General features: G+C 46.5%; 8 protein-coding genes across 33 annotated transcripts; 5 read left to right on the forward strand and 3 right to left on the reverse strand.

The window, feature by feature from the left end:
- The first annotated feature begins 7588 nt into the window (after positions 1–7588).
- On the forward strand, positions 7589–38683 carry EXOC7 (exocyst complex component 7). Of its 14 annotated transcripts, none has more exons than XM_032792850.2 (22): positions 7589–7791; positions 12724–12789; positions 14494–14678; positions 15449–15554; positions 17270–17492; positions 18177–18344; positions 19717–19728; positions 25145–25237; positions 26330–26398; positions 27694–27839; positions 27975–28127; positions 29179–29277; positions 30033–30095; positions 31105–31171; positions 32975–33013; positions 34220–34285; positions 35029–35149; positions 35648–35743; positions 36768–36831; positions 37600–37641; positions 37779–37912; positions 38443–38683. In XM_032792850.2, the coding sequence occupies exons 1-22, from the start codon at positions 7732–7734 to the stop codon at positions 38543–38545; spliced, it is 2175 nt and encodes a 724-aa protein (XP_032648741.1). In that variant the 5' UTR covers positions 7589–7731; the 3' UTR covers positions 38546–38683. The 14 variants fall into 14 exon arrangements, with proteins under 14 accessions (XP_032648741.1, XP_032648743.1, XP_032648746.1 ...); XM_032792857.1 differs by lacking the exon at positions 7589–7791 and adding an exon at positions 13685–13767; XM_032792852.2 differs by lacking the exon at positions 32975–33013 and having other exon boundaries at positions 7590–7791.
- Positions 38684–88411: 49728 nt separating this feature from the next.
- On the reverse strand, positions 88412–98947 carry GALR2 (galanin receptor 2). Its single transcript, XM_032792872.2, has 2 exons — positions 98234–98947; positions 88412–90425 (listed from the first exon to the last, which is right to left on the reverse strand). The coding sequence occupies exons 1-2, from the start codon at positions 98587–98589 to the stop codon at positions 89645–89647; spliced, it is 1137 nt and encodes a 378-aa protein (XP_032648763.1). The 5' UTR covers positions 98590–98947; the 3' UTR covers positions 88412–89644.
- Positions 98948–104330: 5383 nt separating this feature from the next.
- SRP68 (signal recognition particle 68) lies at positions 104331–127437 on the forward strand. Its single transcript, XM_032792871.2, is given in 17 exon segments — positions 104331–104373; positions 104376–104504; positions 108263–108329; positions 109063–109176; positions 110057–110252; positions 111505–111587; positions 111893–112002; positions 112396–112478; positions 112749–112889; positions 120212–120310; positions 120650–120714; positions 121013–121172; positions 121887–121981; positions 122318–122447; positions 123345–123420; positions 124394–124446; positions 125075–127437. Coding segments are annotated over 17 exon segments (1857 nt in total). The 5' UTR covers positions 104331–104345; the 3' UTR covers positions 125303–127437.
- A 1528-nt stretch (positions 127438–128965) lies between these two features.
- On the forward strand, positions 128966–186718 carry EVPL (envoplakin). Of its 4 annotated transcripts, none has more exons than XM_032792866.2 (23): positions 128966–129137; positions 129928–130703; positions 153087–153186; positions 153574–153728; positions 155729–155852; positions 156920–157045; positions 158168–158206; positions 159033–159194; positions 159962–160069; positions 162619–162714; positions 165549–165674; positions 167456–167602; positions 168310–168464; positions 169895–169992; positions 170990–171171; positions 171762–171940; positions 172796–172934; positions 174064–174257; positions 175823–175973; positions 176824–176907; positions 176995–177105; positions 179130–179222; positions 180225–186718. In XM_032792866.2, exons 2-23 carry the CDS (start codon positions 130618–130620, stop codon positions 183675–183677), a joined length of 6108 nt encoding a protein of 2035 aa, XP_032648757.1. In that variant the 5' UTR covers positions 128966–129137; positions 129928–130617; the 3' UTR covers positions 183678–186718. The 4 variants fall into 4 exon arrangements, with proteins under 4 accessions (XP_032648757.1, XP_032648756.1, XP_032648754.1 ...); XM_032792865.2 differs by lacking the exon at positions 128966–129137 and having other exon boundaries at positions 129569–130028; positions 130608–130703; XM_032792863.2 differs by lacking the exon at positions 128966–129137 and having other exon boundaries at positions 129569–130703.
- A 612-nt stretch (positions 186719–187330) lies between these two features.
- CDK3 (cyclin dependent kinase 3) lies at positions 187331–199703 on the reverse strand. Of its 2 annotated transcripts, XM_032792876.2 has the most exons (8): positions 199598–199703; positions 196474–196621; positions 195389–195466; positions 192965–193085; positions 191857–192027; positions 191152–191253; positions 189673–189876; positions 187331–188314 (listed from the first exon to the last, which is right to left on the reverse strand). In XM_032792876.2, exons 2-8 carry the CDS (start codon positions 196599–196601, stop codon positions 188189–188191), a joined length of 930 nt encoding a protein of 309 aa, XP_032648767.1. In that variant the 5' UTR covers positions 196602–196621; positions 199598–199703; the 3' UTR covers positions 187331–188188. The 2 variants fall into 2 exon arrangements, with proteins under 2 accessions (XP_032648767.1, XP_032648764.1); XM_032792873.2 differs by having other exon boundaries at positions 196474–199703.
- Positions 199704–199830: 127 nt separating this feature from the next.
- TEN1 (TEN1 subunit of CST complex) lies at positions 199831–205223 on the reverse strand. 2 transcript variants are annotated; one of them, XM_032792877.2, is made up of 4 exons: positions 205146–205223; positions 203078–203262; positions 202781–202938; positions 199831–200869 (listed from the first exon to the last, which is right to left on the reverse strand). In XM_032792877.2, exons 2-4 carry the CDS (start codon positions 203164–203166, stop codon positions 200733–200735), a joined length of 384 nt encoding a protein of 127 aa, XP_032648768.1. In that variant the 5' UTR covers positions 203167–203262; positions 205146–205223; the 3' UTR covers positions 199831–200732. The 2 variants fall into 2 exon arrangements, with proteins under 2 accessions (XP_032648768.1, XP_074927884.1); XM_075071783.1 differs by lacking the exon at positions 205146–205223 and adding an exon at positions 205017–205119.
- Positions 205224–206789: 1566 nt separating this feature from the next.
- On the forward strand, positions 206790–240930 carry ACOX1 (acyl-CoA oxidase 1). 4 transcript variants are annotated; one of them, XM_032792879.2, is made up of 14 exons: positions 206796–206987; positions 207874–208033; positions 221776–221936; positions 228137–228244; positions 228818–228937; positions 230108–230223; positions 232340–232509; positions 233998–234160; positions 234974–235164; positions 235449–235628; positions 236379–236484; positions 236595–236738; positions 237636–237842; positions 238559–240930. In XM_032792879.2, the coding sequence occupies exons 1-14, from the start codon at positions 206879–206881 to the stop codon at positions 238607–238609; spliced, it is 1986 nt and encodes a 661-aa protein (XP_032648770.1). In that variant the 5' UTR covers positions 206796–206878; the 3' UTR covers positions 238610–240930. The 4 variants fall into 4 exon arrangements, with proteins under 4 accessions (XP_074927886.1, XP_032648770.1, XP_032648773.1 ...); XM_032792882.2 differs by lacking the exon at positions 221776–221936 and adding an exon at positions 226057–226217; XM_075071785.1 differs by lacking the exon at positions 221776–221936 and having other exon boundaries at positions 206790–206987; positions 238559–238709.
- A 6142-nt stretch (positions 240931–247072) lies between these two features.
- Positions 247073–279913, forward strand: FBF1 (Fas binding factor 1). Of its 5 annotated transcripts, none has more exons than XM_075071790.1 (31): positions 247073–247129; positions 248901–249020; positions 249460–249487; positions 250369–250410; positions 250774–250864; positions 251427–251487; positions 252462–252512; positions 253541–253685; positions 254795–254878; positions 256844–256957; positions 257741–257876; positions 258942–259075; positions 260536–260638; positions 260772–261215; positions 262513–262590; positions 264179–264273; positions 266734–266783; positions 268054–268101; positions 268233–268388; positions 270179–270279; positions 270800–271006; positions 271694–271801; positions 272575–272714; positions 273425–273543; positions 273876–273998; positions 275017–275202; positions 276021–276197; positions 277086–277223; positions 277327–277465; positions 278671–278801; positions 279695–279913. In XM_075071790.1, exons 2-31 carry the CDS (start codon positions 249018–249020, stop codon positions 279776–279778), a joined length of 3516 nt encoding a protein of 1171 aa, XP_074927891.1. In that variant the 5' UTR covers positions 247073–247129; positions 248901–249017; the 3' UTR covers positions 279779–279913. The 5 variants fall into 5 exon arrangements, with proteins under 5 accessions (XP_074927891.1, XP_074927890.1, XP_074927892.1 ...); XM_075071789.1 differs by having other exon boundaries at positions 247083–247139; positions 257723–257876; XM_075071791.1 differs by having other exon boundaries at positions 247083–247139.
- The last annotated feature ends 3724 nt before the right edge of the window (positions 279914–283637 follow it).

Consider the following 283637-nt stretch of genomic DNA (forward strand, 5'->3'; position numbering starts at 1 on the left):
GCTGTAATCTTTCCTCGTTGTAACATACTGGGAAACCTGGAATCTCAGCACTCAAAAAAGCATTGTCAAATTTCACATATATCTTTGTATCTGTCCACACGTGCTCCTCAGCTGTCACCGCATGCTTACATTGCTGTGTGTGTAGGACCTACAGGAACTGCAGCACTTTTTGTAGCATATTTAATTTTGCAGTAAAGAAGTAATCAGTTTTAAGCAAGAATCCTTCCATGATATTAGGAAGACGTTTAACCATAATATAAGGGTAGGAAACCATTTACTTCTGGAGCTACAAATACTGGGTTTGTGTTGCCTGATTCTGATCAAAGTTATATTCTTTGCGTAGCAGCCTTTCGGAATGTGAGAGGGAGCACTGGAAATCTGGTTTCTGTTCCCAGCTCTCCCACTGAGTTACTGTGCGGCTCTAGGCAAATCACTTCATTGCTCCATGCCTCAGTTTCTCTATCTGTAAACTGGGCTAGCGATACCTTCCTGTGAGTCGGAATTCATAAATGTCTGCAAAGTGCTGTCAGATCCTTGGATGGAAAATGCTAGAGAAGTGCAAAATATTATAATTTCTTCCTGCCTCCCTGTGCCTATGACACTTGCTATTGTAACCTACCTTTAAAAGTTGTATCTAAGCTATGGGGCGCTTTAAATAGCCTGACAAGGAAACTGTTTTGAACCGGACAGTATGATCAGAGCTACCGAGCCCTGATCTGACCACAGCATCCCAGCCAGTGACGTTTTCAGCATATCAATTCTATCTTTGTTCAACACGCCCTGCAAACAAAATCGTTACTCTTGCGCAACGGGTGCCGTGGCCAAACGATACTGAGGAACAGATTCTTATTCAGAACCATTTTCTCTGTTTACTTCCTCCTGTTTCCCAACGCTGCCGCTTCGGCTGTGTGTGCGCACGGTCACCTGTCTTGCTGCTCTGAAATGACACTGGAAAGCTCTGTTCCCTGCACTGCAATCAAGCAACCACAGAGGCCCCACAGTACTATTATTCAGCTTAATTGGACTAGTCTGCCCTGACTCCTGCAATAACAAGGAGGGCTGCTCTTTCCCTCTCCCCCTCATGCTGCCTGGTAATAAGGAGGCTTCCCCGATGACTTGGCATTCTGCTGAAGCCCCCTTGCTGACATGCCCTGGCCAGTTCCGAATCAACGTGTCTCCTACTTTCATTCACTCTGCAGAAAGATTCCGCTCAAGTCAGTATCAGTTGCTCTACCGAACTGGAAGAGGTGCCTGGGGGAGTCCTGCCCCCTGCAAAACTGCAGGACAGTTTTCATGGAGACAAAAGTAGTCTAAATACTGCAGCTCGTTATTGAGAAAATTCTTAGTGGAAAATGTTATTAGGATGCATGTGATCAATCTTGCACTGAAGATGGGAGTGGGTTCTAACGATGTTCCCAGACTAGAATGCCATAGCTGTTTGATCCACAAAGGGACTGGAAATCTTTCCAGAGCAGGCACTGGTACTTCCTGCTTCCCGTTGGTGGCCCAGGGTAGCTGCATGGTCATGTAGGGTATTTAGGGTGACCAGACAGAAAATGTGAAAAATCGGGATGGAGGTGGGGGGTAATAGGAGCCTATATAAAAAAAAGACCCAAAAATCAGGACTGTCCCTATAAAATCAGGACATCTGGTCACCCTAAGGGTACTGCTCATACAGGGACTGCAAGTCCAGCCCCCAAACAGTTACCCGCTCCAGTAGAAGAGGCTGCCAACCCCCTCAGGCCTCGAAGTAGACCCAGAGGTTGTGCAGAAAGGCCATAGCTGGCTCATTGCCACACACTGATATGTGGATCAAGCCCCTTGACCTCTAGACCACTCAAGGGCATATCCTGCAATGCCCCCTCCGGTCATGGAAGATCTGTGGCTTCTCCATGACTCTTAGAGGGGCCAGCATGGGGGTACTCAATTTCCACTGACTCTCCACCCCTGACCTTCTATTCCTATAAGCAACTGCAGTTTCGTTGCTGGGGCACCAGCAAGAATTTGGCCTTTATAGTGTTTCCTCCTCCTTTAAGATTCAAGAAACATGTAGGCCTTACTCACTCCTCCCCCTCCCATTTCCCCAGAGTTCTCGCCCTGCATGTCTCTCCTTCTCGGGAGACAATGGATCCAAAACAGGCTCAGCCTCATGACTGTGTTCCCGGCCTTCCATCTCCTTCCCCTTGGCTAGGCAGGTAGAAGCTTGTGGTCAAGGAGTTTCCCTCTCTTGGGTGGTTTGGCAGGTTGGTCCAAGCAAGAGGTTGGAGAACAAAGCTGAGGAGAGACAGAGAAAAGGGGATAGGCCAAGGCAACAGGCAGCCTTTGCTCTTCTCCCTTTTTGGAATCCTTGCCTGCCATTCGGACTCGGCCCTGCCAAGGGCTGGAGAACAGCAGAAGCCAAATATTCAGTGGGGCCTGGAGACTGAACACCCCTCTCAGACCAGGGGGTCCCACAGAGTCAGGAATACACAAGTGTTAAAGAAAGGGGGTGCAATGGGAGTACAGCTCCCATTCCTAGTCTGAAAGCCCTTGTTTGGGGGATGCACTCATCACCACAGCTCACCCTCCTCCTTGGTTGGTACAGGGAGAGTTTCCCTGCTTGTCTCTCTTTTAAACAGGCCAGCACGGGGGAAGCCGGCACTGCTGTTGCCCTGCCATGCCTGTTTTGTGGAGAGAAGAGTTTCCTCTCCTGGTCTGTCCGGCGGGCCCCTTTCACCAGCACGAAATCCAGACACAGCGCTTAATCTGCCTGTATGTGCCAGGTGCAATAGGGGTTATTGTCACTTTGCTGGGACCCTTATATTTAACCCCTTGAAATCTTTTCCTTGAAATTTCTTGCATAGTTTAGGCTGCCCCACCCAACCACATCCACATGCACCCAGGGGGTTCAGTCCTCACAGGCCCTGCAGTCCTTGCTCTCCCTGCTGAGTCGGACAACAATTGACAGTAGTTTGGTTTGTGGGGGGGCCACCCCTGCACAAGGAAACAGGACTGAGACTTGTTTCACGTAGGCCGCAGAACAGCCATCGAAGGTGATAGCTTTCAGTCATTACCAGTGTAGGACGGATTGAATCTGGAGGCCTAGAGCTGAAATCCCCTGAACCACCTGGTGCCCCAACCTTCATATTTTAATTTCACATTTTTTAGAAATAACTGGTGTTTTTACTAACTCCTTAGCTGTTCCTTCTTCAATGAGAGCATGTTTTACCAACACTCAGTGTTTGATCTGAAGTCTTATCTTTGATGTGGCACTATATCCGTGATTTGTCTTTGGGCTGGTGATTTATCGATGATTTGTGATTATCTGGTCATTGTCCGGTTATTGATTATGACTTGCCTGATTATGTGCCCGATTGATTATTGGCAGGTGCTTCCTAGGGGCTTTGTGAAAACAAGAACAGCTCAGAAGCTCCAAACTCTCCATCTCAAACTCTCCAACACAAATTCAATTCCTTCCTACAATGAAAACAGCAAGCTTGCCTGGTAAGGAGGCCATGAGGAGGGAGCAGGGTCGACTCCTGAGAAATGGCCTATGTCACTCTCTCTGGCATCTGACCCCAGCTTCACCTCTTTCCCTTAATAGCCAAGTAATTCCATAGAGAGTGAACAGAGCCTTTTCACTGGCCTTTCAGGACAGACATAAAGCTCTGTTCAGAAGAGCCTCAAACAAAAGGCTGATGTCAAGGGGGCCACAGTCTAGCCAGCACCTCTAGCATCCAAGTCCCTTAGTGGAGGGCAGGGGGGAGGCAGTGGGATGGTAGGAGGGGAGTAAACATACAGTAATATCATTGCATGGTGCAGAAAAAGGATGGAACTTCGAAAGCTTTCATCAGTAGCCCTTTCTGCTTGTGCTTTCTTTTGAACGAGACTGCATAAAGGGTGCTGCTTATGCAGCCAGAGCGGCAGAAGGGCTGTTATCGACAGCAGCCATTTGGGGGGAAAGGAACTGATCTGACATCTCTGTGTTCCCATTAATGTCTCAAATATCTGTAGGATAAAGCTTGTTGCAGAAGCAATATGAAGCAGCTGAAACGTGATGTGGGCACCAAACCACGCAGGGAGGGCTGGAGAGAGGTTCTTTTCCCTACATACATAGGGCCGAAGTCTCCAAACTAGGATCCTCAGCAGACCCTGCACACCATGTCTGCATGGACACAGCCGGGTAATTTCACAAGCAAAACACACTGTTGTACACATCCCATTCAGTGAAGCGGGTGCACAAACACAGCTGTCTGCAGCAAGATAAGGTGCTCTATAATACATGCTGAAGTTGTTGCTGAACAAAGACAGCCCCATCCAAAACACTGGGGCGGGGAAATCAATGTTTGCCAACTGAAGGAAAAAGGCAAGGAGACTTTTCCCTTCTCCCTCAAGATTCTAGGAGGGTTTTACTAGCTGCAAATAAAATAAAAAAGCAAACAACCAAAAATGACTGGATGGTGTCCTGATGAAAGAGCAACGCCCCATAAACGGCAACATTCTTGGTTGCTGGGAGCAGTAGGAGGGCAGCAAGTGAGTCCGGTGCCAATAGTGTGGCGTCATCGGTGCAAATAAATCTAACTCCTCTACCCTGCTCCCTGTGGAGCACAGAAGATGGATGCTCATAGGGGCAAGGTGCCCTTTCTGATTGGGAGGTAATGCTTTCTAATGGTTGGAGCTGGGAGACGTTAAATGGAAGTCAGGACTCCTGGGTGCCATCCTCATCTCTGCAACTGACTTGCTGTGTGACCCTGGGCAAGTCACTTAATCTTTCTCTGGCTCTGTTTTTCCTGTAAAATGGGGATAATAATTCCTACCCTCCGGGGACCTGTGATACTCTGTGATTTATTTGTAAAGCATTTTGAGATGCTGTCGAGGGCAAATATTAATTTTTATTTTATTACAATGTTGTATTGCCTAGAAGCCTCCCCTAAGTCATAGCCCCATTGTGCAGTATAAACAAACTGTAAATTATAGTCCCTGCTCCAAAGAGCTGTTATTCTGATTTGATAACAGAAAACACTTCAGACTTCCTTCTAATCATTACAATACAGCTCCCTTCCCCAGTAATGGATTCAGGGAAACTGTGTAGTCCATAATGTGCTGATTAATTTATCAGGGACCAAATGGGGAAATGCCCCTCTTTATGCTATGTTTCTAGCTATCAATGACTTCCCAGCCAGGTAATGTAGTTCCCACTTCCCTGTATATTAGCATTATTGTTTGCTAAGTAGCTTACGATATGATATTTACCTTGATCTGTGGCATTAAGACCTTTCCCTCCACCCCCAAAGGAATGTCTCAAATAAATTACATTTGGCACATGTTGCACATGAGGGGTGAAGGGAGTTGGAGGATTGGATTGGCTTGGACGAGTTGCCTAAAATAATATTTCCCCTATGGCTGCTCTGGTTAATAGCTGGAAAGTCCTCTCTTGTTTCGTTGGTTCCAGGCTAGCCCTAGAGACTCTACTGCAGGGGTTCACAAACTTCACTGCACCACGACCCCCTTCTGACAGCAAAAATTACTTCATGACCCCAGGAGCAGGGGGCCAAAGCCAGTGCCTCACTGCCCTAAAGGGGTGGGGGCAAAGCCAAAGTTTAAGGCTGCAGCCTCAGGCAGGGGGGCCTGTAACCTGAGCCCTGCCACCCAGGGCTGAAGCACTCAGGCTTCAGCCCTGAGTGGCGGGGCTCAGGCTTTGGCCCAGGCAGTGAGGCTGGGGCTCAGGTTTCGTCCCTGGCCCCAGCAAGTCTAATACCAGCCCCATTAAAATGGGGTTGCGACCCACGTTGTGGACCCGACCCACAGTTTGAGAACCACTGCTCTACTGTACAACTCCCCCTTTTTCTCCCCTACTAAGTAGCAAAAGAAGGAAAGCTGGTGCTTGGGGACATCTGGTGGATGTGCTGTATTTTACACGTCATTCTCAGACTAATGGTTCTGGGAGTTCATTGCATGTTGCTGATCTTTTGTACCACTGAAATTGCTCTTCTCATTTTCACAGTGCCAGGATTTGATGTGTGTTTCTTGTGTGGCTTTCACTTTGGAAGGCTCTGAAGGAATCACGACCTGCTGCTAGAGGTCCATGAGATGCTCTTGGGAGATGCTTTCTATCTGTCCTTATATGTGTACTTTCGCTAGGTTCTTTTGCACCCTTCCTCACCATAGTATCTTCTGAGCGTCTCTGTGTCAGGCAAGCCACTCAGAGAGGAGGTTTATCAAGAGAAGAAAGGTGCGGGTGCTGATGCTAACTCCCAAAATGAGAGATACTGTCTAGGGACTTACTCTCATCTCCATGTAGAGGAAGTCCAGTGTGTAGCCCCCATAAATTGGCATTGTGTGCCTCCATGGCAGTAGCCAAGCCTGAGGGGGAAATCCTGACCCCTGGCCTTTAGCTAGGGTGACCATCCAGATGTCATGATTTTATAGGGACAGTCCCAATTTTTGGGTCTTTTTCTTATATGGTATCCTATTACCCTTCACCCCCCATCCTGATTTTTCGCACTTGCTGTCTGGTCACCCTACCTTTAGCTGCCCATTTTGTAGCTGCAATGCCACAGACAACTCACACATGGTGATATTAATAATACAGCTTTGTACTTTGATGGCGCTTTCCATCCATGGTTTTTGGAGAATTAAAGAGTATTAATGAATCTTTGTGACATGTCTGTGAGGGTGGTATTATACCCACTTTGCAATAGAGTAAACTGAAGAACAAAGTGAGAGGTTCGGTAGACAGAGCCAAAAGCAGATCAAGTGACTGTGCCTGAACAAGTAGCAGGACTAAAAAAAGAAACCAGGAGCCCTAACTCCCAGATCTAGGGTGACCAGATAGCAGGTGTAAAAAACAGGACGGGGGTGGGAGTTAATAGGTGCCTATATAAGAAAAAAGCCCCCAAAATCAGGACTGTCCCTATAAAATCGGGACATCTGGTCACCCTACCCAGATCCCCACTAGAATCACTAGTGAACATTTCTCCTCCTTACTTTCAACTGGTATTTTAAAAGGGAAGGTTGCCTGATCCTAAAATGTCTTAATAGTGACATAACTGCCCCCGTGAACTGAAGAGAATGTTAATTGTGTAAGTGATGGGGACACAATCTTTTCAAAACGGGCACTGGCTTTTGAGATCTCTGCAGGATCTTTTGAGCCTGATCCCCTACTCCATTACTGTGGGGAAACTGCACTGGAATAGTTAAACTGGTGTTATGGAGTGGAGAATATAGGTGCAGGAGAGTGATCTACCACAGCCAGTCACGCTGTTAGCAGGAAGCAGAACGATATGGTTCAGAGGGTGTAGTAACAAATTTGCTGTATTCAATATGTGCTTTCTCCTAATCCCTACCCCAGTCACTAGTGATGCACCCACCCCCCAGCCCAACGCTAAATATGCCAAGAGACACCCACTGCCACTCCCAACATGGCGGTCTTCGAAAAGTCATTTCACTGCTTGCCACTCTTAACATGGCTCCCATTGGAGGAGCGCATGTGTATTGCTGCTCGAGAGGAGCCGCTGCCGTAGGGTCAGCCAGGTGCGCATGCGTACTGATTCCCACCACACTCAAGATGGCTGCCTGTGAAGGGCGCCCACGCATCACTGTCTGCCACGCTCAACATGGCGGCTTTGTGCTGACGCCGGTGGGCGTGAGGCGGAAGCGGCGGGCGCGGCAGGGTTGGGGTACTCGGCAGGCCGGTGCCCCTTGGCTGTTCCCAGCAGTCCCGCGGCAGCGCCGGCGCCAGGGTGCGGCAGGATGATCCCTCCGGAGGAGGCCTCTGCCCGCAGGAGGGAGATAGAGGACAAGCTCAAGCAGGTAGGGGGGCTGGGCCCGTCCCCGGGATCCCGGTCACCCCCACCTCACTCCCCGGCAAGCGCGCAGGGGTCCGGCTCTCTGTGGGCCGCCACACATCCCCCGGACAGCTGCACCCCCACCCTGAGACTCCTCCTAACATATCCCCTCCCCAGACCCTCGCCTCGGACTGCTCCAGCCCCCGAGAGACACCTCCGGAATAGCGCCCCCTTGAAAGACTCCTCCCTTAGAGCTTGACACACACCCCCCGCCCAGCTCCAACCACCCACCCCCCTTCCTCCCGGGTAGGGTGACCAGATGTCCGGATTTTATAGGGACAGTCCTGATATTTGGGGCTTTTTCCTATATAGGCTCCTATTACCCCCCACCCCCTGTCCCGATTTTTCACACTTGCTGTCTGGTCACCCTACTCCCGGGCGGCGCTGCCCCTGTCTCGGACACCTCAACCCGCTGCGACCGACCTGCGCTAGGGAGACTCTCCCCAGAACCCACCCACACTTTAGACACCGCGTCCCATCCTGGACAGCTCGGCGCCCTAGGAACAGCTTCTCCCTCTAAAGAGACCTTTCCCTACCTTGCCATCTGAGATCCTCCTTCTCTACACAGCTCCATTTCCCCTGGAATTGGCCCCCTCTAAGAGACCCACCCCAGAACTTTCCTCGGTCTTGGGGCTCAGGGGACCCTCGCTGGAGCCAGATTTCTCCCTGGCCTGCTCCACTTGTTTGGAACTGAGACCACTAGATAGACCTCCCTGGAACTGAGACCTCTCTGTTCCCACAGAACCAGACTAGACAGCTCTACTCCTGTGACACCCCCTCTCCAGAGAGACTCTCCCTCACTTTGGGCCCTGAATGCCCCCCATGAGAATTGTTCTTTCCCCAACTGGAGACTTACCTATGGACACCATCCCTAAAGTGATTCCAGCACTCCACAGGCTCTGGGGATGCTTCCCGTGCAAAGAGAAGACTCATTTCTCATGACTTGCATTTTCCTCATCTTGGACGATGACAACTGACAGTTCATTTTGCTCTTGTTCCCCACCCTTGTTTGCACACACAACTTGCAGCGGTTTAATTAAGATCAGTTAAACCAAGGATAGTCAATAGGTGGGCCTGGGGTCAAACCTGGACTGCCAGATACTTTTGAACGAACCAAGAATTTTGTTGTTTACTTTATTATCCTTATTTGTTGTTGTTTTTGCTGGAGTCTGGACGTGGACTATACCTTTGTCAAGGTCCAAATTTCTTGGTCAACAAAGAATTAATTACATTGGAGTTAAACCAGTTTAGTTAAACTGGTGCAAACCCCTGTGTGGGCAGAATTTTATCAGATTAAAAATGGTTTAATTTGTGTCTGTTGCCTAAATTTACAGGCACAAACTAACTTGATAAGCCATGTCTACACTGCAAATTTTGGTTGACACAAGTCACGTCAGCCTAAAGCCACGACAGTTAGTATATCTTTCGTGTGCATTCATACTTGGTTCCTGGTGTCATCACTGCACACACTCACCCAAGAGTGCTTGGGTCGGTGCACAATGTGGTGCACCATGCACAGGTATCCCAATAAGCAACTTGCCATCAGGGCTGGCTCCAGGCACCAGCCCAGCAAGCAGCTGCTTGGGGCGGCCAATGGTGACGGGCGGCACGTCCAGGTCTTCGGTGGAAATTTGGCGGCTGGTCCTTCACTCCAAGAGGGAGTGAGGGACTTGCCACCGAAGACTGAAGCTGCGGCGGTAGAGCTGCAGATCGTGATTGCGGCTTTTTTTTTTCTTTCTTTTCTTTTTGCTGCTTCCGGCAGCAAAAATCCTGGAACCGGCCCTGCTTGACATCATCCAGCTTGTTCTCTTTTGTGAAATTGTGGCAATACATCCTGGGGCAAAAATGAGTCATGCAGAGGTGGCCGGGAGCAAGGGGTCAAGTTTCCATCAGGCAACTTTCTCCATCCCATAATTTTCAAGCTTTTTAAAAAAAATCCCACAAACCCATGCAGCACTTCTCACTGTCCATCATTGCTGATGGAAGCATGGAGCCCATGCAGCTCTGCGCTGTTGTCATGAGCTTGCAAACCCAGAATGAAGGATGCTCCAGTATTTGCAGAGCTTCAGGAAGAACCACAGCAATGGGGGGCATGACAGTTTGTTGGAGGACAAATTGCTGTAGAATATATTGAACATTCATTCAAAGTTGTCAGCAGTGGTTATGAAGCAGCTGCAGACAATGGAGCGCTGCTTTTGAGCCTGAGAAACGAGCACTGACTGGTGGGAGCTCATCGTAATGCAAGTTTGGGATGATGAGCAGTGCCTGCAGAACTTTCGGATCCAAAAGGCCGCATTTCTGGATCTGTGTGCCAAGCTTACCCCTGCTCACCAGCGCAGGGACGCTTGAATGAGAGCTCCACTAGCAGTCGAGAAGTGAGTGGTGATTGCTTTGTAGAAGCTTGCAACGTTGAATGGCTACCAGTCAGTGGGAAATTTTTTTGGATTTGGAAAAATCCGCAGCAGGGCGGTTGTCATGCAACTGTGCACTGTCATTAATAGTCTCCTGCTACTCAATGTGCAGGATATAGATGGATTTTCAGCAATGAGGTTCCTGGACAGCAGTGGGACATAGACAGCATACATGTCCCTATTTTGGCACCAGCTCACCTTGCCACAGAGTAACTCAACAAAAGCATTATGCAGGCATTGGTGGATCATCAGGGACACTTCACCGTCGTCAGTGTTGGCTGGTCAGGGAAGGTGCTTGATGCTCGCATCTTTAAGAACACAGGACTGTTCAGAAAGCTGCAGGCAGGAACATTCTTTCCTGACTGGCAGAAGATTACCATTGGCGATGTTGAAATGCCAATAGTGATCTTGGAGTCGCAGTCTTCGCCTTGTTACCTTGACTCAGTGGAGCCATACACCAGGCACTTTGACAGCACCACCAAAAGATTCAGCTACTGACACAACAGGTGTAGAATGACTGTTGAATGTGCTCTTGGTAGATTGAAGGTAGGCTGATGATGTTTACTGACAAGATTGGATCTCAGTGAGAAAAATATCCCAGTAGTTGTATCTGCTTGTTTGTGGCCTGTTGTGTGTAGCAAAGAGGGAAATGTTGCCACTGGGGTGGAGATAAACTCTGCATGCCACTGTTCTGAGTAGCCAGACACAACTACAGTTAGAAGAGCCCAGTGCAGAGCTATATGGGTGAGAGAGGCCTTGTAAAGAGCACTTTAACAGTCAGCAACAGTAGTGCGGTGTGGTGCCCTGTATGGTGCCTGTATGCTGCAGTGTTGCCTGCCGAAGTCACTGCGGACTGGCATGGGAAAGCGCCCTACCACGGAGGAAGAAAGATGGCTGCCATCCCTTGAAACATTAGGAAGAGGATTGCAGAGAACCTCTGTGAAAGTTTCATCAAGATCGCTCAGCAGGATTCAAGGGACATCCCTGTGTACATGAACAAACTGCTTCTCCGGCCCCCTGCTCCCAACCCAAGAGGGGAATGAAAAGCAAATTACAACTTGATCTCTATTGAACTGCTGCCTCTTCTAGTATGAGTAAATTAATGAAAAGTTGCTACCTGTGTCCTGCTACACTGGGGTCAGGCACCATCTGTTCACTGAAAGATTGTAATGGGAAATGCATTTACACAACTGAGGTTTATTCCCCTGCATTGGGCTTGACCTTGCTTGGCTGCCAGGACTGACTAGTCTACAGTGAAGTCTTGAACGGCTCCTGGCTTGCAGCATAGCTGGACCACCAGGTCACATGTCCCCCATCCTCTTCCTCCTCCTCTTTGCTGGTCATGGTAGGGGTTTGTGCCTCAAGCTCCACTGAGGTATCCGTGGTGCTCTGCAAGGTGCTGGTGGGTCTCTGCCAAGTGTGGCTGTAGCTCATTGTAAAAGCAGCAGGTGTGCAGCTTGGCACCAGATCCACTGTTGGGCGCCTTGGCCACTTTGTATGCCTGCCTCAGTTCCTTTGTTTTCATGCAGCACAGCTGCTGATCCCTGTCATACCCCTTTGCCTGTATCCCCAGTGTCCACGTTTCTATGGCTGCTCTATAACTGTGCCTTCACAGCCTCTTCTCCCCACCAGCCCAGGAGATCCAGGACATCCTGTCTGCTCCAGGCAGGAGTGTGTCAGAAGCGTGTAGCCAGCATGTTCACTTGGGCAGTTGCACACAACAAGGGAGAGCTGCTAGGTGTGCTTGCCAAGCTGGGAGTTCAGGGAAAGGCATTTTGAAAATATGTGGGGATTCTGGGTCTCTATGGCCCTTGTGAAGTAGAGTTCACAATTGTGACTTGAGCGGTCAATGTCGAGCATTGTGGGAAGCTGCTGGAGGATTGTTAGGATTGATATAGGTCATGTGGTGGTTACGCTCGCACTGTCGACCACAGTACATTGACCATGGCTCAGTGCCATTCAGGGAGGTGGTGTTTATTGCTTCGTCATAATGGGGAGCTTACACTGGTGGGCGACAAATTTGAGTGTAGTCACATGCATAACAAGGTCGATGCAAGGTGACTCTTAGCCTAAATTTGTAGTGTAGGCTAGGTTTAAGAATATTTAAATTGAATTAGAAGTGTTTGCTACACTGAGTTAATTGATTTGAAACAAATTAAAACCTATAGTTAAACTGGTGCTACTTTGTATGTAGATTATCAGTTGATTTTTACCCACTAGCACTATTTTGTTGGGTTTAAGTTCATAACACCAGAGAGAAAAGTCTAAATACAGGATGCTACTGCTTTACTGAAATAAAAAAAGTTATTATGTTAAGTTTTCTGTTCTATTTAAAGACGTGTGTTTTTAAACTCAACCTAAATTACTTGCCATTTTCTTTAACAGGAATTAAATATGCACAGAAGTATTCATTGACCCTTTTGGGTAAGGTTTGAAATTCACCTATCATGCAGAACTGCTGAATTCTACTTTTATTCCAATAACAGGAAGAAGAAACACTGTCCTTTATAAGAGAGAGCCTTGAAAAAAGTGATCAGCTCACAAAAAACATGGTAAGTAGAATCCCGTAAATTAAGTTAAAAATTTAGGATATGCTCTGGTTGGTCTCTGATTCTGTTGCTTTTTCTGCTGAGAGTTTCTTTGGAAGCTCTGGTTGTGTCAGTTTGAGGAACTTTTAGGTTCAGTCGATGCTTTCCTCAAGTTAGCTAATCTGAAGAAAGAGGAAAGGTTACGAAGTGTGTTGGGGCACAAGCTTGTCAGTTTCTGGAAATGTGAGTTCAAATGATCCTTCAATCTGATCTATCTAGGTTTATATATGGTTCTCCTCATCTCAGTATTTTAGTGCCTCCCAAGTATGCAACAATAGAAATAAACTCTTGCCAGCCAGCGCGGAAAACAAATAATGTTCTGTGCCTCAGGGCTGAGGGGTGAAGAGCTATTGGAAAGCTAAATTGAGAAGATGAGTTTTGCCCTTATTTCTGAAAAGACAATGTTCTCAGTGATCTTTCTGAACTCATCTGATAGTGAGTTCTGGAGCCTAGGTCCAGCTCCTAAGCTCACAAGCCTTCCCCTGTTGGTTGACATTTTTGTAGTGCCAGTGGAATGTGGCTGATGTTAGTAATCCTAGCTGTGGAGGGAGAGGTGATTGATCTATCGCATCAGAACATAGGCCCAGATTTGGATTTGGTATGAATTAGGGAGCCCGTGGACAGGGAGGAGCCGTTGATGTGCTCATGGGCAACTGTGTTGCTTAACAGGTGGGCTGTTGCATTCTGTGCCTAATGAATTCACCACCACCACCACCGCCACTCTTTATTCCTACTTTTGAATTTCAGTAATTGAGTCTGCATCACTGTAGCCAGATCTGAGTCTAACTGGATGGAATACAGATGGATTTGTTTTTTGTTTGTTTTTGTTTTGTTTTGTCTTTTGTTTTGCTGTTTCAAGGAGTCCAAAATGATCCTAACATTGTAAACCTCTGTGCTGATCTGATGGCAGCAGTCTTTGACAGAGGGGGTGATATAGAGGAAGTGAGTTTGTAACATACTTTTCCTGCCAGTATCCCCTCTGTCTGGCTTCAGCTGCTCTTTGCCCAGGAACTGAAGTCAGCTAGATATTGGGAAGGCTGAGAGATCGGGCTGAACCAAGTCAAGACAGAGGTGATCTTGGCAGAAAGAAGGAAGGGCTTTGACAAACTTTGTTCCTCTGTAACATCCCCTTTTGCTGAGGCCAGCTGCCCGCCAATTCAGTAGGTTGCAAAGTTGGAGTTTCTTGGCAACCAAATAGCCATGGCAGAGCAGGGCTATGAACATCAGTCAAATGGCTTCTTCATTGTAAAAATTCATTCACATGTACTCAGTGCAATCTAGCAAAGAATTCGGTAGGCTCTGCTTCAGCCTTTTCCCTGTCCTAGGCACCTACAGTTTGTCTCCTTTTGGATAGGTTTCCCAGGCTGTCAAATAATAGCACTTCCATAGCACCTTCCGTGTGATGATTTGAGTGCTGTACAAATGTTAATTAAACATCACCATATGCTTATGCGGTGGATAAGTATTACTTCCATTTACACATTGGAAAGCTGAAACATAGGGGGGTTAAGTGACCTGCCCTAGGAGACCAGCAGGCCAGTGGCAGAGCCAGGAATAGAAGCTGGTAGTCAGGATTCCTAGTACCCTGCTCTAACTACTAGCACAATACAGTTGTATTTTATGTGGAAGGAAATACTCCATGCTGTTTGATCCTTTTGGGGGGTTTAGGTTTCCATCCTCTCCTCCTTTGAGAGCCGTTTGATGAAGCTGGAGAACTCCATCATCCCTGTGCATAAGCAGACAGAGAATCTACAACGTCTGCAGGAGAATGTTGAGAAGACTCTGTCCTGTCTGGATCATGTCATTAGTTATTACCATGTGGCTAAGGACACGGAGAAGATCATAAAGGAAGGGTGAGTCAAGTAGCAGGACCCTACTTTCCTCTACTGGATCTCTTTCTCTCATGGCTGTTTTGAATAGGGGAAGTTGATTGGGCAGGTCTCCACAAAAATCTTGTTATTGTTCCTTGTATTTTTTTACATACCTATGTGCTTACCCCAAAGGAAACTCAGCCTCAAAATTTTTAGCATTATCTCAAGGGTAAAATGCTGCTCTCATGTCTACACTGGGGTCCTCTTACATGTTCTGCCCCCGATCCCTGTGTGGAGCTCCCATCCATTGTGTTCATTCCTTTCTTCCCATTCTCCAAATTTTCTAGAGGCACTTTGCTTCCTTGTAGTTCCCTCCATCTTTCCAGCCAATGTGGACTGAATGGGCATCCTTTTATGGAGCTAGTGTTGCTTGCACTTGGGTTGCCCAGAGCAGTTCCTGTGGTGCTAACCCTAACCCTAAGCCCATCAAGGGCTGAGTATGATGGTGGAAATACCGAGGAAGCAATTGCTGGCTTGGGAAGTGAGAGGCTGCAGTCTGACTCCAGTCTCATAGCACTGTGGAATACTGTAACGGGCTGCTGTGTGGGCTGCTGGTTTTGCTTGAATCAGGTCTTTTTAAAGCGAGCCTTTCCAAGTTGCTTAGTGAATTCAGTGGTGATGAGTGGAGGCAGTCGTAAAACTCGCTTTAATCTCTGACTGAAGAAAATGGAGTTGAGGTCTTCACTGGTTTTGTTCCAACCGGCATTGAGGTTTTTGGTGTCTTTCTCATGTGTGCGCTATTTCCATTGCAGCCCTACGGGGAGACTAGAGGAGTATTTGGGCTGCATGGCCAGAATCCAGAAAGCTGTGGAATATTTCCAGGACAACAATCCTGACAGCCCAGAACTGAACCGGGTGGTATGTAGTGTGCTTTAAAACCAAGGGCATTGTGTGGGCATCTGCTTCTCAGGCATCTGCGGCATATTGGCAGGTAGTGGCAATGTGAGGTTTGTTTGTAGGAATGTTCTCCTAGGATCTCGATTAGATTTGTTAGCAAGGATAATGCTTTACCTCCTGACTGCTGGCTTTCCTAGGATTCTGTACCAATAAGACCTACAGTAGCTGAAAGCATGTACCTTGCATGTGCCTAAATTATTTCTTACTCCTAGCAAAGATAGAAAATGTCTTTAATGCACTGCCCAGGATTTGCTATGCTCATTCCCTGGATCATTATGAAACACTGCTAGTGTGAGGTAATAGTCCAGTAGCCCATGAATCCCCAGGATAAGAAACAAACATTCATGCACTTTGAAAACAGAGCTCTGAGCTTTGCTAAACAGTGTAGGTTGGGATTTGCAAAGGTGCCCAAGTGAGTTAGGTGCTTTGAATTTAATAGGAGTTGGGTGCCTAACTCCCTTTGGGTTTCTAGAAATCCTGGCCATGAAAGATTAGTGTCTAGCTCTGTTGATACTGAGAGGATGGATAGGCCAGTGGTTAGGCTGGGATTTGGGAGGCTCAGCTTCAGTTCCCTGCTCTGCCATAGATTCCCTGTGTGATCCTGAGCAAGTCACTTATCTTTTCTGTGCCTTCATTTCCATCTCTACAGTGAGGATAATAGCACTACCCTGCCTCCTGGGGGTTTGTGAGGATAAATACATGAGATTATGAAGCATTCATATACTGCAGTAATGGAGGTCATATAAGTACCTAAAATAGATCAAATACTGTATCAACTCTAAAATTAATCCCATATGCTCATTGCCATCTTGAATTCTTTCACGCCACCTGTGATCCCTTCCCTACTCTGTGCTACCACTTAAATTCTGGCATTATTTTAGCAGCTGCTGTCACATGAACAGTTAGAGCTAGAAGGCTTAACTATCTGAAAGCAGCTTGTTCCAGCTTTCACCTGGCATGAAGCATTAATTGCTAACGAACACTTTGAGATCTCAGTTGCTAAAACTGTCCCATTTGAAGCATTGTGGAGGAAACAAGAAAGGAATCAGAACAATTCATAAGATTTTCCTTTTTTTTAACTTAGCTTCTGTTAAGCTACCTGGGCTATAGACGCTTTGGTGAGGCAGTACTTTCAGAACCAGTTATTCCAAGCACTAATGCTGGACCATTGGTCAGAAAGAAGGGATGGAAATTGTATACTCACTGCAGCCTTCTATGCATTATCCTTGCTGCAGTCTTCAACTTTTCTCTTTAAATGTCACTCCTCTTCTCTTTCAAGACCTCCTATTATAGATCACATTGCCCAGATCTGCTGTTACCCCAGTGTAAACCTGGAGTAATTGCATTGAACTGGATTTGCAGTGGTGTAACTGACAGCAGAATGTGACCTCATCTTTCCAGATCATTGCGAATGCTTAGAACTCCCTCTGAATAGCTATTGCCTTTCCCTTAGCTGAGCAGCACAAAACTTCATCCCCTGCAGAGTATTTCCTTGACTTTGTTTTTCCCAATTCCTTACTTTTTAAAACTCTCTTGGCAATAGGCTACATTGCATTTGGTAGCAGATGTCAATGGTACACAGTATTTAGGAACGCTAGAGATTAGGTGATGTTTAAAGATATTGGGATAAGTTGCAGAAACACCTTTGTTTCTCCTGTCTCTGCTCTCTCCCCCAGAAATCACTGTTTGAGAGGGGGAAGGAATCTCTGGAGTCAGAATTCCGCAGTCTGATGACACGACACACCAAGCCAGTTCCTCCGATCCTCATCCTGGATCTGATCAGCGGGGATGATGAGATTGATACGCAGGAAGATATGATTTTGGAACACCTCCCTGAGAGTGTCTTGCAAGACACTGTTCGTATCTCCCTTTGGCTGGTGGAGTATGGAAGAAACCAAGGTAAACTAAAATGAACCCCTCAGTGAGCCAATCTCTGAGACAAACATCATGTATCTCATATTTGCTCATCTTGATCACTCCAGTGGTCTCCATCAACCATGTTATTGCACATTGCTGAAAGCAAAACCTGTCTACTGAAGGCTGTCTGTGTCACTGTGGAACTCATCCAGTAAGCTAGCTCTCCTCTCGGCAGTCAGGTCTGTTTTCAGGATAGTTCTGCAGCTAACCAGCCAAGAGATCACATTGCCTTTGGAAACTGGCAAAGAATGGTAGTAAAGCAGAACTGACTATCTGTCAAAGGCATTTCTAGATGAGTATTGTAAATCAGATTCCTTGTAACAACCCATTTTATTATTCTTTTTAAATCCTATTTCTCTGTAGTGCTTATAATAACCCTTTGGATGTCGTTTAACCTTCTGTGCTCAGTTTCCCCCTTCTGTTAAATAGAGAGAATAGCAAATGATACTCCCTGCCCCAAAGAGTTTACAATGTAGGATCCAATTTCTTTAAAGCAAAAGATCCCTACGACAGATCTATAGGCAGGAATGTGGGACCGCAGTCAGAGCAGGTCAGTCTCTTTTGTGCAGAGTCTGTTTTCAGGAAGGGTCCAGCAACAGCATCCTCATTGTGCAAAGAATGCCTCGAGTATGATTATCAATTATACCTTTTGTCTTTTCTCCTTAGACTTCATGAATGTTTACTACCAAATCCGCTCCAGCCAGCTCGACCGCTCCATCAAAGGTCTGAAGGAGCACTTCCGTAAGAACAGCTCCTCCACAGGCATCCCGTACTCCCCTGCCATTCAGAACAAGAGGAAGGACACACCGACCAAAAAGCCCATCAAGAGACCAGGTTAGTTCCAGAATTTAAGGATCAATGTCCCGCCCTGATGCCAAAGAACGTCCACCGGGCATGTTGTTCCACTTGTTTGTAGTGGGTGTGTTTCTCACTGACCAGAGTGTTCCTTTGTGCCTCTCCATCTCATGGGGTAGCATCTAGTCATAAAAGTTGTTCTGAAGGTAACAGGGTGGATGGGAGTTGAATGGCAAACACCTTTTTGCTTATCGGGGACTTTCACATTGAGTTAAGCTCCTAGATTATAGACCCTCTTTCATCTCTTATTTTGTTGTCTCATCTAGTCCATATTTCAGGCGACGATATTAAAAAACTCCCTTGTATGAAGAGAGATTGCAAAGATTGGGATTTTTTACCTTAGAAAAGAGACAGACAGGAGAGGACATAAGTCAGTAAAATAGTGAATGATGTAGAGAAGGCAGATTGAGAACTTCTTTTCTCTCTGTCTCAAAACATGAGAGAAAAGGGACATTCTATAAAGTTAGAAAGTGGGAAATTCAAAACAGACAAAATGACTGTTTAACACCCCATGTAATTAAACTGTGGAGCTCACCACCACAGGAAGTCATTTTGAATCTTGCTAAATTCTTAATCTCAAAGGGTTTGGTCATGTATATTGATATTGTAACTATCCAGAGTTGTCATAATTAATAACAATTTTGGAAACTCTGTGGTTCTGTGCCTAAATCAATCTTTAACTATTAGAGATTGAGAAGAGACCTGTGTGGATGGCAGATTCTCTCACATCTGCCTAGTGTGGTGTTCTTACAACTTTCTTTGAACATCTGGTTCTGGCCACTGTCAGATGGGATGTTGGATTAGATACACAGGAGGCCTGATTTAGTCTGGGAAGTCCTATGATCCTAAAAGTGTGTCTGAGCAAAGAGGCCAAAGATTTAGCAAGCTGTGGAAACTGAACTGCCCATTCCCCCCAGAAATGGAGACTCCAGGTCATGGTTATGGCATATCTGTAGGGAAAGCTTCCCCCGTCGCTGTCCCTGTTTTGTGGAGTGAGAACTTTACTCTCCAGGGCTGGCTGTCTGACACCTTCAGCAGCGCTAAAAAAGAATCACAAATTCAGAATGAATATCAGATCCTTTGTTAGGATCTACTTTCAATATAGCACTCACAAGGCTCTGGCACATCTGGTCCAATCTACTTAATATGCAATTTGTTAGCTTGTGCAGAAGAAATAATTTCAAATGTAGCTATTTCTAGTATGGATCTCAGATATTTGCTCTTCCTATATGCAAAAAAATTGAAGAGAAGGAGGAGGAGTGGGAATTGGTGGAGGGCCCAGAGAGAAGGAAGGATAGTATACATTTTAATTGTGTTGTCTTTATTTTTATAATCCTTATGTGAATGGCAGTCTTCATTCCAGGTAAACTGTGTTTCTGTATGTGTCTCCTCTGCAGCTTGCCAGGTCCCTCTTTACCTCCTAGTCAGTCCTCTTCCTGCTAATAGCAAAGGCTGTGGCTGGGATATTTAAAGGGAAAATCTGCTAGTGAAGATCTTTAAAACTGGTGACCACATAAGTAGGTATTAAAAGGTGCACCCCTACATTCAGTACCATGCATCAGAGCTGTTCCTGAAAGCTGACAGTTCAGAGAGCTATGAACACATGGCAGGTTTTGGCAGGACTTTTATAACCAGCTACAGTGAACCTGAGTTTCAGACAGAACTCTTCCTGTGACCAGCGAGTCACCTGGAGAGGTGTGAATTTCCATTCTTACAACTGGCGTTATTGCTGAGTTTTGCAGAATGGAGTTGATCATGTGAACCTCTGTCCAGAAAGATGATGGCTGTGGGTGTAGATAGTTTTGGTAAGGGAGTCAGTGTTTTCTCCGTATTGAATCCAGCCCAAATTCTTGAACATAATAGCACTTGATTCTGTGTTCTGCATCCCTGAGGGAAGCACCTGCTCTATCAAATAATTACAATAAGGAATGCAGACGTCTTCTGGTTATTTAGCACTTCTGTGCCAGACAGCTGCAGCTAGACAGGCAAAAAAGACTTAGGCCTGGAGCCTTAGGGAGTGTAAGGCGGCTTATCTTCATTGAAGTCAGTGTAGTTGCGCTGATCTACATTTAGGATCAGCCCCCCAATCTTCAATACCATCTGACCTTGAAACTATACAGGAAAAGATTCCTGGATTAGAGAGATTTTCATCGTGAAATGTTGCTAAACCAACACAGACAGCAAATGTGTTTCAGACCCATGTTATAATGGAGGCTTTCGCTTATACCTTAACAGCACTCTTTCCATTGCTAAATACTTTGTCATTCTCCCACTGTGAAGATCATTTTAAAAATGACTAGTGATTTCTATGTGCCTCAGTTTTTAGGTACACAACTTGAGACACCTTAAGGGGCCTGTTTTTTTTCAGAAAGTGCTGAACACTCACCTTCTGAAAACCAGGTCCAAAAGGTCTCCATTTGGGGACCCAAAACCACTAGTCACTTTGGAAATTTTGGCCTAGATCTGTGTTTAGCCAGAGAGTTTGTAGGATAAGCCAAGCAGTGGCTGTGTTTGTATTTGTGTTTCTGGGTTACAGAAACAAACTCAGAAGATGAGCAAATGGAGATGACATTACATGTGTCAAATACAGATCCAGTAAAGTGATTATTTAAGGTATTGTGAGTCTCAAGAAATAATAGTAGCTAATTAGTGTCTTCCATATTCTCAGACAAGGACAGAGTCTCTCTGTGAACCAGGCTCAAGTTCTTACTAGCTTGTCCATCTCCAAATACACCAGTCATGTGTTGTAACTCCATAGTTACTCAGAAACAAGATCTTTTTCCTAGCTTTTCCTGTTGCATCTCCTGGCATTGACCTGTCTTATTTCCCACAGGCCCATCAGCTTTCAGGGATGGCTCTGGAGGTGAAGATCTAACAAATCTCCAAATCAGAACTGTGGCACTCCATAACAAAATTCTTCTCTTGGGGTTTAATTGCCCCTTATTTTAATCTTCGTAATTCTAAAGTTTGGGCAAGGAAATCACTGTTTTCCATGCCATTGATTCAATGATCAAAGTGAACTCCAGAGTAAATCTCAGACAGCATTAAGAGGAGGATATCTGGAAGTTCAATCATGTAAGTTAAGAGCTCCCCAGTCCTAATGGAAGAATATCCCAGCACAGACCCTGACACATACTTTAATCTGTTGCAAAGAATAAATCACTACAATAAATCTGTGCTACAGCCCTTTCAAATGCTAAGCAAAGTCCAAGGGTGCTAGTGTCTGTGAAAACGATGGCAAGGTATGAGAGGCAGGGCCGCAAGCCAGAGAACCCACCGGGATTAAGCTGGGTTCTGGGGAGCTTATTATCAGTACCTATTCATTGTGTCAATGCAGTCTTGTATCACCATCACCATTTCTTTTGCAGTTGTACCACATACTTCTTCAGCACCCTCCTGAGGTCACATCACGTACTTGTAAGGCCTTCATAGTCCTCCAGGGAGGATCCTTTTCACAGCTGTGTGTTAAACAAAATGAGCAAGGTTTCTAAAGCTTTGGAGTGACATTTCAGCGATTCGTTGAAATGCATTCCAGTATCCTTCATCATGAGACGGAGACACTCTCTTGAAGCTAACCTCAAATGAGTGCAACTTGTACCACATGTTTCATTGCAGGCATAATGCTTTACAGCCCTTTTAAAACGCTGATCACTTCCCACTCCTAAATTTTAGCATTGCATTGAAGAGGATTAGGGTAGTTGGAGCCCCAAAGGGGTATTTGCACTAAAACTGCTACAGCACGATAAGAAAAATCCTCCTGTTCTGAATATCATTCTTAAAACATCTGCCACTCTGCTGGCAAAAAGTTTTTAAAAAGCTTCCATTTTTGTGTGGTACACCAAACCCCACTGTGTTAACTGCTATTATAGAGCCAGCAGGAGGCGCTCACTAAAAAAATCTCTTCCCAGAACTGTTGGGTGTTCATAGAACCGTAAGTCCAGTAGATACCATTATGATCATCGTGTCTGACCCTCTCTATACAAAGACCATTGAATTTTACCCACTCTCCTGATATGCCTGCTGTCAGTTCACAAGGAAATAGGGATCAGAGCCACCTTCTGTTGCATTAGAAAACTGCTCAGAGGATGGAAAACTGCTATACTGGAAAGGACAGCAAAGCAGTCTGAGAATTTGCACCTTGTATTTGACCTAGTGGGGAGAGAGACTCATTAATTTTCTGGAGATGACTTTGACTGTTCTCCAGGAGTGTATTGGCCTTTTCCCATAAGCATCAGCTCATGCTCATATCAGTTAATTTCTTTCTGTTACCGTTTACCTAGCAGCTGGGGAGGTGGTACCATGGGGAAGGCAATATAATCTTTGGGCAGCTGGATGAATAGCCTGTTTCTGTGTCCCTAGTTAGATCCCTGCTCAGCTCTTGAATTTGATATCTTCATTAGTAACCGCTGCACTATCCCATTTGATTTGAAAGCCGCCTAATCAGAGGAAATAATCATGGAACAAAGGCATTTGGCTTCTAACAGAATCCATTAAGGCCCGATTGTGATACAGAGTACCAGGGATGCGGCAGCATTGAAATAATCACACAAACACTTGCTATGTCTGAATGTAAATGCATGCGATGGTTCTTGTGCAAATGAGAAAATGCACTACTGACAGCGCAGCTCTTATCTGAGGCAAGCATGTCAAGAGGTTGTGGGCCGTTACCCTAGGACTAGCTAGTCCTACTGATGTGTGCTGCATGCATGCTAAATGAATTCTTACTGACAACATGACAGATCAACAGGAGTGAGAGCTGCAATTTACATTTGACTCCAATTTATAATATGGGAGGAGGGTTGCACGAATACTTACAAAACTGAGACCACCGGAAATGTTTCCAGGAGTCATACACATTTTAGTGTCATTCGAAACAATAAAATAAGTTCTGTTGTAAGTAAGATTTCTGAAAGTGCTTGTAACAAATTGGAGGCATTGGTACGAAAAGAACTCATGTATTTTAAAACTGCCTCAGATAAATCTGTGAGCATTTGGGTAGAGGATTACATCAAAACAAATACTGCAGAGGCCTGTGGAATAAATCTTATTAATATAGGAAGTGGACATGACTCTTCCCAAGCCTTTGGAATGTGTAGAAATAAGAAAATTACCACCACGTGAATTTTGTTCTATTGTGTTTTTTTTAAATAAGTGGTTAAGACCGTTTTGTAAATTGGTGGGATGAGTCAGAAAAAAAAAAAATGTTGCAAGTGAGGTGTTTTTCTCAAGAGTTAATGTTTTAGAATTGGGAAGTGAACTTAACACACCTTGGGTCTTCAACCCACTCCCACCATACCCAATTTGGGACCCTGATCCTCTCAAAGACGTTTTACCTCCTGTGTCTCCCAGTTATCCACACCTGTATAAACCTTCCCTTGAGGACCTGGGTAAGGAGAGAGGGAAGCTACCACTGTCCTTTGGTGGAACAGCTAGCACCCTGTCATGCTCTCCTATAGTTTAAACTTTGGCAGGTGATTAGGATAAGACTTCTCACTTTTCAGACACTATAAAGCAATTCTCTTAACACTGATCTCCAGACTAGCTAATAGCACCTGTGATGTGGCAGCCAGAGTTGCTGCTGGAAGTTAGGGGTTGGTGCATGTTATGATTATTTTTTTTTAAATCAGAAGTGCAATTTTTGCTTTGTATTTTGGCTGTTTTTTGATTTTTAGTTAATTTATTTGCATTTCATGTTAACCCTCCAGACAGCTGCTTATACCTTTCCAAAATTTTCAATTCCACATCCATGCAGCAGTGTGACAAAAGCATCTGCCTTGGGGTGTCCGTGTGTGTGTGTGTGTATGTGTTTGTGTCTGGGGGGTTTTCTGTTAATGTTCATATCAGGAGCTAAAACTAACCTTTCCATATTTAAGCAGTGCTTAGTTTACACTTGACACTTTAATGCTTTCTGTTTTGTGCTTGCAGCGCTTCCTAGCCATGGGGGTCCAGCACCGGCTATTGTTTAATGCTGTCTGTTGTATTTTTTTTAAAACTAATTGTCTTTTTCTGTGGCTTAATTGATTTGCAGTCCCTCAAGAATAGTGTCCTAGTGATTGGCTTCACCCTGTCCCCTTTAACGCTAGAACTAGGGAAGGGGTTTGAGCAGATTCTGTGCCCTAATCACTCTTTGGCTACTGATGCCTGATGCTGTCGTTATTAGCCCTGTACTGCAAGACATTCTCCTTCACCTCCGCTGTTAGAATCCTCATTGATCCACACTGAGCATGCTCATAAAACACCTCCCAGGGTGGGGATATCTTTCTGTAGTGTTAATTGCCTGGTCAGGTTTCTTGGTGTGTAGTAAAGGTCACTGGGTGCCCTTGGTTTGGGCAGGGCTCTTGGTGGATAATATGAAGGCTTGGACTGATCGTGAGTACCTGCTTTCACACAGCAGGGAATTATCGTCTTAAGCATTCTATGCCCAAGTTCGATCAAAGTGTCCCTGGAGGGATGCTTCCTGACCTCCTTTCTCAGCGGATTTGACCTTCTCCCCCACCCCCAATACCCCTGAGGCATGTCGAAGCTGATTCTGCAATGCTTAGTTTGAATTCTGCCTTCTCTAGTAAGAAGGAAGCCACAGATTTGGATATGCCATTGAACTGGCACGTCTGGAACCCAGTTTGAGGTTCGAGTGTGTGTACTGAGCATGCTCACTGTTGCCCATTATAATCTCACTGGGTTGCAATGACTAGCACTGGTGGAGGGCTGGTGGTGGTTTTTTTTTTCCTCACTCATTTCCTAGGTCGTCTTGTCTCTTCTCTTTGTGGCTCTGGTGACAGGCACGATCCGGAAGGCTCAGAACCTTCTGAAACAGTATTCTCAGCATGGTCTAGATGGGAAAAAGGGGGCCTCTAACCTCATTCCTATGGAAGGTAATCACATCTCTCACTTCTTCACCCTTGGATCTTTACTATGTATCAGATCTACTTCCCCAGGCAGGGCGTCCATTAGCCCAGAGTCCCGCTGTGTGGATAGTCTTAGCTTTTATCCTATGGGGATCATGAGGTAATTTGACAAAGGAGCTACACTGATTGAAAAGTCTTAATTTGTGTAGGACTCAAAACATGGTAGAAGATAAAGGAATGGAGCATTAAACCAGGGTAGCAAGCCATTCTTCAGCTGGCTCTGTAATGTCACGAGCCAGCTGATCTTGGAAAAGTCGATCCGTTATACAGTCGGCTGGCTAAGGGAAGCTCTGCTCTGCCTTAGTGACATCCTCCTTGGTGTTTCTGGCTTTGTTTCACTTTGCCTGAACTTTAAGAAGGCTTCAGATTGGTAGTGGCCCTTCCAACCCTGATAAGAATGTGTCAGACCAGCACCGGCCCAAAATTCAATTTGCCGTCCTCCTCCTCCTCACAGAGATATGCACAAAAGGCAGCAACAAGCAAGTTTGCCCCTGCATCCTGAAATGTCATCCCTGGCTCTGCTATCTGCTTGGGGACTTGAACAAGATGGGAAAGCAGAGAGATCACTTGCTTTAAAATATCTTTGGGATCTTTCAATTCCTGTAAAGATAAAGAGATCAGCTTGAAGGAAAAGATTGCAACTTCATCTGCATATAGATATTTTTCACCTATATTTTAGGGGACGTCAGGAACTACAATTATCCTTTCAAAAACACTTCCCAACTACTATCTGAGTTCTGGCTCTTAACAGCAGATGTACAGATTGGGTTCCCCATGCCCACTGGCCCAGGTAGAGCTTGTGCCGAGAGGTGTGAAGGGCATCTTGGGCTTGGCAAATGGCATGTCTGGTCACACTTCCCATCAGGCTTCAAAGGGCTACTCCTGCTATGGCGCCCAGAGAGGGGATGGGGTGGGCTTTCCAGGACAGCATGTGTGTATAGATTTCTGACAGACGGAATAACCAAAGCTTGAAGTGGCTTCCGGCCTGCGTGAGCATCCATGCTGTACCCACCTTGGATAAACTGAGCCTTCTGTTTGTGCCGGCTGACATCTCACTAGGTCATGAGCATGATTTACGAGTTAAACACCTTTCCGATACCCTGAACGACAAGCATGGGCCAGCTGCTGGTAAGTACCGCGGCGTAACAACAAGCTGGCTAATGTCCCTTCTTTTCAGCATGTTTCGCAGTCTCTTAGCCAGTGACTTTCCTTCCACGTGGGCAGTCGTGGAGCAGGGGCCATCTCTGGTTATAAAGCTTTTGCTCTTGTCCGTTCAAGAGATCTTGTTCCTGCTAGGCATGCATGCCCTACTCTCTAAAGCAGGAGGGCCCAAACTTTGCCCAGTCAAAGATTATCAGCAGTCTGGAGGGCTGTTCCTGTCTGGTAGAAAATGGAACAGATTGCTGCTACCGGCTTCCTCAGTACTAAGAAGGAGCCAACAGACTACAGGTTCCAGCATGCAATACTCCATTTTGGTCCTTTCTAGTCTGTTGACTACAGTTTTAGAATTGTGTGTCACGTTTGTGCCAGACTTTGAGCATCCCTGTTACAGGCTGACCTAAGGGACTTCCATCAGTATGATGGAGTGACTCTATTTCTATCACAAGCTACAGATGTTGGGTAGGAAAGGAGCTGTATATAGTGTCTGGCAGAAGCCAACCCCTCCCCAGTTTTCTTGCTGTGTAGCAGTTACAGGTAGACTCCTCAAATAGCAGATGATTTAAGAGTTCCTGGGTGGCCTGTGTGCACATCCAGCCCCATGTGGCAAATCTCATGCATAACCACTCTGACATTCCAGGAGCACAGGATTTAAATGTCCTCCTGCAATCTAGTACTGAGCTGCTCTCCGTGGGGAGCAGATGTCTTCCAGGGAAGCGTTGTGTTCCCAGAAATGCTGATTCAGAACGGCAGTAGTTCATCAGCGTGAGGGGTGGAAACCATTTAAACTAACTAAAAATAAAAGCAGAGAAGGTGTTGAATAATTCACTTCAGCCTTCTCATCCCTTCCCAGTCTTAGAACAGCTTGTTCCTACCCCTAATAAATGTAGTCACAAGCCTGCAGTCCTGGTAGCAAATCTCTCCAATACGAACTTTGTTGTGGTGCTGGAGAGAGCAAGTGGCACCCCTGCACCTCATTTTCCATAGTTGAGACCTCTATGCACGCTCATTACTGGGTGTGTACAACTTTCAGGAGCAAATCTTATGGGGCAGAATCTGTGGCACAGTCTTGTGCTCTGTGCTCAGTCTGGTCACATTTTCACTTTAAAATCATGTGCAGTACCTGAACTGTTTGCTCCAGAGGAAACCCAAAGATCTGTGTGTAAACCAGGGTCTTGGAATGAGAAATGTCATTGTTGGGGTCAATATGGCCCTGGAGGGATCAGTACAGTCCTGGCTCTCATAAACTTGTGCTGTTCCCACAGGGAGGGATGACATGTTGGACATCGAGATTGATGCGTACATTCACTGTGTTAGCGCCTTTGTGAAACTGGCCCAGAGTGAGTACCAGCTCCTGACAGAAATCATCCCAGAGCACCACCAGAAGAAGACCTTCGACTCCCTCATTCAGGTCCCTTAAGCTCAATGTCTTGGTTTGATTTGTATTGTTGGGTTTGCAAAACCGTTCCCTGCCTACTTCCCTCCATTCATCTAGTGCTTCCAGAGTGGAAGACACATGCCCCTGTTTCTGGTGATTGTCTTGTAGGAGTCTCTGGATAACCTGATGATAGAGGGGGATAACATTGTCTCAGCAGCCCGGAAGGCCATCATTCGGCATGACTATTCAGCTGTGCTCACTATCTTCCCCATCCTCAGACACCTGAAACAGACAAAGCCAGAGTTCGATCAAGTCTTGCAGGTAAGCGGTGACTGGAGAAGGAAAATAAAAATAAATAAAAGGTCCTGCAACTTTGTCTGTAGTGTTTCTTAAAGTGACTTTTACAATAGCCAAAAATATTAAAAATCCTAGAACAGAACCCAACTAGCCATGTGATTGTGCCACTCGCTAACATGCAGCAGACCCAGCTTGGAGTCCCAGTGTCTCGTTCCCTGAGCCAGCAAAGACTGGGAATGATGCAGAGGCAGTTTCCTCTATCCCTGTTGAAAGGAGAATTGTGCATCACTTAGTAACAGTTCTCGCCAGTTAAAGTAGTAATGTGGAGCTCAGATTCTAGGTGACGGGCTATGTCTAGGTTCTTGGACCACACCTGAGGTCATTAATCTTCAGTACCATTGAATCTAGTTAAGAATGTGCTCTTAAGGAAGTCTTCTCATGTCATCTGAAAGGCTAGTTGTTCTGAGGAGGGGCCTAGCAGATGATGGTGTTAAATAGAGGTTCTTTTAGGTAAGAGGTTGGCGGATTAAGCTCACTTGTAACTGCTATAAATGGGTTTAAAAACTCCAATGTGCTACTTGGCTGCAAAAAGACTCTCCAGGCGCCAAGCACTATGTCCAGCTTTGGTGAGGTTCCTTATCATTGCATTGGATTCAGCTGTCTGATTGTTCAAACTGACCAGCAGGAGAGAGGGGGCAAAGAGTCACTCTATTTTTCAAAGGACCCCACCCCCCCCCAGTTCCTGCATAGTTGGAGATTGGTAGCCACAGTGTGCAGCCTCATGGCTGCAAGTATTTCAAGAGGGGACATAAATAACTTATAAAATGGGGATTCAGCTCTAGGCTCATCTGGGACTTTCCCCTCTGCTGACAGCTGAACCAGTCAGTGGCATTTCTGATGAGAATCTACGGTTTACTAAACTGTAAATATTCTCCCAGCGAAGTCCCACCGCTAAGGGAATTGGGACTGAGAGATGCCCTGAGGAATGATGGCAAGGTCAGATGGTGGGTGAAAGGGGTGGTAGTGACAGCCATCTTCACTGAGACATCTTATGCCATGTACTGGGTCATTCCAGGGCACTGCAGCCAGCACAAAGAACAAGCTTCCAGGGCTGATCACCTCCATGGAAACCACAGGTGCAAAAGCGCTGGAGGACTTTGCAGACAACATTAAGGTAACTTCTGCTCCACTGGTCTCTTCTTTAGTAACCTAAGAGAATCACCAGGCTGAACTGTGGAAATATTATGTTAATGAACAATGACTGAGTTCAGCTTCCTGTTTCTTCTGCGAGATGGCAACCTTACCAACATCTACAGTAATGCAGGAGCTGCATATCCTTCATTGCCTTTAGGTGTCAGTTGCAAAAGAAATGCAGAGTGCTGACTTGTTAGAGCAAGGAGGACTAGACTTTACTATCCCTTGTTTTAAAATGTATTTATAATTAAGGCTGCATGTAATGCAGTTCTCTGTTTAATGTCCCTAATGCACAGTACTGCAAATCATTTAACAGGGAGAGCCAAGACTGCACATACATTTTGAAAATGATCTCAGTTTTTTAACTTGAAGAAGAAAATGTGAGTTAAATTTACGTGCCTCAAATTTTGAAACTGTCTCCAGCTAAAGGGAGAGTTCTCGCTAAATCAATCTGTTAACATTGGTGAACCAAACTTATGATGATCATAAGATAGTCTTTAATGAATCCAGATGTTTCGGTCCAAGAAGGTTGTGCTTTTTCTGGCTTTGCTATGGACTGCTTTGAAGTTGTAGCCTTTGGTCACCAGTAGGTGGGGTTGTGAGCGTTAGGGTGAGGACAGTATTGAGGAAGCTTGGAAAAACAACCTTGTCAATAAACTTGCCTGAAGAGCAATGTTTGTTTTTTTTTACTTTCATTAACCGTTTTATCTGTATCTTTCTCTCTTCCCTTGTAAGAATGATCCGGACAAGGAGTATAACATGCCGAAAGACGGGACAGTTCATGAACTCACCAGCAATGTATGTGGCAATGATTTGAAACATCCCTTTGTAAAATCCACTCCTCTCTTCTTGCTAACATCAGTCCCCCAGAGACCAGTATCTCTGTTTCAACAGGAGCAGCAGGGGAATTTCAAGTGTTTAAAATAGGATGTCTTTGATATCAGTAGAGGAATTACTTGGCTTCCATTAAGAGATTAGGTTTCAGGGTTTCCAGATTCCTGCATTGATTTCTTCCCCAGGGCATTAGGATAGTGTATGGAATGTGAGGGCCTGGGGGCTGCAATTAAAGGTTTCTATGTGTCCTATCAAACCTGGAGGATCTGAACATAAGATGCGGTACTTGAACACTGCACAGATGTAACACATACTTAGCCAACAGCCTGGAAAATGCCTCTTTTTATTGCTAAGCAGGGTGGTAACTGTCAGTCTGTGGTTGGGAGACTTCCAGGAAAAACAGAACTGCAGGATATAGTGTTGGTGATTCAGTAGGTAGTGCTCTTCCCTGGCGGCCTTTACAGAACCAGTGTCCCAGCGTGGGATTAGAGGGCTCTGTGCTGCTGCTGAAGATGCCATGAAACCAGCTCCCTGATCTCTTTTACATGTTAATTATCAAATGGTAATTCCTGGAAAGGGAGGTCACCATCAGTGGCTTGGCCAAACTCCAGCTGTAGCTACATCCTTATGCCAAAATTCCCCCTTCACTTACTATTAAATACGCTCTTCCTCTTCACTTCCAGTCCTAAACTGTGGTGTAGCTGTGTACTGTTAAACAGGTGTTGTCGTCCACCCTGGAGATGACTGCATTTCAGGTGATCTTTGTCCAGTTGGTACTGGTGTAGGTTTATAAAGTGCTTTGAGATCCGATAAGATTTTTTTTTAATGCCACTTTAAATGACTGTTGTTTCTTGCAAGTTTGTGGCTGACGTTATGTGGGCGAGGGCATCTTTGTTGTGATTAATAATGGAGGATAAGAAACCCAATGGGAATTACGTTTGACTTTTCCTCTCTGTTCCCCTCTCTCTTGAAGGCCATTCTCTTCCTGCAGCAGTTGCTGGATTTCCAGGAGACGGCAGGCGCCATGTTGGCATCCCAAGGTACACGCATGGGACTCCCTGGCCACAGGGGTGACTTTCTCATGCTGTCTGAGCCATTTTCCTTAAGGTTAAACCTCCTTAACAAGAACTCTCATTAGCATGCCAGCTTCCCCTCTGCCAGTAGGTTGTCTTATTGTGTGATCTGTCATGACAAAAAGATGGCTGCCTGGAGATCTCAACGGGATCTGTAACTGATTCCCTTTTTGCCTTCCAGATGTGCTGCCGTCATGCACAGCTGGATAACCTTCACTCTCTAGCTGTGAAGTGAGATAGAGTAAGATGGCTAACAAATGGCCTGTCCTATAAAGATTAGGCAAGGCAGATCAGTTTAGATCTAATCTCTAGAGTGAATAATAGAACATTAGTTGTTCCAGCTGAGTTCCTGGTAATGAGGTTTGACTATGAGGAATCGCATTTTACCTGCCATGTTCACATTAAGCCCCCTCATGCAGTCATCTCATTAACAGCAGTCAGAATATTCACATCAGTGGCTAATCCATCTCCGCATCTATCTCCTCAGCATACCACCATGTCCTCCTCCACTCTAACACCTGCTGTCTTTCCCGGCTAAACTATATGCATGGCGAAAGACATCTGTGGAGTTAACTCTTTCATTGACCAAAGAGATGGTGCAAATTCAATTTTCTTGTATGTTTCCTAAAAGGTGAGGTTCATGTTATTTACTAAAGGAAGGGAAAGTGCACTTGTGTCACAGGGAAGACAATTGTAGTAGGAGAAATACAGAAAGCTTACAATTGCCTTTAGTGTAGTTCATATACTGAAATGCCTGGGAAACCATCAGACTGAAGCTCATTCAATTTTTAAATATAATTAATTGTCCCATCAGGTGCAGAAAGATGGTGGTGGAAGTCAGCAGGAAAAAAATGCTGCTTCAGTGAGTTTATTCAGTAAAATGACAGGTCAGAATAATTACAGACCTTTGCAGGCTTCCAGATCTGATAACTCAGCTTTGCATCTGGTGCCTCATAATTGCCTGTGAGCTAAATCATGACCTAAGCATTATAGCCCATCCTCTCTCCTCCAAGATCCCCAGTGTCAGAAGCACTCCCCTCCCTTTGCCCAAAGTGTTCTCGTGCAGCACCAGCAATACGAGGGAATTCTATCATTGAATCAAAGAAATTAGCCCTTCTGCCTTAGGTAGGCTAGCCCAACACAGGATACCTAACCCTGCCGGTGCAGAGTTGTTCAGAGTGACCACCCTCTTAATTCTCTCTGAAGTGATTGGCTGGTGTTTGCTCTGGTGAAATGTTTCACTCAAACACAAATGTTTTCACCCGAGAACAAATAAGTGTGGTGAACACCAACACCAGCTCTCTGCCTGCAGTGAACAATATCTAGGCAGACTCTGTCTCCTCCAGAGGTGCCACTTATATCCTAGAAAGGGTATGTAGTTTGCAGTAAGGGAGGAGGCCAGAGCCGCTCAGGTCTATTCAGCAGTACCCAGTTTGCTTGGGGGACCAATCCCCCTGAAATAATTGACTTTAATTGGAGTTTGGGCAGGCCCGTGGTTATACTTTTTATCCTCTGAGTGACGACAGCGTTACATCCTGCCTTGCGCTAGTGCAAAATATACGTTTCCTCCTTAATCTCCAGCCCCATTTCTGTGGTCTTGAAGGAGTGACTCCTGCCTGCTCTACTTTTAGCTCCATGGCTGCTCTGTGTTAATATCTGCTTTGTTCTTCTTGAAGGGATGGTGGTCTCTAACCTGTCTTTTTGCACTTTGCATTTCTTTCTCTCTCCTCCCTCCCCTTTTCTCTCTGCTCTGCCTTAAACTTTTTGTAGTTCTTGGGGACACATACAATATTCCTTTAGATCCCAGAGGTAAGCAGAGTGTGTGCGTCACCCACTCGACCTATGTTATCACCTTTGACTATTTCTGTCGATAGCTAATGATTAAAGAGCAGTTGTCTTTTAAAAAAATAAATAACCCAGATACTCCCTGACTCCGTGGGAGAGGGGAGTCAGTGTTGTATTACAGTGAACAAGTGGATGTAGCTGCTAATTTGCAGGGAGGATGCCATGTTAGTTAAAATGGGATAAAGTCTGTGTCATTGCACTGAATTCTCTCCGTCATGCTGATGGGGACAGGCTTCTCCAGGGGGAGTTGGCCCAATTGGTCTGTCATACTGTCCTGTGTGGACCCAGCTCTTTTTTTTGACAACTGTCCAGACTCCTCACGGCAGCAAAGATCCTCTTTGCTTCACTGGTGGTGCCACCAGACCAAGCTGCAAAAGCAGTTTGGGATTTTGTTACAAACTCAGAAGGCTCCCAACCTTTCAAGCAAACTTGGTCTGGCTTACAGCAGTGTATAATTCTATGGGCCAAGTTTTCCGACAGTGGCTTTTGTTGGATTCTGCTCACACACTACGTTTCCTGACCGTGTGGCCCACAGAAGAATATTTGTGTGTATGCTTTTAAAACATTTGCATGTGCAGGCAATAGAATTTACACAAGCCAAACCCATCACCTCTGTGGGTGGGGTATTGTACTTGAACAGTCTTTGTGCAGAGCCCGAGCAAGCTATTCTCAGCGAGGGGAGTGTTAGCTGAAACTTTCCGGAGTGAGACTGCTTGTTTGGATTAGTGTTGCAGGTATGGTACAATGAGTGCTTGCTATTAACAAAAATAACTTCTCTGTTCCTTGGTTGAGAACATCTAGTGCTAAAAAAAGAGCTTTTATTACATTCAGTTGCTCAATTTCTGATTAATAGGGTGTCTTCTATATCTAAGTTCCCATTCTCTTAATCTTCAAATGATAGTGAAGAAGGAATAGGTCTGTCCTGTACCATGGCTTTCTAGCAGTTGGTGCAAATACTGGGGTCAAACTGAGTGCAGTCTGTCCCTTCTTGTTCTGAATAATCTGATGCGTATCTGGGTTGAGGAGGGAGAGTAATTTTCATTGACAACTTGAGTCTGGCATTGTAATTCCATAGCAAAAATAAAATGGCTTGTTTGAGTAGAGGCAGAGTAACCAAACCAGGCCCCGTGGGTGGCATGTTAACTGGGGTAAGGTTCTTTTTCCTTACAGAGACCAGCAGTTCAGCTAGCAGCTACAGTTCTGAATTTAGCAGACGACTGCTCAGCACCTACATCTGTGAGTACCGTGCACAGCTCTCCTTCAGTTGCTTTTTCCTTTCTCCACGTCCCTGCTGGTGCTCCACGAGCCATGTTCTCCGGTGCGGTGTTTGGACTCTTCCGATGGGCGGCGCAGCCAGGGCAGTTAAAGTTATTTGACTGGTAATTCTGGCCTGGGACTGAAGAGCCAGACTATTACTGAATTCACCATGCAGCAGCCACTCCGATGGGGCATGTCAGCATTAAACTTGGTTGATATCAGAAGAGAGCTCCTGGGCCAAATTTAGCCCTGGCATGAGCAGATGGAACACTCATTGACTTCAATGGGAGTAGTGGCTGCTGATGTGAGGGCGAAATTTGGTCCTCTGCCGCTAACGGAATCCCTGATGGCATGCAGTACATGGAGATGCCACTTTAGGAAATGGTGCAGCAGGGGTACGAGCTCTTGTGGAGCTCTCAGCTGCTGCTTGAAGGCAGTGGTTGCATGAATAGTAGGAATTGTGTGCTGGAACATCAGACAAGGTAGATATGCAAACTGCACAAAATTGCATGCCTAATTTGTGTGCATGGTTATGATTATGTGCACAAATTATTCAGCAGATTTGCCTGTAGTAGATGTATGCTCATTTGTGCACCTAAAGATTTTGCAAATTTGAGCCCTGTATGTTATCTTCTGTAATAACGAGGCATTTGTGGGCCATGATCTTCCACAGTCTTGATTAAAAACCCTTTGTCCTCTATTAATGTGTTTTTCTCATTAAGGCAAAGTCTTGGGCAACTTGCAACTAAACCTTCTCAGTAAATCAAAGGTTTATGAGGACCCAGCCTTGAGTGCCATTTTCCTGCACAACAACTACAACTACATCCTTAAATCCCTTGAAAAGTAAGTGCCTCTCTGGACAAATCCCTGTGCATTCCAGACAGACCGAATTTCACTGCTGTGGGGGCTTCAGGTGTGAGTGTGATTTCCATTTTCCCTTCAACTTCTTCTTTTAACTCCAATATGTTGAATGCATTTCCTCACTGGTTTATCTTCTCTGGTATTTTCCCCCCTTTGAAACTGCCCTTTGAAGTCTTTCTTACGTTGCAGAAGAGAGAGGAAAAGAAGAGCAGCAGACAGGCCTTTGAGTGCATCAGATTCTTTCATCTTCTGAGCAGTAAGAATCCAGCACTGGAAAGCATCCAGCTTGGAGCAATTTCTGTGTCCTGGCTTGTGCGTTCTGACTTCTGTCACTCCAAAATAGGGGATTTTTAATTTAAAAAGGGCCAAGGGGCCTTGCTAATGAAGGTTTGAAACCCCACCACCCAATTAGCAACAGTGGGTTGGCAGGAGATGAGCTGGTTTGTGGGTGTTTGATAAGCTCTTCTCTCCTTCTACCAGGTCTGAGCTAATCCAGTTGGTGGCCGTGACTCAGAAAACAGTAGAGAGGTCTTACAGGGAGCTCATTGAGCAACAGATCCAGACCTACCAGCGCAGGTCAGGAGGGACCGTCTTTTCTCTTTCCTTCGCCCTCATTCTGGCTTGAGAGACCGTCTACTTTCTGCATAGACCTTAATGTCCAGTCCTAACTGCATGGTGGGAGAGAACAGTATAAAAGGGAACCACAAACATGATTTGAAAGTTTAACATAGTATGGGACGTGTTCATCATGGAAAGACATCTGGATATGTGATGTGGAAACTGCCCACTTTCTAGCCCTAAGGAGAGTATGTACTAGCTTTCTGTGAGATTCCTTGCTGGATAACTCACTGTCTATAGATGTTAAGGGATAGCTAATAAGATAGAAAATATCATAATGCCTCTATAGAAATCCATGGTATGTTCACATTTTGAATACTGCATGCAGATCTGGTCACCTCTTCTCAAAAAACATATCTTAATATTGGAAAGGTACAGAGAAGGGCAACAAAAATTGTTCGGGGTGTGGAACAGTTTCCACCTGAGGAGAGATTAAAAAGACGGGGACTTTGCAGCTTGGAAAAGAGATGACTAAAATGGCATATGATACAGGTCTATAAAATCTTAACTGATGTGGAGAAAGTGAAGAAGGAAGTGTTGCTTACTCGTTCTCATAACCCAAGCACAGGGGTCGCTCAATGAAATGAATAGACAGCAAGTTTAAAACAAACAAAAAAGGAAGCACTTCTTCACATACTGCAAAGTCAACCTGTGGAACTCATTGCTCGGGGATGTTACGAAGGCCAAAACTATAACAGGGCTCAAAAAAGAACTAGATAAATTCATGGAGGATAGATGCATCAGTGGCTATTAGCCAGGATGGGCAGGGATGCAACCCCATGCTCTGGATGTCCCTAGCCTCTGTTTACCAGAAGCTGGGAGCAGATCACTCAGTGATTGCCTGCTCATTCCCTCTGAGGCACCTGGCATTGGCCACTGTTGGAGCACAGGATACTGGGCTAGATGGACCATTAGTTTGACCCAGAATGTCTGTTCGTATGTTTTTATGTCTGTAATGCATCCCCTCTCATGTCAATTGCAGCTGGTTAAAAGTAACAGAATACATCTCCGAGAGAAACTTGCCTGTTTTTCAATCAGGAGTCAAGGTGAGGTGATACATAAATTTCAGATAATGGAAATCAGACAAAGCATTTTCTCTGTTATACACAGATATATATTTTTAAAATCCAGGGAGAACTTCTCTGGAACCAGTAATACTACAGGAAGGCAGAGTTACATTGTGGAGAGTACACTGGGAATCGGGCTTGGGGTCATTTTCTCCTGCCACAGATTTACTGTGTGACCGTAGTCAAATCCCTTCGCGGCTTGGTGCCTCAGTGTCTCTCTCTTAAACTGGGGCAGATGATACTACTTCACCTTGTAAAACTCCTGAGAGCCTAGCACAAAAGCTGCTTTACATGCACAATAATACCTGTCCTGGCCCCAAATTTCCTTAGTTAAATAATCTTTAGATGAGTGACATTCATTGAAAGTGGGATTCTCTCTCTCCCCACCATGTTCCCCTTCCTGAGTCCTAGCTAAAGCATGTAAGACAAACTTCCACGAGAGAGTTGGTGTGGGGAGGGGGAGCCAGTGAACAATAATAAAGATGGCACCGTGTGAGTGGTGGGATTGTCAGAACCTTTCAGAATAAATCCTTTGATTTTTTTCTCCTGAAGGCTGGTCGGTCCAGGTGGAGAGCTCATGTCTGTTAATGGAGCGGGATCCTGCATATAATGTGCTTCCTGGAAATGCTTGGGGCTCAGCGCTGATCTGAGCATTCCCATAAGATAAACAGGAATTTAGAGAGTGAGCAGCAGAGATGACATTTATACTGGGAGAGGGAAATAACATCTCTTCTTCTCTCCTCACAGCTCAAGGATAAGGAGAGGCAGATGATAAAGGAGCGTTTTAAGGTAAGAAGCCTTTGGGGGGCAAAAGAACTTTCCCTGGCTCAGTGTTAACCCTGAGCTGTGCTTCCCTGGCCCAATGCGCCATGTTAAACTTGGACACAGATGTGTGTCTAACTGTTTTCTTCTGTTTTAATGGAAAGGGTTTCAATGATGGCCTGGAGGAGCTGTGCAAAATCCAGAAGGCCTGGGCCATCCCTGACATAGAGCAGAGGGACAAAATCCGCAAGGCTCAAAAAAACATTGTGAAAGAGACCTACAGTGCCTTCTTACACAGGTGACAACTCTTCTACAGGAGTAGTGTCCTCTGTCCTGGTTCTTCTGGGGATATGCTGAGTTCTCTTGGGCCCAGGGCAGACCAAAATTGAGGCAGTTTGCTGCACTCTGGCTTTCCAAAGCCGTCCTCAACTCTGTATAATATGCCCTTGAGATTCTGCAAGCTGATATGATTCTTCTCAGTTAGTTAGATCGTGGCATTCATGAATGGCTTCTAAATGCAAGACAACTGGTGGCCATGTCCTAGCTGTGCAAAGCTGGGCTCCATTGAGAAATCTCTTGATATCAATGGAAACCCAGGAATACCCATTTGAACCAACCCTGCTAGAATGGTATTCTGGCCGTGAAGAGTTCTACCCAAGTGTGTCTCTCTCTCTCTCAAACAGAAGATGTGGGAACTGGAGTGTTTCACTGGGAGGGGGGCAGAAGCAGAGCAGCATCTGATAGGAGTGAAAAGGGAAGTCCCAGGCACCATGGCTTTGTGCAGTATCTGCTGTGTCACACCAGGGTTGTTTTGTTTGCCCTCGGCAGGTATGGCAATGTGCCTTTCACCAAGAACCCTGAGAAGTACATCAAATATCGAGTTGACCAGGTGGGCGAGATGATTGAGAAGCTGTTTGACACATCAGCATGAACCATTGACTATCTTGTATGCTCCCAACTGCAAGTCAGGGCTTTCCCGGTCACCTCCAGGCTTCCTTCCCTGCCCCATTCTGGTGGGCTGATGTTATACTTGTATTTATCAGATTTATAAACATGTGAAAACACTCTATCCTGTCTGCCTTTGCCTTTTTAAAGTGCATCACAGAGGAAGTTTTTAGATGACAGATGAAATACTACAGAGTGGTTTCTGTTATGCTCATGTGTCTCCAGATGGAGACGTTCTTAGTGGAGAGGCATGATATGTGAGCTCTGTAAATACTTATCTCCTCAGGCTGAAATCCTTGGTCCTGCTGGAGAGTACATGCTGCATATATAGGTTTGTCTGCCTCCTTAATGCAACTTTGATGTGCTAAGAGAAGTGTTCATGGTATCTCAGTTCCCCCTGAGGGGTTCTTTTAGATCTCTAAGGAGTTTCCCATCACTACACTAAAGTCCATAAGGTGCAGACATTATAGATTAGTTACTGATGATTGGAGAGTGTTCCTTTTAGAGCCCAGCAGTGTTTCTCTTTCATTGGTAAGCCAGTCACTGCTATGTGAGTAGTGAGCCTTGTGCTATAGGATAAAGATTATAGAGAGTTTGGAGATTATAATGGCATTTGTTTTATAGTGGAAAAAATTGCAAACTTCTGCTGTATATGTTGAGTCTCTTTCTAGAAGTCTGTGACATAGCTTTTTGAAATGGAAAGATTCAGATCGGGGGGGAAAAGACTTAGTGGGCTTTAATCTGCATGTGTACATTAATTTGCAGTGGTATTGCCAAAAGGTACTGGATTGAAATCCTCTGTTTACCAAACGGTTACAAGTAGGGACATGTGCTGATCCCCACAAACCCGCTCCTCAGCCCACCTGGGCCTGGAGTATTTTACCTACTAGAAAGTCTCTTTGCCCATTTTGCCTTTGTTACTGCCGAGATTGTCAGCTTTGTTTGTAGTGTGATTTAAAGATGAGGCAACTGGACCATGACAGCAACCAGGCTCTCCTTTCATAGGTCACCCAGTAACCATCAGCTTGCAAGAAATTGTCAGTTTTGACTGACCAGGGCTGGATTTGATTTGGGCTGCCTAGGTTCTGCCCATCACCAGTTCCTTGAGCCATCCAGCCCTTATTTATTTTAGTTACTCCAATAAACGGCATCGCCTGTGTCATGTTTGGTTGTTCTTTGATGACAAGATTAACACAACTTCCCCTTCAGCTGTCATCCCTTTAGCAAGGCCAGTTGTACCAACAGGAGGCGTGCAGAAAGCTACAGTGCCCTGTTCATGCTCTGTAACCAGAGAGTTCCACGAGATGAAAAGACATGCAGGTGTCTGCACCTGGCTTAGCTCGTTTCCTTTTTGGTTTCACGTATTGCTGAGAGCGAGGTCTTTACTGACTAAGCCATAGTGAGTGGGCTTGGGAGGAACCAGCCCAACTTACTGTGCACTGGTTGAGCTTCTGAGGACCCGACTTCTGGACTTGCAGCCCCAAACCCCTGGTCCAGTGGAACCAGCACCGGCATTGTCCAGTTTTAAGAAATGCCTGATTGCATCTGATGTGAAAGGAGTGCAGTGAGGGCTGTTAGAGATGGTCCCTGCCTTGTATTGTTTGCGATGTGCTGGTGTGAGATTGCACTCCTGCTGCAGCCACATGGCAGCAAGTAGTGTAGCCCCGGAGCCTATCCCAGAGAATCAGAGCAAAATAAACCCTGGGCCTTCTCTTTGCAGTGAGCCACAGTGTGTGCGTCAGCTTCTGAGAACTTAGGCTGGGCTTTTCAAAGGGGCCTAAGAAAATCAGGCCCCCAATTCCCATTGAAAGTCTATGGGAGTTGGGCACCAAACTCCATTTTATTTTCCTCAAGTTCCCGTCTCCCAGAATCACTGAAGTCCGTCATCTGTTGTACAAAAGCTCGGGATGAGCAATCAGGGATGGCTTTGCCTTTCTCTTAGTGAATTTTTATTCTTAGCCTGTCTTTAGCATAGTAAAACTATAGTGAAAAGTGTGGTGGGGGGTGGGGGGGATGGGGAAGGAATGAACCCCTCCTGGGTTTCTGTGGAGTATGTTGTTCCCACATAACAGCTTTCCCCTTTCTTTCCATATCTCCTGGCCTGTTCTGATCCAACAGGTCTAGTTTCTGGAAAAACTGGTTGCATCCCCTTCCCATAGTGAGAGGCTGAAATGCTAGACAAGAAAACAGAGCCAGTGGGTGTTTGATCTACCAGTGATGGGTTAGTCTGCCTCTGAATGATTCTCATGTGCCCTGCTGCAATTGCTGGACATCCTCCTTCTCCAACCAGGTCCTGTAAAAGTATCCTGATGTACATGTACAGTAACTTCTCGTTTAACATTGTCGTTTGTTCCTGAAAAATGTGACTTTAAGCAAAACAATGTTAAGTGAATCCAATTTCCCTGTTAGAATTAATGTAAATGGAGATGGGGGGTTAGGTTCCAGGGAAATTTTTTTCACCAGAAAAAAGACTATACATACACAAAGTATAAGTTTTTTAAACAATTTAATACTGTACACAGCACTGATAATTGTGAAGCTTGGTTGAGGTGGTGAAGGCAGAGGGTGGAGGCGGGTGGGATATTTCCCAGGGAATGCCTTACTGCTAAATGATGAACTGGCACTCGGCTGAGCTCTCAAGGGTTAACACGTTGTTAATGTAGCCTCACACTGTACAAGGCAGCACAAATGGAGGGAGGAGAGACAGCATGGCAGACCTGAGACAGAGACACACTGTGTGTGGGGAGGGCGGGGGGCGGGCAATGAGCATCTCTCTCTAAGTACACTGCCTTGTTAAGTAGACAGGCAAGTTGAGATAGCAGCTGTTCCCAGGAAGCTCCCTCCATCCTGAGCCTTGTCGTGTCATCCCCTCGCCCCATGGAGATGGGGTGAGCGAGGCACAGGAGCAGGGGGAGGGGGACACCTTGACATTAGTCCCCCTCTTTCCCCCCGCCCCAGCAAACAGGAGGCTCCAGGGAGCAGCTCCAAGGCAGAGGGCAGGAGCAGCTCACCGCAGTGGTGGGAGAGAGAGCTGAACTGCCAGCAATTGATAGCCTGCTGCCGCACAGGGAACTTAGGGGAGTGGGGAGCTGATGCGGGAGCTGCTGGCCCACCCCTGGTTCCAAGCCCCCACCAGCTAGCTCCAATGGGGTGCTCTTTCTGCAAGCAGTGGACAAAGCAGGCGGCTGCCAAACAAAATTATAAGGGAGCAACTTTAAACAAGCATGGTCTCTAATTGATCAGCAACATAACAACGTTAACCAGGCCGACATTAAGTGAGGAGTTACTGTAGTTGTACTTGAGTCTTAACTTTAACATCTTATATTGCACCTGCTGCCCTCCTCTCTAACTCCCCTGCTTACTGTGCTACAGGATGTCCTTGATTATTTGCCCATGATAACATTTCACTTAGAGGGTTTCCATACAGTTGACAACATTTGCAGTACCCAGTGCTTAGTAATTTCATTATTCAACCAGACCCATGTTTACAAGCACTAATATATATCAATGCCTAATTAAGTAGCTCAGCAGTGGAAGTGTCATTGTGCGAGTGCCGAGAACAATGAAAACAATACATTGGTAATTGGTGAGGGTGGGGAGTGAAATTGGAACTAGGTATGAAATGGGGAGCGAGAACAGTAAAGGGAACAAAGAAGGATTATAGAACACATATTCTATATGTGTTTTAACCCCTTCCTTGCTGCCATCTGTATGCCAGCAGCACTCTTTTTTTGGTGTCCTGGAAAAGTGTTAGATGTACCCAGTACAACCATCGGCTCTGGAAAGGCAGGTTTCGTAGATGGGTCCTGTACTGGGACATGCTCAATACTGGTAGTGGTGTTGTTAGCCACAGACCCTAACCAGTCGTGGGGGCCCTCTGTGTTACTCAGTGTTCACAAAGTAAGAGAGAGTCCCTGTCCCAAAGAGGCTAGAGTCTAAATAGATAAGACAGTGTGGAAAAGTCAAGAAAGGCACAGAGAGGTGAAGTGTCTTGGCGAAGGTCACACAGCAAGTTGGTGTCAGAGCCAGGATTAGAACCCAGGTCTCATGACTCTCGGACCAATGCCCTCTGGTGTTAATGTCCATATGTGATGCACCTTCCAAGCCACTGGAAAATGCCTTTTGAGGGTAGATGCTTTGAACCATTGCTTCCCGAATAGCACTAACTAGTTCTGTTCATGATACCAAGGAAATTTCAGCAGATCAGAATTCTATCAGCACAATATTGCTGCAAAACGTTTATTTAAAAGACTAGATTATAAATAACTGGCAAATTAGCTCTAGATGGAAATAATTGTTTTAAAATGCTCTGAAGCCCTGGTAAGAAGGATAGTGGAAAGGAATTATACTACTGCATACATAGTGCATTTCTTCTGGAAATCAGTGCTTTACAAAGGAGGGTGAATATAATCCCATTCTATATGTGGAGAAACTAAGGCCCAGAAAAGTGAAATCATTTTACCCAGGGTCACTATACAGGCCAGAGGCAAAGCTGGGACTAGGACACAGGTTTACCTAATTCCCAGCCCAGATCACGATCTACTGAACCACGATTGTATTGGCACAAAGGAAATGATGGCTGATAGCCTACAAACCTTCTAGAAAAGACCCACATCCCCTCTCGCTCCTGTGCACTCATGTGTTTTAGCTTTGAGGAGCATGAATCATCTAAAACCATGAATTGAGAACATTTGAAGGAGCATTACATGTGCTTCCACTTGCTGCTCTGAAAGAAACTAAATATAAATGCTACCAGGAACTGATCAGAGCTGGTAACCTTGTGTTGGTGCCAGGGGGACTTTGACCTGGGTTGCAGGAGTTTGTTGTATAATTCAGTAACATCCTCCTCCTTGTCCACGTTTGCCTCAGAATTGGGAAACTTCTCCAGGTGGCTGACCTGACTCTCACTTCCAAAAGACCCCAGGGGGCAATAAATAGGATGTGGAGCATGATGACATGGGCTAAATAAATGAAAAAGAAGAGCCTCTCTCCAACAGCTGAAGCGTCCCTTCTGAGAGCTCTCCCCTTTTCCCTCCTAGTAGCTGCAGGTTGAAGAAGAGCAATGATGATTTGTGCAGTGCTGTGTGTGATGCTTCACAAAGAGCACATCTGCCTCAAGGAGCACTTCAGTCACACTAGGATGAGGTCTTCCCCAAGGAGCACTTCAGTTACACCAGGATGAGGGTGGTGCAGGAAACAGTTCAAAAGCAAACAGCTAAAAACCACAATCCTGGAAGGTCACTACTGAAAGGCTCTGCCAAGGAAGAGGGCTTTAAGGAGGAACTGTCTCTAATTCTGGGGTGGTTTTGTTAGAGGGGAAAAACCACCTCTTGGGACTTTGTTGAATACTCTCAGCTCACTGCATGGGTGACCTGCACTGCAGATTAGAGTGGAGTTTTCTACATGAGAAAGGCTAATGCATTTATCACTCAACTCCCTGCCCACTTGCTGCAGAGATGGGACTGTTCGCTACTCCTGGCTCCCCTACATATTGCTCCTACTTTTTTAACTCTGGATCTTTCTTGTGTTGATGTTGGCACTGATTTTTGGCTGATTTGGACAGGCCTGAAAAAATTCTACCCCAAAATCTGCACCTCACCCAGGGACGGAGGTCCTCTGCCACCACTCTAGTCACCAAGACTGTCTCAACTGTGCTGATGATTAGTAACCCCAGCAGATCATTGAAGTAATAAAGGGGTGGTGGGGAGAGAGACATCATCACAAATGTTAGCCGCTCTGTTGACCTCATGCTCAAGAATTCCAAGTCTTAAGAAGAAATCATTTTGTTTTAAGAAGGGGGCTTACTCTGTTCTTGGGGGGACAACTCTATTCCCTGTTCTCGAATTGTATTCAAGTGAGCAGAAGGGAGTATTTGGACCAAATCCTTTGTTGACCAAATTAAACCAAAGCCCCGTGGCGCTCTGCAGCCAGGCTAAAGGCAACATGGAAATGACTGTTTTGCAAAGTTTTAGCTAAGTGCATTGGAGGGACAGTTACCAGAGAAGGAATGGACTTGGTCAAGGTTTCTGGCGCTGACTCTTGTAAACAGAATAATTTGAGAAAACAGCTCTCGCAAACAGAATTATTAACCAGCTTTTTGCCAACTACCAGAAAATAGATGCATTCAGCTCTCACAATCTATTAATCAAAAAATGGAATTTGCAGTAGGTACAAGTGTGGTTAAAAATGATGCTCTGTAACTAAAATAGGAAAGTCTCTAATAGTAAATAAGTATAGTGCTCTGTGTTTGGAGTGTTTTATAGTCTGCTAAATGTAGAACTCTAAAACTCGACCACAGTTAGGTGCTTGTAACTCTTGCTCTGTGTACTGCAGAGAAATACCACAAGACTTATGAAGTACATTCCACCCACCAGCCTTTCGGTATTAGGTGATGCTTGGCTGCTGCAGATCTTCTGTCTTGCAGGTATATATGGAGCCAGATAAGAGAGAGTCTATAAGGTTTATAGCATTGGCCAATATCATATGTAATATCACAGTGCTTTTATACAACGATGATTATTCATATTAAGCTCTTCCCAATTGCTTCTTACTTATGGTAAGCTGTTTAACCGAGGGGAGATGTGTCTATTGGAATCTCACTGTTAGTATAGAGACATTCCAGAGAAAAAGGACAAGACAAACAATTTTAGTGATGTTTAGTTAACATACCCTTGTACCAAGCCATAGCTGATGCAGGGTGACTCTAAAGTTTTGCTGACTTTTATCAAAACAAGATAATAAACGAGTTACTGCAAGTATCAGAAGGGTAGTCGTGTTAGTCTGGATCTGTAAAAGCAGCAGAGAGTCCTGTGGCACCTTATAGACTAACAGACGTTTTGGAACATGAGCTTTCGTGGGTGGTAATACCCACGTTTGTCAGATGCATGTGCTGACTTAACTGCAAGGTTGTGGGGCAAGCTATCATAGAATTGCATCTAGAATCAATACATGGTGTGCAGGGACGCTCTATGTATGCGTCATCTAGTCCCACCCCTCTGCTCAATATGCCAGGATCCACTTTCCCTTAAATTAATCCCAGCTAGGGTGCCGGTCATAGCCGGCCTTAAATAGCTCTAAAGATGGAGATTTCCTCACCACCTCAGCCTAGTAACACCACATTCCAATACTTCACCCACTTCTCTCTAGTCAGATAAGTTTTTTATTCTAATTATCGAGCCTTCGACATTCACGCAAACTGCAACTTCAAATCCATTTGCTCACTTTTGGTCTCTGATCCTCCGCTCCAACCACTGAGAGTACAGCCCTTAGCTCCCTCCTCCTGGAGCATCCCCTTCGAAAGTATGTGAGGTTCGCTATATCTAAATCTCCCCCTTAGTCTTTCTCTTTCTGCAGGCTAATAAGCACTGTTCCCTTCGAGTCTCATCTTTCATAAAGTTCATGTGCTCTAGTCCTCTAATCATACTTTTGTTTGCCCTCACGACTGGACTCCTCCAATGTGTTGTCCACTGTTCCTTTTGTAGTGTGAGCGCCCAAAACTTGGACAGTCAAATATTCAGATGCGGCTTACTTCACCAGTGGGAGCTCATTGCTCCCGAGAATAAGGCGGCTAATGCTATCACTAATATCATCTTTTTCTGCCTATTTTTTAAAACCCCTAATGCACATTTCCTCCTCGACACTGCTCAGGCAACACTCACTTAAAGCTGGTAATACATGTATTATAGCCTTCTTACAACGTTAAGCACAACTCTACTCGCGTTGAGATTTACTTGGCTCAGCTATACTCAACCTTTCACACCTGCATTTATATTCAGCGAAGATTTATCGCAACAATCACCTATGATCTCCTTTATGTATTCATCATTCAGCACTGATGCACTACCCTAATACGGCACAACTAGTCTGTCCCAGCCGTGTATAGAGAAGCAGAGTTCCATACGACAATGTGGAGATATTAATCTTCGTGGGACCCTATGGTAGTGGTGTCTCGCGCGCTCAGAGTGACTTCTGCAACGTTGTCCGTTGTTGAAACTTCATGAGGTTTCTTGTGGCCACTTCCCAATTTGTGTTAGGCTCCCTGATATATTCGTATCCTTCTGCCCTTACGCACGTTATTAGTCGCCACCCGCGAACTATCTAAAAGAATAGTAGTCGTGAGCAAATCTACTGTCTACTTAAATGTTGCAATCTATCCCTAATCACTCATTATCAATCACATGCTCCATGCTCTAAAAATAGAAGAGAGACTCACCTTTGGGTTGACACTCCTTGAGAACAGGCTCCGCTCGTCACTCAAGAACAGACCCCATGGTACCACACCTACCACTTTGTTACTGTGTGCCAACTACAGAGGAGTGTCGCCAGTTAGATGTTTGACTGTAATAGAGGCTTTTAAGTCCTATTAAGGACCATGACGCCGCGCCTGAGCCACGTGATTCAGCCATGTTTTTTTTGCGTCGTATCCACTTTCTACAGTCCATCTGTCCTGCCTAATCCGACGATTACTTTCCATTACATGTTTAGCTTGGTTTTATATGAGAATGCCGTGGTGGGAATACCGTCATCAGTCAGAGAGAGCCTTACTAGATAGTTCTCATATAATGTTTTACCTGGGTATCAAACATCAACCAAGCTTTGCCTCTTGCCTTCCATCCACTCTCAAGTCCCTATGAGTCGCTCTCGATCGATTAGCAATGTGGTTAGTTTTTAGTGTGCTATTGTTGCTTTTTGGTTCTAAGCTTCCTGGCTCTGGTGGCCAGGCGATGAGCATGACACTTGTTACCCTCTCGCGTCGCGAAGTATGCTTGCGTGTGGTGCTACTTCTGATCACCCTTGTTTTCCTCACGTCTCTCAGGGGTAGTGGCATTCCCAGAATGTTCTCAGCGGAAATGAACACGTCGGATACGTTCCAAAACATACTGTAGAAGAACCTGTACTGCAGATGTGTCCTTTTGTCGTGAGCCAAAAGTCAAAGACTACTATTATTATGACAGAGACTCTCTGATTTGCTCAGGGTAAGGAATAGTAGGGAATTACATAAGAAGAGAATTGGATGTGACGAGAGCACAACTAGCGTTGAATCTCAATCGATTCAGTAAACCAAAGCTCGCGCGCGCACTAACTGAGCACAAAGTTCAACTGAATAGAAATCAGAAAGCGTGACGACCAGCGCTCCGGACGGGTTTAGAGAAGATGCGTGAAGAGAGAGATCTACTCTCCTCTCTAGTCAAGGTATACAACATCAACAGCTTTGCCCCCATCCACAAGTCCAGTCATCTCATCATAGAAAGCAATCAGGTTGGTCAGGCATGATTTACCCTTGGTGAATCCATGCTGACTTCTTCTTTTTACCTTGTTTTCCTCTAAGTGTTTCAGGATGGATTCCAAGTCTAGCGAAAAGTTTCCAAAAACATGTAGAAGACTATATATATATAAATATTATGTCAGGGTTAAAGTAATACAAAGAAATGGTGAAACCCTTATCTGTTATAAACAACCCTAAACTGAGACAGTTGAACTGGTGCACAGCTGCTTCCCGGACGGGCTGGTAATGTATTGGCCTTCTTTTCTGTATTATGCAGTATGAATCTTTGACAAATAGTCTTTGATTTAATACAGTTGATTAAGCCCAGTTATTTGACATCTCTTGTTGAATTAAATCGAACCTGTAACACCCTAGAGTAAGTACAGTGCCGTCACTGGGCTTGCTCCAGGGATGAATTTGGCTTGATGTGCTCAACCTAGCAATGTGATGTCCCCTGTATTGGTGTGCGGCAGTCTGAGGAGTGGGCAAAGGGGGGAATTACTAGCTGTCATAATACATGGTTTCACCGTTAGCTCTGGACAGGGCTGCAGTGTTTTTGCCTCCTGTCTAGGTTGTCATAATTCATTTAGCCCTCCCGGGTTGCTGGACCAGAGCTTGAGTCCTGCTGTAAGTTGGTCATATGAGAGGTGGCAGAGAGCAAGCAGGGCTGTGGGAGAATACTCACAGCCTTTGAAGACTGGTGCTGTACTCTGATTTCTCTTCAGCTAGTAGAAGGGGGCGGGGGTTCAATCTCTTCACTTGTAGGCCTTCTTGTAACCTGTCAGCAGCTGCTGGCTGCCCATACTTACTAAGTAAAGGTTGCAGGAGGAAGACCCTAGCAGGGAACTGACCAGGGAGACGTGGAATACCAAGTACGCCAGCAGCAGGGTGACCGTATAAGAGAGCCTGTCTCGGATGGGGAGGAAGAACCCACAAATATCAGCTAAGACAAGTGTAACACTGGGCACAATCAGAGACAGGATGACGAGCATGGCTGTGTTTGTATCTTCAGCTAGGAGAGAACCAAGAGGATTAAGGTGGCCATTTGTCAGGAGCCATGGGTAGATGGAGCTATGGGGTGGACCAGCCCACCTTCCAGTAGTATGAGCACTAACAGTGGGTGGACTTGTTTGAGTCCCCTCCAACGTTAGGGAGCAGAGAGTTGAACCTGCCTTGAATGCTACTAGCCTTGTGCTCTGATGGGGAGAGGTGAGCAGAGAGGCGTGGAGGTAAAAACATGGTAAAAAATTTCTAATGAAGAAATAAATACTCCAATCCAATCCCCCACCCTTGGTTAGTCAAGTTGGTGGGGGTTAATTCCCAACCAGGTTTTGTACCCCGAGGGAAGTGTGAAGTGTGCGTTACCAATGGCAATTGCCCTGGACAAAAACTAAAACTTGGGTTTAAGTTACGGGAAACCAAATGTTGCAAACTCACAAAACAGTCTGGGACATTCACAGAACTTGGAATGCCATAAACTGGTACCAGCTGCCAAATCGAGAGCTCATTACCCATTACTTTGGCATTACTCTGTCCACATCTTGCCGTTCACTTGGTTCCCTTGGGTTTAGCTCCTTTGACCCGAACTAGCTTCTAAAGCTAACACTAAAGTCAGCCATGTTTGGAATGGATCACTTTCTGTCCACTGGCATGGCTCGGATCCCTGTAGTACCTGGAACCTCACATTAACAAATTCTTCCTGGGACGTAGAGACGTTTGCTCCCATTTCTCAGGTGGAGAACGTGAGCCCAGAGAGGTTGTCGCTTGTCCAAGTAACACGCGGGAAGTCTGTGGTAGATCTGGAAATGGACCCCAGATCTCCTGAGTCCCACTCCAGTGCCTTAACCACACAGCCAGTCTTCCTCGCTCTGGGGATAGAGCTGCAGGTGCTAGGAGATGAGATAGGGAGTGGAGCAGCCAATAAACGGATGTCAGGGAGGGACTGAGTGGAATGGCCAGTGCAGGGAGGTGGGGAAGAATCCAGTACCGAAACAGCGTGTGGGGAGGAGGGGTGTATATCCAGGACCGAGTGGTGGGGGCAGGGAAGGGAGGAGGCCAGCACTCGGACTGCAATGCCAGTAAAAACAGGAGCTAAAACACTGTAGAATTGCTCTCCTCGGGCTTCCACTTCTCCTAATTTCTCAGAGCTGTGTTTGCCCCTTCCCTGGCTGTCAGAGGAGGATTTAGAGCAGTTACAGGCAGAGTGATCTGCTTACTGACCTCTTAAAGTAGGGATAAGGCCATTCCACTGAGGTGGTGATGCTCACATTTGTGACAAGTACTTGCGTTTGATGATCAGAATTTCATTGTAGGTGCTGGCTCAGAATTCCAGCTCTTTACCTTAAGGCTCAAAGGAACAAACAAGCAGAAACTTGGCATGAAGGTTAGTGGAGTCATGACTAGAAGAGCTATAATGTAGGGAGGGGACACTGCCCAGTATTAGTCTATCTTCAACCCACTTTCCTGTCCTGTACAATCTGCCAGCCTGGTATACCTTCCCTCCTGTAATCCTGCAGCCCTCCTTTTCTCCCCACTCTGGCCAGAGGTAAACTTGGAGGCACTGATGGCTTAGAGAATTTGGTACTGGGAGACAGAGCTCTTTATTGCTCGTGCACTGGAAGTTCAGTGCTTGAACTGGAAAAATAAATGTGCTGGTATCCCACTGCCCACATCAAGGACCGATCAGCCTGAAATCTGCACATCATCACTGCTGCTCCTGTGTGCCAGGAAAGGATTCCTGAAGCCCGGGTCCTTTAACCAGCGTCCTCCCCCTGCCCACTCAGCTGATTCTAGGGTGGGATCCTGCAGGGGAAGTTTTCAGTTCACGCCTTCGTGGATGAACAGAACGAGGCTTTTCTGTTCCTTCCTTGCTTCCCCTTGCTCTCACGACAGCTGGAACGTAACTGAAGCGCCGGGGCTGTGTATCTGCTGATATGGCAGGCTCTGGAACTGACCCATTTGGGCTCAGTTCAAGTACTCAGAAGCCATTATTGTCTTGGCAGTGTTTTGGCACTTTCTGTGAAATGAGTTGGTGATTCTAAGCAGCCACATCTTAATCACCCCCTCAGCCACCCTTGTTTTCGACAATCTTTGCAGAGACCCCAAAGGCTTACCTAAGCCATGGAGACGGAACAATCTCCTCCAGTCTGAGTGGTTCCTGCCCGCCCTAGTTGCAACACATGTGACCGTGAATGCTGCCATATCCCATGTATAATGAATTCAGTCTCCAATCCAGCACCCTTCACTTTCTCTTACATGTCTTCTATTATTTTTTTTTAATTAAAACGTTGTTTGCTGAGACCCCTTGGCTCTGCCCTTTGTAGAGGTGAGTGCAAATCTGCCTCATGTGAGATTACAGTGAGTGTGAGCCTTGCCTTCCAGACGAGATTCTCAGTGGCTTGACTCAAGAGAGTATTGTCTGTGCAGGAGCTGGGCTCGGCAGCTCATGCTAACCCAACTGCGTTGCTCGTGGAAATGAAGCTCAGATAACAGCTGGTGACATCGCAGGGCTAGTAGGAGATTGTAGTTGCAGTTACTGTCAGCGCGCAGAGGGACATAAAAATGCACTTTCCCGTCGCTTTGGAGTGTCACATGGGGGGGATTTAATCTTCCACGCCATATCTAACCTTCGGCAGAGACACAATGACCCAAAGTCACACTTCTACTTCGTGGCTACATAACTGCATCCCGTGAAAGAGGGAGTGTGGCTGGAAGGCTGTGGAGCGAAGAAAGGGGGAGCAAGTGCTTTTCACCTCCAGCTCGCCTGATGGCCAGTTCAGATCTTCCGGTCCTGCAGCATGTTGGCTACAAGCAGCTGAGGGGGAAACAGGGCAGGGACCACAGGCTGTGTGGGGTTATGCAGATCACTGCACATGCTCCCTGCTGCATCTGCTTTTATTCTTCCAGATTCTGCAACGAGTGTGTGGCGAGTGCATGTGGAAGGGGAGGGGAGGTTCTTGTGAGCACCCGCTAGTGAAACTGTTCTTATCCCACAACAGCTGATGGTCATACCACGACTGAGAAATTCAGAGGAATCGATGTCTGTAAGTGGCAAGGGCCAAGAGGTTCCTGGATGAGGCTTCTATGATTTTGTTGGGTGCCCTGGCTGCCTGAGTCCATTCCACCAATGGGCACTGGTCAAGCCTTCTTGGCCCTGTAGCTGGCCAAGATCAAGGGAAGCCATCTAGGCATTCTGCACTATGCTGTGGGACACAAGGGGTCTCACAACCACAGTGTAGCCTCCGCTTGTGTCCTCTTCTCCACTCCTGTGATACTATTCACACCCTACACGCTGTTGGAATAATCTTGGAACAAAATATGCCTTGTGAGGTATCATTTGAAAATGAATAACTCACTGATCATTAATATTCTTGTGTTAAGGAAGTACACGATGTGCATTGTTATGAATATAGGCTGCAGTTATGATTAAAGTGTATTTAAACCAGGCATGCCATAGGGAGTTGGAAAACAGGTCTGCCCAGGTCTTGAATACAAATGACACAGGGTTGAGCAGAGACAATGGGCTTGCAATTTACATGTGCGGTAAACAGAATTATTAAAGCTCCCAAGATGGTTGGGGGTCAGCACATCTGGACCAGCTTGGTCGTCAGGCGAAGACAAGGAAGGCACATTGGCATGGCAGATAAAGCTAACAAGTGAGAGGAGAGACAGCATGACTGTACCCAGCAGGAGAGAGGGGCTTGCTCTGGGTTTCACTTTTCAGAAGAATCTAGTTCAAAGGCTTACTGGGCTATAAAGACAAGGAGGCTAAGCCTCAGATAATAAGCAGTTGAATCAACCAATTGAATGCAATAGTTGTGCACTAGGTAAGGTTTTTTATGAATGCCTGTAACATGCTGGTGGTTGATATTGTAAAATGCCTGTATGAGTCCTATAGGAGGAATTATGAATACTCATTCATAGCATGTTTTAAAGAGTGTGGCTGAACAAAAGAAGGAATAGTTCCTGCCCAGATGGGGGAAAGGGGAGCGGAGCTATTTTCCTATCTCCTGTGTAAATTAAGCATGATAGAATCAAAACAATGGAAGCCCCATTTATGTATAGGGGATGGGAAGGCCACAGGAAGGGAAGAATAGCATGAGGTCATCTTTTCTCTTGAAACAAGGTCATTGAACTTTGAAAGCCATAAGCAAGGACAGAGGCCATCTTTGGCATCCATCGCTAGGCAAGAGGCCAGAACTGGGGCAGGCTGAGAAAGATGGGTCCTTCAACCTCGGGGAGGGGGGGCTTGAAGTCTCTGGAAGTGAGGAACCTGATGAGGCAAAGATTGTCATCTTAGGAGAACAAGGCAAGCCAGCACCTTGGACTTTCAGTCAGGACCTTCCATCAGGAAAAGTCAGCCAAAGAAAAATGACTGGTGAGAGAAACCATCTTAAACCATCTTGCTAAATTAAGTTTTAGACCTTTAGAAGCATATTTTGTTTTGTTTTACTTGTAGCTATCTTCATTCCTTATTCTTGAACTCTTTCAATCCTATGTATATTTTGTTAATGCATTTATTTCATTTTTACCATAAACCAACTCAATGCAGTGTTTAAAGGGAAGGGCGTATTGATGCCTCCTCCCCACCGCCCTTTAGTTCATAAACTAGGATGTGATTTTGTGTCTTTAGAGGAAAAAATGAATCCTATTATTTCACTGACCTGGCTAGGAAAGGGCTGGACATTGCAGAGCACACAGTGTAAGGTCTGGGGGCGAGGCGGGGTTGGAGTCACCCTGCAAGCTGTAGACAAGGCTGGTGGGAGCTGTAGACAAGGCTGGTGGGGTCAGAGATGCGGAGCCCAGGCAGTCTCAGGGTTGACCTGCATGTTGGTGGGCTAGTTGTGAGCAGCCCAGGTTGGAAGCTACAACAGCAAAGCATTGCGAGGCGCCCAAGGTTACAGGGCAGGCAGAGTCACACAACCCCTCACTGGCCTGGTTTGCACCCTGAATGGACCATGACAACTTCCTGGGTAAGCATATCTCAGCCTATCACTTATAATGACTTATTAACTACAAGAGAGAGATTTTAAATTTGTTTGTTTATTCTACCTAAAGCAGCACATTTGTTTGAAGCATTTCAGAGACTCCCTTTGGGATAACAAGCCTGGTACATATCAATTTCTTTGTTAAATTAACGAACTCATATAAGCTTGCAGTGTCCAGCGGGCATAACTGGACACTGCAAGATGGAGTTTCCTAGGATTGTGTCTGGGACTAGAGATATTGGCTAGTGTCATTCGGTTGCACAATCCAAGGCACCGCTTACGTGCCAGAGGTTGTGAGTGAACAGCTCAGGAGTGGGGGTTCTTACGGCAGTGCAGGGTAAGGCTGGCTTCCAGAGTCAAGTATTGGAGTGACATGGCAGATCACCGGTCTGAATACACACTGCTCCAGGTAGAATAAACAAACAGATTTATTAACTACAAAAAGAGATTTTATGTGATAGGCAAAAAGTCAGAGTGGTTACCAAAAGAAAATATAAGCACATAGTCTAAACTCTCAACCCTGTTAGACTGGGCAATAACTGGATGAAGCAGTTTTTCTCACCTCACTGGATACTGCAGTCCTTCATATACAAGTTTGTTCCTTAAACCTGGGCCAGTCTCTTCTGTTGGAGTCTTGTCATCTTCTCAGTAGGAGAAGATTTGCGCTACTACTCCCCAGGCTGTCTATATCCTGGAGCCGAGTATGGGACTCAGGTACCAGCTTGAAAAGCCTTGAGACTATTCATAAATGCACAATTCACACTATTAAAATAATAAACTAGCCCAGTGGTCCCCAATGCGGTGCCCACAGGTGCCATGGCACCTGGGGGGTATTTATGTGCGCCCTCCTAGTACCCAGCAGGGGAGAGAAGTTGCGGCCCTGCCCCTGCTGGGGACAGAGAACTCCGGGGCTGCAGGCTGCGGGCGCTAGTGTTCTCGGTCCCTGGCAGGTGCGGGGCCATGGCTTAAGCTGGAAAGAAACTGTGGCCTCGCGCCTGCCGGGGACAAAGAACTCCGGGGCTGCAGGCTTCATTCTATGTTAAAGTAAGAATAATAAATATATTTGGACCAGCAGTTCAACAATATTTTACTTTTTTAAAATAAATAAGATGAAAACTGTTTATGATATTTATTTTGTAAAAACTCCTTAATTTTTCTTACAGGTAGATAAAAAAGAGCAAATTCACACGGTAAGGGGAAAGAGTAATTGCAGAATAATTTAATTAATATCTTTTACATGTAAAATTACCCTTTTTATCCTATAGATTCATATATTATGTAATATTAAATATGATGTGTTTCGTATTATTTAATGTACAAATACAAAATAAGCCTTGAGAAGTTGTTGGCGCCCACCACGCTCTTCTGAAAACATGAATGTGCTACTGGCCACAAAAAGGTTGGGGACCACTGAACTAGCCAGAGGTTCCTGGAGGGGTGGGGGTGTTAATGATCTGATCGTGTCTTTAAGCAGGCAGACCCTTAGCAGCCTGTTATAACGGGATTTATAACCCCATGCCCTTAGATCTGTGGTGAAGCTTGCTTTGCCCTCATGCTGTGGAATGATCTGTTAAGCACTGTGCCTACAGCTACTAGTTCCTAATTGTTCGTAGGGTTGTAAATGGAACCCTGGTGCGCTGTTGGTGTGAGCCGGGTGTTCGACACCCACTGTGCACTAGGGAGAGATGCTTGGGGATCCTCTCCAGGCAGAGCGCCCACATGTATCTGGTACCCAACACCTGCCCCCCTGCTCTGCCTGCCAATGGGGTTGCCACTGTCAGCAGCTCCCGGGGAGTGGAGTTTGAAGAGATGAGGCCTGGCAGCCAGTCAGCTGTGTGAGGCCAAAGAAAAGGTACTGGAGGGGTATTAACTTAGGAACCCTTCTGCTGGAGGTGTGCCAACACAAAGTGGGATGGGTGCCAGCTGGGTGGCTAGCTAGTCCCCCAAGCTGACAAGCCAGTCTTGTTGTTTCATGGCGGGGAGGGAGGTTTGGGAGTGCAGCCTGCTGATTGCTGACGAACAGGAGGTGGGTGAAGCCATCAGGTAAAGCGAGTGAAGTCTTTAGGGATTGGCAGGAAACTCTGTTCACTGGACCCCATGGAGTCACATGTTTGTCGACAGGCTGCCGTTTTTTTAATTCCCAGCTGTGTCCCGGATATCTGCCACTGCCCAGCAGAGGTCACAAGGGGACTTCAGTCTCAGGGGGTTCTCAGCATTTCCATATGTTGAGGAATTGGAGGTGCCCCATGGAGAGGGGCTCAGCAGAGGCTGGTAAGGTGCTAGTTTGTGTCTGGCTGGAGGATCTGCACTGTGGGTTTAATGGGCCATTCTCAGATGGTTCTGCACTTGGACTGGAGTTACCCAAGGATGTTTTCTACCCAAGTGCCCTCTTTGCCCCCAGTCATTGTGTCTCGGGTCCGCCTCTGCACGGTTGTGTTTCTCAGTGGACTTAGTGACCGATAGGGATATGGTTATTACGCCTTTGCCATCAGAAGGGCTGTTCAGCACGTGGGGAGGCTCAGGTGTGTCTGGCAATGGAGGTGTTAGCTCTAGAACAATAGCAGAGAGAGGATGAGGAGTGTTTTATCCCAGCCTGACTGGCAGGAAAAGGCTGGGCTGTTACACTGTGGACAGGGCCTGCATGTCAAGCCTGAGTCACTCTGGCCTTCTATTATTAGGGCGATTAGAGCTCAGAGCACTCTGTGCCATTTGCAGACAGACAGGAACATCCAGGGCAAAAACCGCACTATTAACCAGGCCTGAGTGCAACCAGCTACCTCACAGGAACCCGAACAGCTGCAGACCAGGCAGAAACCGTGGCTAAATCAGTGACTCCCACATGAGTTCTTGTCTCATCTGAGCCAGACCCAAGTCAGGAGCAGCGCTTGGGGCACTGGTTCCCAAACTTAATTGGCTTCAGTGGGGGGATCAAGATCATGAGAGCAGCCCAGAAAAGTGAAGTCTGTGGGTGTGGCTTGGGATTCAACTGCTCCTGCACTTATATGTACAAGATCTCCCCTGGCCTGCTGGCTCCCCACTGCCCTGGACTAGTTTGTGAGGTACGATTTGTTTTCTATTGCTCAGCACCTGGTAATGTTCGATTCGAGAGGAACTCGCATCCATTTTCTCTCCTATCCCTTTTTGTTGGGCAGTCACTGCTCTGCACCATTAGGGAAACAGCAGAGCTGTTATGTCAATTATTGTACATCAGCCTTCCCGCTTGGACTGCTGCTGCTTTCATTTGTTCAGTGCTTCTCTTCTTTGTTTTGCATGGTGCGGTGCTTGTGGCTAATGTATTGTTCTCAGGGGTGTTATTGCATGCACTGACTCTGTACAAAGGGCCTTGTTGATGTCTGGGTTGGATGGCTGCTGTTTGCATTGAGTGGCTGCAAATAAGCAATGCTGTGTCCCTTGGGTGCTCTTTTCCCTAGAGACTAATATGTGCAGTTCCAGGTATAGAAATCAATTTTCCAGGACTCCAGTGGCCAAGGCTTCGCTAAAGGCCAGAACCAAAGGGGTGCTGTGTAAATTGCCCCTATATGTGCTGAGAGCAAAGGAGTCAGTTGGTGTAACTGAGGCACTGAGCAGCTAGAAGAAAGTGCAAGTTACTGCAGCTGGGGTACGTTGGGATATGTTGTTAGATGCTTTTCTGGCTTCCCTTCTCTCCCCTTCTCCCTTGACATGCGCAATACAACAGCTCAGACCCCTGCAGACTGGATGGGCCAGATTCCAAGATGGTGTGTCATGGACGGGGCATGTTCCACGTGGCTACAAGCTAGGAGTTCAGAGGGGGGTCTGGATGGGGGTCACATCTATGTCAAGAGGGCCAGAAGAAGGTGTAAGTCGCATCAGATTAGGTGCCCTTAGCTCCGCTCTGAATTTAGTTTGCATGGCCCAATCCTGCTCTTGCTCGCTACCATGAAGTTGAAGGTACTGAGCACGCTGCAGGCTTCGGTCTTGCATTCAGCCCTGCCTGCCACGGCAAGACCAAAATGTGTTGACAAAGTGAACTTCTGTGTCTTTCTCTCCTCTGCACAAATGGGCAGCAAAGGTCATCTTCCCTGGCCAATGTTAACTAACCCTGAGGGTCTGATGGACGGGCAGAGAGCTTCTGAGTGAGGGGGTGCGAGCTGGATTCTCCTCTGGGATAAGAAGTTATTGTCTCTTCGACACAGCTTTCCTGGAGTTCCCCCATCAGCCACATAGGCAAACTCTAACTGTATATCTTTAAAACAACTCAACAATCAGGGCTTGCGGAGAGGGCCTTGAAAGTTTGCTTCCTCTGCCAATGCAGAGGTGGGAAGGAGTCTCTGAAGGTCACCGGCAGTTCCCGTTGAGCTGATCATTTTAATGCCGATGAGATTTAATTGTATTGTTAATGGTGTGTCACGACATTGGCTAGGCATCACTTTCGTTATTTACATCTAAAGTCAATAACTTGAAGCTTGTTCTTACCTCAGAGAGATTTTTTGTGTGCGGACTCCTCATGGAAGGTGCTCCGAGACCATGCTCATGGGCCACATTGTAAAGCCCTGGAAATATGAGTGGAATGTAGTTGATCTCACATGGCGCTGATCCCATGACAAGCGCCATCTTCTAGAAAGCAAGGTTGTTAAAAAGACAGCCAGGAACAGGGTTTCCTGTTTGCCGTAGCAAGGGGGAAGACATTAGGCTGTGTTCAATCACTGTCACTTTTAAAAACCTGCTCTGGCGGTTGCCTAGTAAACAGCCCCTATTTCACTGAGCTTCATTACCTGTATCCCATGAGAGGAAGAATGTGCTGTAAACTGATTTGGACCCCCTGAGAGCTAGAAGTGGATATAGTGCCACACCTGTTTTTGGAACCCCAGTGCCTCTCTCTTCACCTCTCCCCATCTTTATTTGGGGTTGGAAGAACAAAGGAGAGAGACTCTCATGTTCCAGGCTGCAGCAGATTGACCCTGATTGCTCAGGTCTGATCAAACAGCGCACAGCGTTCGGGGTAAGAGCATCAGAAGTTCCTTGGCTTTTATGGTAAGGAATGTCTTTTGGACTTGTCAAGGCCTGTTAATTAACAATGGTCATTGGCTCCAGCTTTGACAAAGCTCCAGGCTCTGAGCAGGGAAACGCCCAGCCCACCTTTTGCAAAACAAGATTTTTTCCAAGTGGTCTGCACTTGATAGGTTCTGTAGAGCTGGAAGCAACACAAATATGGCAGCTGGAAGTCTGCCAGCTGAAGCAACTGAAGACCAGAAATGGAATGGACGACGGACAGGACCAGAAATCTGAATGGAGATTTTCTTGACTTTCGTACAGGCAAAGCTTATGGTAAATAAATGAAATGCATGGTTTTCCTTGGCTAGCTTTTTCTTTTTCCTTGGGTTTAATCAGATTACAGTCCTATAAGGACATACAACACTCCATTATATTTTTACAGGTAAACCCCATGGGACAGCAAAACTGTTCTGATCTTCATAACTGGGGTATTTCTGGGCCAAAATCTAAATCCAACTTCTCCCTACCCTACCTTAAAGGGGAATGGATGGGCCATGGGAGAAGCAGAGGCACCATTTGCTATGGGGAACGGGGGGAGTTGCCCATCCCAGACCTTGTTTCCCACCTCGACTTTTCATAGGTCTATATACTCCACTTCCTCCTCCCACCCCTTGACTTTGCATAATAAAATATAATCACAAATAATGTTTTATATGCTGACAGTTATTACCAGCTGCTGAGTGTTCTGGATCCTGCATGAAATGAACTGGATCCCTGTCCAGTTTGTAGCTGAAAGGTGTCCATATCATAAGTCTACTGTGTAAGAGGGTGCCATGTTCTAGGAGCTTTCAGAGAACTGCAGAGCTCTTCTGCTGACTCACCCTGGCAGCCAGACAAGGCAGGTCCTATTACCAACAGTCCCAGAGTATAGAAGAATTTTAGGGTTTGCGGGCACTAAGGACACAAACCAAAGGGTGCTGCAGGGAAAAGCTCTAGGAATAGTCAAGCTCTGGAGAAAGCTTAGGTTGAGACTTAAATTTGTTGCTGTTATTAAAGTAAATAAAAAACCCAGGAAGGTGGTGGGAGGAGGTGGGATTTGGAGGTTGGCACCAAGCTCTGTAAAGCTGTTTTCATCAGACTTTGGCCTCCACTGACCGAAATGCTGTGAGATTCATTAATCTTGTCAGCCTTCTGCTCATGCAGCTGGTTGGTTGGGGGAGACTTCTGCTACATCCAAAAAAGGCCTGGAAATGAGACCCCTTCTTGTTTAAACTCTGGCAAAGAGCCAGTCTATTCAGGCAGCCTCGGATCCAGTGACACTTCTTGGATCCAGACACCTTCTCACTGGGCTCTGCTTTCTGGTTCTGACTTATCTCTAAATAGTTTTGTTAATCGTGAAGAACTCAGAATCCCAGTTCCCAAATGTCCTTCATTATAAATACGTGAGGAAATCAAGGAATGAATTTGGTGCTATTAATACCCAATGCCCATATAATCTAATGATAAGAAGTCTGTCCTTTAGAAGGATCTAAGTCAAGCAGGGTCCCAGTGTAATGACGGTTCTCAGACTGAACTTCCGTGGACTCGGCTGGAAGTCTAATTTGTTCTGTTTATTTTCTCTTCCCAGTTGAATCTGCTTTTATTTAACTCCACATTGAACAATGATTGAACATTCAGTGGGTCTCATTAAAAAAGCTTTTTGAATTGATTGAATTCAAGCTTTGTTCCCGCACTTCAGCAGATAGATGCTTGAATATGAGTGGTGTCAGCTGAACAATGATAATTGCATCATACTGCTCAGATGGTTACGGTTTGGCTGTAACTTCTACGGTAACAGTTTTCCAACGTCTTTTCTCAGGGCTGATGCCAGCTCTCTATCCCCAGGACAGCTAGCAGACACTTAACTAACCGTTGGGCTTCAGACCTGCAAAGACTGGAGGGGCTGCTGCTGACACTGACTGGAGAGTTCACTCTGCAGCCCAAATGTTCAGTGTCTGGCTTCTCTGAACATTCATCCAGAAAGGGAGCCAGTTGTGATGTTGATGGTTCTGGCCCCAAGGGCAAAAATGGCTGCGTACCTACTTTTGCAATTCTCCTGAGCCTCAGGTCTGCAGGGGGCTGGTTCAGCCCCTGGCACAAGTTAGAGCAACCTCAGGGCTTCTCTAACTTTCACCAGCAGATAATAGCAAAACAGCTGGTGATTATTAGAGCACAAAGGCACTGCAGCTGGGAAAGATGTTAAGATCTGATGCTAAGTGTAACCTTGGTATGAAATAAGTGGCAAACCTCTAAATTGGCGCCAGATGTATACCCTGATGCTCACCATCAATCTCTGAGTTATTATCCAGTGATCTTTAGTGGCTTTGCACCTAGAGCTAAGAGCTAGCTCTCTGCCTTGATTTTAAGAAAACAAAAACAACCTCCCCCTGAAATCTTTTTTTAACCTAGCAATTTTCTCAGTCCATCATTTGTAGCTTTTCCCTCTTCTCTGCTTTGCAAATTTATTTTCCATTACTAAGAAAAAAAAATCCCCACCTTTCCGTGGAGATGAATGGTTTGTTTGGAATGTGGCACATGGTTTTCCCACGTGGTCTGCTTGCATACCCTTCTTAGTCTTGTTCCCAGCGTGGCGCCCTGTGCCAGTCCGGCTTAGTCCAGCTGAGACAGCCTGACCATGCACGTCGGTGCTGGTCTGCAATCTGCTTGACATGTTGCCAAAGGCAAGAGGGACCCTGGATATTGCCCCAACCAGTAGGGCTGCTCTGAGCCTTTTATCTTGTGGGAATTGCATTCCCTATGAAGTACGTATTTTAATGCTGGCTCTTTGTGTGAAATGAATGGGAAAGCATCATCTTTCCGAGCTGAGGAACGCAAGCGGAAAAACCAGCATAATGGCCACAAGTGCCCATGGACTAAATGTTCCTGAGGCTTTGAGTGGGAGAGGGTAGCTCATTGGACCGAGCCACAGAGAGAGCAGGAGCAATTTCCTATGAATTAGTAGTGTGTGCTCCAGCCCCACCCACAAAGACCACTCCATTTCAGGTTAGAGCAGTGGGTCCATTTTAACCCCCTGTAGCACAGGACTGTCTATTTCAGAAATGCCCCGGGCCTGACCCTGATGGCATCATTCAGCATAACTCCCAGACTGACTTCAGTCTGGCTGAGTAAGAACCAAAGGAGAGGGCATTAGTGACGCCCTGACAGAGGGGAACCACTGCGTGAACTGGCAACTCTGACAGGAGGGAGGGGGAAGCTGCATCTGTACCATGTCCCCATCCTGCCCCTGATCTCATGGGAGAGCAAATGTAGAGCCCGATCTCCATGAATGAGTGGAGGGCCAGGAGCCAGGGGAATGGATATCAGTGGCCTCCCACCCCAGCAGAAAATGATCAGGTTTCTTTCTGAATTTTCTTGCAGCTCTCTCCCGGCTGGGGAATTGCAGGCTCGTTGCAGCAAGGCGAAGCGCCCCGTTGTGCAGCAGGTCTATGGAAATGCAGCAGACCTTAACAGCTGAAAGGACTGGTTGTGCCCACCAGCTGGCAGGCTATGCCCCTTTAGGTGTCACACGGTCCTCCACTGCATAAGAGCACACCCACCTCCCTTGTGCTCCCAGGGGGCTTGAGCTGGACTCCTGCCCTGAGCCCATGTGCATGAAATGTGTCCTAGTGTAGAGTTAAGCATTGCTGAGTCATTGGGATCTTTAGTTTAGACTCTCACTTACACTAGTTGTCTCCATATCAGGCAGAGAGGCTGACATTGACAGCCTGGCGTCAGCCTTGGTAACCCCAGAGGCAGTCAGCAGCTAAACATCCTCGGGCCCTGACAGCAGGAGAGGCCAGTGGTTATGGCACTACACTTGGAGTTGGGTTCAATTTCCCTGCTCCAACGCAGGCTTCCTGTGTGATCTTGGACAGGTCCCTTAGCCACTGTGTGCCTCATCTGCAAAGCAGTCCGGCCCTGCCTCGAATCCACGGCAGTCTAAGTTCTCAGCCTGGGCTCAGCACAGATGCTCCATGCTGAGCGCCAGGTAAGTACCTGAGATAGGGCCCGATGGCTTTGAACTCTGTTCTGGGACATGGAGCGAGGATAAACTGGGGGACTGGAAGAGGAGCCTGCACTGGCTGCCCATGGACTGTATTATGACAAATGCTTTGCCTGGCACATTCTGATTTGGACCTGAATGGTGAGGCAGAGTGGCAGATGGGCCACTGATTAGCAGCTTATCCTGTTACCCCATTCCGTGTTTGAGGGAGCGAGCCATGTATTAAGCTCCAAACCACTCGGGAAAGCGCTATAATTTTGCCTGGCGCTTTGGCGGCTTGCCTCCCACCTCTCTTTGATTTGCTGTTAAGTGAGTAGAAATGCTGCTCCCAGATGTTGATGGAGGATCAGTGAGCTGCATCACAATTCCTGTTTTACTCTAGAGACGATGTCACCCTTGGTCTCGCTGAGTTTTTGTGTCTCGGCTTCGGATGTTTACAGCAAGGCGATACTCATCATGTTGACAGAGCCCAGTCACCTAAGATGCTGCTGGCATTGTGGGGAATGGCATGTAGCTAATCAATAGCTTCCCAAGGCCAGCTATTCACCTCAGTGGCCAATGGAACTCACCTGTGGTATCTACCCATGGAACTCACTGCTACAATATATTAGTGAGGCCAAAAGCTTAAGAGGCTTCAAAAGGGGATTCAGCATCTGGGTCTCTAGGTCTTAGTCCTTATGCTGGGTTTGCCCGTCCTTCAGCACAAGTCCCCTGAGGTTCAGACTCCAGCATCAGAAAAGGTTGTACCAGAAAGCATCTGAAATTGTCACTCTCAGGGCTGCCCAGAGGATTCCGGGGGTCTGGGGCAAACTGGGGGAGCTGAGGCCCTTGTACTCACCGAGCGGCGGTCCGGGTCTTCAGCATTTCGGCGGCGGGGAGGCCCTTCAATTCCTCCGTATCTTCAGCAGCACTGAAGGGTCCCGTGCCACCAAAGACCCGGACTGCCACCAGGCCAGGACTCACGGGGCATTTCGGCGACAGAGGGCCCTTCAGTCGCTCCACGTCTTCGGCAGCCCTGAAGGCCCCCCCGTGGCTGAAATGCTGCTGAAGACCTGGACCGCCTCCAGGCCAAGGCTCGCAGGGCCCCTGTGGGACCCAGTGCCTGGGGCAAATTGCCCCACTTGCCGTCCCCTCTGGGTGGCCCTGGGCACTCTGCCCTATGCCCTGGTTCTGTCTGGAGAAAAGGCTGTGGCCAGAGTCGGTAGTGAGCCCTCACAGAGTGCTTTGAGATCCTCAGATGGTAGATGCAATGGAAGGACTAAGTGGTGGAGTTCATCACTAGAGTAATCCTGAGGGTCTGCCTGAATTTGATGGGCCAGCAAATCAGGACACTTTTTTATTTCAGTGTGTAACCTGAGGTTTCCCTAGTCTAAGAAGAGAAATGCACTGAGAACTACCTCACTGCTCCTCTGCTTGTTCTGTTGGTGAGGTGGGGATAATGTTACTTTCCTACCTCCCAGGGGGCTGGGAAAATGAAGGAACGGAGGGCTCTGTGAGCGTGAAAAGCACAGTATCAACACAAAGTCTGAGACTGTCAAATGGGGCAGGCAAGTTAGCTGCTTGGCTGCCTGAATCTCCTGCACTGCTTTGACATTTCAGTCACAGCCACCATGCCTGGGAGTGCTGTGAGCATCAAACACAAGCCACTCTTCTAATGCCTTTGCACAAGCCTTCCGGCCATGTCTAACTTTCCAGACTCTCCCAATTCTGCAAAGGCCATTCTGCCCCATGCACTCTGTCCATGGTCCTGAACCACATCTCACTCTGCTTGTACTCTCCTGTATTGGCTAGGAGAGCCTGACTGACCTTTTGGTGCTTCACGATTCAGCCACATGCACCTGTGCAAAATCTACTTCGGGGTTAACTCCCTGATTGCCTGAACCCACACAGGGCCTCTGCAACCTATCACCCTTCCTCCCCACAAGAATGGCTTTGCACAGTGTGGTGGTAATGTGCGCCAAGTGTTTCTGGCATAACCTTTCCCAGAACACAGTTGGGGACAAAAGCATTTAAAACTGATCAAAGAGGGAATCATTACACAGTGCTGAATTAACCTGTGGCACTCACTGCCACAATATATTAGTGAGGCCAAAAGCTTAACAGAATTCAAAAGAGAACTGGAAATTTACATGCATAAGAATATCCACAGTTATATTACAGAGGGTTAAAAAGCTATACATGAGCTAAGCCCTCATGCTTCCAGGCATAAGTCAGTCATTAAGCGCCTGGGGTCAGGAAGAAACTTTCCCAGGGGTAAATTACTCCATAATTCTCTAGTGCAGGGATTCTTGCAACTTTCTCTGCAACAGCTGGTACTTACCATTGTCATAGACAGGTACTGAATGAGATGGTCCATGGGTCTGAGCCAGTCTGATATTTCTTATCTTCCTAAGGGCAGAGGTAGAAGTGGCATTGTTATTGAGACAGCACTGGGTCAGGTTTCCAAAGGTGCTTAGGTGATTCTAGACACATATTGGGATTTTCAAAAGTGCCTAAGCACGTTCAGTGCCTAACTCCCACAGGACTCTCAAGGGAACTTCCATGTGGAGTTAGGCACCTAACCTGCTTAGATACATTTAAAAATCCCAACAAGGTTCATCGTTAGGCCCTTAAATGCCTGGGAAACTTTAGCCCAGTGCCCCTTTGGGAGAACATACTTGCTCCAACGTCTGGGCTTTACCCCCTTGTGTCTGAAAGTTGCCGTGGAGCGCTTTGTTGGTGAAGTAGGGGAACCCTTCAGTGAGTTGGAACAATGCACAGCCACTGACAACCAGTGTTTCCCCCTAATTTTTTACTTCCATGTGTGGAATGAATTTTGTTATGTGCACCAATATGAAGGTGATGTGGGGCCAGGAATGAGGGATTTGGGAGGAGGCACAGGGCTGGGGCAGAGAGTTGGGATGTGGGGTGAGGGGGGGGGCTCCAGCTTGGGGTGAAGGCTGTGGGGTGGGGATAAGGATGAGGGATTTGGGGTGCAGGCTGCCCCGGAGCTGCAGTGGGAAGAGAGGACTCCCCCAACCCTCTCTCGCTGCAGCAGCTCAGGCTGGGGAAGGGGGTTCTTTCCCTGACCACAGCAGGTCTGCGCTGGGCCAGGGGAGAGATGCCTCTCCTTGTGGGGCTGGGGAAATAGTACCACCACCCCAGCCCACAGTCATAAGAAAGGCCATACTGGGTAAGACCAAAGGTCCATCTAGCCCAGTGTCTTGTCTTCTGACAGTGACCAATGCCAGGTGCTTCAGAGGGAAAAAACAGAACAGGTGATCCATCCCCTGTTGCCCATGCCCAGCTTCTGGCAAACAGAGGCTACGGCCACCATCCCTGCGCATCCAGGCTTATAGCCATTGATGGACCTATCCTCCATGAACTTATCTAGTTCTTTTTTGAGCCCTGTTATAGTTTTGGCCTTCGTAACCTGACCCAGAGGACCAATAAGGGGACAAGATACTTTCAAGTCTTGGGGGGAGGCTTTTGTTTGTGCTGTTTGTTTTGATGGTGTTTGCTCTTGGGACTAAGAGGGACCGACCATCAATCCATGTTCTCCAAATCTTTCTGAACAAGTCTCTCATATTTCAAACTTGTAAGTAACAGCCAGGCAAGACGTATTAGTTTAACTTTTGTTTCCTCAACTTGTGAATTTTACCTTTGCTAGAGGGAGATTTATCCCTGTTTTGTTGTAACTTTGAAACTAAGGCTAGAGGGGGGGTTCTCTGGGCTCTCTGAATCTGATTACCCTGTAAAGTTATTTTCCATCCTGATTTTACAGAGATGATTTTTCATTTTCTTTTTAATAAAATCCTTCTTTTAAGAACCTGACTGATTTTTCCATTGCCCAAAGATCCAGGGGTTTGGGTCTTTGATCACTTTGTAATCAATTGGTTAGGATATTATTCTCAAGCCTCCCCAGGAAAGGGGGTGTAAGGGCTTGGGGGGATATTTTGGGGGAAGAGGAACTCAGTGGAGTGAAATCTGCTTATACCAGAGTTGGACTGACCCTCCCAACCCAATAACTGCCTGGTGAGCAGGACTAGGGCAGTGGAAACAGGCAGCATATGTTGCCAGGGCTCTCTCTCCATGAGGTTGTTATGACAATGTTGGTTTGGAGGCCTACCCGCTGCTCGGCAGAAGGCACACAACAGGCTGGATTGTTGTTCTGATTGTGGCAGGGCACCAAATGAGCGGCAGCCTCTAATAACATTGAGCTGGGGAAGCGGTTCGGGAGAATTGAACAGTGAAGTGGCTTCCTGGAGGGTGATTAATCACTGAAGGCCTGTGGCAGTCAGAGCTGTTCTGTGAACAGCTGGTGGTGTGGGAATATACCTGCCTCAGCCATGGGGCAGGACCTCACCTGGGAATTGGCAGTGGTCAAATTTTAGAAGTCAGCTCCCTTCTCCATCTGTAAAGACAACTACATGGTCAATGCAATAGAGGGTGGACAAGAGTCACCCTCCGCCTCTCCTTAATCACCTGGAGGGCTTGCAGCTGAGTACCTCACAGCAGCTGAGTGTGCAGGCCAGGAACATGGCGTCTGATGGGAGTGTCCCAGGCCTGCCTGAGGGCTGGCAAGGAGAAGGTTAACCTTCCCCTCTTCCCGGCTTGCTGTCCATCTCCCTGAGCAGAGAAAAGAGCACAGGTGCACGTCCCTTGTTTAGGTTCCGGCAGGGCAGAGAGCTAGGCCAGCTGTGGTGAGTTCAATCTGGGTATAAAGCCTCTGCTCTGCTAGGCAAGGGTAGGCTAGGCTGATATTAGGAGACAGTGCTTTGATGGGTGTAAGGAGGACTGTGGTTTCTAGAAAAAGCCCACGTTTTGTTTAAATCTTGGCTGCACAAAGACACTCTCCTTTGGTTAAGCTGGTTAAGACCCTAGGCTGAAAGGAGCCTCTTTGAGCTTTTAATTTAATGACCAGTGGGAGGGGCAGTTCTTGGCGGGTTGTTTTCACCAGGGTTGGACACTCAACTGCGCTTCTAATGGTCAATTATCAGGAGCTAGAAAGCTGGGTGTTACTTGCAGGCTGGTGTCCGTGGGGTCTGTGACATCGAGCTACTGCTCCTCCAAGCCTGTAGTGTGTGTTATGAGGCCGTGGGGCCAGGCTAGACCCCAGTTGTACTCCTCAGTGGGTGGCACTGGATGAACAGGAGCAGTTGCCCCTCACTAATCCACAGGGATAAAGGCTTGGCTCCAGGATAAAGTTGAGCCCCATCCCAACCAAGTAAGTCAACAGGATCTTTGTAGTTTGCTGTATTGCAGGCCTGCAGATACCTCAGGAAGGATGAGCAGAGACATTTGGCCTCTATCCATACCCATGAAATCATCCCTGTGTGCTACCAAAATGTCTTCTATGCTGTGACCTGGTCTTAGGACTCTAGGATTTTGGCAGTAGCTGGATTGTATTGCTGCACCCCATGCCTTTGCCTTGGAATTTGAGGTACAGGACAGTGGGTCTGTTGGAATCCAGCACTGGTTTCCTAAGAACTGCCTGGATTTGCAGGAGCTTGTCTAACATCCCACTGCTGGCAATGAAGAGAACTCAGGGGAGCCACAGCACTGGTCACGGCCAACATTAAACACTACTAGGTCCTTTAGAGCTGTTCTACCTTCGTTAAATACACATTCCGATGGGCCATATGGTGTACATCTTTCACAGTCAGGGTAAATAACCATTGGAACAGGTTACCAAGGGTGGCAGTGGAGTCTCCAAGACAAAGATCTACTCCAGGAATAATTGTGGGGACATTCTCTGACCTGTGTTGCGGAGGTGGTCAGACAAGATGATCACAATGGTTCCTTCTGGCCTTGGAATCTGTGAAATGAGACAGCATCAAAAACACCAGCAGCTAGTCTACACTAACCTGTGCGCTAGTGGGAAACTTTAAGAGTAATCTAGTACAGATGGAGCCTTGTCTGTTTCAGGTAAAGAAGTAGATAGCCTTCCATGGACAAGGTGTTAATGAACCTGTCAGGAGTTGGTCTTGGATGGATTTCCACATCAATGATGCCCAGGGGCCTGGCTCTCACCCCTTTCTGCACTTGCTTGTAGGAGTGTTCCTAGTTCTGCTGGGATGAGATCCATCTCTTGTTCTGACTGTGTGTCCTCCACCTTCAGCAGGCAAGGAGAGGGTTAATGCTCTGTTCTTCATCCTCTGAGCAGAGGAAGGGTCATGTCTTCAAGAGACTGCCTCAGGTCTGTGGTGCTGGCATTGTAATTGCTTCCTCTGTGACCAAGGATGATCCGGGGGGGAAGAGTTCTGTGCCAAAGTGCCTCACTGACATATCACTGAATGCATTAGCAGAGCTGTCCATAGGAGATGGGGCTGAGTGCAGCCTGAGTCATTAGTCCCTCTCTTATGGGAGCTGCAAATTCACACTAAAAGTGAAAGGAAATGAATGTGACTTTGGTGCTCGGACTGACTGGAATAAACACCTGGGAGAGCTTTTAAAAAGGCTGAACTAGGCCAGGGCTTTTTCAAATGAATTCTGTATCTTGTCTGCTGAAGGGGGAGGGCACTTGAACAAAGCACAAGAGATCTGCAGTGAATCCCAAGCCCCACTGTGTTCAGAAGGAAGGTAAATTGCAGCATCCTTTGAATGCAGCCCCTGGGGATTTACTGAAGGGACCAAAGTCTGTAACTTTCCATTTGTTACCTCTCACTCTCTTATGTCATGGCGTGGGTTGTTTAATCTCCATTTAATGTGTATTGAACCAGCTCTCAGTCTGCATGGCACAGAACATCCATCTCTGTCTGTATCTGTTGTGCTGAGTCCTGCCTGTCTGTGTTTATCGTATCTTACTCTCTCTCCCACTCCAGATCCCCCACATGCACCCTTCAGTTTTCCGGGCATCTTTTGCTCCTGGAGCTAGAGCTTGTCTTTGAGAATTATGCTAGAGGCTTAATTTGTTGACCGAGTAAAGGATGGAGCAAAAGAAAAGCAAAAGAGGGGGGAAGGTAGCTCAGTGATATGAGCATTGGCCTGCTAAACCCAGCATTGTGAGTTCAGTCCTTGAGGGGGGCCACTTAGGTATCTGGGGCAAAATCAGGACTTGGTCCTGCTAGTGAAGGCAGGGGGCTGGACTCAATGATCTCTCAAGGTCCCTTCCAGTTCTATAAGATAGGTATATCTCCATTTTTTTCGTAGTCCTCTACCACAGTGGTGCTCAACCAGAGGTACGTGTATCCCTGGGAGTACTCAGAGATCTTCCAGGGGGTACATCAACTCCTCTAGACATTTTCTTGATTTTATAACAGGCTACATAAAAAGCACTAGAGAAGTCAGTACACACTAAAATTTCATACAGTGACAGGTTTATACTGCTCCATAGACTATATCCATGGTTCTCAAACTGCAAGTTCCCTGTAATGGGATTGCCAGAGCCAGTGTTAAACTTGCTGGGGCCCGGGGCAGAAAGCCAAAGCCAGAGCCCCCCTGCGCAGGGCTGAAGCCAAAGTCCAAGTTCTTAAGTGAGGTGAAACTTGGGGTACGTAAGACAAACCAGACTTCTGAAAGGGGTACAGTAGTCTGGCAAGGTTGAGAGCTACTGCCCTATGGGCTGTGAGATAGCTGTGTCATTTGTACCCCCCTGCAATTCATTGCACAAATAACTGGCCTTAAACTCCTTCGGCAGGTTTTGATAGGACACTGGCATATTTTTGATGTTTACACTGATGTAGCCAGGGTGTAAATGGGTATAAGATAAGTAGGAATTTGATCTGTAAAGGAGCCCCTCCTGCATATCCAGTAGTGCATACTGCTTCCAGATAGCATGTAATGTCTGTGCCATTTGAGACACGCAGACTTGCAGCAGGCTGCATAGGGACACTGGGCTCTCCAATGACCATGACAGAAGCATGGTACAGTTTAACAAAATGGTCTTACTGCAAGGTGGGCGGCATGTCCAATAACCCCACAATCAATACAGCTGTGACCCCCCTGTCGGTGGCAACTGTCCACTGTCAGAGGAAAAACATAGATCTCACTCTCTGGTTGGGTGCAGCAAAATTAGATACTTGATTCTCAAGCAATTGCATAGAGGGAGAGAGTGCGCTAGGACACAGGGTTTCCCCCTCCTAGCAGGTCTCTCTACAGGTAAACAATTACAGCATTTATACCTTTTGTTACATACAATAATAAGCAACAGCTGCATTTTGTTTATACATAGGTTGTCTTGATATCTTATTTTCCTCACTTATTTAGACTCTAGTCTACATTCCATATTTATCTACACAAGGTCGCAATAACTTCTCACACAGTTCTTTCCCACTCGCCTCACACACTCCTCGCTTCTACAAATCTCGCGTTATTAGGGTTACAGTTAGCCTGCCTCTTGCTCACAGAGGAAACTGTCTGCATTGAAATCCCTTTCAACTCCCCGTCAGTTCTTGCTCTACTTTCACACCACCACAGGGACCACTGGCAAAAAAGATTCCTATATCCTCTAGCTTTAAAACACCTTTGTCCTGCAAGACAGGGTTACTGTCTTGGTCTGGCTGTATAATGACTGCTGGTTGCCACCAATGACGTTACTTTTGGTAGGTGAGTGCCTGCACGTCAGGCCCCTGCCTGCCATGGATACATCTAGCTACACCACACTACATTTAGTTGGCTTCACACTGACTGACGGAACTCAGATTATGCCCCCTTGTGCAGGTCTGACTTGCTGTGTAGACACGGTTTGCGCACCAAAGGCCTGGTTCACTCGCTGTTGCTCTACACCCTGTCTCGTTACATCAGTGCAAATTGGGTATACAGTACTACCCTTCTGACTTGGCAATGCAAAACCAGGATCTAGGAATGGAAGGGAGCCCCTTGTATTCCACTGATATAAAACCAGAGGGGAGAGAACCCTCCAAACAGTGCAGGAATCCCTCCTCAACAGGAAGGGGACCCAGTCCCACCACAGGAAGATTGCAATAGCCCCTTCCTACCATAAGGGGGAAGCTTGTCCGTGCAGGAGACGGCGCTGTCCCGGGGGCTGCTCTCAGGGCCGGCGCTTCCATTTAGGCTACCTAGGCAGTCGCCTAGTGCGCCAGGATTTGGGGGGGTGGCAATTCAGCGGCGGGGGGGTCCTTCCGCGCTCCAGGTCTTCGGCGGCAGGTCCTTCACTCGCTCCAGGACCCGCTGCCGAAGTGCCCTGAAGACCGGGAGCGCGGAAGGACTCCCCCGCAGAATTGCCACCAACGACTGGGAGCGCAGAAGGACCCCCGCTTAGGGCGCCAAAATCCCTGGCGCCGCTCCTGGCTGCTCTGAGACTGTGACCGAATTCCCACAGGAACTGAGGACCACCCCAAATCTCCCCACTTTCCACTTCCACGTGCTGGGCGCACTTCTCCGACCTGCCTTCTCCATATAAACACTGAACATTAACAACCAGAAAACCACTTCTCGGCACACGCAGTTCTACCCCAGGGAGAGACTGAACCACAGGGGAAAGGTTAGTTGTGTCACTCGCTGCAGTACTATCCTGTGCTCCACGCTCATGTACCGCGGCGAGGGGGGACGGAATGAGAGCCTGTGTAGAATAGAATAGCAGTAATGGGCCTGATTTTGCCTGGCCAGCCCCTGGCCCTTGGCATAAAGGGGATGCTGCAGAGAGGGGTGATGGAGGAAACAGCAATCACCTAGAAAAGCCCATCCAGGAAAGAGACCTGACAAAACAGAGCCATTGAAACAGCCTCGCTGCAGCAAGCAAATCAGGGTGGGAATGAAATTAAATGGCTCCTCTAAGCCACACAAAGCGTCTCCTGTTCTCAAGCCCCCTTACAGTAATGAAACACACTGCTGCTGCTGCCCGTGGAGTGCCACTTGGGAGGGAAAACAAGAGAGAGGTTACTCAGGTCCCATCGCCAGGCAGCCTAGCAAGGCTTCCTTTGGAGAGCTGTTGACCCTTCGTTTCGCTTGCTTTTTGTCTTCCATGTTCCCCCTGTTTCGTTATTCATCCATCGCACTGCTGCCTCCAGGCTTCCCACCTCCCATAGTGATGCCAGCTGAAAGCTGGACAGACGTAACAAGCTAAAGTGCTGCATGTTGTACACAGGCAGCGAATGCCTAGGTCTAATCCCAGCTCTGCCACTGATCTGCTGGGTGACCTCGGGCAAGTCACTTAACTGCTTTGTGCTACCATTTCCTCATCTGTAAAGTGGGGGTGATCCCTCACAAGGGTGTTAAGGCTCAGTTAGTGTCTGCAAAGCACTCCAAGGTTGCTAAACAAAAGGTGCTGTTTAAGTGGGGGGAGTATGATTATAAAGAGATGTGTAATGTTCATCACTTTAACTGCATGCTCAGGATGGGTTATTTAGCTACTGGTTACTCTGCCGGGTCTGTGATGGGGGGTATACCAACCCTGCCCTGGCTGAGAAAGGGTTAAAAAGCTGCTGTGGGCTCGGTCGGCTCCTCCCCGCTATGCCCACGGCAGGTGCCAGGCTTGGAGGAAGGAGTTAAAGGGGAGAGCCCAGCTCAGCAGGGGCTTGGCTATGAAGAACAGCAGAGCAGGGCCAGAACAGCCTGAGACTGAGGGAAGGTGAGCCTGGCAGGGGGGCTACTTGATTTGCCACCTGTGGCCTGCCTCTTGGTGCTGAATAAGCCTACTGCAGGTGGTGCCCTGCCTGAAGGGGGCGATAGCCAAATAAAAGATTTTGGTTCCTTACACATGACTGCAGAGCTGATGATGGTTTGTGGAAAGACCTGAAATTCTCAGCTTGCCTATGTGCCTGCGATGGTAGATTATGAACGGTGCTGTCAGGCTCTTTGCTTGGGGAGCAAAATAACAGCATCCCATTGAACATGCAACCACCCGCTATGGAATGGGCTCCGTGCAACCTCTCATACTGCAAGAGTAAACGGACCAGGCATAGGCCAGATCCGGGCCCTTGTTCTAAAGACGATGTGATTAAATGATTGTGTGAGCTGCCAGGAGAAGAAATTCTGAGAACTACTACAACAAAATATTCCTACGGTGAGCACCTAATTCCGAAAGGTGCTTCCACAACGGACAGTGCGTTGTGATTACTGTAGAGGCATCCAGTCAGTTCCATTTCCAAAGGTGAACAGAGACAGTGCCAGGTTGTGATTGCCTTAATGAGATAATGGGCTTAATGGGGCCCATTTGTGGCTCTTACAATCGTTTCAGGGATATGTATATATTTAGTGGCCACTGCAGGGGAGCCCCTTCTTTGTCCTTCTGCAGCTAATGCTGCAGGCTTCAATATGTTAAAATCCTTTCTGTGAGCAATCCATTCCACCCCTGCCCCCAGCCAACACTCGCAGCTCAAACTGAACAGCAAGTTGACTGACAAGAAGAGATGGGATCGGCTGAACCTCTGAGGGAGAACAATGGACCGGGGACAGATAGGGGCACATGTGGCAGCATTAGTGGAACACAATAGGAAATGTAACTGGTGAGGGGGAAATGCCAGGCAAAGGGGGCCCTTTCAGAAGATCTGGGCAAAGCCTGACCTGCTGGCTGGAGGAAGGAGTGCCTCAGGGTAGCAGTGGGGTCAGTGACCACAGGCGGAGAGGAAATCCAATAAAAATGTCTTTGACCATTTCATCGCGAAGCTGCAAGTCTTTTGTCGAGCAGCTGTTCCCCTGGATACTGAGAATGCAGGAACCAGCCAGCGGCAATTTGCCGCATCCTGTTTCATCTGCTCCCTTTATTACTCGCAATTTACTGGGAGCAACTTCAATCAGCTGCCTTGGTTTCTGTGCCACAGTGGCTTAATGTGACCCGGACCTTTGGTTCCATCACATGTGCCTGGCCGGGATCAGTCTGTGAGCTCCGAACACATCGGTCTCCCTCTGTTCACACCCCAGCTCTGCTTTCACTCTGTTTGTCCTCCTGTGTGGCCTGACTCAGCCAGCCTGGAGCTGTTGCTGGGGCTCTGAGATCTGTGGGCAGAGCCCTGTGTGTTTGTAAGGGGAGCAGCCAGGAAGGAGGGGCTTGGCTGCTTGGCACAAGTACCTACTTGGTGCAGTTGGATTGCCCACGAGGGGGTAGCTAGTTAGCCCTCCCTCTTACGGGTCTTAGCATGAGAGGAGGGAGGGGGATGGTCTTGTTTCTGCTTGGAGAAGAGACAGAGTGGAGATTGCTAGGCTTGGGGGCAGGGCAAGGGGGGGTCACTGGATTTGGAGGGTTTGGCAGGGAAAAGAGGTTCTCTGAGTTGAGGGTTTGGGAGGGAAGGAGGAGGGGTTGCTGGGTTGGGGAGGAGGCAGGAGTTTGGAGTTGGCTGGTGGAAGCTGGCTGAGCAGCTCTGTAGAAGGAGAACCATCCCTTCCAGGAAAACCCTGTGCAGCTCAAGCCCCTATATTCCCTGGCTCCCCCATCCCTTCAAGAACAGCTAGTGCCTCCCCCGCTTCAGCCACTAGTTCATTTCCCAGGGAGAGGGGAAGCTCCCAGGTCTGCCAGCCATTGTGGATACGTGCCTGGACACCGGCTCTCCAGAACAGGTATTCAAAAGCCAGGAGCACCCCCGGCTAGCTGAGCATGCTGCTTGCAAAGTGGGGGGAAGCTGGGGCTGCCGTTGCCCAGGGACACTTGGATAAATAGCCTGTGCACAAGCGCTCCATCTCAGAAACCTGCTGCCTGGCCCTTACATTGAAGGATTGCAGTGATGCTTGCTGGGGCCTGTGTTGGCAGATGGTCACTTGGTATCCAAGGTCTTATGCTGAGTCAGCTGTAACCTGCCCCAAACAAAGTAAGGCATTCACTACTGCTTCCAAGGCCCCACATCTGTCCTTTAACCGGATCAAAATCTTATAGGTAAATTATACCTCTCCCCTCCGCCATCTTGAGGATCCCAGGCCAGCACTGGTGATTGGGGTAGAGAACAGCCGGCGCTGCCCCTGATTTGCATGTGTCTGCATTGCATACTGGATGGTGACACAGCCATGTGAAACCACAGAGCCATGTAGTATAGTTCATCATGCACCTCTGGCTGCTAATCCACTGTGTGTCATAGACCCTATACTACTAACACCTAATGGAGATTCTTCTTTAGCTCAAGCTGCAGAGGCCAATTTGGGTTTTCTTTGTTTGGAGAACCTGAATTCTATCCACCCTGTCACCATTAAGTTATGAATGTGCTTCATAGCACTAGCTCTGAAATCTTAGGAGGTGGCAGGTTGCTATGATCTATGTGATATGATGGTTAAACTTTTAACCTAAGATCCCATCTCACTAGATCTTAATCTTGAAGCAGAAGCAAAACACATTTTTGTTTTCAGCAGCTGCTGGCTCCAGAGAGATGGTGTTAACCCTTCCCCTTCCAAAGCCCTGTGGTGCGGAGACTGTACCAAATCTTTGTTTTGTTCTTAAGAAACTGCTTTATTTTTTTCAGCAGGTCAGAGAGTTCACAGCCTCACTCTCCTGGCAGCTCATGAGGTTAGCTGGGCATGTAATGAGACGTTATCCATTTGGTGTCTGTCTTTGGGGGGCATTAGTCAGAACAGCCGCCCCTTTTGTCCATATGGAGACAATCTGCTGCTTAAACATCAGAAATCTCTGGGAGGGAGCTTAGTGACCCTTCTCCAGAGAAGACTCACAGCATTTAGAAATCAGCTGGCCCCAGGCACAGCTCAACATGACCGGTTCTAAATGTAGCTCCTTCAGTCCCCTTGTTGCCTGTGCATGTGAGTGGTTTAAGGGGCCACAGGAGGAACATCCTGTATGAACTGCTCAGAGGCTCCCTGTAGGATATCATCTTGTAGTAATGTAACTTTTTCCTTACAGTTTGTTCTCTTCCACTGGCCAAAAGTTCCTCTTCCTTCCTGTGGCTTTTGAGAGGCGATGGAGTTAATCTAACAGCACTTTGGCCCATGTGCCCAGGAGGCTGGTATTCTCAGTCCAGGTTGTAGTGGATAGATCTTGAGGCTAAAATCCATTCTGGTTAGCAATCCCAGCCCTGGGGCAGATGTTTGAATGGGCCATGGAATCTCTTTTTGGGCTCATTTCTAGTGAGCATTTGCAGCCATTGGTGTCCAGCCATTGGTGTAGCTACAACCCTCTGCTGTAGACAGGCTGGACCATGATTTGCACAGGTGCAGCCTACCCTGGTTTCAGGCCGGGGTTTCCACCAGTTCCTCCCCACAGGTGGCTGACATGCCCGGTGCAGAAAGGCCTCCTCTCTCACCTCCCACTGGAAGTTGCTCCACCAGATCAGAATTTCAGCCCCTGTCTGCTGCCCACGTGGTACTTGGCTTATGGGTAGATGGAGGACCATATTCTCCAGAGTTAGCAACCCTGGGCCCTTTCATGAGCACTCCAGATGTAGGCAGCTAGATAGCGCTAGATGGACTCAGTTCTGCTGGGCTCCAGGCCACTTCTTCCTGGAGCTTCCCGGCTTCTGCCCCTCCTTCCCAGAAAGTCCTAAGCACCACCAAACAGCTGTTTAGTGGCCCTTAGGACTTTCTAGGAGGGAGGGGGAGGCGTGGAGATGCAGCGCTTCTCCACTCTTCCCCCTCCCTCCCAGAAAGCCCTAAGCGCTGGGAAAGATGGGGAGGAGGAAGAGAAGAGGAACTTGTGCAATGCTCCCTTGTAAAGTTGCTGCTCTTCCAAAGAATCTTACAAGGAGTGGACAGAGCAGGCAACCAAATGACATCGTAAGGGAGCATTGCACAGCTTTAAACGAACATGTTCCCTAATTGAGCAGCGACGTAACTTTGAAACAATGTTAAGTGGAAGAAAGTTAAGTGAGGAGTTACTGTATCTGTTCTGGAGAGTGTACAGGGTGGGAGGGGAAGGGGTGGGATCATCTTGATCAGCAACTAATCTTGTGGTGGTAAGAAAAGGGTAACTTTAAGGGCCAAATCTTCAGCTGGAGTCAGTGGAGTTATGACAATTTACACCAGTTGAGGCTCTGGCCCTGACATCCTAAAACTCCTGAATCTGATCCCTGTGACAACTCCCCCTTCCCCCTCACAACTCTCCCAGTCAAGGAGAACAAACGTCCAGACACTAATGTGCCTCTTTTCCCCTTCTTCCACAACGAAAGTAAAGCCAAATCTCTCTCTATTAGGATTTATGGCCCTTCCTTGGGCGGGAGACAGCTAATCAACTTGCATTACCCTGGCTGTCTCGTGAGTCTGTGCGTCATTTAATTTAAAAAGAAAAAAGGAATTCTGAAGAGATGAACTCGGAAGCAGCTTCCTCCTTCCCCCATCCCCCTCGATGGAATTAGGCTCTTTTGCCGAGAGCAGTAGCCATGTATTTAAGAATGTCACCCAGCTTGACGTGAAGGCACCACCACTTGTCATAAGGGACCAGAGCCTCAAATGCATTTAGCTGCCTAACTCCCACTGAAATCAACTGGAGTGAGGTGGCTCCATACCTTTGCGGATCTGGGACAAGGAGCCCCGAGACAGTGGAGAGTGAGGAGAGATGGGAATAGAACCATAGGGTTAGAAGGGACCACAAGGGTCATCTAGTCTAATCCCCTGCCAAGATGCAGGACTTGTTGTGTCTAAACCAGGGCTCGGCAACCTTTCAGAAGTGCTGTGCCGAGTCTTCATTATTCACTCTAATTTAAGGTTTCACGTGCCAGTAATACATTTTAACATTTTTAAAAGGTCTCTTTCTATAAGTCTATAATATATAACTAAACTATTGTATGTAAAGTAAATAAGGTTTTTAAAATGTTTAAGAAGCTTCATTTAAAATTAAATTAAAATGCAGAGCCCTTCGGACCGGTGGCCAGGACCCAGGCAGTGTGAGTGCCACTGAAAATCAGCTCACATACCGCCTTCAGCACCCGTGCCATAGGTTGCCTACCCCTGGTCTAAACCATCCAAGCCAGATGGCTCCAGCCTCCGTTTGAAAACCTCCAGTGAAGGAACTTCCGCAACTTCCCTTGGCATTTGTTCCATTGGCCTCCTGTTCTTGCAGTTAGGAAGTTTTTCCTGAGATTTAATCTCAATCTGCTCTGCTGTAGTTTGAACCCATCGCCTCTTGTCCTGCCCTCTGTAGCGAGAGAGAACAACTTTTATCCATCTTTTTTATGGCAGCCTTTCAAGTATTTGAAAACCGCTTTCATGCCCCCCCCCCCCCGCTTAATCTCCTCTTTTCCAAACTAAACATATGCAGTTTCCAGTGGCGGCAGGTTTGTATAATTTTTGGTGGTGCCCAGAATGGGTCCAAGTCCCACCCACCACCTGCCTTGTAAGGTGATTTTTTTAAATAATGTAAAAATGGACTGGGAACAGCAAGCGTTTAACCGTCTCCCCATATTGCACAATATCACTAGCGTAAGAAAAATTTATATAACTAAGAATATGAACTTTATTAATACAATTTTGAATATCGAAACAACCAAGCACTCTTGGATCAATAACCCTCAAAAGCAAAAAGCTCTGTCTAATTCACTATTGTATTCCCACCATGTAAAGCTTGATAGCCAAGACTGATGAAAACTCCTTTTTATCTTTTAGATCTGCCGCATCTTTCTTTTGTATAACTTCAGTTTGCAAGCTGGGTGTCGAACTCAGGCTGTAACCTGATGAATTACCTTTTTGTTCTTTTTCTCTGGCTAACTTTATTAAGAATTTATCCATTGTTGATTATTATTACACAAAATTAATGAGGTGGGACCGAGGGCTTCGGAGTGTGGGAGGAGGCCCAGGGTAGGGCAGAAGGTTGGGGTGCGGGGGTGAGGACTGTGGAATGGGGTTAGGGATAAGGGGTTTATGATGCAGGAGAGGGCTCAGGGCTGGGGCAGAGGATTTGGGTGTGGGGAGATGAGCGCTCTGGCTTGAGATGAGGGCTTTGGGGTGTGGGAGAGGCTCAGGGCTCGGGCAGAGGGTTGGGGTGAGGACTGCAAGATGGAGCCAGAGATGAGGGGTTCATGATGCAGGAGGGGGCTCAGGGCTGGGGCAGAGGATTTGGGTGTGGGGAGATGAGTGCTCTTGCTTGGGATGAGGGCTTTGGGGTATGGGAGAGGCTCAGGGGGGTTGGGGTGAGGACTGCAAGATGGAGCCAGAGATGAGGGGTTCATGCTGCAGGACGGGGCTCAGGGCTGGGGCAGAGGGTTGCGGTATGGGGAGATGAGCACTCTGACTTGGGATGAGGGCTTTGGGGTGTGGGAGCGGCTCAGGGCTCAGGCAGAGGGTTAGGGTGCAGGGGTGAGGACTGTGCAGTAGGGCCAGGGATGAGGGGTTCATGATGCAGGAGGGGGCTCAGGGCTGGGGCAGAGGGTTGGGGTGTGGAGAGATGAGTGCTTTGGAGTGTGGGAGGGACTCAGGGCTCAGGCAGAGGGTTGGGGTGCGGGGGTGAGGGCTTCAGAGTGGAGCCGGGGATGAGGGGTTCACAGTGCAGGAGGGGGCTCAGGACTGGGACAGAGGGTTGGGGAGCGGGGGAGTGAGGCCTCTGGGGTGGGGCTTGGGATGAGGGGTAAGACATTCCTTTCCTCTCCCAGACTGGAGAGCAGGCAGAACTGGATTATTGACAAGGCTGTGCAGAGCATTACTGCTGGGGCTGTACACTGATTTCACTGGATTTGTTGTTTTAACTATTATACAAATAGTTCAGCCTAGTAACCAAGATGAAAGGAATCTAAAAGGGTAAATCATCATTAATGTGTACAGGGAGGTAAATGCAAAACTCTATTATTGGGGACATGGCCAGCCTGAAAGCCATATATTGTAAACAAGTATTTCTTTACCTATTTAAGAGACTCTCCCAGTCTCCACATCTCTTCTCTTGGACAATGAAAATCAGTTAAGGTGCTTCCAGGTTCTCAGTGCTGTAACGTTTGAGTTGCGAACACTTGATGGAAATTTGTCCTTGCTGTAAAACCAGTGTGTTCAAACTCTGGCGTTCCTCAAGCCCAGATGTGGGCTAGGAGCACAGCCTGCCTTTATTAATATTGTCTCATTGTTTCCTTGTACTCCCCCATCTGTCTGTCTATCCGGCTCCATCTGTTGTCTCTTGTCTGACACTTACATTGGAAGGTCTTTGGGGGCAGGGACCATCCTCTTGTTCTGGCTTTGGAGAGCACTTGGCCCAATGAGTCCTGGGCCATGACTTGAGCTCTGAGGTGCTGCGGTAAAACAAATAACTGAGAGAAGGAAAAGGCTGACGGTAGCTTAGGAAGGGAGTGGAGGGGTGAGACGGAAAAGGCCAAGTGGAAGGAAAAGGAGAGACTCCAGAGCTCTGCTCCTTGGTGCTTGAGGAAAATTACTGCCTGCTCAAGTCATTGGGAGTGGATGACGGTGGCAGAGAAGAAGAATGGTCTGATAGTTAGGGCACTGGCCTATGAGAGAGCAGACCAGGTTTAAGTCCCTACTCCACCACAGACTTCCTGTGTGACCTTGGGCAAGTCACTTGGCTTCTCTGTGCCTTAGTTTCCCATCTGTAAAATGGGCTGTGAGCTGGTACTACAGCTGAGAAACTGATAGAAGTTGGCACTACCCGACCTCGGTGTTGGAAATGGGGGATGATGGCAGTGGCAGGATTCAAAGCTCTGCCAGGCAATTCACTTACCACCTCCATTTATCCGTGACTTTTTACTGTGTCTGTGAGTCACCCCACAGCGGTGGCTCTAGTTGCTCCCTTGTCCCACAGGGTTGGAGCTGGCATCCTGCACTCACTCCACAGCAGCAGCTCCTCGACAGCTCCTCTCACACAGCGCTGGGCCTGGCAACCTGCTCTGGGCTTTGCAACCTGGCGCAAAGAGTCTCTGATTGGGCCTGCCCGGACCTCTGTCATGACGCACTCACCTTGGGGGACACAAGAGCTGCCCCTGTGGGGTGAGCTCACTCTCCACTGGCTCCTGCTGGCTGCCGGGGTCTGTGTGGTGCTGGAGGCAGGAGCTGAGAGCAGAGAGCCCTTCTCTTCCCTGCTGGCTGGCACCCAGATGTATGGAGGGGAAGAAGTAATAGCCTGTCTTGAAGCCAGAGGGGGTGAAGGGGGTTGCAGTATACTGCAGTCTTTAGTTACAAGATCACATACTGATTTTTCCACAGAGGTTAAAAAGAAATATTGAATAGCTGCTCATTAAATGAGCACTGTCTCTCCTGGGCACTGAATGAGGCAGCGCTTGTGTGGAAGGACTAGAATAGTGTGTGATCATGTAACTAAAGCCTATCATAATGCACACACATAAGGAGGCCCAGTTAAGATTCACAGTCAACCTACATTCTGGCATTTCCTTGCTTTTGAGATCTTGAATTTACAACCTTAATGCTGTTGTTTTTAATTCGAGCTAGACTCAGTATAGCCCTTCTGGTGTTTAGCCCAGGCCATTCTTTCTGATCACCTGTGAAGATGTTGGTGGACAGTTTAGAAATCATGGGCTTCATTTTACTGCCAAGTCTCCTAAGAGTGAAGTCACAGTTACTAATATTAATACTTAGCTCTTCTTCCCAGAGATCTCAGAGCACTTTGTAGAGAATGATCAGTATAAATCACTCCTATTTTATGGACAGGGAAACTGAGGCAGTGACTGGCCCAACAATGAGTTAGTAGCCTTGTAGGCAGAGAATCCAGGTCTCTTGACTTCTAGTCCATTCCTTTACCCATTGGACTATGTGGTTTGTACAGGTAACCCACAAGTAAGTCTGTTACAAGGCCCCCCTGAGCCCAATCCACAGAAGCTAGACAGCCTTGACTTAAGCCATAGAAGCTCATGCTTTTAGCTCTAGCAGTCCCCAATGCAATCCCTGGTCCTTTGGCCAAGATGGCAGCTATCCCATATGTGTCCATTGTAAGTGTCATTAAAGAAGCTCTGTCGGCTGCTGGCTATCCGAGGCCCTCATCTGCATCCCTCCTCCCCAATGCCAAGATCTGGAGGAGTTCTCATTAGGACACAGTTCATCATGCAGACTTTCCTCAAGTCAGTTGACGTGTCAAAAGTTGCTGAGCTGCTAATGTGTGGTGCAGTCTGGGAGCAGATGTACAAATATTGCTGAGGTATAGACAGTGGGTGGTACTAGCCATAGTAACCTCAAGTTGTTCAGGAAGAGAGACATCAGCTCTTGCTGTAACACAGTGCAGCAAACCAGCTCTGCAATAGACTTCTAACCAAAGGACAGTGTAAAAGTAACATGATGTGAATTTTGCTAGTAGAAGAGAGAACTAAGGGGATACTAATGAACCACACAGAGATCTGGAGGCTGCAGTGAAATTAAATAGTGCTTTGTATTGTGATAGATTTGTCCGTCAGTCTAGCTACCTATATGGGCCTGTAGTGGGGCGGCTGCCCCACTCCAGGAGAAAATGGGTTAAAGTAGGCCAGAGAGCCTGCGCAGATGGGCAGCCAATCAGAAAGAGCCTGTGGGTAGCTAATCAGGGCCAGGCTGAGCCCTATATAAAGGCTGCAGCACAGAGGAGAGATCAGTCTTCTCCTGACCAGCAAGGGAGAAGGACTGGCTCCTAGCAGAAGGAGCAGCAGCCCTGGACAGAGCAATGCTGGGCAGGGTAGCAGGACAGCGGGAGCTCTGGCTGACCCTGCCAGACTGCAGGCCTTGGAACAAGGGCTGAGTGGGTGCTAGTGCTATGGGGAAGTAGCCCAGGGAAGGCAGGCAGTGACAGGGAGTTGAGGAAGGCAGCAAGCAGCTGTGAGGGCCTGGGTCCCCCGTTCCTCCCCGCTTGCACTGCACTTTGCCAATAAAGAGCGTGGCCCCTGGACTGCACCTTGTCCTTGAGATAAGAGACTAGACTTTGGGGTGGCAGGTGTGGACTAGGACTGCTGATACACCTCCAGAAGTGGGGAGAATGAAGTAGTGGGCACTACTGGAGTGCAGTGTCCTGAAGAGGACACCACGGTGCAGAGAGCAACACGTGTCCCGGTGGCGGAGACAACACAGCCAAGCAGACAACGGGCAATACACCACCTGCAGAGGGTGCGCTATAGCTGAATGAGCTAATTCCCAGAGCAAGCCAGCAGGAGGCGCAGCGGTGGTGAGTCTGTGCTCCGTTACAGGTCCCTAATAAGGTAAAGCACAGAAGGACCTATTAAGTCCACTTCTGCTGATCACACTTTCAGAGTTAGGGAACAAACAGTTTGGGGTGAAGCCAGATTCTGCCCCCTCTCAAAATGAATCACTTGAGTCTCCAGTCCCCCTCATTCTCTTAATCTGTTCTGCCTTTGAACTTTTCCATGGGTGACTAAAATAAGTCAGCGGCTGGTCTCTTGAGATGAAGAACAAACCCTGCTTCTGAAAGGTGAATCTATGCAGTCCAGCGAGAGATCATCCATCAGCCAAAAGAGATTCTCAAGCCCAAGAGCAGTGGAGTAGGAGAAGGCAGTTATTAGCCATGTTTTGATGGCTTATTACGTTTTTCTTTTCCATGAAAGGTTTCGGTCAGGAACATAAATACACAGATAAATAATGGAGATGTTTATGCAATCAACGTCTGTGACTTATGCTGGGTGCATGGCTAGACTAACTATAATTATTAATAAAGAAGCATTGGGCAATTTATGGTCCTTGGCATGGGGCTAGCTGGATCTGGTTATAATAAGGTTTAATGGGAAAGATAAAATGTTTGACACTTGAGTGCTTCTCAGGGGAGGGATCAAAGCAACAGGGACTGGAGAAGGAGCTTGTTGTAAATAGAGCCTCTATTCCCAAGGTGTTTAGATCAGAGATGGACTTCAGCCCAAACCCTACAGCTAACCACCCTCGACTCTGGGAAATTTCATATCCAAGTCAGGGTTTGAACTTTGCACCTTGGGACCGTCTCTAAGGAATTCAGGCTCTGGCTCTATTCAAGGCCTGATCCAAAGCCCACTGAAGTCAATGGGAGGGCTTCCATTAACGTCAGATAGGGCCTTCAATCTCCCACTGATGGTTGATTAGAGTGTTATCTTAGTGAAGACTTCGGGATGTGGCCCCAAGGATGGAGCCCCTGAAAAATCTGCTACACCCATTACTGTGACTTCTGGTTACTTTGAATGTGAACTGATTTATATAACAGACCAGGGCTAAGTGAGCAAACCCGGGGCTTAACTTGGTTATAATTATTGACTTATGCATCTAGCATCCACAACTGTACCATATGCATTTAAAAAGAAATCCAGTCCCAGAAGGTTTTGTATAACCCATGTATCAGATAAGGGTGCAGCAGACTCAAAGGGCTTGAGATCTGGGCTGAAATTTGATGGTCACTAGACACAGTAACAAAGAAACAAAGTGTTTTGGCTCTTAGGGATGGGACTGGATGAAGAGTAGAGCAGGCTGGAAACTTTCCGACAAAACTTCTTTTTCATGGGAAAATGTTAATACATCAAAACCAGAACTGTTTGCAAGAAAGGGTTGGCTTCCCCAAATCTCCTATTTCGAAGAAAAAATGTGGATAAAAAATTCCAAAATTGCCAAAACATCCTGTTTCAACATTTTCAAAACAAAAAGGTTGGAGTTTTTTATCCTAAATGACCTTCTTGTTCCCAAATTTAAGGGCAAAATCAAAACAGTTTGAAATTATCTAAAGGAACATTTCTGTGGTCCCGAACCAAATTTTTTTTGTTTTGTTTTTGTTTTTTTTCCAGATTATCAGTTCATGAAAATTTTCAAGATTTTTGTCTTTTTTGTCCTGTTTCAGGACTGGAAAAAAAGTCAAAATCTCAAACTTCTGGAAAAGAAAAACCATTTCCTTCCCAGTTGTAATGCAGAATGGGTTCTTTGAGAGGATTCTGTGTGGCTTTTGTGGGATCGTACCTCTGCGCAGTGAAGTATATGGGTTTGTTTGTTTTTTTTAAGCGCTGCTAATGCCAGAGGGGACCTAGTAATGGTTTCCAAACCGAGCGCTCAACCGCTCTCTGCAGACTGAGCACAGCTGTAATTATAAAGCCATTCACAGAGCCCTTCATTTCAAGAGCCCGGTGCATGAGTTGGAGTCTGACTCAGTCCAATGTGAGTACATGCAACTCCCACTTACCATGGGCTAAAATTGGTCAACTGGGTTCAAAGGTCAAAGGACACCAAATATTGCAGTGTGCATCTGGCTAGCTTCTCCTGTAGTATGTCCTCATCATGGCATCTCTTAGACATAACATGTGGCCTGGAGTCCCAGTACATGCCTATTCGGGGTGCAGATGAAGAGGAAAAACCCCAATCCTCCAGAGGGCATAGCTTTATCATCGACAGAACTTGATTCTTACTCAGGGTCCCTCAATGAACAAAAGAAAAACAACTCCTCACCCCACAACAGCTGCTGTATCACCTCTGTCAGATTTCCCAGCTAAGCAGCGTCTCACCTATAGCATCTCTCCAGGTGAAAGGAGACAGGACTCAGCAGTAATGAATATAAAGGTGGATCTTTATTGAGGCAGCTGGACCCAGGCAGACCCTGGAGTTTGCGCTAGCTCTCCAGCTCCCATGCTAGTTGCTGCAGCCCATGCTGCCTAATGCAATGATACCCAGACTGAGGCTCACGAGCTGAAAGTGGCTCTTTAACGCGTCTCCTGAGGCTCTTTGCAGCACATGGTATTAAAACACTGTGTGATTTCATTGTTAAGCAATCAGGATGCTTTTACTTTGATATTAACCAATTCTAGTTGATAAAATAATAATACTTGGTCAGTGATTTTGCTGTGAGAATAATGTATATTTCCCCTGTCATACTGGTTAAATATGACTAGATAGTACTATAGTAAATGAAACAATGAATTCACACGACTTTGGCTCTTTTGGGTAATGTTGATAATTTGGCTCCTGAACCGCTGAGGTCTGAGTATCACTGGCCTAATGTCACAACACAGTGTCAGGACTAAGCATTCATGGAATACAGTGTTGGTCATACTACATGGCAGAGTCAGTATTTACAAAGAAGCTCTCCAAGGGGCACTTAGATGCTGCAGAAGAATGGTGATGCAGTAGGTGGCACTCTTCTAGCTGAGCCGGTACTGAGCTGATGCCCCAAGCTGGGGAGATACTGAAGGTGCCTTCTCTTGGATGATGTCAAGCTGATGTCCTGATTGTCTGTGGCAATTAAAATCCCATGGCTCTTTTTGTCATCAGCCTAGGTGTCTTGGTCAAGATAGGTGATTTATATGCCCATTAAGTTCAACTGGATATGTAATTTTTCATTTGCCTCCTAAGATGTCTCATGTAGGGCTGCTACACGAGGTGGCCCCATTTCAATGGTACATATAAAGAGATCTCTCTGGACATTCTGCAAAGCACTTTGAAACACATTGCAATTAAAGGTGCTAATGTATAAACAGCATATGAAACAGACCAGAGTGGTAAGTACAGATATACATTAGGTGAGAATCACAGCTCCACTGATATGACATAAAAGTCCCCATGCTCCCACCTATGGTTAGCACAGCTAATCTCACCAGTGGCAGACTGTCCTCTCAGTAACACCACCTGGCTAACCGATGCTGCTAAAAATCAGTTTCCCTGATCCACCTTTCTTTGCAGGTGTTCATGCTGTCACCTGCCAGAAAGACTAAACTCAGACCCCAAGATTTCAATCCTGGTCCAGACATGCCAACATTATATGGGGTGTTTGGACACAGAGTATTGTTTCAGATCCACCTCTGATGTATATGGCAATAATCTTCAGAACCCTGGCTGGCTTTGTCATTCTGTGGAAAAAAGGGACTCACGGCTAGAACTTAGGCAGTCAGAGATAAGCATGGGAACCATGTTGACTGGGCTAGCCACATGTCCAAAGTGGCCCAAGCCACAGGGATATGCTGGAAACATCCACCTTCTTCTTAATACTATTTAACATTTGTATTGTAATGGCACCTGAAAGCTCCGGTCAGGATCAGGGCCCCATGGTGCTTCACTCCCTACACATACATATGAAGACATGTTCTCTGACCCCAGTGATCTTACAAGCTAATAACACAGTGATGTATGCAATACAATTAAAAACAGAGAATTGTAATATACATTGGTAACTGTATGTTTGTATTATGGTAGATAAAATGCCAACTTTTCTTAACTATGCCTCGCATAGACTGGCTTGTTGATTCTGGCAAAGGAGGGATTTGGAGAAGGAGGGTTGGGTTGGGGTTGGGGTTGGGGTTGGTAGGGGGGAGGGAGCTTTCATATCAGTTTAGGGCAGGAATTCCAGGGGAGGGGCAGTGAGAAGATGTTTGTGTGAGAAGCTGACAAGTGGCTGACTGAGGCTGTCATCAGGAAGGACAATGAGTGAACTAAGGGGGAGGGGCAGAACCATGAAAGACCTTGAAGGTGAGGGAAAGAAACTTCTCAATTTGGAGCCTGATTCGTGTCCAAAGGTGCTGGAAGGGAAGTAGCGTGAAGCAGCATCCCCTGGCTTGAAGGACTAATAGCAACCCAATGCCTGGCTTCCCTTGGGTTTGCAGTTTGGTTCAGTGACTTTCAGGGCCCCCGCTATACAAATGGTTCCAGTGACCCTGCTCAAGTACTCAGCAGTAGCAACTAAACATTTACACAGGTGTCACATGAGGTTCAAAGGGTCTTCCCGGACTCCGAGCCTAATTCAGCTAAATGCAGCCTGGAGTCAGGGAGCATGACTTCTGTAGAATCTGCAGTGAGATTAATGGTGAAAGTTGCTCAGAAAATGGTGGTGTAACAACCAATGTGGTGTAACACGAGTGTGTGTAGCAGTCAGGGCAGATGTGCAAAGCAAGTGAAAGGCATTTAAACATTCAGGGAGTGGGGGCATAATGAGCAGGATTCTGCTCTTCTTTTCAGCCAAGGAACTTCACTGGTTTCAGTGGACTCACTCCACAGAATCTGGCCTTTAGAAGTCCAGATGTGAGTATAGCCATTCGGTTGGGTCTGAAGAACCTGCAAACTCAACATGATACCAAAGGGAGTTGGTCAAATTCTTGTTTGTTATGCTAGTGTAACTCTATTGAAATCTCCCCTTCTGTGCCCCTGCCCAGGTTCCAGCTGTACTGGTCCCTTTCTGCTTGCAGAAGAAGACTAGAGCACTTTTATGTTTCAACCCACTTGTCCTTCTGCACATGTTCTCCTCCTTGTCAATCCCACTGTGACAACTTCTCCACCCACACCTTGCATTGCTATTTACACCAATCAGGCTGGCTGCCATTTACATGCCCTTTGCACTGGTGCAAGTGACCACACCAGGGGCCTGGCACAGAAGAACCAGGCTCATAATGCTGCATTTGCAACATCATCGTCATTGCCACGGCAACAGACTCCTGCAAAAAGGTGAGATCACAGAAGGAGAACCTGTGAGAACTGAGCTTTCTTCCTGTGCCTTTCTATACAAACCCTCTGAAACCTGTCCCCCACTCCCATGTGACAGCAGAACGGTCATTCAGCAAGCCACTCCCCTTTTTTTGGCTGTTATAATGGAATGACTTTTACCAGCGCAGCAACGAGCTTCCTCAGTCGGCCATGTGCACCGAAGCAGGATCTCCATTTTAGAAGTGCAGAGCAATCTGGAGAGAATGTTCTAAGGCTGAGGCTAGTGAGGGAAGCTATAAATGGCTCCCACAGGCCATTCTCCTGCAGCCAAGTGGCTCTGTAAGACTATCAAAGATGCAAAATTCTTCCTCAAAGGAAATAAAATAAGTTGTTTCCAATCTAACCCCCTCCAGCACTTCCCCACATACACACTGCCTGACCATTATAACGAAGTGGGGGGCCGCATGCTAGCACGTGTAGGAATTGGTTTGGGGAACATAGGTTTTGATCACTGCAGCTATGTGATGATGCCAAGAGGAGGGCAATGAAAGCACATTCCACATAGCAGTCTTAATCATTCACGTGGTGGCTGAGAGGCTAGCAAGCAGCAGCATTTTAAAAGCTGAGATTCCTGTGAGCAGTACATTAAAGCCAAAGTTCAGTCCTACCCAGGTCCACGTGACACTGCCCTAGAGTCAGAAGATATTTTTTTTCAAAGCCAATAGGAAAGAAGTTCCACTAAGTGACATTGAAGGTGATGAAGGAGTTGGCTATTTTCTGCTGGCGCCCTCGCTGCTCCGTCTCCCCCCATGGCTGGCCTGGGATCTGGCAGCTGGTGAAGGACCTGGCAGGAGGGGGCTCGCTGATGTGCGTCACTTCAGTCAGATCCGCCTCCAGGGTGCTGACAGTGTTGGTCACCTGTGCCACATGTACCTTATTGGCCACCTTCTTGTGCAAGAGGCAGTTGAAGATCTTCTTGAAGCCCTTGCGGAAATGCTTGGAGACCAGGGCGTAAACAATGGGGTTGACGCAGGAGTTGGAGTACGAGATCAGGTGTGAGAGGATCCTGAGCACGTAGGTGGCATGGTTGAAGGGAAAATAGCCGAACCAAACGCACAGGATGATCAGGTGATGGGGCAACCAGCAGAGACAGAAGAGGACAGCTACAATGATGATCATCCTGGTGACCTTGCGCTTGGCCTTTTTGGATTCGGACATGTCTTCAATGGGGTCCACGGATGTCCAGAGGTAACGGATAGTCCTCATGTAGGTGAGGCTAAGGATCAGCACTGGGATGACATAGCTGAAGATGAAGGTGCAGATGTCCATGATCTTGCGTTGGGGGATCTTCCAGATGGGATGGCAGACGGTCAGGTTGGCCATCTGGAACTCCTGGTAGTAACTGAGGTACGGGCCAGAGAAAATAAAGGAAAGACCCCAGATGAGGCAAATGGCTGTGAGTGCGTTCCTGGGGGTTCGGAGTTCTCTAGAATGCAAAGGGTATCTAATGGCCAAATACCTGCAAGGGAGAGAACAAAACAAAACGACAGTTCTATTTAAAACAGAGAAAACGTCATCAGGCCGGCTATGTGGGGAGAACACAAGGAGAAAAAGAGTTAAAATGAAAAACTTTGCACTTCTAATGTAATTTCTCATTCAACTAATTGTCCCATTTCCAAGGGCTTATCTCCACAGAACCTTTGTGCACGACACTCCAGGGTGTGAATCTACAGTGCACTAGCCTGCCACGCGCTAACTGGCCACACGGACCCTGTTACCATGCACTAAAAGTTCCATGATGTCCTTTGACATCTTGCTGTCTCAAACGTTGAGTGCGTGGTAGCTGGGTCCAAACAGACAATCAGTGCAAAGCTAGCTAGGATGCTGTAAAGTCACACCCTGGTGACAAATCTCCAGGTAAACAACTTGCCTGACCAGGCAGAGAAGATGGTAACTCACACTTTTCTTTTGTCACTGATTTTCACCATGTCTTTTGCATTTTATATAATATAATATAATAATCCAAATCATTTTTAGGGTTTGATCTGAGTTTAAGGCTGAATTACGACTAGGAATCTGGTTTGAATTAAATGGCACCTACATCTTGGAAGCTCCCGCTTCCGAAATGTCAGAATCTCACTCACTCAACAGCTCGGTCACCTTGGATGGATCCCTAAGCTTATTCTCATGGATATCTTGGTTACATCCAGAACAGAACTAGAAAATAGGCTTCCTCAGTTTGGGATCCAACTGGAACCAAAGCCATACGGTTGAAGGGATTTCAGTTTTTGAAATGCCATCCTCCACAAAATCCAAAGGGACTTAAATCTGAACTTCTGGTTTTGCCCATCTCTGTATATGACAATTACATAGTACAAGCAGCAAAGTCAAAGGCCTGTGCTTTCCATGACTGGAGCTGTCTTGAAAATGCAGCTGCAAACGTACATTTTGTATTTGTGAACACAGTGACCTGTTTTATGCACCTGCACCTGCTGTTGTTTGCAGGCACATGTTGCTCTGGTCTTTTGACCATGTGGCTCTTTAAGAGATGTAAAATATTTATATCTCATCAGCTCCACATCCATCAGAGAGTCTCCCTACGGAATTGGCTCTGAAAGAATGGTTGATGGTCCACTGGTATATGGGCTGGAGAATTATTTTATTTGCCACAAACAGTCAGCTCTCTGATTTCTGCACCTGGCACTAAGTTCCTGGTTACCAACAGATCTGTCCTCGGGGAAAGAGCATGACCCGTCACTTTTTCAGGGAGAAGAATTTCTCTTTTTCCATCAGGCAGAGGGAACAAGGGCCTGATTCCCCATTTCATTACTGCAATCTATGCTGGTGTAACTGACTTCAGAGGAGTTACACTGGAGTGATACAGGGCTAAGGTTTTTTCTTCATCACTATCAACTTCATTTCCACTGAAGCCGCTGAGAGTTTTTGCCAGTGATTTTAATAGGAGCAGGACCTTCATCTAATAAAGATGCAGAGTTCCTGTTCTTTTCTCATGAAACAGGGCATGGTGCTGACCCTTGGTCACCTCCCACACTGAAGCTTCATTTCAAAACAAGCTTGTGAAGTGACAAGATGATGACATGTAATCAGCTGTCCTGTAGGTTACACATCTCCCCCTCCTCGCCCCCATCTCCACCTGGGCCCAATCCACAGAGGATGTGAGTTTGCTGCAGCTCCTAGCTCTCATGCAGAATCCTTCAGCTCAAGCAGTAACAGCTCAGACTTTCAGCTCTGTTCCCCGGTGGGGGGGTTATTGGGGGGGTCATTACATGTGGTTGATGTACCATTTTAAAGGGTTTTTTTTCATTGTTATTAACTGTAACCATAAATTAGTATAAATTAATAGACTTGCATTGCAAAGCCCATCAAAAACCTCCCAAAGTATATTCAGTGTTACCAGGGGCACAAAGACATCAGTTAGGATGATTATGTATAATGTTCTGCGGAGGATGTGCAAATAGCTATTGATATTCAGCCAGCGGTGGCTGGTCAGTGGGAGGTCAGGGTACTAAGCTCATTGCAGGACTGAGATCTTACTGGTTAAAGTCGTTTGCACATAGCTTTACCCTAATCCTGAGCAGCATGAATTTTAAAATGTACATGTAATTCACAGCAAGCTTTTTAAACATGCTTTTAGCATCCAAATACACCCACTAGTAAATTCCTCTTGATGGTTATTGCCTGGTAAACAGTCTCCAGCTAAAACATGAGAAAGATGCTAGTTAAAGAGGAACTGATCCATCTAAGTCCCAACCCTACGGCCCTTTTTCCTGAAGCCAGTGGGACTGTTCACTGGAGTAAGGGTTGTTTTCTGATTGCAGGGTCAAGCCCAAACCCTACAGGAATGGAAAATCCCCCATTTCTGCAGCCTTTGGATTCTCACTGGCAACCGGAGTTGCATTCATCAGGATCTAACTCAGGGGTTGGCAATCTTTCAGAAGTGGTGTGCCGAGTCTTCCTTTATTCACTCTAATTTAAGGTTTTGCGTGCCAGTAATACATTTTAATGTTTTTAGAAGGTCTCTTTCTATAAGTCTTCAATATATAACTAAACTATTGTTGTATAGAAAGTAAATAAGGTTTTTAAAATATTGAAGCTTCATTTAAAATTAAATTAAAATGCAGAGCCCCCCGGACCAGTGGCCGGGATCCGGGCAGTGTGAGTGCCACTGAAAATCAGCTCGCGTGCTGCCTTCTGCATGCGTGCCATAGGTTGCCTACCCCTGAGCTAACCTTTTCCTATATGGAGGAGGGGGAGGGGAGGAGACTCATAAAATTTAAGTTTTGAGAGCTCTGTTTTTCAAGCCTACCCTGTTTAAACTGATGTCTACTGAAACCAACTGACGGAAGCCTGCACAAGTGCAAACTACCCTCTAGCCTCTGCTTTGCGGTTGTAGAATCCATCCCATCCAGCTATTGCACTGATAACCATTGAAATGCTAAGTGCTTGAAGTGTATGTCTATGCTACAAGCACTACAGCAACAGATGTGCCTCTGGAATGCAGACACTTGCTACAGCGACAGGAGGGGTTTTTCCATCTCAGTAGTAAATCCACCTGCTTGAGAGGTGGCAGCTGGGTCAACAGACGAATTCTTCCATTGACCTAGCGGTCTCTATACCAGGGCTTAGGTTGGCAAACCTATGTCTCTTGAGGGTGTGAATTTTTCACATCCCTGAGCAACAAAGCTAGGCCAACCTACATTTTAGGTGTAGCTCAGACCTGCGTGTGTCATCCAAAAGCTTAATTCCCCAGGCTGTCACTGCAACATAATATTGATGCTCTTGTGGTAAGAAGAGAGCACTACGGATGGCAGAAATTTCATAGCTTTTTTTGGCTTGCAAAATTTTGCTAGAGAATCGTTGCCATTTCATACCATTTCACCCCTTACATTTTGGGTCTGATCCTGCAAAGAGCTGAGTGCCTCCTGTGAGTTCTGGGCACCTTCCACTCCCACAGGAGAAGTCATTGATTGAGTCCCTTGTTTAGCACCTTACTAAAAGTGAGTGTTGAATCTAACCAGCTTGCATCAAATGCAAGACTGGAACTGAAATATATCGAATGGCAGGAGAGGTGCCTCAGTAAAGGGAAAGACAAGCTTTGATCCATTTTGTACCACTCTGAGGGCATTTTATGCCAACCTCATTTCTGGAATCCTTAGTCTTGGACTGACTTGATTATTGTACCAGAAGACTGGCACCGAAATACTGTGAAGGCACATTGAAAATGTCTTGAAAGATGAGATTACTGAGAGATAGCAAACAAGAGGGTGTTAGTTTCCTTCAATCTCATTCACGGTTCCCACTGTTTTTCCCTCTGAAAACTATCATCAGAAACAACGGGAACACGATGATCACACAGTGCGAAGATTTAAATTGTAGTGTAGTAACGTTCCAATTATACATCAAACTCCTGTGGCCTCCGTTCTCTTTTCACAAAGTTCTCAGTAGCTTTACACTGGTGTAACTCCACTGGCATCAATAGAATTACTCCTGATTTTACATTGGTGAGAGAGGAGAATCAGGCCTTTCACCTGCTTTAATTATACATAGGCTTGGATGGATTAGCTTTTTATCCATAAATGTCAGCAAACATTGATTTCATCACTGTACATACACAAACTGATGAAAAAATACTTCCATTGATAATAATCAAAATATACAGATAGGTGATGTAAGAAAAATGCTGCTTGAGAATGCATTAGGGTTTGATGTAAGGCTATTTACTTTCTACATAGCCACATGTAATGTTGACAATTTGGGTTACAAAGCTTTTATATTTTGAATCTCAAAGTCTGTCACTAAATAATTGTCTGCCGTCCGTCTGATTTCCCACAACTGTGAAAATGTAAATTGATTAAAAATAGAAAAAATGCTTAAAAATAAACAGCGATCTTATCTGTCAAAATTATACAAAAACAAAAACTTAATTCTGCCAAGCCGAAATATACATGCCCTTCTGTGACTCCTTAGGTGACAAGTGGCTGCTGCATATCCTTGAAAGCAATTATTTATTGCAAAACAAATAAGACATAAAAAATAAAATACACTTTTGTGAAAGGCAAAGAAAAGACAACTTTCTGCCTAGCTTCTGTTATAGGGGCCTGCCAAGAGTTTGCAAAAAGGGCTTTTGGCATCTTTCTAATTGGCTCTTAAAATCCAAAGATCTTGCAGGTTTGAAGTACCCTGAACGCCGAGTACTTCTGACTTTAAATAGAAAATATTCTAATAGAAAAGCTTCAAGAGCCACGGTTACCTTTCTCGCTGCAAATTAATTACTTCTCAGCCTCTTGAATGCTGAATTGGTGGTAGAGATCAGCAGGAGGAAATCACAATTACAAATGTCAAATGCTGCAGGCTGCCTTCATTAGGGACAATTCTAGTTCCAAACCTCGATGTTGGATGTGACAGTTTTAATTGAAAACTAGCATTCATTTTATTGTCAGGTGCCCCCAGACCAACCTAGAATTGTCACCCTGTGTTTTAATAATAAATAATAATAATAATATTCAATAATGTATGTTAGAGAGCAATGTTCTTTCAAGTAATGCAAATAAAAGGTGTTGGTGAGTGGAAATGTTTAACTATAATAACTCTTTTTAAAAAGATTTACCTACTTTGCCATTTATCAAATGCTATTTACAAAGCAGGTGTGATTTATGTAATTCCTCAAATGAGCTAGGGGCTGCTGCTTGCATTGTGACATCTATTTCTGAGCCTCTATGCCAAGATCACAGACAGTCGCAGCTTGTTTCTCTCTCAGGTTTTGATAACCTGTCCACCGTATCTCCCAAAGCCTTGAGTTAAAACAATCAGTGACAGATGTTGATCTCACTTACATCAGCATAAATCTAGACTGGCTCCAGTGAACTAAATAGCTTTTCTCCACGTGTGTCAGTATACATGAAATCAGAATCTAGCTGCTAGTGTCTTTTGAAATCCTTTCCCCAGCCTCCTGTTGTTCCCATACGTCTCCCAGCAACTTTGTTGTCCTTTAGCAATTCTAGACACTGAAAACTTTCTGATCATTTAGGGCCAGACTATGAACCCATTCCTTACAATAGTGAGCAGTTACATGCACACGTAACCTTGTTGTCAGGTAAGTAAATGCTTATCGGTAGGCATAAGGGATTCACGCTCTGACCCTCAGGAGCTTCTCTGCTGTTAGCTTTACACCAGCATTCTCTTGTGTCTGCTCTTAAAAAAGCAGCCCTGGCAATGCCACCAGGAGACTCAGGAAGCGCACACTTCCAAAACCTCCATTTAAATTCTTCAGTTTAATTAACACGCTCCCTTGTTTATCAAGCTACCACTCACTGTACATGAGCGAGCTTGCTCTTTTCATCCCCTGCTTTCCTTGGGGATGGGGATGTCTTCCTGTAGCTTCTGTAGGGGAGAGAGACCCGTTTCATGCTAATATTGCCCTTTGGTTTTCATGTGGTTTAACCTGCATGCTTCACCCATTTACCCATTGCTGTATCTCTCTGTGGCCAGCAGAGAAAATCACCCTGGTGTGACTTGATGTCACAGGTGTGTCTTCATTGCAAAAACAAAGGATGTGTTTGTACGTTGAGTTAAAATCCGAGAGAAGACAAGGCCGTTGTAGTTTTCACATGGGTGAGCCGGTCAAGTTAAAGGCCAAGTCTGTGCAAAAAAGATGGTGGGGGGCAGTGTTCATTATTCTGCTGTAAAATCTTAGTGGAAATAAGCCACCTGTAGCTCACCCCTGACCATGGCTCACCTCACCTACTTTCCCTTGCAGGAAAATCTACAGGTGCCTTGTCTTCACTAGGATTTTACAGCAGGCTGGCTAATGCACCTTCGTTATCCTGAGGTAAAAACCCAACTCTTTGGCAGTGGAGACAAAGCCTATATAGTCACATTGGTGCAAACCCACAACACAGGCCTGGTTGGCACCTAAAATGTAGGTCAACCTTGCTACTTCTCTAAGGGGTGTGAAAAACTCATACCTCTGAGAGACATTAATAAACTGACCTAAGCCCCAGTGTAGACAGCACTAGAATTCTTCCATCAGCTAGCTACTGCCTCTCAGGAAGTGGATTAACTACAGCCAGAGAAAAACTCCGTCTCTGACTGTAGGGAGTGTCTACACTGCAGCGGTGTGGTTGTGTCACTGTAGCATCTGGAACGGAGACATCTCCATAGACACGATGGGCTGATGTAAAACTGAGTTTACACTGGTTCTGCTTAGCCCACTTACTAATCTCTCAGCTCTTGAAAAAGGATTTTAGGCCATGTCTACACTACAGCAGCACTGCAGTTGGGCCACTGTAGTGCTGTAGTGTAGATGCTTCCTTCAACAGCAGGTTTTTTCCAGCGATGTAGTTAATCCGCCTCTGCGAGAGGTGGTAGCTAGGTCAGTGGAAGAATTCTATCTGCCTCCACATAGGGCATAATTTTTTTCACAGCCCTGAGGGACCTCACTAGGTCAATCTAATCTTTAAGTGTGTAGACTGGGCCTAACTGAACTCTGATTAAACCACGCCATTTTCTATTGATGTCCCTCCTTCTCTTTTACTGAAAAACCTCTTGGCTCCTCTGGGGAGCTGAGTCAAGGGAAAGAGGTTGTGCTTCTCTCCTCACTCATACTGATGTAGTGCCACTCCTGTCAATGGATCCACTCCGGATTTCCTCCGGGAGGTGTGGGAAGAGACTTTGGCTCTGCCTGTGGACCACGATTTGGGTGGTGACGCTGAACTCTGCCAGCCACACTGAGCGCTCCAAAGCAAAGTGCTTCTAGTTTCATCTCTTCCTCTCCAGCAGCCATGGGAATGCCTTGGGGTCCTTGGCCCCATGCCCCTAGTGAATTCATCTACTCTGAGCTGGGCTTGGGCCAGGAACTGGTCCCAGGTGATTTAGCAGCCTCAGCTCAGCTGTCTAAGGGTGCTTAATCCCCCAGTCTTCTTCTCTGCAGAGCACCATCCCATTTCCTCTAAGCTGCCTCTTTCCACCACCCATGCAAAGACCCCAGGTTGCACATTGCCTTTGACAGCTGAGGCTCTGCAACTTTCAGGAACGCACTACCCTGCAAGAAGCAGTGCTGAGCCTTCTGTCCCACAGGGAAGCTCACCTCCTGCCCTTCCCCTGCACCCGTCTGCTAGCCCTTCCAGTGCAGCTGCTGCAGCTGCTAGTTCCCTCCTGCTCCAGAGTTTCTGGGCCCTCCTTATGGGCAGAGATGGAGAGGTTCTGCCTGGCTGCAAGTAACCAAGGAAAGTTGCTGGGAGTTATTTGCCAAGGAGAGGCTGAAAGGAGGGCAGCCCCCCTGCTGCCCTGGCCTCCCCGCTTTCCTACCTGTCCAGGGAGACGGTGGCGAGGGTGAAGCTGCTGGCGTACATGGTCAGGTAGATGAAGAAGTGCACGGCTTTGCACAGGAAGGGCCCGAAGACCCACCCCTCCAGGGTGTAGATGGTGGCTTGGAAGGGCACGCAGCAGACGATGAAGCACAGGTCGGCCACGCCCAGGTTGAGGATGAAGAGGTTGGTGGTGTTATTCACCTGCCCGTTCCGCAGCAGCACGGCCAGCACCAGCGAGTTGCCCACCGTGCCCAGCAGGAAGATGAGCCCGTACACCAGCGGGATGAGCACGGACTCGGGCTGCCAGCCGGCCTCGCCGCCGGACGCGTTGAGCCAGGCCCGCGAGCTGTTCATCGCCGCGGTGATCCCGGCTCCTTCCCAGCCCCAGCTGTTCAGCGAGGGACACTCAGGCCGGGGGTAGCGTAGGGCGCCTTGCTCGCTGGCATCCTCCGGGCACTCGCAGCTCCAACCCCTGCCCCGATGTGCGCCGCGCCGCGGAGTCTCGCTTAGTTCGCGGGGTTAGCCGCAGCCCAAGTTGCTCCGGAGTTGTTCGCGCCCTCGCTCTTCTGCTGCGCCGCTGCTCGCCGGGCGCAGGAGCGTTTTCAGAGCCCCGCTCGCCGCCTGCTGCCTCTTTCGCCGGAGATCATCGCGGCGGTGTCTTGAAAGGGATCGGGGGAGGAGAGAGAAAACTTCTTGACAGTTTTTATTTATTTATTTATCGGTCCCCTCCTTCCTTGGAGCCCGGCGCTCTGTGCGCTCGGCATACGGGGGGGAAATATATAGATCCGAGCCAGGCTCTGGTTTCCCTGGAGACAAATACCTGAAATACAATTAACGGTGTCCATGGAAACCTAAGGCTCGCCTCCTGGCCGCCCCCAGAACCCTGGTCTGTTCCTTCGTGCCTAAACATCAGGGGGTCCAGAGGTTGCCCACGTGCCCCTGTGTGGAGCAAAGGCTGCCTGTTTTAGTTCTCCTCAGAGGAAAACTGGTGGGTAAAGAGAAATAACGTTCCTAGACCAACAACACCTCCTGTAACTCCCGCAGGCGGAAGGTAGCTGTCCCAGGCAGGCTGGCGTTCTGCGTCTGCACGGAGCTGCGCTGACACGTGTCAGAACTCTGCGCCGAGCTCGTGTGGAACAGGCTCTGGGGGCTGGATCCAACAGAGCGCCTAGGTGCTGGACTGTTGATTTTTTTTTCTATGACCTCGTTAGCTACTTTCTTCTGAGCCAGCAGAGGCAAATCCTAGAGTCCTCTGTCCTTCCACCTTGAAGTTAGTGGGTGTTTTGCAGGAGTGAAGGAAAGACTGCAGGAGCTGGTTGGAATATCAGAGAAATATTAAGCGCATAATAGCTAACCAGTTTTTCTATGGTTATTTCTTTTATTGTGGTAGCAGCTCCAGGTCTCCTGAGGGCTGCATTGTGCTGGTGACTGCACGCACAAAAGATGGTCCCTGCATCAAAACGATCTATTTTGGCTTTCAAGTTGCAGAAGAGTTGTTGGCTTGATCATCGTTTGAGCGATAAAGAAGAAATCCAGCAAACCCAGCCGTAATGGGAACAAACCCTTAACACCTCTCCTCTGAACCAGCTACAAAATTGCATTTTTTTCCCCTCGGTGTCTTTCCAAATTATTTTCTTATCGTCGTGGAACGCCATCAATTCTTTGAGTATGTTTCACTTAGCAGATGTTCGCTTGGCTTGGGCTTGGTGACCACAAATAAACATACTCACTGATACTTTCCACTTCGCACCTAATGATAGGTGCACCTAATTATGAGCATGAACGAAGTAAGCCTCGCAGCAACCCTGTAAGGTACTGTGCACATCGGGTAAACTGAGGCACAGAGCAATGACGTGACTTGCACAAAGTCGGAGGCAAATCAGTTGTAGAGTGGATCTGCTGGCACCAGTCCTCTGCTTTAACTACAAGACCCTGCATCTGTATTCAGAGAACAAACACATTGTAGGGAATCCCACTTTATTCCTGGTTATCCAGAACAAAGAGGGTAAAAAGGTCGAATACAGTATTTGTTGTGAATTATCCGCTCAGCTCCACTGATTAGGAAAAGGATGCTGGCTGCAATGAGTTACGTTAGCAGATACCAAATGCCCGCAATTCTTTGTACCTGAACCAAACTCCCACAATCCTCTGAATATAAACCAGTGTACTGATGCACGGTGTCTATAATTCTAGGTGCTTTAAACTTAGGTGAAACGTCAATGTGTGACCAAATGGTAGAATGTGTGTAAGCTTTTACTCTCATCCCAGTGGTCCCCAGAAAATATGTCCAGCTGTCCAGAAAGGAGCCACTTGTTATTAACAAGGGATACTTGCTACTGCAAGTAGCAGAAGGGTAGCCATGTTAGTCTGGATCTGTAAAAGCAGGGAAGAGTCCTGTGGCACCTTGTAGACTAACAGATATATTGGAGCATGAGCTTTCATGGGTGAATACCCACTTCGTCAGATGCATCCCATGAAGTGAGTATTCACCCATGAAAGCTCATGCTCCAATACGTCTGTTAATCTATAAGGTGCCACAGGACTCTGCTGCTTTTGCTATTGCAAATGTGTTCTGTAATTGATGAAATGATAAACTGTTAAGAAATGTTTTTGACTCATCAGGCATTTCTTGTTGTCACAGATATTTTCTGTAATAATGACTTGGTTGGAAATATCTTTAGTTTATCAGCCATGTAAACTAAGGTACCATCAAGGAATTTCCACTTGTAATTGGGTGGTGGGGAGAGTAATTTCGGGCTCTCTCTCTCTTTGTATACACCTGTGGTATATAAGGGACTGAGGTTTTGAGAGTTCAGAGTGAACCCAGCTGCAGAGATGCTTCTCCAGCATCAGTTTGGTAACATATAACCTTCCTTTCTGTATTGTGCAATGTTAATCTTTGACTAATAATCTTTGATTAATAAATTCCCATTGAGCCTGGAGTCAGTTTGAGTCTTATTAAGAATCAAAATTGCACTATAACAGCTGTCAAAGATGATAGCACTTTTCCACTAAAAAGCAGGGAAGAGGAAAACCACTCTGAGAGAAAAGCTATCAGTTTGCAAAAGAGCCTTGCAGCATGGAACTGCCTGAGCCCCTGGCTTCAGAAATGGACAGCTGCCACTAGACAATGCAAGACCGACATCCTGTTGAAAACAAGAGAAAAGGAGGGTGGTTAAGGCCCTGGACTGGGACTCAGGAGTTCTGTTCCCAGCTCAACCACAGACTTTCTGCGTGACCTTGGGCAAGTCACTCAGTCGCTCTGTGCCTCCTTGTCCATCTGTAAAATGGGAAAAATACTTAATTTCCATTTAGACTATTTCTCACTATGTGTCTGTACAGTATCTGACACAATGCAGCCCTGATCTACTAGTAGTAATTACTACTACCACCATGTGCTACTGTAATATAAATAACCCCCCTTTCCATTGTAAAGCCTGTTCCTAGACACTGATAGTTTGTTGTATTGATTTTGCTGCCCTTTCTGTTCTTTTTTTTAGGCTATTGCAAGTGTAAATTGACTTGCATGGGTTTCTTTTCTTTACCATTTGCAGTTATGTGTACATGCATTGAGATCTTTTTCAAAGTTTCTTTACAAATGTTTGTGCAAATTGAGTGCTGGATTGATGGTACTGCAGACCAAAGTCTTTCTTTGTATAGATCCTGACCCTTGAAGAATCACCTCTTGGAGCGAGAAGATAATTCATTCTCCTTAACCTATTCAGTCCTTGGTCCCTCACTGGAGCTGTAAAAAAACCCCACCATTGTTAATGCAAATTCTTACCCATGGGGACCTGAATTGAAACCACGAGAGTCATTTTGCCTAGGACAGCTAGCAGCCCTCACATGGTAGAATAACTTTGGGACACTTCCAAGCTGGGTTTGTAGACTCAGTTCCCTATTTCCTTGCACCTTCTGTCCCTGTATCCCATCCACGACCCAGTAGCTCCCCCAACAATGCAATGTTGCCGAGTCACATCACATCCCCTCTTTCAGCCCCCAACTGCCCCAAAGGCTGAAAAAGGTGCAGGTTTCCAGATGGAATCTGTGCAATGAGCCAACTGGTGACAGTTTTATCCTTAGGACTTACAGAATCCAGAGAAGATTCAAAGCCCCTGGCAAATGTAAGCACTTTAAGTATCAAGAGGGAGATGGCATGGTAGAAATGTGCTTGAGCTAAACACCACTAATTCTTTATTATTAGAGTGTACTCCCTTGACAGAAGACTAGAGAGGATGCTTGTGCTGTGTGTATCTCATTTGCAATGTAATAGACTTCAGCTGCCTTAATGAGACATATCTGAATGAAAACAGCAATCATTTGTAAAAAGGTGTGTTATCTGAGTCAAATCCCACCTCTCTGCTTGAAATGAATATCACTTTAAAAACATGTTTGGTAAAGAAATTTCCTTCAATACTGTGAGCCTCATCTCAAACTTAACAGCAGGTGGAAACACATGGAATATTAAAAAGAAGATTAAAGTCAAACACTTAAAATGGAAAGAAAAGATGCAAATTGTGATTTTTCACTTAGGCCTTCATGTCCCTAAGAGGGCACTAGAGCTCAAAGAAAATCAGATATTAAATGAGCCTAATTTAGCCCTCTAGAGGAGTAAAAGAATTGCAATGTAAAGTGCTGATTACATTGGTTCATCCTGTGCAAATATCCTGCTAGGACATAAACAGAGGCAGAAGCCTCCAAGCTTTGGATTAAAATACCTGCTGCTTTTGTTACAGTTGGTGCACTAATGACATCTATTTGAACTGTATTATTATTTTTAAATTATTATTAAATTAATTAACAAGAGTTGATATTTATTAATAACTATATTGCAGTAGTGTCTGGAGACTCCTGGGGGCCCTAATGTGCTAGGGGCGGTACAAACACATACAATGTCATAACAAAAGTTGCCCAAGTATTTCCATTCTAAGCCTCTTGTTTTCAGTTGCTTATGATTTTCTAAAACTTTCAGCTGCAAGGCTGAAATTTTCCAGGGTTGGCCAGGTGAATTTTTATTTATATTTTTCAAACCTTGAGAAACCAAAATGATGCAGCTGTTTCTGCATGTGAGAATATTTGGAGGGGGGAATCTTGAATTTTTTTTTAAACAGCTGTAGCTGGATATAGAAAAATGAAATTTGGCAGAAAACAGCCCCCGCTGAGAAATGGCTTTTGAATACACTATAGTGAAAATTGGGTTTGATCCGTCAGTTATGAGCATTTGAAACTATAATTGGTATGATGTTTTTAGAACTTATTTGCAATGAAGATGCAAATCGGAGATTGTGTGTGGAGTCTGACTCACTTCCTCCCTGCAGTTATGGGGTGTTGGCACCTGGGGTTGGGGCTCAGCCTGTTAGCTGCAACATTCATGCCAGGTAGGGTTGCCAACTCTGATCGAAGTTATTCAGGGAGATTTTCCCCTCCAACATGATGTAATGTCATTTTCTTAAAACAGCCTATTAAAATTTCCCGGATTGCTTTCAATAGCCGTCAGGAGATCGATGCCGAATCCGGGAGGCTCCAGGCCAGTCCTGGAGGGCTGGCCACCCTGGTGCCAGGATTTGGGCTCTGGTTCTCACTCTCCCGTCCCAGCAAAGCGCAGGACATTCACATCCTGGATTTCTGCCTGGCAGCTTACAGGCGCACAGGGTCTAGATTAGAGTCTCACCCTCCCGCAGCGCCAGGTATTCGGGCCCCGGGGGGGTGGGGCCAGAGCAAATCCGCTGCCCCGCCTCCAGGGCTTGGTGCCCAGACACCAGGGTGATGGGCCCCAGGGCTTCGATCAGCCTGGGGCTCAGGGCCCTTCCCGGGCGGAGGGTAGGGGGCAGTGTGCGAGAGACCCACCCAGGGCAGAGTGGGGGCTGGGCCCGGATCCTGCAGAGGAGTGGGAGGAGGGGCTGCCGGCCCCATCCCTAGTGACGACAGGAGCCCATCCCCCGCCCGCGGGCCGGGCCCAGCTCTCACAACGAGGCTGGAAAGGGCTCAAATAGCAACCCGGAGGCTACCGGGTCCTCCCCTATCCCAGCTCTCCCCGCGTCATGGCCTCCACGCGCGGCGCTACGCTCCCGGCCCATGATGCTGCGCGGCGGCGGCGGCAGAGGCGCAAGATGGCGGCGGAGCGGCAGGTTCCCGGCGGTGCGGCGGGCGCCGGGGGGAGGCGGCGGTGGGAGCAGCGGCGGCGGGGGCCGGCCCGGAGGAGAACAAGGAGAATGAGAAGCCCGCGGGGGTGAAGGCGGGGAGCTTCGGGGACAGCCTGGGCCTGGAGAGTATCCTGTGGGGCCGGCCTGGCAGGGGGGCCGCGAGTGAGGACGTGTCAGTCAGGCCAGGCGGGGAAGCCCGGACCCCGCCTGCCCTCGCGCTCTGTAAAACGGAGGGGGTGAATTCCCAGCGTGGCTCAGCGCTCCCCTCCAATGTGTGCACATGTCCCCGGCTGTATCCGCCTTGGGGGGTCGCTTTGCACTGTTAACGGGGGAGGGTGGCCCGGCTATTCGGGAGAGGGCAGAAACAAAGGCGTGGCGGCGTGTGGCTGTGGAAGACATGCTGGGGAAAGGGACTGGGAAAGCAGCTTTTCTCCCTCTTCTTCATGTTCCCTCCATTGATTATTATAAAGGGCAGTTTTCTGTGTTGTAATTAAGTTACATTACATAGTTAAATCAATATGGATGTTTGGGGGTGGAGAGGCAGAGCGGAGATTGGATTTGACAGGTGGGAAGGGAAGAGTTTCCATTTTGCACTCTAATGGAAGAATGTTTATAGCTTTATGCACGTTTAACCAGCCTGTCCTGTGTATGAAGCTGCCCACCACCCAAAGGCAAGTTGGAACATAATCCGAATACTAGACGTCTGGTTCGAAGTAATTCGTTTGCATATTGCTTTTACTGGTACTTGTTGGTACTCTAAGGTTCTCATTCCTGTTTTGATGGGCCCTTGTGCTGGGCATTGCTGAGTTGTCATTCAGTTATATAGTCTTTCTCCTTCATCCCAGATAGAAGTATTTGGGAGATGAGGTAAGGAGTAGGGTGAGATTTGTTATGAGTTAGAACATGGAAAAACAAATGGGAGATGTCAGGCAGTGGTTGGTACTGCTGAGGTGTTTTAATAATATAAATTGCTATAGTAGCATGAAAAAATCTGGATAACACTGGGTTAGGCTTCTGGTAACATCACCCTGATTCTGCAGAAAATGGGATGTAAGCAATGCATCTTTGATGTGAACTATGATTTTTATCCTCTTGACACCACCCTTGCAGCCAGTGTCACAAATATCACTAACCCTCAAAAACTGAAAATTCCCAGTCCAGATTTTTATTTGCGTGGAATATGAGCATGTGGTGTATGAATTTTACTCAATACTAATATTTGGTTTCTCCGAGAGAACTTGTTATAGTGGATAAAATAGGTGAGTGACAGGCACATTAGCAACTACAGTTTGTGTCATCCTGGTGATAGGTATGTTTTGTGTAGCATATAGTTTCCATAAAAGGCTATTGAGAACAGAGGATCCTTCCCGTCAGTTATAATAAACTGTAATGGAGTTAAAAATCAGAATTGGTAGTTTTAAATCAACAATTTTATACAGGAGTTACTGTTTGGGGGTGGGTGGGGGAGTATTGTTTCTCTGAATTTGTAAACAAAATAGCACTTTGTGGATTACTATGTATTTTTAAAAAATTGTTAAAGTCCCTTTTATCCACATTTTGTATTTTTTTTATCACACTATGCAAAGAGCACAAGATGCTTCTAAAATATAGAAAAGCTAAGAATTACTTTGGCTAAGTGAAGCCTCATACATATTGCCATGTCAACCTGAAAACTAGCCAGAAGCATGGGATTCTTTCCAATCGCTGTGAAGGGATCAGTGAGGTAGTTTTTTTTATAAAGTTGATTTACCAGTTGGTACTTTAATTAAGGCTGTAGGCTTTTTCTTGTGAGAAGTTTTAGTGTGAAACTAGCTCAACTGCACAGCTGTTGCGAAACTGAGTTGTATCTTACAGTAGGAAGAAATGCAAATGGAAGCGAGGACACAAGTCATAACTTAACTTCTGGCAATAGTGATATAATTTGGCATTTGTACGTGAAGTGGCAGACCCAGTGTCACGTCAGTGGTGATAGGCATGCCCAAATCAACAAAATTGTAAGTAAAAGAGCTACTATGAATATAATATAATATAATGAATATATTAATATAACTAAATCTAAAATAGATTTAAAGAAAATTCAAGATAAATACTTAGGATTAGGAAAAATTAGGGGAAAAGGGGAGTAATTTGTTGTAAAGCTTGCCTGTGCTCCAAAAGTGAACACTTCTTTGTTCTATAAGTATTAAAATTACACCACTAGCTAATACTTAGGTAGTTCAAGCACTGTATTTTAGGTGTACTTTAAAAACAGCATCTTAATCTTAAAGTACCTCTGAATGAAAGGGATTTCAGTTTATTTTCTTCCATAACTACTATAATTGGTGTTAATTTTGACAAGGTTAGTATCCTGATAGGTGCTGTAGGAAATGTGATGTAGGGTTTATATGTAAGGATTGTAGAGATCGATTCTTAAATATAAGTGAAACGCTCTTTCCAAAAACACTTCTCTTGAGATAAATGTTTTCTGGTTGTGTCTTTCTCAAAAAATAAAAGTACTGATTTTCATTTAAATGAATTGAATGAGTAACATCCATGAGCATCACCAAAATGTACAGTGCAGGTTTCTTTTGTGTAGTATTCATTAATTGAAAGTTTTTTTAAGAGTAAAGCAAACACAGGACACACAGGTAAATCAGTCAGTGCTTATGCTAAAGATTGTAATTTTGTCTGAAACCCTTATGTGAAAAAAAAAATTAGTATGTAAATACTGTTACATTGTTCTCCCATAAAACATTTATTGAAGTAATATTAATTTTAATTGTTTTTAAATTTGCTTTACCAGTTTTCTTCTAACAAATTTTCAGTGCAAAATTAAACCTTAAAGAATTATTCCTACCATCCTTTTTACAGGAATATCTGTATTTAGGATATGATTCACTTGGAGAAGACTGCTTTAGGAAATTACAAAGTAGCAATTATAATACATTCAGTAAAGCACCTGTAACACCCTTTTCAGGAGAGATCAAACAATAAAGCTCAGCAATGATTCTAAAATTAAAATTTTGCTGGCATAGCTAGGTCAGATAGATATGTTTTGGGGGTTTTTTTGGCCACATAGCTATACCAATAAAACTGTAGGGTGGATATTGTTATACCAGCATAAATGTTTTTGCTGGTATAGCTCATTTCACTCACTGTATTGGAATACTGAGAGAAACACTGTTGTGTTAGTATAATTGCATCTACACTAAAAGGGTTTTGCCGGTATAACTCTACTGGCAGACCTAAGTGTTGTGAAAGTAGAATTAATTATATTGTAAAAATAAGAATGGATTAAAGAAATGTTGTCTGCACCTTTAAGCAAAACTGTTGGAATGTTGCAATCGAGGTGTCAGGAACACAGACATTAGCATAGAACAATTGCACCGTTTAAGGGCAATTGGAAAAGTATTAGCTTTAGATCGATACCAATCAGTAAGGATGTGGAATATGCATGCTGTGTCACAGGTGGTTTTTCCTGTCTGTTGCTTTCTTTGTCCCTTTGTCTAAACTCCTGCCCTTTTATCTGTATAAATAAGATAGTTTGTGTCTTGAATGGGGCTCACATTATCTGGGTGTATTAGCAGAGCGCTGTACCAATAAAACAGAGTGGTCTGACAAACTGTGAGTCCTGAGTCTAACTTTGACAGTGTAGACCTGGGCTTAATTTGTATCCATAGGATTCTGAAAAATAAAATATGGTGGTGAGAAAATTTCTGCAGACAATCAGCTCTTGCATTTCTTGTTGAAAGGTTTCACTATTCCTCTCTTGTACACTGGACCAATATCTGTTTTAAAGTTTGTGTCAGAAAAAATCCTGTCGATTCTCCCATTAGTTTAGGATAGAAGGGCATACCAAGACCAAACTCTGTACAATCATAAATGTTCCTTAATGTGAATTCCAGTTCTTCAGATTATTAAGGAATCCCAACAGCAGCATGGTTTACGGCATGGAGATTTCCAGAGATACAGGTTAGTATGTTAGCAAGTAACACCAAGGCATTTTATATGTACTTACCTTGATTAGTGTAAATCACTATGCCAAGTCAATTTTAGCTCAGAGCACATTTATGTGCCAGTTTGCTGCCATAGGCAGGCAAAGGTGATTACTTTGAAAACCAGTTGCCAAATAAAGAGCCATTGGCAGGGACCTTACTGTAAATAGATGTCCCCTTTGTCTGTAAATGAAATTAATGTTCTTTTACTAATCAGATTATTAGAATACTGGGGTTAATTTGTTGCTTGGTTTTTGATCCCTCATATTTTTGTTAATGATACCACTAATACCTTGTTAATAGCCACCGAACTTGTCTTGGGGGCGGGGGGTGCGCGTGTGTGCGGATACACACACATACATTGCTCTTCTGAGAAATCATTTGGAACACAGAGCATCACCTTTTAGTTAGTACAGATCAGTGGCCATGACATGTCTGTTTACATATTGCTTTATTGCTACATTTTCTTGTCTCTTTTAACTATCTGCCATATCTCCGGTTTAATGCTCCTGTTATGTTTCTTAAACTTGACTCTGTATTGTATTGTTTAGAAACCTTCACTCCCAGAAACTTGTATATTGTCATACCAGGTACATTTTGTCCAGCATTGTTTTCTGATTATTCAATATAGGTTGACAATGAAAGAGGAATACATAGGAGCAAAGTCTCATTCTTTGGAAGAACTGATTTTATTTTGTGGTTATTTGCAGGGGTTATTGCTCCCGCAGGCTAAGACGACTCCGAAAAACTCTTAGCTTCAAAATGGGAAATAGACACAAGTTCACAGGGAAGAAAGTAACTGAGGAGATTCTCTCTGACAACAGGTATTAGGCATGGGGAAAATCTGGTGTTGGGTAGCAGTGCATTAGTGAATTGCTCCTGGAGGTAACTTATCTTCATATGTCGCAAATGAAAACAGTTTGGCTGTTATCCTAGTTCACAGCTCTACACCTCTCTAAATCACTTACTTTTGTGGAGAGTTCTTAATTTTTTAAGAATTTTAAAACCTAAAATAAAGATCCAAGTTCAGACTAGAATATGGGGAGCTGGGACATTGATAGTGATGTGAGGGGAAAACATAATTCCTGCCCTCGCTGCCTGGCCCTAGCTACTGCTGTCAGTGCTGTTTTCTTGAGCAGTAAAGTTCAAATATTTTCAGGGGAAGTGTTTAGTCAGTGCTTCAGATGGCTATTCTAAAGAATATAGACAACTAAAGTGCTGTTACCAGCAAGAATGAGATTGGGGACATGATCCATTATCTCTGAACAGAAACACTTGTTTGCAGTTTGTACTTGTGCCTTTGAAATTCGCCAGACTAATTGGAAAGCAGCCAGAGCTTTGGGCTCATTTCCCAGCTGCTAGAAACAGTTGATTGTCTGCTTTCTCATAGTCTTTTTCTTCTTTCAGGGGATGGGGGTGGGGGTTGAAGATATGGACTTTTAGCCCATGGGATTTCTTTCCACCTGGTTTGGGTTAATGTTCTGAAATGCATCTGGCTGTTGAAAATGGTGGTTTTATTTTTAATTATGTACCTGGAAAAGCAGTAAGATTATTCTACTTTTAGTCATCTTTCCCAGGATTTTGTGACACTACAAAGCGGAGACTTGATACTAAATTTTCTTTCACGGCTTTAGAATTCCTGAAGACATCTTTTTCAGTAGTTGCATCTCAGTAACAAGCGGCCTTCCTGTGTCTGTCCTATAGGTACTTGCTGTTGATACTGATGGATGCAGAGAGAGCCTGGAGCTATGCAATGCAGCTTAAGCAGGAAGCCAACACAGAACCCCGCAAGCGATTTCATTTGCTTTCTCGCCTGCACAAAGCCGTGAAGCACGCTGAGGAGCTGGAGCGCCTGTGTGAAAGCAATCGGGTGGATGCCAAGACTAAGCTGGAAGCTCAGGTTATTTCTAACATTCATTTTGTTTAGCAGAGGCAAAGAAAGGATGATAAACTAACCTTTTGTTTCTAGTTGAACAAAGAGTCCTCCTTTGTAAACTGACACTAAATTGCCTGCTCTGACTTCAAATTAAGAATGTCCAGTACGATTTTAGTTTACTGGTTATTGAGCTCTAATGTGTGTGTAGTTTCATTTGATTAGTTAGTAAGTCGGTTTGACCAGTAGCACTAGAAGCTTTACAGTAATGCCCTGAGGTCTCAATCAGAATTAGGGTCCAACTGTACATGTGTTATATAAACACATTAAGCAATCGTCCTTGCCTCGGAGTTTAATTTATATTTAAGATAAAACAAAGGTGTGTTTTTTTTAAATGGCAGGAATGAGGGGAGAGGATGAGGGTACAGCACTCCTAACTCATTTCGGAAAAGAAAGCTGTGCTGTCATTTTGCTGAGTGCAGCATTCTGAAAACTGAGCAACATTTCTTACCAGATGTAAGCTACTACTTTTTCAGAGTCCTAAAATATACAGTAGAACCTGAATTACAAACACCAGAGTTAAGAACTGACCAGCCAAGCTCACACCTCATTTGGAACTGAAAGTACCCAGTCAAGCAGCAGCAGAGACAAAATAAAGCAAATACAATACAGTAGTGTGGTAAACATAAAGCATTAAAAAAAGAAAAGCAGCATTTTTTCTGCATAGTAAAGTTTCAAAGCTATAATTCAGTGTTCGGTTGTAAACTTTTGAAAGAACACCCAGAACATTTTGTTCAGAGTTATGAACATTTCAGAGTTGTGAGCAACCTCTGTTTCCAAAGTGTTCGTAACTCTGAGATTCTACTGTACATCTGGATCACAAGTAACAGACTGTCTACTGGCCAGTGGAGACAGGAAACAATCATCACTTTGTGATACTAGCTTCCTATGAAGAGAGCTCTAATAGCTGGGCAGATATGATTAAAACTCCATTTTGCAGCTTTTGTGGACCTTTGCTGGGCTACAGAATTATCTTCTCACAACAGCAGTTTGTGGGTAATGATTGCAGGCCTTGCTTCATCTCACATCAGGAATTTGTAACTGTCAGGGAAAAAGTGATGCTGTTAACTAGTGTCATGTAAGTGTAAAATCAAAACTTTCCTAGATGAGATTATTGCTTGAATTAGGATTTTTTTTTGGTAGTGGCATCAGTGTTAATGGACACAATGGAACTATGCTCTCACAACAATTAACTTGTCCACTTGTGCTCTGTCTGCAGGCGTACATGGCTTACCTCACAGGAATGCTGCGCTTTGAACATCAAGAGTGGAAAGCAGCTATGGAGGCATTCAACAAATGCAAGTGAGTTTCTCTTCCTTACCATCTTTGTCAACTTGAACTTACTTAATACAATTTGATACAAAACTAGCTAAGTCTAGGTGAGCTGATTGTTAACCCTAATTGTTTGGTTTCTGCCAGAGTTCTGAAAGCTCTGATTGCAGTTGTGGTAACCAGTAGCATAATGGTAGAGAGCTGAGCTGTGGTGTTGAATTGGCTTCCCACAGAGTAATAGTTTAGTGTTCAGAAGCCATCCTTTCCCTTAGCAAAGTCTTAATATCCTATTAAAAACAAATGCTGCAGTGTAAGTTTTCACTTTCCTGCTGCAGGACTATATATGAAAAACTGGCCAGTGCTTTCACAGAGGAACAGGCTGTGCTATATAATCAGCGTGTGGAGGAGATTTCACCCAACATTCGCTATTGTGCCTATAATATTGGTAAGTAAAGTAGGGTAACAAATACTTAAAGCAAGGATTGCTTTTGAGGCAAGGGTTATTGGAGTGTTTATCTTAAACTTCTTGACACGTGAGAATGAGTCCATTCCTAATGCTCTGAGCAAACCCTGCAGACTCCTCCATATGACTGACAAGGCCCTTCAGTTCTGTACCTGATTTAACAAAGTGGAATTTATATTGAGTTGTGCAACACTATGGTTTTATGTAATGTGGATAAATACATACTCTGATCAAGATTCATACAAAGTCACTTCTTTTTCTTCCCAAAGTTACCTAAGCACCAGTCTGTGTTCTAGAGACCTGGGTTCAAATGCTATTTTACTGACAAATGAAAATGAGTTTGGTTTGACTCATTCTGACAGTTCTTTCTCTCAGGTGACCAGTCTGCTATCAGTGAGTTAATGCAGATGAGACTGAGATCTGGTGGCACAGAGGGTCTTCTTGCTGAAAAATTAGAGGTAATTCACTGCATGTTCCAAAATTTGGAATGCATGGTGACCAGCTCACGCTTTTGGCTTCGCTTTTTAAGTTAAATATCCATGCATGGTACAACCAAAAGACAGAGGAGCAATGTTACTTTCTAGGGAGCAAAGTTTATCCTCTAGAAAGTAATGAACTATGAAATATACTCCAACCTTCAATTTAAAGTAAATGTGAGGATTAATCAAGTAGTCAAAAGTTGCATTCATTTAAGTTGTCAGTCACTCACCTCTGTCTGCACTTTTCAGTCACTGATCACCCAGACTCGAGCAAAGCAGGCAGCTACCATGAGTGAGGTGGAATGGAGGGGAAGAACTGTCCCAGTGAAGATAGACAAAGTGAGGATCTTTTTATTGGGGCTGGCAGATAATGAAGCGGCCATTGCTCAGGTAACTAAGAAATCACTTCCAGGTATTCTATGCCAGTGTTATAATATCTTCTGCTTCTGTAACCTTTATGCTGTAACCTCCTATGCTGCTGTTTGTGTATTGTTGCTGTATGCTGATGTGTTCTACCACAGAAATAGCTGTATTTACATGGTGTTGTGGTAATCTCTGAACATACTTAGTAAATCTCTTTGAGGTCTTCAGATGAAAGATGCTGTATATATGAAAATAAGTCAGCTACCATTTCCCAAAGAAACTGGTTCTTTAAATATCTCCTGTGCTGGCCATTAGACAGAAGCAAAAGGGCCATGTAACTAGCCCTTTCCCTGAAGAAAACAAGTACCGCGCTTTATCGGGGGGAAGATCTGCCACTGTGGCATGCTGTTGACTTCATGAACACTATAAGGGAATGGAGGAAAACACTTGCAGTCAGAGTAATTATGTTTGGCTGTGCACAACAAAAACGAGATTCCCCCCGCTCCCACCCTTGATTCTTAGATTTCTCAGGGAACGGGTTCAGAAATCATGCTCCTGCCTTCCATTGGCTACAGGTCTTGAGCTGTTGCTGTTTGAAGCTGCAGCCTATCTTTAGGAGCCACTGCTACTTGTTTCTTGGCCTGCTCCTGACTACATCAGAAGTTGGGAAGTCTTTCTCTACAAGCAGGGAGAGAAGCTTAGTGGAGCAGGCACACAGCTCAAATTTAAAATAGTTTTTAAAAAGATGGAGATCTGATTTAATTCTCTCTAGTCTATTTTTTACAGAATGGAGTCAGTGGGTGGAGGTAGAAAATGATAGCTGTGCTTTAAACGAAACATGACAAACGGAATTTAGTTGTGCAGCCTCTAGAAGTTTATTTGTATTGGTCTCACCTGAAACTTTTTTATTTTTATGCAGTCATATTGATTTCTGAATAAGTAATGCTTAAATTCAAGTTATGGGTTAAATTGATCATCTCAGAAGAGCATTCCCTGCAAGTAATATAGGAGTATGGCCAGTAGGTGGTGATGCAGCTTCGCTTTTGTGTTCATCAATTTTCTGTCACTTCCATTCTTTTGATAAATGCAGGTTAGTGGTGGTTAGGGAGTCTTTCGGTTAGCTATAGGGTGACAGGATATCCTGATTTTTATAGGAACAGTTCTGATTGTTGGGTCTTTTTCTTATAGAGGCTCCTATTTCCCCCCTCCCCACTCCTGATTTGTCACCTTAGTTAGCTACCCTCGCTCTTCGGATGACCTATTCCTTATGATGATGACAGAATGGAGTGCTAAATTTGATTCATCTTGTTCTTTAAATAGTTACTGAAACCTTCTAATGGGCTTCCAGAAGACAATGGTATGAGACCAGATTTGACTCTCCTAGTTGCTATAGATAGAGGAGTGGTCTCCAGACTTCCAAAGCTCTATATTGAACTCTGCCAAGAGGGGCTACTGTCCAAGATTCTTTAGCTGTCCCGTTTGTATAGTAGAACCTCAGTTACAAGGACCAGAGTTACAAATGGATTGGTCAACCACACACCTCATTTGGAACAAGTAGTACACAATCAGGCAGCAGCAGAGACCCAAAAAAGCAAATCCAGTACAGTACTATTAAATGTAAATGACTGAAAAAAGGGAAGTTAAAAAAAAAATTGACAAGGTAAAGAAACTGCATGTTTCATTTAAATTAAGATGGGTAAAAGCAGCATTTTTCTTCTGCATAGTAAAATTTCAAAACTGTTAAGTCAATGTTCAGATTTAAACTTTTGAAAAAACAACCAGAACACTTTGTTTAGAGTTGCAAACATTTCAAAGTTATGAACAGCCTCCATTCCTGAAGTGTTTGTAATTCTGAGTTTCCACTATATTGTGGCAGTACCTAAAAGCCCAGGCCCTACTGTATCTAGAGACTGCTAAGCTGGGCAGTGCTTGCATTTAACTCAGTTGCTTAAGGTAAGGATAGGTTTTCCTTCAGCTGCATTTGACCAGAAGTGAACATAAACCTATTATGCCTTAATCTTGTGAGTAAAATAAATGCAGAATCTTGGAGCAAGTACCTTTTTTAGTTGCTTTGTGTTAATTGGAGAAGCAGAGAAAAAATGTTAAAATATAAACTCCAGGAGTCAATTTCATTCAAATTTGACCCAGGTGTTTCTCACTTCTGAGAATTCCCCTGCATAGAGACTAGATGCCATGACTTGAAGGCACATAGCTAACCCATAGCCCTGTTGAATTGTAGTGTGTGTAAGTGCTGTATCAAATCAGTTCTGTCACTGTTCTCCTTTGTAAGGATTCTGTAATCATCTCTGTAGTAGAAGAGCACTGCTTAAATGAGTGGAAGGAAAATAACTTTCAGGGACAGTCTACTATGGATAGAGTAAAAAGGACAAACTAAGATTGGGCATTTCTAAAATTTCAGAACTAGAACTTTAAGTCAAGTCAGTTTCAAGCAATTTAAGTCTGTTCCTTGTCAAAAACTTGAGCCTGTCCGATGTCTCTCTTCTTTGTCTGTGCTTGGTGTCTGTCTGGTTTCTTGCATCCGACGAAGTGGGTATTCACCCACGAAAGCTCATGCTCCAATACGTCTGTTAGTCTGTAAGGTGCCACAGGACTCTTTGCTGCTTTTACAGATCCAGACTAAGGGTACGTCTACACTGCACGATTATTTCGAATTAGCTTAAACCGATATTACAAAACAGATCTCATAAAATCGGTTTAGCGCGTCCATAGTGGGATCCCGAAATCGATTGTTTGCGTCCATGGTCCAAAGCTACCATCGATTTCAGGAGCGGTGCACTGTGGGTAGCTGTTCCTCAGCTATCCCATAGTTCCCACTTCGTGGGAGAGCAACAGTGCCTGATGGGGCAGGAAAAACACTGCCCGGGTGGTGCTGGGTTACAAGCTCACCCCTCCTTTGTGAAGGTAAGCAGACAACCCTTTGGCGCCTTTTTCGCGAGTGCATTGAGCAACGCCATAGCAACAGCAATCTTTCCTTTTTTTTTTACCGTGGTGGTGTGGGGGGAGAAAATCAAACTGAGAGCTGTTCCCTGAAACCACGCAGAAGACACGTGTTTGAACCTACGACATTGGGAGCTCAGCCAAGAATGCAAATAAATTTTCAGAGACTGCTGTGGGATGTGGGATAGCTGGAGTCCTCAGTACCCCTCCTCCCTCATGAGCATCATTTGAGTCTGGCTTCCCGTTACGCTTGTCACACAGCGCTGTGTATCCTGGAGTTTTTTTATTCAAAACGCTTTGGCATTTCGTGTTCTGTAACGAGCTGGATACAACAGATTTGTCCTCCCTACAGCGATCAAGACCTTAGTGATCTCCCTACGTCCTATGCTGAGCTCTTTTTTTCGATTTTCAATCGCATCGCCCAGCCGTTGCTGATCAAGAGCTCCCACGGCTGGGCAAAAGCAGGAAATGTCATTCAAAAGTTCGCGGGCTTTCCTGTTTTACCTGCCCGCTGCATCCGAGTTCAGATGCTGTCCAGAAGCGGTCAGGCTGCACTCTGGGTGCCGCCCGGAGGCCAATACGTCGATTTCCCGTCCAATGAAACCTAATCGGAGTTATCACTATCGAATTTAGCGCTACTCCTCTCGTTTGGGAGGAGTTCCGAAATCGATTTAAGGAGCCGTTTAACTCGATATTAATGACGACGTCATGTGAACGGATACAGCGTTAAATCGGTATATCGGCCATTAAACTGATTTAAAGTCGCAGTGTAGACCTGGCCTAACACGGCTACCCCTCTGATACTTGTCTGGTTTCCAGTCTTTGTGCCCATTGAAGTTGAAATGCTCCTGTGGGTGGAGTTTAGAATGCAGTCAGATGTGTCGTATGTTTCTGGTTATTCACAGCAATTAGTCCTGCCTTAATAATCTTGTTTAAAAAAAAAAAAATTAAATAAGGTTAAATGTTTGCAAGCTGCAGGCCTACAGTTTTATAAAGAGGTAAAATAAAACATTCTTGAATGAGTTAGTTAGACCTAATAACTTGGACAGTCTTTGTGAAGAGGATAAACAGGTTGAAAAGCAGTTTTATATTTACTGGGCATGTGCAACAGGACTTCTGTTCCAGAGCAAAAAAAGTAACAAGCTGTATTGGGATAATGCTGCTATTTTCAGACCCTTTCAAAACTCTAGGCTTCATTGCAGTTTGAATGCAGGGGAACTACTAGGTTGCTGCAGCAGACTAGAATCTGTTTACATAGTGGTGTACTGCATGGAATATAGGGCAACAATTTCTCTCATTTATCCCAAAGGCGTTCTAACTTTCCAAACTCAAGTGGGCCTTTTGTGTATTCATTTGCAGGCAATTTTCCTTACTTTATCAGCATGACCTTGCATTTATTTTAAATGATCTTTCACTACTATTTTAATAATCATCTAGCTGAAAATGAAGTGAGTTTCTCAGTGGATTGTTCAATTGGTTGCACAATGTCAGTCCAGTAGGTGAAGATCAGGATCCTCCTGCTTGGATGTGTCAAAAGTGTGTATTCTCACTTTTTCTTATCTGAGTGTTCTAGGCACAGCGTTGGGAGCCAGGAACTCCCGAGGCCTGACCATGAGTCTGACAGACTTGTTGTATGGTGTTGAGGAAACGAACTTTTCTGCCTTGGTTATACGTATTAGTGAAATGCAGGCTTCGTAGCTTTAATTGAAGGGCTATTAAAGGATTAGCATTATGGAAGGAAAATAAACTGGATACCTGATTTTAGAAATTCTTACTGCTATTGGAGAAGGGAGATCAGAATGATCAAACAAATTGAAATGTGCGTGCTCATCTAGGGTTTCCTAAGACATGATGCATTATCTCAAGTTGTTTGCTATGGACAGGAATGATTTCTATTAGTGTCCTGAATTGCACTAAGAACAGTAAGTGAATAAGGCTAGATCCCATCCCTGTTCCTATGGAATTGAGTGCAATATTTTAGCACTCTGACTTACAAGTTGTTGCTTTATTAACTTGTTCCAGGAGCGATGGCAAAGGGTAGGCAAGGAAGTGTAAAATACCTTGCTGGTTTTCTGGTTGGTAGCAAGGTGCACCCTCTGTTCCTCGCTTGTGACCAAATCATGTAATCCATAGGTGGACACCCTGTCTTCAGTGGACCTGACAACCTGGGGTTTCCCTGTTTGCTTTTTAGAGTAGCGTGTTTAGTTTTTGGTCTTTAAGTTACATAAGAGCATACCATTCTTACCAGGTCAGCCTCTTCTCCTATCTGTTTTAAGCATTATGTTGATTTTCTTTTTTAGGCAGTTTAGTTTAGCCTTTGGTGCTGACCTGGGCTTCCTGACATCAAAGAGGCTAAAAATGTATCTGGATTGGACCACAGTCTGCAAAAGAGGATCGTTTAACAAGGCCAACTGAAAATCAGATTCCTATCACTCTCACAAATGCAAAGAAATTGAGCTCTGAGTGTCATGGATTAACACTAACAAAGCTTTGGTCAGGGAAGGGCAGGCAAACATAAGTAGGGAACTCTCTCTGGAATGCTGTCTCTAAATCGCATGTATTTTCTGATAACAGGAGGCCCAGCTCATTTCTCATCTTCTCCCCCTCCTTGTTCTTTAATTACCCTTGCTCAAATTTTTCTGTACTGCAAGATAGCTTGTCTTATTAACTGACCATATCTATTCCAACTGAATGCCCCGGGAAAATGCTCTGGCACTATTCAAAGGGTCGCTTTTGTACTTGGCATTCTTGTCTGTCCGGAAAGTGCAGAAATATCAGATAAACATTCTTTCGGTAGTTAAGCTGTTATGAGAAAAACCATTACCGTTTGTGAATGTTTGTAATGAACCAAATGAACTAGAAGGGTTGAGTTTTGAAAATGTACATGAACCATTTGTCCACCATTTCCTGCTCTGACCTACTGGAAGGCAGGCTGCTGATAAAATACAGTTCAAAATGCAGAAACAGTTGATTTCGGTTAAAGGATTAATACCAACCTAGCCCATCTTGTGACATTGACGGCTATTTCTCTGGGAGAAAAGAAAAATAGGCCTGGGACTGTATTATTACTGTAACATTTTCTGGTTCACTATGCCAACTAAAAAGTGACTTAAGCATTTTGAAGGTACTGATGAGTTGATGATGATTATTAATGGGGATATAGAGACTTTCACCTCTAGTCATTAGTTTGCTACTATGGCCAGAGCAAGACAGAGGGACTATAGATTGACTGGGACATGAAAAATTAACTTATCTCATACCTAGAAGCGATTTCATTAAGTCAAAGATGAAACAGACAGGACACTGAAATTGAGTTGCCTCTTAAAGAGGACTTGAGTCTCCTAGCTGTCATACTGGAGCAGCACTAATCTTTCACGCCTTGGGGAAGATTATCAGTATTTTCACATAAATAGCCTTCAAACAAGAATTCCAAATTGCTTTGCAGCTTTTTCTTAAACAGGTAATGCAGTAAATGTTAAGATATTAAATATGCCTTGCAAATATTTGAGTGTCTAATGCAGTTCTTGCGCTCCTGGGTCAGACAAGGGAAATGAAGTAAGACTGTTAATGCTGAATGTAGGGGAACAGGGAGGTTGGCTTGTTTTTGGCCTGGCAAGCAGTAGGTGCCATCCATCTATGAAGGAGTGAATGCCTGGAGTCCCTTCAAGTTTATTTAAGGAGCAACTGTGACTGATTCTGAAGGTTGGTGGTTGTGATGTAACTCATCAAAAATTTCAATGTGTGAAGGAAATCAGGCTGTAGATGTCATTTACTGTGCTGAAGTTTTACTCCGTCATACATAATATCTCATGCTCTTTGCATTTTCTTCTGGTGTCCTCAAGTAGCAGCACTATGTATCAAGAGGGAGAGGACTCCACAGTCTTCAGATTGGACGTGCCTTTGAGCTCTGCAACCCATTGTGCTACTGATCAGAAATCTGCCAGCATTTCATTTCTCCTTTCAAAGTGTGTAGAACTAATATAGTTTGTAACCAGTTTTCACGTTTCCCACTGTACTGCCTGGAAGGAATTCTTATTGAAACCCTTCCATGCTAGACAACAGTGAAACTTTCAGGCGGTATAAATGCATCTCTCCTTTTCCTGGAATCTATCTATGCTGGCACTGGGGAAACAGCGCCTTAAGTTCATCAAACATGCAGACATGAGTGATTGCTCTGTAGTGCAGTTTTGCTGTTCTGTAACAGTTTGAGCACCTACAGTTACATGATCCAGCTATGCATTGTGGTCAACATTTAGAAGCAGTAACTTGGCAGAAGTTTGAAAAGAGTTAATGAAGGAAGATGAACTAACTCTTCCACAGTACCAGCCCCACTAATAGGAAAATGTGTTTTTGAGAAATACTTATTTTTGTCTCTTCTGTGTTGTATTTAGGCAGAAGGAGAGGAAACAAAGGAACGTCTGTTTGAGTCTTTACTCAGCGAGTGTCGAGATGCCATACAGGCTGTTCGGGAAGAGCTGAAACCAGACCAGGTAAGCACTAAACAGATTACAACTTCCAAAGAGAGAGCTGTGTAGCATTTCATCTTCTAGGGTCTCTTGTGAAGTTAAACCCACATCTGCTGTGGCCATAGGTACTTTTGGCTCCATCAATAACAAGGTGTGCTGCAGAGTAATTCAACAATGGCCAAAGTTCCTCCTCATAATTGAACTCTGCCTGGACATCATCTCCGTCATTCATCCAATGCATTTTTTTTTGTGTGAGCCAAGTCAGTTTCCACTTGTCCTTCAAAATTTGAGTTGTTTCTTATCCTTTTACTGCAGTTACCAATTTAAGTAAATCACACACAGCTTTTGTTCCAATTTCTGCAGAAGCAACGAGAACATTCTCTGGAAGTGGATTCTGGGAAAGTGTCCAATATCCAGTACCTTCATAGGTAAATGTGTCTGTGTTTAGAGCAGTGTTGCATTCCCATGTAGATTTTGAGAATCTCATCTTAATCCTTTGTCTTGGGCCACCTCAGTCTAAATCATCTAAACCTAGTAGATCAAGTAGAATCTGGTTTTGCCTTACATTCATTTCTGGGAGCATTGGACCCAATGTCCCATTTTCATTGCCCCCCCAAACTTGCTGTACCTGGAAATTTGGTATCTAGTAGTGGGAAAAACTATTTAAGAACTGCTGTGAATGACTTCCAACAGAATTTCAAAGCTTGTGTAAATGGTACTTTCTAGTTACCTGACGTACATCAAACTGTCAACAGCCATCAAACGCAATGAGAGCATGGCAAAAGCTTTGCAGAAGACACTGCTGCAGGAGCAACAGTCAGAGGATGATGGCAAGCGTACAGCACGGCCTCAGGACCTGATTCGTCTTTATGACATCATCTTGCAGGTAATGCCAGGGCAGAAAAATCTGACTTTCAGGTGTTTCGCTGAGACTTTTTTTTAAAATGTAGTGTGCCAAAAGGACTAACCAGGAAGAACCTGGAAGAGGAAACTACAGTCAAGATTAATGTGATTAACTGAAAGGGTTCAGTTAAAAGTCCATGGTACCCAGTAACCACTTGGGAATATTTAAAAAAGTAGATTAAACATAATCTCAAAATGCTGATTTGACTAAAGTCTTTTGAATCTCCTTCCCTAATGCAGAAGTTCTCAAGCTTCTATGTATCACCATGGTGCTGTCTCATTTCCAACTGCTAGATTAAATTGACAGCTAAAAGTAACATTAGAAACTTCCCTATTTCTTGTAAGCAGTTACCATGGTTACCACATGGATGCTCCATTGGTCTGGTTAGTTTAATGGGAAGGGAGATGTTGCATGAAAGAAACTAACAATGTGGTTCTTACTATGAAAGATTGAGAGCCCACTGTCCTAATGCATATTTTGTGTCAGGAAGTCTTAAATTCTGCCCTAAGGGTGAATCTACGCAAGTTTAATTGAATGATGTTTTCTAGTTATTGCTATATTAACTAGGAGAACATCATATTTGCCTAGGCACATACCATTGCTCTGACTCAGGAAAAAGGCAGCTTTCTTCTTTCACACGCCAGATGAATGTTCATTAGGGTTTGACACATTCCAATTTTTCTGTACTTTGTACAGAATCTGGTGGAACTGCCACAACTTCCTGGCCTAGAAGAGGACAAGAACTTCCAGAAGGAGATAGGACTGAAGACGCTAGTGTACAAGGCTTATAGGTAACCCTCTGGATGGAACAGCAAGGCTGTTTCTTTAGCTGGCAGTAAGCAACAGAATTCTCTAGGGCTAGCCAGGCATGAATTCTGGGAAGTCACATAATTAATATTCCAGTGCAACTGCACAGGACTGGATTGGGGGAAGTGTGGTGGGGGACTCTCTCTGAGTGAAATGAGTGAGACTGCAAGTGCAAGCTGAAGAAGATCAGCCTGACCCAGATGTATAGCTCAGTGTTGGGGCAACCTGTTTATAATCCATACTTTTTGAATATTCAAGAAATATGCTCAAGGAAAGCAATTAATCATTGTAAGAGTTAACTTCGCTCCTCACCCTGCCAGGTGTTTCTTCATTGCCCAGTCCTATGTACTGGTGAAAAAGTGGAGCGAAGCCCTTGTTTTGTATGACAGAGTCCTGAAATATGCCAGTGAAGTCCAAGCCCAGGCTGGTGCTTATAAGAACAGCTTGAAGGTATGAACCAAACTCTTCCACACTTGAGTTCAGTTAACTACCAGTAACTAAATAATAGGCCATTATATTTCAAATTATGATCTTTAAATGGTGAAAAGAATATTGCCTTGAGCTCTTGTAACACCTCATGCTTGCTACAGGTTTTATGATGATGTATGCTAGTGCAGGCATGGCTCCCTCCATCCTGCCCTATACATTTGGGGTGGGGGGAGCGAGGGAAACCTAGATTTCTGCAACAAAAGTATCCAGTAAATACTGGTGACTATTAGATATGTAAAGATAGGAATATAGCTGCTGCTTATACAGCTCGTCACCAGAGTAGCAAGGTGCCTACCTGTATAGCTGTCCAAAAAAGATTGTCTGTGTCTGGATTTCACTTGAAACAAGGCTTATGTGGTACCATAAGGGCTATATTATATATCAGGAGTCGGCAACCTTTCAGAAGTGGTGTGCCGAGTCTTCATTTACTCTAACTTAAGGTTTCGCTTACCAGTAATACATTTTAACCTTTGTTAGAAGATCTTTCTAGAAGTCTATAATATATAACTAAACTATTGTTGTATGTAAAGTAAATAACATTTCAAAATGTTGAAGCTAAATTTAATTTTAAATAAAGCTTCAACATTTCAAATGCAGAGCCCCCGAGACCGGTGGCCAGGACCTGGGCAGTGTGAGTGCCGCTGAAAATCAGCTCGCGTGCCACCTTCGGCACCCGTGCCGTAGGTTGCCTACCCTATTAGATATGTTCATCTCTCCTCTGAGAATTGATTGGCACTGCTCTAAAATTCCTAGTTTGTCAAAGTTGAAGTGTCTAAATTTTAAACATCTGTCCCAATTCTTGTTAAAACTTTGCTTTTATACAATTACTTGACTCAGAGGTATTCTTAAATGATCTAGGAGTTGCCTGATGTCCAGGAGCTGATCACTCAAGTGAATGCAGAGAAATACTCCCTGCAGGCAGCTGCTATATTAGGTGAGTGCAATCCTGCAGGAGAACTGGCTTCCCTCAGATCCAGTCATACACATTTATTACTGCAGCCACTTGTAGCATTTACAGATGAAAAAGTCCAATACAAAAGTTGCTGCCCACATGTTTTCTCGATCCATATTGTATTCGGAAAGCTGTTCCTTTCCAATTCCAGCCTCTTCTAGAAGCTCTGCCTGGTACCTCTAGGGCTGCCACTGGCAGACAAGAGCCTTCCCAGCTTATTCTGTAATCAGAGTTTGAAGATCATCTTTTTCTGAAGGACTCCTACCCCTTTTACTGTTCTGCAAAGAGCACTCTCGCAAGCACTTCTTAGGTGCCACCAAAGATAAACCGCATCCAATGTATGGCACCTTCGTGGCAGTAGAGTGTGCATTGAATTCCCTGACTCATCTGTCACTGGGTCTGGCTTAACAAGCAGACACTAGGAAGGGCTCATTGAAAGAGGAAAGAGTTCTTATTTTATTTTGACACAGTTGTACTGAGTCATCATTCAATGCTAACTGAATTGGGAAATTTGTGACCTATACCAATCTGTACTCATCTCTGGCAGACAAGAACTGCTGAATCTTCCTTGCTTGCAGATAGAATAACCAGGGGAGATCTGACTTCTTTTTTCCCCTCAATGTTGTGGACTGGCCACATAACATGGGGCTTTTTTCCCTCACCCACTTTCCATATAGCTATCACAGTGCCATGCCTCTGTTGGGACTGGGAGATCATTTCTGTGCCACTTTAGAAACAGGAAAGGTGGGGTGCTTGTAAGCATGACCCTGTTTGACTTACAAACTAAGCAAGTTCTCTGCTAGAGTACTCAGTCTTCCATATGCTGAAAAGCATGAGCTCCAAGGTGATTTCTGAACACATCTTATGAGTTTTGACACTAATAGTCTATTTTCTGAGGTGTTCTTAATAGACTAGCTGTCTGCATATTCATATGGCACTTCTATGAATCTTTCAGATGCAAATGACACCCACGAGACGGAGTCTCCATCCCAGGTCAAGGATGGCAAGGTGAGTCATGGCTTTGTGCACTGGGATGAAAAAGGCAATTTCATTAGCACTAGTATTTTCTGCAAGAGGAAAATTTTCTATAAATGGGAAAAGTAAAGCTTAATTTTAACCTCAGAGTAATGAACGTGTCCACTAGTTACAATTTAAAATAGAAATTGTCAAGCCTAAGATGCACATGCTTCAGTAAGACCAGTGTGTTCAAAATGGGCTGTGCAATATGGTCTGTTTTGGGTACAGAATGGCCTAAGCTGATTGCTTTCCCTCTCCCCACAATCGCTGAAGAGGGGTGTGTGTGTGTGGGAGGGGAGAGGGTTCCTTGTTACCTCAAGGTAGCTAACTGCAGGACTTCAGCTGGTTTGGATAGTGAAATTGAGGCTACCACTGCAACATCTTCGGCCTCCATTTTTGGGTTTACAATGCAGTACCCAATGCATGAGAACACTACTTTTAGTCTGCTGTACTCTTTTTTAGTTAGCTGTGGTGGTGATGAATGAGTACCAGAATGCAGCCAGTGCATTTGGCTCAATACCACTGCTCATCCTGAGTGTCTAGATGCTGCTACTTAGCCATTGGGCCAGCCATGATATGTCCTCAGCTTGTTTAATATTGGCGTCTGGATCTCTTTCAGCTACTCTCTGAACGGTTTGAGACATTCTGCCTGGATCCCTCTCTTGTCAGCAAACAAGCCAGCCTGGTGCATTTCCCTCCTGGGTTCCAGCCAATCCCATGTAAACCCTTGTTCTTTGACCTGGCCCTCAACCATGTTGCTTTCCCACCTCTGGAAGACAAGGTGGAGCAGAAAGCCAAGAGTGGTCTTACAGGATATATCAAGGGCATCTTTGGATTCAGAAGTTAACTAGTGGCCTTCAAAGGAAGGGAAGTCGTGTTCTGTTGTGGAAAAGCTCCAACAAGGTCCAGAACATAAATATCTGCATCTGAAACCAATAAGGGGAGACTCTTACCATCTTCTTCCCTGTGTTGTGTATGTGCTTGTGCACTTGCATTCTTTCCCAGTGTATTAGAGGAAAACCGTCTACCCCAGGAACGTGTGTACTATATAAATATCTGATAACATCTGGAGCAGAGAAATTCCATTGTCCTCTGAAAAGTTGGAGTTCGCTTTTTGACCAGTGCCCCATTAAGGGTCAGTACACACAATGGACCAGGCATAGACATATCTTGATGTTCATCGATGGTTGACATTGTAATTTGATGCTCTGATCAGAACATTCTTTGGGGGTGGGAGGAGAAGGGCAGGAAAAAGCAGGTGTTGAGGGGCTGCCTAAGCAAAGCATGTGAAACACTAGCTAGGAAGACTGGATTCCTGCTAATGCCACCTACCACTCCCTGACTTAAAAATATATATAGTTACGTAAAGAGAAACCTCTTATTTTTTAAAAAATGTTGCATTCAGAAATGAGAGCTGAAACTCTTGTGCTAGGAGTAGGGGTGGTAAATACTTTAACAAATTTTAATGATTACCTAATCGGTTGTGGAGTCTTGTCTGAATTTACACATTGCAGCATCTGTGTAATCCTTCCTCACTGGGACATCTAGTTAAATGCCTAACTACAGTATTGAACCTGTTCTGAAAAGGCTGTTTTTGGAACCTAGCTGCTCATGGGTGGCTTTAAAAGGAGCTGCTCAGTCTTCATGGAAAACTGAAAGTCTGTTTATCCTACATGCTCATTTCCTTTCTTCTCACTTAAACAGGCTTGCCTGAAAACAAGACTATCCTTGTCTGGAGTTCATCTCCTCCTGCTTATTTCTCATCTTCAGTCTTCGGACTTTGCTATTGCATTTGATTGTTATGGAAATAATTTAAGATGAGGAATAAGTAACAGGAGCCCAGTGGATTTTTATGCCCTAAGATCTTCTCTTGCACTAGACTACATTTTTGTAAGAGTGCCCAGATGCTATAGTGATGGATGCTTTTGAAATGCAGGTAATTTCATATTGCTGTCTTTTTTTAAAAAAAAAAAAAGGAGGAGGGGCGGAGTTGGGGGGCAGAACTGTTCCTAAATAAAATTTGGACGTTTTCCATATCCATGTTTGGGTCTTCACTGAGGTTTACTGTAGTTGGATGCTGAGATGTAGCAGTTTGATAGCCTACGAGTTGTCTTGGCTTTCATACTGCCTCTCACTGCTGCATTGTTTCAGCATGAGGGCTTGGTAGTCCACAGGCTGGAAACAAGAAACTGGTTTATGCATATCTAGATTGTGCAATGTTGGAACTATTCCATGAAAGATGCTTCTCTTCATGAGATTGGAGAGCAATATGGAATTAATGAGGTTTAAAAATGATTGGAAATAACGCAGACTTGATATTCTAAATTGATCTGATTCATTAATTCTTAAAAGTACAAGACAATTCCTTGCAGCAGGACTCCTATGCCTAGAGGTCAAGGGGGTGCTGGGAGGGAAAAAGAAGCTGATCCTGTTTCTCTGGATATTTTACAATGTGCAGATCAGGTGGAATTTTATAGAAGAAAACAAATGTAAGCTGAAGAAAAGCTGGATGTTAAAGAATATTTTTTAATTTATCAAATGATGAAATTTCAAACACAGCTGTGGTCCTAGAACACTGATTTCTGTCAGTTCTCCATACAGCCTGTTTGCCTAATTTAGAAATAAGACAGTCATGTGATACACTGACCTAGCCCTTTTCTGGCAATTTGCCTCATGCTGTTTTTCTTTGACTGTATTTTTCTCCGAATTTCTCTCCTCCTTTTTCAGATTTTACATTAAATCAATTTGAGAATTATTTTTCTGTTTGGAATGCAAACCAAAATGTATGTTTGTTCGCCTTCTCCTACTCCAAGCTTATGGGGGTCTGGATTCATTCCAGTGAAACTTAGGTTGAAGCCAGTTTCTGATTGATTGCTGTTACAAATGGTTACAGGCAGTTAGCCTCTTTGTTAAACGTCCTGTGACACACAACTGATTAGTTTGGACACAAGAAATCCTAAAACAATAAAGTTTTATTCCTGATTTCTGAGGCATGTAGTTTATATGAAGCACGGGAAACATGGGCATTCATTATCTAAAGGGTAAGATTGATCTTCTGAAAACTCTATCAACTTTGAGATTATTCAGTCCTGAATCAATGAAGACACAAATGTGCACCAATATCAGATATAACTTTGTTTTCCTTATAAAAAACAGATCCTAGATTTATAAGCAGTGTGTTGCTCTTTGCATTTATGAATGATGCAGAAGAAACTGATGAAGCGCTAGGAAAATATCCAAAGATAGTAAAAATATGTACTGCTTTCCCTTGAGTAGCTAGTAACTGCTGTCAAGATGAAAACCAGATTGTGTTAAATTTATTGAAGTTCTTAGCATGAAGGCTGGATTTGGAACTGCTGTCTAAAGGTCTAACAGTATTGGTCACAGGGAAACTAGTGTGGCAGGCTTTGATAGAAGATCTGATGCATCTACAAGGAAGGGCCAAAATGCTCAACAGTGAGTAAAAGGAGTTGGAATTGACCACAGCTGACCAGCCAAGCCTTCACAATGCTTGCACATCCAGAGCAAAAAGCTGAATTCAGATTCTGATATTTATGAACCTGGCATGCGAACCTTTTCTTCAGCTCTCTTATCAGAGATAGTAAACGGCTCCTGTGATTCAGAGCAAAGCTTAATGTTTTACAAACTAGTTGCTGGCCCCAGTGGTAAACTTGTTCTGCACACAACACAGCTGTTTGGTGAATTGCTCTTATTTAGACTGCGAGTTCACTTTGCAGGATTTAGTATCTTTGCAATAACTGTGACTGAAATCGTACAACCTAATTCCCAGACAAAACTTCAGGATAGTTGTTAGTGGGGAAGAATACACTTCACATGCAAAATCTTTACATGTATTAAGATTTTAAAGGCTAACGTGTAGGAATCCTAATTCGACATGCATTTATCCTTGTCCATCTGTTTGTTGGCTGGGAAAAGCTATTATGCTTAAAGCAACCGTTGAAATGTGTAATATAAAGGGTGAAATGAAAACTGCTGATCAGTCAAGAGGAACAAAATGCTGGGTTATAATAAAGGGATGGAGAATAATAGATGCTATTTTAATTATAAAAATCTTAATGGAACATCTGCCTCTTGGAGGCCATCTTCATCTCTAATCACCCTGTCTCAAAAGGGATCTAGTAATAATGGAAAGCTCCAGAAGAGGCCAATGGAAATCTATCAATCTGGAACAGCATCCATAAAAAGAGATTTAAAAGCTTTAGGACTTTTCTGAGAGAAAAGAGGAGTGAGGTAACACAGGTATATGAATGGATAGCATAGACACGCTCAATTAGGAGGCTTCATTTTACTTTTTCTCAACACAATAGCAAGGGGAATATTGCTGAATTTAAGGTAGATTTTTAAAAGTGGTTAAAAGAAATGAAGTTTTGTATACAATTATTAACCTGGGGAGCTCTTCATAATTCACTGAGACACACTCCTTACAATTAAAAACAAGGCATGAATAATAGCTACTGGAACTGCCTGGGTTCCCCCCGGACAGATTATGGTATTGTCTTGTTGCAGGAGTGTTGCACCTTTCACTGTCTCTTGTGATGGTCAGTCTTGGAGGTGAGAGATAAGGCTAGGTGGGTCATTGTTCTGATATGGAATGGAAAATCCCGATCTGAACACGCTAGGGACAAAGAACAGAGCCTCTTGAACCGGACATCTTTTGGAAGGTGAGTGTTCCATGTATGAAAACATTTACTGCTCTGATTTCTCCTATTCAGGTCCTCCTGTTTGCTGGGGCCTGATCTGACATGATCACTGGTTGTGATGAATAAGGTATTGAGACTGTTGGTTTGTTTGTCTTCTGTTGCCCAAGGGATGAGTTGTAGAAGTTCAGCTTCGTTAACCCCTGAAGTCATTCTTGCACCCAGAAGTCCAGGCCAAACCAATTCCTTAGTTTGTTTAAAAGGAAGGAAGAAGGTCTTTGGGGTGGAGAACAGTTGTCAGTTGGTTCAACTTCTGTACTTCTGCTCTCCAAGAATGCAGAGAACCCTGTCACATTTCACCTACAGCTGAAAAGAGCTGCTGGTGCAACAGAGGTACTTGTTTACCTTTCTGATCCCCAGCAGTTGATCCAACGTGTATTGTTTGTCCAGCTTGCTGGACAAGCCTTTATTAGCTTCCATGCTTGTGTGCTGTTGTCTAGAGGACACAGTACTCTTCACCAGCCTTACTGGACTGCCAAGGAGTCTAAACTGCCAGCTATGTTTGAATTATGCTCCAAACTGAAATCTTGTTTTTTATCCAATGATGCGGCAACTTCCGAGTTTTAGACTTGAGCTCTGATATTGACTCCATGTAGTCATCCCTGTCTTATATCTGGGATGGGATTGGCTGTTTAAGAGTAGTAGCAACTGGCAGTATGCTTTCACGTAAGAACCTGCTTTGGGGGAATGCATGCGACCCGAGCACAAGTTATTGTCGCAGCCTTGAGAGTAGCAGGTGGCTTTCTACACCCAGTGTCCGCCCGTGGAATGGTGTTGCAGCCCTCAGGGATGTTGCCTGTTCACTCAGCCACAAGCGAGTTCCACTCCTCATCAGAAGCATGAGGAAAATTAAAGGTGAGAAGACAATCTACTAATAAAGGGAAATCAGTGGAATCTAGGCAGATGACCTCAAGGCCAACCCAAATTCCTTAGTCTGCTGAGACTGAGCTTTTTCCCTTGGCTTATAGCTTCATCAAGGTCTGTTGGGGGAGTTAACCATGCTTGAATGGTGAGGGCCTTTCTGATTGGGGAGGCAAATACTGCAATAAAAGCCTGCGGGTTCCTGTGTAGCGATGATATTTGAAATGTACTGGAGTGAATGGGAGAACAATTGTTCCTCCAAAGGATTTGTAGACTGCTGCTTTGTGTCCTATGTACTTCACTTCCTCTTTCCCTTGTGCTTTGTTTCAGTTGCATGGAACAGTCAGTAGTTGTTTGAAATGATTACTCTTCCCCTCCCTCTCAATGTGTTTTATTGAGGAAATAGAGTTGGTACTAGTGAGCACTGCTGACTGCAGGAGCACAACTCCAGCTCATCTGATTAAAGGCTGGTTGGGAATTGTGACATGACATGACAAGACAGCTACTGCTCATAAATGGACTACCTTAACTTGCTCCTGCTAACCACCTATACCACTCCCTCCCCGTTTACAGTCAGATTTCCATGTGGAGCAGCTTATCTCCGCCTAATAAAATTCCCTCTGAGGCAATGGAGAACTCTGTCCTGGAAGGACACTACCGGCAGAAAAGGTTTGTACGTTCATGCAAAGAATCATGGGCCCTAAATAGAGCTGGCTCGGGATTTTTACTAGATGCTTTTGTTGGAAAATGATACTTTTTATTTTTTATAAAAAATTGAAACATTATTTTGACAATTTTCCGTAGGAAGGTCTCAGGTCCAGGATGGAATTTCTGGAGCAGGAGACAGAAACCCACACTCCAGAGTAGCCAATAGCCCAGGGAGTAGGCCACCCACCTGGGATGTTGAAGACCCAGGTTCAAGTCTTGAATCAGGCAGAGCCTATTGGCTATTGTGGGGTGTTTCACCAAAAAAAAAAAAGTCTGGTATTCAAATGTCAAAGCTTTTAATGAGAGAGAATTCTTGTTTTCCAGCCAGCCCTAGTTCAAAGTCTTCTCTGCAAATTGTTTTTCTTTGCTGCCTCACCTAGAACCAAAATAGTAGAAAATATGCAGAGGGAGAGGTACTGTGGAACAGGTTTGTGATACAGCCTCTCCTTTCATGTTTCACTCATTGGACTAAGAACGGGTTCAGCAAAACATCGTGTTTTTTGATTGTTTTTTTAAGTGTGCCTGCCTCCAATAGAGCTTTTTGTTTTCCGTTTTCCTGTCCTGATGCAAAGCTATCCCAATTGTTGGCTGATTACTAGCTATTAATAGTGCAGTACCATCTAGAAGCCAGAGTCATAGACCAGGACCACATTGGGCTAGGTGCTCTACACCGCCAGAAAAAAGACCCATAGTGCTTGTAGTCAAAATAGCAGTGTTTTTGGTTCACCAATGTAGAATCAATGCTTCAATCTCTCCTACCCTCTGTGGTGTTTCGGATACCAATGATATTAAAGCACAAGTGCAGTATCAGTTTGACTGTTATGGGGCTGGCAGTCTTGCCTGTCCTCAACCGTGCTCCTGAATGTTTCTCCACACTTCTGTGTAAATCGATCCTTTGCTGGTCATGTAAACCAGGGTGAAAGTTTTCACAATCCCTGCTTTCTCTCACGTGATTGACATAATTCACATGGATTTTAAGGACAGGTTGCAAATTTAATATTTGTTGCAAAATGTGCAAGTGTCTTTGTGTATTACGCCAGTTCCTCTGATGGGAGTTGTATCCAATTTGCTCCAGTTCCACTGATTTAAGGTTGCATCATACTATAAAAGGTATATTTCTGTTTTCAAAGAATAATGTCCTGTGGTCTCTAGACAATAGAATTCATTGTCACAATTCACATCTAGACACCCATGCTGAGAATAGTCATTGAGAGGATAACTCACTTTGCAAATAAGCTTGCTCATAGTTCTTCTTGCAGGGCAGGTAAAGGTATCCTTGTATCGATAGTGAAACTGAGACTGTCACTTGCCCAGGGCCAAAGAGTGAGAATTAGAACTCCGGGGTTCCTGGCTCCCAACGGCATGGTCAATCTGGGAAGCGTGCACCCATTGGTGGTGGTGGCAGTGTGACTATTTAAACCAGGGGTCTCAAACATGCAGGTCACATGTGGCCTGTGAGGTTTTCTGCAGCCTGTGAGCCCCTTGTGGGGGCCCTCCACCCCCAGCATTTACCTAGAGCAGCTCTGGCCTGATGTGCATGAGGGGCAGGGCAGGCTGCCTGCCCTGCCCTGTCCCCATGCTGCTCTGGGAAGCAGAAAACATGGAGGAAGAGAGGCGCAGGGCTGTGTGGTGCTGGTGCTTTAGGCACTGCCCATCCGCCGCAGTTCCCTATTCCTGGCAAATGGGAGATGCTGGGGGCGGTGCCTGAAGCAACAGGAACACACACCCCTGTGCCCTTGCTCCCCCATGTTCCAGGAGTGGAGCAGCGGGGAGGCAGGGAGCCTGCCTGCCCCTGGTGTGTGCTGGGCCAGAGCCTGAGCCACTCCTGCAGTTGAACCCCTTGCCCTTGCCACACCCTGCACCCCAAACCACTGCCCTGACCCCCTGCTGCACCCCTCACCCCTCCTGCACCCAACACCTCAACTTCCTGCCCTGAGCTCCTGCCATACCCCACACTCCTCTTGCACCCCCTGGGGGCAGGGAGGGGACAGAGTTGGGGTGGGATTTTTGGGGAAGGGGTTGGAATGGGAAGAGGCAGGGCCTCATGGAAGGGATGGAGTGGGGGCAGGGCCAAGGTCAGTGTGGGGGAGGTGTCAGTGATGCAGCCCTTGAGCCAATGTACTAGTCTTCACGTGGCCCTCATGGTCATTTGGGTTTGAGACCCTGCTTTAAACCCTAGGAGGAGATGTACTCAGGGTAGATGCGTATGTCTTGAATGTTTCCATTCTGCTCTGAGAAGAGGGTGATCAGGGGCTTAACTTTCCTAGGCAAAGCCATGAATTAACCAGAAACAAGTGAAGTCTGGGGTGACAACACCAGTTTTGGGAGGCAGGGGATGAATTACTGTCTTTCTCTGCCATTGAGATATGAGACAATCATTAGCACTTTAGCAGCAGCCATTAAAAATCAAACCCTGAACCTCATTGTCCCTCTATTTCCCCATTTGGAAAATGGGAAGGCTACTGAGTTCCTCCTTAGGTTCCACTATTTGGAAAGCACTTGGAGGGCCTGGGGTGAAAGGCACTGGAAGTGCACATGCACAGGACATGCATCCCTGTGTGACTCACATTATTAACTCTAGGCAGCCTGAGTTTAAGTGGAAAAATGTCACGTTAGTCATTCTTCTCTGACCTGTGCCCAGCAGTGCAGGAAATGGAGAAGGAGCCCTGAGGGAGACACCCATGGGAGTATTTTTTCCTCTGTATTATCTGTGCCCACAGGAACTCAGCTGTTAAAAGTTAACACATCTCAGTAAGTACTCACTAACTTCCCCTCTCAGTAAACCACTTTTGGACTCCAACCCCTGGGCCCAGTGTGCACATGGATGTAATTAACCCTCCCTCTGCTGCCTCTGAGTGCCAGTGAGAGCCACCTGCTCTTGCATGTGTTTGTCCATTAGCAGTTCTCCCAGGCAGTGAGGAGGGAGGGGTGCAGGTGGAGGGCCACAGAGGCAAGGAATCGGCTGATACTGGACTGCGTTCAATGATGGGCTTGTTACCATGGATAGTCACGAAAGAACATGCGGTGCCATTGTCTCTGCACTCTGGGCTTTCATTTGTCATGTTTGTTATATACATTTTAGACTCTTCCTTCAAAACCGTCCTTAATAACGGGGGCCTCTTTAGCCATGATAGCACCACGCCCTCCCTTCCTTCAACTGCTGCCCTTTTTATTAGGCTATAAACTATTCAAGTCAGGCCCATATTTATTCTCTTTGAAAGGCTGATCCTCACTGGGTTACCCCATGAAGCCACATTTCCAGAACTTCCTCGTCATTTTGAGTGCCTTCGTGTGTCTCATGATTGGGCAAAGCAACAGGGGCTACCCGGTAGCTCTTGTATTTCTGTTTTCTTTGCAGCAAAATCTACATCGGAGTGAGACTACATCTTGCTTTCTGATGGCCATGCATCAGTACCTGATTAATCTACCGTCTGTCTTTTTCCACAGCATGGAACTGGCTGCAGGCTGGTTTATTCCTTCCTGGCCTATCTACAGGCTTGACATAACGTCCTCAAAGAATGCTTAGGCCAGTCTCCTCTACGGAGCACGCAGTGTGTCCTAATGGACAGCACAATAGACTGGGATTTGAGACCTGGCTTCTATTCCTAGCTCTGCCACTGACCTGCTGGGTGACCTTGGGCAAGTCGCATCCCACCCCCCTGCCTCCATTTCCCCAATTTTAAAATGGAGCTAATGCTACTGACCTTTGTAAAGTGCTTTGAGATCTACTGATGAAAAGCGCTAGATAAATAGTAATACGTAGCTCTTGTCTGTTGTTGGAAAGCATCGGGTCTACAAAAGGATATTGATTTCACAGATTGTCTCAGAATAATCCTAATGCCAACTTCATCCTTTGAAGTGCACTTTTCATTTTTGTTTTATTTCATTTGCCTTCCATTGCACACGAATGTTGCACTAACCGGCTTGAGGCATGCATGGACATCTGGCCTAAAGATTTAATTCTCTCTTCCATTGTATGGTTAATTGGCTTAAGTCATACCTTGATTGGAGCAGATCTCTTTACCAAGTTCATGGGACAGTTCACATAAGCAAACTGGTCAACTAATGCCAAGCCAAGTGATACAGGCAGGCACTATCTAACGCAATTTAAATAGGGGCAAGTTTTCCAAGTGTTGTGAGAGCCTTTGCTGCAAGCTTCTGTAGATGTACAACATATTACTGGATTCATTCAGCACTATTGCAGCATCCTAAGTGAGGGCAAAGAGTGTGGCTTCTTGCAGTCTGATGAGGGAAGAATAATCAGGCTATGGCACAAGGAGCTATGGAGAATTCAGGTGCATGTCCTGGCTACAGGCTCAACAGCTTAGGATGGGAGGAGAGTGAGGGAAGCCCTAATGAGCAAACAGCAGGGGGTGCATGAGATGTGCTGGGCAAAGAATGTGGAAGGGCTCTGATGCCTATAGGCATTAGAGGTAGGCTGCCTAAAAGGCTGGATTGTGCCACTGATAGATGGGGTGTTGGAAATAATTTTGTTGTGTGTAGAAGCAGGATTTGGTAGTTCCACTGAACAGGTTTTGGAGTGGAAGAGCAATAGCTGATTTGTACCCAGTGTCATACGCTCTGCATCCACAGACAGCTTCTTTGGTTTTTGTTTTTATGCCTTGTCTTTTCAAGTGCAAGTTTAGAAAGGGAGAATCTGAGGCTGGCTGAATTCTGTGCAAAGCATTAAACTGTTCTCTTGTCATAACCTGCAGTGCCGGCCAGTCTGTCAGACTCAAATCATTTTTTGAAAGGGCGAGGGATACAAGGGCACACCCAATGGAATACCCATCTGCAGCCAATACCAACAAGCAAAGCGCCCGTTACATGGCGGATGAGCCACAGGGCCTTAAAAAGAACTCAGCTTGAAGGGATTCTGCTTCTTTTGGAGTTTGGAAAAGACTCTTCAGGGCCCAAAAGTTTGATCCAGCTTGCAATAAAGCTTGACTTCATTGCTGTGTAGGGTCGCGCTCCATTGAAGTCAATAGAAGCCTGCCTTGGGGAATAGATTGGGCCTGCAAAGTGCAGCTAAATTAGGTGGTGGGAAGTTCAGTCTTCTAAGTCCTGCCTTTCTCTTCACTTAATTGTACTGAGACATTGAACTTCACCAGAGGAACTACTGTCTTTGAAGAAGGCTAGTTCAATTTCCAGGCTGAATCCATCCCTGGGGGTCTGTCTTGCACCATGTAAAACTCTGCTGTGTCCTCAGTCCAGCATTTGATCAGCTTGAGAGAAATCAAAGCACTGCGCTCAGTCACTTTCGTGCTGCTCAGAGCACTGAATAAATCAATCCTGCAATCTCCTAAGTCTTTATGTCCCGTAGGGCTGCTGCTGCTGGACTTTCCAATCGTTAAAGTGGGGAAAAGAAATGACTTGAGCATTTGCAGACTTTAAATTGCATAATGATGGCAGAACAGAGAAAAATAAGTGTCCTGTTTTCTTACCGGTGCAGCAATTTTAATAGATTGGCTGCCCTTAGAGCTAGTTTGTAAGGGTTCCTGTTGAGTTGAATGAAAACAGCACCGTGGGGACAAAAAGGGAGGAGAAATGAGAGGCACTGCAGGCAGTTGTTGTGCTCCAGGGTTGGCATCTGTTTAACTTTGCAAAGCTGGCAGAAATGGGGACACCAGCAGCTGGGTGATGTGGGAGCTTTGGAGAGTTTTAGCCCAAGTGCCATAGAAATTCAGTAGGATTCTAGTGCCTCGCTAACGCCAGTGCTTTTGAAAAGTGTCCCCATTGTAAACAGGTGTCCTATAGATTAGACAACAGGTCTGATTGCATCAGCCTCTGCCAGGGTAACTCCATTGCCCTTGCTGGCCTTGCTTCTGATTTGCAATGTGGGGAGGAGGACCACGCCCTGGTGTTATAGTGGCTGGTCAGATTCACTACTCCAATCACTTCATTTTTCCCCAACAACCGTTAGCCGGTTCTGCTTTGTCAGCTCTTTTTCCCAGCACCTGTGCTGCTGTCCCTGGGATCCACTGAACTCCTGAACCACCCCCTGCCCCTTTGGAGTCAAAGGACTAGAAGTGGTTACCTTACTCCTGGTGAGTAGCCCCTAATTCTATGAAGAGTCCTACTGAAGTCCATTGAGACTGCTCATGGAGTAAGATGCTACTCAATGTGACTCAAGTTATCTGGTCACCAAAATGTCTGAGATTTCGACTTTTGGATTAAAATAGAGGAGGGGGAAGAAAGAGTCAGTCTTGAACTCTCATGGGGACAGGAATAAGATTTCCTGGCTAGCTCTACTGTGTATACAGAGAATACTAGATGTATTAACGATTGCTATTCCCTGGCATTGGCCAGTGTTGGAAGACAGGATACGGGGCTAGATCAATGGACCTTTGGTCTGACCCAGTATGGCTGTTCTCATGTTCTAATGGAGATTGCTGGGTGTAGCTTATCACTAATTGTGTAAAGCACTGAGATTCATTACCCCTGAAGGCCCAATAAAAATGCAAGTACTGTAGCTCCATTAAGAAAACCTCTGCAGGCACTTCCTGGTGGAGGGCAGCGGTACCAATCCCAGCAAATTCAGAGAGCCAATATGCTCCCTGATACCCCTGAGGTATCAACGCGGTCTGGAAGAGCCAGTGCACTGCTTGCTTTAGGAATGTTTCAGCATATTTGAATACCAAGCAACTTGCAATATAAGCAGCAGACTAACCCTCCATAGAAGTGAGCGGTTCCCCGCTCTCGTCCAGGGTTGGTTTTGGTTTTGTGTCTGTGTGATGGGGTGGGACTCTCCACTGAGGCACCCCCTGCTGGATGTCCCGGGGATCAGCTCTGTGAGCCAGTGTGCTCTGTTCTGGTGGTATCTCACCACTGTAACTTCTGCTCTAGGGGCACATGTCATTCCCAGGACCTCAGTGTCCTCTTCATGACACAGCCCTCCAGCTGTGCTGCACTCTGTACTCCCCCCCCTTCTGGGGGACTCTCTGATTTTCTTAGTCCAGGTACTTCCTCAGCAGAGGGAGACGCAGCCCTCCCATCACTCTGTAAATTTCCCTGGGTCACTTCCTCACAGCCCCTTGTCTCGGGGCCTCAGCCTGCAGATCTCTGCAGCCCACCAGGAGCTGCCTTTAGCTCCCCAGGTCTCTGCCAGCAGCCCTGCTCTGTCCAGGGTGTTTGCTGTCTTCAGTTCATCTTTCTCCTCAAGCTCCAGGGAGTGACTGAAGCTGCTCTGTGCTGCAGCCCTTCTTATATGGGTCAGCCCGGCCCTGAATGGCTGCTCCTCACAGCCCCTCTCTGACTGCCTCTCGTGCAGCCTCCCCAGGGCTTCTCTTAACCTCTTAGAGCCCAGTCTGGGGCAGGCACCCCATCATGCTCTGCTTCTGAGAGATGGCAGGATGTGCTGGTACCAATTTGCTGACCCTATCTCCACCAGTGCCCTCCCTGCTATACTTAAAGGTTCAACCACTTCTTCTGAGTTGATTGGCATTGGAAAGTGGCAAGCCTCCTTGCAGGGTTTGGCCCTGGGATCCCTGTGCCTGAACCAATTCTATTGCCTGATGTCAAGCATCCCCCAACAGTGCTATCATACTATCTGTAGGAGGGGGGAAAGATGCTGCAGGAAGGCAGTTGGAGCTTAGAGTGTTTGCCTGCTGCCTTGTGCCCACACCCAGCTGTGGACAGGGCTGGCTCTGGCTTTTTTGCTGTCCCATGCAAAAACAAAAGAAGTGTGGGGTGGCCAGAGTGGCAAAGAAAAAAAACAAAAACCATGGAGGGTGGTCAGAACCAGTGCAAAACTTTCGGTGCCACTTACTTAGCAGCTCGCGGCTGCCTCCCTCAGCCGCGCTGGCTAGTGGGACTCCCTGTGCTGCAGACATGCCCCAGGCAGTGGACTGCCTGCCCTGTCTAGTGGGGGGAGAGAATGGGGGGGGAGAGAGAAGGGGGGCGCCCAGGGCTTCCTTCAGCCAGGGTGCTTGCCACTTGGCCCCTCCCACCGTGCCACCTGCAGGGAGGGCTCCATGCCACTCCTGCGTGCAGGTGAATTGAAGGTTGGCGGGGAGGGAAGGACACGGGCTGCTGAGCTTGCTGCAGATCTGGCACCGGCTGGGGCAGATGGAGCACGCAGCCTGCTCCCAGCAGAGTGCTCCCCTCCCCCTGCCACTGCCCCCTACAGGGCAGCCAGAGTGGTGAACCAAAAAAAGGGGGAGAAAGGGCAGCCGTGCCACTCCAGGATTGGATGGAATGCCACCCCTTAGAATCTGCCACCTCAAGCACAAGCTTGCTCGGCTGGTGTCTGGAGCCGGCCCTGGCAGTGGAACTGGTGCTTTTACAAGGTCTGTCTGCAACACTTGTGCAGAGTTACAGTAGGTCAGGGCCTGTTGAACCGGTGCTGCCTACAACGGTTTCTGCCCACTGCACAGGAAGTTACAGGCACTACAGCTGTACCTGTTCAGCCAGTTGTCCTAACCCCACCCACAGTGCTGTGCCTTGGAAATGATTCCCCCCTCCCTGAGAACTGGGCTTCAGCACTTCTGGAATGCACTGGCACACCTACAGCTGTAAGGCTTCCTGTGGGTGTGACTCTGCCATGGTGAAGGTGTAACCATAAAAACAGTGCCAGGAAAACCCAGGCCCTCAGCCCTTATGTGCAATTAAGGCACTCAACCAATACAGCAGCTTCCCTTGCTTGATTTTAGATGCCCCCTGTGCACTTTGGTGGCAAGGGGGTAATTCACCTGTGGAAGAGTGGGGCCAAGATCTGCTTGGCTCACAAACCAAAAACTAAGCTTGTGTTTCCTTCCTAAACAAGGACTATGTCACCTTCTGTTTGCACAGCATCTACCAGAATAGGATCCCAAGGTGGGCTGGGCCCCTAGACCTTACGAGAGCATAAAAATGTGCATTAACAATTCCTTGTCCCTCTCTGGTCCAAGGCTGTATTACAAAACCACTGCAGCTGCCCACAAAGTCTTATAACTTGATCAGCACTGGCTGATACAGGTCAGGACCTGAGGTGCTTTGGCACAGTGATGTAAAGCACTGTTGTATGGTGCAAGCCCAAAGTACTGTTCAGTAATCACACTGCGCCCTCCATGCTTGAATGAGATTCTCTGTATTCTGTCATGAGGTTCCAACTGTCTCCACCTACCAGGACAGGGGCTGCTGCAGCCTCCCTCCCCAAGACTTCCTGGGGAGGGAAGCTAAACCAGTTAAAAGGACCGTTCCCGATACCACACACCCAGTCCCCAACAGACCTGGATCTTCCCCCTGCTCTCAGCCCTTTGCTTCCATAACCACTAAATATACCTGCAATTTTACCAATGTCAAAACTAGATTTCACAGAACAGGGAAACGGGCTGCACCAGCCACAGGTGAGAAGGCCAAAGACTAAAGACCTCTCATGAAAAGAGCTGCTGCCACCTTTTTCCTCCAGGTCTCCTAACACTCCTTGCAGCAGATGAGGGATACTAGCCAAAGGAAAGAAATATTTGTCTAGCCCCAAAGAGGAGGGTAAGAATGGCAGAAGGGGGCGTAATTAAGAGGAAAATAGTGGTGGATAGATACGACTGAGGATGGAAGAATTGGGGGGGGGGGGGGTTTACTTTATCCCTGGTTCCATCACCGATTCACTGTGGGGGAACTCCTCAAATCCTCAAAGATGGATATAGATGATATGGAAATCAATGGGAGTTAGGGTCCTAAATACCTTTGAGGAGCTGGGTCTGAGGGCCTGGTTCTACCAACCTTTGCTCTGACTGAGCCATACGGTCCTTTGCGAGTAGTGGGAGTCTCTACTGGGTTCAGTGGGAATTCAGTGTGAGAAAGAGACAGACTGACCCACACCAGAGGTGGGCAGAGGGCAAAGCAGGAACTTCCCTCTTTTCAGGTGTGCACGACTCAAGGCCCAGGAAGAATTTCAGGCTCATCCTTCCATGTGCTCCCAGTGGTGTAAACACCCACAGGGCATGAGGAAGAGGAGGCATGGCCCTCTTCCCCCTGCACTGGCTTGCTGTGCCAGGGGAGCAAGTTGCTCTGTTTCAAGGGCTCTCAGCTAGAGAAGGGATCATGTTGCTTCAACGCCAGCCTGTGCACAGACAGCATCGTGTACCCTTTAATCTCTCAGCGCTTCACTTTTCGCAGCTGAGACTGAGGATAATACAAACCTCCCGGGGACGGCGTGAGGCTGAATAGAGGCTAAGTGCTTAGCAATCCTTCACACAGGGCAGCAAAATAATACCCTAGTGAGAAGTTCTTTGTAACCATGTGTATTGCTGTGGCATCCAGAGGCCCCAATCACCTTTCTTCATTTTGGACTCTTTCCAAACACCTGTGCAGTGGCTGTTCATACAGAATCCAGCCCCAGGATTTGTACAGAAGAATGGCTATACTGCATCAGACCAATGGTCCATCTAGCCCAGTGTCCTGTCTTCCAACAGTGGCCAGTGCCAGGGGCTTCAGAGGAACTGAACAGAAACGGTAATCATCACATGATCCATCCCCTGTCGCCTACTCTCAGCTTCTGGCAAACAGAGGCTAGGGACACCATCCCTACCCATCCTGGCTAATAGCCATTGATCCTCCATGAACTTATCTAGTTCTTTTGAACCTGTTATATTCTTGGCCTTCACAACATCCTCTGGCAAGGAGTTCCACAGGTTGACTGTGCATTGTGTGAAGAAATATTTCCTTTTGTTTGTCTTAAACCTGCTGTATTAATTCTCAGCATTCACTGGGGCTCACAAAGGGAAAGTCTTCCTCTTCCAAGCAGTACAAGCAGAAGTCTTGTTCGTTAACCAAAACATTACATCAATATCTTTACCAGTTGCCACCTGGCTCAAAGGCAGCACCTCTCTCTGACTAACCATTCAGCACATGGCCAGGTCCCCGTTCTTGCCACTGAAAACAGCTCTAGTAACTACACACTAGAGCATGGTTTGCTGTTCTCTCCGTCATCAGTGCCACACCCTAACCTAGCTGGCAAAGAGCACTTGGCTGAGATGCTTGTAATTCTTTGCACCAATTCTGAGATTAGCCCTGTGTTTCTCTTTCTCCTGTGCTGTGCTTGGGACAGGTGCTTCTTGCCGCTGGAGCTCAGTCCAAGATTGGATCCAGCTGGGAAGAAAAAGTGCATAGGCGTTTTGTTGAGTGTGTGGTGGAGAGACATAGAAATATTTTAGTAACTTAAAGGCCAGTGGATCAGGAATTTCTACCTCTGCACTCCCAACTGACACATGATGATTGATTAGAGGTGCAAACATTCTGGGAGGGGAGCAGCCCTGGAAAGCATGTCCAGCTACCTATTTTTTTGTATTTCTGCCACACACCCCACTCCCCTGTGCCTGTACAACTTTCAAAAAGTATTTCTGGTAGTACATATTTTCCCTCATTCCTCCTAGTTTTACCCCTTGAATAGCAAGGGACCTGAGTCTCCACTGACTTGTATAAACTTTAACCCAAGATACCTGTGGAAAGTGGGTGCAAAATGCAACCACATGGGGCCGATCATATTTTGCATCCTCTTTGTGCAAGTGCAATTGACAGCACAAGGTCCAAGATGGGAGAATCAGGCCCTAAATGCCTTAAAAATCTTCCCTTTTGGTGGATTTTCAGATTTTCTTCTCTTTTTAAGAGAGACACGATTTTAGACTGTAAGCTTCTCAGACCAGGGATTGGCTCTTACTAGGTGTGTGTGCAGCGCCTGGCCCAATAATATCATCATCCATAGGTCTCAAAGCACTTTACAAAGGAGGTGAGTACCATTAGCCCCATCTTGTAGATGAGGAAACTGAGGCACGGAGCAGTGACATGACTTGACCGAGGTCACCCTGCAACCAAGTGGCAGAATGGGAGATCTGCATTCTATTCCCAAGTCCCAGTCCAGGGCTCTATTCACTAGGTATCACTGCCTCTAAACAGGATTTTTATCTGCATGGGGACCCCTAGGTGCTATTGTAATACAAATTATAAAAAGCTGGGGCTTCTGTCTCCCTGTGTGGAGTCTTTTGGGGGAGTACACAGCCTCCCCAGTATACTGTGTTGCTCAAGGAAGGATTATGTTACCAAGGCCAATTTACGTTAGCTATGCCTAAGAACCAGGGGACAAATCCTGGCCCAATTAAAGTCAATGGCAAAACTCTCACTGACTTCAGTGGGACCAGGATTGCATCCGATGGATCCTCCTAAATCAATCTATAACCGTCTTTGACCTAGTGGTGAACATCATTTTAAAAAAAAAAACCACCTTTTTGAACCATTTTAATCCCATATCCACACTCCTTGCCCCATCCATTTTATTAACTGGCTTAGCAGGAGCCATGTTTTAAATTATATTACACCTGGCCTTTCAATGCGACGGTGAGCCCTGCACTAGAATAATACTGTGCCCTTCTATTTCACTTTTGGTGCTTCAGAAACACCGACTCCAGCTTTTCAACACTCCTGGAGTTGGGGTTGCCACCTGTTCTGGTTTTAAGGGGTGCTATGTAGCTGTTGCCTTATGCCCCATGCTCCTTATTAAGAAGCAGCTGATCAGAGAAGAGTATGTTTTCTAGCAATAAAGTAAAGGATCAGACGCTGTGATAGAAATGTATGATTTTGTAGCATACATAACACATTGTGAGTGACGGCCCTTTAAAAGGGAGGCTTGGTCTATACATTCCCCTCTGGTCTTGCCTTGATAAGTAGCATGGCTGCCACCTGTGAGAGAAAGCAGGAGCATTAGCCCCCATTTTGAGAGGCTGGATTGCTTACCCAAGCTCACCTAATGAGTCTGTGGTTGGGCTGGGAACACGACTCCGAATCGCCTGCTTCCTTTTCCTTATGTAATTGAACTACAATGATCGAAAGGTCCAAAGGGACTGGTATTGCTACCTAACTGGGAAGCTGCTTTCCCTTTCCTCCTTTCAATAGATGATGTTACTAATTGGCAGGGAAGATAATTACAAGCTTAGAACTGACACTTAATCAACTGTATCGGAGTTGCTGGATTCATCCTGTTTGAAGCTAATGATAAGGCAGGGTTCTTCCCCTCTACCTGAGAGAAACCCACGTCTGACTGTGCCAGACAGCCTGTGTAGAAGAACATTCCTCTGAAAAGCAGGGCGGGGTCGCCAGCTCCCCCTCTGGGGCTCTGCTCTTTCCACAAACTGGTTTTTCTAGTCATTTTTAAAACCAGGCTCCATCCCTGCTTCTGGATCACTGGTGACTTGGGGAGGAGCCACCCAGAAACTGCTCTTTTAACCTGCATCAGACCTTCCCAGCTGGAGCCTGTCATTCCATCCCCGCAGACTAGAGCAGAGAGGCTGTGCCCTGAAAAGCTTTGTGGACGCCAGGAAGGGAACTCAGTTCCTGCCAAGATGTTCAAGGGAGTGGGCAAGGGCTCCCCAAGTAAACCGCCTCCAATCAAGCAAACCAAGTAAGTGCGACTCCTAGATCCTCTCCGAGCTCTGATGGGGTTAGAGCACTGATGGGAGAAAGGTGTCCAGGGAAGAGGTTGTCTCTGAATAAATGAGGATGTGCAGAATAGCGCAGACCCGAGGGAAGATCTTCCTGCTGAGACCTGAATGACCAAGGTTCTCTTTGGGAATTGCCCAGAGACTTAGCCAAAATCTCCCCTCCCTCCATCGGCTGTGCAGATTGTCTCCCTGGCACTCAACCCAGAGGTAGCTGCATGGTTTGTCTGAACACCATCTAGTTTGTAAAGCTCTAGATACATGTGAGATATTGCAGTGATTAGCCACCTGGAATGGGGAGGCATGACCTTAATTCAGGTAAGCGGATGGAAAGCTGTAGTGCAAGAGGCAGCACGCAGCACGTGGACATGGCTGTTGCCTGTTTCCAAAAGATGTTCTCAGGCAGATGAACTTCAGCTTATCAAGGTTTAGCTGGCCTGTTAATAGCTCAGTGTAGCATTTTCAGTGTCTCCAGACTGTATATCCCAATCTGTAGGTGGCGGGTGCTGGGGTGATGCTGCCTTATGAGCTGAGATGGAGCTAGAAGAGAATGTTAAAACCTTCAGGAAAGGAACCCAAACCAAAGGGTCCTGCTAGCACTAAGCTCAGCGTTCCCCTGCTCTTGGCCGAATGAAACAGGAGGTGGCTGGGCTGGGCTGGGCTGGGCTATAAATTGTGGGTATAATTCATCCTGTCAAAAGGCATGTAATAGGATGGCAGAGGTTGCTTCTTTGTAGACCACAAATGGATTAAGTCCTGGGGGGCTGTAAGAGGCTCAATTTCACTCTGAAGAGTAGTGTTGTGGTACTCATCTATCAGTGTGCTGGGAGGGCTGAGATGCAGAGGCAAAGAAACATCCCTCTGGGGTCTTTAAGCTGGAAGCCAGAGGGCTCCTGCTAGGGACAGGCTTCCCTGGGCATCCTTGATAGGGAGGCCTTGTAAAGAGAGCTGTTTCCCCTACTCAATGGCAGACCCCACCTCAGGGTTATTTGCCACTCTCCTCACTCTGTCACATTTTCTCAGAATCCTATTCCAGATGCTGGGATTCGTTTTAAACGCTGCTCCAGCCTGGCCATAGGGGAGGAAGCACAAAGCAAGGCAATTTGTAGATCTACAGGAAGCGCAAATAATACAGGGCTGCACATGTTAGCTCAGCCACAGTTTGCCCAGGAAGGGGCCTGACCAGAAAAACTGATCTGCAGAGTGGGGGAGCTGAGATCCAGGGTTAGCGGGTTGTCCCATCTACATGCCCACAGCTACAGTGTTTAAAGCAGTTGTTAAATTTGGTTGTGCCCTGATTCAGCTGGCCAGTGTGTATGGGCCCCAAATCTCCTATAACCAGGTTAAAGAAACAGGCACTTAACTAAATCCTACATTTGCAAATGCACTGTCTCACATTAGCCCCCTGCTCTATCACGCGGCACCTACCGCAACAGCCCAAGGGGTTGGCTACACTGGCACTTTACAGTGCTGCAACTGTCTTGCTCAGGGGTGTGAAAAAACACCCCCCTGAGCGTGACAGTTGCAGCGCTGTAAAGTGCCAGTGTAGCCAGTGCACCAGTACTGGAAGCTGCGCCCCTCGTGGAGGTGGGGGTTTTTTGAGCACTGAGAGAGCTCTCTCCCAGCACTCTGCTGTGACTACACAAGCCATGTTAAAGTGCTGCCGCAGCAGGGCTTTAAGGGTGCCAGTGTAGACTGGCCCTAACTCTCTGAGGGGCCAAGCACCCACAGCTAATAGTGAAGACAATGAAGGCTGCAGACTCTCAGCCCCTCTGTAGCTCAGGTTCCCTTGGGGCCAAGCTCTGCAGTAAGATCCCTACCCAGAGGCCTCCAACTTGAGTATTTTAGCCTAAATTTCTACAGTCGTTTTTCCCCACCCTGTTTGTGAAGCAATTTGGCCTTGGCCTTGTCAGCCAGACCAGGCTGTGTTGAAACCTCTGAAATGTGATTCCAAATACCTGTCAGCTGGTCACTTCTGCTGTTAAAGCTTTTGCAGACCTATTTTAAGGTCTCATTTTGAGATTGCTCCTCTATTCCCCGGTAAGAAACTCTGGGCCAAATGGTGCCCAGCTGCAACTCCGCTGAGGTAACAAGTCACGCCAAGGACTTTGCCCTGCCTCTTGTGCTGAGTGTGGTGGCGGGGCATGCAGCTATTCTCAGGACAATGTCTCTCCTGCTCAGAAGATCAAGCCAGGCTGCTCAGGGGTTTATTTAGGGCAGCAGCCTATTGATAAATAATAATGCCTGGCACCATCAAAGTGTTTTACAAACGTTAACTAATCCAGCCTCAGCCTGTAGGGTTGATCAGTATCATCCCTCTGTCTGAGATAAAAGAAACAAAGGGAGAGAGGTCAAATTGCTTGTCCTATGTCCTGGTGAGAGTTAAGTGTCTCCTGGTTCCCAACCCTGTGCTTAGACCACTCAGGGCACCCAGGGGAGGCCTGGTGTTGCTGTATATGCGACCAACCACATTCAAACACAGAAGGAGGTAGAATTGAATCTAGTATGGTAGAGCTTGCTGCCATGGGTGTGGGGAATTGGTAGGCTTTTCAGGTGTCTACCAACATATCCTGGGTATTAACAGACTGATTTCCTGGGTGTCCTGTTCCTACCACCTCTCTGTAGTAGCAGCATTTGAACAAGAAGAATGGTATGGTACTAAGGCAGGATCTGTGGAGGGTTTGCAGGACTGGGCTATCAGTTGTAGCAGGATGCAGCAGGCAGAGGCCCGTGCAGGAGAATTAGATGGATGAGAGGCTCCTATTCTTGAGATGCTAAGTACTGAGCAGGCTTGGGAGCTCTCCAGAGTCCATCCCTTCCTTTGATCCGGATGCAGAATGAAGCAGATTAGCAGAAGCTTTCACCTGGGACTACAAGGAAACTGGTCCATTGCTAGGGGGAATTAAGAGGGGAATTTGGGGGAGGGAAATAGGAATGGTGCTTTTATCTCTATTAAAGTGCAGCAGGACAGATTAAAGTAAGAGCGGGGAACTCATCATGTTTGTGCTAGAAAGAAAAAGACACTATCCCATCGGGTCAATTGGCCTCCTCAGCAGAAGGGATGTGTCCTAGGGAATAAACCAAAGAATAATTAGAATAGTGCTTGATCCCTTGAAAACATTAGGCCTTGCCATCCCATGTGAGGGGGGCATATTAGTATCTTCTCTCACTGATGAGGAAATAAACCTCTGCCAGCAGGAACACTGGTGTATCCAACCACATGAGATTAAATGACTTGTCCAGGACTACACTTTTAGATTCCTGGCTCCTAATATCCTACTCCATTCGTTACTCCAAGTCGTGTCTCTCCAGGCTCACTGTCCATCCCTTAGCTCTTCAACATGAGGACCCTCACTTCCAGGCTTCCCTCCACCTGGATCATAAATGCTAGGCTCTATATGGGGATGGCAAGACTGCCCCTAGGATAGTCGATCCTCCAGGCTTCATCTGTAGTCAGAAGATATTGACAAAATGGAAGCAGGAGAGAAGAGAGCAACCAGAACTGTCAGAGGGCCTGGAGAGACTGACTTCTGGGGAAAGGCTGAGTTATGCCATTAGTGTATAGCAGTATAACACAGGAGTGTATAGCAGTGTAACACCTGGGGATCTGAAAGGGGTAATCACCACAGATGGAGCGGAATTGGCATTGCTTTTCTGTAAGATGTAACAGTTAGTAGAACGGTGTCTCAAGGGAAGGGCTGCCTAGCAGGGGCTTATCTGCCCTGATGTCAGGCCTATCCGCTGCTTCAGTGTCCCTTTCTTTGGGTCCCCGATCATGGCTCATATCCTACAAGTACAGGGTTCTGTGCTGTTAAAATAACAGGTTAGAGTCAACCCAGACTCTATAGTTCATGCAGCCCCTTGTTAGACTCAAGAGTGCCTTTCCAAAAGCCAGGTCCTGGTGTTACCTAAACAGGGCCGGCCCCAGGCACCAGGATTCCAAGCTGGTGCTTGGGGGCGGCATTCTGCAAGGGGTGGCAGTCCTTGTTGTTTTGCCCTCAAAAAGCGCACTGAATTGCTGCCGCAGAGGGCAGTCCATGTGCCCTTAGGGCGGCAGGCGCGTTTCCGCGGTGAGGGCAATTTGGTGGCAGCTTCTAAGTTTAGCTGTCAAGGGCAGCTTCAGCTAAACATAGAAGCTGCCGCCGAATTGCTGCTGCCGCGGAAATGCAGCTGCCACCCTAACGGCACACGGACTGTCCCCGCCACCCACGGTGGCAATTCGGCACGCTGCTTGGGGCGGCGAAAACTGTAGAGCTGGCCCTGTGCCTAAAGCCTCTTCCGTTTAAGACATCTGTTTGCCCCTGCTGTTCATGATGGCAGGTGACTCCTCTAGGGTGACCAGATGTCCTAATTTTATAGGGACAGTCCTGATTTTTGGGTCTTTTTCTTATATAGGCTCCTTTTACTCCCCAGCCCCATCCTGATTTTTCACACTTGCTGTCTGGTCACCCTACTCCTGCCAGCCCTTTCTCTCTGGCTGGAGTGGAGAGCCCCCTTCCCAGGTTCTCTCTCACCCCAAATCCCCTGCTGTAGCCTTCCTATTCCCTGCAAATCTGTGCTCCTATGACTGAGCAGGAGGTTTCTCTCATGGGAGGCAGCACCTCTTCTCTGAAGATCAGGTGATCTCCCATCTACCACCTGATTCTGGGCCTCAAAAACCATCAACTGCAGAAGCAGTCTAGACCTAGCACTGGCGAGGCTGAGCCCCAAGGCCCTTGGCTTTGGGACATTAAACTGAGACTGTACAAAGCCCTCATGTACACTGTAGGGAACAGTTCTGCTATATGGGGGCGGGGAGCAGTTGGACTAGATGAATGGCTGGGTCTCTAATTTCTATTATTCTGGCTTGGTGGTTCCCCCCCCACCCCCAAGGAAGGATGGCTTTTGGATTTCTCCTCTCCTGTTTCCCTGAATGCACACAAGGAGATAATACTCCATGACCCTGAGAATAAAATGTCCCAGTGATTCGGCCAGCCCTCACAGTCCATGAGCAAATTCTAGCTTCTAATGAAAGGTAAGCTTCAGATCTGGATGGGAACTTCTCCCTAGTTTGGGATAGGAAGGTGGCATTCAGACATATGGTGTTGGTTTGCCCCATTGTATCGAGACAGGGATCAGTGCAAATTCTGGATCCAAATCCAGACTCTCCCAAAGCTCAAGGCTGTTCAGCTATGGAGCTTAGCCCAGGCCCATCTCGAGAGCTATTATTCTGAAGGACAAGGGTGACTTTCCCCTGCCCATTTCAGCTGGCTTAGAAATGCAAAAGCAGAACTTGGAACAAGTGAATTCATTCACTGCGCCGTCTTGGCATGCAGCAAGACAAGTGAGTCATGGTCCCCTCCCTGAGCAGAGAGCCAGGGCAGGAATCCTGGGTGGTGCTCAAGTGTTTGCTCTCGGAGCTCCTCCTCATTCCAGAGAAGGAGAGCTGCCAGGGGTGTCAGTGAAGACTGAGGATCTTGTGTAATGGACTGAAAAATGAAAAAACAGCCTGGTGGGTACATGCACTGAGTAAGCAAGAAACAGGGACAGGCTCCTGGCTGGTTGCTCCTCTAAAGTCCCCCTCAGCCCCTACTGTCAAGCCAGGTGCACAGGACAGGCCCACTGCTGCACCTTCCACAATTTATCCCAGGGTTCTGCAATTTATCCCACGAATCTCGCTACCACAGACACGCTGTGCATGTATTCTCTGTGCGCATGTGTCTCACATGGTGGTGAGATCTGCGTGACAAAGTGCACTTCCCACCTGGGAAGTGGAGCTGAATTACACAGAGAATAACACCACTTTACAGCTTTCCAAGAGCTTTGCACACACTAGTCTTCACAATCCCCCGGTGAGCCAGCTCAGGCTCATTTCCCCCCCTCTAACAGAGGGGGAAACTGAGGCACAGAGGTGCCGTGACTCTTGCTCAAAACCATTGAGGGAATCAGGAGCTGCTGATTCTCAGGCCGATGCTGAAAACCGCAGCCTATGCCACACTCTTGAGAAATAAAAAGAAGAGGTGAAGCAAACAGACTGAGTGAGAAATAAGAAAGCTGGTGTGAACTGAGCATGAGTTAGAAAGGCATCTCAGAGTGGGCTCATAGCTGTAGCTCTGTGGAGCACTTAAATGAAAGTGTGGGACCCCTCCCAGGCAGGCAGCTTTCTTGTTCTAATCCTGTATTCATTGATTTATAGTTTCAGTAATGATGGGCGTGTCTGAGCATATGAATGAGTGTGTGCCTCTGGCTGATTGTGAGTGCATATCTGTCGCTGTATGTGTGTAGGTGTCCAATGCAAGTTAGTGCATGTTGCTTCTCAGACAGATCCACATCTCTGACAGCTGCAATGTATGTTTCTGTGTATTGGCCTAGGTGCACGTCTGAATGAGTCTAGTTAGCTGGAAGTAAGTTTCTGTTATGTTTTTGTGTCACCTTTGGGCCGAATGCAGCTCTGGTGTAAGCAGGTACAACTCCCACAAAAGAATCATAGAATATCAGGATTAGAAAGGACCTCAGGAGGTCATCTAGTCTAACACCTTGCTCAAAGCAGGACCAAACCCCAACTAAATCATCCCAGCCAGGGCTTTGTCAAGCCTGACCTTTAAAAACCTCTAAGGAAGGAGATTTCACCACTTCCCTAGGTAACCCATTCCAGTGCTTCACCACCCTCCTAGTGAAAAAGTTTTTCCTAATATCGAACCTAAACCTCCCCCATTGCAACTTGAGAGCATTACTCCTTGTTCTGTCATCTGCCACCACTGAGAACAGCCTAGCTCCATCCTCTTTGGAACCTCCCTTCAGGTAGTTGAAAGCAGCTATCAAATCCCTCCTCATTCTTCTCTTCTGCAGACTAAACAACCCCAGTTCCCTCAGCCTCTCCTCATATGATCCAGCCCCCTAATCATTTTTGTTTCCCTCCGCTGGATTCTTTCCAATTTTTCCACATCCTCCTTGTAGTATGGGGCCCAAAACTGGACACAGTACTCCAGATAAGGCCTCACCAATGTCGACTATAGGGGAATGATCACATCCCTCGATCTGCTGGCAATGCCCCTACTGATACAGCCCAAAATGCCGTTAGCCTTCTTGACAACAGGGGCACACTGTTGACTCATGTCCAGCTTCTCTCCCACTGTAACCCCTAGGTCCTTTTCTGCAGAACTGCTGCCTAGCCATTCGGTCCCTAGTCTGTAACAGTGAATGGGATTCTTCTGTCCGAAGTGCAGGACTCTGCACTTACCCTTGTTGAACCTCATCAGATTTCTTTTGGCCCAATCCTCTAATTTGTCTAGGTCCCTTTGTATGCTATCCCTACCCTCCAGCACATCTACCACTCCTCCCAGTTTAGTGTCATCTGCAAACTTGCTGAGGGTGCAGTCCACGCCATCCTCCAGATCATTAATGAAGATATTGAACAAAACCGGCCCCAGAACCAACCCTTGGGGCACTCTGCTTGATACCGACTGCCATCTAGACAAGTTCTTGGTCCAGATTCATTGATGAGGTGTATTACATGTTGGGTGTAAGTTAGCCAGTAAACAGATGGAACTAGCCAAGAAATGTAACGTACATCTATGGGGCCAAACTTTCCCCATGCTACTCATTTGTGTGTGTCTTTGCACCCCTACCCCTATACGAGGCTTTATGCAGATTGAACCATCCCCAGCCCTTAAGAAGTTGCCCCCTAATTTGACTTGTGCTGTCCTCTTAGTTGTTTTACCAACTACAACAAACATTCCATTTCTTTGAGTGAAAGTTAGATTCATTTTCAGTGCCCACTGAGTGCCAGATCTCTGCTGCTTATGGTTCTGGAGTCCTATTTTCTGACCATAAGCTGACATATAATTGACATCACCATTCACATCACTGCCAGTTTTGGCCCCGTGTATGTGCAACTAGCACATAAGTGCACAAAGATGTAGGTGTGTCTCTGAACAAAGCTTGTGTTTGTACATCTGACACTTGACTCTTGTATGTTTCTGTAAGTGCACATCTGTGTATTCACGGTGCAGCTCTCTGCTTATCGGTGGCGCTATCTCTACCCTGGAGGTGACGCAAGTGTTCACCTAGGGCAGAAACTATCAGAAGCAGCAAAATATTCAGTAACTGTGGATGACTGCAGGACTGGGCGGGACAGGCATTTATTGGCTTGCCAAGGGCTGCAGAGCTCGCTGTGCCTGGATGGGTACCATACAGTACCATGTGAGGGCATTGAATAATGCAAAGGTAACAATGCCTGAGTGCATTCCCAGGGTTTTCACATTAAACATTATGGGATAGGGAATGTGAAAGTAATAAATGGAAATCGGATGGCAGTGAAATCTGCTTATCGTGTGCGACAATCTGAAGGAAGCCCAGCAGGGAGGGCTGGCTACAGACACAAGCGACCGGGTTCACTGCAGCATGACTCCAGTTATACACTGGTGGAACTGCACTGGAAACAGCTGGGTTCCATCCGCTGGAGTGGTGCAGTGGCGAATGGTGCACAAGGATCCAAAAGGTGGCTTTACCACAGCTGGTGATGTGACATGTGTAGGAGATTGCAACTGGCCTAGCAAGAATCCAGGGAAATGGCAGGGGCCTTGCTTGTCCCAGAAGCGCGAATTTATGGGATTGTTAACTTTCCAACTCCAAGAGTCTGAATCTCACCGGACCAAGAGCTGCTGTAAAACACACCAGCAGCACTTTGTGCAAAAAGCATTCAAAAGAGATAACAGAGGAGGAAAATGGAACAAGACGGTTCATGTGCAATGTTGAACTAAACCTGGGACTGCATGGGCTGCTCCCCATTGCTGCCTTGTAGACCTCAGTTTCCTGACACCTGTGAGAACCAGATGGTAACAGGCCTGATGAACCAACATCTGTGTGGCTGTTTACAAGGGCTCCAGGTAGTGAGTGAGACCCACCTCTGCGAGGGTAGTTTGCATTTATCCATCTGCTTGTTTCTACTTCCCTTCAGGTCCTCGATCAATGAGCTGGCCATTCTCGTTTCCCGCATGCAGAAGAATGCCGACCAGGTGGAAAAGGACATTCTGGAAACACAGTCCAAGCTCAAGCAGGTAATTGCTGGGCAAAGAGCAGGAGGTGACAATGTGGGCATGAGACAAAGGTGCTAGTGGGGAAGTAAGGACATCAGCATTTGGCCATGTGTAGCGAGCCAGCGAGATGCCACAAAATGCAGTACCAATGACAGTTGTGCAGGTGCTTGCGTTATGCATCAGTCATGGCATCTAGGCAATGCCTTCATGGATGACTTGAGCCTGGATCACTTGCAGATAAAAGAGGGACCTAGATGATAGGGTAGACTCACTAGGTGAGCCTGTGAAAACCAGGCGTTCGGAGAGATTACACCTTATATCAATGTTCTGACCTAGATCTCTTGATTGCAAAGTAATCCTGGGATTTGGCTGCGGGGGGGCTTTGTGGCTGTTCTCTTTGGATGACAGGACATAAGTAACTACCAGAAGAACAAGGCTTTTGAGTTCCAGCAGGAGAACGCAAAAAACCTGAAGGAAGCCGAGACTCTGCTGAAGGACCTCTTCCTGGATGTGGATAAAGCAAAGAGGCTGAAGCATCCCCAAGCCATCGAAATAGAAAAAGAGTGAGTGGAGAATGCGTGTCTCATGCTGCTCTCCCCTGGCTGGGCACAAGGCTGGGATGACCAGGAGTCTGAAGTATTCTTAATTGAGTGACTTAGTGAGCTGAGCAAAGCAGTCAGGGTCCAGTCCTACCTCCAATAATTATTAATATTTATTATTTTGATTCCAGTAACACCTGGGAACTCCAGTCACTGACCAGGATCCCACTGTGCTAGGTGCTGTACAAACTCAGAACCAAAAGACAGTCCCTGCCCCAAAGCCCTTATGTGACTCTCTGTGACCTTGGTCACTTACCTTCTCTGCCTCAGTTTCCCCATTGATAAACTGTGAATAATACACTCCCACTCCCACCCCCACCCTCGAGGGATTTTGCAAGGACTGAATAGTAAATGTTTATAAAGGTCTTTGAACATGGAAAGTTGTGTATAAGCTCCAAGCATTGTTGCTGTCTCATGTGGTACCTGAAGGTTCTTGTTGTTCTCCACTCTCTAATGCAACAGGTTTCGATTAAACGTTGGCGGAACAAAAGATAAAATATCATGGGGCACATTCTCAGAAGTGCCACCTGATATCCACATCTATGTTATGTATGCAGGGCCATAGGTATTTAGACATCCCAATCCCCCTGTATGCACACAAACGGGCCATGTGCACACACTGCTACTGCGGTAATTGCACGTGCAAATGTGAGTGTATGTGAACAAATAGCACCTAAAAGGGAACATTTCTGAGCCTCCAGTATCCAGGCATACAGCAAACCAGCAACAAAGCTGAAAAATCACCACCTGGCATACGATATTGTGTTAGTGTTAATACCTCATAGCACTGTGCATTCATAGATCTCAAAGCACTTTGCGAAGGGTCTCCCCATTTTACAAGGGAAGGCACAAGGAGGCAAAGTGACTTGCCAAAAGTTACCCTGAAAAGTCAATGGCAGAGCCAGGAATAGAAACTAGGTCTCCTGAGTTCCAGACCAGTGCACTGGCCACTAAGGCTATGTCTACACTGATTATCTTACAGTTGTGCCGCTACGGCAGTGCCGCGGTAAGGTACGCAGTGTAGCGGCTCTTTTGGTGGGAGAGAGCTCTCACCGACAAAATAAAACCACCCCCAATGAGGGGCAGTGACTTTGTCGGTGGGAGAGAGCATCTCCCACTGACAAAGCGCTGGCCGCACTGACGAAAGTGCAGCGTATTCATAGCTACCCTGCTTCTCAAAAAAACCCCAGTAAAGCCAGTGGGAGGGCTGTTTCCCTACCACAGCACAGATCTGAGCCCTGGAAAAGGGCACCGTGGGTTAAAGCTATATAGTATAGCAGCAAAACAGCCTGAAGCACCATTGCTTATGTGAGCAATAATTTTTATTGCTGCCCTCTCCACCTCTCTAGAATGAAAATCTGAAAGGAAAAATACTCTTTACTCGTTAAAAGCAGCAAAGAATCCTGTGGCACCTTGTAGACTAACAGACGTTTTAGAGCATGAGCATATATATACCTGCCCCTGGAAATTTCCACTACATGCATCTGACAAAGTGGGTCTTCACCCACGAAAGCTCATGCTCTAAAATGTCTGTTAGTCTATAAGGTGCCACAGGATTCTCTGCTGCTTTTACAGATCCAGACTAACATGGCTACCCCTCTGATTCTTTACTCCTTACATTTTGGAGTGATGTAATTTTCCTTCTCAGGACAGAATAAAGTGCCCCTACTGAGCTCTGTGCAAGCATCAATGCCTGTGCTCCACTCCCATGCTCCCCCTCCGGCTGAGCTCAGGAAAGAAACCCCCTAGCCAGAGAGTATCTCGGCATGTGCCATGCACCACAAGGATAGTTAGTGGGTCAAGAGGGGAAAGCAGAACATGCTAGGTTCTCTGGGGGAAATCCTGGCTCCACAAAACTCCCTTTGACTTCTGTGGGGCCAGGATTTTACCCAGCATTCTGTTGTAGTCACCACAGCGAATTGGCAATGAGATGTGCATCTCTTTCCTCCCTCCCTCCCGTACAGCATCAAGCAGCTCCATGATCGTGTGACACATCAATGTGCTGAATATCGAGATCTCTATGAAAAATGTAACATTCCTGAAGGGGGCTCTAAGCTGGACTGGGCCAAAATTCTAGACCAGAAGCAGGTAAAAGCAGCAGTTCCAGCTGCTTTTTGAAGCAGAATCATGGTCTGGGAACGTCGATGCCAGCACTCATATATCAGCAAGCAAAACAAGGCCGTTAACGTGTCTGAGATTCTATACACACCTGCCAGCCACTGCCCTCTCCCTTCAGATTAGCCACAGCTGTCTAGTCTGACTCCCTCCGGGGGTGGGGAATGGTACTGGTGGTTTTTTCTAACATCCCATGTGATGGGAGATACTCTTCCATTCTGATGAGTATTCAGTGGTGATTTACCATGCTGATCCTGTTAGTGGGTGAGCAGGCTGCCTCATAACTAGCATGTGTGTGATGCCCTTGGTGCATATTGTGACCTTTGCTAGATTGTGATGCCCGGGTGTGTGTACCACCCGCACTTGAGTTCACTTAGACTAATTTGCAAATGTCCTAGTAGCAGATGGCACTCGCCTTTCATCACCCCCAAGCCCTGTTTGTAGAGTGAAGCACAACCATATCAGTTCAGGTTCATAGCCCACTAGGTATGTCTACACTGCAATTAGACACCCGTGGCTGGCTCGTGCCAGCTGACTTGGGCTAAGGGGTGTGGGCGAAGGAGCTGTTTAACTGCGGTATAGACACAGGGGTTCAGGCTCCAGCCCCAGCTCTGGGACCCTCCCACCTCGCAGGCTCCAGCCTCAGCCAGAGCTACGCTGCAGCTGAATAGCTCCTTAGCCCAAGCCCTGCGAGCCAGAGTCAGCTGGCACAGGCCAGCTGTGGGTTTTTAACTGCTGTGTTGACCCACCCACTGTTGGGCAATAGGGTTGAATATCTTCTTTGCCCTCTATGCATGTGGACAAATAGCTGAAAGGGATAAAAGAAACCAAACATGCTTAGAAATTGGCCACATGTTCTCTTCCCATTTGAAGGGAGGAGTGAGGGTACTGGCCAGTTTCCTATTCCTAGCACCAAACTGCAGTGGAAAGTTCCCAACGGAACCTTTTGCACTAGTCTCTGGCGGTAGGAAATTAGGGAGGGGTGTGGTCTGTCTCCTAGAGGAAAACACATGCTCACCACACAGCTCGTTTGCATGTAGAAGCAAGTCACCGCGGGACAATATGGCCCCACCATGCCAGAGTTGGAGAAGCAAATAGCAGAGCACAACATCCTCCAGAAAGAGATAGAAGCCTACGGCCTCCAGATCAAGAACCTCCACAGCCCGGTAAGCTACCCCCCCTCCATCTTCTACCCCATCTCCACTCATGACGCTGGGAGCCCTACACCCAATCCTGGTGGTAATTCCAGGGGTCCACCGTCTCCATTGTCATTGTCGGCTTCATTCTTGCATTCACGGCCACGCACAGGGCTACTGATCACATCTTTACTGCACAAGTTAGTATATGGCACTGACTACACTCCCACAGTCCTGTTGGGCCCAGTGCAAAACCTGGAGTGGATTCTTTGGGGCCAGGTCTGGTTCAAAATCCTTGCCTGGAACCTGGAGTGGGTCTCACTAATATATTGCTCCAGAATATTTGAATTGTCAAGTGGCCACCGTGTGTTGAATATCACGATGAAGAAGGGGTTTTTTTTGTTTGGTTGGTGTTTTGTTTTGTTTTGTTTTGTTTTTTAGCTTTGTTTATTGTTGGCCTTCAGAAAGTCAAGCCTCTCTCCAGTCAACGTTTTGGCCTTTGTTGTCTCTTCTGAGCCCTGTGAGCCCATGAATAGGCACCCCTGGTTGAGAGATAACACTGCTCCATTATCAGAGATTCCTATGGAAGCAATGGGTTCTGGTAACTGTGTGCAGGATATTTTGTGAGAGAGGGGTGCAGTCTGTTGTTCTGAGCACAGGCCTGGGAGCCAGAAATGCCTGTCTGTGTGACTTTGTGCAAATCACTTCACGCCTCAGCTGAGCTTCCCCATTAGTGAAGTATGAATAACAGCACTCTGCTGAGACAAGGTTTAATTAAGGCCTATAAAGTGCAGTAGAAGTGCTGATGGTCAGCATGTGCTAACCGGTAGCCAACCACTGAAGCCGATTGACCCAGACAGTGGCATGATCCATGTAGCATCTGGGTTTGCTCCATTTGTCCTGAACAGCAGGTAACGCAGCCGAGACTAGGCCTGGAACAGCTCTACCAGGAGAGCTAGAAGAAGGTTTTCATTTGGCGGAGGCAGCAGGAAAGCTGCCTCGGCTGGAAGCCAGTCTGTGTACTCTGCACAATGGCTCTGGGACGGTTCTTGAGCAGTTTGCAAATGCATGTGCAAATGTTTATCAAACCTGCACGTTTACTGACCGCACTGTTTTCCCTCTTCCTTTGACGGGGGCTGGATAACATCGCAGAATGCAGCAGATTTAAAGAGCCAGTACAAGGATTTGCTGGTAAGGGTCTTGCTCAGTGTGATGTGCCTAGCAAGATTTGTTGTTTTGTGTCAGTGTTCGGGGAATCAGCTTGGGCTGGTTCTCTGGATATTCCAAATGGTGGGTCGGTCGGTGCCGTTTCGGTGACCCATTTCCCATGGGCAGGGAGGGAACACAGCAGAGCCTGGAAGCAGAAGCCACTTTGTGTAGCTTCTTAACATCATAGGGCCTGATTTTCCCCTCTCTCTGGGGCAAATCAAGAGCAGTGTCATTGGATTCAGAAGCACTAGGCCAGTGCACGTGAGGAGAATCAAACCCTTGTCCTGTTTGTGACCCCACAATCCATTTCTCTGGAGAGGATTAAATTGCCACAAGCAGGGGATTCTGGGCATGGTTTGGGAATCTGGAGGACCAAACCCCTGGATCCAAACACCCCTAGACCTTGGGGTGTTCAATATCCAGATCCAAATTTTGCAGCGTAAGCCTGTTTCTGATTAGGAGTCCAAATGGGGAATAAGCAGGCAGGGGAGAGGAATTTGCAACTGTCCTCCCTAGGTAAAACAAAGGAAGGACAAACAGGGCAAATATACCCCACGGTGGGAACATTTCTCAGCCTCCCCTGAAGCTTCAACCTGGCTTCAGATTCTGGTATGACAAAAACATCCTGTTTTGAAAAGAATGAGGGAAGAGGGAATGAAAATTACATCAGATAAGAACCGGTGAGAGGCAGCTGTTTGAAAAGGCCTCTGGGGATCTGTTAACAGATGAACAATAACCAAGGGGGGAAGGGACTGGACCCTTCTCAGTCCAGCTGCTGACGTCTCCTCTCTTTGATATGAATTGGCAGAAAGCGTCCATCTGGCGAGGGCAGAGCCTGGGCAGTCTGTACAACCACCTGCAAGGCTGCACCAAGGAGCTGGGTTACCTCAAGGACCAGCAGAACAAAATCCTGAAGCAGGACTGGAGCGACCAAATGGCTGACCCGGCGGGCGTGCGCCGGGAGTATGAGGTAAATGCTCTGCAGGCCTCTCTGCATCCGAAGATGGGGTGTCTCTACAGGGCCACCAGGAGGGGGCAATTTGCCCCAGGCCCTGCAGGGGCCCCCACGAGAGTTTTTCGAGGCCCCTGGAGCGGGGTCCTTTACTCACTTTGGGGGCCCTGGAAAACTCTCGCGGGGCCCGGGCCCCCGGAACTTCTTCCACTCTGGGTCTCCGATGGCAATTCAGAGGCAGGGGGTCCTTCCGCCCTGGGACCCACCGCTGAAGTGCCGGGTCTTCGGCAGCAATTCAGCAGCGTGTCCCGGAGTGGAAGGACCCCCTCGCCACCGAACTACCCCCAAAGTGGGGACCCCCTGTTACCGAAGACCCCAGGCCCCCTTAATCCTCTGGGCAGTCCTGTGTCTGTAATGTTTAGCAAAATCCTCCTCCTTTCAAGTTGGAGGAGGACTCTCTTTACTGACCTCTCCCCTCCTGGTACAGCTAGCCTGCTAATTAGCTACTAACCCAAAAGCAACACCACGTCACAGAGAACCTGGGAATGAAAATCTACTTAGGACAAACACACCTCTGCTTCGTCTCAGCCAGCCCCATGCATGGCTGTCTCCAGCCTCCCACCGGCTTTTACACATCACTTGTTCTTCTCTTTCCGCTGCATGCTTGTGCTTTCATATGAACCAGGTGACCGCTATTTCGCACCCTGGCTACCATTTCTCTGCCACCCTGACTCGGGCAGCCTGACTGTGACCCAGGCATTTAAATCCCTTCACTTCTCCTGCAGAACTTCAAGGCTAATGAGCTGCTTAACCAGGAGGAGTATGTGAACCAGCTCCAGGATGACGGAGACAGGATGATTGAACTGAAGCACCCAGCTGTGGAGCCCATACAGGTAGGGGACCCAGGTTGGAGCCTGCTTTCCTTCCCCCACCCTACCATACCAAGCTGGCCTCCAGACACTGGCTCCAAAGTCATGCACCAAGGAGTTAGGTAGTTCAGAGCGAGTCCCTTTGATACAAGCCCCACTGAAGGAAGAGTTGATTTTGCAGAGTATGTTCTCCAGGCCCCAGTCAAAGGTCTGTCTACACAACAAAAGCTGTGCACGGGCTAGCCAGCCTGAGCTAGCCTGAATCCAGCTAGTGCAGCTTCAGCCTGGGTAGTATAAGCTCAGCAAAGAGTCTGGGTACATAAGAACATAAGAACGGCTGTACTGGGTCAGACCAAATGGTCATCCAGCCCAGTATCCTGTCTACCGACAGTGGCCAATGCCAGATGCCCAGAGGGAGTGAACCTAACATGTAATGATCAAGTGATCTCTCCTGCCATCCATCCCCACCCTCTGACAAACAGAGGCTACGGACACCATTCCTTACCCATCCTGGCTAATAGCTATTAATGGACTTAACCTCCATGAATTTATCCAGTTCTCTTTTAAACGCTGTTATAGTCCTAGCCTTCACAACCTGCTCAGGTAAGGAGTTCCATGAGTTGACTGTATGCTGTGTAAAGAACTTTTTTTTATTTGTTTTAAACCTGTTGCCCATTAATTTCTTGCTAGCCTGCTCTGAAGCCCACGCTGTGCTGTCTTCACTCCTATTAGCAACAAAGAGTCCTGTGGCACCTTATAGACTAAGGTTAGTCTATAAGTGCCACAGGACTCTCTGTTGCTTTTTACAGATTAAGACTAACACAGCTACCCCTCTGATACTTCACTGCTATTGTTTCTCACACTAGGTGAATTCAGGCTGGCTCAGGGAGGCTAGCCCGTGCACCATTGTTGCTGTATAGACAGACCCTAGATCAGATTCCTGCTTGTTGAGGCCCTGTCAAGTGAGCATTTGAAGAAGGGAAATATCCTGTGTGCAAAGTGAGTGTAACTTACACCAGCTTGTCAGCTGGTGAGGATCAAATTCACCCCCAGGGTAAGCAGGCTCAGCCCCCATTGTTTTCAGTGGGAGTTACCCTTGCTTACACAAGGGTCTGAATTTGATCCCTACAGAGTACCAAGTTGATTTAACTTGCCTTAAAGTCAAAGGGAGCTGCACCTGCTTACACCAGGGCTGATTTTAGCCTTGTTAGTATGAGTTAAATCATGTGAGGAGCTGCTTTATCATCCACCCCTTCTATCTGTCACTCTACCTGCTACATACCGTCTGTCTGTCTCCTCAGCGTGTCAGTTACACCAGTATTGCACTCTCACTGTAACAAGTCAATGCAAGTCACCCGTCAGTGCCACTTCCACACACACGTGCTCTCTGACCAGCTCACACCTGCTGTGTAAATTGCACCACCATTGCTGATTTGGGGCCCCAAACATTCTCCTGGCTGCATTGGGCCATATGTTTTCCAGCACTCTGAAAGATCAAATGCAGCAGAAAGTCAATCTGTTTAAAAGGCTAAATCGGGGATAGTCAGCCTTCAGTCACGAATGCTGTCTCAGCAGCTGCTCCCTTCCAGAGCAAGGGAAGGGAACAGACCTGTTGCACCAGTCTGGTATGGTCTGGGGGGTTGGTTTTGTTTTTTATGGAGCAGGTTTTTCCTGTGGCTCTGCGACTGAGAACGCAGTCCTGGCCGACTCTGGAAGACTCTTTTTATAAAAGCTGGATCTGCTGCAGTCTAAGGGTTGAGTTTTTCAGCATAAGAGAGACAGTCTGTAAAAAAAACAAGTCCATCTTGAAAAGGTGAAAAAGGCCTTATTTTCTATGGTGTGGATACCAGGTAACCGAATCTGGGTTTCAGCCTCCCCCATCTGAACTCAGTCAAGGCCACAAGAGAAGAGGAAGTCCTTTCCCTGCTCCATGGATCAGGGAAACAAGAGTTGCTAAGCTGGTTGAAGTGGGGTCACAAGGTCCTCTTGACCTCTCACCCTTCCATTAGAGCTGCCATCTTCCCCTCATGGAAATCCCTTTTCCTCCCTCCATTTGCATCATTCAGCACTTGCATCACAGCATCTCCTCCGGGGCTGAGAGTATTGACAGACTGTTCCAAACCAATGGGAATCTGAGCGCAATACAGACTGCTTGCATCCCATGGGGAATCATATAAATACGATGCTCTCAGCCATCAGCCAGTCCTGAGAGAAGTAATGCCCTCGAGCACTAGAGATGACGCTCATTTGAAGGGATGACCTCAATGCTGCAGGTACGGTTATGTACCTGCAATTAAATATGGATGCAAATCTGCACCCACAATACTCGAGTCAGAGTTGAGACCCCTTTAGAAACAGGGGCCTAAAAATGTCAGGTGGATGTTCACTGTCTCTTGCAGGATCATGCTACAGCTCTGAATGTTCTTTGCCTGCCGTCTCTCTCAGGGCTCAGCAGCAGTTGCTAGCTGCTGCTGTGACCTCTGGGACTTGAGGAGATGCAGAGAGGAAACACAAGAGTTGGGGAAGTTAAAACTAGAAGGACATATGTTAGAACTGCTTCTGTCCCACTGCAGGCTCACCAGGAAGCCTTGAGGAACGAGTGGCAGAATTTTCTCAACCTCTGCATCTGCCAGGAGAGTCAGCTGAAGAGCGTGGAGAGCTACAAGAAGGTAAAACGAGTCCAGCAGAGGGCACAGCGACTTGCCACAGGGAACTTTTTGCAAGGGTGGATGCAAAATTTGTCATCGAGTGGGGATCACACTCTGCCACGGGGGCAAGCAGGCTCAGTCCCCATTGGCCCTGGACTCCAGGTCATGCCGTGGGTCTGCTGGACAATGCGAAAGTATGGGGAGCCCTGGCTTCCATCTGGTTTGGGTCAAAGTTTGACATCCCACTGGAATGCGCTGCTGGGGCTACGCAGAGGTGTGAGCCACTGTGTTACCTCTCTGCCTCAGCAAGAGAGATTTGCTGGAGATCAGCTCCCTGCTACGCCAGCCTGTCTGCTTAACAGCCAACTCCTCAAACTCTCCCTGCCCAAACTTCGCCTAGCAACACAGGCACCGATTTTCAGCTTTCCCCAGGGGTGCCCCACCCCTGCTCCGCCCCCAGGTCCCACCCTCATTCTGCTCCACCCTTGCTCCACCCCTCCTTCGAGGCCTCTCCCCCACCCTGCCCTCACTCCACCTCTTCCCACCCCTGCTCCTCTCCTTCCCCCTCCAGCACCAGGGCCGGCTTTAGGCCTATTCCACCAATTCCCCCGAATCAGGCCCCGTGCCTAAGAGCACCCCGCACCCAGAGTGAATCCCTTCCCTGGCTAGAGGCTCCTTTTTAATTTCTACTCACCTGGCAGCACTCTGGGTCTTCGGCAGCACTTCCACGGTGGGTACTTCGCTTGCTCCGGGTCTTCAGCGGCGGGTCTTTCAGTGCCACTGAAGACCTGGAGTGAGTGAAGGACCCGCCGCCAAAGACTCGGAGCACCGCCCGGTGAGTACAAGCCCCACGTGGGTTTTTTCTTGTTTTTTGTTGTTTTTTTAAGTCATCTCTGCCGGGGCCCCGTCGAAACTGTTTGAATTGGGCCCCACACTTCCTAAAGCCAGCCCTGTACAGCACCTGCCACCCGCTGCTGAACAGCTGATCGGCGGCGGGTGGGAGGCGCTGGGGGTGGAGGAGGAGCTGATCAGCGAGACCTTCCAAACAGCTGATCAGTGGGTGGCTGGTGGGTGCTGAGCACCGACTTTTTTTTCCCCCTCGAGTTGGCGCCTACGCCTAGCAGGCAACAATCAGGGAAGTCCAGCCCCAAGCTCATCAGGGATATTTCTCTGCAATGCACAGCCCCTATCACTCTGTGTTCACAGAAGATATTAAGTTCGGTGTCTTTTAAAGAATCAGCACATTATAGTTTATTAAGTTCAGTGAGGTCAATACACCCTTCCTTTCCAACACAGCACTCAACTGGTCTGTAGTAAGTGTAAAACAAGTTCATTAAACAAAAGTCATAGATTACTTTAAGTGATACCAAGTCTAAGGAGCAAAGCTAGAAAGGGAACAAACAATAGGTAAAAATGTGCTTTCTAAGGCAAAGACCTAGCTTAATAACATACAGACTTTGCTCAAGGCAGTTTATTCACCAGTTTTCTTTTTCCAGTAATAGGTGGCTAGCTTTTTAGCCAGAATCCCCACAGAGTCCACGGCGCCTCAGGGGAAGGATAATCCAAGATCTTTTGTCTGCCTTATAGCTCAGTCTGCCTTTGTATCAAGACTCAGATTGATTCAGTCTCCTGGGGGGGAGGGGGAATTCCATTTTGATTAAAGCGTCCCCTGGTGTGTTCCAATGTGATGGTTTTGGTTGCAATTTTACAATGTAAATGTTCTCCTCCTGCAGCCTTTGATAAAAAAAAACTTATTGAATTTGGCCACACCTGGTTTGAGGTGTTGGCCTCTTTCCTTTGTCTTGGGAAAACCAGCTTATCTAACACCTCCTGCCCCCCGGACATGCCTAGTTTAAACAGCTTTTAGTCACAGCCTTAAAAGCAAAAGATCACTGAGTAGCCATAATTCCACATGCAGTATCGGCACGTACATTTCACAATGATATTACTGACCATGTGTTGTTAGTTTTTAGAGATACCTCACAAGGCATATTTTGTGCAGATATCATTGCAGTGGTGTGTAGGATGTGAGTACAGAGGTGCCTAGTACCCTGCCCATCTGTGCTCCACTAGTATCTGCTGAAGGATCTGTACCCAGCTTAGGTTTGGCTTCAGAAAGCAGAGGAGTCTTCACTGTTGATTTAAGCTTTGTTGATGGAGCCAGGTAGTTAGGATTACAAGGAAGTGGCTGATTAGACTATGCCAAAGGTGGATAATATGTAGGGTTGATATTTCTGTGATCAGGGAGAGGTTGATTAGCATGAGGGTAGTAATGGACAAGTAATTAATTTGAATTGTTAATTGGAGTGGCTAGAGGGATTCCATATGTGCTGTCAGTGCTGAAGCCTGAGCATAAAGTGACCTGACTTTGTATGAAATGTCGTCATGATCTCGCAAAGATCTCGCAGTCGCTCATGATGTTCAAAAGTGGCAGTGCAGGCTCTTCAGCCATCTCACCACAATGGACAAAAACTGCCCAGCGCTCAATGCTCTCAAACGCTCCATTGATTCAGGAAGGGCTGCATGCCCTGACCTGACCTGGCGCCACCTGTAGGGTCACACCAGAGATTCACAGATTTGCTGGGAACTTCACGACATGGTGCCTGGTGCAACACTATCAATCAGGGTCACTCTGGCTGGTGTAGCAGCCCTCAGTAGATGATGCATGTTCAACAAGGATGACGAGGTCAGCAGATCAGGGTGATTTAGCTGTCATGATTAAGTTAAATGGAGTTATGGGTTGGGTTCAGGTTTGAGGATCAATGTAGGACTCACTTAATGAGTACAGAGGTGCTGATGCCCAGCCTTCATGGTCTCCCAGAATCTTCTGACTATCCTTTGGCTTGTGTCTTCAGTTCCAGGAGGATGCTGACACTGTGAGCCAGACACTGAAGAAGCTGAACTCGGACCTGGATACAAAATACAGCAAGTTCAACAAAGACAGTCCCGGGGTGGTGTCTGATTTACTGCACCAGCTGGAGGTGAGGCCCTCTAGGGGGCTAATACAGCCCAGCGGCATCTTGTGTCTCACTCGCAGACTGGACACTATGACACCTTTCTAGGATTATCGCCAAGTATAAATTGTGAGCAAAGCCCCCCACCCTCCAAAAAAAGGATTGTCATGGGCTGTATATTAAGGAGTTAAATACCTGGGGCAACGTTCTGCCCTCAGTCACTCTCATGCAGCCCCTGAACTGAAGCTGTTAGGGTGCTAGAGAGCGCCCTGGCTGACCTGGTGGGAAGCGGTCCCTGTAGAGGGGTTGTGACAGCTGGTAGTTTGTAGAGACACTCCCCATAGGAGGAAAGCACCAAAATCCCTATCAGAGGATGAGGAAAAGCGGTGAAGGTGCCTTTAGAAGACTCTATGCATTAACAGGAAGGGCCATGGAGACCTCACTGAACATGCCCAGCCTGCCTTGGGTAACTCTTGTCCAGCTGGGAGTGAACAGCCCTGTCTTCTGCTATCCTTTCTATCCCACGTGACACTGTTCACTTGGATAAGGGTGGGGGAAGATGGGCCTGTTTCTGAACAATGGGCTGCTGTGGGGGGATGAGAGAAGCCCTCATAACTAGAGCTGATTTTTTTGACACAACTTTTTTTTTTCTCATCAGAAAATGCCAGTTTGTCAAACCTGAAACTTTTCATGAAAACACCAATTTAAATGAAATGTTCCTCAGCAAGGTTTCTCAGATCCAGGCTGGAATTTCTGGTCAAAACCAGAGAGCGAGCACAACAGCCCCTGAATAGCCAATAACCCAGTGGTCAGGGCACTCACCCACGTTCAAGTCCTGAATAAAACAGTGCAGGGACTTGAACTTGGGATTCTTGCATACCCAGTGAGTGCCCTCGCCATCTGGCTATTTATGGGTCACTTTCCTAAGGTCTCAGGTTTCTTCCAATGCAGAATAAAAACAAATTCTGAAACCTCAAAAGTTATTGCAAAATGGAATTATTGTTCTTTGGCCAGCCCTATGCATAACCCCCTTGTACATTACAGGGCAAAATGTATGTGAGAAGAGAAAGTTTGAAAACAAGAGGATGAGAGAGAATGGAGAGGAAAAATGGGAGGGAGAAAGAAGAAAATGGACAAATTATTAAGCATAATATTATTACGTGTGTATAGTTCCTTTCACCACCCATAGGGTGACCAGATAGCAAGTGTGAAAAATCAAGACGGGGTGGGAAGTAATAGGCGCCTATAGAAGAAAAAGCCCCAAATATCAGGACTGTTCCTATAAAATCAGAACATCTGGTCACCCTAACCCTACACCATCCAGGGCTCTTTGCAGAGTGTGTACACAGGATTGCTCCTGCTACTGAAATGCAGCTGTTTCTAGGGCTGAATGTGGCAGCCATTCTGCACCCATTTTCAGAAGAGTAATTTCTTCAGCCCATTCCCCAAAGGGAGATTTCAGGGGACAGGATATTATCACCCACACTGGAATTTGGCCAGGCCATCCTTGTAAACATAGAACTGGCCTGAGCTGGAAGAGAGCAGGAAATACAGTAGAGGAGAAAAACAAAGATGGGAACAAAAGAGAAATGGGTTTGGTGAATAGGTGGAAGTTCTTGTCATGCTTCTGAATCTGTTCTGGTGCAGCTCTCTCCCCACAGGCTTTCTGCTCTACAAATGAATAACCCCAAAGTACCCCCCGCCTCTCGGTCCAAAACACGAGACTCTTGATGCCAGGCTGTCTCTAAGCAGCATTATTCACCCAAGTGCTAGCCTGGTAGGAATCTCTGCCTCTTCTCTTTATTTAGAATGAGGAGAAGACTGTGAAACAAGCCGAAAAAAGCATCGCTGAGCTGAAGAGGAAGAGCCCAGAGATCAGCCCTCTGAAACTGCGCAGAACCTGCCCCTCCCAGCCACTTGCCCTGGACACCGTCTGTGACTGGGCCTCTGGTGATGTAAGGGAAGGTTCTTTCTCTTTGGAGAGTGGTGGTATTGGTTTCCTCTTTGGGACACATTCCCAGCGTCGTCTGCTTTTGAATTTCCAATGTGCCCCGCACTGTGGCATTAGGAACCATTCCCCTTGGTTTGTCTTCACTGGAGAAAATGACCTGTAGTTTAAAACCAAACATCCCCATTTTCTCAAGTCCATCAAAGCAATTGAGAAATGCCTATTGACAACCCTGGCAACTTTTGTCTTCCTTGTGCCATGGGTTGGCTTCGTTTGCTGCTCCCCTTTTTAGCCCTAGAGTTGATGATCCTTTTTTGAATGTAGGGAGCCTATTCAGAGGATCTTGAGCCAATTCTTAATCTGAACACCCTCCTACCTGGCGGGAAATGTAGGCCCACCTGTTGATGCATTTTCAGTGAGGAATGCATACCTCAGTGCCCAGGTGTCTGCTGTTCCATGGATGTGTGTATATGCTGATTTATGTCTTCATACCAACTAACCACACTGGTCTCCCAGGGGATAATGTGGAGCAGCTCAGTTTCCTAGATGAGACAGGAGCATCTTGAAGACAGTCAGACCACAAATCCCCGATGAATGCAACATGTTTGGTCTCATTAGGAGACTTCGGAAAGTCTGCTCTGTTACCCGGCAGCCCTGAAAATGCAGCTTGGGAGTCAGAGCTAGGGACTCGAATCCTTTCTCTGTTCCTTCCAGGTGCAGCTCAGCCAAGGTGAGAAGTACACTCTGAAAGACAACAGCAACCTGGAGAACTGGGTGGTGCAGAGCAGCACTGGGGTGACAAAGACAGCTCCTGCTGCTTGCTTCTTCATACCTCCTCCAGACCCAGAGGCCATCGGCAGAGCTACCAAGTGAGCATGCAGTGGAGTGTGAACCGGAGCGCAGTTTGAATGCACCCTCGCTCCAGTCTTTATATGTATTCATTTAGGTCGGGAGTTAACTTTACTGTGCTTCAGCAAAGACGTGGAAAAGAAACTCTAGGCCACCTACTTTTTCTCCCTGTCACTGCAAGATTGTTCCCTATTATACATTATTCTAGCGCTTTGTCCAGTTTTAAATGCCCCAAGCAATGAGGTTTCTACCACTTCCCTTGAGGCAGGTATTCCACAGTCCACAAACCTCACTGTCAAGGAGTTTTCATGACATTCAGCCTAAATTTCTCTGTCTTGCATCTTGTCTCAACACACAAGCTGCACCAATTTGACTAAATCAGCTTAGAATCTGATTTAGTTAAATCCTCACTGCTCCCTTGTGTGGACATTTTGAAATCAGTGTAAGAGTGCCTTGTATTGTTTAAGTTTAAGTTAATTCCCTACCCTCTTAAACTAAGCTAATATGAAGCTAAATCAACACTCTTAAGCCAATTTAAGAGTGTTCACGTAAGGGGACTGCACTGATTTAACTAACTCAGTTTCTAAATCTTTCTAAACAGATTTCATTAAGTCAATGCAACTTGTGAGTTTAGACAATACCCAAGAGATTTAAGCACTTTTGAAAATGGTACCCACAGCCTTTATTTCATTCCTCCCCATTGCCTACCACTAGAACCACCTGAAATAATTCCTGTCCCTCCTTGGTGCTTGTGAATTTCACATGCAGTAAAAAATGTTTGATTTTTAAAATTCTGCAACACATTGTCTTGCATCATGTATCTTGATAACGCTGCACAATGACTGCCCCCCGGTGCCCTGTAAGATGTATTTTCCCCTGCAGAGGAACCTCTAGCAACTTGTTTTACCTACACCTTCAGGGACATTTACTACCCTTCCTATGCCCCAGACCTGTAAACCAGTCACTCGTTTGTATGGCTTTCCAGTAGCATGGTCCTACTGTTCTGAATGATACCCCTTTGAGGCCATCTACACAAGACTAGGGATGACAGTGCTTAAGAACAGTGTTTAGTATCAGGAATTAGTCCAGGGCCTACAAAAGTCCCGGCAAATTGCTCTTTGCAAAGTCACTTTTCAACAATCCCTGGTTTTTGCACCCATTCCCACTTCTCCCCTGAAGGCACAACTCTGATTTTGTAAGAACAATTTGCCATTTCCAGATGTCAGGGGGTAACAGTGTCAGCACTGGGAGCAGTTAGACTTCCAGTTAGACCTGCTCAACGGTAATTAAGCGACACTTTCCCTGGAACGGGTAACTGCACTGTGCTCAGGTGAGGCCCATTTCTGGTTCAGGAACTCCCAGGCAGGTATGTAAGCAGATTTTATGCAGGCTAGTTTCTGTTCCTATTGGCTCCTGTGCTGGGAGTGATGCTCCCTTCTTTTGCTTGTAGGCTGGAAGGTGAACTGAACACAGTGAAGCAGAAGAGAGCGACAGTTCAGAACTCCCTGAAAAACAGCCAGAAGGAGCAAGTTAAGTCCAGCCAGCAGGGTACGTCAGGTTATTAACTGCTCTCTAGCATAACATAAAAACCTACCCCGCAAAGTCAGATCACTGGTCTCATTTTGTTTGACTTTACTGAAACTTGCCGAGTTGGCAAAAGCTAACAATCCAGTGAATGCTGTAGGCTCAGCTTTTAAGCTTGGGTGTCTCAGCAGGATGCCTACCTGTGGGCACTCGTGGGCATGCCAAAGCACAAGTAGACATTGGCACGTGGATGCAGTCTGTCTAGTGCTTAGAGGAGAGGACTGGATATTGGGATCTCTGAGTTCTAGTCCTGGTCCTGCCACAGACTCTCTGGGTGGCCCACAGCAAGTCACTTTGCCTCTGTGCTGCTCTTTTAAAATCTCCACACAAGGGAGACGTGTGGCCTCTGCAGCGTCTGCCGAGTGTTTTGAGATCCTTGAGTGGAAGGTGCTGCAGAAGGGCTGAGTCCCGGTACTGAGGCCTTTCATGACCAACCCTTCCCACACTCTTGCTGTGTCCACATTTGAAAATTGGCTTCCCCAGCTCTTTTCCATCAGCACACTCCGTCAGCTAACGGCCAGGGCAACTGATGGATCAGAAGGTTGCAGAAGGACAAGTCATGCAGCAAAAAAACAAACATGGTCAACAACTCTCTTACCCAGACAAGTTACTTTGCTGGCCGTGGAACAGCCCTTTGCGGATCTGAGCCATCAGCCCCCTGCAGCGCCGAGTTTTCTGCATGTAGGAGGCACTGCAAGGTGGAGTGGAAAGCTCTGACCCAGACTCTCAGTCCTGGTCTCATAATCTGTGTCCAAACCCACATGATGGATTAAATACAGCACACCTCACTCCAGCATAATCCATTTGAAGCAGATGCGTACAGGTGGTGTCTCAATGAAAGGGTAGCTGAGGGCCAAGCAGCCAGGCCTGTATATCAGAGATCCAGGGAGAAAGGTTAAGATACCCAGAGTGTGATGCGGATGGGACAGTGCACTGATTCGATATCAATTTGTCATTCCAGCACCAATCAGAAGTCCCGCCGTTGCCCAGGATGACCCTCAAGCTGACCAGCTCCTCTCTAAGCTGAATAAGATTGGCAGGGACTTGGTCCAAGTGGAGAAGGAAATTTTTAGCCGGGTGAGGTCCCCAGTAAGCCACAGTGCCCCAACCGAGGACCTTCAAAAAAGGATTAAGGACCAGGAGGTGAGAGCTGAGGAGCACAGAGAATGGGTTGATCATGGTAGCTGGCTCCAATAGTTGGAGCAGAATTGAACTGACAGAAAACATGCAGGCGTTAGCCCCTGCGGCTCCAAAGAGAAAAGGAGAGAGCTTTGCTGCTGCTGCTGCAGAGACATCTGCTGGCTTCAGCACTCGGAAAGAGATCTACTGAGGTGGTAACAGTGCAGGTCTGACTCGGGGAAATACGGGCACTTCCAGTGCTGAACCAGTGATGTTCCCTGTACTTTAGGAATGGTCCTTAAGGGAGGTGACCTGAGGAGACAAATCCGCTCTCAGCATAAACCCTGCGGTTCTCTCCACTCCTTTGGGCTTAGACCTGGTTCAGTGTCTGTTCAGTGCTGATTATGTCTTCTGCTGCAGGTCTTTGTCCTGCCCTGGGTGAACTCAAACTGTTGGTTTTCTCCCCTTTCTGGCTATGGTCCACCCTGTGCCATGGATACATGTTCCCAGCCTAGCTCTGCCAAGGCCTCCCGGCAGGTGCCACTGTATCGCATCGTCTTAACACTGAGCTTCTGTGTGTTCAGTGACTCTGGGAATTTCTGTTGCTGTGTTAGGGAACCACAAAGAAACTTCAGGGCATTGGGGCAGATAAGGAAGCCCTGCAGAAGGAGTGTGAGGCCTTCCTGTCCAAGAAATCCACCAGCACCACCGCCTCTCAGCTCCCCGTGACTCTGAACAACGTCAAGAACAAGTATAATGATGTCAAGATGCTGTCCAGCCTGTATGATGAGAAGTAAGTGGAGACCGTAACCCTAGATTGGTAAGAGCAGAGCTGTATGAAACTGCTCAGCGAGGTCTTACAGAGTTCTGCTCACAAATGTGTTGTGTTCTGTCCTGAGCAATTTATGAGGAACCTCAGATTTGACTCTTCTGTACAAATGCATAAATAAATGGTCTTTGTTTTTAAATCAAAACCATGTGAAATGTTGCACTTTGAATTTGAAATCTTTTCTTTCAACTCAGATGGCCTCGTTTTCACTGGAAAAAGTGTCCTATTTCCAGGTGGAAAATTCATAAAATATGATATTTTCTGCACAATGGAGCCATTTTTGAGTTTCTAATAAAATACAATCCCCCTCCCCCCCATGTTTATTGTTATTTTATCTGTATTCTTAGAGCCCCCAAATTAGGTGAAAACCACATTGCTCTGAGCACTCTACAGTGACCTGGTAACAATCAGGATACAGATTTCTGGCAAACTGGGATTACCACCCGGTTTGAATATGTGCGGGGGCTCAGACGATGTTTCCATTTTGTAAAAACACAGCAAGGTGGATCAGCTTATGTAGTTTGAAATTTCTCCTAGAACAACCCAATGGGCCGGTGGATACACTTGCTGACCTCTCCTAGGGCTCCTTATCCTGTTCTTCTGTCTTTAAGGCTGTTTTCAGGAGCCAAATGGGGCTGGGTATCAAGGGCAGGGTGTGTTTTCAAGGCCAACTTCTTCATGGTCTGCATTGTGCAATGAGCAACAGACGAACCCCCTGCAGCTAGTCAGAAGCCTGGCTCCCGGTCAGACTCTGAGAGACGAGGGGAGTGATGTGTGTCCTCTGTAGCTAGTCACATTCCACCATCTCCGCCTCCTCAGAGCCAAGGCTTCCCTGAACCTGGAGAACCAGATAGAGATCACGGACGAGATCATCAGCAGCTTTGAGTCCAAGCTGGCTCAGGACAGCACCATCCCAGCCTCTCCCAACGCCCTGCAGGATCGTGCCAATGAGCTGCAGGTAAGGGAACCTTTGACTTCTCAACAGCAATGAGAATGATACGGGCATAGTAAGAGATGGGAGTCGGGTAACCTGGGCTCTGTTTATGCCTAAGAGACTTGGATGGCCACGCCTCTCCCAGTAGGCCCTGACTCCTCCATCTAGACCAGCATTGCTCAACCTTTTTGGGCTGCTGACCCCTTGTTTGAAGTCAAAAATTTTCACAACCTCCTGACAATTCTAGAGCTGTAAGAGCATAAAATGGATCAAGGCTAGCAGTGCGAAGCCTGTGTAATTGACCTGCGTGTGTGTGTTTGGGGAAGCTGGCAGTGGCAGAGAATACTGACACTGAAGGGTCAGGGCATGTGCGGAGTGAGATTTTCGTTTGCTTTCGGTTGTAGTAACATTTTCAATACCTCAGGACTCACTTGATTGCCTTTTGGGACCTCCCCCCTCCCACGGGGCGCAACCCGCCACCCGAGAAACACTGCTCTAAATGAGCTTCCATAGTGTCTGCAGCCGAAATCACTTTCACCAGTTCACAAGCTGCTGTTTATTAGTAGGTGGATAAAATGTTACATCTGTCACAGCCACTGAGCAGTGTCTGTAAGAACCGACACCCACCCCAGAGATCTATGTTCCTCACCAAACACTCCCCTCATTGATCTGCCCCAGCACCCCCCTAGTCAGCTGCTCTTCTGCACACCCCTTCTCCAGCTGTGTCCCAGTCCCAGTCTCTCTGCCCAACAATTAACTCCCCCTTTACCCACCATGACTCTTTTTTTTCCAATGTCTCCTCTAGCTCTCTTGACCCCCCCCACGTCAGCCCCTTTCTCTCTTTCCCCATCTCTCCAACTGATTCCCCAAGTCTTCCCCCAATATCTGTCCCTCCCACGTCACCCTCGCGCTCAGCAACGTTTGCATTCTATCACCCCCGTGAACCCGCAGTGGATATTTTCTGTATCAATTTCCCCGTTGCTACTGATGATAAAGATGCTGGGGTGGGAAGAGAAGCTCCCTCCATTCTCTTCTGCCCCACTGAGCCAGTGACGACCCTCTCTGGGACACCAACAGTCTTACAGGGCCAGGTGCTGGGTAGGCAGCGTGAGCGGAACCACCGACACTAATCCAGCATCTTCTTCCTTCCCAGAGGCTGAAGCGAGATCAGGTTGCCCAGCAGGACTGTGTGCTGACGCTGAACCGCAGCCTCAAGGACGCCGAGCACAGCTGCAGCGCCGTGCAGAACAACTTCCAGGAGTACTGCCCGGATCTCCCCCGGCAGAAGCAGGAGGTCCAGCTCCTCAACGACCGCTACCATGCTGTGGCCGACCAGCTGGATCACCGGTGAGCAGCACAGCCTCCGTTACGTGGGATCATGGTGGAGACTGGGATTTGGGGTGGGACAGCCAGGAGAGAACTGGGTCTGTCCGCCAAACCCAAATTTACCTGAGTCATTTGAGTTGAAGGGCCAGCTTTAGGATTTGAGACCCTCTGGGGAGATCTTCTAGACTCCTCTTTGTCCCAGGACCCCAGACCAGTTCCCCCAGGCCAGTGTAGCTTGGGATCCAGTGTGCCTAGCTGTGGCACGCTGTGCAGCAATCTTATGTACAGCGTAGGCTTTGCCTCTGTGGTGTGACAACTGGGACGAGCGCTGTTTGCTCCTGCCCTCCCCTCTCCCAGTTGCCACTTGCCCCTGTAGATGTGCAGGTAATTGCAGAGTTAACCCAGCAGGAAAGGCAATCTGTCTCCTGACGTTAAAACTTCCCTTCTCCATAATTCAGTCTGTCGTGTACTCATTGTACATGGATAGGTTGCAGGGCTGCTACTAACAGGTGAAGGTCCTTTCCCAGATATGGGCTGGTTACAGAGCTTCCCTTGTATAGAGCAGGGGTGGCCAAACTGTGGCTCATGAGCCACATGTGGCTCTTTTATCGTTATTGTGCAGCTTGCAAGCCCCCTTTATCCCCCCATTCTCAACCTACCAGACTGGTGCGGGAGGGAGTGAGCTCAGGACCTCTGCCTTGCAGTGGGGTGGTGGAGAAGGGGATCAGGGGCTCGGGGCTCAGCACGTATTGTAAGGGACCACTCAAGGCAGAGTGGCCCGTTTACACCTCTGCAGGCAGAGGACAAAAAGAAGGGGTTAGCGGGTCAGAGACTGTTGTAATTAACCATAAATCCAGTGTCTCTGTTCAGTCCACGATTTTTAGGGTCTAGCGGGGTAATGAATTTAAGCTCCTTCATTCATCTTTTTAAAGTGAAACCAGACAGTCACTATGCTCCCAAATGAACTCAGAGGAAAATGATAAAAGACAAAAGACCCTGTCACCTGTGGGTGAACACCTTTTGCAAACCAATCTCCCTCCGTTGGTCCTCATTCTCAAAGGAAACCTGCACCACATTTACAATATGTGCTAAACAATTTGTTCCCCCCTTGCATTCTGCTGTGAGGCTGGGCAGACCTTTCCCAGGCCCGAAGACAAGCTCTGTGTGTCTGTCTCCCCAGTAAAATGTATTTCCTCCCCCTTCTTGTCTCTCAGGTAAGGTACGTTGCCACCTAGTGTTGAACATGATAAATACAATTTAGCATTCATTACACGCTCTACTAGAGAGAACTGTGCTCCCAGCCAAGCCTTCCTGGCCTACTATAACCACCCCTTTAATTACCCTGGTGACATTCCCAGTGTCCCTTTAATAATTTGCACATGAGAATCACAGAATATCAGGGTTGGAAGGGACCTCAGGAGGTCATCTAGTCCAACCCCCTGCTCAAAGGAGGACCAATCCCCAGACAGATTTTAACCCCAGTTCCCTAATTGGCCCCCTCAAGGACTGAACTCACAACCCTGGGTTTAGCAGGCCAATGCTCAAATCACTGAGCTATCCCTCCCCCTGCTCCCTCACCTATCCAGGGAGAAGACCCTCCAGAACACCAACCTCACCTATCAGCAGTTCCAAAACTCCAACGAGAACATGATGTTCTGGATGAACAACCTGCCCAAGCACCAGGTCAAGACCACGGATGGACCGAGCCAGATCAATTACAAGCTGCAGGCACAGAAGGTGAGTCTCCTGCCAGGCCTCTGGGGGGACACAGATGTGGCGAGGGGAAAGAAGTGTCCCTGGTTTCACCTGGAACCTACGTGGAGTGGAAACTGCTGCTCTGCTTCTCTTCCCCTGCTTCACCTGCGGCAGTGAAGTGACCAGCGCAGAAAAAGCAGGACTTTGCCTGATGCAGAGGGCAGCTTGCAACAAGTGGAGAGCAGGATAGGGAATGCAGGGGGGCCAGATCCTGCATCTATGAGCATGCTGCTACATGGCCTTCAAAGCCCAAGTGGCCCTCATGGAGCACCTCCTGCCAGCTGCCCCTTCCCATTCATACCGGGAATTGGCTGCTAATCTCTGTAGCTGCCAACATCCTCAACTGACACAGTACTATGCTGGGGAGAGAGATGGCCTCTCAAATGAGACCCTCTGAGCAAACACCAACAGCCGGTAGGCAGTCGCCCCTCCATGACGTACCTGAGCTCTATCAGTCAAGGGGAAAGGAGACCAGGTGGCTCCAGGATTCTGATCTCTTATCCAGGCACACACGGCCAGTGCTCAGTCACCTCCATGATTTGACATAACTACCCCCATCCCCATAGCTTGGAGCCCTACAGATTCCATTGCTGAGAGATGGGTCAGCTTGTGCCATTAACCAGACAGAAATGCCAGACTGCAGCTGTGTCATGCTCTCTTTGCCGAGAGCATTTCCCCATCCCCTTGGTGGCATCTTTGTTCCCTTCTGATGGGAACCCCTGGAGAAGCAGCTTCTTTCCCTCCCTGACTGCCTTTTGTTTGATAGCATCCGGTGCTTACTGAGAGCTTTGTTGAGATGCAAGTACTCAGGTCCTGTCTCCTTCTCACATAGAGGCTGGTGGAGGAAATCCAGGGCAAGGAGGCTGAGAAGAACGCCATGGTCAAACTATCCCAGACCGTGCAGTCTGCTCTCAACGTACGTTTGGGTTTTGCCATGTGGTGCTGCCATCTCATCTTCCTCAGCAGAGGCCCAATCTGACCTCTTTGTCTTCACTTGTAATAGGACTATGAGCTTCAGGCAGGCAAATACTGCTCTTCTCTGGACCCCACCCTGAGTGCTTCCGCTGCCAAAAGACTGCGTGTCACCCCACTGCAAGAGAGCATCCAGGCCCAGGTGAGACCTTTAGACAAAGGCCTGGAGCCATATTGAGGCCTGGTGTTAGGAGATGCGGTTTCATGGACCTCCATGTGGTTTCACCTGCTTACACCTTGTCTGAAATCAACCTGCAGTTTCTCCTCTTTCCTTGGGGAGGTATTGATTGTTCCCCCAATTTCCCACTCCCTCCCCCTTCTGACTGCAGCCACTGATAGGGTTGCCAGGTATCTAGTTTTCTACTGGAACGCCCTGTCGAAAAGGGACCTTGGCAGCTCCGGTCAGCACCACTGACCGGGCCATGAAAAGTCCAGTTGGTGGCGCAGCAGGGCTAAAGGCAGGCTCCATGCCTCCCAGAAGCAGCAGCATGTCCCCCCTCCGGCTCCTATGCAGGCAGCCAGGAGGCTCTGCACTCTGCCCCTGCCCCAAGCGACGGTTCCACAGCTCCCATTGGCTGGGAACCACAGCCAACAGGAGCTGCAGGGGTGGTGCCTGTGGACGGGGCAGCACACAGAGTTGCCTGGCCACACCTCCATGTAGGAGTCGGAAGGAGGATATGCCATTGCTTCTGGGAGCCGCCTGAGGTAAGCGCCACCTGGAATCTGCACCCCTGATCCGCTCCCACACCCCAACTCCCTGTCCGAGCCCTGATTCCCCCTTGGTCCCAGCCTCATCCCCAGACCACCCCGGAGCCCTCACACATACGCGCACACACGCACACACCCTGTGCCCCAATCCACTGCCCTGGCTCTGATCCCACTCCCATACTCCAAACCCCTCATTTCTGGCCCCATTCCAGAGTCCACACTCCAAGCTAGAGCCCTCACCCCCTCCCACACCCCAATCCCGAGCCAGCCCGGTGAAAATGAGTGAGTGAGGGTGGGGAGAGCGAGTGACGGAGGGAGGGAGGATGGAATGAGTGGGGCCTCAGAGGGGGTGGGGCCTCAGAGGAGGGGCAAGGCAAGGGGTGGGGCAAGGGTGTTTGGTTTTGTGGGAGTAGAAAGTTGGCAACCCTACAGTGATTGTCCTACTCCTGCAGCACAAGCAGTGCCGCTGGTCTGTCTGATTCTGATAGCACTGGACAAAGCAGTATATGAAATTTCAGACTAGAGATAATTACTTTGCCTGGCTATTGCTGATGATGTCTCCTTACCGTATGTTAAATGAAGCTACGTGGTAAAAGGACAGGGATGTTGGGTTGCATGGACCATTTGCTGCTGCTAGAATAGCTGATGCTCTTGTGCGAACACTTTTTTTTTTTTCCCCTGGCTTGCACCAGTGCAGCATTGCTGTAGTTGACACTTGCACAACATCAAGAACTACAAATCAGAACGATTGAGCCCTTTTTCTAGGGCTTGGCAAGTGATTTGGCAAGTGAATCCAAACCACATTCATGTAGGTGCGTATGGTTCTGCAAAGAAAAATCCCAGCCTCTTCTTCTGAGTGGGCTCAGAGCAGCTCCTCAGACCATCCACCCAGCGCTAGAGCAGCCTCTGGCATGAATGAAAAGTAACCGTTCACTTTTTGGGGTTCTGAATATTGCTGCTGAGGGCTGCATCTGTCTTCCAGTTCCAAGCTTTTGGCTTGAGCATGTCCAGGCTGCTATATATGGGTTCAGCTGGTGCTTGCATGTTAATACACCTGGCACCTGCCAAGAATGTTACTTGAGCACACTGTGCCCACTAAGTGTTACTGCTTTGTAGCTGGCCATATGGGAGAATATCATATAGGACTGGACTTGGACTGTGAGACAGAGTTGGGACTCCCATGTTGTATTCCCAGTTCTGCCACTGACTTGCTGCATGACGTGGGGCTAGTCTCTTAACCACCCCATGGCTCAGTTGCAGCTATAAAATCAGGGGTGATGATAACATCAGAGGTATCGTATAGCTCAGTTAAAGGTTGTAAAGTGATTTGAGAGCCTCACGTTACAACTACTGCACAGAGGATGCGTAGGGCTGGAGGGTGGAGAGGCGGGAGGAACACAGTATGTCTAAACCAAGTCACCGGTGACTCCCCAAATCATTCTTGCTGTTTCTATTTAGGAGAATGAAGTGACAAAACTCTACACAGAGATCGCAGCAGAAAACAAGCAGCAGCTGAGCTGGCTGGAGTTTGCCAAGAAGGTGGTAGAGAAGGTATCTGCAAACTGTTCTAACCTTTTTTATAGTGAACGTGCCCTACCTGCAAGGCGGGAAAGAAGTTATTTATCAGTGTGATGCAGCAGAATTGTTCAGGGTCCTGCCTCAAACTGTGATCTCACCAGATTTCAAAGTTAAGCAGAGTTCGGACGTGGATGGAAACCTCTGGGGGAGAGGACGGGGAGGACTCATTGTGCTAGAGGCAGTAGTCCTGGTGAACCAGTAGATGGCACCATTCCCACCAAGTCAGCAGGGAACTTTGCCTCAGCATGGCACGTGGGACATTGCACTGCTGACCAAAGACGCCATCTTTCCAGTGAGATACAAAACCAAGGCCCTGCCCATGTGTGGCCACTGAGTGTATTAACAAATGTTTGTTTTCAATGGGAAAAAAGGGATCCAGAATTCAGATTATTAACTAGCGTCCACAGCTCTGTCTAACCAATGCTTAGATACTAGGAATTTCAGAGAGAGACCCACCCAACAGCCTGTATCAGCATGGTAGGAATTTAGCATTTCCTCTTGCTGGAAAACCCTAAAGGTACACACAGGGCCGGCTCTAGACACCAGCATTCCAAGCATGTGCTTGGGGTGGCACTTCAGCGGCCGTTTTTTGTGGGGGTGGGTCGCTCTGATGACGGTACTCTGCACTCCGGCTTTTTTTTTTGCTTGGAGTAGCAAAAAGCTGGAGCTGGCCCTGGATACAAATACCCTAAATATCATACTAGTTTATAACTCCAATATAGCTTGTTTCACTTGGGAGAACAGTACCCCAACCACGTCCATTTTTGCTGATTGTGTTTAATCAAAGGCTAAGTGATTCTTGTCAATTAGAACCTAGAGTTCTATACCAGTTTTGTTTGCTATCACTTATTCCCATTCTCCAACTGGCCAGCATTGTAAGACTTTAGGATTCAGAGAAAGGGCCACCAAGGCCATGCTCTAAGAGTGACATTAACTCCTTGTCTTTCTAATAAACTTCTTGTTTTCTCCTTGCAGAAGCAAGTAAAAGAGGAGATGCAGGCGGAACATGAGCAAATGCAACAGTCAGAAAATCTGGCTCAGTCAACAAGAGAATCAAAGGCACTGAAACTGCAGCTGGAGGAAGAAAGGAGCAAAGTGGCCAAGGTTCAGCAGGAGCTGGAAGAACACAGAAACAGGCTTCTGCTGCTGAAGACTCAAAGGCCCATTGAAAGAGTGGAAGAAAAGGAGGTGGTTGAATACTACCGAGACCCAAAACTGGAAAGCAACTTGGCTAAGATGACGCATCAGATTAAGGATGAGAGCAGAAAAAGGGACAGCCTGCAAGCAGATATTGAAATGATGAACAAGAAGCTCATCCAGATGGAGAAAGAGAGGAAGGTGGTTGAGGCCCAGCTGCTTACCAAAGAGGTCACTAAAATTGAGAGGGATCCAAACCTAGATAACCAAGCGGCTAGCCTCCGTGCGGAAATCAAGCATCTCAGAGAACAGAGCTCCACTGCTTCCTCTGAACTTGAACGGCTCAGGAAAGAGTTATACATTCTGGAGCAGAAGCAGCCCAACATCCGAGAGAAAGTGGTAGTGAAAGAGTTGATCAAGCTGGAAAAAGACCCGGAGATGCTGAAGGCCGTCAGGACGTTGCAGATGGAAATTGACAAAGAAACCTTCAACAGGAAATCTGTGGAGGACATGACAATCAAACTGAACAGTAGGATCGAGGAGCTGGAAAGGCTTATTGAAGTAGCAGAACCCAAAATCATTGTCAAGGAGGTGAAGAAGGTGGAACAGGACCCAGAACTGCTGAAAGAGTCTTCCAAGCTTAGAACTCTCATTGAAGAAGAAAAGAACAAGAACCTGCTGTTAACAGGAGAGCTGGCAGAGCTGCAACGCAAATACATCATTGCAGAGAGGCAAAAACCTAAGGTAGAGGTTAAAGAAAGAGTCAATGAGATTTTCGTGGTAGATCCAGAGACAGAGAAGGAAATTACTCGCCTGAAGAAGGAGCTCCAGGAAGTTACTAGTAAAAGGACAAAGATTGACAAGGAGGTGGAAGAAGCCTTGTCTGAGCTGAACATCCTCAGGTCTCAGAAACCAACTGTGGAGTATAAGGAGGTGATCCAGGAAGTGGTGAAACTTGAGAAGAGCCCAGAGATTCTTAGAGAAATTGACAGGCTGAAGGAACAGCTCAATGAGTTGGTGAACACAAATGGCAGGTCCCAGGAGCAGCTCATCCGGCTGCAGGGTGAAAGGGATGAATGGAAAAGGGAAAGGTCCAAGGTTGAAACCAAGCTGGTCAACAAGGAGATTGTCCGATACGAGAATGACCCACTCTTGGAAAAAGAAGCTGATCGCCTCCGCCAAGAGGTGCGCAATGTGTCTCAAAAGAGGAGAGCAGCTGAGGGCACCATCTATGACCTGCAGAACAAGTACATGCTGCTGGAGAGGAGGAAGCCCGAAGAAAAGGTGGTGGTCCAGGAGGTGATTCTCACCCAAAAGGATCCAAAGCTCAGAGATGAGCACAACAGGCTGAGCCGGAGTTTGGACGAGGAAGTGAGCAACAGGCGTCGTGTAGAACGTGAGGTACAGCAGCTTCGATCTGTGGTGGAAGAGAAAGAGAAGCTGCTTAACTTCCAGGAAGATCGAAACAAGAGGCTTGCGTTGGAAAAGGAGCTGCGTCAAATAACCATGAGAATAAAGGAAATAGAGGAAAGCCCTGCACCGGTGCAAGAGAAGATCATCATGGAAGAAGTGGTCAAGTTAGAGAAGGATCCAGAGCTCGAGCAGGCTGCTAGTGGACTGCGTCTGGAGCTGGAAAATGAAAAGATGCAGGTTCTGAACCTGCAGAGGGAGTGCAAGAACCTACAGATCCAGATTGACATTCTGCAGAAAACAAAATCGCAGGAGAAGATCATCTACAAGGAGGTTATCAGAGTGGAGAAAGACAGAGTGCTAGAGAATGAACGTGCACGGATCTGGGAGCTGCTGAGCAGAGAGAGAACTGCCCGGCAAAATGCAGAAGAGGACATACGACGACTCAAGGAGAAAATAGAGAGAGCTGAAGGCATGAAAAGGACCTGGTCCCGTGAGGAGGCTGATCTCCAGAAAGCACGAAACCTGGCAATCCAAGAGAGAGCCAACCTGGAGAGTGAGCTCAGGGAGCTGGAAAGGCAGAAGCAGCAGAAAGTCCTTGTCCTTCGAGAGGAGTCCAAACTCCTCAGCCAAAAGACAGAGAATGACAGGCAAAAAAAGATGCAGCGTGAGCAAGAACTTTCCTTCCTGGAGGCAGCTATCCTAAGGGAGAAGGACCAGATCTACGAAAAAGAGAGGTCCATCCGGGAACTCCAGTCTGGGGTCAACCGGGAAGAAATGAGCCACGAGACCAAGATGAGAGAGACTAATCTCTCTACTAAAATCTCCATTTTGGACCCTGAGACTGGGAAGGATATGTCTCCTTATGAGGCCTACAAAAGAGGAATCATAGACCGAAACCAATACATCCAGCTGCAAGAACTAGAGTGCGACTGGGAGGAAATCACTACCTTGGGCCCCAATGGGGATGTTTCTGTCCTGCTCGACAGGAAGAGTGGGAAACAGTACTCCATTGAGGATGCCCTGAGGTTTAGGAAGATTACGAAAGAGGAGTACCAGCTGTACAGGGATGGCAAGATGCCAATCTCAGAGTTTGCTCTGTTGGTAGCAGGGGAATCCAAGCCTCCCTCCTCTTTGTCCATTGGCTCCATAATTTCCAAGTCTCCGCTTCCATCTCCGACGATGCAGCAGCAGACCCAAAGCTTCTTTCCTCCGAGCTTGCAGAAAAGCTTCTGCGATGATAGCTTCCCCATTGCCGGAGTGTTCGACACTGTCACCGATACCAAGTGCAACATAAGAACCGCTGTCATCAAAAAGATGGTGGATCCCATGACTGCTCAAAAGCTGCTGGAGGCCCAGGCTGCAACTGGGGGCATCGTAGATCTCATCACGCGGGACCGGTATTCTGTCCACAAAGCCATAGACAGAGGGCTGATCGATAACACCTATATGCAGAGGCTGCTGAACGCCCAGAAAGCTTTCACAGGTGTAGAGGACCCTGTGACCAAGAGGAGGCTGTCTGTTGGGGAGGCAGTTCAGAAAGGATGGATGACCAAGGACAGTGCCTTCCCCTACCTACAGGTCCAACACCTGACCGGGGGGCTCATTGATCCCAAGAAAACTGGTCGCATCTCAGTGTTGGAAGCAGCCCAGACAGGCATGATTAGCGACGACCTGGCTAAGATGCTCCAGGATGAGCCCAACTATGAGAAGGATCTTGTTGACCCAGTCACCAAGGAAAAGATTAATTACAAAGAAGCCATGACTCGTTGCCAGAAAGATCCTCTGAGCGGCCTGCTGCTACTCCCAGCCACCTCTGAGGGATTTCAGTCTCGTCGCCCTGAGCGCTATTCTCCCATGTTGTCACGATTCAGGCACTAAAATGAGCTCCATGTTCCCTCCAATTCCACCAGGATATTAAGCCATGGTGGTACTCACAGATGCAGACTGCCTAGCGTTTCTGGCTGCATACTATTCTAGTGAGCTAATCTTGCTTCCCCATAACTGGGGCAACAGAGGAAGATAAGGCATTCATCGGGGTGAAAGGGTTCTAGCATGGGTGTCTGTGCCTGGTTTGGAAAGTAAAGGGGATTTTGTTTCAACAAATATGCTTGGGGTAGTTTAAACTGTGTGACTTCCTGACACCTTGAAGTGTGGGGAGGCTGTCAAGGGGCAAATGTGTCTCCAAGTTTGTTCATTCTTATGCATGCAATAAAACTAGAAGATGTCTCTCCACTGCTGTATTATCCTTGAAAATGGAGGATGTCCCCACCCACCCTTCAGTGTAGGTCTAAACATGCCCTGTCTTAAGCACCAGGGCCCAGATCCTCAAAGATATGTGGGCATCCAACTCCCCTGGGCATTTAGGTGCCTGATATCTTTGAGGAGCTGGCCCTATAGACCGTAACACTCTAGACCCAGCGTAACATTTCCAGAAGTGGCTACGTAAATTAGAGAAGGAGGAGTGAACGTCAATGGGACTTGGGCCAAGTGCCTTTTTACAATGCTCAGCCCCAGCTGAAATGAAAGGATCACTTCTTCTGCATTTGATTCAGAACCAGAGCTAAGTGCTTGTACTCTGTCCTAATGGGTGCGGGAGACTGCCAGGGTTTCTAGAAGATGGCAATATGGCCGGGGGATTGATCGTTCTTAGCTAAGCTCCTTCTCTTCATCCCCCACCATTCACGCACAGCCTCTCCCTGGGCACGGTATTGTATCTAGTTCTTACAAAAATAATTTGAAACAATCAACTAACTTCAACCAATGGAAACTGCAGATCATTCTGCCTTTTCCAAATGCCAAGCAACAGGAAATATGGCCTACACATACCAAACGAGGGCCTGCAAGCCAGGTGAAGAGCTGCTGATGTGCCCACAGAATGCCATTAATGCATGTTTTAAACTTCTCTAATCAGCTGTGGGTTGGAATCAGATGCTTGTCAGTACTCAGAGGTTTTACTAATGATTTCCTGTGATGGTTGCCTGGGTCTTTTGAACAGGGGGCAGACAGAACTAAGACAGGTCATGAACTAAGGCAGTTTAGTGGTACACCAAAGAAAACAAGACGTACACTAGAATCTCAGTGTTACTAGCCTTACGTGCTTTCAGTCAGGTTCCTGGTCTAGCGCCTATCAGCGCTAGCGCCCACAAGCTCCTGTTCTAACCTGCAGCAGCTCATTGGCTTTTATAGCCCTGCAGATTCCCAACAGGCTTGTAGCCAGCCAATCACAGAGTAGCTCTCTCTCTAAAGCTGCCTCAGGTAGCCTCTTTCTGTCTTCCAGCAGCTGTATAACAACTCTAGGGTATTTCTCCAGGGTTTGCAACTTGTGAAGCTATGGTTCTCCTCTGCAGATAGTGCAACTGTACTGAACCCTCTGAGCTTTCCTGGACAGGTGAGTCAACCTTCCTTTTACTTAATCCGTTGGAAAGGGCTAAAAAAACCTGCAGCACATTCACCCCTATGCTGCTCCCTTTCCCAGCTCACTAAGGGGACATGGTACAGCTTTAAAAATGTTAAATAATTGCTCCTCGCTGCTGATGAAAGTTTGGGGAATACAGTGTAATTAAATATTTGTGAGTTTTGTAACTTAAGTGCATACTTAATTGCTCTGTAAAACTGTCCCTCTGATTTAGTGTCAGGAGTAATAGGATGGGGAAACTGGGTTAGAGGCAGGAAGCTGGCGAAGCAGTCTCTGGTGTACATGTTCAGCTTGCAGTCCCCTTAGAAGGCCTAGGTATGAATTATGCTACTGACTCCAGTGCACTTTCCTGACCCAAAGATGCTCAGAATTGGCAATGAACAGTTCATTGACCACTCCTCACAGTCCTGGAATTTCAGCAGTGAGCGTCATACCAATATTTCAATCTGTTCCACGGGGCCAGGGGTTCCCTCCAGCTAAAGATTTGGCAACAAAGTCTGAACTGGCCCAGGAATGAATATCTTATTTAGCAGATTTTGCCTCTTTTCTTTCTCATGGAATTTCCATGAGCAAGCCATGAGTTTCTCAGATTTGCTATTTGGAGGGTAATGGACACACATCATTACTCTAGGAACTGGTCATTCATGTTTGAAATTCAAGTTGTGTTGCTTGATTGGGATGGGTCAGATAAGTCATGTGGTATTGTCTCTTCTCCAGGATTGGATGAGAACACGGGTACTATTCCCCATGTACTGCTTAAAAACAAACCCAGCATTGTCCAATCAAATTGATTTAAAAATTGGAATAAATAGCTGCAAAGAGTTCTTTTGGCATGGTTCATCTATATCTAGGAAATACTTTGCCTCTCCAAGTGCTTAGCACTTAGACTATAAAATGTCACTAAAATACAATCTTGCACCAACTATTTTTGCAACAGTCTTAGCTGCTGCTTTCCTAAGAGAACAGCATTGAGGTCGGGGTGCTGGAACAATGTGTGTAGTGGGGGTGCTGAGAGCCATTGAACCAAACTGTAAACCCTGTATATGATGGAAACCACTTCAAGCCAGGAGGTGCTAGTTCCAACCTCTATGAATGAGAATTCAGCAGTTTGCTGAATGAGCAAATCTGAAAGTAACTCTTGACTGTGGCCAGCCTAACTCTAAGGCAGCTGTTTCATGAGGTCTTTTGACAATGCGTTGTTTTATTTGCAGTGTTGTAGCGATGTTGGTCCCAGGACATTACAGAGACAAAGTGGGGGAGGCAATATCTTTTATTGCACCAACTTCTGTTAGGCTAATAAAAGATATTACCACACCTACCTGGTCTCTCTGGGATTTTTAAAATCCAGTGATAGGAATGAGAGGGTTTAGATATCTCTGCTAGCCTCCAAATCTGCACTGTAGGTACAAGATGGATTGGTACAGGGAAAGAAAGGGCCAAAGCCCTAGTGTTACATGGCTATGTGACTGCAATTACCTTCAACAGCTGGAGAAAGACAACATACCCCCCCGCCCGGGTAATGCTGAAAGAGGCGTAGGAATATCTGTTATGAATCAGAAATATTGCAAAAGAAAGTACAACATTGTACCCAGCTGGAATGCTGAGCTGCTGGTTCAGCATTACACTGCTACTTGACCACACTTCCCTTCAACAGCTGGAGAAAGATGATATAGATCCTCACAGAGTAATGCCGTTTAATTCATTTATCAGAGTCTCTGCAGCCCCCTTTTTAAGGCAGGTGGGAAAACAAAATATGGAACAAAGTAACTCATCTGTCTTCAGAGTATTTCAGCAAATAAAACAAACTCAAACAAAGCTTTTGTTTGAAAGAAACTCAGTTTCTCCCTGCAGCAGGGATATCTTTATGTTCTCTGCCCATTATTCTACAAAACGCTATCTGATGCCTCAGCATCTGACAGTTCTGACCTGATGAAAGAGACAAAGGGAAAAGAGAGAGCCTGTAATAAAGAAATGGACCAGCTGGATAGGCCGGTGCTGTGAACACAGGTCGAGGTTTTGGCATACATGAGAGATTCAGATTCCATCACTACCCTAGTCCAGGGGGTGGCTAAACAATTGAGCAGCCTATAACAAACAACCAAGACTTAGGAACAAATTCTATGTATTTTCTTTACTGGAGGAGAGAGTTTCCACAACTGCATCAAAACCTGGTGCTAAATCACTCGAAAGATAAACAGTAAAATATTGTCAAAGCCAACCCAAGTGACTGAACTTTTTCCATTTGGACAACAAAAAGGCGTGTTCTCCAGAACTGTGACTTCACACGTTGCCATAACGGGAGCCTTTGGCTTCTCTTTCTTGCACGATGAAGATTATTCTTAAGATATTTTCACTTGCTGTTTAACTAGGAATTAAAACTCTAAAATTCTTAAACAGTTGAAGACAAAGTCTTATTTAATACTAACAGCCCCTCTTCTTTTTAATAGCACTAAGCAGCAACACTCCAGGCTACAGGCAGCCGACTCTCCCCGCTGCTTTAGGTCAAGCACTGCCTGATGCTGGGAGGGAAGCTGACAAATCTCTTTGCAGTGGGCTATCTGAACCACAGCCAGGACAGGGTGCTGAAAGAACAGACAAGCTACACTACTCCAACCCTCACTTTCGCTACACTCCCAGGCAAGGGGACAAGGATTTGGAAGTTGCTCTCCCATGTGAGAATTTAGTGTCCCCCAGTCAGTATTATAGGCTGATGGATGGTGCCATCAGGCCTGTTCCTATCACATGTAACAACTACCTCAAGAAATCTCTAATGGCCCTAACAGATCCTCCCAGCAATGGGCTGAGAGCATCCAACCACCTCTGTCTAAAAAAGAACTAACACTTCCCTCCAAGTTCCTTTGTAATATGGAGGCGTTTCAACCCAGCCTCCCTGCTCAGCCACCAGAGATGGTAAATGCACTGATGCACAGAGCTCAGTATCAGGAATACAGGCAGCCAGAGGCGCTGCGTCCTTTCATCTGCAGTGTTTCTGCAGCATGTGCTGGTCTTCGGGGTCACGGGGGCTTTGCCAGAAGAAGTACTGGTGGTTGAGGGCTGCCTTTGCTGAAATGCGCCTGTTGGGGTCATACAGTAACAATTGCTGCAAAAGAAAACCAAGAGAATTTGGGTTTTTGTTTTTATTTTTAAAGCAGGATGTTTAATTGAACCAAATGCAAAAGCTTTCAAATAGCTCAAACTGGTGCCGCTTCCTCTCTGCTAGACTCTGGCCTCCAAAGAGAACTAATTATTACATGGGGCCTTTATCTGATAGCCCAAGAGGGCTTTACTGACTTTAATCAGGTATGGCAATATCCAAGTTGAGTAGCTAGAGATTGATATCCCCATTTTCCAGATGTGGAAACTGAGGTCCACAGACATTGTAAATTCACCTAAGGACAGAGAGGAGCAGGGCTTGGTACAGAACCAAGATCTGCTAGTCCCCAGGCTGGTGGCCAACCACCAAGCCACATGGTTTCCCAATTATTTAGAAAAAGGAGGGCACCCCAAAAAGTCCTCTGGGGGCTGCGGTCATAGACCTTGCCTGAGTTGGATCAGAGCTGGCACATTGTGCCCTGAGTATGTGCAGGGTAGGAGTCTGTTCCATGCTGGCCACGCTGCTGCAGTTGTACTTCACAGTACAACAATTCCTCCGCCCCCTTTCTCCACCCCCATCCCCGGTAAATCACTGCCCAGTAACCCATCCTGGATCAAAAAATCACAGACAAAGGAACACTGTGAAAAGTGAAATCCCTTCCACCAGTCTGTGTTCCCTAGAGGATTCTACTAAGTGTAGTTTTAACAGCTGTTTCACGACTGCAGGATTTTCTTACTCTATTTACTAAAGGGGAAAAAACACTACAGTATGAATGTGTATTGATTTATCAATATACACCCATCCTGCACCACAGCTACTATGTAGCACTTAGCAACCTACGCTACTACCTCTGCTGCTGAAGGGGGATGGGAATCTGTTGTTAAGAACAAGATTCCAGGTGTAGTCATCACACATACAGCTAAAGTTTGTACGTTTTTCAGTGTGGAAGACACTGGAGGGACGTTAAAAGAGGAAAAACAGCAATCGCCCCAATACTCCAGCCCCCTGAATCTTTTTAGGTGCTCAGATACTACAGTGCTACAGGAACTTGAATAGAAAAGATTCATAGCGTTTATGGCCGAAAGAGACAGTTATGATCATAGTGTAATTGCCTACACAGCACAGTATTTTAGCCAGAGAATTTCATCCAGCGATTTGTACGTGGAGCCCAGTAGAACTAATCCCTCCTCCCATGCAGGAACCTGTGTGTGTCCAACGGATCCAACATACAAGAGCCCGGTTCAGGGGTGAGGCAAAACACAACCCCCACCTGACCTGCGCTTTGTCGTTTCAGCTGAACACGTGCTTCCCCCTTTGCCCTACTGGAAAGAGCTGAGCGCCCCCAACACCTGCTCAGAACTCACCGCCAGTAAGTCTCGCCCATCCCGATCCAAGTTCGGAACGATCTCCTTCATCTCTCTTCTCGCCCACCTGGGAAAGTTTCCTTTATAGTCGGGAAGCTGGGTCACCCCTGGCCATGCTGCCTCGGTGGGTGTGCCCAGGGTGCGGAAAATCCGGAAGAGCTGGTCAATTTCAGAATCTCCCGGAAACAGGGCTTTTCTCATCACCTGGGAGCAACAAAAGCACCAGGTCCCAGCCATTAAGTTTCCTTCACATTATTCCCTAATAAGAATAACGTTTATATCCAATGTAGGGCAACCCCTTCCCTGGCAAGATAACACTAGGGACGTGTTTAGTGACTGTCTAGAATACAGTAAGTGTTAGGGAAAGTTAAATAACGTTGCATCTGCTTGTCCTCTTCGTTCCACCACCCCCACCCTGGGCTCTGCTCCTCTCGCTGATATATGTACAAACACATGGGAGTTCCCCTCAGTGTATTTCTCTCCCACCTGCTCCCCTTCTCCATTCCCCTTGCAGATTTTGTCCAGCTGCACAAGCTCCCTCCCCACTGATGGCTCTGATCCCTGAAGACATCCTCTGCTTCTGCCCCTCTAATCTGGCAGCAGGCCCTAGTGGTGGTAGCTAGGTCCATCTTCTCCTTGTTTCAAGCTGCTTTTAAAGGAATCCAGACTTTTTGGCATGTGAGGTGAAATGCTAGCTCTCTGCAGACCACAGTGTGAGAGCTTCAGGCGCAGGCAGACACGAGTTCTGTAATGCAGTCTCCTTGCTGCACCCAGCTCTTAGCAGCAGCTATCCAAGCACTGAGGTTAAAATAGGGTGACCATATTTCACCAAAGGGAAAACGACACCGCAGAGGGCCGGCCTGAGGCCCTCCTCTCCCCCACCATGCCTGGGGCTGGCCTGAGCACCTCCTGCCACCAGCCCAGGGCCAGCCTGAGTCCACCTATGTGGGGCCAGCCCAAAACCCCCCTCTACCCTTGGTGCAGGGCCAGCCCAAGATCCCCTGCTGCCCACCCACAGGGGGCTGACTCAGTCCAAGCTGCTCTCCCAAGCCCACCCTCCCGTGCAGGGCTGGCGTTGCTGCTCTCCCCCGGCATGGTCCTCGGCATCCCGCTAGGGGTCGCACCCCACTTTTTTGGGAAAACTGGGCATTTGTCCCCTTTGCTCTTGCCGTCCCGGTTTGGCCAGCCCAGGTTAAATTTCACCCTGATGCAGAAGGCAGTTTTTGGAAGATTTAAGTGTGCATATAATAGGCTGTAAGTGGTGGCTAGTTCTTGTGCTGGGCCCTGACTGTGGGGAGTGAATTTTACTCTGAATGCACAATTAAGAAGCTGCTAACTTCCTAGCTGCCTTTTCCATGGTGTATTCCCAGTGCCATCCAGGACCATGGTAAGAAATGGATAAGCGTGAGCCTGAATAGCATGACGGTGATGTTAAAAAGAAGGGACCATTTGCTTAGAAAAAGGTTAAACCTATTCTACCATTTCTGCAAAGATACAGCCAATGCTCCAGACATCCACTCCAGTCGAGTAGTATTTACTTCCCAGCAAGATTTCGGGGGCCCGGTACCATAAGGTTACCACCTACAAGAAACCAAAACAAAAGCATTAGTCCAGGGGTAGACAACTTTTTGTCAAGGTCCAGACTCCAGAGAAGAAAATTAAAAAAAAAAAAGTAAATAAAATGTCAGGGTCTGTTCAAAAGCATCTGGTGGCCCAGATCTGGCCCACAGTCCACCTACTGACTATCCCTTCTTCAGTCTAGTTTCATTTGGCAGGTACACACAGTTTTCTGCTCTTAGCAAGGGACAGTTCCTGCTGTGTTCAGCTTGGAAAGATTCTTTATGTACAACATCCATCTAGGCCCCCTTCAGCCATACAGGAAGTGGTATCTAATCAACGTGCAGGCCACTGTAGTGCCCAATACACAGATTTTACAGTGACGGGCATATTAGAAATTCATAGATTACATTATTTTTCATAAAAACAACACAGAGTCCTTGTAGCACTTTAGAGACTAACCCACAAGGACTCATTGTTTTTGCTGACACAGACTAACACAGCTACCCGTCTGAAACCATTATTTTCATAGGAGTCAAATAATTCAGATGAGAGAAACCAGAGAGCGAGACTGGCACTAAGATACCCAGGTGAAGGCCCTTAGGTCAGATAGGACACTGTCATTACCTCGTGAGTGTAAGTGCGCAGTGGAACCCCGAAGGCTCTAGCCAGACCAAAATCTGCCAGTTTGATGGCTCCCGCTTCGTTGATAAGCAAATTCTGAGGCTTTAAGTCTCTATGAATGACTCTGTGCGAGTGACAGAAGTTCACCCCCTGCAGCAGCTGGAACAAGTAGCTCTAAAAAGAGAGATTCCGACATCCATGCAATGAGACAATGTGGAAAACTGGGCTGGTTTAAATGACAACCTTTGAAATACGGTAGATCTTCATTAAGGAAGTGTCCAACATATGTATGGAAAATATTTCACAGTTGCAATATAACTTCAAAAGAGAACTAGATAAATTCATGGAGTATAGGTCCATCAATGGCTATTAGCCAGGATGGGCAGGCATGGTGGCCCTGCCTCTGTTTGCCAGAAGCTGGGAATGGGCGACAGGGGATGGATCACTGGATGATTCCCTGTTCTGTTCATTCCCTCTGGGGCATCTGGCACTGGCCACTGTCAAAAGACAGGATACTGGGCTGGATGGACTGATGGTCTGACCCAGTAGGACTGTTCTTATGTTCTTAACTTCCCCCCAACAGCCCAGATGCCCAAGCTCCATCCAAACCCATGACAGAGGTTCTGACCACAACCTAGCAATACACTGACACGTTCCTGCTGCCTTGGGGAGGGAAGGAGTCAAATCCACGCTGTGCTGTCACTGACACTGCCAGTGCCAGCAGCGTGTTGCTCAATATAAACAGAATTTAGCGGTAGCCCCCTGGACTGTCTCCCCCAACTTCACTTGTTTTGTTGTTGGTCAAACAAGCTGAGAAGTCTGGAAATGGCTGGGAAATTAATGAACCAGACAATACTGTCTAGAATCTTTCAGCTCAAACAGCACCTTGGGCCTGACTTGCAGAGGTGCTCATCACTCACCGCTCCCACTGCCTTCTGTGGGAGTCAGTTATTTACCAAGGGAGCTTACCAACAATTTCTGTTATCAGTATAAAGTCTAACACACAGCTGAGCAGTTCTGGGTCCATCCAGCAGAGGGCAGCAGGTATAAACACAGCCTTAACCACCTGTAGGTATTTTGCCAAGGCGGCACTCTTCTCTAAACTTCGTACCTTTACCAAACTTAAAGGGAGCTCCCCTGCCCGGGACGTGTCCATGTACTTTTTCAAGTCCTGATTCAGATACTCAAACACCAGATACAGCTTCTTCTGACTGTGCACAACATCTAGAAGCCTAAGAACAAAACACGACCATACCCAGTCTTATAAAAAACAGTCCTGACCAGCTTTACACAGCAGTGCTCCAAACCAATACTTATTTTTGTAATGAAACAGCGGTAGAACAGGCAGTGGGTAACACAGATAGGTTCTCCTCTAGCAGGCCCACAATCCCTCTGCTAGCGTCTTTTCTTCAGCAGCTGAATGGAACAGGATTTATCTGAAATGCCTCATGCCTTATCAGCTATTCTCTAACTTCTCTACATTATATTAGCCGCAGCTAGATTCTAAATGGGATAATAGGGCCAGGTGAACAATGTGTGTAACTTGGCAGAGCTCCACTGAAAGGCAGAGCTATGCCAGTTGAGGAGCTGGCCCATTGTATCTGGTAAGGCTGGAGGGAAGAGTTTAGTGCGGGTGACAAACCATCTTGCATGTAAATAGGCATGCCTGAAAAGAACAAGGACAGCCTGATGAAAGCAAAAATGTAGCCAACATGCATTAGGTGGGTCATGGGGGATTCTCCATCACTGACCATTTTTAAATCCAGATGGGAGTGCTGCTCTTGGAATCACTGTGGGGAAGTTCTCTGGCCTTGGAATCTATCAGTACATCTACACGGCAATACAAATCCCACAGCACTGAGTCATAGGCGCCAACTCCATGGGTTCTCTGGGGTGGGAGCACCCACGGGGAAAAAGTAGTGGGTGCTCTCCACCCACGGGCATCCCAGCACCCCACCCTGCCTCACCTCCCCCTCCTCCTCTGAGCATGCCGCATCCCCGCTCCTCTGCCTACCTCCCAGCACTTGCCACCACCAAACAGCTGTAGCAAGCTCCGGGAGGGAAGGAGGAGCGGGAACGTGGTGCACTCAGGGGAGGAGGCGGGGCTGGGATTTGGGGAAGGAGTTGAACAGGGGCAGGAGGGGGGGGAGTTGGGGCAGGCACATTGGGGAAGGGGTTGGAATGGGGGCAGGGCAGGGGTGGTGTTGGGGTGGGGCCAGGGGCCAATGGGGGTCAAGCACCCCCAGGTGCCAGAATAAGTCGGTGCCTTTGCACTGAGTCTTGGAACCTGGGTCAGCTGACCTGGGCTTCCAGGGCTCAGGCTGCAGCTCTGTAAAATTGCAGTGTAGATGTGCAGCCTGGGGTCTGAGACCCCCGCACGGGTTCTCAGAGCGTGGGCTCCAGCCTGAGCCCGAACATCTACACTGCAATTTTATAGCCCCATGAGCCCTAGTCTGCTGACCCGGGCCGGCCGTGGCTCTTTCGCTGAAGTGTAGCTGTATTACAAATCTAGTTGGAAGGGTAACTATAATCGGCAGCATTCTGCTGTTGCTCTCCAAAATAGCCACTCCAGAGCTGCAGCTCTGGCCTGGATTTTAAGGAGGGGAGAGGAAATCTTGCTTGGGAAGGTCTTTCAGAAAGGAGTGAGCCTTGACCAGGAAAGCTTGGTTGTAGCCAGATTGCTCTGGCTAATGCTGAGAAAAAGGGCGAAGGTAACCAACCCCCCGAGAGTTGGAGCCCTGCTGTAAGACACCCTGTTGTTTTTCACAGCCAAAGCATGGAATTCGGTTTCCTTGGCCAGCTATCTCCATTTCTGTTTATTTGGTGTCTGACTGTCAACACCCAGACACATTTTTACATCATGTTTCCTGCATTTGAATTTCTCCACAAAAGTCTTGCAGCCATGGTCATCTTCTCCATTAGTTCAGCAAGGTGACCAAGTTTAAAAACCAAAAACACACTAAGGACATTTCCAGGGGAAAAACAAGGTTTAAGATGCCCAATGGAGAAAAAGGCCATTATGTTCTCTACAGCACTAATGCAACCGCAGAAGGAAAAAGAAACACTTGAAGACTGTGAAACTGTAAATCTGCTCCACTTTGAATGCTAATTCACGCTGTTAAAAGAGATTGTTCAGTTGATTTTTAAGTTCCAGACACTTCTTAATGTGTGTCTGTGTCTAAAAATATAATCCATCAACTGGAACTGTGGCTTTTTCCATTGAGCTGTGTCAGGGTAATGACTAAATAACACTCAGGATCTTGATAGGTACTTACTGTTTGAAAAATAGCTAAGTGAGTGGTTATGGCAGAGAGCGAGCAGAAAACGATTTTTTTTATACATGACTGACTGAGAAATGCCTTGTCTGTTTCCTTCTTATCAACAACCATTTTACTTGGCACACACAAAGCTGGGAGATGTTTAACATCCTTGTGCTCCTCAGCCTGACACAACTGCACTTGATCTGTAGTGAGTGAGTCGTACTGCAATGACCCGACCGCCCCCATTCCATGGCCAGACTGAGTGCTTCTCTTACCTCACTATGTTTGGGTGCTTAAGTTCTTTGAGCAGAGAGATTTCTCGGATTGCTGTACTCGGAACCCCTTCTGTCTCCCTATGGGGAAAAACAGACTCATTATTTCCTGGGGTGATACTAGCAGGTAAATGCCAATTCAGTTGGTCATGTGGCTCACGGATGTCCTCCTTTCTGATCTTTCTTTTTGGTGGAAACTCACAGGGGCTTAGGACAGAAAATATAAGGTGTCTTGATCTAGGACCCTCTCCTCTCCATATGTATTTAGACAACTTAGGCCTAGATTTTTCAGGAGAGCTCAGGATCAGATTTTCAAGTGCTCAGCACACACAACTGGGGCCAAAGCTCAGTCATACATGTCATTGTGGGTGAAGTGTGCTCCTGAAAATCTGGCCCTTCTTTATGCGGCCAAGCAAAAGACCTAAGCCAGCCTGGTAGTCCCACTGGCATGTGCAGAGGCAGCCCAGCCAACTTCCAACAAGTGTTGGCCCTGGTTTGAGGCTGTCCGTGCTAGGGAGAGAACTGCTTTAAGACCAGCCTGAGGAGGAGCATGCAGAGGGGGATGTTATGACAGTGTGTACAGGCCAGTTTCTGGGGCACAGGCTATCTTAGAATACTCGTTCTCAGAGTGATCGTGTTTCCCTTTCCTGTTGGGGAGCTCTTAGCTTGTTCATGCTGATGAGTAAGTTTGAATGAGGGGTGAGGATTGTGTGCCATTAGGAAGCTTAGGCCTTGTCTATTGTGCAGCACAAACTGGCCTGGCTCGATGACGGTTCTTGAGTATGGTTTGGGCACAGCTGTGCCTGATAACCATTTCAAGCTTGACCGGAGATGGCACGGTTTGCTGCTCCCTTTCGGACTGGGTTTTGATCCTAAGAGGTTTAGACGATGCTATAGACAGGCCCAGCAAGGCACTATCGTGGCTTCTTAATGCTGTGATGTGGGTTGCCTAACCATGTTACAACAGCAGCTGTGTTGGGAAAACATTTCAGACACAGTTTCAAATCCTAGCGCTTGCATGACCCTGGACTTCTGGCTTCAGGGTGGAATGTGTGAGCTGGACTGTGGTTGGGAGCGTGGACACTCACGAATCCAGACGGATCTTCTTCAGAGCCACCAGCTGGCCTGTCCGCTTGTTCCTCGCCTTGTACACCACTCCGTAGGTGCCTTCCCCAATCTTCTCCACCTTCTGGAACACATCCTGGAATGTGTCCATGGTCCGTCAGCAGCTTGGCACTGAAACATTCCTCCATTCATTAGTCAGAGTCCCACTTTGCCATTTCAGTTCCGCACATTTTAACATTGCCCTCTGTTGCAGAGTACCAGCAAACCCCGCCTTTCAATGAACATCCCAGGAACTGAAGGTATTGTTGGATGGAAAAAGGTACTGCAATTGCATTAAACCCTTTCCATAGCAATATCCCATCCATTCCCTAACCCCTCCAAAGAAAACTCCCCTTAATAATACCCCATAGTACAGCCTAGAGGCAGTACTTATGTTTATTCACATCCAAACAAGAGTCTCGAGGCATGTCTCATGGCAGTGCTACTCTATAAACAAACGTGCACATCCCAAGTTGTCCTACGTACTATACACAGGCAGGGAAGATGCTTGCCCTTCAGTGCAAAACCTCCAAGCTGTGTCAGTTCAGTGCCTCAAGCAATTCACAGATACCCTGGGTTCAATTTCTAATGCACACATCAGTGACTAAATACCCCTCTTGAATTAAATAATGCACTTATTAGGCAAATACATTGGAGAAAATGACTAGTAATTGAGGACTGGACTGATCCTGACCACATAAGATCACTCTCTCTCAAAGATGCGTTTCCTCCGGTGACTTTGAACAAGCCACTTACTTACTCTGCCTCACCTTCCCTGTCTGTTGAATGGGCTTGGGGGCTGTGAGAATCAGTTATGAATTAAAAGCCCTATTAGCGCTAAGTATTACTGCTATTTACATCTTATCAGTTCAATACCACCTGCTCTATTTTCAACCAACAGTCTCCTAATTAGGTGTAAAACTATTTGTCCTTTCTCAGCCTGAGCGGCCCCAGGCCTCCGTGTATTAAACTTCCTAAAGCCGACTCTGATGGCCTGTAGAAAATGATCCAGCTGCAACCGTGTCCCTTGTGCTGGGCCATAATTACTGTATTGCTCTTCCCCCTGTATTTCTATAGCTAGCATTTCTGCATGCAACCTGGCCCCTGCAACCTGTGGGAAAAGACAGCGAATACTTGAAAAATGGATTTGCCAATAATATACCAGCTTTCCTTCAATATTTAACTTAAACACTGTGAGGTTGAAGGGTAGGTTTTAAGGCAGACCCGCAGCCCCTCCTATGCAGGCTGGGCAGTTTCTGCACTGTTTCCTGCATCCAATGTGAAATGGCTGTCTCCTCTCCAGGCCCACTGCATGCTCCTGCCCACATGCTCACCTCACCTAATCCGCTGAGCTACCGGGTTGCCAAAGGGTCAAAATTCATTCCACTCTGGTGCCCAGGTCATTTGACCACTAGGGGGAAACATACTTTAAATGTTATAGTGTCTAAGTTACAATCAAATGCACTCGCTGCTGCTGGCCACTGCTGGGGTAAGAGGAGGAAAGACTTTTGTTCTGCTAAATGGCATTCACACCCTTCCAGCTGTTAGCTGGCTGGGGAGGATGACGACCCAGACAAGAGACACAAGCAGAATTGCAGTGGAAGAAATGTAACATGATGGGGGACCAATTTAGTTACCCTGTTTTCCACAATCTTAAGTATAATTGCTAACAAAATCAGTATGATAATAAACGTGGGAGATGGACAGTGACTGTCCAGGAAACGAGTCACTTAGGGGCTCATCCTCCATGCTGATGGACAGCTGAGAACTGAACAGCGTGTACGCTCCTTGGGGCAGGACGTGTCTCTTTGTTTGGTGTTTATACTGCACCTAGCACAACAGAGTCCTAGTCCGTGACCAGAGTGCCTCCGCACAACCATAATACAAATAACTTTAATAAATGCCTTTATGCCTTGCAAAATGGTCAACAAACATCTACCAGCCCAAGCAGATTCCGTCTGCCCTTAGTAAGATGATGGAGGGAAAAATTTTTTACTTATTGGTCCAAAAAAATGTTGGATTTGGCTTGCAGTATTGTGTAAGGCTCCCTCAAGAGGCCCTCAATTCCAACGTACAGCAAAGGGAAGAGGCCTCTTTATGCCACATTTAGTATATGTGTCACGGTTCTCTTCCTTGGCAACTCTCTCCTATGCCCTCCGATGTGGAATGGCACGGCATACATGGGTGGTACACTCCACTGACTCCACAGATCTTTGGCATGGAGGACAAGAGTGTAAGAATAATGACCTAAAATGTCCTCAGCTGTTCCACAGCTGGGCTAGTAGCTTAAAAACTAATAGTCCAAGTTTAAGATGGTTCAGGCACCCACAAAATAATTGTATCTGAACGTTACTAGTCAATTGTAATGTCTGCATGCTCTAGTCCAGACCTTTGGGAGAACCAAACTACTTCTCGAGACTCCGTCTCAGGTTTTACAGTGAGCCCAGAGCATATGAAGACGAGGCTTAATAACTGTGTGAATCAACATACAGTGCAACATAATCAAACAAGATAGTGAGCTGCATAAATTACAGGCAAGTCTCGGGTCTTGGTTTCAGGCACCAGGTAACGTGGAAGCTAATATGCACCTAGCTCCCTCTGGCTTCCATACTGGGAATTCACTAGCTAGAGTTTCTTTTATTGTATGGGCTGGTCTACGCTGGGGTGGGGAAATCGAACTAAGATACTTCGACGCGTAGCTGAAGTTGTGTATCTTAGTTGACTTATCTGGCTGTCCTCACGGCGGCAAGTCGACTGCCGCGGCTCCCCCGTCGACTCCGCTTACCCCTCCTGCTGAGGCAGAGTACAGGCATCGATTCGGGGATCAATTTATCGCATCTAGACAAGACGTGATAAATCGATCCCCGACAGATCGAATACTACCCGTCATCCAGCAGGTAGTGTAGATGTGGTCTATGTCACCACAGAATCTACAAGCCAAACAGGTAACTGAAGTGCAAAGTGTTGTCCAGTTGGAAGTCTCAGTGAATGCTGCTCCTCACCTCTCCTCGGCAGGTTTTCTACAGCAGCTGAGGTTGTTTTTTTTTTTATTCCCCTCCCACAGACATTCTCTTTCCCCTCCCCACGTTAATGTTTGTCTTCATTTACAGCAGTATGGCTTTGGTAAACAGATGGGTCTTGCTGTGTGTTCTGAAGGTAGACAGGCCTTGATGTCCTCCTCCTGTAGCTCTTCCAAAGCCAGGTACCCCTGAAGAAAGCCATTATTAAAGAACAACACCCGGACTCAGTGCCCTGTGTCTTCAGCAGAGTTGCAGCAGGGATGAATTCAGGCCCCTTAACATGAATGCAGTTTTTAATCACTAACAGAAGCAGGCTGCATGCTCTTTTCATCTCCTAGATTTATGAACATTTCAGTCAAAGAACACATTCAATACCATAATAAAACAGACAGTTTAGATTTTCTCAAGGGAAAGCACCTCCAGGATCAGACTCTCTCCTCCTCTTGTCCTGTAAAGGAGGGAAATAAATGACTAACCTCTCACTGCGGGGCACCACAATTTTATATTTCAGAATTCATTGAGCCAAATTCCTTCCTCAAACACACGCACCCAACTCCCACTGACGTCAACAGACACTGTCCACGCTCGTCTCAGTCTGAGATATTGACTTTAACTGCAAAGATGCACCAACTAGTAAAATTAATTGGTGCATCATTTTCTTGTTTCTAGAAACCTGGGTTCAAATCCTGGACTCAGCTCTTGCGTGATGAGGATTTGGTCTTGTCCTCTGGGAGGAATTTCTTAAAGTTGTCATTCAATTCAGCATGCTTCCCAGTCTCTTTTCCAGACAGGCTTGAGCACTGGAACCGTGGGAGTTTGTAAGCGTCAGGACTGAGGTGCACTGGCAGAGCTGCATGGTGCCCACGACTGGAATAGTGGAGGGTATTTCAGATTAGGTCTGAGACTTATTGACAGAAGTGTGAGGGTGAACCAGCTTAAACCCCTGGTATCTGGGACTTTCCCAGGCACTCAGTTCATCCCATCGATGTGACAGGACAGAAAAGAGTGATTTAAAAATGAGCCCCTGAAAACACCTAAGGCAAATACACGTTCCAAGGACATCCAAAACCTGAAACACTGTGGAAAGGGACAGCAACCTCGGAACCAGACTGGGGTTCATGATGCCAAAACAGCAAAAGATCAGCAGGATGCAGAGAAGGACGGAAGGCAGGTGATGCATCTGAGACCTGGACTCAGTTCAACATCACCTTCCTCCAGTAAGGCTAGGAGGCACTGCTCTCCACCTGCCCCTGTCTCTCTTGGAAATATCGCCGCTGCTCCTGTATTGCCTGCTCCAGCAAGGGCAGATTCATCCCTTCTACGCACATCAGCACCCGAGCCTTCAGCACAGGCCTCTCGCCTGCAAATATAAAATAATGAATGCAGCTTCTCGGGAGGAGAACGGTTACATAGCATCTTTTGCACAGACTGAACCCCCACTGTTACGTACTAGGACTTGAAAGAAAAATTGAGAGAGAGGCAGGAGAAAATAAGAGGTTGAGCTGAATTTTAAAAGTAGGTGGAGAACGACTAAAGCGGAGAGTTATGGGGAGATTGTTCCATAGAGCAGGAGTCCTGGGTTCTGAAACTAGCCCTGTCACTGACTAGCTGTGGAACTTTCTGGTCTTAGTCCTGTTTCACTGCCTCACCTGCAAAATGGGAACAATTTCCTGTGAGACTGAAATCATTGATGTTTAGACTGTGCTTGGAGACAGTCAGCTGGAAGGCAATCCAGAAAGGCACGCTGTTACAAATCAGATACGTAATAAATCTCAAACTAATTAAGAAGAATTCCAGTCATAAATAATAATTATTACAAGGTGTTGCCTGGGACAAAGTCACTCAGCTTCACTTGGCAGTCATACAGCCAAGCCAAGATTTGCTTTCTATATCTTACGATGCAAATAAAATGATCTGCAGAGCACCATAGCAAATTGGATCTGGCGCCCTTCATCACCAATCTTGTCGGATTGCTTTAATGTCTCCCATTCCATGCCTCAGAGTGGGGATGTATTTGTGATGCTCTGAGGGAAGGAGAAGAGACGCAAAGATTTCTAAGCTGTGGTTCAAGTTAAACAGCATGTTACAATGCAGTGAGTTAAGTGTGTTTGCAAATTACAAAATACTGACACAGAAAGGCAATTACAGGCTGGAGAGTTATTGAAAACTTAGGGTTGGGATAGAAAGGTTTGGGGCAGTGGGGAGGAATTCTCCTTAATTTCCCAGGGTACATGTGCAGACACACCCCTGCTGCTTTCGCTGTGTAGAAATTGCACCTTGCTCACTGTGTCGGCGCTCAATGCACAAGCATCGGATCCTGTTTGTGGAGCTATGCGAATCCCAAATGATGAGGATAGAAAATATTTGTCTCTGTGGCACCTTCCCTCCAAGGATCTCCAAGCACTTTATAGGCTAATCAGTCCTCACAGCAACACTGTTAGCCTAATAATTATCCTCCTTGTTTTACAGGTGGGGAAACTGAGGCACAGGACAGGGGCATGACTTTCCCAAGGTCCCACAGTGAGTCAATGGCAGAGTCAGAAATAGAACCCAGATCTTCTGACCCTCAGTTCTGTACTTTAAAACCAACCTTCCTCCTTATAACATGGGTTCGCTGCAATTCATTTCAGCTAAAACATTAATTTTAAAATACACTTGTTGGTTTTAACATCTGCTTTAAATGTGTGAAACCATATTACTCTACGATCAAACGTGTCTTCTAATGTTGCCACTTCCTAAGACTTTGAAACACAAACACACTGAGCTGCACTTGGCCGTCCCAAGCCTCTGCAGGGAATACCAGTTTCTCTGTAACCAACTGATTAACTGCACAGTAATATCAAAGAGCAGGGATCACAGGGTTCCGAGATAAGACTATCTTTTAGAGAGGAAAAGTCCTTTATCAGAGCCACAAAATTAGTAATATTTGGCATTTCTGTAGTGCCTTTCATGTGCCAATCTCAAAGTACTTTGTGAAGATGGATAAGGATATTATACATGGGGAAACTGAGGCACAGAGCGGCAGAGTGATTTGCCCAAGGTCACACAGGAAATCAGTGGCAGAGCTGGGAATAGAACCTGCTCTAACCATAAGACATGCTGTGTCTCAGAGTGAGTTTGAATGATTTTCTTCACCTAATAGTACAGTTGCTTTGGGTGGAGAGGGAGAGCAAAGGAAGCCAGAGGCCTAACTGGTGCATGGTTTTTTCCTTTCCCCAGACAAACAGATAGCTCGTTCTTTCACATAAGGAGAAAACAAAGAAGCACTTACCATCCCTCTGCTCGATCTCTCCCAGAGCCACATATAGGGATCCAAGCTGGGCTTGGAATGGTTCCACAAATTTGGTGCAAACACAGACCTGGTGCTGGACTGAACTGTGCAGGGCTGTCAGGATGGCTTCAGACTGGACCATGTCATAACAGTGTAACCTGAAACACAATCGATTCAGTGAACTCAGCAGCAGGGACCCTAAAAAGTGAGTTGAGAGGACTCAAGGAAGGAAAAAAAATACAGACGTGACAGAGACACTACTGAAAGTAGCGCTGGCCTGAAAAAAGCTGCTCTCACCTGCCAAATGTTCGCAGTGTCTCCCCATCGGTAACTGATCCAGAGTTAATCTCCCAAGGAAAATAATAAACACCAGGACTGGGCAGCATCTTGCAGAGCTGCTGCTGCAGGTTCCACAAGCAGACAAAATTCTGGGCAGGTATTTAAAGGGATGTTACTCAACCTTCATAGGCCCCAAAATGTACCTACAAAAAACCCAATGGATGCACTAAGCCTGTGTGGTATCTTATAACTGTAGCCATTACACCTGTTAAACGTCTTTGAAGAGAACCCAAGCAGGCCAGCTTAAGCAGACTGGCTTTGCTGGGAATACCACTGTGAAGGCAGAGCGCTGTTCAGCTTGGACACATCCTGTTCAGAAGGCAGTGAGACATGGGTCTTCACTCATCGGAGGTGATGGCCAAGGGAACTGAAAGCCGGTGTGAGTGAAAAACAGGTGCATCTGCCCTGCACTCTGACAAGTAACACACAGACTTTCTGTTGGGTGATGACCTAAATCAGTCAGTTGACTGCATCCTGAAGCTAAGTACCTATTAGTAAGAAAGCATATGTGCTCGTGCATGTGTTTTAAAGACTATCACAGATGTGTGGGTGTTGTAACAGGTTCCAATCAAAATTGTTGCAGAATAGTTTTAAAACTGAACAAGTTATTTTTGTTAACTGGGATTATAGAACACGGTGCACATATCTACCATAGCTAATGGTTTCCCCCAGCCTTTCAAGTTCTAGGTGTATGCAGACATAAGACAAAGTGTGCAAGCTTTTTGAACTGTCAAACATAGGCGATTAGCTTAGATTGTTAGGATGTGACTAACCCTCCTACAACTAAAATAATTCACTGGGAAATAGACTAAAAAGGTTGACTAATGTAGATCTACTGGGAAGAAGACCTTGGTGATTTGGCATGTAAGTAACTTACCAAATTTGTTTTGTGATCTAGCAGCGGATGGTTTTTCCTCTGAGTTAGCAGCACTAGAGTTGATAACCAATTGGCAAGAGTGAGGCCCTATCCTTAGAGACTCTGTCAAAAATCTAAACAAAGTCACCTTTCCAAATCAGTAATTATCAATGTTTTCTACCGCAGCTGTGTAACTTGAGTCCGAAATCTGAAGGGCTATACTGACTTTGTAATTTAGTAATAACAGAAAGTAAATGGAGTTAGACCTACCTACACGCAGTCTGCATTTGACCTATAGGTTCTACAATTGAAGGAGTCCTGGTTAAGACAAGATTGTTCCCTGTCGCACATTTTACTACTGTATTGAACCACCTACTTTCAAATAGGGTTTCATGCACTTCCCACTGTCATGTTAAAGAAAACTTGCTTCAGAAGTAGCAGACAGGATAGTATCACTTTACTACTCTCATCTCTGGCATGTTGGGATCAGGCTATTTAGGGTTTACTATTGGTATTAAAGTTTCAGGAACCATTGGGGAGTGGGGCTGGAGTGGGGGAGAAGCAGGGCCTCAAAGAAGGGGCAGCGGGTGGGGCTAGGATGTTCAGTTTTGGGCGGTTAGACAGTTGGCAACCCGCAGCAGCTGACTCGGGGAGGGAAGCAAAAGAGTGAGTGATGGAAAGAGGAGACTGCGAAGGGGGGGAGAAGGGAGAACAAAGAGGGGGGAACTGGAGGGTTTGGGGGCAGTCCCTGAGGAAAGGATAGCTGACAAGAGTTCAGGGGACCCGAGGGTGTATAATGGGGCCAAGGGGTTTGTGCTCCAACACTCTGCAGGAACAGGGTCTCTTCTCCCCAAAATCTGGGTGTCACCTCATGTTCAGTGCTATAGCACATTAGCCATTTACCTCCTGGAGCTTAGTCGGGAACCTAAGTCACTCATGCTAAGGGGAGCCTAACTCACTACACAACTTAGCAGGGCTGCTCCCCCACACATTGTGTCACATGTCTGTTTCCTTAGCTCGCCCCATTCCCCGCCCTTTTGCCTCTGATTTCTCTTTCAGGATTTTTAGGGCCTGCTCTGTGGTTTTTTCAGGTTTTTTAGGGTCTCTATGACCCTCCCTCATTCTCTTGGGACCCTTGGGGGAGAGGTCATACAACGCGCTGCCCCTTACCTCTCTCCCTGGGACGTTTGCTTACACACTCACACACCAGGAACTTGGAAGCCAGACAGAGCTCTGCAATAAATCTCCTCCCCCTGTCTTCCCACGTGGCCAGGCGGCTGGCCACATGATTAGAAGAAATTGCTCAGCGCAGTCCTGCCTTCTAGGTGGCAGCAGCAAAGCGCTGCGAAGGAGATTATGCCAGTGACTGTGCATAGTCGGGTTCTCCCAGCTACTTAAAGTATGTCTGCCTCCCTTAATCACTTCCTCTGCTTTGTGCCAGTGATGTGTTGCAACCCGTGGCTTTAATAGTTATTGGCTCCTTCCCACATATTTCTGAAAAATGTATTACACGCATCTAAAATAGAGAAATCCGGGCCAGTAACTCATGTTTAGTATCTATACAATGTTATGAAGCGAATGGGCTACACGTTGTCTGTTTCACCAGTTATATTTATTTGTGTTGATTTTAAAATTTAAATTGTGAAATAATCTTTGTGGAGAGGTACCACTTTGGTGGATAGCGGAGGGGACTAGGAATGCTACCTGGATTCTATTTCCAGCTCTGATGCTACTGGCAGTGGACTAGTTTATGCTCAGACCTGTTTGCAATATGTTAAATAACAAATGTGCACTTAATAATAGAATGCTGTAGCTGTAACGCATAAAGTCCTGCAAATTTATGTTTCTGTTTTGATTTACTGCTGTGCCTCTCAAGATGTGCATGGGATCTTCAGTACTGTAGCAGTGCAGTGGTTGCAGGAATGCACTGCTAGAGCCCTCAAATGTCACTATTATTTGCAATTAATTCACTGGACTGCACTAATTGCATCACAGAGCCCTGAAATAGTTACTTGTTGCAATTCATTTAGTTCCACCCATTGTATATGTGGGGTGAGACTGATTGTGATTTCAACAACAAACAAAAACTGGCCGGGCACATTATGCAATTGATACCAAAGTTCAAAAACACAAGAACCTCAGGGGCCTTTTGGAGGTCTGTCTAGCATCTGCTCAGGCTGTAGCACATCACCTATCCCTATTTGTCAGGGCTATCTATTTCTGCTATGGCAGCTAGTTCCTTCAAAATGTAGATGATCAGATGTAGGGGCTGTTTTTTCCCCCTTGTTGTGTTTTAAGACACAGCCTTTTAACATCTTAACCCATTGATCTTCCCCCTCATAAGCACAATAACTCGCTGCCTCAACCTTTCCCTGATAGGCAGTGTTCCCCTCAAGGATTGTCACCTACTAGGCTGTGGGCCCTGGCTCCAGTGCTTAATTTGTAAGGAAAGAGGTGCTGGAGCTCAAGCAATTTTTTTCTTTCATAAGAACCCAGAGCTAGGTCCCAGCCCTGGCACAAATGAAGCGCTGCCTGACCTGCTGGTTGCCCAGACCCCACTCCACCTTTGCACCTTGCCCTAGGGGTGAAGGAACCGCTGGGACAGAAGTTTCCTCTCCCTGATCACACCAGTGAATGAACCCAGGCCCCGCCCCCTTCAAAGAGCTTGTTTAGCGCTAGGCTCCAACGCAGTCACCCAGCAGCCTCTTGCGCATGCGCACGTGGTGAGTGACGGAGCCACGCGCCAATCGCTTTCTCTTCGTGTCACCGCCCTCTCAAGTACCACGCAAGGGGGCGGGGCTGGGAGCGGGGCTCGCTGCTCCCGGCTGCTGCTCGCGTTGCTGCTCAGTCGGTCTGTGCGAGCAGGGAGGGGGTCACGGAGTCGGGGAGGTGCCGCCATCGCAATGAACAGGGACCTGCGCAGGGAGCGTGACTCGGCCTCCTTCAACGCCGAGCTCCTCACCCACATCCTGGATGGGGGCGCCGAGCGGACCCGGCGCCGCAAGGAGATCGGTGAGCGCCTGAGCCCCCACCGGCTATGAGGGGACCCCCCCCTCTCCTCATGGGGCGGAGCCACCCCCGGCGCCCCTCCCCCACGGGCTGTGAGGGGACCCCCCCCTCCTCACGGGGCGGAGCCGCCCCCGGCGCCCCTCCCCCACGGGCTGTGAGGGGACCCCCCCCTCCTCATGTTGGGGTACTCCCCTACCCCTCTCTGTGCCCAGTTTAAGACCCCCCACTGGATCCTGGGGCGCTCCCATTCCTGTGTGTGTACTGCCCCAGGGAGCCCAATTGGGGGGGTTGTAGTATTGCTCTTCTTCCTGCCAGGTAAGTTGGATGCCACTTATGGGGAAATCTTCCATCTTCTGTCCCTAGATAAGGCAAGATCCTCATAGGTAGGTGCTTGATATTGCTTCCTGCCCCCTGCTTTATACCCAGGTGCCCCATATGGGACTGTGAGAAAGGATGGTCTAGTGGTTAGCGTATTAGCCTAGGACTGGGTTCATTTCCTTGTTCTGCCACAGACTTCCTGTGTGACCTTGAGCAAGACATTTAGTCTCTCTGTGCCTCAGTTCCCCACTTGTAAAATGTGGCTAATGTAGCACTTCTCTACCTAACAGGGGTGCTCCAAGGCTAGATACACTACAATAACAGGAACCATATGAGTACCTTAGTGCCCTGTGGTGCCATACCAGTGAATTACTGACTAAAAGATACTTGAACATGCACTTAATGTGAAAATGGCAAGTAATTTGACTAGCAAATGCACCTGAACTTGTTTCAGATTTTAGGATTTCAGGGCTGGGCATAACAATCCTTATAGTTTTACCCTTCCTCATGGGATGACTGTTTTGATCTCTTGACCGTTAATTCCTTTTCTGTTCTTCCCTTGTGCCCTCAGAAGCCTTAGTTCTGAATGATCCAGACTTCCAGCATGAGGATTTGAATTTCCTGTCCCGCAGCCAGCGCTATGAGGAAGCCATCAGGAAAAGCGCCCTGATGGTGGTGAAGCTAAGAAACTATGGGATTGCAGATCCTGATGAAATCTACTGGTTTAAAAGGTACCTGACTCTGATGCAAAGCAGATGCTGGAAGAAAATTCTTCTGCATCATCAATGAAATCAGAGCTTTTTTTTTTCCTTCAAATTTTTAAAGCAAACTAGGAACCTGAGCCAAAGCCCCCATTTCTTAACTTCAGTGGTCTTTGACACAAGCCCTAATTCCCTAGGGATCAAATCTATTGACTACAGTGTCCATCTGTTTCCTCAGGCTCCTTTATTATAAACCTAGCAATGATCAAATCTTCTGTAATGCCAAAGATAGTAAAAATTTCCCTTAAGATGAAAATCTGGTTTTTAGTCATTCTAAATTAACCATGAGGAATTAAATATTTTGACTGTTTTAATTAATGGGGTAAATGAGATCATTTTCTTCAATGTACTTCTGTGAAGCTGATTACTTTACTTAACTTTGTAAATAGAGCTATTGTATTGTCATTGTTGAAGAGATCCTAAGAGAATTTTCAGACAAAACAATGCTTTTGGGTTTGAAATGTTTCCTTTTAGCCCAAAGAATTAAAGTCTGACCTTTCATTTAGCTGATCTCTTATATTTTTTGTATTATCCAAAGTTGGGGAAAAAAGTTTTAGACTCCAATTCAGCTGTCAAACTTGCCATGAACTTAGCTCTAAATATGGTTAAGCACCTTTGACACAGTTTAAGAAACTTAGTTGAGAAATCAATGTCTGACATAGCTTTCTGTTAGCTTCTTCAAAAAGTGACTGCAAAATTAAATACCTAGGCGCAAAGGTGTGAGTGTACCTGGAGATGTATTTATTTAAATAAACAAATATGCATCTGACTGTACCTACTAAGGGCTCAGTCCAACTCCTGTTGAAATCCAAGGAAACACTGGATTGGACAAATAGACCAAATTCATTAAGATTCACTGTCCCATCAAAAATAGTTGTAGTTCCCAGGATAAATCAGGGATTCTAAATCTCTTGACATAGTTGTTTTGGAAAGTGATTCTTTTGGAATTGTACTGAATATATATTGAGGGGAGGGATAGCTCAGTGGTTTGAGCATTGGCCTGCTAAACTCAGGGTTGTGAGTTCAATCCTTGAGGGGGCCATTTAGTGATCTGGGGCTGCTTTGAGCAGGAGGTTGGACTAGATGACCTCCTGAGGTCCCCTCCAACCCTGATAGTCTGTGATTCTATATCTTTTTTTAATGTATATTCAAATTCATTGTTGATTAGAAAACTTAAAGATACTGTATGGTAAACTCTAACTTGTCTTGAGTAAGGCTTTTCTTTTTAAATGGAGGAGTAAGATATCACTTCTCAATTATTCTTATGGAAAAAGAGTAGGCAAGTAGATCTTGTGGCCTTGGGAGCAAATTTTAATGATTTTTTTGCAATGTAAATACTGTACACTGGGAACAGCTGCTAAAACTATTTTTACAGAAATTGAAGGAGTATTCTCAGCTACATGTGTAACAGGATACATTTGATCTTTGATATACAGACTTGGATTTATAGATTTATTTCTGGTCCAGTGAATTACTCTAACATAAATGAATAAGACTGTTTAGTATTTTATATATAGAATATAGTTCAGTTATTTGTACATAGCAGTTCCCGTTTTCTCTCTTGTAAGGTAGCCCTTTTTGTATATTTTTCTGAATTGTACAAAACGTTATAATACTTCCAGTGAGGAAATTCAGAGTGGGGGTGGGGTTTGCACTAACAATCCTATGTTGTTGCAGTGTTATGGATGACAATATAGGACTTGATCTAAATTCCACTGCAGTCAGTAGACCATAAATTCAAATGGGTGTGGATCAGGCTCTCACTGCAAAATTCAGGAAGTCCAAAGTTATCGTTCTGGCAACAGCCTTAGCTGCTTCATGTGTCACACATAATTAATGTAGAAAACTTAGCATATGCAGTAATAAAGTACAGTACTATATGTGTATTGAAGTAGAGATTTATGTGGAAACTGTAACTGAGTTTCCTTCTACTCTTTGTGTTTAAATTGTTTAACATAATATACTAATATACAGGAGAATTTTGGTATTGAGTTAATATGCAGAAGAAATTAAGGGGACAATTTCACTTGCTTTACAACTGACAAAATGGGAGCAGATGTTGAAATTTGTGCTGAGCAAAAGTTATTTTTCTTAATCAAAGATAATATGTAACTATACTTGAGGCAAAATGTAACAAAGTCCAGTCATTGCTCAGTTGATTTCTGGCTAGAGGTGAGTGTTTGTATTTGAGTATCCTCCATTTGTCATGTACCTAAGTTATGTACAAGGGCTAGTAGCATAAGAATCTGTTACTGAATTGGTGCATAATTTTGGGCAACTTTTCACTTTTTGCTTTATTTTCCTTATCTGTCAGATGGGAATAATACTTCACCAGGGGTATAGTGAGGCTTCACTAAAATTGTCGAAATAGTTTGTGGTCCTTTTATCTAAGGGCTTATCCACACAGGGAGTTAGAGTGAAATAGCTGTTGTGCTTTCAGTTCACACCTTAACTTACTTTGTAATAGCTTCCTCACATAGACAAAAGCTAAGTGCAAAGTATTTTTATGGTTGCCAGTCAGACTCTCAGTTATGGAAGTTGAAATATTTTTGTAACAAACCTTGTTTTCACACTAAATGTTCAAAAAAAAAAAAAAGTCAGCTTCTGGGTTGAAATGTTCTGTCCACATAGGAATTGGTTTTTGAAAATTTGAGCAAATTCCTTTCAGTAGCTTATGTAGCCTACAGGAACTTTTTAAAAAACAAATAAAATGACAGAACTTTGAACTTGGGACTTTGGTATGTGACTGCTCTTTGCTGAACAACCTTCATCATCGTGCTGGGAAGGTGAGAAGAACTGATTGGCTAACATGCAATTGGAAAATACTTTTAAATATGCTTAATGAACAGCTGTTAAGTCTTAGAGTATTAAACCCCTTTGGGGAATAGGAGAATGGAGAGGGTGCATTTCCAGACCTGCATAGTGTCTCTGGATATTCTGGGACCAGCATGGCTACAACTACACTGCATACATTCAGTATGGAGAGAAACCAGGCTCAGTCATCAAACTTGAATGCCCAGGATTAGGGGGACTGAGTCAGCTGCCCTATGTTAGGGAATCCTGGGCTTGAGTGTTTACATTGTATTTTAACCCTATGTTAAGACTTTCCTAACTTAGGGCTCTGGCATCCACACTGCAGTGTGCAGACCCAAGTCAGAGTAAACATATCCCAGCATCCCTGGCCTACCCCACCCCCAGAAATGTGGCTGCTCTAGCTCTAGGGCTGTGGTGCACTGTGGGAAAACTTTACTCCCCTCCCTGAATGTTACCAGGAAGCAGCTGACTTTGGAAAAGGTTTGATGGTTCTCTCTCGATTGCAAACCCAGGAGGCTCGGTGATACTGTGCTTGCAGATCGGTGATCAGAAGAGAATGGATTAACATGACCTGAGCCATTTACAAAGGGGAGTGGCTTCCATTTTCAATCTGGATTCCAGATTGTTGAGCTAGAAAGAGGATTAAGGAAGTTGTTTCTTGGAATTGTGGGATACCTCCAGCTGAATCCCGGGACCTGAGTCAGGCAGTGGGATGGGGGCAATTGTAGCTTAGCATCCTGAAAATGTGGCATCATATATTAACCTGGGTATTTTTCCAGGGGTGGCCCTCTGCTGAGAGCCTCAGGTCCCCCAGCCTTGCATGTCCCTCTCCAACAGGATCAACCCAGAAGGGCCCCGCACGTCCCCAGGCAACACCCTGTGGGACAACAGTATGTCCCATCACCACCTAAACCCCTCTCCCAAAAAGTTTGCATCCACCTGGGAACAATGACCCCTATCTCTGAAGGAGGAAAACCACCATCCATACTGCCAGTGTTTACGGTTCCACTGAGAGGGAAAAATTTAAAAAAGATGGCTCAAGTGGACTACTGATGGGAGGGTACTCGGAAAGGTATTCAATGGCACAAAAGAGTTTAACATGCCGTCTGAGTCAGTGCTTCACGTTGACAGCTGGCATTGGGATGTGGTTGCAGTGTTAGTCCCTGGATGGTGTAAAGTGTCCGAGACCAATACAGGTTCAAGTAAGTTTTTGATCGAGTGAGGAAAATCAAAACGTGACAGACTGAAAGTTCAAAACCACATGGCCGTTTATTGATGGGGGATAAGTTGCAACTTGGGCTGGGGAGGAGCGCTTTTACCAACTAACAATACTATTAGAATGAGAATATTTACACAACTTGAAACAATCTATTTACAACCAACAACAGGAAACCAAATGATCTGTGATTAACTGCTCATCAGAAATAAGAGTAGATACACCAAACTGAGTAAACTATATACATTAACCAAATATTGTAAAGTACACCAATTAACCACAATAGCAATCAATACAACAATTTAACTTTCATTTACTATATACATAACTTGGTATCAAGTAACAACAATATATACAATTCTGTGCCAAATAAGGGAGGGGAAAAAGAGAAGACAAAGCAAACAGAATATTCTCAGAAATGAAGAGGCTAAGCAAACAAAATGTTATAGAAATTAGAATACAAATACTGCACTCCAGGCGCAGCTGACCAGCAGTACAGATACCGAGAGCATGATGAATTGGCGGGACGCAACACAAGCCGGCACGGTACACAGGAGACCTCTCTGGCTGGAAGGGCGATCAGGCCTTCCAGCAAACACGTGGAGACTCCTCCGGATCCTGGCGTGAGACATGGTTTTATTCGAAAGCTCTCTTACTCGTGTCAGCATCTGATTGGTCCCTAGCTCCTTCACCAACCAGGTTCCGAGCGGGTGCCGTCTACATCAATGGGAGCTGCAACCGGCACACTACTTTTGCACACAGCCCTATGCTTCTGCACACACCACCAGCTTGACCTTTTGACTGACAGAAGGTTCAAGAACAGGCACACTACCCTTATGCACATGGCACGCTGGTATTTTTGCACAAGGTACTAGCCTGACCGCTAGGTGACCAGGCAGAAAGAGTGGGAGAATGCACATGGCACTATAATGTTGCACACCGCACTAGCTTGATCCCTAGGTGACCAGGGAAAAAGCAGGAAAATGCACACAGCACTAAATGTTGCACACCGCACCATGGTGTTGCACACGGTACCAATGTGACCTTTTGTCCAACAATTGGCCATACAGACGCCATGTTTTGAGCATAGGTTTAGGGCTGTGACATAAAGTTCAACCTAATCCCCACAGTCCCAAATGGTGGTATATCACGCATGTTACTCACTCATCCACACACATGACCCGCCAGCACGGGGAGATAAATATTACCTGCCCCGAACAATTTGCAGCACCCCTCCTAAATTGTAGCCTCCTCCGCTTAGCTCCTAATCTTCAGGAAACAGTTCTTGGAAAACACCTCCACATCTCCCTCCACCAGCGATGGGGGCAGATGTCACCCGCCACTAAATGAGAGGGAGCCACACAACACTGGATCCTCCTGAATGCCACCTTGGAAGCTTTAGACATTTACTTGCCCTTGACATGCTTTCAGGTCCCAGCCTTCCTTCTCAGTTGTACCGGGGGGAGGCCACCCTTCAACTCACCCTCTTCAGGCGTATGTTGTCCTTGACCCCCTGGAAAAGGCAGACCATAGTGGGCTTCTTGTGCAGGGGGCCATGAGAAACGAGAGGTTGGAACAATTGGAAAAGGCCATGGACTGGTCATAAGTGTGGATCTCACTCATCTGACAGTGGCCACCTGCTGCCCTCAGACATACTGCCAAAATGGCCCTCCACATGCGGGATACCTTCATGTTTGTCCTATATTGCTGTTTATGTAGAAGGCCAGGAGTAACCCTAGCCACCGTATCAAAGGGAGGTTGGAAACTGAAATGGTGACCCCCTCACAACAAAATGTTGATTCGGGATCAAGGCGGGGGGACTGTCACAGGCCCAAGGACTCAATCCCTCAGAGGGTCACATGGGGAGGCAAAGCAGCATTGTACGTTGCTAACGTGGTCACAAGCATCGGAAGGCATTTCGGGGTGGGTCAAAGGTGTGAGTGTGGAGTGGAGGAATCCTTTGCAGGTTGCAAGAGGCCAAAAGGGGGAGGGAAGAAGAGAGCAGACAACGGGGTAACTCAAAACCTCAGCTAGTTCTATCTGAAGATAAAACGCTGGCCCCAGTCTAAGGTCATCAGCTGCCCAGCGATGAGAAGAGGAGAACTAAGTGGAGCAGTGCTGTAGAGATTGCAGTAAAGACAGTGACAGCAAATGAGACGGCGAAGGCCAACGGGGGGAGGGAGGGTAAAGTCTCTGGAGTCGGTGTGTTTTGGGAATGCTGAGGAGGCCACAGCAAACCGATTTGGACTGGTACAAAGAGCACCAGGAACAGAGTGCCCTAAAACGAAAACACCCCCAAAATAACCCAGGATTTAAAAACCCTCCCGAGAGCCAAAGCAAGTTGGAGATCACAGCGTATCCTGGACAACTCGTTCACAGGACAAGAACTTCCGTCCACCTCTCCCCCTCTTCTTCTTATGTTACACCCAGGCTTGGCCAGCCTCAGGTCGTGCGTGTGTGAGTATAAAAGTGGGTTAGGGCTGGGGTATTAAAGCTTTCTTGCTTCCTTTGCGTGACATGGGAGCAGTCCCAACACTCACTGCTGTTGTTTTATTAATAAAGCTTTAAAACTTAGACACTTGGTGTGCTCGGTCATCTCCTCTCCTAAAGATCCTGCGGCCTCAGCCTAATCACCCGATGCCCTGGGCAGATTGGTAACGGAAATCTGTCACAGCGTCTGTGCTGCAAGGCAATAGGACTCATACCCTGGGTTCCAGCTTAACTCAAGCTCGTGCCCTGCAAGGTCCTGGGATCCTGGTTCTGAGCCTTGGGTTAGCACAATTGTAGTGTAGATGCAAGCGGAAGAGGGGCTTAGGCTTAAACTCAGGCTCAGGCACAGGCTTACACTGCAATGTAGACATTCCCATAGAGCCAGGTGCATTGATTGGAATAAAAATAACTTAACATTGCCTAGTTTATTCATGATTTAGATCAGCAAGCAGGAAACCTTGATTTAAATTGTTTTTTTGCATTTACACATTTTAGTTATTTTCCTAGAGAAAGGTTTACTTTTATTGTTTGGTAACCACTGACAGGGTAACAAGCCTTGTTACTGAGGAGGAAGAGGTAGATGTGGTATTATCTGGACTTTAGTAAGGCTTTTGATACTATGTCTCATGACTTTCTCATAAATAAACTGGAGAAAACTAGCCTACATGGAGCTACTATAAGGTGGGTGCATAACTGGCTGGAAAACCATTCTCAAAGAGTAATCATCAGTGGTTCACATTCAACCTGGAAGAGCGTATTTTGAGTGGGGTCTGGTTCTGTTCAACATCTTCTTAAATGATTTAGATAATGGCATAGAGAGTACACTTATAAAGATTGTGGATGAGCCCAAGCTTGGAGGGAATGCACCTGCTTTGGAAGATAGGATTGAAATTCAAAATGATCTGGACAAACTGGATAAATGGTGTGATGTAAATAGAATGAAATTCTATAAGGACAAATACAAAGTACTCCACTTAGGAAGGAACAATCAGTTGCGTGCATACAAAAAGAGAAATGACTGCCTAGGAAGGAGTACTGCAGAAAAGGATCGGGGGAGGGGGGGGTTATAGTAGATAAACAGAAGTAAAGAGTGTAACACTGTTGCAAAACGAACATCATTAAGGGATCTATCAGCAGGAGTGTTGTAAGCGACAGAGGAGAAGTAATTCTTCCACTCTACTCTGTTCTGATAAGGCCTCAGCTGGAGTATTGTGTCCAGTTCTGGACAGCACATTTCAGAAAAATTTGACTTTCTCCAATTTGTCCACAAGGAGAGGAACAAAAATGATTAAAGGCCTAGAAAACATGACCTATGAGAGTGAAAAATTGTTCTGATTAACCTCTAAGAATAGGACAAGAAGCAATGGATTTAAATTGCAGCAAGGGAGGGGTGAGTTGGACATTTGGAAAAACTCCCTAAGTGTCAGAGTAGTTAAGCACTGGAACAAATTGCCTAGGGAGGTTGTGGAATTGCTATCATTGGCGGTTTTTAAGAAAAGGTTAGACAACCACCTGTCAAGTTACAGTCTAGTTATTGGTGCTGCCTTGAGTGCAGGGGACTAGACTAGATGACCTCTCACGGTCCCTTCCAGTCCTACTCTTCTGTTTTGATGTTGACTTGCAAATAAATAGTCTTTGCACTAAATTTGTAGGTGTGGGATTTGGGGTTTGTTTTGTTTTTTTAACCTAACCAGGAAGATACACTATATCTATAGACATTTATTTAAGCAATTGTATAAGTTATCTTACATTTATTCAAAGTCCTAATTTGTACAGCTTTATTATTTAAATAAGGAATGAATGATTTACCATTTTCTACTAGATGATTAATTTTTGCTTATTTGTATCAAGCTCTGTTTGGATAGAAATTCAAATTCACTTAAATATATAAAAAACATTTTAAAGTTTTAGTTTTCTTTAACTAATAAAGCTTTCTGATAAAGATAAAAAAAATTATCAAAGCATATTTTTGAATTTAAAACTAACTAACTTTAATAAATCAGTATTATCTGTAGTTGGTGAAATGAACTGATTGTTTCTAATCACTGTGTCCTTTGAGATTTTCAAACCAGTAGATCTTGTCTTCCCACCTAGTTTTTTGTTAATACAGTGGAAGAGGAAAACAAACTTTCCTGCTTTTTTAACTCTCTGATTCCTTAATTTTGAATGAACTAGTCATTGAACCAACCTAGTTGAATAACCTAAATGAAGAAAATATTCTCTCTGCATCTGCAGATGAGACTAGTGCTTTCAAAAGCAAGTTTAGTGCTTCAACAAACTCTTGATTGCAGTTACTTAGCCAGTGACTTCCACCAGTTCAATGGTTTGACTTTCTTTATAACAGCAACAAATATGTACTGCTTAGTATTTTTCAAATTAATTAAAATTATTTTAATAGATTGAGTAAGTTTAGGCCTTAACATAGGTTGTCATAATTAAAATTTAAATTGTTTTCTAAATCTATATTTAATTTAAATTTAAAAAATGATTTTTATTGTTTTTAATCTACCCTGCATAGAGAAATCTATAAGTATTGAACATATTTTAAAACTCTCTAGAATTTCCGTTCAGATATACAGAATGTCTTGATTAAGAGTTTACTGAACTCAGTGCTTTCTCTTTCCATTATTAACATTACACTATTTTACATAATCCCATCTGTAGCTAATCCTGTACAATGAGTAATGCATGTCTAACAATAAATAGTGCATGTCTAACAAATGATTTGTTGTCCTGAAGCACTTACACCAAAGGGACAAGTCTTTACTACACAGAGGAGGTGTGTTCAATGCTAAACAGGACAAATGAATACTGGAGAGCTTTTAGAAAAGAAGGTGTCTTGCAGACCCAAATCAGAGGCCATTTAATATTGATGATATGTAGGAAACTGGGAGTGGGTGAATGGAGACAACAAGAACAGATGGAAGAAACTTATCCAGAGTGGAAAAGGAGACGGGGGGAGAGAAGAGATAGAAGACCGTGTGTGTGTGTTTGTTCTCTCTCTCTCTCTCTGATGTCTTGTTTCTGCATGCATCATGCTTACCATTAAGGCCATGGCTACACTGGCACTTTACAGCGCGGCAACTGGGGTGTGAAAAAACACCCCCCTGAGCGCTGCAAGATGCAGCGCTGTAAAGTGTCAGTGTAATCAGGGCGGCAGCGCTGGGAAAGCGGCTCCCAGCGCTGCACGCTACACCCATAAGGGATGTGGTTTACAAGCAGCGGTGGGAGAGCTCTCTCCCAGCGCTGTGGCTTTGACTACACTCACACTTCAAAGCGCTGCTGCGGCAGCGCTCCCGCAGCGCTGCCGGGGCAGCGCTTTGAAATGTCTAATGTAGCCATGGCCTAAGATTCAGAACATTTTACAACATACGGAACCTCAATACTATGGCAAGGCCCCCAATTACCATGCATAGTAGTGTCCCAGTGTCCACCACTATGTTCAGCAATGGTGGATAGGTACGTCACTTGGATTTTTCTGTTAGTATTCTTTGCAAAACAGTTCATTGTACTGGCCCTTTAAATTTTAGAATTAACATCATACTGAGATCAATAGAAGCAGGTCAAACTGCAGTCCTGTTACTTCAAGCTGTTTGTAGGCTGAGGAAGTCACTAAACTAAGTCATTCAGAAGGTTATCTCAACAATCCAAAGGGCTAGAAAAGTTGGATTTTTTTAAAGTAAAAGCTAAAAGTGTGTAACTGAGTTCTGCAGTGGGGGTGAGAGGATGGATTTCACTGGCTGTGGAATCTCAGGAAACACAGGGCCTTGCTTATAACATACTTTGTTCCAGATATGGAGGTTAATAAGCTGTAGTAAGATACCACAGTCACGCTGTGTGGGTTGTCTCTGGTTGCTTTGAAATTTGAAAAGATCTACATTACCAAACAGTGAGAGAGAAATAATCTTACTTCTCTTCCTCCCACCCTGCCTTCTGGGGGCTCTAACAAAGAGTCTTGTCTTCATTTGCAACCTGTGATGTTCATGCAAAAAGCCCGAGTGTATATCAGGGTTCTCACTTCTATAGGTAGCACTTAAGATGGTTTCTATATATAGTAAAATTTTTCTTTGTGAAAGGAGTTGGAGGTGGCATTCACTTTCAGCAAGAAAACAAGTCCTGTCGTCTAAGCAGTGTCCATGTTGCTCACTTTGGTTACTCTTTCCTTTCTGGCCCATGAAATCATGGGTTCAGGTCCCACAGCTGGACTTCAGCTTGTACACAATGAGCCATCACACAGATCAGTACTGTACTAGAAGTTGAGGTGGGTGTTAAATTAAAGTTTGACTACTTTGCTTGTGATAGTTCCATCTATTTTATTACGATTTTCATCACAAATTGTCATCAGAGTAGGCTCGTTCTTAATAACTCAACTACTGAATTCCATCATACACCCTGGGGGAGAATTAGTTTGGATCCTCCTGCTCTCTTCAGTGAAGCTGAAGCAAGGTGGTTATTATGGAATTATTGTGCAATTTCTGTAACATTTTCCCTTATTCCTGGAGTTATACTTAAGTCTTTGGCTAAAAGATGCATCAAATGAGCACTGCACCCATATGTTGCAAGTTTTCAGGTTCCCTTCCTTATCTCTGTGTATCGTCTCATCTTTGCCGCACTTGCAGCGTTGTTGGTGACAAAGATATATACTTGACTCTTGAATGTGCGGTCACAGTTTGTTATAGCTTTTACTGCTGCTACTTTTAAGTATTCTGCTGTATCAGTTGTTTTTGTAAGCTAGACAACGCCATCTCCTATTGTGACACAAGCACATATTACAGGAGCACTGCCACCCATCATGACTCAGATTAACGAATTTCCCATCAGTGTTTTTTTGCACACTGTTCAGTTTCCCTCTCAGACACTTTCTCCAGCATCCTTCCAGCAATGTCTGCTCTGCCGGATGTAGTGTAGCCTGGTGGTAATGATTGAACTTTGTCAATGAAATGTTTGTTCTGAACAAGACAAAAGGGAGAACTTTTTGCACAAATGAAAGAATCAATATTTTCAGCTATGGAATCTTGCTGGTCCTGACTACAAACTAATTTGTGGTTTTACTGAGTGATAAAGACTGTTTTTATATAAACAGGTAATTTACTGTCTGACATATGTTTAGTTGTAGCACTAGTGGTGGTACCAGCAGATGACTGTAAGGCTGTAGACATTGCAGATGGTGAACATTCATAACCCCTTATGTCTGAGCTGGAGCCTGAAACAAAATGGCTTTTAATTATGAACCAATTATGAAGCTTCCTGGGTTGCATGGCATGTAGGTATGTAAAATCTTGTCCAGCTCCTCAAAAAATACATGTTGCATGTCACCTGCCAGATTTCTTTTTTCTGTTGTCCCTCATTTTAATAAAGTGCAACAGCTCAGGAGCACCTATATCTGGCAGTGTTAGGCATTCTGGTTATGGCCCCTTACAGGCATCTGCCTAACAATGTCCATAAAAAGGTCTTTATTCCAGTGGTTGGCCACAAGTGTTTCCCGCATCAGTGCTTCTCCCCAGATGACAATAAGATCCAGTGTGTCGATGTGGCTCCAAGCAGCGGCTCAAGGCATGTTGTAGGGTTTCTGGAGTATTATCACAGCTGTTCTTATAAACTGGAATCCAGAAGTGTATGGATAATATCTGACTATGTGCCAGCTTATAAACAGGGGAGGGAACATCCAGTCAACTTGACCGTAGAGCAGAGGAGGGCACACAGGTAAACAGGTCAGTAACGGTAGCCCACAAAGCTGCTTGGGATAGCCATTTGAAAGACTGTCCAAATAGTTTGCAGCAGCATTGCATACACATGAACAGCAGACCAGACGAACTCACTTTGTAACAAAGTTAGTTCACTTTGAACGAGAACTTCAGAGTTCCCAAAACATGCAGAGTCAGTGCACTACAATGAATTGCATTGCGTGTATGCAAGCGTTTTCGAAGCAGATTAACTCAAAGCTATGGATTAAACCCCTGTATAGATGAGCCCTAATTGAGAAAGAAATATTTACTTTGCTGATATGAAAAACTAACATCAAAATGAAATCTGTCAGGGTCCAAGTAGTTTTTCCCATTCCAGGTGTGTGTGTGTGTGTGCGTGCGCTGGGAGAATGGCCTGGTTCTATCACTGTGCATCTTTTTATTCTGGTCACTGGTTGGGACAAATGAGAGCGCTCTGTGTTTCTGCTTATCCTGGACATTCCAGTCTTAGAGGATCAACTGATCAGATACTGGTATGATCAAGAAATGAAAAGAGCACTGAATACACGTAAGTTCTACAAAATGTCGAAGGGAAAGTAGCCACCTTACTATCCATATAACTTGTGGACTAAAACTTTTCAGCATGTTGTTTGTCCCTTCTCAATTAATTCTGCATGTTAGGATGTAATGTACTCTTGCCTCTCTCTTTCATAGTAATGTGTCTACATTACCTTCCCTCCAGACCAGTTATCTCTCAATTACTGTTCTGTTCAGTTTAGTGAAATAATACCTTGCATTTTGCATAAATATGTCCAGCTATAGCATTCCCTCAAACTCCTCATAATTGGAATGGTATGATTGAAATTGAAGAACAGCTACCATGATAAAAGTTCATGATCTTGTTACTGGTGGAAGCAGACAAAGATAGCACAGAGCACTTGTACTGAAAGAAGCATGGACCATTACTTAAGAAGCTTCTTCCTTCCTAATCCCTGAATGCTCCTAATTGATAGTGGCCTGTTCAGAATGACTGCACTTCCTTAAAGCAAACCCCATGCTGGGACAGGACACCGATGCCTCACCACTGTTCCAATTACCAGCTCTTTGGGCTTTGAGTCAGGAAAGCTAAATGTTTTCAGTCAAAGCCAGATATCTGAAATTCAGCTGAATTTATTAAAACTAATGGTATGCCCCTCATTTTAAGGGTCCTCAGTTCCAGGCTTCCACTGAGTCCAAGAGTAGAGCAATTGTGATTAATTTGTGATTAATATAATAGGAACCAAAAGTTGCAGGAAGAAGGAACTGTTCAGAAGGTATTGGTTCATTCCCCATTAGCACTGCTTATGATTTCTACATGTCTAAGGTTTACTATAGAGACTTTTAAGTCCATGAACACCAAAAGCATAAGTGAATCTACTGTGTACAGCTGTTGGAGATGGAGGAAAGCTCTTTCAGGAGCACACTTAAAGTAAGGCTGAGACGCTGATCCTTCTTTTTCTCTCCTGCAGAACTTGCCTGGGCTCTTTTGTTGAACCTTTAGGTCTCCACTTCAGCATGTTTACAAACACCTTACAAAACCAATGCACTGTTGGTCAGCGAGACAAATGGCTACCTCTGACCTATGGACTCCAGATAATTGGAACCTATGCTCAGACTGAGATGGGCCACGGTTAGTTCCTTTTAGAGACCAATGGGTAACCTCTGTGCTGTGACTCCAGCTAATAAATTGGTGGTGATGCTCTGTAGTTAAAATCTAAAGGCTGAAGGACACAATAAATATAAATTAAAAAATTAACAAAACCAAAAAAACCCCACACCCCAAAGGCTAGTTGACCATTAAGGCCACAGTAGAGTTCTTCTACCGGTTGACAACACAGTGTCTCACTCGGAAATGGCTTTAATTATGACATTTTTTTAAAAAATGCACCTCTTGCTTGCTCACTAACTTAATAGTTGTTAAAACAAAGATTAAAAGATGAGGTTTTTGTCCAAAGGAGCTTGAACATTCTATTGATTATGGTACCAAGGACTGACAGGAGTCAGCAGTAGTTCTATTTGTGCCTGAATTTAGGGTATGTAAGTTGCAAAGTTAGGCTAATGCATTGATGAGCAGCCTAAATAACTCAGACGTATGTCTTTAGGTATAATGTAGCTTGGTGAAGTTGTGCATCGCCTGTTTGTAAAAGACTGGTTATAGATATGCTTGTCCCAAGCACTGTTTATTCTAGGTGTAGCTGCATTTAGCTATATATTTTAATGGAAAGTTCCTGTTTTATAGGGAAAAGCCCTGTTCCTACTTTCTGAATTTATCAAAACACAAGAACTGATCATGGACCCAGAGAATCCTATTCCCTAAGCAGCACAGTGTCCAAGACTGCAAAATATATAAGTCCCAGCAAGCAAAATTTCAGTGGCTGAGAAAATGAAATGGTTCTCTTTTTACACTTCCTGAATTCAGACCTGGAATGTGCCCAGCACATTGTAATTTCCCAGGCCAGACAGCAGAATCCATAGCTTGGATCTCAGTTACTTTGGTTACTACTACCTATGCCAGCTGAAAATGCAAAGAAGTCACTTGATGGAATTCTTCACATCACTATGATAAATCTACAGGCTCCAGCTCTAAACCAAACTAGCTAAAGACCAGAAGTTGTGAAACACGTGGATGATATACTGTGAATAAACAATTGCCTACTGATCTTATTTCCTTCCCCCTACAAGTTTTAAATCAAATCTGTCCTACAAAAGTGATTTGGTTTTGCATGCTGTGTCATTGACCTATCCCTGGGTGAGGATCAGTTTGCTTGTAAGGTTCACCATGTTCTGTGACTAACCAGCGTATTGATTGATTGATAAACCTAACACAAATAGTGAGAGTGATGGTATATTGGAGCAACACGCTTTCCATGTTAAAAACTGATTGTTAACATGTCTGTTAAGAATGTCTGCTGTGAGTGTTGGGTAATTATAATAATATTGCACAAGCTACATTGATGATATCTGACTTCTAGTTAATATAATTTTTTTAGCCTGATATTTATAGTGGCTTCAGAAGTTCATGATAGGTAATGGGATAGGAGTTTTTATCTAGTCCAGAATGGCAGTGATTAATAGGTGCTGGTGTCGGGTTCAGTAGCCTACGTGAAATGAGTTGGCTTTCAGTCCATCATTTAAAACACCATATTTGGGAGTAAGTGTCAATCTGGAATGGTGCATGGAAGCCTTTTCTCCCCTCCCAAGAGGTCCTCTCTAGCACATGGTTGAGGCTCATTGATGAAGTGGAGTTGGGGCACTATTGTATTGTCACCACCTGTACTGTATCTGTTGTGATGTTAAGCAAGGATTTCAGTCTTCATGACTAGAGCCCTACCAAATTAATGGTCCGTTTTGGTCAATTTCACGGTCATAGGATTTTAAAAATCATAAATTTCATGATTTCAGCTATTTAAATCTAAAATTTCACAGTGTTGTAATTGTAGGTTCCTGACCCAAACAAGAGTTGGGGGGTGGGGTGTCACAAGGTTATTGTAGTGTGGAGGGCTATGGTATTGCTACCCTTACTTCTTTGCTGCTGCTGGCAGCAGCTCTGCCTTCAGAGCTGGGTCGCTGAAAAGTAGTGGCTGCTGTCTGGGAGCCCAGCTTTGACGGCAGAGCCACCACCAGCAGCAGCACAGAAATAAGGATGGCATGGTATAGTATTGCCACCCTTCTGCATTGCTGGCTGCAGAGCTGGGCCCTCAGTCAGCAGCCACCACTCTCTGGCTGCCCAGCAGCACAGAAGTAAAGGTGGCATGGTGTGGTATTGCTACTCTTACTTCTGCGCTGCTGCTGGCAGGGCGCTGACACCCAGCTCTGAAGACAGCACAGAAGTAAGGGTGGCAATATTGTGTTTTCCCCCCACCTCCCTTAAAATAGTCTTGTGACACACACACACTCACAACTTCCTTTTGGATCAGGACCCCTAATTTGAGAAATGCTAGTCTCCCCCATTACATTAAGGTAAAAGGACACAAAAGACCAGATTTCAGGGAGAGAGACCAGATTTCATGGTCCGTGATGCATTTTTGATGGCCTTGAATTTGGCAGGGCCCTATTCATGACTGTCAGCCTGACACCTTTCACCAGCACTAAACTTACTTAAAAGCTTGACATTTCTAATGTTAAAGTGACCATTAAGTCTAATCCAGCTGGGTTACTGTATAAGGCATGGGGAGTTACACAGTATTGCTGTCTAACAATTTCTTTTGGATTGTCATAACAAGCCCAGAAATTAGGATTGCCAGCCCTCTGGTATTGGCCTGGAGTCTCTAGGAATTAAAGATTAATCTTTAATTAAAGATTAAGTTGTGATGAAATCTCAAGGAATACATCCAGGCAAAACTGGCAACCCTACCAGAAATGCCAAAGTAGAAAGAGTTGCTGTTACCAAGAAGCTGTGTGTAAAAGAACATGCCAGTGTATGGTAAAGTACATCTAGATCTAGTCCAGAGAATACTCTAGTCCGTTCTGTCAGGTATTCTGGCCCTTTAAGCCTCTAAATTGAGGCCAGTGGTCTTTCAGGAACTCAAATTTGTCACCTGAAAACTACCTTCATTCTATGAATGACTTGGCAAAAAAACTACATATTTGTACAGTGTAAAATATGGGTACTGGACATGTTGTTGACATGAGAATCAACACTTCTGCAGTATATGCATCCCAGCCACTCTAGTGTTTTTCCTTCTTCACTATGTGCTGGTGTCAGCAATTGAGAAATAATCCTACCCTCTCACTAGTACTTTCCAACAGATGAGGGGAAATGTGTTTTTCACCAAAGTATCCAAAGTATCCTTATGTGAAACCTCTCACAAGAAGTTCCAATTGGATGAATTATCTTGTGAGACTTCAGAACAAAGAAACAAGCTTAGGTTACCACAGTTGGGAGGTTTGAGGGTCAAACTGAAACAGTTCTCTAACTAGTTAAAGGTATCAGAACTAGTAAGGGTTAACAATAATAATACATTACATTTTCTGATGTCCAGAGACTTCTGGACTCTGGAACTAGAACTAAAAATAACCTGATAACCAGTATCTGATAGAGGTGGGCTAGGTGAAGTGGAAGGTACACATTATAATGAAGCATGTTTGGTTGTGGGGTGGGGTCTCTTTTCTTGTGATGCCTGGACTGATAAATGTTGTTTTTTCACACGCAGCTGCAGTTGTGGTCACTAGCTTCGACTGATTGCTTATGCAGGGCACTGTCCTTTTTTGTTTGAAGGTTTCTAAAGAGCAGACAGAATTTTAGAAAAAGAGGCTGTGTTGGAGGATAGAGGAGATCATAGTTGGAACTCAAGTCCATATATGCTACCTAGGTCTAATTTGCAAGTCCAAGGCAAAGTCTAAAACATTGACATCTGACTCATGCCAGCCTTTATCCATTTAAAATTCAAATGTGTACTTGCTTCCAGAATCTTCTTTCTCATTGGTTTATATTAACTCCCTACACTAGCCAATATGCTACATCAGAAATAGATTTTCCTCTTTAAACTGGAGCCGAAGCTAGAAAGGGGAGTGTTGCAAATGCTGTCCTGCCTAGCATAGAGGAAAATGCACTGCAGTATGATTGAGTATTCCAGATCTCTTTATAGTACAGACCAGAGAAAAGGACAGTGCTTTAGTTTTCTGAAATATGCATGCTAAATTCTTAACACAATTTTTTTTTTCCCCCATAATCATCACCTTGAACCTCACGCTTGCTTCCTTCCCATAATATTCCCTTCACATTCCCACACCTCGGCATTTCGGCACAGATGTGTTCATCGTGGACGGCCTGAGCCTCTGGACCTCCATCTGGGCATGTTCTTGCCTACCCTCCTCACCCAGGCAACCCTGGAACAGCAGGACCGCTTCTTCATGCCTGCTTGGAACCTGGAAATCATTGGCACTTACGCACAGACTGAGATGGGCCATGGTACAGTACATTCACTCAAGTATATTCACAAAGGTGTTTTTCTGTATAGAGAATGTTTATCTGCACAGGGAAAATGGCATGCACTTTCCAGAATTTCTGCAGGTGCGGTTCTGGCCATGGGAAGAAGTACACTTTCTGGAATTTTAAATAGTTCGCATGTACTATGCATAATGCCACTCTGTTTAACATTTGGTCTCTAAGAGTTTCTGATGTGCCCATCATTGTGGTATCTGGGTGTATCTGATGTTCACTTTTCTTGTCAGTCAAATGAGGGAGATTGAGACTAATGAAAATACTCTATATGGGTGTGTTGATATGAGCATATTTCAGCTGCTGCACCCACATGACTTTTCTGCCTCTCCCTGATCAGTTTGCTTGCTCTACTTGGCATTCAGCTGGAAGGCAGGAGAGCAGACTTTTACAGAGCCTGAAAGAGATGATAAAATTGTGAGTCAGTTGTTCTTTCATTTGAGGCTGACCATAGTTTGGAGATCACCTGGATAACCCCAGTTTCTACACCCACATATCTCTTTTAAGTTCCCTCTTTTTCTTCCTACTGTGATATGCCCTTTTCATCACCAAGAATTGAATGTTTTTTCTCCTTTGTCCACCCACTTTTCACTCAGTTAGTTTCACAGTTGCCTTTCCTCTGCTTACAGGCTTAGGGAGAGGAGGCAGCTACTCAATGTTTTCCCATCATTTTTTTTTCCCCAACCACATTTCAGTGACCTAGTTTCCTAGCCCTAGGCACAAGTGAGCATTTGCTGAAGTCTTGCAAAACCAGTGGGGACCTCATGTATGTGTTCCACAACTTCACAACACATGAGCACGTTCTGCTTGGAGGACACTTGTTTTTGAAACTTGTCAGCAGGAAAATGTTTTGAATAGTGAGCTTGGATCTATCCTTCACCTACAGTGAGACATCAAGAGACAATGAAGCCTGACTTGCAGATATTTTAGTAGTAAAAGCACGGTTATTTGAAATGAGATACTTATGTACAGTCAGATTTGAAGCTCATGATGGTGGGTGGCCTGGCAATTCAGTAAGGGTATATTAAGTTGGCTGTGGAGACACCAAAGGTAGAACTACAAACTTTGGAAATTGGTGCATGGATTCATCAGAGTAGGGTCAGGCCTCTTGATGAAATGCCCATGTAGTGTCAACGGTTCTATAATGATCTGCCACTCTGTAGCATCAAGCCAGTCCCTCAGCTGGTCATCTACATCTAGAGTTAAATTGACTGGACACCAGTGCAGGAAATGTCATCTGGTAGATAGAGCTGCCTTCAGTTTCCATGAAGTGAGGACCTGCGATGAGGGGAGTGGAAGCAGTTAATGGAACTGTTACCTTCAGTCTGTGAGTGGCTGAAGTGTATTCAGTAATCTAGCATGTGTGTGCTTGTGTTCTCATGTGGATTTGGGAGAAACCGCTCTATCAGATGAGTGGGATACAAGCCCATTGGAGAGGGAATAATGATGGTAGCACTTCTTAGAGCATGTTTTGTTAAATGAATGTGACTTTGTTTTGCAACTATTCAGATTCCAGTGTCAGTGTAATCAGGCTAAGCTGTGGCATTGTGGATCATTTCTTGATCATATGCTTCTTGATGCAAAACCAACAAAGTGTCAAGGTGGAGGTGGTTGAAAATTAAAGGGCCTAATTTTGGAGCAACCTGAATACTGGCACTTGTATCATTTTAAATAATTTTATATTTCCAGCTTGGTGCTCAGGCAGTCAAATTAATAATTCCCATAATTCTAAAATTCCATGCTCTAAGTGTACACTGTAGTGTGTCCTCTCTACCTTTTGGGTTATATTGTTTGCTGCATCACTGCTGGAGTTCAGCAATTCATTGTTCAATTTTGTTTGTGTGTTGTCATCTGTGACTGTTAAAATATAATGTGCTAACTGCCCATAGGAACTCACCTTCGAGGCTTGGAAACCACTGCCACTTATGACCCCGCTACCCAGGAATTCATCCTCAACAGCCCCACTGTGACCTCCATTAAGTGGTGGCCAGGTGGACGTAAGTGAATCACTGTGCATTTGAACTTGGAAGCTAATGGAAGCACTCTCCTGTCTGTAGGAGGTGGTGATTCATATCCATGTTAGGACTGTTGCATCTGGAAGGTAGCGACTGGAAATACGTACAGAAGGAAGTGCGTGTAGAGCTAAATCATTCTTCAGCCAAGTAGGAGGTTTATGAAAGTTCAGTTGTAATCTTGCATCATCAGATTTCATTGGGCACTTTTTGTTGTTGTTACACATGAGTTTAGTATGACTTTAATCTGAAGTTTTATCCCCTGTGTATTTGAAGCCTCTCCTTCATTTCTGACTTAGGCAGTGCCCCTTTGACTTCAGTAGGAGTCTTGTCAAGGAATTGTGTAGGACTGAATGTGATCTTTGAGACAATTCTGAAGCTAATTCACACTACTTAAGTGACTTTAATGAGAGTTTCATTTGTGAGCCAGCTATAGGATCAGGCCCTTAATTAGCATTGAAGAGCGAATATATAGTAGAGCTAGTCAAGTCTCAGATGGAGTTTATCAAAGAGAGAGTTTTACATGTATTAAAATATTTTTTTTCTCTGCTCTTGCAGTTGGAAAGACTTCAAACCATGCCATAGTTCTGGCTCAGCTCTACACCCAGGGCCAATGCAAAGGGCTGCATGCCTTCATTGTACCTATACGGCAGCTGGGCACCCATGAGCCCTTGCCAGGTAAGAGTCTACACTGGGGTTTAGCACTGTTGGGAAACAAAGGGTTAACACATTGTCAGGCCATATAGCTTTGCAAGCATTGTTAACATAGGTGGCTTATCTTTCAGACTGAACTCAGATAGCAGTGAAGTGCAGCACTATAACACTGCAACACAAGTGCAGGGATAAGTCTTGTGTGGCTCTAGAAGCCTGAGGGCTCATACCTTAAGACTTAGAACTGGTTCCCAAGCTTTTTGGCATCATGCCCCCTTTTTAATTTTTTGAGAAACCCACATGCCGCGCCTCCCCCCCCCACACACACACTCTCCTTTACCGTCCTCTAACCCCCTGATCCTTGTCACCTGACCATCCTCTCCCGGGACCCTGACCCCTATCCACCCCCCTGCTCCCTGTCTCCTGACTGTCCTGACCCCTATCCACACCCCCACCCCCTGACAGGCCCCCTGGGACTCCAATGCCTATCCAACCCCCACTACTCCCTTTCTCCTGTCCGCCCCCCGCCACCCCCCGAACCTCCACCCCATCTAACCACTCCATGTCCCCTGACTGCCCCACAGGACCTCCTGCCCCTTATCCAGTCCCTCCTCCCCCTGCTCCCTTACCAGGCCGCTGAGAGCAGCAGGACTGGCTTATTGGAAAGTCTGGGAGGTGGGCGAGCTCAAGCTGCAAGGGACAGGAGGGGAGGGGCTGGGGGGCTAGCCCCCCTGTCCGGGAGCTCAAGGGCCAAGCAGCCTCGCATCCCCCTTGGAATTTCTTCACGTGCCTCCCAGGTTGGGAACCAATGACTTAAAATAAATGGCCAATCTGGTGGTAACCAACGGTGGAGGTTAGTTTGGGGTATGAACGTGTTGCTGTACTACGAAGCTGGGAGTGCTGTGGAGGCAGCGTGCTCCTCTCCCCAATTGTTCTCTAGCCAGGAGTGGCACTGACAAATTTTGGAGAGCGTTCCCCCAATCCCTGTATTACAGAACTGGATGTGGAATATGAGATCCTTGTGGGCTTCCATCCACACTCTTGCAATAAAAGGACAGGATAATGTTAAGTCTGCTTATCAGCTGCCATTCATAACAGAATGCCAAGTGCTCCCAGAAATCTAGACTGCCTGCTTATTGATGGGTTAAGTCTGTCACCTATTGTTAATTCTGACTCCTTCCCACTCTTCTATGGCAGGTATTACTGTGGGTGATATTGGACCAAAATTTGGTTATGATGAAATGGATAATGGCTACTTAAAGATGGACAACTTTCGCATTCCCCGGGAGAATATGCTGATGAAGTATGCCAAGGTAAAGGAGTGAGATCTGGAGCCAGTCATTCACAGCTCTTTTGTAGTGACCTGGCACAATGTTTTCAACATACTTTTACTCTTCTCTCTCTGGGTTAAATCCATCCCCATTTCTTACCAATGGGTTCTCTGTGGGATCTTCTGACCATGAGGATCCCCTTACTTTTCATTCTCCACCCTGAAAATCCTACATCACAGCTATTGTCTTTGCTGTCTAGAGAAGCAAACTTGCCTCCTTTAGGAGCCTGTCAAATTCAACCCTTAATTGGCCAGAGGGATTGCTACTGAGCTATGCATGTAAGAAATGATACTATTGTATTGGTCCTAGGATCTCCACGAGCCTTCCAGCCCTGTATTATAAAGCCAGGAGCAAGAAGGGTTTGTTTCTTAATCTCCAGAACTTCCTGCAACTCTGTCTAAATGGATCTCTAAGGCTATGTTTTAGTCATGGGTATTTTTAGTAAAAGTCATGGACAGATCACGGGCAGTAAATAAAAATTCACATGACTTGTCCTTGACTTTTACTATATACCTCTGACTAAAACTTGGGTGGAGGGCTTGAGGGGGTGCGGCAGGTGCTGGGGAGGGGTTTGTGGGGCTGGAACAGGCTCCCTAGCTCCACCTGCTGCCTCCGCTTTGCCCCAAGCCCCAGTTCTGCAGCTTCTGTTTGCTGGGAACCGCAGCCAATGAGAGCTGCGGGAAGAGGAGCTAGGAGTTGACGGAGGGGAGTTGTCACCCTTCCAGGGAGCTCCCCTCCAGGTAAGCGCCCCCCCACACCAAAATCCTGCTGCTGGGAGTAAGGGGGTCCCAAGACTGCCCCAGCAGCAGCCAGCGTAGTACTTCCAAGGGCTGCCCAAGCTGCTCAAGTGGCTCCTGGGCCAGCCACACCAGCTGCCGCAGAAGTCATGGAGGTCCTGGAAAGTCATGGAATCTGTGACCTCCATGACAACAGAGCCTTACTTATTACTAATGTGTAACTGACAGTTGGTTCCTGTGCAAATCTGTTTCAAATAACCCCCTTCACTTCACATCCCATGGCTCCAATGAGCAAGTTCAGTATCTTTCATTTCTGGAGCTGTTCTTAATGCCAAATCACTCTGTGAACTATACACAGTCACTTTGCACAACAGGCGTGGATGTGGCAGCTTGCTTAATATACACTACTACCAAACAGTAAGCTTGGTTAGGAAATGAGGAAGAATACTGCATCAATCAGAAACTATAGCAGGAATTTAGAGACAGAATGGAATTATCCAAATTGGAATATGACCAGCCATAGGCGTTAACAGCTCTGCCCTTAAGAGAAGTGCATGAGATCTTTAATGACCATTTTAGGACTCATCCAAAAGGCAACACCTCAAGCAAGCACCCTGTGACTGTAATTAGTTACTGACTCGCAGGGAAGAGTTTCAGAGGGATAGCTGTGTTAGTCTGTATCAGCAAAAACAATGAGGAGTACTTGCAGCACCTTAGAGACAAACAAATTTATTTGGGCATCAGCTTTTGTGAGCTAAAACCCACTTTATCAGAGGGAAGAGAGTCATCCACTGAATTATTAGCACTTCCTGTAGAACCCTGGGTTTATCTTTAGGAGTTTCTCATGCAAGTATTGCTAAGGACTAGATGACCTCTTTAGGTCCCTTCAGCCGCACTTTTCTATGATTCTGAGACCTGAGCCTTATTAAATGTGACTTAATGTGGTTAGAGTCCAAGCTGATATAGCTGAAGACCATAGAATTATTGCATGCACAGGACTCTCTAGAATGGTAACTGCTCTCCATGATGCACCTAGAAAAATGGCAGAACATTTAGAACAGTGGACATAGGTTTGATCACTTTTACAAGAACGTCTATTGGTTTGCCTTTTTCTTAATGTGCAAGGAACTTCAGATGTCAAACTGTCTCTGCAGCCCTCATCCTTTTGCTTGCAGCTACTACAGTGAGAGCCACTTCTAAAACTCTTCAGGTGAGGTAGGGGACACTAAACTTGTGACATGGTGTTCTTCGACAGGGGCTTGTGAAGTGTAGATATATTCTGTTCCACAGTAAGGTGGCAGCTGCTGCTGGAATTTAGAAGCCAGGAAACCTCTTGGCTCATCATCCTGTCTTTCTGTTAGATTGAACCAGATGGCACGTACGTGAAACCAGTCAGCGACAAGCTGACTTATGGGACGATGGTGTTCATCCGATCCATCATTGTGGGGGATTCTGCTCGCTCATTGTCCAGGGCTTGTACCATTGCCATCCGCTACAGTTCAGTGAGGCACCAGTCTGAGCTAAAGCCAGGGTAAGTATAGTGGCTGCAGTGAAATGAGGGGCCTGCCTGTGTCGTAGGTGAAATGTCAAAAAATATATGGATGTTAAACAAAAGGCAAGCATTTTTGGGGGGGGAGGGGCAGATTGTGGATGATGCATTTTACCTTGGCAACTGAAAGAGAAGCACAGATGCCTCCTCGCTCCTAGCTGGAGCTGACTGAAATGCAGGATTTCTGGTTTGCAGAAAACTTTGTGGTTTTTAAATGTGATTTAATTCCAAATCAGAATGAAATTAAATTTATTTGAAATTTTGTGAACCTGAAATCCTGTGGGGGGGAATTCTCATACAATGCATGGTATTGCCAAAAAGAAATCTATTCCAGAGACCTCGACAGCTGCTGAGTGAAATTAAACTTCTTGTCTTTTTCACCACTGTTATTAATGGTTAAACTGGGGAGTGGGGGTGGGATTTAATCCCTAGCTGTCTAGACCCCATGCCACGCTTGACTGGCATTGCAGGGAGCCACCAGGAAGCCCTGAGGGTCCCTAGCCTGGGGCAGTCCACATGGCAGGGCTCCCCCAGAGCTGCAGACCCTGGCTCTGTGCCAGGGAGCTTGAGTGTCCTGACAGTCCCAGTTAAAGGCAGAGTTCTCAGGGCTTCCAGGTTGGTTGCTGTAGAGTCAGGACTCGAGGCTCTATTAGAGCCAGAGCTTTCAGGCTCGTGTTTCCCACAACAAGTAGTCTGGATGCTCTGGAATGGTGCGTTTCTCTGCCTCAGTGGCTCCCAGAGATTGGGAGGCAGTCCTCTAGGAAGGTGGAATTGACACAAGTATGCCAGGCAAGCAGCCTGAGAACTGTCACGCTGATTTTCTGATGAAAAAACTTCAACCAGCTCCACTCCCAGCCCTGCAGTCTCCTCCTCCACCTGCCAGTACTCCTGCAGTTATACCCTCAAGTATGCTCACCCAAGTTGTGTGCAGATCCAAGACCCACTTGGTGTGGGAGCCTCCCTACCAGACAACCCCCTTATCCCACCCCGACATACTTTCTAGCTCCCAAACCTGGTATATCTTCTTTTTTTTCTCCTGTGTCTTTGCATACATCAGTGAAACCCTACCCTAAACATTCCCACTGGACGCAATAACCTTACTGGACTCTAACAAATCACTTAGCGCTTATCTATAAACATCATGCATTAGTCTGCACCCAAGAGGTATAAAGTCTAGTGCATGCTAGCATGTTGCGCACTTACTGGCCTGTGTAAACCCTGCTGGTATGCACTAAAAATGACCTAGTGCATGTTAATGAATTGAGATTATATGAACACGCACTTGGGCACTTTTAGTGTGTGCCAGCAAGGTCCATGTGGGCCAATTAGTGTCTAACATGCTAGTGTGCACTAGAATTTACAGCCATCATTATGGACTCAAGCATCACATAGGTAAGCTCTTACTGTTGTACAGGATGTCTGCAGCAATTTGGCAGCAGTCACAGTAGTGACTCTCATGTTCTGCTATAGGGACCCAGAGCCTCAGATCTTGGACTATCAGACCCAACAATACAAACTTTTTCCTCTCCTGGCAACTGCATATGCCTTTCACTTTGTTGGAGCTTACATGAAAATGACTTATCACCGCATCACTGGTGACATCAATGAGGGGGACCTGAGCGAGCTGCCAGAGGTAATTGTCCTGTCTGAAAACTGGAGGGTGATTCTAATACTTTATGTAAAAGCTGCTGTGGCCTGTGAGCTAATGGTCCCCAGTCCTCCTGGGCAAGCAATAGAGGCTTGAGATTCAAATCCAGAGGTTCTAGAATGAATCCCTGCTGACTCACCCAGAGGCATCATTCCATTTGAATCTATATACTGCACTGCACATTTAAAAAATGTGAGAGTTAGTGACTCACTCAAGATCACCTAGAATGTGGTTTTGCTGAGCTGGGCATGGAACCCAGCAGTCTTGACTTCAAGTCCTCTATTGTCACCACTGGACCATGCTTCCAGTGAACCAGGGCAGCACTGCTATTATCAAAGATATTGGCAGAACTAAGAACTTTGTGAGAATGGGGTTGCAAGACGCAATAACTTCCAGATAATGGCTAGTGGGTGGCCGAAGAAATAAGGTGAAATTACAATATGCAGTGGAAAGCCATCTTAGTCTTGTAGACTAGACAAAGTATTGGAATATACACCATAAAGAATGATATGGTATAGGCAGAGAGAAATGGGCTGGATGACCTAATATGTATTTTTCTAGCACTAACTTCTGATGATGATGTAATTGGGGTCAACAAAAGGTAAAGACTGAATAACACTATGATGCGCAGCAGGTAGATGGTGCTGATTGTACACTATATTTATTCTGTTGGCTGCCACGGAAGCCCACTGTGCTTATGAGCTAATAGAGGACATGCAAACTGGGTGGGCACCTGTGGTAAAGCAGCAAGCTAATGCAAGAGATGTGGCAGCTACTAGTTCTGCTTTTCTCCCTTAGCTCCACGCATTGACTGCAGGACTAAAGGCATTCACTTCATGGACAGCCAACGCTGGCATCGAAGAATGTCGAATGGCATGTGGTGGGCATGGCTACTCTCGTTGCAGTGGCCTTCCTGATATCTATGTTACTTTCACCCCATCCTGCACCTACGAGGGAGAAAACACTGTCATGATGTTGCAGACTGCTAGGTGAGGTGACTTCTTTCAAGAGATCTCCCTACTTAGTCGTTGTCCATGTGCCTGGAGAGATGGTCAGAAGGGCACACAGATCACCTGTCTACTTCATCTAACTTGCAGTCTTCCTTCTCTTGGATCTATATATTTCTGTCCCCTTATCTGGCTTCTGCTATAACTGCAAGTATATGCAACTCCTGTGTATTGGCTAGTAGTTCTACAGACTGTACTCTAAAGTTAATCTGTCTACTCTGTATCCAAATGAATGGAGCAATGCAATTTTTTTTTTTTCCATTCAGGTTCCTGATCAAAAGTTACACTCAGGTTAGTTCCGGTCAGCTGGTTAGTGGCATGGTGTCCTACCTTAATGACCTCTCAGGGCAACACATCCAGCCACAGCAGGTGGCTGCTAGGCCTACAACAGTGCACATCAATGATCCAGCCAGCTTGGTGGAGGCGTATAAACTGCGGGCGTCAAGGTGAGTTCACACTTAATGCACAGAACTGTGCATTAATAAAATGCTGTAGAAAGCGTATGTTGGTGAGAAATCTGATAGAGCTAAGCTGTTCCATTAATGCAGCAGCATGCAACATATGGTCTGCAGACCACATCTATCCAAGTGAAATATCTTTCAGTCTTCAAGAAATGATGCTTTTTGATAAGTGTAACCCAGTCCCAGATACTTAGTTTCAAAAAACTCTTGACCATTTAAATTCAACACAACCTAAGCACTTCAGCTCCCTGGGCAGCTGGTTAAAAGTTTCTTCGGTGTAAATTCAAACGTGCAGATGCAAAAATTAATCAAACTGCAGTTACCTTACTGGAGAGATTAGAATAATGGTGACTGCAGACCTGGTGGGGAGGAAAGTCATTAATATAAAGCCCAACACCTGGGGAGAGGAAAAATAAATAGCACAGGTACTAAATGGGGACATAATGCTGCTTGAGTATTTCCATCTCGTTAAAATTAGTTTATTTTTATCCTGTTTCCTTAAAGCTGTCCTAATACTACTCTGATGTAGCCAGGCCATCCTAGTCACACCAGTGAACGTGCAGGTTCTGGAACAGAAAATGTTGGGATGGGGTGAGAATTGAGCTCCTTAATGCATCAGCAAGACATAAGCCAGTTTCTATGAAATTTCTGTAGTTGGTATTGTTAGTATGAGGCCACTCTGCAGACTCTGTTTCTCTCTTCACCCACCATCCCCACACACCTTGTGTGAAACAGGTTTGTTGAAGTGGCAGCAAAGAATTTGCAAGCTGAGCTGAACCGCAGAAAGAGCCAGGAGGATGCCTGGAACCGAACCTCTGTTGACCTGGTGCGAGCATCTGAGGTCAGTAATGTCACTAATAAGCATATTTTGGAAGCATCTCAACTCTATAGTCTCCTGTCTTCTGCTTCTGACCTTGAATTCCTTACTGTTTTGATATACCACTTTTGCAGGCACACTGTCACTATGTGGTGGTGAAGCTTTTCACAACACAGCTCTCAGAAATTAATGATGCAGCTGTCCATGCTGTGATGAACAATCTGTGTCTCCTGTATGCGCTCTATGGAATCAGTAAGCACGCAGGGGATTTCCTGCAGGTCAGTATCACAGTTTAGTATCCCAGATCTGGGGGGCCACAGTGCTCTGGTCTGAAGTTACCGTGAAATGGAAGACCACTGCAGTTGCTTGGAGTGTTCAGGCTTGTGAGCTCCAGGGTTAAACCTGGCATAAGGCAGAGCTATTTCAGAGGGGGCTCTGGAATTAGCTTCCTCTGGCAGCCCTCCAAAGGCAGAGTTAGTTGGCCATTAGAATATGGTTGATGGTTCATCTCTTTAGACTGGCTTCTTGTTTTCCAGGTCAGCGACTGGTAGGTTACGTAGTATCAAGCAGGGAGATGATAATAGATGGCTATCGTGCACATGTGGTGATGCCAGTAATTGTATACACACCCCTGCATGGGCAGTACCCCTTTGTAAATAAGCACAGAAGAAAAGTGCTTGGTCTTCAAAACCTTTCACCTCGATCAGTCTCCTGTCAGAGTATCCAAGTGGTCTGATCCAAGCTGCTTCTCTTTACCTTAACTCCAATGGTGCTGGAGCATACTTGTACAAACAATGGGGTTTTGTAAGTTCATGCTGACATAAGTATGGTGTCTCATTGCTGCCTCTTCCATTTACCAAACAGAGTTATGAAAACAGGAAAGATTCAATATAATGCAAGTGCTAAGAGAACTTCTGATTTTGGGGCTTAATATACAGGCACTTTCATTCTTTGGAGTCCCCTCACCAAGAGGAAATAGGCTGAAGGGATAGTCGTCTTCCACCTGTCTAGAAGACCAATGCAATTACTTAGCATTTTACTATCTCTGATATTTTGACACAGTGACCTTCCCTGTAGGGCATAGTTGACCTGCAGCCTAGTCTAGTCTCAGAACCATGTAAGTTTGTGCGTGTAATTAGATTATGTTCTGATAAGTCTCTTGGCTTTTGTCCCAGGCGGGCATTTTGACAGATGCACAGGTTACTCAGGTGTACCAGCGTGTGAAGGAGCTCCTGGCTGCAATCCGTCCCAATGCTGTAGCACTAGTTGATGCCTTTGATTTTCATGATAATCACCTTGCATCTGTGCTTGGCCGATATGATGGCAACATCTATGAGAATATGTTTGAATGGGCAAAGAAATCCCCACTAAACAAAACAGAGGTAAGGAGGTACCCTTATTTCTCCCTCCTAGTCCCTACTCTACTTGTCATGGAGCCCTGCTGGAAGATTCTGCAAAAAACAAATGTCATTACGAAGTGTGACTATTTTTAATGAGGAAAGAAACTGACAGTTGCCCTCTAGGTTTCTGAGAATATCTGCTGAATTTCTGAATCTGTTTGTAGCTGCTGTAGTCAAAAACCAGAGACCTATATGGTAATGAGCCATGGACAGTTCTCCATCTTGGAAAACAGGATAGCATACAATATCCTGCCAATATACTGAAGCTTTCCACTTGCCTTGTTTAGGTCCATAGTAGATTAGGTATCTCGAACCTGAGACTAAGCCAGACCTCTTGTAAACACTGCTAGGAATCCCAGCAGGATCAATCAGCCCTTTGTTCTCTCAAGGTCAACTGGGAACATGCAGTTTCCTGTGGGGGTTTAATATTTTTTAAACAGACTTGTCCACTCTCCATAGACATTAAAGATTCCATGGCCCTTCTTGTGTGGAATAGTTAGGGGAGACGGTTTGTTCCAGTGTTCTGGCCGGATTTCCCCCTTTTTGATTGCTACTCGCATACTGCAGAAGTGGCTGTTTCACTGGTTCTCTATTTGTATAGACATACATACCCTGCAGGATCAAAAGTGTGTGTGTTTAACAATAAAAACATAACAAGAAATTATTTTGATCTAATTTCCCTTTTTCCCCCCCTACAGGTTCATGAGGCTTTCCACAAGCATCTGAAGCCTATGCAAGCCAAGCTGTGAAAATGTGTCTTTAAGAACACACTATTCCAGCTCTAGAAAATGGATGTCATTGCTTTCCTTCAGGCACCTGAATCAAATCTTTGAAATCCCAGTAACTGTAGGACAGGAAATAATTTGTAGCCTCTCTTTCCATTTTTATATATTGACAGGGTGGGGGAAATTAGAGAGATTGCGTAAGAAGTGGATGTGTTTTTTTTAAAGTGCAATTATAATCCTTGAGAAATTATCCTTTTAAGCATTAGGGAAAGTTGTACAGATTCATACAAGCCTTCCATTTGTGAAGCTGCTAACTGCAGAGGTCACTCATCTGGAAAGCATAGCAGGATTTTACTACTAAGTAGTTAACTGCATTCAGGCAATAGCTGGTGACGAACAGCTGCATCTTGTTAAAAACCATACTTTTAACTCAGCAGCACCCTTCTGCCACCATGATGCACCCCGATATACACACACAGCTGCTGACTGAATAATCCTGCGTCTTGCTGTGCACAGTGATGCTTACGTGAACTGGTCAGGATCCAAGGGTTTACACAGGGAATTGGGTCTTAATCAAAGCTCTGTGATATTCTCCATTTTAATCCATCTCTCTCCCAGTTAATTACTCCTGTCTCCCTGGGCACAGCACTGTCCTTCCAGCAGGGGTGCCTGAACCACCTCCTCTGCAGCAGGACCTTCCAGATGCACTTAGGAATTATATCCCGTTTTTTCCCTGTGGAGCTCATCCTCAATCAAATCAGCCAGTGAGCTTTCTCCATGGTATTCCATTCCATCCTTTCTTTGACCCGAAAATACCCCCTTTACACCTCCATATCCCGTGTCCATCACTGGCACCCTCCCCTCTTTGACGCTCTCAACTAATGGCAGCTTTGGAGAGAAAACAGTGGCACTATTCTGTCTCCTCTTCCCCCACCAAGGCACATTTCAGCCAGGAGCAAGTTAATGAGAGTTCTGCCATCTTTTTAATCTTTAGCGTTTCCATAGTACTTCACATCTGCAAAGCACTTTACAAATACTAATATATAGGTACGCTGGCAAAAGCCACATTTGCTGGTGGGAAATTGGAAACCTGACCAATTGTGCAACTAGTGCTTGCCAGTATTTGATAGCAAAAGTTGGTTGGTTTGGGGTCTTTTAGTCCCATTGGTCTTGCTCTGTGATGTACTGTATCCAAACGTGTGTTGCATGGAAACTCTCAACAATCTCTCCTGGTGCAATGGTTCTCAAACTTATTTGATCAGGTCTCTCCTTCTTTGTGTCTGTAGTCGTTTATGCACCCCGGGGTATAAACCACCACCCGGCTCTGAAGGCAGAGCAGCAGCTGCTGGCTGGGCACCCAGCTCTGAAGGCAGTGCCATGCCAGCAGCAGCACTGAAGTAAGGATCGCAATGCCCCATTACCACCCTTATTCCTTCTGTGCTGCTGATTCCACCCCAGGCCTGACAGCCAGAACCCTGCCACCTCTAGGTGAGGGATTGAGCAAGTGGGGGAAGGAAAGCCCGAGCCAATGTGGTGAGGCTCCAGCTGTCCCCTTTATTCCTCCCTCTTGTGTGTGCACAGCCCTTCTGAATGAGCCCCAGGGCTAACAGCCAGAGCTCTTTTAAAAATCAAAACCCTCAGCACATTCCTGCGCCTCCCTTGGGAAGCCTGCCCCATAGTTTGAGAACTGCTGTCCTAGTGGAACATCTGCCGTCTTTTCCACGTTAACTTCCAATGAGCTTTCTCTGAAATGTTTTTAAATGTTCCTTTTAGTACTGAATTGAGACTTACACAATTGCTTTCTGTATTAACGGATTAAAGACTTAGCTTTTAACCAATCCTCTGTGAAATCATAGTCTGAAAACCAGAAAACGGTTTCTTAAGTTTGTCCTCTTACAGAAATCCTTTTTCCAAAACAAGTGATGTTTAAAGAGCTCCCTTCATGATAAGCTGTAATCCTGTGGTCCAGAGATGAGACTAAACCTGTGGAAGCTGGGTCTCTTAAGTGTTTTGAGACCTTGTTGTGAAAGCCTCTAGCTTTGGACAACATTTCCACAGAGTCATTTTTGCACTAATCTCTTCACCTAGAAAGGGTAGCCCAGTGTATTAAACCTGGACTGAAATACATTTGACCTGGAAGGTTCAGCAGCAAAAAGTTCTGATTTTTTTTTTAATTATGTATCTTCTGTGCTGTTCAGTATAAGAAGCGTGCCCTTGCCTTCCACTTATTCAGTGGAACACTTGACAAGGGGCATTGAAGACTCAACAGAGGAAGGGTTAAAGACTGATAAAGAGAACATCACTAGCAGACTTAATAAACTACAGAAACTCATTTTCAAACAAAACAGTTGTAAATTCTTTCATTTTCTATCTCTTGTGCATGTGTCTGCATTGATTCTTCTAACACATTGGATGGAGTAGAATAGTCTATTAAACTGATAAGATTGGAGCCAAACTGGGCTCTTCTTGGTGGGGACAGGTTCTAGAGCGGCTACCAATCAGCAGTGTAAAAAATCAGATGGCTTTATCTTTCAGCCCAACTTTATTACTAAACTTCCCAAAACAGTCTGTCAGATAATTTGTTTTCAATTAACTTATTTTTAATGTTACCTTCTACTTTGATTCTCAGAGCACTCTAGAACAGTAAACACAATATAGCATAGTACTAATGATAGAGTAAAGGTAACTAGAAACTTCTTTATTGAGCAGAAGCTTTTTTTTTTTTTTTAAATTGCCAACACAAATATCAGCTCAAAATAAATAGGGAAAAACTATCAATTGTTAGCAAATGGTGTCTGCTGTGTTTATTTCTAATGAGCTACAACAATTTTAATGATTCACCCAATCTTTTCTGAACTGATTGCTAGTTAATCCTCTTAAAAACTAAATGTTACCACTTGGCAGAAATGATAAATTGTAATATTGATAATGGCTGAAGCATGTCAATGTATAGCTTGTCATGGTGCTCTACCATGTTAACTCATTGCTTTTGCACAACAAAATTAAATCAATTGTTTCCTGAAGTGTGATAGTACCTGTTTAGCTTAAGCAAGTGACTGCTAGGGCCTGGTCTACACTAGAAAATTAGATCTGTTTAACTATGTTGATCGGGGGTGTGAAAAATCTGCACCTCTGAGCAGAGCTGCTAAGCCAAAATCAGTCCCTGTGTAGATAGCACTAGGTTGACAGAAGAATTCTACCATCAATGTAGCTACCATCTTTCATGGAGGTGGATTTACCTAGGCTGCTGGAAGAACCCCTTCTGTCAGCTAAGGTGGCATCTATGCTGAAGCACTACAGCACACAGCTGTGCCAGTGTAGTGTTTTAAATGTAGACAAGCGCTAAGTCAAATAATTACATCGCTTGTCAAAATATATATGCGTCTCACAATCATGCGATTTATAGGCTACTGAATTGGGTTTCACTGAACACAAGATCTCAGGTATTTTGGTATGTTAATTAGGAGATGCTTCTCGGCAAAGACTGAAAGTCTTCCAAGGAAAGCATCTGCACCACTCTCTCTCCAGACATTTTAAATGACTGGAAAAGGATTAGAAGAAGATAGTGAAGGGAACAATTTTGTACTTGCCTCAGGAGCTGGACTAGATAGGAGAGACATTAGCTATCTTTTAATTTCTGTTCAATGCTACTTTGAAGGTAATCCTGTGTTCATGTGAGCTCTGTCATGCTTGTTAAAATGCTGCTTCCAGCAGTTTCAATCAAGTTTGGTGCAGAGATAGGTGGCTTGAACTACTTTTGGCAAACTATATTTCTTGCCCCTTAGATTTGATCAGTTACTCCCAACCTGTCTGGTACGAAATTTCTATTGGAGTGATTGTTTAAGAAATGGATATTGTTTCCTGTAAACAGTGCAACATTTAATGTAAATGTTGCACTGTTTACAAGAAACCTACATTTGCCATTTGTTTTCTGTGGTTTCTTGGTAAAGATTTCCCCTATCTGCCATGCTCAGTTCAAGTTGTTGTTATTTTGCTACATTTGCTGAAGAAGTACACAGGACGTATCTTAAGACAAATATACACTTCAGAGCTTTGGCTCATGTAGGGCTGCTTCAAGTTGACAAAGCCGCAGATCTACTACACACGTGTTTGTATTGGTTCACAAGTGTTCTTTCATGTTCATGGGATGGGCAAGTCTAGCTGCTCCAGTCAGCACTGGTTCAGTCTAAACTGTCGGTACAGTAGACGGGCAGTACTGGTTTTGCTGTCACCCTATGTCAAAGGGTCCTGCTCCTGTACTCAGATAAAGGCCTTGCTTACACTTCCATAACCACTCTGCACCAGTTATATTTGCAACTTATATTCACTGCGTGAGGCATTCTGTGGGATAACTTTAAGACACTTCCCAGTAATCCCTTATGCTTCAAGATAGTTATGTCCAAAATTGACTGAAGAGTTACAATAGAGATTGCACAAAACTGGGTGACTGGGCAACAAAATGGCAGATGAAATTAATGTTGTGAAGTGCAAAGTAATGCACACTGGAAGAAATCCTAACTTTTCAAACAAAATGATGGGGACTAAATTAGCTGTTACTACTCAGGAAAGAGATCTTGGAGTCGTCATAGATAGTTCCCTGAAAACAGCTTTTGTGACTGCCATTGCACATTGATCAAGTGAAATTAATAGCAAGTTTCAAATAAAAGGAAGTACTTCACACAATGCACAGTCAATCTGTGGAACTCCATGCCATGGGATGTTGTGAAGGCTAAAAGTATAATTGGGTTAAACAAATAATTAGATAAGTTCATGGAGGATAGGTCCATCAATGACTTTAGCCAAGATGGTCAGGGATGCAGCCCCATGCTCCAGAAGCTGGGACAGGCCAACAAGGGATGGATCACTTAAATTGCCATGTTCTATTCATTCCCTTAGGAGCATCTGACACTGGTCACCATCTAAGGCAGGATACTGGCCTAGGTGGACCATTGATCTGACCCAGTGTGGCTAAGTTCAATTAATATACTTTCTCCCTAGCAACTGCTTCTGAGTGAGCTCACTGTGTTCTTAAGTAACTTCCCCTTTTCTACTTACTGGAGATTAGATGATGGCATCTATTAAGGAATTAATCTAGCTGCTTTTGGCCTAAAGCAGACACCAAATCTCTCCCTGGGCATCTGCATTGATGAACTCCATCACGCAGCTTAGTGTATACCCAGAGTTCTTAAATATGTATCCTCATCATCCATCTGGGCAGCCTGTGTGTCTAGAAAGTGGGCTTTGGGCTCTACCAATGCTTGCATCACTGTGGAGTAGTGTCCTTTTCAGTTGCCATGCTAACATTTGCGTGTGTGCAGAGAGTGGATGTAGGTACCAGCTACAGCCTAGCACTAAGAGAAATCCAATGTCTGAAACTCTTCGATCTCAGAGACCTTTTCCATATTGATTACACACCTCTGCAAGACTCTATGTATTGCTATACACAACTTCCTCATCCCCTAATTTCTCTCATTGAGCTGTACCCATGTGGGTTTACCAGTGTCCGCCGTGAGCAGAACTTTCACAGTAATTAGGGAAAGCTTCCCGTGCTTTTATCTCCTTCCTTGTTCATAGGTTCTGTAGCCATGTCTCCAGTACCACCCTATTTCACTAGTGACTGTATGTGGGCCTCCCTTAACTCAGTAAAGTTCCACAGCCAGCAGATACCTAATCAGTTCTGACAAATCCCTCCATTTGGGCCTGTCCTGCCATTTGAGCAAGCTACTTGCAAATACCATTTCCCCAACCCTGGCTCAGTGAGCACTTAGCCCCTGGGAATCTGCAACCTTCTTTCTCACTCTGCTGCATGCTAGTCCACTACCAGGTCACCACTACCACTCCCCATGCTTCTCTCCCTTCTACTTTGGAGATGCTCCTCAGCCACCTGGTCTTATTCTCCCCCTGCAAGCCTGACCTGCTTCCTCTTTCCCTGCTCCCCTTGACATTCCTTTCCCACTGGTGATCTCTGTTCCTTGAGGTTAACTCTAGTTTCTTTGTCTGCTCCCAGCTTACAGGCCCCTGGTAGTCATGGAGTCGTAGCTTCTCTGGCTGTAGCTATGGGGCCAATTACCAGAGGCCAGCCTTAGACACCTACAGCTACTAGCAGGGTTCCCAGGTGTGTGGTTTTTGACCGGAATGCCCAGTCAAAAAGGGACCCTGGCGGCTCTGGTCAGCACTGCCAACCAGGCCACTAATAGTCTGCTTGATGGTGCTTTGGGTCTAAGGCAGGCTAGTCCCTACCTATTCTGGCACCATGCTACACCCCGGAAGCGCCACCAGGTCTGGTTTCTAGACAAGGGGGCTCCACGTGCTGCCCCCACCCTGAGCCCTGGCTCTGCACTCCCATTGGCCAAGAACTGCAGCCAATGGGAGCTGGGGTGAGGGCAGTGCCTGCAGGCGAGAGCAAAACACAGAGCCTCCTGCCTAGGAGCCAGACCTACTGGCCACTTCTGGAGTGCAGTGTAGTGCCAGGACAAGCAGGGACCCTGCCTTAGCCCCACTGCTCGGGAGCTGCCCGAGATAAGCTTGCACTCCAACCCAAGCCCCTGCCCCAGTCCTGAGCTTGCCCCCCCCCAAACCCCCTCCTGCATCCCAAACCCCTCATCCCTGGCCTCACCCCAGAGCCTGCAACCCCAGCCGGAGCTCTCACACCCCCGCACCCCACTCCTCCAGCCCAGAGGCCCCTCTTACACCCTGAACCCCTCATCCCCGGTTCCACCCTAGAGCCTGAAAACACTGCCCAGAGCCTGTACTCTCTTCTGCACCCCAACCCCCTGCCTCAACCCACAGCCCCCTCCCACACTCTGAATCTCTCTGTTCTACCCCCCAGCCTGGAGCCTCCTTCTGCACCCAAAACCCCTCATCCCCAGACTCACCCCAGAGCGCACACCCCCAGCCTGGAGCCCCTCCTACACCCCAACCCCTTGCCTCAACATGCAGCCTCTTCCCACAGTCTGAATCTCTTGGCACCACTCCCCAGCATAGAGCCCCCTCCTGCACCCCAAGCCCTCATCCCCAGCCCCACCCCAGAACCCACACCCCAACTCCCTGCCCCAGCCCAGAGACCCCTCCCACACCCTGAACCCCCTCCTGTTTCTGGCCCCACCCCAGAGCCCGTCCACCCACCCCAGTTGAGCCTTCACCTCCTCCCACACCCCAACCCCCTTCCCCAGCCCATGAAAGTGAGGGGGCGGGACAGAGTGAGCCACCAAGGGAAGGGGAATGTAGTGAGTGGGGTGTGGGGCCTCGGGGATGGGGCGAGGCCAGGGCTAGGGTGTTTGGTTTTGTGCAGTTAGAAAGTTGGCAATCCCCAACCCTAGCTACTAGCCCTAGGACTGGAGGCAATTCCCAGGCTGAGCACGTTTGAACCTTCCAGCCCTAGGGACTCAGAGAATCTACTACTACAGAGAATTCTCTCCTAGGTGCTGGCTGGTGAGTCTTGCCCACATGCTCAGGGTTTAAGTGATTCCCATATTTGGGGTCGGGAAGGAATTTTCCTCCAGGGCAGATTGGCAGAGACCCTGGAGGTTTTTCGCCTTCCTCTGCAGCATGGGGCACGGGCAGAGCCGGTGCTACCATTAAGGCGAACTAGGCGGTTGTCTAGGGTGCCAAGATTTGAGAGTGCCAAAAAGCGACGCCCCCAATTTTTTTTTTACAGCAATTCCTCCCGGAGCACAGTGGCTGCTCCATTTCTCCGGCCTCCCAAGCTTGCAGCGCCAATCAGCTGGGAGGCAGGAGATTTAGAGTGGGGGCAGCGTGCTCCGGGATGATGCAGAGCAGAGAGCTGGGGGGGGAGTTGCGGGGGAGGGCGCCTCAGGGTGGGGAGGGAGCTGCCACAGGGGGCACCTCAGGGCCGGGGGGGCAGAGAGCTACCACGGGGTGGGAGGCACAAGGTAGATGTTTCCGCTAAGGCGCGAAACTTCCTTGCACCAGCCCTGGGCACGGGTCACTTGCTAGAGGATTCTCTGCAGTTTGAGGTCTTCAAACCACAATTTGAGGACTTCAATAACTCAGACATAGGTTAGGGGTTTGTTATAGAAGTGGATGGGTGAAATTGTGTGGCCTGCATTGTGCAGGAGGTCAGACTAGATGATCATAATGGTCCCTTCTGACCTTAAAGTCTACGAGATTCCCAATGCTCAGCGCTGGCCCTAGGCAGCCGCAGACGCTGCAGTTAGGTGCTTCTCTCTTCCAGGCCATGGGTTTAAGTACCTGAGAGGCCCACCCCCTGCAGCAGGGACCCCCGAGTCCCATGCACCGCTCAGCTAGCATTATTCACGCAGAAGGTGCAGCCTGCATGATTTCAGAGGCTGTTCAGCAGCTCACCGGGACCCGGGAGGGGACTCGCATCAGCCCCAGCAGCTTCCCCACTCCCTCCCTCTCCCTTTCCCGTTGAGCGCCACCGAGGGAATGCTGGGAGATGTAGTTCTTTTCCTGCTCCAGAGCCGGCTCCGCAAGCAAGGAATTGGCCAAGGAACTACAACTCCCGGGGTGCCTTGGGATCTCGGCTCCTGGAGTCCCGGGCAGGATGCCTGCGGCCGGAGGGTGAGCGCTGGTGCCTTGTTGCCTGTCTGGTGGGGGAGGGGGATACACTGTATCATACCCGGGGAGAGGGGGTGGCAGTCAGCCCGCCCCGGGGGGGAGGAGGGGGTGTTCTCTGGCGCTGGAGGCTGGGCGCTATGGTAACCAGGGTCCTCCCCCGCCGCGCTGCGGGCGTTATCCGGGCCGGGGCCGGGCCATGGAGCCTGAGCCGGGGGAGCCCCCCTGCTAGCCAGGGGCAGGGCTCTAACGCCATCAGCTCAGCTGCTTGGGGGCGTCACCTTCTACACCAGCCCATGGCTAGTGGGTCAGTGTCTGAGCCCCTTGAAACCCTCCAGCCCTTCCTGCTGCTGGAAGGGGCTTTTCCCTCTGTTCCCCTCCTGCCACCTGCTGCTCTTCCCTCTCCACCCGCCTCCCTTCCTCTGCTGCTGCTCAGAGCTTTCCCCAGGAGCAGCAGGGTGAGTGACACCCATGCCAATGGCTTCAGTTTCATTGTTGCCCAGGGGGTTCTGAAAAGCCCTGGTGGAAATGGAGGCGACTGTAACATGGACGGCCCTGAGCAGTAGCTGGGGCAATGGACCCGTCTGTCTGCAGACTCAGGAAGAGATCACTGATCCGAGGGCTAGAAACACTCCTGAAAGTTTGCACAAGCTGCTAAACCAGAGTCCTCCATTCACCAGAGAAAGTTGCTGCTTGCCACTGGCAAGTGGACAGTGGGTTTTAACTCCTGTAGGAGGCACTTGCTTCCAGTCGGGATGGCAGCGGTAATGACTTTCATGAAGTGTGATCTAAATGTTGTCTGCAGGGCCTGTGTTTGCTAAAGAGAACATAGGTCACAGACAAGACCAAGGCCCAGCATTCAGGGTGCCATCCTGAGCCAAGATGTATGTGGACATATCAGGTCCCAGCATGCAGTGCTCCATGTTAATCCAAGCGGTAGATGCATGTTGTGCTTGGGAACTTGAAGCCCTCACCCCTACTTCAGGGTTACTTGAATCAAGATGGAGCTGAGCAGGGCTTGCTGTTGCTGCAGGCTGTATTCTGTGTAATAAAGGGCTGCTTGGGTCCAGGAGCATCACATGCTGAGACCTGCAGTCTTTTCAGTCCACATCTGGGAATTACTAGACTGATCAGATCAAGAAGCAGCATTGCATGCTGGGATCTGGAGTTTCTGTGGGCTCTACCTCTTTAAATCAAATCAAAGATGATTATAATCTGCTCCATTTTATACAAATTGAATGTGACTTTCCCAATCCTGGCAAGGTGCCCATGGGGTTCACAGCTGAGTGAAGTTTGGGTATGTCTACCTTATAGGCAATCAAAAAAATGCTTAATTTAATGTGAGAGGAAGGATACTCTGGGGTATTGGGCACAGCAGATAATGTGGATTATTCCCACCCCTGACCCTGGCTTGCCATTTGACCTGATTTACTTAGCACCCAGATATTAGTTTGGTGAGTATTTGACAAGCAATCCAGAAAGATAAGCAGACAGGCAAATCACTGACACTCTCTCTGTGCCTAAATGTACATGTATGAAACAGGAATAATCACTTTTACTCACCACACAGGTATATTTCACGGCTTAATTAACTTGTTAATGGCTTTGAAGCATTTTGTGGTTTTCCTAAGGAAATCACTTTATTCTAATGAGTGAGTTTGAGAAAGCAGAGAGGTCGAAAACTTGACATGTCTCGATTGGAAAAGGAATTCCATTTCACAAAGCTCCTGTTGAACATGGAGGTGAATCAGGAAGTTTTAACTCTCTCTTTCCCTAGGTGAGGCTCAAGTATATCTGAGTGCTGTACTAAAGGATTCTACAGTATGTGAAGGTGAAGACGGAAGGGCTGTATAAACTGAATCACTGGAGAGGGAGAACTGTTGGAAGCCATGAGATGGTAAGGATAAAGTAAACACTATTGGATAGCAGTCTCATGTCCTCTAGAACAGAATCACTTTGATTTCATTTCCATGACATGCACTGGCTCAGGTGTGCTGGCAGGTTTTGATGGAAATCCTGTCTGCTCAAAAGGAGCTGTGCTGGTTGCAGTCTCCTATAGTAATTTTTGTTCATTACCTGGTGCAGACTCCATTGAGGAGGATTTCTAGTGTTGTTTGGGGTTGTGTGGAGGAGTCTGACTTCCTAGATGGATGACCCAGAGTTCTCTGTGGTGATTGTGACATTTCAGATATGGGATGAATCTGGCCCATGAATTATCTGAACTGCCGTTCTGTGATGCAGAATTAACATCTTGCATGAAAAGTCCAAGTTAGACAACAAGTCTTGCTCTCAGTGCTTTTATTCCTGTAACAAGGGAACTTTTCTTTTTCTGTTAGGCTGCAAAACCCAAGAAAGGTTTAAAAGGTATGTACACTTGTGTGTTTCTCACTACGATACCCTTTGGGCTGTTTTGAGAAGAGGTAGGGTAAAGATACGCCAATGCTGAGGGGTCACTGACACACCCACAGGTACAAGGGGGAATCCTGGCTACTGGCTTCAGGTTCCTTGTCTCCAAGATATGAACATGCAAAGTGTTCATATTGCTTGTGCTAAGGCATTGCTGAATCAGCCATGAAATTCAGCTTCCTCTTAAATCAGGCAACCTTGCACACAGGGGCATGTTTCCCCTCCCATGAGGAAGTATGCAGATCCAGTGGAGACTATACCTTTATCAACCTCAACTTGTTCTTTTCCCCCATCAGCCTCAATTCCCTGTTGATATGACAGAGGCTGGCTTCCCCCCCCGCCCTTCCCTCCCCCCCCCCGTTGTATGCTGATACAGTACAGAACAGCTTCTGGCTTTCTAAGCCTTCCTGGGTCCTTCACATATTTTAGAATGAGAGCCTCATTAGATTACTTTAATCTCTGCATGTGCCCAGTGACTGAGTGATGGGGGGCATCTTGCAAATCCAATAAAGAAAGAAATCCCCTACTTTGGGCCAGGTGAGGGCAAACTTCTCTATTGAGAGCCCCATCTGGGCCACGCTTTCTTATGTTCACAAGATATCGGCTGAAAACTTGGCCCCATTGAAGTCAATGGAAATTTTGCCATCGACGTCAGTCGGGCCAGGATTTCATCCATCATCTTTAGGCTGAGCAGGAGGAACCCCAAACCTTATGCTGATGATTCATATGTGCTTGAGATTGGAGGCTTTCGATTAGACCAAGTGCTGTCTGAATGTATGTTTTTATCCACATGTTGCCCAGCTCCCCTGATGGGATGACCTCGCTCTGTTTCATTCTAGGTTCCATCCAGGACATGCTCAGTGACCTCCTGGGAGATGATGGTAAATGCTCTTTCACTGACATAGAAAAGGTGCTTTTTTCCCCTCATGTGGATGTAGAGCTGGTGAGACATGCTGGCTTGGCAGTCTTGGAGAATGAAGCCTTCTGTTTATTCATAGAGCAGCTACAGCACTGGCTGTGAAAGCACAAACTTCTCCTGCAACAGTGCATCAACTCTGTCCTGTAGGGACCGCCTCTCTGTAAAAGGGATGGTTAATTTCCATGCAGTCCATTCAGTCCTTGGCTCCTCAGCTGACATGGACATCAGTGCAGAAGTGGGGTTAGCAGTGAAGGTGGTACTTGATATGCAGCTTTTGGAGCAAAGGTCTGGAGCAAGTTCCATGTTCTCCATGATTTATTTCTAGATGAAACCCCCATTAAATCCAACAAGCCTTCCCAGCACTGTGGGGGCAGTGGAAGGAGATCTAGGGATATCGTCTCCAAAGTCAGCAAAAAGTGAGTACGTCTGAATCACACTATTAAATAAGAGATCAAAGATGGAGACTTGGCTGCTTGCTGGTGTCCCTGCACCCAGGAGCTCCTCAGCCATGTCCTGTGTTTCACTTCTTGCCTCTAGTCATTTATTTTGAGACTTTTCAGTTACTGCTTTAGGGGGAGATTTTTCAAAGGCACAACTAGGAATTTGGTGCCCAGATCCCACTGGCTCTCAAATCTCCATCCCTCTGATGGGTGTATTCTTCCCTCAGCTGCACCTGCACCAGCCTACTGAAATAATAGGAACCCATTTAATAAGTTTATGCAGGTGATGCTGAGGGCAGCATTTAGCTCTGTCTGAAGAAATAGCATCCTAGCACTAGCATAACTCCACCTACACTCCTCTTGTAAGGGTCAGAATAACTCCCGCCCTGCAGGGATGTCTCCCAGTCTTCTCTCCCTGTGAGTGTCCCAACTTCAGACTGCAGATGGCTTTGGCAGTAACCTCCCGCCTGGCCGCCTTTCTTGGGATTGTGTGCCGCAAGTAGCAGGGCAGTTCCTAATCCTCCTGTCTCTGTTGCAGCTCCGTTTTGGAGGATGGTGTCTTCAGCAAGATGGCTGCAGAGGAGGGTGCAGGAGCAGAGGTGAACAAAGGCCTGGGGGTGCTGGGAAGGAGGAGAAAGAGTGTGTGAGTGAGGGGAGTTCCTAATGAACACACAGAACCAAATTCCGCCCTGCCGGAATGTCACTGAAGCCAGCTGAGTTCCCATAGGGATTCATTTAATTCTAGGAGTCCCATTGACTGCAGATCTTAATTGGACGTCCCTCTAGTTGTTGTAAAATGGGGATGGATGGTGGGAGAATGAGAAGCTAACATCCTAGTTGGTGCTGAACTCTGGTGGATGACTGACTTTGTCTGAAGAGCTTTAATCGTATTCCAATGTATCACAAAGCACTGTTTGGTGATAAGAAAACCTGGATTTTTGCTTTGCTTCCTGGTATAGTGTCACTTCCACCAATCAGTCAGATTTCAGCAAGGAAACAAAAGTTTCTTGGCTCAAGGATTTCCCAAACACTCATGTTCTCCTAAGGAACTGAAAAATTCCCAAGCCTCAGAAGACACATAATGAAAGGCTCTCAAAGCACTTTACAGACAGGACTGAAATAGGCCTTACAGTGCTCCTAGGAGTTGGGCGTGTATTATTACCCCTGTGTTACACATGAGGAAAGCTGAGGTGCAGAGAGCTGAAGTGGCTTTCCCAGAATCACAGTGGATGAGTGGTAGAGTCAGGAACAGAATCCAGAAGTCGTGACTCCCAGGCTCCTTGTGTAACTTCTGTAGACACGCTTCCTCCACAGTAACCTGGTCAGTCTGCGTCGCTGGTGCTTTATTTTAAACGCAGGCAGGATTTACTTACTGGCGCATTTCCACTTTGGACTAGATGTAGAATAGATGGCATTTAACAACGAATGCAGAGTGTGCCATGGCAAGTGAAAATACGTAAGCAAAATAAAAACATGCCTTTTATGTGGATTGGGCTTTCTTGAGCCTCCTCTGGTGCTACATGCTTCCGACTGCGTGTTAGAGTGATCTCATCTCTCCTGACTTTTCATGCAGGGATCCGACCTCTCAGATGTAGACCCACAAGCTTTGCTGGAGACCCTGAAGGTAAGTGAATAAAACATCACTAGTCTTAAAACTTCACTGACCGTGGCTGTGATGTGCTAGAACTAACCTCGGACTTCTGCCTGTTGGGGTATGCCTCCACTGCAGTCAGAGGGGTGACTGCAGCACATGTAGACATACCCAGGCTAGCTTTGATCTAGCTAGCTCGAATAATGATAGCAGTGAAGCCGCGGCAAGGCAGGCTAATGGCTCGAGTACATACACAGGAACCCAGGCAGACTTGTACAATCCCTGTTGCCACCTCACTTCACTGCTGTTGTTACTCGATCTAGCTAGGTCAAAGCTAGCTTGGGTGTATCTGTCTATGCTGCAGTCACACCTCTGATTGCTGTATAGACAGGCCCTTGGTCTGTCGCCCTGTGTCTCTTAATCAGTGTTTAATTGTAATCTCTTCCTCCAAGAGCTTTTCTTCATCGAGACCCATGTTGTGTCCTTGGTTTCTGGGACCTCTTTAGATCAGCACTTTGAGACCTGACAATGAACTTTAGGTGTATGCAGAAGACTCGCAGCATCAGGCCTCGGTTTATTTTTCCTCTTTAAATATTTCGTAGCCACATCCAGTTAAAAACCTCCCCACTGGTGAGTATTGGAAAAATAGGGAGGCGAGTACACTTGCTGGCGTTGACATGTGCTTTTTGTGGCACAGTCTTTGCCGGGCCCTATGGCTACCCAAGGTGAAAAATGCAGGCTGGGCAGATCTGCTGCCCTTGCTTCTCTGGGGAGTGATTTGGACTAGAACTGGACTGGGAACCAGGTTTGGGATGAAGGTCCACTGGCCACCCTATGGATAAATCCTTCCAGAGCGGACAGCAGGGCCCTGAGAACACCGTCCCTGGCCAGCAGATCAGAAAGGTGGCACATCGTGCAGCCCAGTTTTAGTTTAAATGTCCATATTCACGTGTTCAAGAATATCCTCTCAAAACAAGGCAGTCGCCACATGCTCTACTGCCTGAGCACCAGGGCATCAGCTCAGTTCTTCATGCTCCCATGTATGTGCTTTTTATCCCCAGGAGATGGATGACATGGAAGCTGATCTCCTAGGCATAAAGAAGTCTAGTTCTGGGGCTGGGAGGACAATGGCAAAGGGTTCCGAGAAATTTGACTCCTCAGGTGATCTGGCAAAAACTTCAGGGAAGCTAACGACTGTTGAGAAAAGTGAGTGTGATGAGCTGCCACTCTGCTAGCTCTTCCTTTATACCTGGCCTGGCCGATTGCGAAAGGGCCTTGAATGAAGCTGTTGCCCTCTGGGGCTTTGAATATTTGATTCTAGAATATCCTCCAGGACAGGGACTGTCCCATGACCAAAGCTGGATTTGATCTGTTTTACACCTGAACCGGGACCTAGAAATATGTTCAGTGGCTCACGTTTGTGAACATTAAAAACAGAGTTTTGTATGCATTTGTACAGCGCCTAGCACAATGGAGTCCTGGGCCATGTCTGGGGCTGCTCAGCACTACAACGTTATAGTAAAATAGTGACGGTTCCTTTCCTAGAACCAGACCTTGCTGCTCACTTAACGTGCAGTGATAAACCTAGGGGCACCCAGACTTTGCCCAGCCAAGGGCCACACAGGCTACTTGTCCAGAGTCTGTGGGTTGCACCTTAGTGAAGCAGACTCTAGCTGTCATCCTCTTCAGACACAAGTGCCGCCCCAGGAATCTACAGGTCCCAGTTTGCAGTGATCTCTGCCTGCATCCAATCAGACAGGCTGCCCAGGTGGGGATGGCACATGGCTCACCGAGACCTGTAGACCGTGTGGCACTGTACACCTGCGTTAAAGATGTGTGTGGCTCTGGATCACATTGTAGCACTATAGGTGGCATACGACCTGCCAGCATGCCTCAGCTGTGCCTGGAAACACTTATAATAAATCACCATGAGTACTGAAATCCAGCCTTTTAGGGTGGGCCTGCTCCCAAACAGATCGTGTTCAAAGGTGGCCAAGTTTTTGGCCTCATTGGTTATAAAGGATCCATCTACAAACTAAGGATCAGGATCAGAACACCACAAGAGGGGAGATGTTTGCATGAAGAGCCCTCGCCAAAGATATTCCACCCCTTGAATCCCTCGGGGAATTGTCTTGTTGTATGCATGCTCAGGTTACGGCAGAGAGTAAAATAGGCTCCTAGCTGGAAAGGTTAACCCTGTATTTACTCTGAATAGATTATTTCTATACCTGTGGGGGGAGGAGTGGGGAGAGCATGGACAGTGAAGAGACTCTGCCTCTCTGTCTGCAAACCCCCCTATCTCATGGTTTTTGTAGGAGAGTCCACCACTGGAATTGAAAAGAAACCTCTCTCCACTCCCACCACCCCCCAGCGGCAGTACAAGAAGTTTTCCTTTGAAGGTAGGATTTGGGAAGGTACAGTTGTGCGCACTCACAGCTTGACTCTCACCTTTAATTTACTGGGAAATTAGTAGATCTTCATCTTCTTTAAGGAGAAGTTTGCTGCAAGAGTCAAGGGGTAACAGGGCACAGACAGAGTCTTTCTCCTCTAGATCTCCAGTTTAAACCTCCTCCAGCTCAAAGTACAACGAGGGTGACCTGTGAGAAATGAGTTGCTGATCTCCTACTGCGGTTCCTAATGTGTCCATAGCACAAAAATCAACACTAGGATTGGTAGAGAGGCCAAGGACTACATGAGCCATGAACACCGTGTACCTTCTCATGCCCAATGGTGCCCTCTACAGGTCGGGGTTGAGACAAACTTGGCTCATGGGGCAATGTGAGAATCCCATACATCAGGGGTAGGCAACCTATGGCAGGCGTGCCAAAGGCGGCACTCAAGCTGATTTTCAGTGGCACTCACGCTGCCTGGGTCCTGGCCACCAGTCCAGGGGGCTCTGCATTTTAATTTAATTTTAAATGAAGTTTCTTAAACATTTTAAAATCTTATTTACTTTACATACAAAACAGTTTAGTTATATATTATAGACTTATAGAAAGAGACCTTCTAAAAATGTTAAAATGTATTACTGGCATGTGAAACCGTTAAATCAGAGTGAATAAATGAAGACTCGGCACAGCACTTCTGAAAGGTTGCCGACCTCTGCCATACATGTTCTCTAGGCACCACTCTCCAGCACTAAATTCACGTAAATCTTGCTGCCAAATGTATATGAGGGGAACATAAGGTAGAAAGAACTCTACAGCAGCTTGTCACGGTAATGCAAAAAAACCATGCCATAGAGATAAAGGAATGTGGGGGTGTGAATTTGGCTTCAGTTCATTACTCTGCCTTGCATCTTCTCTCTCCCATTTCTCTTTACTCAACAGACGATGAGGATGAGTCTAAAAAGCAACCACGTAAGAGCATAGGGAACCTGGCTTAAAAAATATCCTATAGTGGGGTATATGGGTGGGCTCTGGTCTTTGGATGGGATTCCTGGGAGTACCATATTTAGGGTTATATTGTCACATGTCTTTTTAAATGATGATCTGTGTAACACAAGGAGATCTTTGTATAGAGTGTTTTATAGAAGTATAGTGCTTGACAAGCAATAATTTAAATGCCTCCCACCCCTGTGAGCAAGGTAGGTATTATACCAGCTTTATAGATGGTGAAACTGAGGCGCAGCACCTGGAAATAGAATCCATGTCTCCTTATTTTTCCAGCCCTATGCTTTAACCAGGAGGTTATGCTCCCTGTTCTAGGGCCTACTGAAATCAGTGGAAAGAATCCCAGTGACTTCACTGGGCTTTGGATCAGGCTGTCTATGGGGCTGAGATAATGTGAGAACTGGCCTCATGGCATTTCCATATCTGGACAGAGCAAGTGCAAACAGAGGGCCCAATCTCAAGTGATTTCAGCCCCATAAATGATCCCTTAAGGGAAGACAATAGGGTAGAAAATCATGAACGTACATAGAACTCTTGAGATCCTGGAGGTCACCCAAGTCCAGAGAGATTCAGGTATAACGGGTTCCTTGCAGAATCTGAACTCACAGCTGTGTTTTATCACCAGTGGAAGCTGCCATCCAATAAATAGGCATTTTGAGACTGTCCAAATTCACATGACATTGACATTGAGGTCATAGGAGAGATCCAAGACTTTATGGCAAAAATAGGCTAAACTGTCTTTCCCAATGATAATATAGCTCAACCTGCAACTCCAGGTACCCCTAGGAGGAGTTCGGGACCCATTGAATTTTGCCCGTGACTCCAACAGGAGCAAGATCTGGCTCATGCAGAATCCCCAGTTACAGATGGTGGTCTCAATATTTAGCTCTTTGCAGATAGTCCAGCTCAAAGAAGACAGTTTCCAAATGCCAGTTGTTCTTTCCCCGTTTATTCTCATGTGCTGATTGCCAGATTTAGACGATCCTTTGGCAGGGCTTTTATCGGATGAGGAGGAAGATGCTGTTAAGAAGTTACCTCCAACAGGCACCAAAAGTAGCCCTGAAAGACATACTGGACCAGCCAAAGGTATGGAGTCATGCTAGAATTATACTCTCTCCACAGAACTAGTTTGGGCTGCTCCATAATTTGCTTCAGTAGCAGGAACACCCTGCTTTTCCCACCTTTTAAATCGCTGACCTGTCAATTTTATGGGGACTCCCTGAGTATCAGACATTCTCACTATCACCAAGCAGCACAGTAGAGTCATGAACTGACCTTTCACCTCTGTGGACTTGGGTTCAAATCCTAGCTTTAGTCTCACCCCTAATGAATTTTTAATATCTCTGGGGTGGCCCAGGATTGGGATAGTGAGGGCACTGCAGGTCAAGCTGGGGTTCTGGTGGTAGAGCGGCTGGGAAAGAGGGGAACATCCAGGACTAGTATAAAGGGAGGTGCTGGGAGCGCGGAAGCAAAGTCTGGAGTAGCCAGGGCTGCCATAGGTCTGAGATGCGTTGGTAGGGCTGGGGGCAGACTGGGGTAGCAGGAATCCTACAAAGCAGGATTGAGAGCCTGTAACATCCCCAGCGCTGGCAAGTGCTAAATAACGTCTCCTTGTTAATGGTCACCAAATTCATCCAAAGATGCGTTTTACAAAAGAGCAAGAGAGTGTGCAGCAAAGCAGCGCACTAATGCTTTGTTGCTTCCCAGTGATTTGTTCTTTGGCTGCAAAAGAACCATTTACGGGCGATGGCGTCAAAGATCCCAACAATGGGACGAGCGTCATGTGTGATTTCAACTAGTGCTGTAAACCCAGGGGCCTCTGCTAAGAAAGATCTTCCTTCCATTTAACAGGGATCTCTCTCTCCTCAGTTCCTGGCCATGCTGTTGCTCCCGTGCGGAGGAGAGAGGAGCTGACATTTGAAGATGATGGGGATGACCTGATGGACGCTCTGGGGTTTGGCGAGAGTCCGAGGGGAGAGCTGAAGCAGGAGAGAAAAGGAGAAGAGTAAGGAGTTGCTAGGAAATCAAGTACAGAGTGACTCGTGAGCTAGTCACGCTGAGTTTCAGTCATTAAGTGCCTGGGATTGAAAAAGAGCAGAAGAATATTACAAGTACTTTGTTACCCCAGAGCTTTGTGGGCATGAGTCACCTGAGCTGAATCACTGCTATGACTATTCTGTGTCGCTGGAGTGGTCTCGAAGGCTGGGTCTGCACTTAAAAATTATATCAACCTAGCGACGTCCCTCGGGGCTATGAAAAATTTCGCCCCCTGAGCACTATAGTTAGGTTGACCCAACCCCTACTGTAGGCATGGCTAGCTCAGTAAAAGACCTAGCTACTGCCTCTCTGAGAGCTGGATTAGCTACATTGACAGAAAACCCCTTCCCTCAGTGTAGGAAGCGTCTGCGCTACAGCAGCTTCGTTGCAGCACTGCAGCTGTGCCGTTGTAGCGCTTGTCGTGCAGACAGGACCAAAGCCATGGATACGGGGAGGGGAGGAGGAGGGGCACAGTACTGAAGTTCTGATCACACATCCAGTTCTACTTTGGGCTTATCTACTAAAATGAGCAGCTATGAAATAGTTAACTTTGTTCCCATGTAAACTGTTGTGATTGTTAATTATTTATATTGCAGTCACATCTAGGAACGTCACTCCTGGTGGCCCAGGACCCCATTGTGTCAGGTGCTGTACAAACACAGCACAAAAGAACAGTCCCTGCCCCAAAGAACTTCCAGTCTAAGTAACACCCTGTTGAGATGAACAGGACCAAATCTCATCCTTCAGAGCTATTGTTTCAGGCTAGCTGGGTGCAGACTCATTCAGAGTCAGCACTGGAAATATTTCCTTGCCACTATAAGGGCTAGAAATTTAATTTCATAGATATATAGGTATTAAAAAAAAAATGAACCAGAAGCAGGTCAGACTGAGAGAGACATGCTGGAAGATCATGCTAGCCACTCCCATGTCAGCTCCTGAGCGCAGCCTTTTTTGCCAGCATAGGGAGACAGACGGGGCTTCAGTGATTTCCACCCCCGCCTAGACACTTGTAACTCTTTTTGCTCTCTGGCAGGGAAGAGCCCCGCCCTGCCCGCTCCAAGCTGGAGGAGTTGTTGGGCAATGGGACCGCAGCCAAACTCCTGGAGCGACCGATTATGGGAGAACGCAAGGAGTTCAAACTGGATACAAAATACCAACAGCAACCTGGTGAGTAAGGCCAGAAACCTGCTGGTTTAGCAACACTGTGAAAGGTGGCAATTTTTTGCGACGTTTCTATGCTGGTAATAGCCCTAGTGTAGGTGCAGTTATAGCAGCATAAAAGTGCTTTTGCTGGCATAGCGTATTTTGCTCGGGGAACCAGTATAAGCTATACCAGTAAAAGCACTTTCATGACTGTAGATCTGCATTTGCACTGGGAGGCTGTGACCTACTCAAGGTATAATCTAGACTAATGAATAGCTCTGTCACCCTTCCTCTCTTACCTGGCGTGAATCAGTCTGGAGTGCTCCCAAGCAGCCGCCAGCATGTAAGTTACTCCTAGCTGTGTCTGTCTGAGCTGCAGCCAAACAGCCACATCTGGGCTCATACCAGCCTTGAGTATAGTACAGGTGACCCCAACTCACTCCCAGTCTTCGATTTTCCCCTAGAAATGTATGTGCTGTGCTGCCTAGCCTGCTCCTGGACAATACAGGTGCATTAAGTCCTTAACGCTTCAAGATGATAATATGCCAGCTTATTATTTCAAGTAGTTCTTCAGACACTTCTATTTAAACACACTGGACTAGATAAAACAGTAAAACAAATGTATTATGTACAAAGAGAGAGATTTTTCAATGAATAAAGTAACGAGGCATAGAAGCCAGAAATGGTTACATGAAAAGTAAAGATAAAACGCAACTAGTGCCTAACCGAACAACCTGTGTTAAATTCAAAGCAAAGTTTTTCTCAACACATGCATTCAATAGTCTTACTGGCCAAACTTTGTAGGCCAGGACCCCTTCTTCTGTTTAATGGCTGCTTACTTTGTCCCTTCTTGTACGGTGAATCAATGAGCAGAGAGGAGAGGGTACCTTGGGCACTTATTCCTCCTTTTTATAGTGTCAGTCCCCCTCTTGGAAAACATTTCCTGCTGAGATTCAGGAGACAGCGTGTCTATATGTAAGGCTATTTCCTGCTGGCTTTCCCCACCTGTTTGAAACTCCCTTTGTCTGTCTTCCTGCTTGATGACTCTGTTTATTGCTTAAATGCAAATTAAGCAGAGCACACATCCTTTGTTTGAGACAGACCTGTTTGCTAGCCTCAGTTGGAACGTGTGTTAACAACAGCTTACAGGGAAATCTGATAACTTTACATACAATGTTGCTGCGCATATTTTATCAAGACAGCATTGACCAGCAAATTATGAGTCTTCAAATGATACCTCACAGGACATCCCTTGTACCAAGATGGTTGCAGTAGGGCGTTGACATGGGATATGTTCTGTACTGGTGTGCCAGCATAACAATACCAGTATAGCTAGAAGAGCCAATTTTTCTAGTGTCGGGAGGGCCTACGCAAATTACAGTGAAACTCCCAAACAACAGACAAAAGCGAGAGCATGGGAGTGGGTGGTGATGGAGCCTGCTTGCTTCCTGGGGACCGACTTTAGTCTCCCTGTCTCTAAACAGATAAGGAAACCATTTGGGGCGATGAGGATTTCACCTTCGGGGCCTACCAGCCCACCCTGGCCTCCACACCTGAGGGCCGGCAGTCAAGACGACAGCCTGTCAGGTATGTGTTTGTATATGATGCCTGCCTGTGTCTTTTGCCACACTAATCACCGGGCCATGCTGCCTCCCAGCAGGGAGCTGCCGAAGTCCTAACACTCTCAGCTTTGTGTGTCTGTCTCTCGCTCCCGTTGCAGGTTTTCAGCAGAGAATATCAATGAACTGAAAATGGACCAAAGGTCCAAACCAACCACTCCAGCCACCACAAGCCCCATGCGAGGCAGTAAGACTGGCGCTGACTGGCTGGGCTTGAAAGATGAGGACTTTATTGATTTGGACCCTCCATCTCCAGTCAGGGACGCCACCAAAGGTAGTCCTGCAACAGCCTCTTTGAACACACCGTCCAGCTCCTCAGCCACCAAGCAGCCCAGTCCAGCCAGCCAGCTCCTTCCTGGGACAAAGTCAGCTGCAGAGGAAGCAGCAGCGAAACCCAGACCACTTGAGGAGGAGGAGGATAGCTGGCTGAATGACGCTTTGTCTCAAAAGAAATCCCAGTTGCAGGGGAAGGTCAAGGAGAAAAGGACTGGGCCCTCGGGCTCCCTGAGACAGGACGACGAGGTGGACACAATTACTGTTACCAGGTAAAGACGTGCCAGTGGGCTGCTTTTCAGAGGTGTAGAGCTCCTGCAGTTCCCACTGGCTTCACTGGGGGTTGCGAGGGTTCAGCACCTCTGAAAATCAGGCCATTCTTAAGGGCCCAACTTTAGGCACTCAAATGTGACTATTTTTGCCAACAGAAATAGAAGTGGGATAAGAGCATAGGACTTCCTAGTTTCCAGGTCAATGCGGAGTCCAGACTGTGCGGCCTTTCATTGCAGCTGCGAGGGACATTACGCAGGCTGCCATTGTAACTGTGTAAAGGCTACAGTGATTTACTCCAGGAAGCCTGGGTCAACGATCCAAAAGCCACCAAAAATTCAAACCAACTCTATTTTCTCTTCTGCCTTTTTCTGATTTAGTAACTCTTGCCCTTAACTTGTAAGTTAGAAGCAAAGTCCCTCCACCCTTTTTCAGTTATATGAGTGTAGTTGCTATGGTAAGATTACTAGCATGAAAAATATAAGAAAACTAAGGAAATTCCCAGGCAAAAATCTTCATTAACGTAGAGTTACAGCTGAAAAGAAATTGGCTATGGCTTTTGCTGCCCAAAGCAGGATTGATGGCTATAATTAGGAAGAGTCTGTCAGACAAAAATGAAGTATCTTGGTAGTGTGTAGTCACAGTTTACTGTTGCATGCATTTGCTCCTTCAGTCTTTGCAATTAAGGACAAGTCTACACTGCGAAATTAAGTTGATTTAATCGATGTTGACACAGAGCCACTGCAGTAATTAAATAGTTTTTGTATGTCCACACTAGCTCCTTCTGTTGGTGGTGCGTGTCCTCACCAGGAGCGCTTGCTCAGTTTGTCAGCGTGGGGCACTGACAGCTGGAGCCCCGCTGCCCGGGGCTGACAGCCGGAGCAGTCTGATGTAAGCAGCACAATGTCTACACTGACACTGCATCGACCTAACTACATCGACCTAAGCACTACTACTCTCGCGAGGATGGAGTTATTAAGTTGCTGTAGTGGGCAACTGACATCGGCAGAAGCAACATTGTAGAGTAGACGCTTACAGAGTTAGGTCGATGTCGTAAGCTGCCTTACATTGACCTAACTCTGTAGTGTAGGTCAGGCTTAAATGTTTCAAACCAAGTGAATGCTGAATACTTCCATAGCTCTGTTAGGAGGAGGCGATTGCTTTTGACAGAAGGGAGACCTTCATTGTCTTTGAGGTTGCAAGATAGAGTTGTAGCTGACACTGGAGGATTGTGGCCCCCTCACTGTCCATTTATATTAATATTCTTTGCTCTTTCATATAAGTGACTCTTGTTTTCAGCCAACCAGCTCCCTCTGTGAGAGAACCTCGGCGGTCTGCTGTCCCAGAAGATAAGTCCACCAGGATGGAAGACTCAGGGTATGACTTCACTATACCTATACCTGCTAATCTGCCTTTTCAACAGGAACTGCTGACATGAATTAAAATGATGTCAGACATGAGAGTGTTGGGGGTCAAAATGGGGTAAATAAAAAACAATTTAAAAAATTTAGTTTTTTTTATTTAAATCGGATTTTTAAACTTAGATGTTTTTGATTTACATTAAATACATATTTTGTAAAATAAACCTATTTAAAATTAAATCTGAAACTGATCATTTATGTTAATGCCTAAACTTCTTATAATTTATTAAAATCATTTACATTAAATACAAACAGAATTAAGAAGTACGTGTTTGTTGTCAAATTTTAAAAAAAGACCACTGAACTGGTGGAAGTCACTGGCTAAGCGTATGGAACCAGAGTTTGTTGAAGTGCTAAACCAGCTTTTGACAATAGTGTAGCCTCTTCTGCATGTGCAGAGAGTATTTTCTTCATTTCAGATTATTCAACTAGTTTAATTCAATGACTAGGTCATTCAAAATTAAGAATCTTTCAACTTTTGGGAGTTGAGAAAACAGAAAACTTGTTTTCCTCTGTCAATCTAGGAATAAAAACTTGATTTGAGACAATGAGATCTACTAGTTCTAAAATCTTGCAGGACATGGTGACCAGAAACAATCAGTTGAATTCGCTAAATACAGATAATACTTGCTTTATTTAATAAATTAGTTAGTTTGAAATGCAAAATATGTGGTGATTAAAAAAAAAATTCTTATTTATCCAGCACATTTAAGATCATTTTATTAAATTAAAACCAATTAAAATTCTGGTTTTGTACATTTTTAATTAAATTTAAATTTCCATCCAAACAGAGCTTGATACAAATCACAAGTAAAAAATTAATCATCAGCTAATAAATAAATAATGCATCATTCACCATTTTCTAACATAAAGAAATGTAAAAATTAAGACTCTCTGAATAAATGTAAGTGTAAGCTATATAATTGCTTAACTAAATATGTACAGATCTAGTGCATCCTTCTGAGTGGCAAAAAGAAGCACCAAATTTAGAGTCAAGCCTATGCAATTCAATATGTTTGGTTACCAACCAATGAGAATCAGCTTTTCTTTGGGAAAATAATGAAGAAGTACAAATGTTAAACATGATTAAAATCAATTATTTAAATCAAAGTTTCCTGCTTGCTCTGATGTAAATGGATGATTTTAAATACTTTGATTTCCTGGTTACTTATCTAAATGATTTTGATTTAAATCAGTCCACCCTGAATAAGGGGAGGCAGGAAGAGAACTTTGTGGTGGCTTTTGATTGATCTAAATCTGTGATGTGCTTGAACAGTGAGATCGGGTGCAGTATGTTTTAAAGAAAAATCACCTTGGATTGATACCTCCAACTTTTCACCTTTGAACGCCATCCCTTTGTGACTCCACATGCAGGAGTCCGTAGGCCTGGTGCTGTACAAAACTGCTGATTGGATGTTTGGTGAAACTCTCTTCTTACAAAAGCGATGCATGTTAACTGGAAAATACCCCTTTAATCTCTCTTTCCACACACGCCCTGCTGTGGGGCTATAATGGCATTCCTAGTTACTCTATGCATCCCACAGGTATCCTGTTCCATGGCTAACCACTCAGAAACAAGCCTCATCTCTTACATCTGAGTCTGGGAAAGGGGCACGTCCTGGAGACACCAGTAATGCCGGTATGTTTCACATCCCAAATCAGCCCAGCTATTGGGGAGGCAACACACACTGCTGATGCACCTAGCTGAGTGATCAGGAGCCATAGAGAGACATTGTGTAACCTGGAGGATTCCCAAAATATACTCTCTCTCCCCAGATGGGGAATACAGAGTTATATCTTTTAAAGTGAAATAATCTCTGCATCATTGCCCTTGAAGTTGAGATGAAAATGGGGAAAAGATGGGCCTAGCAAGGCTTCTGAATTGTGTATCAAAAAGGTCTCATTACGAAATCCAAAAAGCCCTAACATGTTTGCTGTGCTGTCTGTAGGGACCTTTGAGGCTTGTCCCACAAATAAATGGTAGATAGATGTGTGGCTGATCATATTCTCTCTCTCTCTGTCTCAGTGAGAAGGAGTCAGATCCTAACCGATCTCAGCCCCCTGCCACCTCCACACTCTCTGAGTTTGGACAGAGTCCTCTCCTGTTACAGCCTATGGGTGCTAGTTTAGTGTCTGGCGTAGCTTCTCTTCATGGCTCCTCTGGTGCTGAGGAACGGCCAGACCTGTGCAGCCATGCTTTCCTTGACACGCTAGCAGCCTTCCTCAGTCATCTCTGCTCTTCATCCTCCACTTCCACAGTTTGGTCACCTCCTTGGATTACCCCACCTAAACATTCAACCTCATCCTTTCACGGCTTTGCATCCCGGTCTTAGCCCCTTAGGGTATGTCTACACAGCAGAGAAAAACCCACAGCGGTCCTGTGCCAGCTGACTCAGGCTCGCAGGGCTCTGGCTGGAGTCCAGGCTGTAGGATCCTGCAATGAAATAGCCTCACAGCCTGAGCCAAGTTGGCAGGCATGGGCCAGCCGCGGGTGTCTAGTTGCTGTGAAGACACACCCTCATTGTTCTACCCACCCCGTCACATACCATGCAATGCAGGGATGTGGGAAGGTGGGTAACCATCAGCCATCTGCAGCCACCCTGTTATTCCCATCTCAGTGCCAGCTGTTACAGAGCATTGCCCCCTGTTGGCTTATATGTGTAACTTTTCTCCATGAAATCTACCGTAGAACCTCAGAGTTACAAACTCCTCAGGAATGGAGGTTGTTCATAACTACGAACAAAACATCATGGTTCTTTCAAAAGTTTACAAGTGAGCATTGACTTAACACAGCCTTGAAACTTCACTATGCAGAAGGAAAATGCTGCTCTTAACCATCTTAATTTAAATTAAATAAGCACAAGACGCAGTTTCCTTACCTTGTCAAATCTTTTTTTAAATGTTCCCTTTATATTTTTAGTAGTTTACATTTAATACAGTACTGTACTGTAGTTGTGTTTTGGGGTCTTTTGTCTCTGCTGCTGCTCAATTACGTACTTCCTATTTCAAATGAGGTGTGTGGTTGACCGGTCAGTTGGTAACTCTGGTGTTCGTAACGCTGAGGTACTTCTGTATTAAAAGAGGTTGGACATTTATATAGTCGGGAAGTAGCAGACAGTGGCCTCAGTCGTGTGTCAAAGGAATGACATCAAAGCCAATGGGGGTGGGAGGTATTTCCCATTTAGGTGGCCAGGTGATATTGGGTTGGAGCCTGGAAGGAGCACATAACATCAAGGGTTCAAAGCAAATGCGTGTGGTCAGTTGTGTGACTTGAGAGCAGCAGTGCAGGCTGTGGGAGCCAGATGCTGGTGAGAACGAGATGCCCCTTTCGGTACTGCCAGAGGGCTGGCACGTCGCAGAGGAAACGCACTGGGCTTCTGCATGGAGGGTGATGACAGCTGGTTCAGTCTCACGTGAGGTCAGTAATCTGCCTCCTGTCTGGAGGGTGGGCACTATGATGAGGCTGGCCAAGCAGGAGGAGTTTGAAGGAGGGTGCAGAAATGGTGGCTCTTGGGTTGGAAGGGGAGAGCTTGCTGACCCTTCCAGGACCCTGCACTGCAAGCCTGGGTCCTTGGGCGCAAGGACTACAATATAGCCTGATTTCCTAGAGGTTGTGGGTCCTAGTGATTTGGAGGGGTTGTGAACGAAAACCAGGTCAGTGCTGCATATCGAGCACCTGCCATGTGTCAGTCCATATGCACGGAGTAGAAATCTGCCCCAGTCAGCTCCTTGGCAGGGACATAGAAAGGCAGGTGAAGGGATGAATGTGCCTAAAGCATTCAAGGAGGCACTTGTGGGGTCCAAGGGTTTAATTAAAGTGGCATCTTTCTTTAGTGCCTAGAAGACCTTCCAGCCCCTCACGGCTGCACTCTGCCCATGTGGTCTCGAGTATGTGCCCCCCCTACTGCTTCAGTGGCTGGAGCTCTTATGACACTAGCATGTCCTCCTCATGCTGAAGCAGCACACCTACGGTTAGAGGTGGAAGGGCTTCATTTATTTCTGCTTCCAATGCTACCGTCTCTCCGCTCTTTACATTGAAAATGCCTAAATCCACTGCCATGTCTGAGTGTTAAATGTGTTGAATTTTCACCACCTACAGCTTCTCTCCAAGGACATCCAGAGGGTCTTGGGTTTCCCACACTAACTCAGGTAGGTGTGAGATGCTACAACACCAACCATGGTGTATTGGGGAGAATACACCCCTACCTGTACAGTCATTTTTCAGTGGCTAAAATGCAGGAGTAGAAGTGGGAATCAGGAGTCTGCGTTCTGCTCCCTGCTGTCTCACTGACTGGCTACGTAACGTGACCTCGGGCAAGTCACTTATATTCTCCACGCTTCCATTGCTTCAGCAGTAGAAGGGGTGAAATAACACACCCTTACTTCCTTTCCACGAGTCCTGTGAGGTTTTAATGAGTGTTTACAAAATGCTTTGAGGCCCTTGACTGGCAGTGCTCAGAATATACATATGAGTGTAGTAATTTATAATGAGACTTGGATTCTAGCTAGTTATTGGGTTTTACATTGCCAGGTTTTCTTAGTTTTGAGGGGTGTGTGTGTGTGTTTAAAATTTATTTATTTTTTAGCAATTTAAGGGGGGGAATTATCAAAGCTATTAAAATGAGTGTCTCCCGCAATCCTTACATAGCTTTTAACCCTCACTGAGAAGCTGAAGTTAGGCCAGGGGTCGGCAACCTTTCAGAAGTGCTGTGCCGAGTCTTCATTTATTCACTCTAATTTAAGGTTTCATGTGCCAGTGGTACATTTTAATGTTTTTAGAAGGTCTCTTTCTAGAAGTCTATAATATATAACTAAACTATTGTTCTATGTAAAGTAAATAAGGTTTTAAAAATATTTAAGAAGCTTCATTTAAAATTAAATTAAAATGCACAGCCCCCAGACTGGTGGCCAGGACCTGGGCAGTGTGAGTGCCACTGAAAATCAGCTTGTGTGCCACCTTCATCACGTGTGCCATAGGTTGCCTAACCCTGAGCTAGACCGTCTGGGTCCTTTTCATTTCCTGCCCTCCATTGTGGGTGGGTGTGTTTTAATTAAAAGGAATTGATCTTGTTACTCCTGAGCCCATCTCAAGCAATAAGACCAAACTAAAGACCAAGTCTGTTCCATTGCCTGCTCTGGGACAGGTGGGAAGTCTCCTGTCCTGCCCATGCTGCCTTCTGGGACAAGACCCTTTGGAGGTTTCCTAGAGAGAGAGTCTTCTGGGAGGAAGGATCCAGATTTGCAGCGGGGTAAGATCAGAGAAGGACTGGCAGGCCTAGAGGAAGGGTGCAAAGTAGGACCAGAATTAATGGCAGCCATTGTAGGGGTTTTCCAGGCTCAGTAGAGTTAAGATGTTCCCCACAGGGGTGGAGGCCTTTAGGAGGAGAAGGTGGCTGAGCTTTCCCTTGTTTGATTGCAGGTTGCCATGTCTGGGGCTCCTCTCCAGCAGGTTCCATTGCCACAGCAGGTGAGGACAGGGCATGTCTTCTGCAGAGGAGGACACTGCATCGTGCTGGGCTGACGGGGTGCTTCTGTCACTCTTCATTCTAAAAGGGCTTGGTCTTGTTTCTCCCACCCCTCGGTGCTCTCCCCTTGCAGCTCCTGCAGGCCGAGCCCCTGGCCCTGAGCTTGCTGAATGCCAGTGAGTACGAGAAGAGGCTGGTGGCTTTGCAGGCACAGCTGAAGGAGAATGTGGCAGGGCACCAGGCGGAGCTGCTGAGTGCCCAGACTCGCCTCGCCGAGCTGGAGAATCAGGTGAGGGACCCAGCCTACTGGGCTGAGGGCAGAGGCAGGATTGGCCTCTCTGTATTCACGCCAGCCTTCCCACTGGGGCCAAGCTAGGAGTGATCATACTGGGCTGTGATAGTAACAGTTAGCAAGGAAATACCTGGGCTCCAAAGGGCAGCAGGATTAGGGGTGCCAGAGACGTGGTTCATCCCTGCCCAGAGATAGGAACTGGGTAGGTAACAGAGGGTCTGTCTGCTGAGGGCCGCAGGGAGGGCTCACAGAGATGTTCTAGCCACACCCCTCATAGTAAAGCCTCAAGATTCCTGCTTTCTGTGCACACCTGCTGGCTGCCACCCAGTGAGCTACCCCTGCACTAAGGGTGAATGCTGACGTCCTCCATGTGCACTGGTTTGCTCTGCAGGGACCTGACTGCAAGCCAGCTGACATCCCACAGGATACAGTCTGGACTGTTGAACCACTGGGTCCCTTTAATTCTCTAGCCCAGGGTGCTTTTTACGTTGCTTTGCTAGTGACAAGCAGCCTCTCCAGGTTCTGCTCACACACAGCCATTACAAGGAATGCGCTCCCAGCCACTCATGAACTACATACAGGGCAAATTCCCCAGCCTGGTGCCCCAGGAATGTGCATCTGGCACTGCTCAGGACCCCCCACCCCCAAACAGTGCAAGCTCGTGAAAAGTCCGTTATTCCATCAACGGGAATGATTATGCACCAGCCTTTGTTAATCTGAGTAGAGATTCCCCAAACACTTCAATCAAAACACACTGGTTTACGTAAAAGAATAAAACAAGTTTATTAACTAAAGAAAGATAGATTTTAAGTGAATATAAGCGGTAAAGGCATAAAAGTCAGAACTGGTTACAAAAGAAATAAGAGAAATACGCAAGCTATTTCCTGACCTAAACGTTACCAATTTAAATCAGATTTGAAAGCAAAAGGATTTCTCTGACCGAAAACTTTCAGCAGTCCATGCTGACTGGAAAGCCTTGCAGTTTGGACCACTCCCCCAGTTCAATGATGAGTCTTTTTCAAGTGATCTTGCTGCCATGAGTAGAGGTGGCCAGATGCCTTTCCCGCCCTTTTCACTGGAAAAGTCCTTGCTCGTGTAACCCCGGTCGTCGGCGGGTGGGATCGAACCTGGGACCTGTGGAGCTTAGTGCACGAGCCTCTACCGCTTGAGCTAAAAGCCAACTGCTGTTAGCTAAGGCTGTAGAGCAAACTCGTTGTATCTCTCTCTAAGTGATCTCGGTGTCACTAGAACACCACACTCAAGAGGTGTGTGGGTTACACTGGGACATAGAGCATGTAGCTCTATTGCATATGTGCCCTGCCAGCTGTCCTTCAGACGCACTGTAAATATCTGGTTTATAACTCTCCTGCTGGTGAATTTCTAATTGAACAAGTAAAGGCCTTTTAGCACCTACCTGATGTGCCGGTGTGCCTTTGTCTTTGAGAAAATGGTCTGTTTAATGGAAGTGATGGGCTCAAGAAGGAACTGTTCCCATTACGTGGCATTAATTCATATGGCATCAAGTACTACAGTACCCATTTACCCGGAACTACAGTATAGTTCAGTAACAATCCTAAGTAAAATCTCATAGCTCCATGTACAATGCTGATACACACATTTTAACATGACAATGATGTGCAGTAGATTATGTATTTTCAAATGATACCTCCCAAGGCATACTTTGTACACAATATATCATCATCCTATAGAAGTGGTGAGCATGGGGTACAGTGTTTCACCCCAGCCAAGAAGGGTCTTTAGCCCATCTTGGTGACTTTCCACATCAGGTGCGGAAGCTGGAGCTGGAGAGGAGTCAGCAGAAGCTGCTCCTGGAGAGTCTACAGCAGCGTCATCAGGAAGACTTGGAGCTCATTGAAAATGCACACAGGTATCGTGGGCCTACACCCCAGGTACATGCACACCAGCAACATGGACCTTTGCCCCCACACTCAGGGTCCTGCCGGATGCACAGCGTTCCTGGGGTGCGTAGTGCTTCCCTTACAGCACTTGGCCCAGCTTATAGTTGGAGCAGGGGACCGGGCATCAAGGTGCTACTTCCAGATCTCCTGCTGACATGTCGTGTGACTTTGAGCACGACACCTCACACCTCTGTGCCTCAGTTTCCCAATCCGTAAAAGGAGATTTGATCCCCTTTGTCAAGTGCCTTGGGATCTAGTGATGAAAAGCACTACATACTATATATACAAAAATATAAAGAGCTGGGTATTATTATTTATTTACTATTAAATCAGCAGCAGGCACCTAAACTGGCACTTAAATTAGGGTCCTGGATTTGAAAATTGACCCCTAAGCATCATATTTCAGATCAGAACCACCCATTAGTGCCCCAGCCCAGCAGGCACCGTGCAAACAGCTCCTCCAGCATCCGTGTCTCTCCTCGTGGGCAGGAGCCGTGTGAAGTTGATGGAGGAATCTTCTCGGCAGCGGGAGGCGAGGCTGCGGCAGGAGAATGAGGAACTGGCGGCACAGTACCTGTCCCACTGCCAAAACGCAGAGCGGGCCAAGTCGGAGCTCCTGGCACAGCAGCAGCGCAGGCTAGCAGAGCTGGAGCAGGAGAAGGTCCAGGAGGTGGAGAGGCTGCGGGAGCTGCAGCGGTAAGGAGGGTTAGGGGAGGGGGCAGCCAGCCTGGCGGGGAGCATCTGAGGTTCAACATTATTCACCTCCCGAAGGGGCCGAAACTCTTGGAAAGATATTGAATCCATGTCTGAGCAGATGGGAAAATAGGTCTGGCCGGGATCGTGGTGTCAGGAAAAGTCAGGCTAGTGCAACGGTATGAAATAACCCCAGCCCTGGTGGGAAGTGATTAAAGGTTTGTCCCGATCTCCTGAGTTATGCAGCTAGCCACAAGCATTTGCATCTGTTTATGAGGAGGCTGAGTGCTCTCACCAGCAGGCCCCTGAGCACAGGCTTCACCTGGCCCGCATCACCCAAGGCAGGTACATGTGGGACTGTCACTGCAGGGCACAGGGACTTGCACCGGCGTAGAGTCCTTTGGGGTTCCCGGCCGTTATTCTCTCCTCTCCACCCATGCTTGGGCAGGAATCAGCAGGTTTCCTCTAGGAATGAGTTGTCTCCCCAAGCTTATCCAGTGACCGTCCACCATTACCCGCAGCCGGGGGCCGAGATCAGCCGGCTGCTCCCGTTCAGCTCTCGCTGTGTGTTTCTCTGGACTCTTGCTGTGGCAACGAGGGCCGTGTGTCTGAGCACCGACTGCGGCATAGGCTGCAGGGAACGTAAATAACTAGACATGGTTAACAGGCTCTCCCCTCTGGATCTTACAGAGCATCCATTCTAGAGATGCGCAAAGACCACGAAGAGCAGCTACAGAGGTTGAAACGACTGAAAGATCAGGAGATTGACGCGGTAACCAGTGCTACCTCCTATACCAGGTACCATGCCACCCAGCACGGCCTCCTTGCCTCGGTCCTTCAGCTCCCCACCCACCCCACATAGATCATGACAGAGGTTGGTTTCCTCTTCCAGTTCTGAAGGAGAACAACAAGCAGCCGAGTAGGTTGCTTCTTCCCTTCATGGCTCAGAGAGTCTCTGAAAAACAGAGCTGCTACAGAGCTGGGATGCTCTCTCACAGCAAGCCCCATAAACCTGACAGCCCTCCATGGGATGGCTGGGGAATAGTCACACGCACTCAGACTAGACAGTGGTCTCTTCTGACCTCGGAATCTATGGGCACAGTCCCCAAGCAGGGGCCTGTCTGCAGGGAAAGGTGGGGCTGGGGTGTTGGGTGGATCCCAAACAAAGGGAGAACACCTGACATCAGTGATGTGTTTGCACAGAAGCCACTGGCTCAGCAAGTAAATTGCCCTCACCACCTCTCAAGCTCTGTCAGTCAATAAATGAGCTTTGTTTACCCCTGAGAAAAAGCAGCTCCTGTCCGTTGGTGCTGCCAAGAGGAGGGGTTAACTGAGCAGGAGAGGTTCAGGACAAAGCTATTGTACCCACTCAAGCTCCTAGGCAAGGTGGTGCATATTTATTACCCAGGGAACCTGCTGCGGAAGCCACAGGTTGGGCTCAGAATCTAAGGTCTTGTTGTAAAGTAAATCTTTCTAGCCCCTCATCGCATGAGAATAACGTTGAAAACATGAACCCAGTGTGAATCGATGCAGCTACCACGTAGCTGTGGCCCCACCCCTTCCTCTTGCAGGTCTCTGAATGGCGTCATAGAGCAGATGGAGAAGTTTTCCAGTAACCTGAGTGACCTCTCCTATAAGGTGGAGGCTACTCACCACAACACGTCGCAGGAGCTTGAGATTGGAGCCCGTCAGCGGGACGAACAGCTCAGGGGTACCTGCTTTTTATTTTTTCTAGCAATCGCAGTCGTGGTTATTTATTACAGTAGCAGTTAGGGGTCCCAACCTCAATCAGAGCCCCATTGTATGCGCACACAGTCACTGCCCCAAAGAACTTACAGTCCAAAAGGAGCTGTGTATTGTGGAAGCATCTGTGAGCCCTAATCATGGACCAGGCCCCATAGTGCTAGGTGCTGTACAAACAGAGAGCAAGATGATCCCTGCCCCATTTACACACAGGGAACTGAGGCACAGAGAGAGATTAAGTGACTTTCCCAAAAGCACATAGGGAATCGGTGGCAGAGAATTGGACTCAGATCCCTGTCCAGTGTCTTAATCACAAGATCATCCGTCCATTCCAGCAGATGTTCCCATTTGTGGCTCTCCTACGCACTTACCTTTCTGAAAAGAACAATGCCTTGTCCAGGGCTGTACCTGAGCAAGACAACTGTGCCAAAGATCCTCTGTGCTGAAAGCGTCTCCCCAGGAATATCCTGTAGTGAGACAACACTCCCAGCCAGACAGGTCAGTTCCCAGCTGTTGTAAACCAGTGCAGCACCGTTGGAGTGACACTGATTTAAACCAGCTGAGGATCCATCCCTGCAACTTTTTTTGTAAGACGGCCATAATGGTGGCTTGCGCTGGACTCTGGGATTGGCCTGTGAATGGCTGCAGTTTGCTGCATGGTGGTTTTTCTCCCCTCAGTGCTGCAGGACAGACTGACACGACAACAGAGGGACATGGAGGAGGAGCGGAGCAGGCTGCAGGAGGTCATCGCTAAAATGGAGGCCAGGCTGAGTGAGCAGACTCGTCTCCTTGAGCAGGTGAGGCGAGGCCGACAACCTGTGTCTTCGGCCTCTGTCTGATAATGGCTCTGATGAGACGTGGGCCCTGCAATATGGGAACTCTCCTCAACCTGCGGACAATCATGGTGAGAGGCCAGTTTTTTTCCACAGGTGAAAAACTGTCTCCCTGCTCGGTGGGGAAAAAATCAGGGCAGGGCCTGAACCTCCATGGCCTGAATCTGCCGTGAAGTCAAAGAAAACGGAGGTGGTGGTGGGAAAATATCTGCTTCAGTTTAAGGCTTGATTGTACCATAGGCTCACGTAATCCATGCATTGCTTTCCCTCTATCTGCTGTCATCTCTGCGTTCTAGGAACGCTGGAGGGTGACAGCAGAACAATCCAAAGTGGAATCTCTACAGCGCTCGCTAGAGGAACAGCGGAGGGTGATGACCCAGCAGCTGACCATGGAGAGGGAAGAGCTGGAGCGGGCAAAGGTCCGGTGTTGTCATGATGTTTAATGAACAGGATGGTCTCAAGGAGGAACTGTTCCCATTATGTAGCATTCATTCAGATGGCATCAAGGCCAGGAGAAAAATCCTTTTGCTGGAGGACAAAGGGCAGGATGGAAATAAATTCCCGTAGAATTCAGCATAGCTCAAGGATATTAATCTAATAGGAGTAGAAGATTTGGGGGCAGGAAGCAGTTCCACTTGGAGATTAACCACTTGGGGCTTCAGTGAGGCATCACAGTACCCTACGCTTTACTTGGCAATATCTTGGCCTCCTGCTCAATCAGAACCATAAGCCAGCATGTGAGCCTGTCAGACATCACTTGTCGCTCTTGGGCAAGGCGCATGTGCTCCTGGAGCTGGAGCATTTTGTGTTTGCTGGGGTAGCACCTATCTGCTCTTCCCAGAGATGGGGCACAGTGATCGACAGCGTGAGTGACCGAGGCGGCGTTGGGATGGCACGAAGTTAGCAGGAAGGTGGTAGGCTTGTCCAGGTTTGGCAGACATTGGTTGTTGCACAGAGTAACAATGACACACACTAGGTCACGTGAGCGAGAAAAGCCACAGATTGTGGCTGAAGGCAGGAAAATAATGTCAAGTGGCGGGTACTAGTCGCTCGGTACTTTTAAAACCCATCGCTGTAACACTTCCCTCCTGAAAAGCGCTCCTGTTTAAACTCTGTAGATGTTTGATAGAGACTTCACCACAGGGTAGTGAGATCTACTGTCACTACCTCTGCTTCACTGCCGTGTTGTGGAAACAGTGCAAAACCCTGCCTCATAGTACAGAGATGGGGTTCCGCTGTCTGGGTACACGAATAATACCCAGTTCCCAGGAGCAGCAGCGGGAATCTTAGTAGCAGGAATCCTTTTCAGTCTGAAGAGCAGCATAAGGAGCTCCTTTTCCACTCTTTCCTGATGGAATGGGTACTCTCTGTGACTTCAAGCCAACATCTCTCTGGTTTGGAGGACTTGGTTGCATCTCTCATGCTTTGCTCCCACAGAACGTCTTGCTGGAGGAGCAGAAGTCGGTCATGCAGAAGTGCGCGGAGGAGCGTCGAAAGCTCGCTATGGAGTGGTCGGAGTTCCACACCCAGCAGAAGCTGAGCAAGGAGCGGACAGAGCGTGATGTTGACCGCGCCCTGCAGATAGACTCCCAGAGGGAAGGGGCCATCATGACCCTGGCAAAGGTACCCCGGCGAAGCATGTTTCCATTTCAGTCCTTCAGGGCTTGAATTCAGCTTTGTCAGCTGATGGGCTAGAGCAGCTGGACAGAGCTTCGCTGACATGTTTCCTCCCCAGCCACTCAGTGATTCCACATAGTAACGATGTAAATTCCTTCCTGCATCCTCCCCACCCCCTACCTCCGTGTGGTCCCTGCTCCACCCTCTTTGAGCATCACGTGAGGAAATCTCTCTCTCTCTCTCTCCAGGTATACAGATGATGGCAGCATAAGAGCAGATCTGATTGTCGGAGTATTTTATAAATCACTGGGCGGTAACTAATACTGTTACTGCCAACAAATTACCAGTATTGGTGCATGTTCTTGGAATTAGGGACGTAGCTGCCGGGGCAGGGAAAGGAGGAGTGCAGTGCATGGTGTTCTCTCACCCCACTAGCTGTGGGTTGTTGAGCAGCACAGCAGTCTCAGTGCAGCACTTTGCCTATAGCATGTGTTCCTGCTGTAGGACGGAGTTGTCTATAGGGGGACATGGAGCCCTGAATAATGTAGGCAAAGGGAAACCTTCCAGTCCTTCCTCTGACTGGCCCAGATTCCTGAGCCAGCTGTTTTGTCTGTGCAGGGCAAAGGAAACAACCTGCACGCTAATGCTTGGGGACCTTCCCCTGCACAACAAAGCCAGCGCTCTAGTAAATGTACAGCAGGGAACAACCCTCCAGTGGGCCAGGAGTTTGGGGGGGCTTTTCTATCATGGATCTCTCTGAGCACTTGGGATGAGTGCTCGGGAGAGGAGCCGATATCGAGCCACCATTGATGCTCTCTTCCTAGGAACAAGCAGATCTGAAAATCCAGGCCAGTGAGCTGAGGGCTAAGGAGGAGCAGCTGGCTAGAGAAAGGGAATCTGTGGAGCAAGAGAGGCAGGAGCTGAGGCTCGAGAAGGAAAGGGTTAATGCAGCCGCTTTGCACATCAAACAGAGGGCAGAGGAGATTGACAGCATGAGCAAGGTAGGAAGGACAATGACTCCTCCTCTCTTAACCCCTTGCAGTCAGTGCCCCCACAATCCTTCCCCATTAGGATCCAGGAAAGGCCATACAGGAAGTGGAGGCCGCAGTGGTGTAAAGACTTGAGAATGGGACTTCAGTTCCCCATTCTTCCAGTGACATCCTGCGGGTAACCTTGGGCACCTCAATTATCTCTCTGTGCCTTGGTTCTCCCTCTATGATGGGGGAGAGCACTATCCCCCTCCCTTGATAAAACACGTCGGGATCTCTGGCTGAAGAGCTATAGAAGTCAACAGCCAGGAGCGATGGTTCTTTACATGAATGTTTGTTAGTGATTTAGCACTTTAAAACAAAAAGGGGATACAGAGACCTGCTTCATAATACAAGGATCTGTGTGTCTGATCCATAGTGGGGGAGGGGGAGGAGAGTACCTGTATGGCTCAGGAGGTAGGAGATGGGATACAGAGCCCTCCGCCTCTGACAGAGATTTAAATCCAGGCCAAGTCCCTGGCAATCAAGAACCATTCCTATCTGGTGGCTGTTGGGTGGGCTGTGTGAAATGAACTTGGTCTCACTAGAGTTCCTAATGGAACAAGCCTTGGCAGAGGAACCATGGAGATGGAGCCACCCACTCGATCCTTGAGAGATCCCCCAGGTCCTGGTTGAGACCCATGAGTGGGGTGGCCTAGGGGAAGCTTGTCCTGCTACTGCACCTGCCTTACTAGCGTGGTGGGTAAGCAGAGGATGGGAGTGTCCAGGATGTCATGGTCTACACAAAATGACCCCAGGTTTCCAGAGGCACGTACACGGCTCTTTCTCCTCCCCGCTGAGCACCGTCACACCCTTGCTCCCCCGCCCCCCACTCACTCTCTGTGTTGCTGTGTCCCCCAGCTGTCCTCGCAGAAGTACGAGGAGGGAGAGAGAGCCCTGCTAGAGGCGAAGAAGGTGGAGTCAGAACATCAGATGAGGCTGTGTACCGTGCAGCAGCGGCTGGAACGGCTGAGGCAGCAGGAACAGCACCTGCACCAGGCAATCAGATCCTCGTGCTTCCCCTCTCGTTTTTTTCTACGTGCCGCAACATGCCAGACCCTATTAAACCAGCTTTTCTCCCTCTCTCCCCTTGGGTGGGTAGGAGCGCCAGAACCTGGCTCATCAAAGGAGACAGCTTGAACAGCTGCGAGAGGAGCTTCCGAACAGCCCGGTGCAGTTCCTGACCAAGCCCCGGGTGCCACACCCAGGTGTTCAAACCAAGAGCCTCTCCACCACGCACTGTAAGCTGCTCCTTCACGATTGCCAACAGAAAAGCTCTTGAGTGGTTGTTCTCAGTGATTGCTCTCTGTAAATACATCAGGGGGAAGCCAAGGAAGGAAGAAGAGCTATTTAACTTAAAGAACAAGGTTGGCTCTAGAATAAATGGCCAGGAGGAAAGTTAGGCTGGAATTTTAGAAGCAGGTTTCTAACCATCAAAGGAGAGCGGTTGGGAAACAGTCTCCAGTAGGAGGAGTGGAGGCAAGAAACCAAACTGGTTTTCAGGTGGAGTTTGATAAATGTATGAGCAGAACAACGTGCCGGCGTTGCCTGTGATAGCAGGTGACTGGACTCAGTGACCCAAGAGGCCCTCTCCAGTCCCATGTTCCTGTGAGCAAGGAAATGAGAGGAAAGGCATGTCTACATGGCAGCTGCTACAGTGGCGCAGCTGTGACACTGTGGTGTAGACGCTTCCTATATTGACGGAAAGGGGTTTTCTGTCAGCGGAGTTAATCCATCTCTCCAAAAGCGAGTCGCTAAGTCAACAGAAAAATTCTTCTGTCAGCCTAGCCGGGTCTACACCAGTGGTCAGGTCGACCTAATACAGTGCTCGGGGCACGACATTTTTCTCAGCCCTGAGCAACATCACTGGGTTGATCTAATTTGTAAGTGTGGACCAGGCCAAAGGGACAGCACCTCCTGCATCTTCGCCTCTCAGAGTGGGCGGGGCAGCTCCCTGGCTTTCAAAGGATAAAGACCTGAGTTGAGTTCGGAAGTCGCCTCTTCACAAGAGGGATCTGGGCTCATGGTCCGAGCAAGGGATTGGAGTCAGGAGTGCTGGTTTCCATTCCTGCCTCTGCAACTGACTTGGTGCATTGGACAGGGAAAATTGGTTAACTTCTCTCTTTCCCTTCTGTAAAATGGAATTAATGAGTTGCCTACTCCAGAGGGTTAATTAAATGTTTAAGTGCTCTAGGATCCTTGCATGAAAGAGGCTATAGAAGTGCCACGTAATCATTATAATTAATCCCCCCAGTTTCCTCAGGTCACAGGCTGGGAGGAGGGACTGCCATGCTCCCCCAGGACATGAAAACACGGACACAGCAATAATACTAGGAAAGCTTAGTGGGTCCAACTTCCCTGCCTCTTTCTGGGGGTCTCTATAGAGTACACTGATGTCCCACGTTGCTCTAACCCTGTATTCTGCACTATTGTGCTTTCTTTGCAGATTTCCCCCCTCCTGTTATTGACTTACCTTGGCACAACTCTGGCAGTATGGGGGGCACCCAGGGCACAGCAGGAGCGGGACCTGCTGAGTTGTATGCCAGACTAGTGCTGCTGAAGCACACAGCTGAGCGGGTAAGATGAGGTTCCGTAGCATTTGCTCAGATGTAAAAGGGACCCAACCTCAGGTCTGCTACTGAGCTGGGTTTTGGCTTTGGCTTGGAAACCACCTGGACTCTCCCAGGAAGAGACACAGCGAGGGCTCAGTGCTGCCTGCCAACAGATGGGTTTTTATCTGAAGGTTGTTGCTGGGCAGTAAAGCTGTTTGTTCTGTGCTGTGCTGCAAAAGGGTCATTTTAGAGAACAGACATCCTGGTGTTTCCCTGATACACTTAAAGCAGAAGTGGATGAACAACAGAAGCAATGACGGTCATAAATTCTTGGCCAACCAGATCGTCAAAGCTCCTGGTTGGCTTACCCCACTTGGGCTGCTAGTTAACAACCTTGGTCACCCCTGGAGTGGCGTGTATGTCCTGCTCCAGACCCAGTTTTCTGAGATCCTCAGATGGAAGGTGCTATATCAAGGTGGTTAATCCCTGTTCTTTTAGTGCTTGGTCCTACTCTCTCCAGATTCTCCAATCACTCACCTGCTCTTCCCCCAACACCCCTGCATAATTGGAATTCTGCTTTGATCCCTTGGAATCCTCATGTTCCTGTCTAGGAAAGAAAGGTTATTCAAGTTGTCTGTATGGATCCCATTCAAGGTGCACATGTACCTCCTGCATGCCTTAGCTGGGATCCACACAGACAAGACATTTTGGAGAACCACAGTTACAACAAAGTAAATAACTGTACTTGCTGATGCAATCACCTTTCAAAGCCCAGGCTTTGACTGCTTCTGATACTTACCTTATATGTCAGTTCCCAAGACAGTGATTATCTACCAGGCATGTGGGCATCTGTACTCTACCCTCAGGGAGTTCCAGTCACAGTCAGTGATGGACCTTCCCCTCTCTCTCTCTCTGCAGGACCGGGATTTCTTGGAAGATGAGCAGTTCTTTCTAGAGACCCTGAAGAAAGCTTCCTACAACATGTCATCCCAGACAGCATGAGGAGTTTAGCCCCACGTGCAGCACTGGTTGAGCTGGCGTTTTCTACAAAGACGATGGGAGATTTTTTAATTTATAATCTTGTTTAAAAATCCAAAAATGAATGGCTGGAAAAATATAAATAGTGAGATACATTCAGTCAGGCAGCAGCTAGTTCAAAAAAAAACACAACAAAAAAAACCCCTTTGCATGTGAATTTTTAACTATGTCTGACTGAGAGCCCTACAGCCTAAAGTCTTCTATTACTTCAGCTGTGAGCCCTTCAGAGCCTGGGTGGTCTTTTCATTATGCCCATCTCTCTCTCTCTCTCTCTCTCTCTCTGTTTTATGCTGTTGCCTATCGCCATAGTGTTGAAGCACCTTCCGCGTACAACAGCCTGGCAACAGTGAAGTCCTTAGGGGTCTCCATGGAGTCACTGGCCCATGTGAGAGCACCTAGCAATCTGTGTACACACCACCAAGAACAGGTGCAGCATGGGCTGAACCACTGCAAACTTTCAATGTATTGCCCTGCTGCAATGCCTGTCATGACTAGCAGGGACCACCGAACACCATTGCCTGCTCCTTCCCCAAGGCTCCCCCCTTACCCTGCCCCCACTTACTCCAGCCTCTCTCCCTCCATCACTCGCTCACCCCCACGCTCACTCACTTTCACTGGCAACCCTATCCGCTGGACCACGGCTGTGTCCAAGGCTGGATGGTGAGTGATAAGGGAGGAGTGAAGGAGACAAGAAGGAACCAAGTTTTCGTGATTTAGGAATAGTTCACTTCTACTGCATCTCAGTGTCTTTGATGCTCTGCTCTCTCCCTTTCATAGCAATCATGGGCTTGCAACCTAACCTGACCTGAACCCAACAACAACTGACTTCAAGTGCTAGTGTGACATGACGGTACCCAGGGGTGCGAGGCACCTTGCTACCCCCTGCCTTTAGCATGAGGAAGCCTGATCTGTGCCGGAGGGTCAGCTCCCCAACCCTGGCCAAGGGCAACAAAAGCACTTCCTTTTTTGGTAGTGAAAATAAGTAACAGTTTATTTAATGAAATATAGTCATGTAGTAACAAGTAGAAGTTTTGGAAGCAAATGGTTATCTCTAAAATAGGGCTGTTGATTAATCGCAGTTAACTGATGCGATTAACTCAAAAAAATTAATTGTAAGTAAAAAAATTAATTGCAGTTTTAATCACACTGTTAAACAATAGAATACCAACTGAAATGTATTCAATATTTTGGATGTTTTTCTACATTTTCAATTATTTGATTTCAATTTATAACACAGAATACAAAGTGTGCACTGCTAACTATATTTTAATTTTTATTACAAATATTTGCACCGTAAAAATGATAAAAGATAAAGTATTTTCAACTTACCCTCATACAAGTACTGTAGTGCAATCTCTATCGTGAAATTAATGTAACTGAAATCAAGATATTTGAAAATGTAGAAAACATTCAAAAATATTTACATAAATGGTATTCTATTGTTTAACAGAGCGATTCATCACGATTAATTGTTTTAATCGATTGACAGCCCTAATGTAAAATAAAATCATAACCACATTCTAGAGCCTAGACCGCCATGGCTAGTTACTGTCATGTCTTATAGTGTTGCTCACCGATATTTCTCAGCCAGGTAGGCAGTGTGCTCTTTTTTTCTCAAACAAGTCACATATTCAGCTTGTCTCCTCTGTGAAGGGTGTCTTTCTGCACCCTGAGTTACACCACCTACAGTCTATTGCAGTGGTTCCCAGACTTGGTTTGTGGTTTGTTCAGGGCAAGCCCTGAGACACTTTGTTTACGTGAGCATCCGCAGGTGTAGCTGCGGTTTGCCGTTCCCGGCCAAGGGGAGTGGTGGGAAGCGGTGCCCTGGCCCGTTTGGAACCACTGATCTATTGGCTTTACTTGTAAAGAGGATCCTCCCTGCTGTTTTTCCTGTGTGCTCCTTTCTTGTCGACTTGACAGTCTCTTTAGTAGCATCAGGCTCAGTCAAGCAAATAGACTTACAGTCTATACTGCAATACACAATGCCCAGCCAGAGAGACAAACATTTACTCCGCTCTGCTGGTCCAAAATCTGCTTCTCACCTTCTGGTGGCCTGTTTTAACTTACATATCGTAAGAATATAGTTTTCAGTACAAATACCTCTTAACTATCCTCCATACGTGCATTTGCAATGATTATGGTTCCCAGTGGGCTCCTGGCTCTCAGTACAGACCTTACATGCCACCCTTTGGCAAACAGTTATGCGTGTACCTGACGCTCGGGATCCCTATAAAACTGTGTATCCCTTACACGTGCTGCCAGTTAGCATCAAGAGGTCCCTGGGTCACAGTCAGCTTTGGGTGGAGTCTGAAACACAACCTGACACTCTTGGGCTTGGGTCAGGGCGTCTCTGATCCTCTTCTGCCCCAGGAGGTCAGTGCAGCAGTGACTGTATGACCCTCTGCTGCTAGCCACCACCACCTGGCTGTGTTATGCCTGCTGCAGAGCATGTTGATGAGTCCCAGCACAGCAAGGCAGTGGTAGCCCGCAGGCATGGCACGTACAGCTGCTGCTGCATTCCCTTCCCCGACAGGAGGCAGTTGAAGACAGATCACTGGCCCCAGGTGTGGGGAGTAGGAAGCCCCATCAGACTGAGCCCCAAGGGCGAGGCAGCAGCAGTGCTGACGGTTCATGGGAAGGGTTGGATTTGAAGGACTCAGGGTTGGGTCACGTTCGGGTGACTGTGGTCTAGTCGGGTTCATGTCAGGCTTTAGGCTGGAGCAGGCTAGCAGAGATGCTGTGAGGCGCTGGCAGGTTCCGTACCTTTGGAGAAGAAGCTAGTTCAATTGGGAAGGGGAATTACATTATTAGGGTTGGTAAAGGTGCATAGAGCCTTCCAATGCTGGGTCACTGGTTAAAATCCAGCCTAGGATCCTAGCATCTGCAGAATGTTGTGGAGTCTCTCAGCCATGCAGGTTCCGATTAGCCTTGCTCACTGGCTGCTGATGCAGTGTGGGAGGTTTGTGTCTTCATTACTGTTGTGAGTGATTTAGTCAAAGAGCCGTGGTGCAGCTCTCACATTAATACCAGACAGGGCCGGTGCAAGGAATTTTCGCGCCCTAGGCGAAACTTCCACCTTGCACCCGTCCCGCTACCTGCCCCCGGCAGTAATCGCCACCCGAGGAGCCCCCGCGCAGCTACCCCCCATTGACCTGACAGCTACCCTCTCCCTCTCCCCGCGGGCATAACCCGGCCAGGGGGACTCCTATCCCCCCCGGCAGTACCCACGCAGCTTTCTCCCTCTGCACGACGTAACCGCTGGGGGACTTCCCCCTTCCTTCCCGCAGCTAACCCTGCCTGGGGAGACTTCTCCCCTCTCCCCCCCCCACCCCGCCATGGCAGCTAACCCTGCCTGGGTGGCCCGCCCCAGCTCACCTCGGCTCCGCCTCCTCCCCTGAGCACCCCGGCACTGCTCTAATTCTTCTCCCCACCCAGGCTTGCGGCGCTGATTGGAGGAGACAGAGCTGGGCTGTGTGCTCAGCGGAGGAGGCAGAGTGGAGGTGAGTGGGGGTGGGGAGCTGTTCCCCTCTGCATCCCCCCCCCGTTACTGTGGGTAGCCCTCCCTGTGTCCCCCCGACCCAGCTAACCTCCACTCCATCTCCTCACCTGAGGGGACTTTTAGGCGCCCCCAACCACTAGGCACCCTAGGCGGCCACCTAGTTTGCCTAAATGGTTGCACCTGACCTGATACCAGACTCTTTCTCCGACTCTGCTTTAAGAACAGGACGATCTTGGATAAAGAACACAAGAGCCTCTCAGCTGCTGACGGAGGAGAAGGGCGCTAGCAGTGCCAAATGTTTTCGGCTAGTCTTAAGACGAGCTT

This window comes from Chelonoidis abingdonii, chromosome 13 (assembly GCF_003597395.2).
Source record: "Chelonoidis abingdonii isolate Lonesome George chromosome 13, CheloAbing_2.0, whole genome shotgun sequence".
Taxonomy (NCBI): Eukaryota; Metazoa; Chordata; order Testudines; family Testudinidae; genus Chelonoidis; species Chelonoidis abingdonii.

Excerpts from the sequence above, each read along its gene's own strand:
- EXOC7 (XM_032792850.2), top strand. The coding sequence starts at position 7,732 with ATGATCCCTCCGGAGGAGGCCTCTGCCCGCAGGAGGGAGATAGAGGAC. Across the intron at positions 33,014-34,219 it reads TATTCCTTTAGATCCCAGAG|AGACCAGCAGTTCAGCTAGC; the intron begins GTAAGCAGAGTG and ends TTTTCCTTACAG. Across the intron at positions 35,150-35,647 it reads ATCCTTAAATCCCTTGAAAA|GTCTGAGCTAATCCAGTTGG; the intron begins GTAAGTGCCTCT and ends TCCTTCTACCAG.
- GALR2 (XM_032792872.2), bottom strand. The coding sequence starts at position 98,589 with ATGAACAGCTCGCGGGCCTGGCTCAACGCGTCCGGCGGCGAGGCCGGC. Across the intron at positions 90,426-98,233 it reads GCCACCGTCTCCCTGGACAG|GTATTTGGCCATTAGATACC; the intron begins GTAGGAAAGCGG and ends TCTCCCTTGCAG.
- EVPL (XM_032792866.2), top strand. The coding sequence starts at position 130,618 with ATGTGGAGCAGCTTATCTCCGCCTAATAAAATTCCCTCTGAGGCAATG. Across the intron at positions 165,675-167,455 it reads ATTTACTGCACCAGCTGGAG|AATGAGGAGAAGACTGTGAA; the intron begins GTGAGGCCCTCT and ends CTCTTTATTTAG. Across the intron at positions 171,941-172,795 it reads TCCAGCCTGTATGATGAGAA|AGCCAAGGCTTCCCTGAACC; the intron begins GTAAGTGGAGAC and ends CCGCCTCCTCAG.
- CDK3 (XM_032792876.2), bottom strand. The coding sequence starts at position 196,601 with ATGGACACATTCCAGGATGTGTTCCAGAAGGTGGAGAAGATTGGGGAA. Across the intron at positions 191,254-191,856 it reads TGCGCACTTACACTCACGAG|GTGGTAACCTTATGGTACCG; the intron begins GTAATGACAGTG and ends GGTTTCTTGTAG. Across the intron at positions 188,315-189,672 it reads ATGGGCGAGACTTACTGGCG|CAATTGTTACTGTATGACCC; the intron begins GTGAGTTCTGAG and ends TTTCTTTTGCAG.
- TEN1 (XM_032792877.2), bottom strand. The coding sequence starts at position 203,166 with ATGCTGCCCAGTCCTGGTGTTTATTATTTTCCTTGGGAGATTAACTCT. Across the intron at positions 202,939-203,077 it reads ACACTGCGAACATTTGGCAG|GTTACACTGTTATGACATGG; the intron begins GTGAGAGCAGCT and ends ATTGTGTTTCAG. Across the intron at positions 200,870-202,780 it reads AGAGATCGAGCAGAGGGATG|GCGAGAGGCCTGTGCTGAAG; the intron begins GTAAGTGCTTCT and ends TTATATTTGCAG.
- ACOX1 (XM_032792879.2), top strand. The coding sequence starts at position 206,879 with ATGAACAGGGACCTGCGCAGGGAGCGTGACTCGGCCTCCTTCAACGCC. Across the intron at positions 206,988-207,873 it reads CCGGCGCCGCAAGGAGATCG|AAGCCTTAGTTCTGAATGAT; the intron begins GTGAGCGCCTGA and ends TTGTGCCCTCAG. Across the intron at positions 228,938-230,107 it reads CACCCATGAGCCCTTGCCAG|GTATTACTGTGGGTGATATT; the intron begins GTAAGAGTCTAC and ends CTTCTATGGCAG.
- FBF1 (XM_032792883.2), top strand. Across the intron at positions 254,879-255,808 it reads CAAGAAGTTTTCCTTTGAAG|ACGATGAGGATGAGTCTAAA; the intron begins GTAGGATTTGGG and ends TTTACTCAACAG. Across the intron at positions 260,639-260,771 it reads TCAAGACGACAGCCTGTCAG|GTTTTCAGCAGAGAATATCA; the intron begins GTATGTGTTTGT and ends CTCCCGTTGCAG.